Consider the following 288,358-nt stretch of genomic DNA (forward strand, 5'->3'; position numbering starts at 1 on the left):
AGCAATCAGAATACTCAGCCTTTTTTGTAAATTGTTTAAAATGAGATTCTTGGCAGAATGTCCTACAAAAGTCCTTACAGCAAGGATCAGTGTCAGTTAATCTTTCTTCTTCATTTCTCCAAAGGCTGGAAATTCGGGGAGGATAGGTCAAGACCTCCAAAGCTCCAAATGCGGACTCATTTTTTTGTAAAATGCCTGCGTTTAATTATCTATATCTGTATTGGTGAGTTTGCAAATAAAATTCCTTAGCCTCTCAAGAAAGACATCCAGATTCAAGTCAGCAATTGTCATTAATTACTTCCTTGGGGAAAAGTTCTAGCATATGGAGAGAACCCTCTCAGGCCTCCTCTCCCCCATCTCACCACAAGAATTAATTGCTATCATTCCTCAGCACCTGTAGAAGAGTTACAGAAGCAAAACCATACACAATACCACAAGTCTGCTCAGACGTGTTGGAGGCAAGCCTACACTACTAAATGGAGAGTAGCAAGAATCCTCTTCCCCAGATGCGTTTTTTTATCCCTTGGCCAGACATCTTACACAGAGAAAAAAGGAGCAGGACATCTAATCTCACAAGAAAGGCCTGTATAATACAGGAGAAAAATCAAGGGGTATCACCACCTTAAGAAAGGAGAAATTCTGAACTTGTTTCAGCGCCATGCTTGCTATCTGCTTTCTTCTTCCTCTTCTGTGTAAACTAGCACTGTGGGAGACCACACAACTCAAAAGCAGCCTGTGGAGTAATGAGGACAAGAACATGACCATCTATCACTCGCAACTGTGCTCAAGACTACAGGGTAAATATTCATCATCCAAAATCTTTGGGAACGGAAGAGATTTAAGAGTTCAGTCCTTCCTCTCCCACCATTTTAGAATATTTACATATACACAGTGAAATACCTTGGAAACAGGGCCCAATTTCATGTGCACCTTATGCATATAGGCTGGAAGTAATTTTATCCAGTATTTATAGTGCACCTGTGTTTGGATTTGACTCATTGCATGAGGTGAGGTGTGGAATTTTTCATGTGTGGTGTCACATGGGTGCCCAGTAAGTTTGGAACTTTGGGATCTTTCATATTTTGAATTTTTGGATTAGTGATACTCATGCTTCAAGTTCTAGGCCCTCTGCTAATTACACATTCATGCAAGCTAGGGTTAAAGTCTTCCCTTCAAATTAAATCTAAGTCAAATCTAAATCTAGGTCAAATTATTAGTCATATGTGCTTTATGCATCTTTGGATTATAGTCAGATTGTTTTCTTCCTAATAGTTACCCCAAAGTATGAGTAGGGAGAAGAGAAAAGGTTATTCTTAACCAGGAAATTTTTGCTAAGGACAAATGTAGTGCTTCTTTAAAGTTTTGAACCTTGTAATTTAGAGGAGAAAAGCAGAAGGTTGGGTTTTGGACTTTGCAGTGCTGTGAAGTGAAGTGTTTCCCTTTCTGCTAACCATGGCTGAAGATTTCTGATCATCCCTAATTTATACCTAAGTGTTTATGTTATAAGAAAATACGTTATGAGAAATAATACGTGAACAAAAAATCAGTTAATTAAATGAAATAGTTCTTTTTTGCTTAGAGCAGAGTTTAAAAAAAATCCACAGCTCTTGTAAGCCAGAGCTGTTGCTTAAATAGTAGAGCACTACCTTGGGCACAAAAGCTCAGTGACAGTGTTTGGGCCTGAATTCAAATCCCAGGACTGGCACAAAGAAAAAAATAGTAACAGCTCTGTGGATTTTTCTATGCCTGTTTTGAAATTTGTAAGCTTCCTAAATTAATAGTTATCTTAAACTCAACTCTTCTCTCTTCCCTTCCCTTCCCTCCGCTTCTCTTCCTTCCCTTCCTATTCTCTTCTCTTCCTTTCCCTTCCAGTTCCCTTCCTTTCCTCTCCTGTTCCTTTCCATTCTCATCTCTTCTTTTTTCCCCTTTTTTCCCTCCTCCTTTCTTCTTCTCTCCTCTTCTTTCTCTTCTTTTCTTTTCTCTTCTTCCTCTCTCTTCTCTCAGCTGGTTAATAAGGGTAAGGGAAGGAGATTATTGTGAATTGAATACACACATGTGTGTACATATATATATATATATATATATATATATATATATATTCTGGAAGGCAAATTGTCTATGGGGTAAAAAGAAAATATCTGGACTCTGGGTACAAGATTGTTTCACTTCTTATATATTCTGCCTCAATTCTTTATTGTTAGTTGTTAAGTAATGTAAAATACCATTTTTTTTATAGTAAAATACATGAATTTTGTGTGTATGTGTGTGTGTGTGTGTGTGTGTGTGTGTGTGTGTGTGTGTGTGTGTGTGTGTGTGTGTGTGTGTGTGTGTGTGTGTGTGTATGCCAGTAGTGGTATTTGAACTGAGGCTTTTCCTCTCAAAGCTGGCATACTAGGTCCAAAGAAACATAAGTCCCATGGTTTCTCTTATTTGCAATAATTAGAATATGTCTGAGACAAGCAGAAATGGTCAGATAAGTTGATGTTAGGCTACATGAACCCCAAGATTAGGACTCAAATGTTTTTTCTTTCTTGCTATTGTTTCTAACATATTTATAAGATGATTTCTTTGTTGCTTTGTATGTCCCTCCCCCATGGTATAACCCCTGTTTTCACTGTATTTGATGTTGGTATAATTTGTGGAGGGGAAGGGAAAAAACAAATTGTTTGAATAGGGATACAGGTGGACCCATTGCAACAATGAGATGTACAAGACGTTATGTCAAAAAACGAACTTTACAATGTTGGTGCGCTGGGGGCCGAGGGGGGGGGCGGCGAGAGAGGGGATGGGAAGGGATGGGAAGGGGAAACAAAGGAGTAGGCAACAATGCTTGATAATAAATGTACTCATTACCTTGCCCATGTAATTGTAACCCCTATGTACAGTATTTTCACAATTATAAAAAAAAAGCTGGCATACTACCACGTAAGCCACCCTTTCATTTCTAGCCTTTTGCTGGGTAATTGGACATAAGAGTTTCATAGACATTTCTGCTCAGGCTGGCTTCATAATGAGATTCTTGTATCTCAGCCTTTTGAGTAGCTAGGAATATAGAAGTGAGCCATCAGAGCCTGGCCATATATTTTTGATATATTGCAAAACTCACAGAATTTTATATGCTTCCCCCAATTTTTACTTCTGTGAATCACTTCCATTCCATCTACTAGACTTCTGAGTATAAACTTATGTGTTTTAAAATGTGTATCTGTAGGAAAGTGGCTAAAGGTTTTTGATTGGTATTCCTTTGGAGCTAGTTCTGAAACTAATGATACAATCATAACCTGTCACTTCTCTAAATACATTTCTTCATCTAGCAATGAACGCAGTTAAACCGTGTGGACACAATGGTAATTTTATATGACTACTTTTACATCATCAGTTTTGACTAGAAGTGTTGGAGGTCTTAGAGCCACATTTTATGGCTCTTGTTTGGCAGGAATTTTAACAGATGTAGGGAGGGACAGCTTGTGGAATTCCTTGAGGTAATGTTATGTTATACCAAAAATATCTAGTAGGGTTTTATAGAAATGCCAGACATTTTAGTAGAGCTTTTGTAATGCTCGTAGAAATGTTTTACATAGAATCTGTCATTTTTAAAGTACAAATTTTGTTGTGATTTTATCATGGAACGTTTTTTCTTCTTGGAATTTTTTAAAAAATATTCTTGAGAGGTAAATTCTTGAACCCTCATTATCAAATGCTTAAATTTCCCTAATTTCAACCGGTTAATAATATTTCAAAGTTCAATTGTATATTTATACATGTGTATATATGTATATGTGAGATTAATAGTATGTATAAAACATATATCATACACGAGAGTAATAAAAAAACTTCCATCTTGTGAAAACTGACAACTAGTTTATAGAGGAAATTTCTTCCATTATTTGCAATGCTTTATTTCTAACTAAAAAAGGAAGACAGTTTTGGCAGTACACTAACTACTATCATCATATTGCTTCATTTGCTTATTTATTTTTGGTAAAATAAATCAGCAATCAATCTTCTCACCACTGATTGATGAGAACTTAGAAATAGATTTTAAAGATTTATTTTGCAAAGAAACACAAGTGTCATTTCCCTGAAACAGTAGCAATCAATATAGTATAATACATCATCTAGATCATCTATGACTCTAAAACTCATAAGCCAGAGTTACAGATGTGCTGACCACAAACTCTCATCTCCTGCCAATGGCCCAGTTCTCATCTATATCCAGACATGATCTCTGTGGCAGCAGAACTGACACCTTCTTGTTCCCTCAGGGACAAGCTTATTCTAGTCAGGAAAAACTAAACAAACTACTTTTTGCCTTGAGATCAAAGCAAGCCCAAGATAAACCAAACATGTGAATGGCAAACAATTGCTTTTCCCAATTCTATTTTCTCTCGAAGAGCTGAAAGCCTGGTGGGCTTATTAACTTTAGACATCAATCAGACTGTTTGATTTCTCATTAGTATCTTCCCTGATATTTTTAAGTCACTAAAGTGAAGAAAGAAGATGGTGCTCAACAATTAGAGACATCTTCAACCAATCAATTTATGGTCTAGATTGAATAAGAGGTCACAAAAGAAATAATCCACTTTCTTTGCTGGGCTTTGAGCTGACATTAGTCTTCTGCTCTGGAGTTCAACTTGGATGTGAACTTGGACTGTAGCCCCTAGCACCATCTATTTTGTTCTTTGATACCTCAGTTATACTAGAACGATAAACTGACTCTTTTGGGTTGCTAGTTTGCCTGTTAAAGCTCTTTGCCTCTATAATCATGTAAAACAGTTCCTTCTAGTAAAATTTTAATGGATCTATAATACCTATCTAGTATGTATGTATGTATGTATGTGTGTGTGTGTATGTATGTATGTGTGTATGTATGTATGTATGTATGTATCTATATATCTATCACCTATCTATTCCATTTGTTCTGTTTCTCTGGAGAATGTTAATACACTTAAAATTCCCTTGTCTGTTGCTACCTAACAGAAAACAACAACTTTATTTCTTCCTTCTGCAGGGGTGATGTGCATATTGTAATCCAATCATGTGAAAATGTTATTTTTTTAACTAGGAGATTAATTTCAAAATTAGTGACTTTGCTGATGTTCTGTTTCAGTTCTCTTACACTTAGTCTCATTAAAATAATTTTATTGTTATTATTAATGTATTGTACTGGGGGGCTACCATTGCATAAGTCTGGTGGGACAATGTCACTCTTTCTTTTGCTCTCCTCCAGTTCTCCTTCCAGTCCCTGCCCACAAGTTATATAGGCTATAGTTATTTTAAATGTCTAAAAATGATTTTTAAATAATGTACAAATTCGTTTCAAGTCAATATTAAATCCCTTCTGTAATTTTTTGTTGTTGAATAGTGGACCCCTCTTTCTGAAGTTTAAATTCTCTTGCAAGCTTCTTTTACAACTGTGTGTCTTACCTATCTCATCTCCTTTCTCGTGTATAAGTGAATGAAGGAATTAGACAATGAAAGGAGACCATGTGACATCAGCTATAGAAATGACCAGACATAGAACTTATCACTGATATATTAAAAACAAAACAAAGGAGCAATACAGTAGAGGCTCAAACTTGTAACACTCGCTTTTTAGGATCCTGAGATCTGAAGAATCTCAGTTCTAAGCCAGTCTAGACAGAAAGTCCCTGAGACTTCATCTTCAAAACAACCAAAAGACCACAAATCCCTTGAGTTCCAACTCGGGTGTTGGCAAAAAAAAAAAAAAAGAAGAAAGAAAAAAGAAATAGTGGAAGATTCACCACCAGGAGATGAGTCTACTATTTTTTTAAGTGGCAAGTGAAATTTCTTCAACTGCAAAATGATTAATGCTAAGAAAAGAAGGTAAAAATAGTTTGAAAACAAAAAGCTAACATATTTAATTGAAGGCGTCACCAGAGAAAGGAATGAGAACAGAGCCATATTCATGCCATAACAAATACTCACATAGAACTCTTTAAATATGATAGTAGACTTTGAGGTATAGGCCACATCACTTTTGTTGTTGTTGTTGTTGTTGTCTGGTGGTTTATTGGAAATAAGAGTCTCACAGACATTCCTGCCCAGGTTGGCTTTGAACCGTGTTCCTCCCATTTCAGCCTCCTGAGTAGCTAGGATTACAGGTGTGAGCCACTGTTGCACTGAGGGACCCATAACATTTACAAATGCCAAACCAATTAAATAATTTCCTCTCCTTGTTCACCTAGTATTAAAATTACTGGGTACTAAGATAAAGAGTAAGGATTGGGAAAGTGACTCAGTGGTAGAGTGCTTGCCTTGCATGCATGAGGTGCTGGGTTCGATTCCTCAGCATCACATAAGCAGAAAAATTCAGAAGTGGCACTATGGCTCAAGTGGTAGAGTGCTAGCCTTGACCTGAAGAGCTGAGGGACAGTGCCCAGGCCCAGAGTTCAGGCCCACCACCACCACCAAAAAAAAAAAAAAGATAAAGAGTAAATCTTCAAAGCAGCCAAAGGGGAAAGAATAAATTACTTCCAAAGGACAAACTTTAAATTTACACCCAATTTTTAAACAATAGAATAAGTCCTTTTATTCAGAAAATCATGATATAAAAATTATTGAAAAACAAATAAATGAATGCCCTTCCATCTTCATAAGACTCATTGTAAACATGGCCTCTAAATCCTCAATAAATGTCAAACAAACGTCCTCAAATAAATGTCAATAGGGAGGCCAGAGTAAAGCTTCAGTAAGTTATACTTCAGTAAAATTCACTGCAAAATATAAAGACCTAAAATTAATTGTAATTGCTTACCAAAAAAAAAGAGAAGGAAAGAAAATTCTTGGTGATTGCAGCATATTCTCATTTCTGCACGTTTTTGATGAGGATGTATGACTATCAAGCTCGAGTGCTAAGACATTCCATTGCCTGTGTCAGATTTCTCACCTTCTCAAATTGCATGAGCACAGACATTTTGGACCTGTATACCTATGACATTCTGGAAAATAGTCTTACCATTCTTCAGTAAGATTTTACAAGTGAACTTAGTGTAGAAAGGATGACTGGCCTGAAGTGTATTTGTTTGGCAGCAGAGCTGTTAGCTGTCTTCTCTACAATGATGGATCATAATGATTTGCATTTATTACAGATGTTCTAACATCCACCACAATGCATTTCAATATGTGAGACAGCATAAAAGAAAGGTAGGATAAAAAATAGCTATTCTACTGCTTCATTCATAATAAAAACCTGTGATACAACACTTCTAGGTATAACAGGTCTGTAGATAAAGAATTTATAAATTCAACAGTCACTTAAAGAAAACAAAAGATGTCCCGCTTATATAAGAATACAATTTTTTTATTCTGTACAATATTTTAAATATGCTTGTGAGTCTTTAGAGTTAAGGAAATCCAGCTTGTACTTCACTTAGAATTCCCCTGATGTGTAGTTTCTTAAATACTGTTCATACATCTCTAGAGATAAGAAGCCTAATATTTTAGGAGACAGTTAATTAAATTTTAGAGATCTTATTAAATTATTAGAAGATTCTTACCTTAGTCTAAAACCTGCTTTAAATTTTACCTACTTTCCTATAGCTTATAGTTATTTTTAATGCTTCCTCTTGTAGCCACATAGAATAAAAGTTTAATTTCAGGCAAAATTATATATGTGTTTTCATTGTTTCCAACACATTTGGTCCTTTAATGAAAAACAGACTGAAAATCACGTAATAGATACTGAGCTAGGCGGCATAAATAAACGGCTAAACGGATTTTCTTCTAGACTTTCCATCCAGTTCTTCCCTTCATCCCAAGGTATTATAATACCATCAACTAAGAGAAGGCAGAATTTCTGAAATCCTCTCTTCCTTTTTCTATATTGTATTGCTACTTCTAACTTCCATTTTGAATCCATGCACTCCAATTTTCACAAAAAAACTACTAATTTGGGGCTGGGAAGGTGGCTCGGTGGTAGAGTGCTTGCCTTGCATGCATGAGGCCCTGGGTTCAATTCCTCAGCACCACATATGCAGAAAAAGCCGCAAGTGGTGCTGTGGCTCAAGTGGTAGAGCGCTAGCCTTGAGCTGAAGAGCTGAGGGACAGCGCCCTGGCCCAGAGTTCAGGCCCCACAACTGGAAAAAAAAAAAAAGAAAAAAAAACTACTAATTTATATAAACCTTACAACAATAATATATTGTAATAGGCCATCTTGGAGGAGATCAGGGGTCATCTCCATCTGTTGATATCCAAGCCAGTATTTAGTGCCCTTCCCTTAGGAGCTGCCTAGACAGTGGCCACTGATGAACACAACAGAACAAAAGTAATGTTACACTCTGACCTGTGCTGCACAAGATTGTGACTGTAGTCTTTCTGCTTCTAATTGTCTTTCTCTCACACTGGCTGGGAAACCTCCATGTATGGTTGCTGATGAAGTAAGCTGTGAATTGCCTTATGGAGAGTCCACACAGGAAGGAGCTAAAGATGGCCTTCAGCCAATAGTCAGTGAGGAACCAAGGGTCTCAGTTCATCAGTCCAGGAGGAACAGAGCCCTGCCAACAATCACACAAGTGAGCTTGGAAATGCATCCCAAGGCAAGCGGCAAGATGTGTATATCCTTAGCGTGTGCTTTGATTACAGCCTCATGAGACACCCCAAGCCAGAGGTCCCCAGCAAGCTGTAGCAGGATCCACTCATCTAAGGAAATTAGGTGATGATAAATTCTGTGTTAAGCCTCTACGTTTAGGATCATTTTTCACAAAGAAGTTGAAAATGAATACCCTTAAAACCCTTCAATCACTTTCAAGACAAAACTCCCTCTGGCTACAGGTACAGTCCATAGCTAACAGCCCCTAATCCACGTTCCTTCAGGCTTTCCTGTGCATAGTACTCTGCTAGACTTGGTTTCTTGTTTACCTTTTGTAGCATATGAAGTTCTTGTCCAGGTAAGACTTTTGCTCATGCCAATGTGTATCCTTTTTAAAAAACATCTATTTTATTATTAATAAGTTTTTTATTGTGAAAAAGCCGTACAGAGGGGTTAAAATTACATGAGCAAGGTAATGAGTACATTTCTTATCAAGCATTGTTGCCTCCTCCTTTGTTTCCCCTTACCATCCCTTCCAATCCCCCTGCCCAACACCCTGCCAAAGTTGTAAAGTTCGTTTTCGACATAACGTCTTGTACATCTCATTGTTGCAATGGGTCCACCTGTATCCTTGTTTAAACAATTTGTTTTTTCCCTTCCCCTCCACAAATTATACCAACATCAAATACAGTGAAAACAGCGGTTATACTGTGGAGGACATACAAAGCAACAAAAAAGCATCTTATAAATATGTTAGAAAACAATAGCAAGAAAGAAAAACCATTTGAGTCCTTATCTTGGGGTTCATTTCGAGTAACATCAACTTATCTGACCACTTCTGCTTGTCTCAGACATATAGTAGTTATTGCAAATAAGGGAAACCATGGGACCTATGTTTCTTTGGGCCTGGTTTACTTGACTTAATATAATTTTTTCCAAGCCGTTCCATTTTCTAGCAAATGGGGCAGTCATTCTTTCTGATGGAGGCATAGAATTCCATTGTGTATCTATACCACATTTTCTTGATCCATTCATCTACTGAGGGGCATCTGGGTTGGTTCCAGATCTTAGCTATGGTAAATAATGCTGTAATAAACATAGTTGTGCTGGTAGCTTTAGTATGGTCTTGTTTGTGATCATTTGGGTAAATGCCCAAAAGTGGGATTGCTCGGTCATAGGGGAGCTCTATGTGAAGTCTTTTGAGGAACCTCCATACTAATTTTGCTTGCATGCTTGAATACCTTTTTTAAAAAAAATCCATTTTTGGCCTTGATAGTGTTTGATCTTCCTGAATTCCCCATATGAGAAAATTCTCTTGGGGGAGGATGCAGCAAGAATTCATTGTGTTTACAACAGAATTAAGAAATACACGGCAAAGGTGGGCCAGAGTAAAGATGTCAAAGTGATGACATAGATCAAGATGCATTGTACACACACTGTTCTGTTAAATGACAAAATATATTCAATACATAACCTAAAATTAAGATAAATGAAGAAAGGGGTGGGTTGGGACAGGCGGGTGAGAACGTTGAAATGGGAGACAGTGATCAAGATGCACTGTGTTCATAGACTGTTTCGGTGAATGGCAACTTCTTCCTACAATTACTTAGAGATAATAAAATATTCAAAGAAAAAAGTTTTCTCTCTCTTTCTGTCTCTCTCCCTCTCTCTCCATGTCTCTCTTTCTCTGTCCCAATAATTCATAGCCTTTTGTTAACTTTTTCATAGTTGATGTAAATTCCATTATTCAACAGCTTCATTCTTTTGCTTCTTTTTAATTTGTCTCTCTTACTGAGGCTTGTATAAACCAGAATTCACCCAAAATCTTGAGCACTAGGACCCAGGCCTTACCACTATGCCAGATTGCCAATCAATATCAGACTGTGCTAGTTTCAAGAGTCTATATTTATATATATTGTTTCCTAAACAATTTTTCTCCAGCAATGCCAAGTGCTGGTGCCGTACTCTTACAATCCTAGCTAATCCGGAGGCTGAGACCCAGAGAATCAAACTCAAAGCCAGAAAAGGCAGAAAACTACATGAGACATGTGCATCTTCAAAAATAGCTAGTAAAAAGTAGGGTTGGAGGCATGGCTCAAGTGGTAGACAGCTTAAGATACATTGTATTCACAATTCATACTTCCTTGTTGAATGACAACACCTTTGTACAACTACTTGAAAATAATATACAATATATGTGTAATAGATAGTGGAAGAAAGTTAAGGAAGTGAGCGAGGTAAGCAATCAGCTCTGAGTTCAAAACCCCAAGAGTTGCATTATCAATTAAAATTGTAGAAAATTTAATTTTTTTGTAATGTGAACTGTACAATACAATTAAAATTTTAAAAATCACTCCAAAGATGACATTGGATTCTCAGGAATACAGGTATACAATGCATGTTTCTTCCACATTAGCCACTATGGATAGCTCAAAGGACAGCATATTGATATGAACTTAAAAATATTTGTAGTTATATATTGAGAGGGTCCTCTGAGATAAGTAAGTATTGACAGAACATACCAGAGAGTGGTCTTATTTGTGATTTCATTGCTACTCTTCTTTTAAAAGTTAAGCATTCTTCCGACTAAGTAAGTGATACACCAAAAGATCAAATCCCAGGGTCATTCTGGGAGGTTTTAGTATAAACATTAGCAGAAATTCCTAAAAGTAGGATTATCACTTTGGTCATCATCTCAATAATAATGAGCAACATCAATGACATTACTTTGGTCTTCATCTCAATAATAATGAATGATGTCAATGACAAAAATTGTGTTTATCTATGTACCTATGTAGCTGTCTGTCTGTCTCTATCTGTCTGTCTATCTATCTATCTATCTATCTATCTATCTATCTATCTATCTATCTATCTATCCATCTATCTATCTATCTATCTATCTATTCATTTATTACTGTATTGGATATCCAACTATATCAATGTGACTTACTACCCTGATTCAAAATATAAAATCAGTTCATTCTTAGTCAATTTTATTTGGTCGATTTATTGAACAACTCCTGAAATCATACAAAAAGACAATCAGCCTTTTCTTTCCTTTGAAATCATCCCAGCTCTCCTTTCTTTCCCTTCTGTTGCTTGCCTGGGGCCATTTCATGTTTAAAAAGGTCTGGGTTGATTTCTGTGCCCAATGGTGCTTCCATTTACCATCTGTTGGTTAAAGTTGGTTATGTATTTAGAAACACAGGAAAGATAGCATGAGAAATTTGGGATGTTTGAATAGATGGGACATAGCAGCTATCAACTCTCTGTGTGAACAATTATGGATTCATGTTATGTGAAACGTTCTGAGGAGATGTGCAGTTTCCAGGCCGCTGAATAGCTGAAACAGCACTAAAGAAAGAAAACAAATAGGGTTTTGAGGACATTAGCTGTAGGGATGTGTTAAGAATGCGAGCATATGCAGTGAGTTTTCAAAGGAGAGAATTAGAAAAAAAACTTGTAATCTTCAACAACTGTTAACTTGTCAAATAAGTTATTGGCAGAGCGAAATATATGTCTTAAATGTGGGTGAAAACTTTTGTAACCTTTGTTAGCCTCTTGATCAGTATATTGCTGTCTTGAGACAAAGGAAACTTTTTAGTAGGATATAAATATTTCACATACTTTTAAGGGAACAAAGGTGAACATGGTGAAAATACTATGATTCAATTGTGTAAGTGCCTTGTGATTAGTGAACTGTGTAAATTAATCCTGTGTAATGTAAATTGAAAATAAACATTTCAAAATAATATGAGAATACATTTCTAGGATCTTAAAAACACTAAAAGCGTAACGTGCAGAGTTTTTAATTCCATAAATTACTTATTGAACTTTCAACATACCACACACACACACACACACACACACACACACACACACACACACACACACACACACACACACACACTCAGGAACAGCCAATGAAAAGCAATTACTCATTTGTTTATGGGCTTGGATTTCTTGGCAGCCTCTCTTCTCCTCCCATCACAGCCTTGTATGTTTTGCCTGATTTTTCTGCACTTCCCTTTGGGTTGTCCTGAGACTCCATGCACCTCCTTATGATGGAGCTTGGCCAATGTCAACTATTGTTCCCATGTTTACTACTTCAGTGAAATCAGGCTGCAACTGAACTGCAAGATTTCACTTCCCACAGCATTAACTACTCCCTCAAAGAATACATTTGCCTAATATGTCAACATCTGGAAAAGCTGGAGAAGTTGTAGCTTGTGATCCCACAGTTCGAACCCTGACATCAGCAAGCACAGGAGAATGCAGCGGAAAGAACACAGGACATCAAAAACAGTTCCCAGGAAGAAGGTTTAATTCCACCCACCCCTGGGTCCTCTAAAGGAATTCAGAAAGTGAATTTTACTTTCTTAGTGGTTGATCTTCAGTTGAAGTGGACTAGACATTAATCATGAGAATTTAGTCAAGGGAGATCTCACAGATAGTATACTTCATGTGTTCATTACCTTGGTTTTGAATGAAGAACTGGGATAATGAAGAAAAACGTATCTGGAAATTTTAGGCTGATAGTGTAAAATTTGATTTGGGTTAGAATTTTACAACAATTACAAACTGAAAAACCATATATGTGTATATGTACACATACATATACACAAATATTTGAGAATATTTTACTAGCATTGATTTAGAATTTTTTGTCTATTGTTATAGCAGCATTATGATTATTGTTATCTTTTTGTATGTTGTTGGTATTGGAGCTTGGAATCAGGGCTTAGGCACTGTCCCTGAGCTTTTGTGCTCAAGGTGAGTACTCTCCCACTTAAGTCACAGCTCTGCTTTTCAGCATTTTGCAGGATAAATGAAGATAAGAATTGTATAGACTTTCTTGAACGGCTGGCTTCAAACTGTGATCTTCAGATCTCAGTCTCCTGAATAGCTAGGATTACAGGTGTAAGTAACTGGCACCTGCCTTGAATATAAGAATTTTATATCTTCAACAGTCCTTACTCTATGTGAATGTATATAAATACACATACATATGTACATATATATGGGTATAAATATAATTCTATGTGTTTATGTATGTGTTTATTTCTGCTATCTACATATGAGAGACATCATGCAACCTGATGTTTTTCAGCTCCATCCATTTCTCTGAAAATGACATTATTTCATTTTTATGGATGAATAATACTCCATTGTGAATACATATTATGTTTTCTTTATCTATTCATAAGTTGTATGACATCTGGCATATTTGAAGAGTGTTGCAGTGAACATGCAAGCGCTTCTATTGCATCTCACATTCCTATGGATATATGTGTGTGTGTGTGTGTGTGTGTGTGTGTGTGTGTGTGTGTGTGTGTGTATGTATATATTCAACAGTAGTACCTCTAGATTATAGGCTAGCCTACTCTTTATTGTTTTTTGAAGAATCTCCATACTGATTTCCATAGTAGTTGTAGTTGTTTACATTCTCAGCTATAGAGCATAAAAGTTCCTTTTCTCCACAGCCTTGCAGGATTTGTTTATGTGTGTGTTCTTGATGATAGTCATTCTCACTAAAGTGAGATTAAATTACAATGTCATTTTGATTTGCATTTCCTTTATGGCCAGGGAGCATTTCTTCATGCATTTATTAGCATTTTTACTTCTTTCAAGAACTATGTGTTTGGTTCATTTGCCAACTTATTAATTGGGTGGTTCATTCTATGAAAGTTTCATTTTTTTGAGCTTCCTCTATATTGTGGTTATTAAGCCCTTGTTAGGTGTATGTCTGGCAAATTTCCCTTCTATAGGCTGTCTCAATCCAGCCTAGTGGCTATTTCCTTTGCAGTAAACAAACATTTTAGTTTAATGCAATATCATTTGTCAATCCTTTCTCTTAGTGCTGAGCTATTGGTATTTTATTTAGGAAGTTATTGTTTATGCCATATCTTCTAGTGTTTTCTATATTCTTTCTTATTGTGGCTTCAAAATATCAGGTCTTGCATTAAGATACCTTTTTTTGTATCTCAGTATATACCTTTGAATGATATTTTTACAGGGTGAGGGATAGGTCTAGAGTTTGAATTTTTGCATGAGGTTATTCAATTTTCCCAGTAGCATTTGGTCAAAGGGAGATAATTGTTTCAACTTATATTTTGGGATACCTTGTCAAAAATTAGATGGCTGGGGCTACATGGATTTGTTTCTGAGTTTTCTATTCTGTTCTATTGTTCACATTTCTTGATGAACTTGCTGCTTTTCTTTTCTTTTCTTTTTCTAGAAATTTTGTTTGTGTCCCAAGTAGTTCTGTATTCACTATTGGGTTTCCCTAGAGGATGGTTTGTATTGGCTGCAGGCACCTCTTGGGCTAGAGGTAACGTTTCCCATCCCTTCTCTACAACTATAAGCCTCTGTGAAACTTTGAGATATGCAGCAAGGGCTGTAATCAATCCTTGTCTATTGATGTGCAAATTTTCACATTACTTAATCATTTTCAGGATGCTCCCTTTGTCTTACCTGTGACTGATGGCCATGAATCTAACATTTCTCCTATTCTCTATCCTGTAAAATTTCTGTCAGAGTTAGGGTAAGACAGTCTGCCAAAGGATTAATTTTAGTGAAAGAATTTGGAATCTGATCTCCATCTCATTGAGTCTTTTAACCAACTTGAATGTGCTTAGGAAACAATTACTTCTAGTTAAATGGTGTCAGTTACTGATATGTTCCATCGTAATGGTATACAACTAACTGATTCATCCTAACTTCAATGGGAAACTCACTGTCCCAAAATTTTGATAATTTCTTGGGGTTTTCTGCACAAATGGCCACATTTGTCCCAGCCTGATAGTTTTTAATTGTCTACCATCTCCTGTTGGTTTTGTGCAGTACCACTTATCTCTCAGCTTTTCAGCTTTCAAAATAGGGCTATTTACTCTGTGTCTTTTTTGCTGTCTTTATAAATTTGTCACTCAGGGATTTTTGCTTTCATTTAGAGTCCTTGAAAGAAACAAAAATGAATAAACATTCATCCCATTCCCACTGCTACTCTTCACTGTTTAGTGTGAAGTTTCTTTATTGTGACTTAAAAATACTACTATAAAATTACTACAAATAGACTTAGATTACATTATAAAATTTAACAACCATCTAGGATAGGTACCTCAAATATATGCTAACAAGAGAAGATACAGGCAGTTGCTTGAATCTTAAAGTGAAAAAAAATTCTACATTCCTCACTACTGTGCAAAAGGTCATTCAGATCTATACAATTGCTAGAATCTAAGTAAAGAACAATACTATAAAAGCATGCAAACGTGGTTTCTAACTAAACATGAATTGTTATCATTCATGAAACAAGCATTCGTTGGTATAGTCCAGCTGATGAAATAAATATGGTCCTTAACCTCAAGAAATGCTTTATGTTTGATAAAAAACAGTATGATTGATTAACTTTGTTAACTTTCTTTGGATAACAGAAAACCATTCATTTAACTGACATTGTTATGAATTTGGCCTCAATGTTTAAATAACAAAAATGACTATTACAGTAATTACAACTTCTGCCAAATTCTTGAATAGCTGGAGATAAAGTAGTACTCAGGTTAATATTGAAAATATATGTATCTTACTCATTAACAAGTATTTTCCCCTACATTATTTGAACAGTTTAGTAATCACTTGAGGTAAGTAGAATTATTTCTGTCCTGGAGATAAGGTAATAGAATTCTTTGTAGCTAATAAGACTAGTTACATGGTTTTGTAGTAATCAACAGTAAAGGACAAACAAATGCACAATGTTTTAGTGGTTTAAAACGAAAGCAATTATTATTCACACATAGATTTCAGTTCTCACACAAAGTTCCTGATTTGTCATATTTATTTTAGAAGAAAGGCATAAGGAAGATAAAAGGCAGTACAAATTAGGAAAGATCCTAGTCCCAGACAGGATGTTATAGTGTTAAAGTTAAAAAATGAAAAAAGAAAGAAAGAGCAAGGTTTGTAGGCCTTTGATTTCTCCTGAATTAATCATACTTATAAATCATTATATGGAACTAGTTATATGAGTCACCCTAACTTCAATGAAGAAATTAGATGATTCCCTTCCTTCTGTCTAGAAGTAGATACAAACCTGCACTTAGTGGTCCTAGTGAGTGTCTACTAGCTAATCCATGTTGCATACGGTACATGCTCTCTGTGTATCCTGATCTTATAATACAACCCAGTCTTTCCTAACCTCCATCATCACACACTGGAACTTGAGCACCTGCCATTAGCAAGTAGACATCAGGAACCACAGTGAGTAGGGCATCTCCTTTAACATCATTCTAGGCCTCAGCTCAGGAATACAAAAGAAATGCAAAGCAGGTGGGAATAATGGGAACCTGCCTGTAGAACTGTAGCCTACTCAGAAAGCATAGATAATGACGCTCAGCTTCAAACAACAAATAGATGACCAAACATATTTTTTTAAATTTTTTTATTGTAAAGATACTATACAGAGGGTTACAGTTACATGAGCAAGGTAATGAGTACACTTCCTATTGAGCATTGTTACCCCCTCCATCCCTACCTTCACCGAGGTTCCTTTTTTTAAAAATTGTGATTAAGTGATTACATAATTTCCCAAATTTCACAGTATTGTGGAATAATGATGCTCATTTAAAGTCACAAGTTCATGCTAACTTTCCTGGAGCAAATTGTCTATCACAGTCTATAACATATAACGGTGTTCACATGTATACCATACATGTGATCAGCAGCATGGGGATATTTAGTAGTAGTTCAACCAGATGAGTGGGAGTTCTTTGTTTCTTAAATCCTGTTAGTTTTGTCGTATCACCTAACATTTTGGATTTAGCATACACTTATCAGGGAGACCATGTACCGTTTGTCTCTTTGCTTTGGCTTACCTCACTCAACATGATTCCTTCTAGCTCCATCCATTTCCGTGCAAATGCCAAACATCTTTTTAAGACTGGGCCTATGACTCTGAGTTTGGTATTATTTTTATCATGCCAGTGTGACTCAGACATTATGTGATTATGGCTTGTGCTTCACTGGTCATTTATCTGAATCTTTCTTTATATGACAGTTTTTTTTTTTTTACCTTGCATGCATTTATTTTAAAAGAAAAATTTTAAATGTATTTTAACAGAAAAATGGAGGAGGGACATACAAAGCAACAAAGAAATAATCTTATAAATGCGTTGTAAACAAATGCATGAAAGAAAAAAACATTAAAATACATATCTAAGGGTTCATTTTCCTAACATCACATTATCTGACCTTTTCCGCTTGACTCATACATATACTAGATATTGCAAATAAGGGAAACCATGGGACCTATGTTTCTTTGGGCCTGGCTTACTTCACTTAATATAATTTTTTCCAAGTCTTTCCATTTCCTAACAAATGGGGCAATGTCATTCTTTCTGATGGAGGCATAGAATTCCATTGTGTATATATACCACACTTTCTTGATCCATTCATCTACTGAGGGGCATCTGGGTTGGTTCCAGATCTTAGCTATGGTAAATAATGCTGCAATAAACATAGTTGTGCTGCTAGCTTTAGTGTGGTCTTGTTTGTAAACATTTGGGTAAATGCCCAAAAGTGGGATTGCTGGGTCATAGGGGAGCTCTATGTGAAGTCTTTTGAGGAACCTCTATACTGCTTTCCGAAGTATGTCCCTCCCCCACAGTATAACCCCTGCTTTCACTATATTTGATGTCAGTATAATTTGTGGAGGAGATGGGGAAAAACAAGTCGTTTAAGGATACAAGTGGACCTGTTGCAACAATGAGAAGTACAAGTTGTCATGTCGAAAACGAGCTTTACAATGTTGGTGCGGGGGGGGGGGGAGGATTGGGTGGGGGGGTGAGGGGGGAGGCTGGGAAGGGATGTGAAGGGTAAACAAAGGAGGAGGCTGCAATGCTTGATAAGAAATGTACGCATTATCCTGCATGTAATTGTAACACCTCTGTACAGTATGTTCACAAAAAAAATAAATAAAATAAAAAGAAAAAAAATGGAAGGCAGTACAAGTTCAGGAAGTACCATAATCCTAGACAAGAAACAAGCTATCCCCAGGATTAGTGGCAGAACATAGTTATATCAGAGTGGGGCTGAGAGACAGGTCACTGTTGCCAAGGAAATAACAAAGAAAAAAATTAAGGTAGTAGAACTGTACAATAAAGAGAAGACACAAATGGGTTAGCACAATTCTGACAGAAATGAAAGAGAATGGGTGAATTAGAGAAGATTCTGCTGGAGATCAGACTGGGAAGAGATTATAGTTTGGAACTGAACATGTGAAGTGGTTATGGGTTTGTGAAACACAGGGTAAATCTGAAGAACATTCATGGTGTTAGAAGGATCCTAAGGAGAAAGAACTGAGTCAGTGAAGTCAAAATGATGCCATTTAAATAGAGGTTAATAATAACAGAACAATAAAGGTCTAGTGAAAATTTAAATTGCATGATATCTGACATGCATCAGCGTGAGAAATAATTAACCCTGGAGTCACAAGATATGGTCTCCTAAAAAAATGTTTGGCCTTTTATAATCTTCCACAATACTAGGGGTTAAGGAAGCCTTTCCACTTGATTTATGCTTCCGCCCTTTGTTCTTCTGATGGCATTATGTTTTTGAAAGAAGATCTTTTCTTGGGCCGACATTGTGTTCTCAACCTTTTGCTTTTTCTCCAGAATAGCTGAGACTACAGACACACACAACGTTAACCTGCCATATTGAAACTTTAACACTGTTTACATCACTTTCTTATATGTGCCACATTGTACGTAGACAAAAAAAGACTTCATCATCTGCATCTATTTCTTCTCTGTATCCCATAAAAGAGGCGGGGGCCTATATTTCCCAGAACCCTTTCCTCAGTGGTCTCCTGGTTTCTGTCTAGAAGTGGTGAGCCCCCTTCTTTTGCAATTGTTTGTAAGGGAGGGAGGTACACAGTGGATCATGAGGTGATGAATGAGGAATGAATATGTGTCTGGGTGGGGACAGCTAAAGCAGTGGGAACCAAGGGCACAGATATGGGCTGGAAAGCAAAGCTCGTGAGTCCTAGCAGAGTAGTCACAGACTGTGATACCTCATGCAGCAGATATTTCTGTTCCTCTGAGACAGGGTCATGTATGAGCAGACTTTTAGGATTGAGTGAATGGAATTAGCATGAATGGCTTGTTTCTTCTTCTTTTTAATTAGTACTCCATAATTCTTCTTTAAATAAACAATATAGAGGGAATATCTTTTGAGTTGCATTTATTTAACAATATGTGTTCCTTGTTGCTAAGGGAAAATTTCTATAACATTTTTAGGGTTGCAGTAAATGAGCAGAAAAAAATGAATTGAAGAAGTTCTAGGTATTTCAGACTTGTCTTCTTAATACAAACTGATGAGAATGATCAGAAATTTTAATAGTGAATTTCAAGATTATTATTTCATTCACATTAGAACTATGCTGAGCTAGTTTTATTTCTTGTGTATTAATAAGGGCAGGGAGCTCTTGTGACTCCTAAACTAGGAATGTTGTTGGGAAGGAAGAAAGAGGTTTTTGCCCTCCCTCCATTCTCTGTTTTCATTTTATAAATAAGAAAAAACTGAGGGCTGGAGATAGATGTTTGCTTAGTATGTGAATGATCCTGAGTTTGAGCCCCAGGACTGAAAAAGAAATAGAAATTATTTGTAAAAATCTAGAGCAATCACGTCATTTTGTTTTATAGACAGAAAATATCGAGCCCTTGTAGCTGAGTGTTTTCATGCATCTTGTTTAGCCTCTAAAGCACCTCCTTTGTTAGAAAGCTTGTCCTTTCAACAAAGGAAAAAGTCACTGGCTGGTAATCTAATCTTTGAAAACGAGCCTGGATGTTTCTGGCAGCAAAAAAGAGAAAAAGTAGTCTTGGAAAAAAATAATAATAACATTTGAAACTCAAAGCTGGAGAGGGAAAGGAAAAGAACTCCTTGAAAATAATTACTACACAGGCAAATCCAGCTGTTAAAATGCTTGGTACTGGGTGTAAGAACACCAGCATTATGGCATTCTGTCACTACCTCCAAGTAGATATTAGCCCAAAGTTCACCATTGTGTGGAAGCAAGTCACAAAACATTTTTTTTCAAAGATATTTTTGGGTTTTATTTAGGAAAGAATTAGTTACTTATTTTCTTCTTGGACAGATATATTTTTAGAAACAAAAACACAGCACCACATTTTTTAATTGCCCTGCAATAAGGCATGTCACATTTCTTTTGTTGGAAATAATCATGACGTTAAGCATCTGATGGGATTGTTGTTGTTTTTGCTATTGTCACTGAGTGTTGTTGGCAACCTTTGAGCGCAGATGTGTCAGAGAGCAATGTGGAAAGCAGCTACTCCAACAAAACAAAACAAAACAGAAAACATGCACAGCTGACTGAAAATATCGCCTGATTTTTATCAGTGTAAAGTTCAGTCTTTTCCATGTTTTACATTACAGCCTTTTCTAGTTTACTTGTAAAAAGTACATTGGTTTGTCAGGGCTGTTGTCATAAAACATTACAGACTGGGAGGCATAAACAGTAGATATGTATTCTTTCACAGTTTGGGAAGCAACTCAGATTTCTGGTGAGGGTTCTCTTGACAGCTTGTGGGTGCCTACATTTTGCCATAGGCTCCTAGAATCTCGTTTGATGCTGTGGAGAGAGGACTCTCTCTTTTCCTCTTTTGTTTTCACACTTTTTTTTTTTTTTTTGGTCGGTGTGGGGCTTGAACTCTGGGCCTGGCGCTGTCCCTGAGCTTTTCAGCTCAAGGCAAGTACTCTACCGCTTGAGGCACAGCACCACTTCTGGTTTTCTAGTGTTTTATTGGCAATAAGAGTCTCAGAGACTTTCCTGCTCCGGCTGGCTTTGAACCGTGATCCTCAGATCTCAGCCTCCTGAGTAGCTAGGATCACAGACATGAGCCATTGGCGCCCAGCCACACTAATTTTTACTTGTTATTTTTACTATCATTTAATAGTTGTACAAAGGGGCTTTTTGTTCTTATAAGAAGAAATAATCATATTGGATATCATTCTTAGAAGGTTATTTAACCTTGATTAGTTTCATCCTAAAGATACTACGTCCAAATATGATCATATAAAAGATTAGGGCTTCAAGACAGGATCTGTAGGAGTACAAAACTCAGTCACTAGAGTATAGTGAACATGCTAGAAAGAGACAAAATGAAGCCAGGAGACATGATTGAAGAGAAAGAGAGCAGGAGTGAAGGAGAGGTAGAGAGGGGAGAGATTTTTCCCAAGAAATGATATAAACTGTAATTTCTTCCTTAATGCAATATTAGTAAACTTTGAAAGTGACTGCAAAGTGAGCACTTAAATTTTCATTTGACAGCCATTATTAAACTTAAGATATGCACCATGGCTTGTATTGAGGTTACATTCACTATATTTTCAGTATATTTGTGTGATTCTTGCAAGGCACTTGTGCTAGGAAACCAATGATGAGATGTTGGTTGTGGAAAGTGGGTCATGGAGTAGTGGGGGTGTAGTAAGAACACTGTGAAATCAGAAGTTCAGAAGGAAGTTGCAGTTCTTTTCCTGAGGGACATCAAATACTGGTTTGAGATTTGGAATCCTGCCTCTAAGATGAGAATGTCATATTGGATGAGACCCAGAGATGTTTCCTGGCTTTAAAAGTTTGTGTTTCCATGAAGTACAGAGAAAATACAGAGAGATGTATCTACACTGAATTCAAAAAATTTCAGGAGGCCACTTTGTCCTCTGAGTCTGAAAATTTCCAGAACTTGAAAGCTGTAATGTCAAAGTCCTTTTAATGCTTAATCCCCTTGGCAACACTGAAATCTTATTATTGAATCACTGCAGTAGTTAAAAATACAGAAAATAAGATGTCTATTTAATGCTGAAACATTTAATGCTGACACAGGTTGGCCCATTGTAACAATGAGATGTACAAGACACTATTTAGAAAACGAACTTTACAACTTGGGTGGGGGAGGAGGAAGGTGTTGGGGAGGTGGAGAGGGAAGAGATGGTAGGGGGGAAAAAAGGAGGGGTAACAATGCTCCATAAGAAATGGACTCATTACCTTACTCATGTAACTGTAAACCCTGTGAACAGAATCTTTACAATAAAAATATATTTTAAAAAATATCTCAATTTAAGGTTGAAAAGGATAAAATACCTGTTTTATGTCCTATAGAGAAAGCCATACTTTTCTTTAGAAATAGAGAGGGGAAAAAAAGCTTTAGATATTGAAGAGAGCTGCTATAAATCTGCTGAGTTATAAACACAAATTTGATGAGAATAAAAGCCAATGCCCTTATAGGGAAACCCAGACATACCAAGATGTATATGTGTGCCTTGCATTAGAGTTTGGGTTTTTTAAAGAAGCTTGTAGCAGTGCAAAGGGTTTGCCTGTAAAATGAGACGTGAATGATGTCTGGCAGATCTGAAGCCCAAAGAATGATCTGAGAGCTCTTATGTTTACGTTTGCACAATGATGGGTGTAAGGAGATCTTTCTAAACAAGACAGGGCAATTTACAAGGATTAAGAGGTCTGAACTTTGTGGAGTATGTGCCACAGTTTTCTTTCTTCCCAAAGCTTCATAAAATTAAACTCCTCACTCTGATAAACCTAGAACAAAGGGGTTTAAAAAGTTCTTTTTAAGGAATTTGCTCCCTATAGGATCTGGTTGCTTGCCTGTTGAGTTTATAATGTCATTTCTTTGGTTTCATGGGGTTAATCCAGTTTGGTTATTTTCCAGGCAGTAGCAAAGAGTTCAAATGAGTTAGCTCCCATATAGATTTTCAATTGTATTTTTTTATATAAGTTTGGAATATAATGAAAAAGTTCATCAGTTGTAATTCATCTCTCTTTGGTTGCCATTCCAAGATAAACTCAGTTTGGGGGAAAAAAATCACAATACAATAACTAGTCACTTTTGATTTATGTTAGAATAAATGTTAGCCTTCCTGTAAGGCTGGCCTGGCAGTTCATATCTTAAGGCTACCTTTCAGGTAAAACCATATCATGATTAACTTTGGGTACTGTTCAAAGTTGCTCAAAGTGCTGTGTTAGGAAGAACAGTACAAAACCAATAGCTCTATGGGAAGAACATGATGTGTTTTGTTCCAAGATAACTATGTCTTAGAATCCCCACCCCTTTAATCCACAGTGGAAGTTCTTTGTTTTAGGCTTTAGAATTTTCTTCTATTGTTGGAGTTGTATTCAATATGTTTTTTTTCCTTTGGAGGAGTTTTTCCTATATATTTCCCAATCTTACTTCACTACCTTATTTGTTGAAATGCATTCTTGAGTCGTTTCTAAGGAAAACATAAATAGAATAAACATGATGACATACATATCAGGAAATGTCTTAAGCTACCTTTCTGTGGTCATTTGCAGAAATTACTTATGGATGGTTATTTAGGTAATTTTTTTAACAAAAAGAACACAAATCTCTTACTATGAAAGATTTATAAGCTCTGTGTCTACTATGGATTAGAAATGGTCTGCTTATTATAGTCCAATCCACTTCAGTCTCTATCTCAAATACTTCTGCAATTACCAAAGCATCATAAAGGAAGCATCATGTACTGGTTCTAGAAAAAGCCCATTCGGAAGTGACACAAAGTCACACTGTCATTTATCAAGGCAAGTAAAATGAAGCATGATGCTTAATGCACTTTCCAACTGGAGGTGATAGAACTATCGGTCATATGTTAAAAAGTGCCAATATCATACATAAAGTTAAGGTGGTTATGAGGTGATGCACATAAATAGAAGTGGAGGAGAAGATCAATTGTGAATATTCATTGGAAGATACTTGGTTAGAAATAGGTTTCTTTAGAACTTTCAAGCCTTTCATTTCCATTATTCAGCACTCAATAATCTTCTGAGGCTATTCTTTGTGACGCCTGTGTGTGGTAATAGGGTAAGATTTTAAAATATTTCTTTCGGTCTCAGATGTTATGAAATTTATGATGATGGGATTCAATATGAATCAATTTAAAAGCAGTTTACTAGATAATAAATGAAATATTTAAGATAGAATTTTCATAATTGATTCTAAATAAATACTTGAATGATTTCTTTGATAATTATTTCCCCCATTTTTGTTATAACACATTTTTGTTGTTGTTGTGGTTGGTCATGGGGCTTGAACTCTGGGCTTGGGTGCTGTCCCTGCACTTTTCAGCTCAAGGCAAGTGTTCTACCACTTGAACCACAGCACCATATCCAGTTTTCTGGTGGTTTATTAGAGATAACAGTCTCACAGACTTTCCTGCCTGGGCTGGCTTTGAACCGTGATCCTCAGATCCTCCTAAGTAGCTAGGATTACAGGCATGAACCACCAGCACCTGGCTGTTATAACACTTTTTAAATTTTAAATTTTAAAAATATTTATTATTATTTCTTGTCAATCAGGGGACTTGAACTCAGGGCCCAGCCCAATGCTGTCCTTGAGCTGTTGCACTCAAGGATACCATTCTACCACTTTGAGCCACAGTTTTCTTTACTTCCAGTTTCCTAGTGGTTAATTGGAGATAAGCATCTCATGGACTGTCCTGTTCAGGCTGTTATTGGACCATAATCCTCAGATCTCAGCTTCCTGAATAGCTAGGTTTACAAGAGTGAACCACCAGTGCTTGGCAAATTTTTAAGCATTTTAAGTAGTTGTACAAAGGAGTTTCAATTAGGCATGTCAAGTTTATGAGTATAATGTATTTTCATCAATTTCACCCCTTCACTAATCCCACATCTATCTCTATCCACTCTCCTCTCCTGTTACTTGGCTCCATTCTTACCCATGTCCATTGAATATTATGACTATATTCCCACACCATTCCTGTCTCTGCTGCTGCTTCCCTTCGGCCTCAGATATCTCTGAGATGACATGCTTCAGCTTCCTGATTCATTTTGTTGAACAGTAAATCAGTTTTTCAAAGGAGTACACCAAACTTTAGTCAATTTATTGTCACATGTTAGAAATGACATGAGATATTGTATGAAAGGAGAAAGAGAGCCCTGAGAACATGAACATATATGTGAGATTAGAAAAATACCATGATTTAGAAATTCCTTTTTCTCAGACAGAGAAAAGCAATCAACTTCACAGGATGAAAAGTGACAGAGAGAAGAAAAAATAAGGTAGCAGATACTGGACAGCCTTCATCAGAAGATTCTGTGACACCTAACATCTTCTTTACGCCTTTTTAACTAAAACATCTTAATTGTAATTTTTATATCACGAGTATAAAGGCAGGCAAACTATAATGACAGAAAAGAGACTTTTTTGATGTACAGAAACTGCCATCAAACAAATAACACACGTCAAATTTTGCATAGAAGACAATGACTAGTATAAAGTCTGAGAATTATATTACATTTTCTTATTACCTATAACCTGGATCAAACAAGACTATTTCAACTGCAAGCACAACCAAGTAATAATGCAATAACGTTATTTTAAAGAAGAAATCTGTATGTGAAGGGGATTAGACCCCTTAGTTTAGACCAAGGACACTATCAGGGCCAGGGTTCCTCGCAGCATTCCATTTTAGAGCCTTTTTGAGACTTATTTTTCTGCTGAATGTGGACTACTTTTCAGAATTTTACTACTATAATACTGGTACTTCAGTGGATGTGACTTAGAATAAATGAACTGGTCAGTTTATTCTGGTATGCATAAAAAAATAGGTTCAATTTACTAGACATTGATTATTCCAGACCAACCTGAAACTCAACTAATACAATGTTTTCAGGATGCTTGAGTCTGAGATATATGTGATAAAGAGGAAAGTCTTCCTTCTCTATTCTCCTTTACCAGTTGTAGGTCTTCTTCAGCACCAGTCAGGAGGCATTCTTTACTCCCTTGGGATCCAACAGTTTGGATAAATGCTAACCAAAAGGTGTCAAATGCTACTCTCCACATCAGATGCCTTGAAAAGGGCCCAATTTCACCCTCTGCCAAGAACCTATGCCAGGAACAGGAGCCAAGTACGGTTGGATTGAAATGAAGGAATTCTATTCTTAGGGCAACTTAGTAACCATCAAGGTTCACTGAGCCCGGAATAGAACAAAGTGACAGAGATGGGCTGGCAAAAGTTACATAATGTGTTTTCCAAGAAGAAAAAGGATTATCTTTTTCTTTGTGTGTCTCCTTCTTTAAGACTAAATGAAAGCAATGACTCCTTTGCCTTTCAGTTAAAAATAAAGACACATTAGCCCCCAAGATAAAACCAGACCAATAACCATCAGAATGAGCAATGCTAATTACCAGATTGAGCTTTCTACATTTAAGGACAAGGTGAATTTATAATTCATGCTAACCTAAGGTTAGCATGACCATTACCTTTTGGATCTCTTGACTTGTTACTAGACACTAGTTAAGGAAAAGGATAAGATATTGGCATTTTTCTACATATTTGAAGTCTATTACAGGATAGGAAATAATCACAGGAGCACTAAGTAAGCTTCAGACGATGAAGTCTTTTGTCTGTCTTTTTTTATTAACCAGCTATGTAAATGTTGTAAAAAACATAAATATTTTATACCTATCTGGTGGTAAGACTGGTAGTAAGTGGTATGGCTTCGGACCAGAAGACTCTAAAGTATTTCCAGTTCTGTAGCATATGATGTAAAGAGGATGCATGCAGTTGCACTTCTGTTTGGTTCACATCCCCAAACATAACAGAAGCACCACACACTGAACTCTCATCTTCAATCCGACATAAACTGTAACATTGGAGAGTTGAGAAGGTAGCAACTTTTTACCTGTGCTTGCCTTCTTTCACATCTCATCTTTTCTCGACAAGTGTTTTTAATCTTTGATCAAAAGTTGTGTGAAGTTCCTAGCACTCTTCTGTCTTATTTCTGCAGTTTGTGATACCCAGTTTCTTTAGCTTCTGAATAGAGTGAACTAGATGCTGCTTGCTATCACATACAGTTGATTATCTTTCTTCTCTTTTGTGTCAAAAGCCTGTTACACACACACACATACACACACACACACACACACAATGTACAAAAGATATGTAAATATAAATTTCTCAAGTGCACACTCAATTATGTCCCAAATGAATCATTCCTAACATATTAACAAAATAGAATTTAGCCAAGTATTATCAAACCAGATTGTTCTTGGCTATCCAAGTTCACCACCCTCTGCCTAAGGACTAAGAAGGACTTAGGTCTATCCAAAGCATTGGGAGAAATGCAGGACGTAAATAACTATAATTTCCCAAACTAAGGATTGGAAAGAGCCATGAAGTGGGGGGGGGTGTCCCATAGAATCTGCTGCTAAATCTCCTTGTCACCTGCAGCTTGGAATCCCTTTATTGGACTTACTTCTCCACTTGTTTTTGGTGTAAACACTTCATCAGTATCCCAAGTCATTCAATATATTACATTTTATATCATTTATAATTGCTCTTCATAATTCAAAATGAAAACTGTACATCTTCTCTGGAATTCTCAGTGCATTTCCTTGGAGGTTCTTACTGTGGTAACAATTCTGTGATAGATGAACTACAGTCTAGAAGTATGAATCTCACTTTACTGATTGCTATTTGGTACATGGTATTATGACCAAAACAGAGACAAATGTACCTACAAAGAGCTCATAATCTGGTGGGTAATTGCCAAGGTTATACAAAGGTTACAAATTTCCTATCATGGGCAGAATAATGCTCCCACAAAGAAGCCTATGTCATAATCCATGGGATCTGTGAATGTTATATTACCTTATATTATGATACATGATAGAAATGAAGGTTGCTGATTAATGTCTCCTGAAATAGGGAAATTTATTAGTTTTTCCTAGTTTGTCCTATGGGTCCAATATAATCACAAGAATCCTTGCAATTGCTAGAACAGAGTAGAAGTTGGCTCAAAGTAAAGATGTAAAGTAAAAACTACCTCCCATGTCTGGCTTTAAATTTGAAAGAAAGTGCCATGCCATGAGTATCCATCCTGAGAAACATGGAACAGGCCCAGGAAGAATGAACTTCCATTTTAATTACTCCAGATTCTGACCTGCTGAACTAGAAGGTTATAGAGGTATGTTGTTTCAAGTCACTAAATGTGTGACGATTTGCTGTGGCGACAGTAGAAACCTAATATACCACACTGTTAAAGTTCAGTGAGAAATGATTTAATGTCAGTCAAAAGTGGGAGAGACCCTGTGAGTGAGAGGCTTGTTTGAACTTGAAAACACTATTGAAATTTGGCCCTCATTCTTCACTATAAGAAAAGCGAAGGGCTGGGAAGTTGGCTCAGTGGTAGAGCACTTGCCTTGCACGCCTGAGGCCCTGGGTTTTATTCCTCAGCACCACATAAGCAAAAAAAAAAAAAAGCTGCAAGTGGCACTGTGGCTCAAGTGGTAGAGCGTTAACCTTGGGCTGAAGAGCTGAGGAATAGCGCCCAGGCCCAGAGTTCAGGCCCCACGACCTGACCCCCCCCCAAAAAAAAAAGAAAAGAAAAGAGCCAAAGTTCATAAAAAGGGTCTAATAATAGTATTCATCTTGTAAAGTTGTCATGAGGATTATGTTAGTTTATATGATTGGAGCACTCAAACTAATATTTGCTGCATAGGAAATCACCACAAACATTACATGGGATTATCACTTTGTAGATCAATGTAGTACAGTTATTCTAGCATATTATATAAAGTTTGTTTTATGTATTTTAATATATCTCAGTTCAGTGTTCTATTAAGACTGTGGAATCCTAAGCTTATTTACATAAGATCGGATGCTGGTTTCAACTACCTTCGAGTCATGAGGGAATATCAGCTTCAAGCTTTCAAATAATCTCAGCCCCATTTGCCTTTCTTGTAAATATAGAAACAATATTTAACCATATAAATACAACAAATATGACATATTCACAGCAGACAAGTTTACCCATAAAGAACTCATATCGTGTATATTTACACATACCAGCATGTATTTCTATTAGACATGTGGAACATTCTTCGTAACATAATTTCAAACTTTAATAAAACTTGTAATACAACAGCAGAGAAAACAAACAACATGTGTTGAAAACACTTAGAGATCTGTAAGCACAAGACACTACCAGTGCCCCGAGGGCTATAAGGACAATTGGAGGGGCCACAGTTCCAAATGGTCAGATACTAGGCTGTCACCATGATCCATGAAAAATGCTACATAGCATACATAGTATGTCCAGGGAGAAGTAGAATTTGAAAGGCTATTTGATGATGGTCAGATACTAGGCTGTCACCATGATCCATGAAAAATGCTACATAGCATACATAGTATGTCCAGGGAGAAGTAGAATTTGAAAGGCTATTTGATTAGCCTGAGACTATGAGACACAGAGAAAATTATTTTGGCTTCAGCTTCCTTCTAGCTACTCTCATACTAGTGCCTCTTCTTGGTTTAACCTATGGAAAAACCACTGGGATATTACTTGAAAATTTGATCCTCCTGTCGAGTCAAGGAGGGTGGACATAAAGATTACAGCTAAGGACATAAATAGATCTGAGATCAAACAATGAGATAACTATGCATATCTATGAAAACAGTTCGTACACCACTGCCTTGTTGTCAAGATTAAACAACTTAAATAATAATGAATCATAGCGCTTATATGTATGTGTCTAGCACACCATCATATTAAGCTATTTGCTACTATTAATGTAACTTGCATAACTAAAGTAGGGCAAGTGATGCCTTAAATAGTCTCCCATAATCTGGGAATTGCAAATCATTCTAAACATTTCCAATTCTAAATGCTTCCTCTGGAGGCAGATTATCAGTCTACTAAATTTTGAAAGGTTACAAAATGTCATTGAAGTATGCAGTGGAGAGAGCCAAATGATTGGACCACAGAACTAGCACCATGTAACACAAGCAAACAATGCTTTCCCTGGCTTAGCTCTATGAGCTTGCTTTGAACACAAAATTGGCAAAACTGCCCAAATAACTTTTCAATTACCTTTGATAAAAGTTTAATAATAGTTCTTTGGCTGTCTTCACCATTTATTTGAGGAACTTATCTACTATAGTGTCAGCATGGAAAATGTAATGACTTGCCAAATAAAATATTCATGGAAGCCATTGGTAAAGTGTTGTATGTCTACCTGCATGCATATATATGTTTAGCATTTGCAGGAGGAAAAGACTTAGTGTCATTTACTTTCATTCTACTTTTCATAATGTTTTTATAAAACATTTACCCATGTTTCACCCATCCTTTGTGTTTTAGTTAACAGAAAGTTCTTTTATGTAGTCCCTAGCCCTCTCATGACCTTCTTTGTGTGTCTCCATGGGTTCAAATGCACATGTAGTCATTGAATGGTAATTTCTGGTTTCTTTTCCAAAAGAAATCATAGTTAATGGAGCACTTTATTGCTAATCACAAGTCTTTTGCTTTTGCCCTTAGTGAATGAAACCAGCTTCCCTTCTTCAAATCTGAAATAGTGTCATCTTATGTCTTCTACGTTTCTCTACCTGACTCCATGCATAACTAGAATCCCTGAATGATAAGTCTACTCTGTCCATATTTCACCACCTCCTCATTTCCACACTTGTTACTTTAGTTATCTCAGTTTTAACTCTTGGGTAGTTAACTGCCCAAGATTGCTAGATGATTCTCTTATTTGTGACTGGATCCTTGTCCCTTCTATTATCCACTGTGGAATGATACAAAGTTTCCACATTTAAAGGTATTTGTGACCCATGGTTTCAATTTAAGTTTCAAATTATTAGGCAAGCATGCAGTGCTGATGAAATCTGCCATTGGTTGGTATTCTTGAGGAACAGGTTCTAAACTGAGGTACTAAAGTACTAGAAGTGATTTCATGCAGAGCCTGTATTTTGCAGTGGCACACTTTGTAGATTTCTTTTTTATTCTTTGACAACTCTTTACCACCGAAATGATCTTAAATGATATCCATGATTTTTGCTGGCATATCATAGAAGTTATTGGAACTGTCACTGTGATTAAAGTTCTTATTGCATGAACCTTAAACTGTGGTAACTCTTAGTGCCATGTCTGTAATGTAGTTATTCCACATTAGAAAGTGCTGTAAGTGTTAGATACATATCAGATAAGATTGTAACAAATCTCCTTAATCGGTCCTATATTGATTACATGCTGGAACAAGAGTTGACGTATCATGTAACAAATTCACTCTATTGTTCAGTTTCACTTGGACGTTATAAATCATACTTTAATATGACATTTAAAACAGTTAAATTACATTTGTAGCTCAAATTTTTGAGCTACATGTATATGTTAAAATTCTATTTGGAAGCACTGGCATAGAACTTAGGTATTCAAGAAGCTTGTCTAAGTAAAAATATTTTATACATTATTATATATAATATTATAGATATTATAATGTAGTATATACTACAATATTATAGAAAAATTTGAGATATTTGAATAAGACCAGGCATATTTGAAAGAGAAACAATCAAGAAAAATGGATCATGCACTTCACAGGACAGTACTCATTGAATTGCCCAAGAAGTAACCAAATAAATTACATTAAGCTTACTTATACTAGAAATAAAACTAAAATTGAGTTCTTCTTAGGCAAATGTACACGAAGGTTAAACATAAAGAAACACATATATAAATTGGCCTGCTGTCCCTTAAAAAGCCTTATAAAGTCATAGCCAAAGAAAAGTTTTGGAAAATAATAATTCTACATAAAAATAGAAAAGGATAGCAATTAATCAGTTTATAGGAATATAAATTTGGGGAAAGAATATCAGAATAACAAGTGGCAAGTTAGCAATTAAAATAGATTAGGAAGATTTTAAGCAACATACATGGAAAAAAACTTGAAAAACAAGATTACTATTCAAACCAGGATTACCCATCTTGAGCCTAGATATATACATTATGAAGCATTTCAGAACATTCAAACAAAGCTACCAGGGAACATTAAAATGCACTGGTAGAGATAGAAAACTAAGGAGAATTGGAAGATAACTTGGGAAAAAATCAGAGTAAAATGTTATAAAATAGATTGAGAAAATATAATATAATTATATTATAAGCTTAGGATAGCTAGCATTCTAAGAGTAAGAGCTGGAAAAATGACAAAAAGAAACATTGACAAAACTAGAAGAGATAATAAAGAAATAATAATTTTGACATTGAAGTATGTAAGTTTGCTTATTAAAATCTCCTCTTGTCCATCTTTTACACAATTAGTGAAAATAGATCAAGAAATGAATTGTTAAGGTTAGAGCACATGGGACAAAGAAAAGACATAGGCTTAAACCAAACATCTACTGTGAGTTGTAAAATAATTTAGGATTAGAAGTACTGAAAATAAATATCTTCATGCCTTTGTACCTTTTCTGGGAGTGATATTCAGTTATGTTTATCAGAAAACCCAGGAAACAAGATGTCGTGGATTCTGGTATAAGAGGGAGACAAAAGAAATTTTTAGGAAAAAACAAAGTAATCCCAAGATTGTAGCTTTGCAGAATGCTTAGACCAACAAGTTTCTATTTGGAGCACATCTGATAGATCTGAGAAAGATTATTTTTAATGATTAAATTTTTCAAATATCTGACTGGTTTACATGTACTTAGAGTAGATTTATGTGTTTGGGATAGCATCTGGAAATAAATTAATGATAACAGTACCACAGACTAAATGAAAGAAAAGATAAATATCTTCAGGGAAAGAAAAAAAATGTTTGGCAGGAAAGAAAAAGTAATCATGTTGACATCGCTCAAGTTACTACATACAATGCTGAATACCAACCTAGACAAAATCAGAAAATAGTTTCCAGAGAGTGGTTTGAATGTGGTAATCTTAAAGACTAAATGAAGGTAAATGAATGGAATATTCATTTTTCACAAAAAAGTCATTTGTAAAATGCGTGAAGATGGGATTTAGTAAATAGCAAATACTTTGTCATTGATGTTAATTAGTTAGGGCTCTCTGAATAAACAGAACCAAGAGAACAAAAAAAGTATACATACACATGAGCTGGGGGGAGAGAGAGAGAGAGAGAGAGAGAGAGAGAGAGAGAGAGAGAGAGAGAGAGAGAGAGAGAGAGAGAGAGAGAGAGAGAGAGAGAGAGAGAGGTTGTTCATAGTATTGAGTCTGAGAAGTTTTATAATCAGCTATTACCGGAACTAAAGACCTATGAAATACAGTGGTCTAATTACAAACTGACTAAATTCAAAGGCCTGATGAGAACTAAGAATGCCAGTGGTAGAATTCTTTTTTTTGGGGGGGGGGTCCGGTCGGGGCCTGAAATCTGGGCCTGGGCGCTGTCCCTCAGCTCTTCAGCTCTAGGCCAGCGCTCTACCACCCTCCCCACCCGAGCCACATCGCCATTTCCGGCTTTTTTCTATTTTGCTTATGTGGTGCTGAGGAATCGAACCCAGGGCCTCATGCATGCAAGGCAAGCGCTCTACCACTGAGCCACCTTCCCAGCCCCCAGTGGTAGAAATTCTAACCCATTGTAAATAGAGTGAATTCTTTCTTCTTTCCTCGTTGTGCATATTTTACCCTCAATGAATTGGGTAAGTGTAATATACCCTGTGGGAGTGGGCTGTTTTGTTATTCTACCCATTTAAAATGCTAAATCTCACATGGAAAAAAATGCTTACATACACCTAGAAATAATATACAACCAAATATACCTCATGATCACAACTGCGTCAAGTTGATACATATTATTAAGTATCACAGGTGTAAATATGGTCCATTATAAGGCTTAAAATGCATGCTTCTGGAATGGATAGACATGGAAAATATATTATCTCTATAGTGTAAGCATCCCTACATCATAACCAACCTTGTAGAAATTTCGGAGTTTTAGAACATGGCCCAATGTGTGTAAGTAAATGTATTGATTTTTTAAAACATTCATAGAAACACTGTTTAAGCAGGACAAAATGTGTAAGCACAGTTCAGTTCACAGAATGTGCAAGTGCATGCCTATTAAACAGTACAATGTTGGGACAGAAAACTTTGTCCTCAGATTTTAGAGAGAGCCTCTATTCTAGATCTAAAATTTGACTGGTTGAGTCCAAATATTTAAAATGTTCAGCAGAACACCCAGGAAACAAGATGTTGTGGATTCTGGTATAAGAGGGAGACAAAGGAAATTTTTAGGAAAATAGCAAAGTGGTCCCAAGATTGTAGCTTTGCAGAATGTTTAGACCAACAAGTTGCTATTTGGAGCACCTCTGCTTGTACATCAGTAACTCAGAGTGGCTTGAATAAACTATTGGTTTTGTTATTCCAAAAGGTGAAAAAATGTCTATGTGAATGGAATTAAACCCAAGATAGACTTATAAGGAAACTTGCTGCAAGATATGATTGAGAAAGAAAAATGAGTGTTTCATAGTTATGAGACATTGTCATACCCACTAATACATATATTTGCTCATCCCATGAACTGGAATGTGTGTGTGTGTGTGTGTGTGTGTGTGTGTGTGTGTGTGTGTGTGTGTGTGTGTGTGTGTGTAACTTAAAAAATAAAATAGTTCCTTTAGGTTGTACATGGGAATTTAATCCTCATACTATAACAATTTTTTTAAATGATGATTGCTTGCCAAAGTAAAATTTAGAGGTATAATAATTATTTCATGATACCTGTGTTAAGCGCCAGTCAAATCTTAGATGAACTCCTATTGCAGATCTGTCTTTCATATCTATCTTGAATATTTTGTTGGTTAAGAATGAATCAGGTTTTCTTTTAATACTGGAAATATTCATTGAAATCAAACCTTATAAATTAAATAGATAATGACTTAAGAAGGTTCTATAGATTTTGTTAATAAAAATTATGTTTAGTGATTAATTTACTTGGAAGAAAATTCTCAAAAGTGTGATAACTTAGAGATGAGTTATCCTATGTAAAATATAAAAATATAAATTAATCTGGGCACTGGTGGATGAAGCCTGTAATCTTAGCTCTTCACAAAATTGAGATCTGAGGACTGTAGGTTAAAGCAAACCAAGGCAGGAAAATTACTGAGACACTTTTTTTTATTGTGAAAATACCGTACAGAGAGGTTACAATTACATGAGCAAGGTAATGAGTACATTTCTTATCACGCATTGTTGCCTCCTCCTTTGTTTCCCCTTACCATCTCCCCCCCAAAGTTGTAAAGTTCATTTTTCTTTTCTTTTTTTTTTTTTTATTGTGAAAACACCATACAGAAGGGTTACAATTACATGGGCAAGGTAATGAGTACATTTCTTATCAAGCATTGTTGCCTCCTCCTTTTTTTCCCCTTCCTATACTCCCCTCTTCAGCCTCCCCCCGCCCCGCCCCGCCAGTCACCTGCAAAGTTGTAAAGTTCGTTTTTTGACATAACGACTTGTACATCTCATTGTTGCAATGGGTCCACCTGTATCCTTATTTAAACAATTTGTTTTTTCCCTTCCCCTCCACAAAATATACAGACATCAAATACAGTGAAAACAGGGGTTATCCCGTGGGGGAGGGACATACAAATCAACAAAGAAATCATCTTATAAATATGTTAGAAACAATAGCAAGAAAGAAAAACCATTTGAGTCCTTATCTTGGGGTTCATTTCACCTAACATCAACTAATCTCACCATTTATGCTTGTCTCAGACATATACTAGTTATTGCAAGTAAGGGAAACCATGGAACCTATGTTTCTTTGGGCCTGGCTTACTTCACTTAATATAATTTTTTCCAAGTCTTTCCATTTCCCAACAAATGGGGCAATGTCATTCTTTCTGATGGAGGTATAGAATTCCATTGTGTATATATACCACAATTTCTTGATCCATTCGTCTACTGAGGGGCATCTGGGTTGGTTCCATATCTTAGCTATGGTAAATAATGTTGCAATAAACATAGTTGTGCTGGTAGCTTTAGTATGGTCTTGTTTATGATCATTTGGGTAAATGCCCAAAAGTGGGATTGCTGGCTTATAGGGGAGCTCTACGTGGAGTCTTTTGAGGAACCTCCATACTACTTTCCAAAGTGGTTGAACAAGTTTACACTCCCACCAACAATGCAGTAGGGTTGTCTCCTGGCCTCCAGAATCTGTTCTTATTAGAGTTCTTGATTATAGCCATTCTAACTGGGGTGAGTTCATATGGAACAATAAAAGACCCTGAATAGTAAAAATGATCCTTAACAGAAAGAACAGTGCTGGAGGAATATCAATACCAAATTTCAAGCTCTACTACAAAGCTATAGTAATCAAAACAGCTTGGTACTGGCACAAAAACAGACCTCAGGACCAATGGAATAGCTTTGAAACCCAGAAATGAACCCACAGAGTTATACCCACCTAATCTTCAATAAGGGAGCTAAAAAACAGGATGGAAGAAAGACAGCCTCTTCAGTAAATGGTGCTGGCAAAATTGGTTAATCACTTGTAGAAAATGAAAGCTAGATCCTTATATATTACCCTGCAACAGAATCAACTCCAAATGGATCAAAGACTTCAGAGTCAAAACAGACACCCTGAAAACATTACAGGATAGAATAGGAGAAACCCTAGGTCTACTTGGCACAGGCCAAAATTTTCTTATTAGAGACCCAGAAACACAACAAATCAAAGAAAGGTTGGACAAATGGGATTGCATGAAATTGCAGTTCTGCATGGCAAAGGACATAGATAGTAAGATCAATAGAAAGCCTACGGATTGGGAGATGTTCACTAGCCATACAACAGACAAGGGTCTCATATCTAAAATATACCTGGAACTCAAAAAATTAAATCCCTCAACAACAAATCCTCAAAGAAACAACTGTCCAATAAATAAGTGGGCTATAAAGACTTACAGAGAAACTTCTCTGAAGAGGAAAGAAGGATTGCCAATAGACAAATGAAGAAATGCTCACCCTCCCTAGCCATAAAAGAAATGCAAGTCCTGAGACTCTTATCTCCAATTTATCACCAAAAAAGCTGGAAGTAGAGCTGTAGCACAGGTGGTAAGTGTGTTTGCTTTGACCACAGAAGCTCAGAGTTCAGGGATAGAGTCCAGCCCTGAGTTTAAGACCCAGCACTGGTGGGGAGGGAGGTGAGGAAACAGAAAATTGGAGAAAAATGAAGTAGGGGGTAATTCAAAAGAAATGTACTCATTACCTGATGCATTTGTAGTCTGAAATAAAGAGACACGTTGGAGATATGATTAACCTTTTTTTTCCTTTAAGTGGCTTAAAGCATAGCTAAAAGTACATTAAAGTAAACCTTGTAATTTGAGAAAGTTTGAAAAATTATAAAAATTTCTGACACTGGGTAAAATCTTCAAGCAGAAAATTGGTTGCTCATATACTTCTCCTTAATCACTTCCATTAATATTGTTGTGTCATTCATTTCTGTTGTCACTAAGGGAACCATAATCCACAGCTGATGTGCTGAGTCCCCAAATCAGGGCATTTTCTTTTTCTTGGATATTATTTTGGAGATCAAGACTGAAATCCTGCAAGATGTTATGCTGAAAAAATAAATCAGAGTACATATTGGCAAGGCTGAGGATACTCAGGGATATCTTAAAAATTATTTTACATCTTTGTATGCCAAGATTAAAAAGGTATTCAGTACATCTCTTTTGTTCAATTTCATGGACAAGAAAATAACCTTTTTTTGTCTTCTGCAGTATAACCAATGAACTACCATAGTGGAAGCTGCTTGCATTTCATAGCTTTTCCTTTAGAGAAATAAATTAAAAGAAAACACAACAGACATCAAGCATACTGTCTGTTTGCACTTACAAAGTTTTACAAGTTGAATGAAACTTACTTATATTTTTCTTTCCCAGAAATCTCTAGGAAATTGTAGTGTGGTCTACTGCAAAGCAATGGGTATGATAATCAAGGTGATACGGTCTGAGTGCCAGCTTATCTGCTCACTGGATTCATGGTGGCTCTCCATGTGAACACTGTTAGTTATCTACCACACAGATGACAGATGACAAAGAACCTCCCTAATAAAGTCCTTCTGAGCCTGTGCTGACAGCCTAGGTCTGATGTCTGTAAGCCTCTCACGTAGATGTTAGACTTGCTGTTCTCATGACACATGAACCATTCATTTATTTCTCTTGAAAAGCTTAACTTGTACAGATTTGGAGTAAGAACTCAGACAGATGAAGGGGTCTAAATTAAGTCTCATTTTGTCCTGTGTGAGGAAGGATTGTAGATTTTTCTCCATTGTTCATTTTATGTTCTCCAGTTTATATCAGAGAGGCATAAGTCTTGGGTAACCATAGAACTCGTGAGACTTAAGAGTCAACAATGAAGCATCTAAATACTTTACTAGACACCCATCAAATATATTTCAAATCTTATATGGTGACCCCCCCAACTTCTGTTCAGTCACATACTAGTTCATTTATCCATTCATTCTCTTGACTATGTAGAAAACATGAAGAAAGTCAGTTAAGTACCAAATACTGTGCTACATGCAGACACTGTATAAATAATTCCCTAGTGGAAAGATGCATGCAGAAACCATCGTGATAATCATGGCAAATAGCATGTGATGAGTTCTTACGATGTGCTATGTACCCTGCTAATCCTTTTACATGAATTAGGTTATTTACACCCTAGAAAAACTTTATGAGAAAGATTTTGTTATTCTATCAATTTTACAAATGAGCAAATAAGACACAGAGGGATTAAGTCACTATTTAAGGTCAAATAGCTGGTTAGTGTTACAGCCAAGACTTTAAGACACTTCCATGTCAGCTGCAGAGATGGGGCATCTGAGTAGTTCTAAGGCTATGAAGATGAATCAAGGCACAGATGAGATAATCTTTGAGCTGAGAAATTGAAAGAAAATAAGGGAGGACAGATTAATAGAGCTGAGGCCCCAAATGGCTTTATCTTGTAGGGCAAGAAGACATTTAAGCCTATTTGAAAGGCCAATCATATAATCTAATTTGAGTTCTAGAAGTCATTCTGGCAACTACAGGAAAAGATGAATTGGAGTAGAATTAAAGTCAAGACAGGGAAATAGGGTGGTGACTTACAATTCCTTGGCATAGCTGATAAGAAACTATACTAATGAAGCTGAGCTGAGAAGAGGGATGCTGTATGTCAAAATCCCATTATCCATGGTGGCTTGCATAAGCTATTGGTATGGAGCTGTGCATGAGAGACGGGAATCTAGGATGACTTATGTAGCCAGAGTGCTAGGTTAGAGGCCAGACTCCGTGGGCTTTAATATAGCAGGTCCAGCAACTACCACAAAAGCGGCAGACAGAAGTAACATTGAAAAGGCAGGAAATATGTTTAACCAAAATGGCCATTTGGGGAAGGCAAAAAGTAAGTCCATCTTTGGGGTATTGATTTTTTACAGGTAAAATGTGAGGGCAGTGAGGGCAGGCATTATTATTCAAGTATAGACTGATTGATCGTTGGCTTAATTCTGTTTTTTGCAAAATGGCCCAAAGAATTCCTATTTTAGGGAACCACCTGGTTCCTATGAGAGCATTGTTTCTGTGGAGGGGTGAGCCATTGTAGGCTGATCTGTCTGTGAAGCTTGCCCGTGCCTGTAATCCAGGGTGACTGCAGGTTTTGGAAAATGATAGGAGACTCTTAGATGATAGGAAGATTTCTCCATGTTTCTTAACTTGGTGCTGTCAGCCTGGATGAGACAGGAGATAGGCTGAGTATTGCCAGGTTTTAGACATCACTAGCACGCCTGCTACCTGCAGAATTAAGCAAATATGGTCCAAAGTTTTAAGACAAAGGAGACAGCTACAAAATACAGGTTGTGATGTCAGGCCTTGTTGGTTACATTGCTGGCCCAAGTGCGGAGTCATTGCTTTGTAACAAAGGTCACTTATGAAGTACCTAGTACAATTGTACCTCATTGCTAACTACTTACGATTTCACCCCTCCTCCACGGGGTGACCGGAGACACGGTGAGACCAGTCTCTGTAACAGTGGCTTGAGATCTAGCATGTTCTGCTGTTGAGCAGAGCACAGTAATCTGCCTTGTCTTCTCAGGGTTTTGCTTGAGGAGTGTATGGATACCGAGGTGGAGAACCCAGCAACTTTGTTGAATATATACACCCCAACCTCAGAAGAAGGCTGGGAATAGGACATCAGTGGAAGAGTTGAATCACTGTTCCTTAAGAGGAGGTTGAGGCATTTTAAAGAATAAGAGAGAATGGAAAGAAGATGCTCAGGGTTGGAGCCACGTTGAACCAGTAATTACAACTAGTGAAGAAAGAAGAGCTAATCAGAGAGAGAGACAGAGAGACAGAGAGACAGAGACAGAGACAGAGAAAGACAGAGAGACAGACAGACAGAGAGAGAGACAAAGACAGAGAGACAGAGACAGAGAGACAGAGACAGAGAGAGACAGAGAGACAGAGAGAGACAGAGACAGACCAAGACAGAGACAGAGAGAAGGAGAGACAGAGACAGAGACAGAAAGACAGAGACAGATAGTGGGGGAAAGGAGAGAAAGAGTGAGATTTATGGCAGAACTATACAAGTAAAATGCAATTGGTAGGTTAACAAAACATGGAGCTGGTTAAGTGGAGAGTGGTAAAAGTTTCTAGAAAATAGAAGTTGATAGAATTCAGAGGAAAAGTTAATAGCTCAACATGCCTGCCATGACAGTAATGCTAATTGCTTTCTTCCGTATTTGAAGTCTATTTAAATATTTAAAAATAAAATTGGAGCTTTGGCACTTCTGTTTTGTTTGTTTGCTTGCTTGCTTTCTCATGAATCTTAACCATGTGAATGATAAAACATGAGATTTCATTTTCTTTATTGATCATGCTTTATCCATAAACCTCCTGTCCTACCAGCTCATGTGTCTCCCAAGTTTAACTCCTGTGAATAACATCATGCATTTGTGTTATAATAGAGAACCTCTTGAGCTGACATCTTCACTCAAAGACATATTGACTCTTTTTACATTTAGTGATTTCAATTGACAAAAGAATTTCTTTTTCTCTCAGCCCTTTGCCAACTGCTCAGAACTTCGGAATGGCTACATGCATGAACTAAGTGACTTCACTGACACGGACTCTAAATGGCTTTACTTTCTCACACATTCTTGAACTGTGTAGAGCTTTTTCTCCTGCAGGACCTGTGACCTACTGATGGCTGGGGCATATTCAAAAAGAAACACAAAGATGTTTATTATTTCATATGCAGCATTTTCCCTTCTCATAGGGGTACTTGACAATAACTAAATTTAATGGTTAGAGTCTACCACAAATGCTTGGTGCTAGCGGAGTTTGGTATAGAGAACTTCATGTCAGCATAACTGGCTTAAAAAAACTACACATTTATAAAAAAAAAAAAAAAAAGGAATCAGAATGTTCAATGTGTCATTGTTACAAAGGAAAAAGTATCCTTCACAAAAAATAAACTTTTGAGGTAAAAACTGTTTATAAAAGCCCTAGATTTGAGACAGAAGGTGCAGAACAAAATAAAGTTTTAATAAAATAAACAGAAAATGATATCATCGAAAGTGGGATTGATAGCTTTAGTACTCAAATACCTTTCACTTTAACATACCCATTTATGAACATGAGGCTCAGGGATCAGAATCTATTTCCTCTGTCTTTATCTCTTCTCATCTCTCCCCACCCCTTCCAAAGAAGTCTCAGCAAATCTTTTCTATTTTCATGCCTGTCCATAGAGTATTTGGGTGAAATCTTTATACTGATGATGTGTGGTAGAATTGAAACAAATCATTTTTGTGCTAAACAAACTTCAAAACAACCAACTTTCAATTTCTTTAGGTATTTTTGTCTTCAATCTTTAGAAGTAATATAACATCAGACTTACTTGACATAATATTTTGTCTTTGTGTTAAATAATCATTCGCTCCTATCACACCAAGAGTTTGCTAGTGATGTCCCTTAGGTTTTGAGATGCATCTTCACCGAAAATGAAAGAATCACAACAAAACTCAGAAATGTGAAAGGAATGTCAGATGATGGTTAAAGTCAAAGCCTTTTGAATGAAAGAAATACTCCAGATTTATATTTTATGTGTCACTGGTGATTTTAGCCAGACCTTAGTTTTTCTTTTCGGGCTTTTCAAAAGCTTGATTTCTTCATCTGCAAAATGCTGATGTGGTATATCTCTACTACCACATCAGAAAGCACTCAGGAAGTGGCAACTCTAGGTCAATACAAACACATGAAAGTGAACTTTGGATTGGGATGCTTTCCTAGGACTGGGATGTGGTTAGGAGGGAGGGACACTCATGTTTTACTGGAGAAGATGCTAGACAAGGGAGCCCAGTGTGGGGATAAGAATTTTCTCAAGAATGTCCAAGGTTGTTGGATAACAGAGTTGTAGTGTTGGTTGAACTAGCTACTGAGTAATTAGCTCTTGTCCTGCTTCAATGACCACAAGGTGCAGGAATGAAATACTGAGTGAAGATGCTAATACTTGGGAGGATGGTGGCTAGGAAATAGAACACGGGTAAATGGTTTAGTACTGAAATGCTAGTGAAAGCAACTACTTAATACATTACAGAAGTTCATCCCATGGGGGGTAAATAGTTTACAGCCTGGCTACTGGAAGTTTTAAGCAATACAAAAGCCAGTTAGTAGCATGGTCATATTCAGGGATGAGATGGAATAATACAACACCAAGGCCAATTTGGTGTAGCAGCACACACAGGCCTTGTTAGTTAGAAGGACCCAGTTACAGGATTTAATGCTTTGCGTGGAATTATTGATGTTTCTTGATAATTGCATTGTGACCCAGATGTTTTGCAGGCAGTTCTATGTGATACCTGACAATTCTGGATGTATAGTTTTCAATCAGAATGATCATTATCCACCAAAACTTCTCTCCCACCCAGGATACTTGGCAAGGTCTAATCTTCCTTTCTTATTGTCATAACTGGGGCATCAATTCAACAGAGCCCAAGGATCCCATATTCTATGATATGCAGATGAGCCCCTAACGGTGAGCCCCTCCAAAATGTCCATGATATGGAGGCTGAAAAACTGGTTTAGTGTGATGGCAAGTTAACTTAAAAAATAGATTTATGTGTGGGTGGTTGGACAATATTATGGCTAGCCAGTTGGGGATATGCAAAGCCTCAAAAAAAAATTTCAGCTCCAAAGATCATTTTGTTGTATCATGTGTGCGTATCATCTGCTAATGGAAGAAATTATTTTTGTAACCGAGTCTAAGGATCATAAAGTTGAAGTAGCTTGTTGCCAGTGGAGACTCATTTGACTTGGCAGCTATAATTAGCTTGCCAGCAGCACCTGTGTAACTCTCCAGCTCCTTATTTTTAAAATCTGGCAGTGAAAAGATGAACTCTGGCTAAGTGGTCAGCAAAGCTTCTTCTCTAAGTGCCAAATCATGCTTTTTGCTGCAGTTCACTTCTGGGTCAGTTTCCTACTAGCTCGGAGCAAACAACTTCTTCTCTCCATCTTTCACTGGTTCCGACAATGCTGTGTTTGACGTTGAGTTTTCTTAAAGAATTTTTTTGAATAATTGCTGTACCATGCAAATAGGACCTTTTCAACTCTTTGCTGTGTTGTTTTATTTGTTTGTTCTTGTGGATTATAGAGACTGAGCCAAATAGCCTTGCACAATGGAGATTATTTTACATGGACCAAAATTGCAGGTTTCTTCCCAGTGTAGGCAGGATTGCTTCAGCCATTGGGAAATTATTTTATGGCCACAGATCTATCACCTATGTCTGAGAGGCTTGTCAGAAATGTCAAGTATGAGCAGGGATGTAAAAGTACAAGAGATGATGGGAAATTGAGAGGTTTGTTTAATAGGACTTGGAAAATAATTTAAGATATGTGTCCTAATTTCTGTGGGACAATCCCATGCATTTATACGAGAGACAGCAGGGTTGTTTTGTTTTCATTTTAATTGTATACCATGAAAGGTTCCTCCACTTTAGTCCCACCCTTCAAGTATTTATCATTTTAAAAAGATCTATAGAATAACTGGAACTAAGATGATTGTATTTTTAAGGGAATTAAAAAAATTTTAATTGTGAGAATACCGTACAGAGGAGTTACAATTACATGGGCAAGATAACAAGTACATTATCTCTTTGTTTTCAAGTTAGTTACAAAAATTCAGAGTATAGACTCAGAATTTTTTTTCTTTTTTTCTTTTTATTTTTGTCGGTCATGGGGTTTGAACTCTGGGCCTGGGCACTGTCCCTGCGCTCTTCAGCTCAAGATGAGCGCTCTACCTCTTGGGCCACAGCGCCACTTCCAGTTTTCTAGTGTTTCACTGGAGATCAGAGTCTTGTGGACTTTTCTGTCCGGGCTGGTTTTGAACTGTGATCTTCAGATCTCAGCCTCCTGAGTAGCTAGGATTACAGGCATGAGCCACCAGTGCCTGGCTCAGAATTTTTTTAAAGTGACTTCATAACAAAAATGTTTATGATTATCTATATGCAGCTTGTAACTCAATATTTCAAGGTTACAAAATCTGGAGTCTCTCACAAACCTCTTAGTATCTCAAAAATTTAGCATGAGAGATTCTACACATCAGAAACTCTTATAATCCCTGATTTAAAAATGCTAGCTAGGAAATGTACTCATTACCTTACTCATGTAACTATAATCCCTCTGTACAGTATTTTTACAATGAAAATATATTTAAAAACTTTTAGAAGCTATATTCTTTGCATATAGTCCAAACTAAGAGAATTTTATCAATCCCATTAAACAGAGATTTTTTTTCCTCCCTTTTATTTTACTGGCAGTGCTTGGATTTGAACTCAGAGCCTTTTACCTAAACAATACCCCCAACATTTGTTTGTGATACTTGTGTTATAGATAGTGTCTTACATGGTTGGTAGCTTAGGTATCTGATAACATACCCAGTTTGTTTACTGAGGCACAATCTCACAAAGTTGTTTTGCCCTGAAGAATCTCATGATCTCTTCTTCTCTATTAGCTAGGATTGCAGGCAAAAGCACCCGTCTCGGCCCTTGAGCAGAGTTCACGTAATTTAGTTGCACATAATTATGTTTTTGCCATGTGGAAAAGTTGAGGATGTTTATCATCATACCCATGTACTGTCACTAATCTGTTTTAATGGGTTATGATTGCTCTGTTTCAGGATGCTTGTTTCTTCTCTCCGTCAGAAATTGTTTTTTCCTCAATGAATTAAAAATAATTTTAGATGTCAAACTGGAAGATAACTCATCTAAATTAGTCTATTGAGGAAATGGAACAAGAAAAGAAGATTATTTTCTATGATTTGTGTCATTGACTAAATTCATCCCCGATGAAAGTCCTGTGTTGGAGTTCTTGCGTCTGCAGATAAAACTTATCCAGCTGTAACCAAGGGAAGATGGTGTTTCAGCATAGAATAATCCAGCACATCAGATGTATTCACAAGAAGAGGGATTTAAGACGTAGACACATACAAAGAGGAGACAGAGACACAGGGACAAGATGGCCCCCTGCAAGAGAAGAAACAGGCTGGCAGTTTATCCTTGCCTCCTTCTTGTTCTCAGGAGAAGCCAAGCCCGCTGATGCCATGTTTGGACATCTAGCCTGCAAAATGATGAAGAAATCAATTTCTCTTGCTCAAATCACTCAGTCTGTGCTGCTTTTTATTTAAAAAAAAATAGTGGTAACCCAGGGAACTTAATACAACACATAGCTATTATTTCAGATGGGCCATGGCTTTGTAATCTTTGATACATTTTAGTATCCCTTGCAATACCCTGCATATGTTACATATCACTAAATATTTCTATTTCTGCATATGCCTATTTGGGGTGAGAGAGGAACATGGTTTTGTTTCCCCTTTGTGATTTAGATTACTAGCTGCCCATCGAAAGTTCACACATCTCTTTCCCTAGCTGATAAAGCAGGACTTACCAACTGCATATAGGTGAGCCATTTGATGATTTCTCCTCTGTCTTCTTTTGCTAGAAAAAAATATCGCCCCATTTGTAAGGAAATGGAAAGACTTGGAAAAAAAATCTTATTAAGTGAAGCAAGTGAGACTCAAAGAAAGATAGGTCCCATGGTTTCCCTTATTTGTAATAATTAGTATACATCTAGGATAATCTTAGCAGATGAGCAAAATAGGTCATAGCTATGTACATATGACCATACAAGATGATACTAAGCGAAATGAATTCCAAGACACAAGAGGCTTTTCTTTGTTGTTGCTGTTCTCAATGTATTATGTGATTTCTTTTTTCTTTTGTGCTTTTTCTCCCTGTGGTTTATCTCGTTGCCTCTGTACTCAATGCAGCTTTCTTGTTAAAGAATCTTCGTGGGGCTGTTACTTAGGAAATAACCTTTGTGGTATTAAATCATGACAACTGGGAAGTTCATTTGTTGGGTAGAAATAGTTATGTGCAGTGAGTGCTACTAAAACGACAGCCTAAAAATCCATGGTACTGGCCTCGTGCCGGAGGACACTTCGGTCTCAGAAAGCACTCTGTGGCAAGCTTCTTGGTAAAATCTGCATGTAATATGTTGGAGTACTTGTTTACTATGCCTGCTGTAGGAAAAAGAGGTTGGAAAAAGTGAGATACCAATAGCTAACGTTGGTTGCCCTTTGCTGAGTTTAGCAAGTGATTTACAAGGAAAGAGATGAGCTCAGGCAATAATTGCTGTGATGACGAGTACACACAGATGAGAAGAAAACTGCAGAAATTTGGGGCCTTTTGGGGTTAGAAAATCATCAGTGCCAATGGGAAGAGATGTGAGCTCCAATGTGTTTAGTCTCCCAGGCTCCGTAGTGCATCAGAGGTTATACTATGTATGGATCTACTCATGTATCTGATTGTTATGTAGCAGAGTAGTTATTTAAACTCGAGAGAGCAGATTGGGTCGGGGGGGCTTTTACAGTAAGATATCAAAGAATAAATTGTTTGAGACTAATATCTAGAAAGAACTTAGGGTTTAATGATTGAAACATGAATGAAAATAATTCAAGGTAGTACTGCTAGATTTAGCAAATTAAAACAAGACTTTTTATATGAAATTTAATTTTAATGGCCTCAGTTTTATCAAGTATTTCTAGTTCGGTCAAATCTTTAGTCTTGAGTGTTGAAGATTTTTTTTTCCCACACTGGGATTTTATCTCAGGGCTTTAGGCTTACTAGGCAGGTATCCTACTACTAAAGCCATCCCCCTAGTCAATTTGTGCTTTTGTTATTTTGGGGTAGCCTGGAATAGTTATCCTCCTCCCTATAATTATCATATGGCTAGGATTGATGATTTACCCAATAAACCTAGTTTATTTGTTGAGATGAAGACTGGTTAATTGTTTGTCTAGGCCTGCCATGATTGTGAGCCTCCAGATCTCTGCTTTCTGAATAGTTGGATTACAAGAGTGCTCCACCATGCCCAGTATAGTTTGAAAATCACAATTGAGCCCTTAAAATGCACAGAAGGCGGTGGATTTGGAAATGTGAGAAGGCCACAGGACAGAAGAGTATTACTTCTTAATGCCTGCTACCATGTAACCATGGAGAATAATACTAAAGAAAGAATTTTCCAGAGGGCAGAACTACCAGATCCTAAGAAAATGGAAGCGGGGTAATTCTAGAAATAGAACCAGAGCCCACTCAAACACTTGTAGTTTTAGGGCCTTTGTAACTACTAGCAGCCTCTGGTGACTATAGTTCTGTGCATGTTGCTGTTAAAACCTGAGATTTTCTACACTCGAAATCATATATTTTCCATCTGTTCCTGAGCTATCATTTAGTACTGACTGTAGAGGAATAAGTGAAAGTAGGCTGATAACCTGCATTTTGTTATTTTTTAGATTATGAGAAACCCTATGTGGATTGAATGGATGAGATCTTGACTCTGAGCTTGACTAAATAACTAGATAGCTTGTATGGTATATGTATGCATATATATGACATGCACACATACATGTATATGCTTTATAAGTGTAAAAGGACTGTTAGAGATATTTGGAGGCTGGAGGGATGAATATTCCAATAATCTGACTCTCCAGGATTTTTTCCCCATAGTGAAAGCAGCAATCGGCAAATTTTTCTTAAGTTCCAAAGAGTAAATAGTTGATGCTTTGCAAATCAAGAAGCAAACTAGAGAATATTTTGTAAAGACTTTATTAACAACCACTTAAAATTTAAAACATATTTAAAATGCAAGGCAAAAGTCAGCTCGCTCCTTGATAAGAAGGATAGAGTAACAGCCCACAGCTTCAGGAACATATGCATCGGCTTATTCTGATGAAAGAAATATGTGTTTACGATAGTAAGTTCGTGAAATCTTGTTTTTATTCAACACTGCAGTTTGGCTATTTTAAATTAATACTACCTATTTCATAGATACATTTAAAGTGTAAATATACACAGATCGGCAGGAACTTGCCTGCTATTTCAGGAAGCCTTTACCTATGAACTTTCTAGCTTCTCAAATTTTTAATATATCCTTCTCCCATTTTATTTCTTTGGGTATATATGACAGTTTTTCCCCCCAGAGTATGGATTGCTGACATATATATCAGATAATTGGATAAGATGAAACTTGACACTTGTCAAATCTATCATGCTGATTTGTAAGTTCCGTTGTAGGATAAACACAGTTTAATGATGTTGGAAAGTGGGTTTTGAGTATGGAGTATAATTTCCTTAGAGAAAAACCTGCTTTTCATCAAAACAATAACATTTCTCTTAAGAACAAAACAGGCTCTGATCACCAAGGTTCTGTGCCTAAATTACTCATGTCATAAAAATACCATAGAGAATGGTCAATTGAATCCACCCAGGTTTGTTATAAATAGCTAGGATCTTACACTGGGAATTGAATCTCATGCTCCTGGAATCCAAACCGTGTAGCAATTTACTCTAGGCAGAGAATGTACTTTTGTTTCTTTCTCCTAAGGGAAAAAAATAAGAAAATTTAACTAGACAATTTGTTCTTTGGGTATGTTAGTTTTGGTGGGATCAGAAAACTTTTCTCTAAAAGTCTAAATAAATAAATTTGGCTTTTCTGGGCCATATGGTCTTTGTTACCATGAGTCCATTGTGTCTTCCTCACTCAAAAGCAGCCATAGATCACAGGAAAACAAATAGGCACTGCTATTGCTCAATGAAAAGGTAGAGCTCCAAGATCAGAGATGTACTTTAAAGGAGATATCTGTGTACTTCATAGAACCATGAAAGCCAGGTTGTTATTAACTTGGTTATTGCTGCAGTATACCAAGCAAACATTGGTTTCTAAAATATGTATAGAGATTTTATACCCCACATACTCCTCAGAGATGCTAAGACACAGTTATTTTCCCCATCTAACAGAAGTTTATAGGATATTTCATCCAATACTAATAGAATATACAATCCCTATATTTTCATATCATATAAACCTATAAACACAATTCAATTTCACACTCCATACATACATATGTTTCAGCCCCAAAGGAGGAAATATGTCCTTTGTATGTAAATAAATGGAACTAGAGATTGTTATGTTACGCAAAATAAAACAGATTCAGAATCTAAATTTAAATGAAAAACACATGAAAACAATAGAGGAAGGATGGCTGAGAAAAGTACTGGGAGGACAATGAGGACAAAAGCTGGAACATGCATGGTGGGGCAAATGTGCTCCAAGTATATAAAAGAATAACAAGAACCAATTATAATGGAAAAAACCCTACATTAAACATAAATATAGTTGAGCTTAATACCACTTTCTCATAAAACTGGTCAGTGGACTTAGGCATATAATATAAATGTCTGAGCCACGCACTGGTGGCTCATACCTGTAATCCTAGCTACTCAAGAGTCTGAGATCTGAGGATCATAGTTCAAAGCCATCCCTGGCAGGAAAGTCCTTGAGACCCTTACCTCCAATAAACCACTCAGAAAACTAGAACTGGCACTGTGGCTCAAGTGGTAGAGCTCTAGCTTTGAGCTGAAGAGCTGAGGGACAGTGCCCAGGCCCAGAGTTCAAACTCCACAACTGACAAAAACAAAACAAAAAGAAAGACAGAGAAATGTCTGATCAGCAAGGGAAAGTGAGATACTGCACAGATTTTTTTTTTTTTGGCAAAGAACATTTGTAAGTGTGGTGATATTTAACAAATAAAGCAACTTCAGAAGAAAAGGGTCTGGAAGTGTCTGTTAGGATTTCACAAAGGTCCATATGCTATAGCACCTAAGCATCCATATCGTGCTGCCAGCCTAGCTTTGTGCGAGTTATAAGATTCAATAGTAAAAAACACAGCATGGGCTATAAGGTACTTATTATCCTTTGAGCTATGAAGTCTAGCAAATGGCGTTGACAGAAAAACAGAATCTCTGATATATAAACCAATCATTAGACAGCAAGGAAAACTCCTAAGAATAAGGTAGTTATTAGAATTTTATCAGACAAAGAAGCTGCATGCATGCTAGAATGGCAGTACAACAGAAAACATTTTTGGAATAAAAGGTACAGTAGCTTGCTACTTCTAGAACATGTTAATCAGGAAGAATGGGATACATACAGTTGATGACAAAAACGCAATACAAGGCTGAGGCCTGCAATATGTTTTAATATAACTAGGGAGAGGACTGATCACACCCTAAAAGCCCTGGGGGCTATCAAGTAGTTCTCAGCTGTGGCACTTTATGGACATGAAGCTCAGAAAAGAGATCTGATACAAGAATCATAAACAAAAGATTTGTCACGTGTGTTATTTTTCAAAACAGCAATAACAAAGTAGCATGAAGTAAAAGGTTTGAACAGTGGAAAGACAGCTAACAATGTCTACGCTAAAAGTCTGAAATCAAATGATCATCATGACAGCCCTTCTGAAGCCGGCCATCCATGCTTGCTTTGTGGAAGTGGAACTTCTCTGTCTTCATATTTTTCTATCCTGGGACTTATCTGTGTTCACATTTCTTTTTTTTTTTACAAGAATTTTAGTTACCTTGGGCTTATTTTGAATTTGCTTACTTTGGTAATGATCCTATCTATACTCAACTGGAGTCATATTCTAAGGTATAATGCCTCTGATATATTATGAATGTGGGTGGACAAAGTTCAACCCAAAGCTTTATGCGTGTAAGAATTGGGAAGAGAGAATGATTAACTTGTACACAAGTACACACTGGCTGAAAATGAGCCACTTGTCATGAAGATTCATCAGCTCTGAAGAGACATAAAACAGATGAAAATGACAAGAGGGCATGGCTAACTGTAAATTTAGCATAATTAATAATATGGATTAACATTGGTCAAATACAAAGCAAAAATATTTTGTATTGAGTAAAGTCTCCTCCTATTGTGCTACAAAACTATAATCTTTAAAAAGAATTCGTCACCCAGTTTGATTTATAAATTCTCTAATGGAAAATGAGTTAGCGCCTAAACCTTCCAGAATTTAGTGAAGAGGCTATAGAATTTCCTATAATTTCATTGTCTTAGTACCAAGTGAGGATAATAATCACTTTAATCTATTTCTTCCAGCCATTAAGTCAGAGTATGATTAAACAACATTCCATGAATAAGTTGATCACTATGAAATGAAATCTCCCTTGCTATGTTTGGCATTCCATTGGTTACATCAGATGTTGTTTCCAAAGTCTTTTTTTGACAACAAAGTCCATGGCCTTGATATCCCCAGGGAGAGCAATCCTGATTCTTTTGACTTAAAACTAATAGTAATGGGAAAGTTGTATCAGTGTCACACCCATGTTAAAATAGAGGCATTACTCTTGTTAGTTCTAAAGGAGTAAATACTGTATTATTTTTTAATTTTTTTATTGTGAGAATACCGTACAGAGGAGCTACAATTACATGGGCAAGATAACAGTACACTTTTTATCAAGCATTGTTGCCTCCTCTTTGTTTCCCCTTCCCACCCCTTCCCATACTTCAACTGCGAGTATTATAGAAAATAAAAATAATGGCTTAATGTTTTGTAGTTTAGGAATTCAATGCTAATTTATTTATCTCTGAAATTTGCTGGGAACTATATTTTTGCTTGAGGTCCTTCTTAGTTAAGTGGGATTCTTGGTTTTCCCAGATGAAATGACACCATTTTGTATATTTTCTAAGACTTTGACTACATAGTGTTTTCTCACCGGTGACAAGCACTCTGCAGAAAATGAGGTTGTCAAACACACCCGGAGCTTTTAATAAACTTTCACCACAGAAGGGGAGACTGACTCCCACCAGTTGGTACAGCTTCCAAGTACGCTAGGGTAGCCTGGCATCCACCCTTGACCAATCAAAATCGTCCAGGTGTAGGATCCTGGAGAAGAAGACTGCTCATCTTGGGTCAAACAATGTCATTAGACAAATCCATCATGGTCACATGGTAGGGGATAATCTAGCACGTGGGAGCTCATGTGAATCATGCATGGGTACAAAGGGCAGAGTAGAGCATAAAGGTTAGAAATCATGTCCAGAGAAAGATAATACTGAGTAGATATTTCCCAGATAGATGTCCTTTGATTTTGTTTCTTTGACTCTTGCTTTACGTATGTATTATTTAAAAAATATCTTCAGTTGTACAAAGAAACTGCCGCTCAATAAGGCAGTTATGAAGACAATGCATTTTGACTAATGTCAAGACCCCTTTCATCATTTTCCTCCATCCCTGCCAACCCTACTCCTAATTCATGTACTCAAACTGTATTGATGATCTCCATTCATCTTGTTACCCTTATTTTTTACTAAGACAATGAATAAAGACTATTGTAAATTTGTGGTGCTTGTTTTCTGGTGTGGTTTTGAAAATGAGAAGTAAATAAAGAAAGGAAGCAAGAGTTGAAGACAATGTGAAACCTGGAAACTCAGAGAGGAGGGATGAATGAAGGTGGAGGCATCTTGAGTAAGTAAGCGGTCTGCAAGCCCTCCATCTTACTTACATAAGGTGCCCTTTGAATGAAGACTGGGAGGATCAGTGTGGAGTGTCCTTTGAGGATCTCTGAAGCATGACCATCCAAGAAGAGGAAATGCTTTATAAAATAAGGTACAATGTATAAAAGCCTCTGTTGCTCTAATCATGTTAGGTATGTAGACTAGCATGCTTCAAAAAATTTTTACTCTCCTTTAAGACATAGGATTATGAAACTATGTCATGATTTTTACCAACTTTAAATTGAGTTTATCAGATGCATCATAATCCATCAACTAGATCACATGAGTTATTATCCTTGTATAAGCACGGGATTTAGAAGAAAACAAATGGGTCAATACACATCAGCATTTGAAGTAAAGGCCTATGAAATAATGACAGATGACAGTGTACTATTCATGGAAGAGGAAATATGTATCAAATTTTTGATAGAAGTGCCAAAAGAAACAAAATTAAATAAAGGCATGAATCCATTCTATAAACTTCCCTTGATTTGTGTCCCAGATCTCTAGATCATGTGTAGATGAAGGGCCAGATTGCACTGAAACACATTTGATAATGCTGTCATTCTATAGTTATGTCAAAGCAATTAAAATGAACATAGTTAAGTGAATGCTAACAGTATCTTTACAATTATTCTAGCTGTCCACCTTGACACTGATGGGCATATCACCACAATCTTAGGTTTTATAAATGGAAAGTGAAAAGATTATTTACTGAAGACAGCAGGGGCTGCAGAGACAGGAAGCTGTAGTCATGACGTTTGGTTTGTAATGGGTGGATGAATAGTTTACCAGGAAATGTAGAAACACTTTGCCTTCCCCCTCTAGTTTTACTGAAGGCTGCCATGGATATGGACCCTTGGAATCCTGGTAAACAAATAATGTTTAAAGAAGTCTGACAATAAAGTACACCAATCCTTAAAGAAAGTTTGATTAAGATATCTTGGGAAATAAAAACTTTGGCAGCTGTTGGCAGTAATGTCTTTGTTCTAGTTCCTAATTTCTTGCAAAGAAAGACATGTCATGGTTTCTAACAGATTCTTCTTGATACTGCTAAGGTAACTATTTAGACTGGAGGAGACCATCTCTCCTTTCATGCTAGCTTGTTCTTCTCACCCTAATCTCCTTTATTGGAATTCTTCCAAAACACTATTTTCACATTTTTAGGTTGAAATAACTTGTCATCCACTTGTGTTCTACAGAACTTTGACTTCAAGCTCAAACCACAATGACACATTAAAATATTTACTGAGGTTAAATACAAGCTTAGGTATTAGAAGATCTCTATTTTTTTGTTCTTTAAGAATGCATAAATATGTTTACCATGTAATACTATCATACAGATTGGTGTTTTTCAGCAAAGAAGAGTTGGAAAAGACATTTAAGCAACTTTTAATATAGTTTTATACCAAAAATTGCAATTTAGGCAGTTAGCATTGTTTTTAAAATTCATTTAGGGATTTATGCTTAGAATTTGTAATATATATATACATATATATAAATAACTTGGAGATTCGACTAATTTCTAGTAAGTAATAAATTTGTAGAATTTGTTTTCATATAGATATATAATCTTATATGATGTCATACAAGAATTGCAAATCAACTGTCATACCACTATGAATCTATTGAACTTTACTAAAGGATATAGAGTACATCCTGACTTTAACAAATAACCCTTGAAAAATAATGAACTTGGAGAGTAACTGGATCTGACTCTCACTAATCAAAACTGAAAGAGAATCATGTCATTTGACAAGAAAATTACCACCATCACAAATGCAGCAATCCTTGCCCCCCAATGCATTTCTCTGTCAATAAATTGAGTTAGGCCTGAGAGATATGACAGGCATCACTCTGTACCTAAACTACATCCCTAGATCCAATAGTAATTATAGGATTTGTGTGTGTGTGTGTGTGTGTGTGTGAGAGAGAGAGAGAGAGAGAGAGAGAGAGAGAGAGAGAGAGAGAGAGAGAGAGAGAGAGAGAGAGAGAGAGAACGGGAGGGAGGGAGATGCTAGACATCCAAGCCAAGGCCTTATGCATGCTAGGCAAACACCCTATACCTGAACTACATCCCTAGATCTCATATTTAATTATCTTTAAGTCCTTGTAAAACGCTATTACCATTCAACATGTCTGTGTATGAGTTCAATGTTATCTTGACCAATATTATCCTCTTCATCATTTTCCCATCCCTCCTATCTGAGACAGGCTCTTGATAAACAGCTCAGAATATACCCACATTTATTTCTATTACCTCTCTCTCGCAAGTGCTAGAATTATAGCCAGGAAGACTAGCTAGAAGGTATTTTTACTAGAGTATATCTAAAAAGGAAATCTAGATCTAGATCTAGATTTTTGTAATCAAGACCAAATTATCTTTGTGATTGTGTTAAATATCCTAATTAGTACTTTCTATTACATCTCTTGCTAATGATTTACTCTCATTTGTGAGTTATTCTTCTACAGAATGCTGAAACTTATATTTAGTACTTTCATCATTTTTCAGAAACTCATAAAAATTTTTTGTTATTCTAATTTTCAGAAGAAAGAGTGGAGAATTCTAGAGTAATCTACCTAAATTTAACTAGCAAATAAGAAGTCATAATTGAAATTTCATCCCTCTTCTATTTAGTTTGAATTCTTAGTCACTTGACTATGAGCTTAGAGATTTTTACGAGTAAGTCTACAATCAACCAAGAAGGAAATGTTTTGTTATATTGATTCCAACATATTTCAACAAATCACAGCACCATATTTGACCTAGGCACTGAGGAAGAAATGCTAATGATAGTGAAATATAAATCTCACTCCTTTACCCCTTCATTTAACCTTCAGATAACCCTTCATCTTTTACTTTACAAACCAATATTGAAAATAAGGAACAAGTTTTGATATTGTGACAATAACATGTAAGATATTTTGAGTAGGTTTTCCAAGTGTTGATTCATGTAGGGTCAACCGAAGGATTTTGATAGTAGAAAATAGTCTTTAGGATCAAAATCAGAATCATTTTGATTGACTTAATAGAGCTAATTACATATATGTAACTTTAGATTATCTTTTTTGTGGCAAGACCATTTCAAATTTCTTAGCCATTTTCAAGAATACAGTATGTCTTCATTAAATATAATCACTGGGGCTGTGAAGGTGGCTCAGTGGTAGAGCGCTTGCCTTGCATGCATGAGGCCTTGGGTTCAATTCCTCAGCACCACATAAGCAAAAAGAAAAAAGCCGGAAGTGGTGCTGTGGCTCAAGTGGTAGAGTGCTAGCCTTGAGCTGAAGAGCTGAGGGACAGCATCCAGGCCCTGAGTTCAGGCCCCACGACCGGACCGCCCCCCCAAAAAAATATAATCACTTACTGCTTCTGGGAATAGATGTGAAGAAGCTAAAGGCCATTGCTTACATGTGCTGTCTTCTGGTATCCTCTCCCTCTCTTTCCAGTGTCCCGATATGCATAATTAGTTACTACTGGTTTAACCTAAGCCTTCCACCTGCAGTGTTATTCACCAAACCATTATAAATAGAGATAACACCTTTTTGTAGAAGAAAGAAATTGTGTTACCTTTCATGTTAAGACATGCTAGCTAAGTCTGGGTAATTTTGGAAATGTGAGAGAGCTTCTGTTTTGTTTTGTTTTTGTTTTTTAATTTGGTAAGATTTGGCTTTGGTCGCCTTTTCCCTTTGTCATACTCACTTTGCCAAGTTTTGAAGTTTGCATGCTCAGGCTATTGGGAGATTTGTTTTTGTGAGTGCAAATAGAGTTCAAGTTTCTTAAAATAGGGAAAATTATTGCTCCCTCCCCCACATTTCAAAAATGCGTATGGTTCAACACTATTTGATTTAGGTTAAAGCTAAAAATAAATTCTTACAACTTGTGACTAAACAAGGAAAAGTTCTCCAAAGCTCCTCTTTAAAAAAAGTCATACATAATTGTGTGTAAAGGAGGGAGATGAATGTGGCCTTTGCTTCTGAGATTCAATCCTGATCAAATAGCTTCCCCTGGAAAACAGCTAGGAGTCCAGTGTAACCATGCCCGCAAGAGCTGTGAGCTTCCACTTCAACCTGATTTTGTTGTCATTTCACTGGCCATAGCTAAAAATTATCCAGTCTTCAAATTAAAGCACTGTTTTCTGAAATTGTTTAAGAGATGCAGAATTCCATTTTTATAGAAGGAATGAGGTGAAGATATCTATTATATAACATGATGTGTTATAATGAACATGGATTATAGCTCTGAACATGGTCAAGAAAGCCAATTCTGAGTATTCTTATCATAAATACAAATACATATCTTAGATAATATATAAGTAAAGTTGAAACATTAAGCCATTTCAGAATTCATACATTCTAAAAAATACTCCTATTTATACTCATCTATCTCTGTATCTCTATTTATCTATATCTATGTGCATAACTTGTTAGTACTTATAACTTTAAAACAAAGTTTTAAAAAGTGTACCATGTCAATAATGGAAATGTTATTCATTTGGTGCATGTAGTCTGGATGGAAGCAGGTGATGGAAGCTGTGGAGGAGGTCGAAAGTTCGAGGATGTCTTAGATATTCTAAGTGGGCCTCATAAATACTTATTTCCACAGGCTTGTAGGTCCAACACAAACTGTTTAGATGAGCAATCAGGAGGAAAAAAGGCTCAACTTCTTTCAGGAATTACATTCAATGATAGGCCCACAAGCCCTAAAATGGTGAGAAGTCAGGGAACAACCCACTTTAAGCTCATGTTACTACTGGATTTTGTTAACAAATAATGAGATGCTATTGTGGGATCAATAATGTGTACAGTTTTGAAATAAGATTCTGCAGTGACAAGTGATTCAAATGATAGCCTACAAATGTTTTCTTCTCTTGTAAATTGTGATAACTCTTTCATAAGGGTTTAACTCCATTGCAATATTGCTGCTAAACACTTGTGCCTGAGACCTAGAGTTGCAAACTAAGAATCAGGAGGTCAAATTCTTCTTCACAACTGATTTGTGTGTCAAAACATGAATTGCAAACCCTTTTCGTTGAAAACTGAAATTTCAAAGAACTGCTGACCAAACCATACAATCGTCTTTTCCAAAGGATTTGTTTATTATTTTTGGTGTTTGAAAGAGTATTTGAATATGCAGTTCTGAGAGCTCAGGTCTAATGTTCAAAAAAGTGGTGCTAAATTATAGTGGGTGTTTCAGTCATCTTGAGAGCTTAATAAAGCCTGGTCCTATTTCTGTCATCTGATTTTCTAATATAGAAGCCTAATGTCAAACCCAGCAAAGTCCACCAAGTGCCCTGATGCGTTGATGTCACGAGTTCCAAGGCTAGACTTTGAAAATCACTGATCTAAAATAGTCTCATCATCATTTCTATTTGCTATTGACTGAAACAAGCTTTCTCTTCTCAGCTATGTACATGATTATGTAAATAAAATGTACAAGTTTTCACATGCCTATCTAACTGAAAGGTGTTAGTGTTTTGGTGTTGGTTTCTTTTTGCCGTGTTTGTTCATTTATTTGTCATTGAGAGGGCATGGGAGGGCACAGAAATGGGTGAGAAAGAGGGTGAACAAATGCAGCAGTGGTACTCACTAGATCCTATGTTGAAAATGAAATATACAACTTGTAGGTATAAGTTGGAGATAAAAACTGGGAGAGCAAAGGAAGGGGTGACATTGTCCAAAAAGAAATGTAAGTCCTCTTTACCTGAAGTATATAATCCCTCTGTACATCACCTTTTAATAACAATACAAAAATAAATAAGTAAAAACAAAAGAAAAGAAAGTTCAGCTATAGTAGCACACACACACACACACACACACACACACACACAAAACTTAAGCAATGAGTTTGCCAAGATTTTCTCTCTAAAAGGGAAAACTCCCCTGATATTTACTTGTTTTAGACCTATCTAATTAACATGCTTTGCTTTTCCCAAAAATAGAAAAGAAATTACTTGAAAATAACCTATTAACATGTTCTTGCTTTTCCTCCAAATAGTATAACAACTTTAAATAATCCAATTTAAGATGTTGTAAAGTTGTCTTGCTCTCCGTAAATATCAAAAGCAATGAGGTAATGGAACAACATGGTCAAGGCTGTTGATGGATTTCTGTTGGAAGGTCTCTTATCCACTGTCAAAAGACTATTATTGCCTGGAGCCCACGATGCCAAGATTTTCCTAGATATTTTAGAATCCAGTATTATCTTTGAGATACATGCAGCATGAAGCTGAAGGCTGTGTAGATTTAGAGTTTCCAATGTAATGGAGAATTCAACTTGGAGTCATTTCCCAACTCAGTCTCCTTGATGAGACTCATGGTAAGCCAACAAATAGGATTGTTTAGCAAAAGTAATTAGCTATCAGATCTCAAACCCATACCTTTTAGAGGCTATATGATACAGCTCCTGGAGACCAACCCAGTTTGTCTGAGCCTCACATGTCCTAAAATCACTCCTTATGTCTCTTTTCCATTTCTTTAACAACTTTCTTGGGAAATGGAAAGGGAGATGACTTTAAAAGAAAAATGTATGTTTTAATTCTACCCTTTTCCATTCATTCATTTATTTATTTTTTTATTTTGTTTGGGGGAGTCAAAGGGAATTATTACCATGCTTTTATGGCAACAGCAATGGAATTTTCTCTAGAGTTTGTCTTTAATGGCTTCATTAATTTTACTGATTCCTTTAACCATCATCAGGCTTACCCAGAGTTCATTTCATTTTTATAGTCAAGACATCCATTTTCCATAATAAAGGGAGATTGGGAGAATGGGAATAAATTAAGTTCACAATCTTGTAATTATATGCATAGGGCTCTAGACAGAAAGTCATGTGATCTGGGATCTGGCGAATTTGTCTTTGTCTCACACAGCAGTACACATCATGCTACTAGTTGTGATAGCAGATATTTAATAAGTGCAGAGTAAATCAGAATGATCTGTTCTCACCGATGCACTCCATTTTTATTTGGCTTCTCCATTATTAAAGAAGGATTGTAGTCCAGAACCCAACATTTTCTTAAAGGGATTAAGGGGGTAAAATAATGTGCATAAAGCAATGAGTTAATTCCATTTAATAACTATGCATTCTATCTATGTTGGCCTTTAATTATGAGTAGCTATTTTTAACTTTTGTTTGGCTGTTTTTATTGCTTTTGTTACGGTTATTTGTGTTAATGTTTTCAAAATTTCCTATGATACAGACTCTATGAAACATTCATTTACTGACTGAAGAGAATTCCATATATTTTCTATTGCTTTCCTTTACCAAAGAAATGAATATGTTAATTGAAACTGTCAATCCATTCATAGGCCTGTTGTTCGGATCACAGTTGAATCCAATAACGAGAAATCACTCTAGCTTGTGGCACGTCTCTTGGTTGAAGGATATAAAATTACAGAAACTGAAATGTAAGTACCAGATGCTGTTTTTTATTAGTATCTTTAGTTGTACAAACCGGTTGTCATTCAACAAAGCAGCTTATGAATAAATTGCACCTTATCAATATCACCCCTTTTATCATTTTCCCAATCCTGCCCAAACCCACCCATCCCTTCAATTTTCTTAAATTTTGTAGGGTATGCATTGAATTTATGACTGTATTCTTTTTTTAAAATAATTTCTATCTGAAGTGAAGAGCCTTGCTGGGAGCTGAACTATTACAGTCTGAAAGTGTATTTTAAGTACAAAGTCATGTTTTAGTTTAGCTTTGTTTTTGTCTTGCATGGTCTTCAACTCAGATCCTCACACACAGTAGGCAAGGGGTCTGCCACAGAGCAACGCTCTGGCCTCACAAAGCCCCATTTTAGTACTTTTATTGAAGAACAAAAACTGTTAAAGAATGTAACGCCATGGGTCAGTGATTTACGCTAATCTCTATAACACGTTCTATTTATACATGATGCTTCATCATGTTTCCTTGTTCTCTAGAGGGCTAGCCAATAAATAAAGAACACGAGAACAAGAGTCAGAAGGCCTTGTTAGTTCTCAACTCTGTCTTTGACTTGAACAAGTTACTCAGGTTTTCTGAAGATCGATTGGCTGGTGAGGGATTTAGTAATTCTGTTTGAGAATTGATGCTGTTGACCCTGAGCAATCGCATCTTTTTTCTCCCAAGGTTATCCTGGACAGCCCAGGCTGTCCACTGTGCAACTCAGGGATATTATTCACAAGATGAATGACAAAGCTGACTGTTTCTTCCTCCTCTTTTCATCCCTGCTTATAAAGGCTAATCAAGATCATGTTGAGTTTATTGGATGCCATGCTGCTTATACTGTGACACAGGTCAATCCCAGTAATGATTTGTGCATGTTACCAAATGTGACTGAGAGAACAGGTGGGCAATAATAACCCTATTTAACAGGTTTATTTTATTTTTTCCTCCCACCTGATCCTTAAATGGGAGCTTCCCTAGAAATTGAGGTAGCTATAGAGTCTCTTTAAGGGAGGATTATAAAACTGAAACTTTAAGCCACAAGCTTCTGGCTCATACCTGTAATCCTATCAGGAGGCTGAGGTTTGAGGATCACAGTTCGAAACCAACCTGGGTAGGAAAGTCTTTGAGATTCTTATCGCCAATTAATCACAGAAAAAGCCAGAAGTAGTGCTTTCGCTCAAGTGATAGAGAGCTAGCCTTGAGTAAAAGCAGCTTAGGGACAGTGCCCAGGCCCAGAGTTCAAGGCCTAGGACTAGCAAGGAAAAAAAATAAATCAATAAATCAACAAATAAGATGAAAACATTACCAAAAATCTCATTAAGAGCTCTGTTTTTCTTTGAGGATGAAAGTGCAATCACTCACCTTTCCATACAAATGTATCTCATAGTTATCAGAAAGTCCCAGCTGAGTACCAGCAGCTGGTGGTAGTTCTCGTAGGAGAGAAAAATGTGTGGCTGCAATGTAGATCCAAACCTGCACAGCTGTTAGCGATAATGGGCTGTCTATGGAATTTGAGGAGAAGACCAGGTTTTCCTGTACCCACATCTTTTCTTTTCTTTTTTTTTTGCACATGATTCTACATTTCACTTTTCCACCTGATTCCATGAATCTCAAAAATTGCTATAGGGGAAAAACTCAATAAACTACAATCGACTTCCACTCACTGGAGTGGTACCAGTGGAAAATTAACAGGCTTTTCTAGAATTATTGAACAGTCTCAGTTGTTGACATATTGCACACTCTGGGGTTTTATTTGAAGAGACCCGTGACAGAATCTTGACATTCATAGAGGCCTGGGGACACCATCTCTTCTGCATCCGACCCAATTCAAAGCTGCTTGTTGTAGGCCCTCTGTGATGTGTACACTGTGCATGCTTGAGGTTGGGGAAGCATTGTCTTGGGTCCTCCAGATGCATATGCACTCACATCTCCTCTCAACTTTTTGGGTGATTCCTATAACTCGGCTATTGTGAACAGTGCTGCAATGAGTATAGGAGTGCAAATACCATTGTTATACCCTGCTTTGCAATCTTTTGCATAAGTGCTAGGAGTGGTATCACTGAACTGAGAGGCAAAAATTTGGAGAAAACAAGGGAAGGGATGACAGGGTTCAAAAGAAATATACTCATTACCTGACTCATGTAACTGTATTTCCTCTGTACATCACCTTTACAATAAAAATAAATTAAAAAATTAAATAGTATATCCATGCATTTACAAATGTTGTTCTTACATCTGATTACTGAATGTGTCATCAGTTCTTACATGTGGCTGGCAATAGCAAAGAGATAGAGTATTTTCTTCAAAATGTATGTCAGGTTTCTGTGAAAATAATTGTATTTTAAAGTTAAATAGTTTGACTTCCTAAGAATGAGGTGAATGTAGAATGTCATGGAGGTATGTAGGGGAAAGATAAACAACAAAAAAAATTCTAACCCATTATTTTGAGGCAAACTATCACCTCAAGCTATTTTGTTTACTCATTTTTTCTCATCAATCACTCATCAGCATATTGTGACGGATAGTACTTACCATGGTATGAGGAAAGCTTATTATAGCCGCCATTTGTCAATAAAATATGATAAGATGTGATCGTTAAGCCAAACTAGCACACAGCCAAAAAAGTACTTCCTATGTAGGTTAAATTGCATGAATGAAATTTCTGAAAAATGAATGCAAAAATTTATTATCTTCCTGTCATCTTTAGCTTTTGAAAGCATGGTATTTGTGCACAGCAAGGGATATTGTATAACCAAGCTGACAAGAGCAATTTATAAAATGTGAAATGAGATTTAGAAATCCAGAGTTAGCCTAGTTAGAGAACAGGGCCATTTTGATTCATTCTGTTAACCAATTTACCCAATGAATTGAATCAAATAAAGACCTTAGATTCTTATTTTTAGCTTCTAGTTCTAGGACAGTTTCCTACTAATGACTTGCTTCATATAAAATAGGTTTTAAATATAACCAAAAAAAATGTGTAACTAACGGAGTTGCCAATGCCTTGATATCATTTATCTTTCAATCAGTGCGAATTTATTCTAATTTCCCTCAATTTTATTTCCTCCTTTTGCCAGTGGCTTGTTTGCTTAAACAAGCATTCTAAAAAGAGCATTCTACAGTTTGCATCTAGGTCAGTCTTTCTGATCTCATCTGTCATCTTTCCATTTTTTTTCATGCTTATATTATTTGTAGAAACATATGGTGGCCTGCTACAGAGTGTGCTTATGTTTTATAATTGATTGCATCTTGTGAAGTCAATAACCCTGGGTGGATGTAGATTCTTGCTCACTTTTAGCTTGCAATTTTGTGAGCAGCAACCACAAAGGGGATTGTGGGTGTCCTCTTTCAGGCCATGCATACTTTGAGTTATTACAATGTGCCACTGACAATTATGGTTTAGTTACTTTATTTTATTAGAATTGAACAAAACAATGGTATTATAATTCAGAAATCTTATTGGCTTTGAATAGGTGGAATGATTTTATAAAACAGTTTACCCAAACTACTAATTTCTTTTAGCTATAACTCACAAAAAAAGTAGGCAAAATATTTTTTTTTGTTTTTTAATCAATCCATCCACAAAAGCAAGAATTAGTTCCTGAACCTACTGTGAATGTGAACCAGTACTGTTTTCTCTGCAGCTACCAAAAAGAACTCATGGCATGCTTTCTGTATTCAGGTCCATTGTAGTTTATGTGATGGTGACTCTTACTTTGACAGTAGAAATAGCAATAATTTCTTGTGATCTAATACTAGTAGTCTCTGATAAGTTCTTTTGTTTCTGATAAGGGAAGACATTTCTGGACTCCCTATGTGAGTTCAGCTAGGCTCCCTTGTCTGAAACCCCAAAATACTGTTTCTCCAAGAAACCCAAATATCTTAATAATAGAAGAGGGTTAAAGATCCACAATCTGGTGTGTCCTATACCCGAAAATATGAAATAAGTTACCTACAAACTCTAACATATAAAAAGACAAAGGAGCATAATCTAAATGTAGTTTGTGTACAATTGTCACAGTAAGTGTATTTCCTGTAAATATCCCTAGTGAAAACAAATATCTTGTTCTACTTTCCAGTTTCTAGCATATGTTCTTCTGTGCATTGTACTACTTGCCTTTGGGACACTGGAGACATGAAGGGAAGAAAGAGATGCTATTGAAAGTAACTGTTGTTATTTTTCAGGACAATGTGAGATTTTTCTTGGGGCTTTCCCATACAGGAAATAAACACTTTGAATTTGTCCCAAATCATGACTGGACGATGAGTTCTTTATTAATTTGGGTGACCACCGATTGCAACCATGACAGTTAAAAACTTTCTAGTTTAAGCCACTAAGAGTTTTAAGTAATATATTACCATAGTATAATCCTGACTGATTTAATTTTACCTTTCATACAAAACTGAATGCTACATTGCATTTGCCTTATTTGAAATCCATAGTTTAACATTAGCTAATACAGTGAAATTTCTAATGTTCACAAAAGGCAATCCTTTTTCTATTACAACTTCTAAAATATTTATATTTCTTCTGACATATGGGTTTTCAAATTATAGTATTATATCCCTAGAACTGACTGCCTTGTGAACCTACCACTTGATGCTTTTCAGCAAGTCTTTTTTTTTGGATATTTTATTCTGATGCAAGTCGGTGAAACTTAGAAGGTTCACTGATTTTGTTTGAGCATGAATATATGCTGTCATGTATATATTCTACTAAGTAGATTATATGGATGATTTGATAATGTTTCTCTTCTTTTTGATTTTAGAGATAAGAAAATATTGTCTCACACATTATTTTAGTGTAGTTCACTATAGCTACAATCTTATTTTGGTAACTTACCACAATTCCATGCCCAAAGATAGCTCCTCTTTCTGCTATGTACATGTAGCAAAGCCCTCTGTTACGCAAGACAACAGTGGTATGAGACAGGTACGTAATAAATATTTAGAAATTGAAGGATGAAATTACTTACATGGCGACCTCTTCTGTCAGCTAACAGATGAACAATATTAAAACATTTTAAACACACTTACTTGTGTCAGGAATCGGAATTATTGCCAACGAGGGTATTTTGTCTATACTTACATTTTTGTTCTTGTTAAAAGGAGCTGTTACTGATGGTTTCTAACAGGAATCCCTTTAAAAGGCTAAGCTAGTGTGTCATTACCCCAGCTACTAGAAATGCAGAATGAACATACACAATACTCAGCTCCCTCTTTCTATCTATTCTGTCATGGGAAGAAAGTGAAGTTCCTGCTCCACCACCAGGGACAGCAGACGATGCTACTGGCTCACCAAAATGAGAATGCAAAGGCTGTTCTTCTTGCTTATAGATGAGTCAACTCTGATGTGACTGGGACTCCAAAGTATCTGATGAATCAAGTTGAGATTAGACCACAGCTTTCCTCCTCTCCTCCCATATCACTTCTCTTACCCCCTTACTCTATTGTTTTCCTGAGGTATAATCCTTCAGTGTTTGCTGTGAATCTCCATGTATGTTTAGGCTCTGCTTCCAGATATAAAACAGCTGGCTGAAATGACCCTAAGAAGCTGTCTTTTAAAAATAAAGATTCTGGAGTTGGATTTCTCACTGGCTACGTGTCAATAAAGACCATAGCAGTGAAGGTATATGGAGAATCTGAGAATCTTATTTCTTTAGAATATGGTGGTAATAAAACTGTCAAGGATTTCATTCAGGGTGACTGGAGAAAGGAAGCAGATATGAGCAGCACACTGCTCGTGCGATAGATCTGATGTTTGAGAGGTATAGGACAAGGCAAGGTGAAGATTGATGTTGATGACTGTGCCTCTTGATTGAAAAGTTTAAAAAAACAGACTCAGTGTGATGAGTCACATGCAGAGCAGACACCTGAGTGTCAGAGGATCTCACTGGCAGTGTTGCCAGAGCCTTCAACTCCTATCCCCTACTTAAACACCAGGCTCACAGCCCTGATAATCAGTAACAGAACAGCCCAGATGACTGGGTAACCTGTTCAACCAATTGAAGCCCCACGAAAGGTTCTCATGAAATAAGTGAAGCCCTGAAGTTTTGTGATAAAATAGTCTTTAGAACCCTGCATGTCCCATGCCCTTAAACCAGTGGAATAAGCAATTGGCCCAATTTCTTATTGCAAGAAATAACCAACCCTACTCAGCTTGCTTTAGGATGACTCCAAAGCTATCAGAATAATGATGACACCCTAGTCCATTCAGTCTGATGCAACAAGCACAGCACCACACAGAGTGGTGGCTGGTCCATGACATGTTTACTTCTTATAGCTGGAAAAAGGTTGAGAGTTCCCAGTCAACAGTGTTAGGTGATGACACACTCCATCTCTAATATAGTCCTCTTCTCCTGCTATCCGTCTCATGGTAGAAAGTAGTAGTCTTGGGTCTCTCTGTAGATACTTAAATCCTATTGGTATGGGCAAGGCCATTGTGAAGTAATCACTTCCCAGAGCCCTTACCTTCTACTACCATCATCTGTAAGATAAGATTTGAATATGTCAATTCTAGGGTATATAAACATTCAAGACCTCTTTCCCTCTTCAGTGGATGCATAGAACTAGGCAAATGGGTGGTTAATATGAAACGATATATAATATATATCCCCCAATGAAGGATGCACCTTAGAAAATTAGTTTCAGACATGCTGCTACAAGACAGATATGCAACCATGGTACATGGTACATGGTGAGCTGGATAGGCTCAGAATCATCACATGTTGAGTTTCAGTGACATTGGAAGCTGGTGATTACCAGGTACCAATTTTTATAGAAAAAGTAACATGAGTTGGGAATTGATCAATCTAAAATTTTCCAAATTTGGAGACCAAGTAAAACTCCTATCTGAATGGTATTTGGAGTTCTGCTGAGAGGTACTAGAAGACTAGATGTTCGGGGAAATGGTATATAGAAGTAAAGAGGCATGACAGCTCTGAATCCAATACCTCTGATGCCACAGGACATGCTACTGCCTTCAAAAGTAGAAAAAAGGTAATTTTACAGTGGTCAACTCATCTTTAGTTCTTTTCATTCAAAGGATGTATCTCTCAACCCAAGAAGGATGACAAAGGCTAAGAACTCTCAGATGTGCTTGGGACCAAAAAGGATCCTCAAGAGGGACTCACTTTTTCTATCTACTACAAAGAGGCCACTAAGACTAGAAATACCTGTCAAAGAAAGTGATTCTTTGCTATAGATTGCCCAAGCTAAAACATGGAAATACCCTTTGTGGCAGAAGAATTTGAGTGCAATAGGAGGTCCCCCAGACTTAACAACAAGTGATATCTATATTATCATCGTCATATCTATATTATGCAAAATGTCTGATTCATGAACAATATGCCAAGTATTCCAATATGCCAGAATAGTCACTAACAGCTACTTTCATGTCATCTTTTGATATATATATATAATATATGACATGTCATCTTTTGATATACACATATATGATATAGATGATTTTGTTATGTATATTATATATGTATTATATATTATTTTGTATTGAGTAGCTTGACATCTCAGTGCTCTTAATGAATGAGTCCACCATCAAGTCTCTTGAAGCACGAATATGAGACTGCAAGCTGTACTGGCCATTCACTTGCACTGCATGATATTTACAGATGCGTTTTTTGTTCAGATTCAGTCCATTGAGATGTTTAATTAATCTGTTCTATTTTAAAAAGGAGAAAGGAAATTGGAAGTCGTAAATAGACCATTGAAACAAAAAATGGAAAAATGTGTTTGTTATCTTTAATTTGCTAATTAGAGCACATCATTAATTTAAATGTATATAAGGAATTGAAAGTGTTCAGATCCTTGATTCTTTTGGGTTTTATTCTAAAAGAAATGACTTTGAGTTTAATTTACTCTGTGACTAAGGTAGGAAATGGAAACTTGGAAGAGTAAACAGCCTGATGACTAGCAATAATTCTAGAGTGTGTCATTCTCATACATTTATAGCTAACCATACATTATTTAGTCTACCTACTTTAAATTACTATACTCTCCAATATGTGTGTGTGTGTGTGTGTGCGCGCGCGCGCGTGTAGTAGGCCTTACATGAAATCACACATTTCCTAACAAAATATAATGCTTTATAGTCTCCACAAGAAGTCAGTAAACTATGCTTCTAGATCAGGCCATAACTTTTTTTTGTCATGAAATTATTTTTGAAATATTGTACCAGTTGCTTACTGAATCAGTCACCTTTGATTTACTCTAACATGATTCCTGAGATAAACAACTTGTGAAGATACAAGGGTTTCTTCTGGCTCACGGTTTTGAAGTAGTAAGCAGATGGACCCATTGCTTTAAGCCCATGGCCAAGCAGCACAGGGAACATGTCATGGTCACAGTCATTTACCCATGACATCCAGAAAACAGAGCAAAACAATGAGACTATCATCTCTTTGTCTTCTTTGAAACTATGCGGCAGTGATCTAAAACTTCCCAGCAGACCACTTCTTTTTTTTTCTTTTTCAGACTTATTAAGAGATTATTAATGTTAAGAAGAAGGAGGGCAGGGTATTGGTGGCTCACGCCTGTAATCCTAGCTACTCAGGAGGCTGAGATCTGAGGATGGTGGTTCAAAGCCAGCTGGACAGGAAAGTCTATGAGACTCTTATCTCCAATAAACCACCAGAAAACTGGAAGTGGCGCTGTGGCTCAAGTGGTAGAGCACTCACCTTGAGCTAAAGAGCTGAGGGACAGTGCCCAGGTCCAGAGTTTAAGCTCCTGACCAACAACAACAACAAAAAAAAAAAAAGAAAGAAAGAAAGAGGAGGAGGAGGAGGTAATAACATGTTTAGTGGCTGGCAAACATGAAACAATACTGGTTATATGACCCTGGGAGTAGCCTCTCACTGCCTCTGCTTCTTCATTTATAAAATGGGAGTAATGAAAACTACCTTACATAATCAGCAGACCACTTCTTAAAGGCTTCTACCACCTTTCAAAAGCACAAAGCTAAAAAGACAAAGCAAAACCCTAAGTTGTTGGGTGGGGGTGGGGGTGAGAGTGAACACTAGAGAGACACATAACACTCCACTCTAACAGAAAAGCTGGTTAGGTGAAACAGACTTTATGGCTCAAAAAGACTAAAATAGTTACCAACTTTCCCCTTACTCAAAATGTTTGACAACATCTATCTAGCACATAAAAGTAATAGCCAATGTATCTTCTTTCTTATATTCTGTGTCTTATTGTGCTGCATTTTAAGATACCTAAGCTGCTTGAGTAGACAATAAATATAGAAGCATGCACTTAACGCCTTAGTAGAAGGCAAGGAGAAGCCAGTTCCTGGGAGATGTCCTGAAGGGTTCAGAGGAAGCTCTGTGTACGAATGCAGAGTCCGTGAGCTGCACTTCAGTATGGATGTGAGTGTTAAAGTATATGGACCTTCCAATTTGAGAAATTTGGAATCATATTTACTGACTATATAATTAAGATACATCACATAAATGATATAAAAGAGTTATTCTGGAAGTGGCGCTGTAGCTCAAGGGGAAGAGCACTAGCCTTGAGCTGAAGAGCTTAAGGACAGCGTTCAGGCCCAGAGTTCAAGCCCCATGACCAACAAAAACAAACACACAAAAAATAAACAAATAAAAGAGTTATTCTTCACTATCCATGGGGGATTGGTTCCTGAATATCCCTTCCCAAAAAATAATAAAAATCCATGGATGGTCAAATTCCTTACTTATATTGGCCTAGGATTTTCATATAGCCTACTCATGTTAAGTTGTACTTTACATCATTTCTAAGATTTTATAATCCTTTATAAAATGTAAATCCTATGCTGTTACTCTGTTTTGCTTGGAGAATGGCAAAAGTAAGAATGTCAATCAAAATGCTATTATTTATTCAAATATGTTTACCCAAGTATTTTTAATCTGCATGAAAAACCTATGGATAGAAATGATTGGCTATAATTAAATATCTATTATGCAATTATGAGTATTATATAAGTATAAATGATATAACTGTTATAAAATGGGTTATTAAAAATATTAACCCTACACCATTTTCCAGGCAATCTGTTTATATGAACATGGGTGTGTGTGTACATGCACACCTGAAACAATCAGAAACTAAATCCTTTACACAGGATAAAATAAAGGAATTTTCAGTTGGGTGGTGTTTGGCTTAGGAGTAGGAAACCTAGTCTGGCCTGAGAAGATGGTTTAGGATTGGAGAGTCTCATGGTGTGGGGTCATTTTAAGATGGTTAAAATGTTTTAGATTTAATTCCAAGAAAAGTCACAACAGGGAAGGTCACCCTGTTCTGTGGGTGGATCATTATGTCCAGGAATTGAGTCAGTATGTGTGAGGTCGGGATTCTGGGAGGTCTGTCTGTCCTTGGAGGAGAGCTTGCCAACAAGGAGGTTTGAAGAGGCAGGATCTTGGCCCTGGGTGGCACATACAAAGGAAGAAGCAAATTATATAGCCAAGGATTGGTTTCCTATCACATTTATGGAGCCTCAGGAAAGAATCCAGGCTATAGATGGAACAGGGTCTATTCCAAACAGTGTATAAAGACATTTGACCTGGGCCTTGAGGAAGTTAAAGCAATGATCAACCAAGGACTTCTCCCCAGCAAATATACCTGCAGCCTCCAGTGCAGAGGTATTTAAGGGAAATGGTGCCTGTTTCTGTCTCCAAAGTAGAATCACATGAAGTCCCTTACTCTTGTAGAACATGGCAGGATGTTTAACTTCAGCCTAAGTCATTGAATTGTAGCTTGTCTGAATTTTGATGCTGATTGGAAGACTCAGAACCTTGCAGAGGCTGATCTAGTGGGGACTCCTTGGAAGCTACCCAGTTCCTATGGTGTATGGAGCCCAGCTGGTTCAATTGGAAAAGGCATATGATAATGGAGACATTTCTTGGATACATTACCTACATACAAATTAAACTAAGAAGTGGTAGCTCTAAAAGTTCCTACCATGGGATTCTTTTGTCATCCTCAGGTCAGACTCAGAAATCAAGAAACACTCATAATCAATCAGAATTGTCGGTCTGATACTTATCTTCTGTATTCTAGCATTTAATTCCTTCTTACTGCATCTGTTTCTTGCCAGATTCTTAGTTCAGCTTGTACAATGACATGCTAAAACCTCCATTTCTGCAGTAGTTTGTGTTTTTGATATGCTTGCACCCTGACTCCAATTAACCTATTTTAATGACTCAGAAGGAAAAGGCCATATCCCCTCCACATGAAAAATGATGACACACAAAAGATATTCATTACATTATAATCACAAACAAAGACTGTTGGTTAAATATTAGACTAATTGTACTGTGATAGGGAAATCTTAAAAGGAAAGCATTTTGAATGCTAGCTTTCAATTCTGAAATCTAGATAAATATATGTCAGCTATCAGTCCATCTATCTGCCCACCTATCTACCTGTTCTTCATCTTTATTTGTGATTCAGAGAACTTAAATGATATTACCAGTCATTCTTTAACTGCTAAAAATATAACTATTATCTACAGGATGGAAACCAATTACAAATGCTTTAAATAAAGAAATTAATGCAGAAAATATATGTTAGCTTTGAGTTTAAACTCATGCTTCCAAAAAGGATTAAATGTAATTGCTAAATATAATTTCTCATAGTCTTAATGTAGGCAGCTATTTTTAAGTAATGGAAAACAAAAGCTTTCTATTTTCTTACTTTTAGGTTTTAAGTGTCAAAATATAATTCTGTGTAACTCAATTCTGTGTTAAATCACATACTATATTTGAAAATATTTACTTATGTGAAGAGTTGCAGAAAAAATGAGAAGCAACGTAAAAGTAATTAAAGAGAACATTAACAGTCCATTACAAAAAATTACAAAAGATATAATTTTGGGAGAGAGATAAAAGAAATGAAACCAAAATGATGGCTCTTTTCCTTCATCAGAGTCACTGAAAGATACTGAAAAACATGTTTTATCGTTAAAGTAAGAAAGTAAGGATAAGAAACTAAGAGAGACAAAAGTATAATAGAGAGGCAAATTTCAGCTGTCAGATTAAAACAATAAAAATCCACAGCTAAACTTTCAGAAGTGTCAATTACATCTAGCCAGGAAATTCAGGTTCTGTACCGTTTTTGGTAACTATGTGATACTAGGTGACATTTGAGGCATAATGACTAATTTCTAGGCCCTGTTATATTTCGCAATATGAACTTTACAGCAAACTGGTGTTTCCTGGTATGATTTCAAATTGTATATTAATAAAATAATTGTTTAGTTGTAAACTTGAATACATATTTTAGATAATTTCCCAAAGATATTCTCTTCTTTTTCATTTTTCTACAGTGTATATAAATTCATTTAAAATGAAGAGTTAAATATTCAATGAAGCATGAGGTACACAGACTTAGACAACGTAAAGATGATGTAAAATGAACCAAAGCTTTGGGAAGCCTAGAAAAAAAGATCAGTGAAAACAGAGCTTTTCAATGCTCCCATTTACCAGTGAGATGCTTCCCTGTGATTCAGTTGTTTGTGGAGTTAGAATGGAAATCTGAAGATTGATTGGTCAACCTAGACTCAAGCTTGGGCATTTGACTAGGATTGCTAACTATCCTGGCAAGGTCATGTGGACATCTGCAATCACCTTGGAAATCTCATTGAATGAGGTTGGAGGTATTGTAGATACATTTAGTTCCCAATTACCCACAAATGGTCTTGATAGGCTTATTTTTTTTTCTTCAGGAAAACCCAAGGTGGCTCCTAAACGGTGAGAAAATTAGTCCTGCATAAGTAAAGAAAACAATGTTTATGTGAGCTTCTGAAAGAGACAAGAGCCCTGGAGGCACTCTATCTAAGGAAGGCAGCCACTAAAACTATGTCTTCCCACCAAGAAAGACCTAACTTCAGTCAATGAAGAGGTACTTCTCATTGAGTGTGAAGTAAGTTCATATTCTATTCCATCAGTCTTCTAGTTTCTTAATCCTCTGGCTCCTACACTATAAAATAATGTATAAGGTGTTTGAGATTAATCCAAATTCTACCACCTGGCAATTACTCAATAAAAATATTATGAATTTTTGCCCTGAAAAGCTGCCTATATTTTTTTCTTTCCTTCCTTCTTTCTTTTTAATGAAAAGTTGTGGGGACTGTGAAATTGAAGAAGCCATATTACTTGGAGGGACGTGGGAAATGTGGGCAACCTTAAGTATAGACCTGAAATCACCCAGAGGGAAAACATTCTTTCCACTTTGGAGCTTGGTAATGACAGCTGCCCTGGTGGCAGCCATACTGTGGACCTAACATACGTTCTGGAAGCAACAAGACTTTCCTGGCAGTGGACAGCTGACAACTCTGTGAGTGAGCTCAGTTGTGGGTTTCCATGGAGTATCTGGGCAGGGAATAAAGGATGGTTTTAAGGCCCAACAGAAGTTCTTGAGACCAATATATACCACCCTATTGCTTAGAGATATTAAAGTATATCGCTAAATGTTGAACACTCAAGACAATACATGACAAATTTTCAAACAGAAAGTACTTCTACAGGACATCTAGTCAACCCTAGATGAATACAAGTTATTATTTATTATGGAAAAGTATGCATTCAAGATAGGCATTGGGACTTGTCTTTTGTTCATGTGTTCCCCTGTATACTTGCTTTGTAAGACTGCAGTATTTCCTAGGGCTTCCATTCCATCTTGTATACATTTGTGAAGATGCATATTAGTCTTGGCTGCCAGCCACAGCATCTGATTCTAATGCTTCTGGAAATAGAGATATAATGTAACATTGAGCAGAGGTTTTTTTTTAAGTATTTAAGTATTAGATGTGACTTCTGAATCAAATTATGGAAGTTATATATTTGGGATAAAAATAGCTAAATGTTTAACTATGGACATTTCTGAGGTAATCCTTTTAAATATGTGTTTCACCTAAAGTAACAGTATGGAATACTGAGACTAATTCAATTGTGATAGCCCCATTTTCTCTGCTGCTTTAAATATAGTTGAATCATAGCTTGTTAAGGGCATTTGTGGTGTAATGGAAAGTTGATTGGATTTGGAATTGGAATAATGCTTTCCAAACTCGTCTGTAGGAAAGTAGGCCTATCAGGTTTGCACATACTCTGTAAAACCATATGTCTTCAACAAAATAAGTAAAAAATATGTAGAATTAGTAGATGTGAGATCACAGGTTTGCTTTCCATTTCAGGGGATATTCAAGTAGAAGAAGTTATAGATTTATGGATTGCATGTGTAAGAAGGCCAAAGTTTGGATGGAGGTTGATGGAATAAATAGCAAGTAGGAAAGATCTGGGAAATGTATCCTTGATCAAGTGGATGGACAAAACTTTCAAATTTATAGTGAAACAAGCTTAAAATTCAGCTTTCTTTTCATGTGGTTGATACTCAAGTGCAGAGGTAAAACATTTTATATAGGAATGTTTCTACCAATTAGAAGAATTCTATCTGCTACTTCAATTTTACGGCTGAATGAAAATTACTATTCCCAAGAAAGGTTTTCAATATGACATTTGTCATGAGAGCATAGTTTATCTTTGTTTTATTTTAATACAAGACTTTTACATATGTGTTTTAACACCAATTACAGCTTCATCTATTTGAGTCATCAAATAGTTCCTTATTGCATCAAACTTGTGTATAGTTTTAAAATATGCTTTTATCTTTACGTAGTTGTACAAAGGAGTTGCCATTTAGCAAAGCACTTTATGAATATAACACGTCTCGATCAATGTTTTCCCCTTCAGCATTTTCACTCCTTCCTCCCCTACTGGCTCTTTCTCTCACTCTTCTTGATTTTGTAGGACATACATTGGATTCTTGACTGCAATCTCTCCCTTCATTTTTCTACATCTCTGCCCTTGCCTTCATCCAGAGAGACAAAAAAATGTGTGTTTTCCCTTCTATAATTTATACGCTACATTTTTATAAACTTTGTTTGATTTCTTTGTTGCTTTGTATGTCCCTCCCCCACGGTATAACCCCTGCCTTCACTGTATTTGATGTTGGTATAATTTGTGGAGGGGAAGGGAAAAAAAAACCAAATCGTTTAAATAGGGATACAGGTGGACCCATTGCAACAATGAGATATACAAGTCATTATGTCGAAAAATGAACTTTACAACTTTGGTGGAGGGGGGAAGATCAGGTGGGGCAGGGGGGGTATGGGAAGGGATAGGAAGGGGAAACAAAGGAGGAGGCAACAATGCTTGATAAGAAATGTACTCATTATCTTGCCCATGTAATTGTAACCCCTCTGTACAGTATTTTCACAATAAAAAAAAAAAGAAATGCTATGATCAAACAAAAAGTGAAGAAGGAAAATGCAACAGAATGGGATATCTGACACTTAGTTCACATTAAGATCAATTATAAGCCATTAGTTAAAACTAAATTCAAATAAGTTAAAAAGTCTTCACCATGAAGATATGATAGGTGTTGGAAGAGATGTAGATATGTAACTTGACTTAATGTATGACAAAATGCATACATGTATTGAAATTTTGCATGGTACTCTGTTAATACATATGATTTCTGTTTTAAGTAATAGTTAAAATAAAGCTACGAGAAACTTTAGGACACATAGGCTGAAAATTGAATTCTTCATAAAGAATGACCCAGAAATAACACATTCAGGACGACAATGTGTGACAGGCTGAAATCTCACATAGTGGTATCAGGAACAGAAAATGATAAATTCACTTTGGAAAATGATGTGAGTATGCACCAAAGCTGTACATACATAAGCACTTCATAATTCATAGCTCATAGTTCATTTATTGTTTGCCTCTCTAAGTAATATATATGCTTCCCCAAGAAAAGATTTTTTTTTGTTCTGTTCACTGGCATATCTTAGCAGCGACTGGTCCATAACATCAAGCCAGGGGTGGCCATCAGAAAGAGAATGAGAGCAAAAGGGAGGGAGGGAGGGAGAGAGAGAGAGAGAGAGAGAGAGAGAGAGAGAGAGAGAGAGAGAGAGAGAGAGAGAGAGAGAGAGAGAGAGAGAGAGAGAGAGATACTTACTGTAGAGGAAAATAAGTGATCTCTGGTGAGACTACAAATACTTTGCTGTGGAAAATTAATTCTAACAATATTTGACATTTCAATGTTTAGACAATTCTTACAGTTCCTACTTAACACTACTACCAGGGTAGCAATCTTCTAGCTGTTTCTACATAGAATGGAAGCTACTCCAGCTGCTGCTGAGATCCATTTGCAACCTGGCAAAGAAACTGAATTCCTACTTCTTTCATTCCCATTCTTCTGTTTAGTGTTGACTTTGGAGCTATCATCTACATTCATTAATAAGAGGTAACAAGGCCTTTTGAAAGGTACAAGAAATAATAAGAACTGCAAGACAATGATGGGGAAAGTCATACTAATAAAAGGAATACCAAAAAATAAGTAAACTAGGTAATAGTAATTTCAAAGGTCTTAATGTTTCTATATTTGGGTATAAATGCTTTACAAAACACCTTCCAAAACTATCGTTTTCTTTAAGCCAAATTGTCTCAATGTGCAGGCTAGTGAAAGTGAAGTTAAGTCATAATAAATAACATAGATTCAATTGCATAACCAGATTCAATTGCAGAATAGTAGATGAGCAACTTCCTCATCAATTTAACTTTCTTAAAAAAAAATAGTCTTTGAAGCACTTGATGTCAGAGACCATAAAAAAAAAGTAGCCACAGTTGGTCTGTTTAATGTTGATATTATTTGAATAAACAGTTACTATAAACCATATGTACATTTTTAGTTTTTGGAATACTACTTAATACCATGAATAATTATTTGTTAAGTGATGCTTAAGTGACCTGAAAGAGGTTAAACAATTATATAGAAGTTAAATTAATTCCAATGTACAATTTGTACTCTATTCAACAGCTATTAGTATAGGCTGAAAATTTACTCAAAGTCATTGCATTCTAACTTACTAATTAATTAACTAAAATAATGCTTACTTAGTGAATGCCATCTAAATTTCAAACACAACTCCAGGGATTTAGAATATACATCAGCTCACATTCTACTTACAGTGGCAGTCTTATGTAATAAATAATCTCAAAATCCATGTAGATTACAATAACATTTGTGTCTTGCTTACTGATTCATGGAATCTTTGTATTTTTCTGGGCTTTGGTAAGCTAGGCTGTGTTAGCATTTAAGCACATGCACAATTCAAGTTATCTACATCTGTCTAACATCGTAGAAACATGAATAGATCAACATCAGCCATCTTAGATATGTTTTACAACTAGGAGATTCTTTTCAAATGTGGCATGCTGTTTATTTCCACTCACAACCCATAGATCAGAGCAATGACAGAACCATATATGATGTAACACAAACACTAAAATGTGCTTTTCCTATGAGGAAGATACATTTCATATTTGCTGAACAATAACAACAACAAAAAATCAATCAAACACATTGAGCAATGAGAAAAAATCAACCTGCACTTCTGTACTTAATATTTTTTGGATAACTAATAATAGATCAATAGAAATGACAATAAATTAATAGAAGGTAGATGATAAAATTTTAAATGAAGTGGTGAGCAAAATATTCATTGAACAGCTAAGTTTTGAGCAAAGACTTAAAACATAAATGGATAAATGTAGCTATTAAAGAAAGCCACCTGAGCTGGGGGCTGGTGGCTCACGCCTTTCATCCTAGCTACTTAAGAGGCTGAGATCTGAGGATCACGGTTCAAAGCCAGCCCGGGCAGGGAAGTCCGTGAGACTCTTATTTCCAATACACCACTCAGAAAACCGGAAGTGGCGCTGTGGCAAACATGAGTGCCTAGGTTGTCTGAGAAAGAACAAAGAACCAACATGGCTGAAATGAAGTGTATAAAGGTTCTGAGAGACTTACTGTATAGGTCTATAGCTTAATGATAAGAATTTAGACTTTTATTCGGAAGCGATTACAGAGCCATGGAATTGGGGAGCTAATGTTCTGAGATATACAATTCAAAGTTTAAAGTCACAGACAAGAAGAAATTGGCAGACATTTACTGTGTACCATTGAAAGTGAAGAAGATTAAAGCCAGATCCAAGAGCAATACCGAACCTCACAAAATGTTATTCTACTACATAATATTCCTTTTGCATTTGCCAGTTCAACCAAAATGGCTGTTACCTATACAATCTAAGTGGATTCCTGTCAATTCACTTTTGTAACTCAGGAAATGCCTGCCTAGCTTAAATCATCTGTCTATCTAATGTCACAGCCCCTTCTGATGAAGAGAGTCATGACGATTGGCTGCTAAAGATCTTGAACCTCATTCTGAGTCAGGGAATTTCTACAGATGTTTATCTTGTCTATTTTGTTATGTTTCCAAAGATAGTGAGTTGACTTCTTTATTAGACAGCTATGACTTCATTGTTCACTTCTAGAAAAATTTGGTCTTCATTTACCTTTCAGCCTTTTGTTCCAGTTGTGGCCTTAGGAAATTCACAAGATGTACTAGTGGAGATTCTTTTCTCCAGAGAAATAGAAAAAAAAGTATGCATAGGCACACATGTATATGTATGTGCATGTGTATCTCTCATTCTGTATATAATATTATAGATAATATAACACATAGATAATATAACATATATTTGATATGTATGAGATCTATTGCTGAAATTGCTTCACACAATTAGGAAGAGTAGAAAGTATCCCAATATGGAAGCTGGAGAATCAGGAAATCCAGTAATGGAAACCCAGTAATGGTTTAAGTTTGAATTCAAATTTTGGGAAGATGTAAGGTTGAGAACCAGGATTTCTGGTATTCATGGACAAGAAATGGTAGATTACTTTACTCAAAGAGAAGGAGTTAGAAAAGAAGGGTGGAGCAGCAAATAGGGAGCAACTTTGCAGAAACATGCACCTAAATAGCTCCCAGTCCAAACTCTTTGGCCCTACAATAACCCTGTCAAATTCTCAATGACTTGATTTTTTTAAAGCTTAATTAAATTCCATCTTTGTGCCAGAAAAATATTTCTCCAATGAAAAATTCTTAACCTTAAGTTAAAACAAAACAAAATAAAATAAAAAAAGATCACGTCTTTGTTTTGAGGCTGTTAATAAAACCACTATTCATGTTTCTCTCTTGCTGGCTATTTCTTACTTTCAAGAGGCAAATTTGCAAATAGCTGGGAAACCCTACAGCATTAGCTCATGTTTTTCTTGGCTTTCTTGGAATCTGCTCTACAGATACTCACACTAAATGCTTAAGTCCTGTGCTGGCAGAAGATGGTAAAAGTTTGGATTCAAGTGGAAGGACATAAGAAAAAAAAGATGCTGAGAAATTATTTGCTGTCTTCAGTTTTCCTTGACATGACCTTCCTTCCCATGTTCATTTGTTGGGACAACTAGTCCTTAATGTTATAACAACCACCACAGATTTCTGACCTTTACATAGCAGAAAGGATTTATTTAAATATAGACCTTTGGGCAAAGACAGAGTACTCTAGAGAGAAGCTAGTCACTTTTTTTTTTGGCATAATCTGCCAAGAACTTTTAGAGCTTTTCCAGGTGAGGAAGTGCATAGCAGTATTCCTTGATCTGTAGAAACTGTGCCAAGAAAGCTATTTAGGAATGTTTGCTAAGTTTCCTGTGTAGGTACTTAGCTTGATTTCATTTCCAATATTTTTAAAAGCAAAAGGATATACATTGAATTATTGACTTCATCCTCCCCCTCCTGTTCATTCATTCATCTATCTACCTTTTCCCTTTGCCTCCACCCCACACCTTTCAATACCTGCTCTGTGGTGTTTATTGTGTTACACTTTGATTTTGCCTTTCTAAGGTATGACAGTGATTGAGTTCTCCCTCAAATTGACCATATTCCACTTAATACCACCCAGTGCACTTACATATTTATAAGCTAAATCTGAGAAGGGGTGGGTAGGGAGGGATGGGTGAGAATGTTGGAAGAGTAACATTGATCAAGATGCATTGTGTTCATAAGCTGCTTTGTTAAATGGCACCAATTTTATATAATTATTGAAAGATAATAAAATAGCATTTTAAAAAGCAAAAGGAATGAACTTTAAGTATCTTCCCTTACATCTGAGAATTCATTGTTTTCCTCATCAAATCAATATGATAGTCTGTTATGTGTAGAGTAACTAGATATATTCTCATATTACTTCCTTTGACTCATTGCTTCTACATGGAATCTGAACTTGAAATCTGCATATGTGTTAGGAGTATGTATCAATTTTTGATGCTAGTGATTGTACATTCTCTATACAACTATAGTTATCTCATTTTACAACCATTTCCATTTCAATATTTATCCTTTTCTCCCTTCAAAACACATTGTGGATTTGATTCTTCCAGGAGTTTGTGTTATTTCTCATTTACTGCTGTGCAAAATAACTACCAACATCTATTTCAAATCAGATTGTCTCCAAGGGGTATGCTCCTGCTTCTAGAAAGAATTCTGTTTCCTCCTCCATCTTCTGGAGCCTGTCAGGTTGTTGTGGCTTCTTCTGTTTTCAAGGTCAAAAATATGGTGTCTTCAGATTTTCTCTTTATGTCTAGGATCGCTGCTTCCTTCCTTATAGCTACCACTCTGATCTTCTTTCTTTCTCTCTTCCTTGTAATGATCCTATTGTGTTTTTTAAAGTTTTATTAGTTGTATTTTATAGTACATGATAATATCTCCTATCTGAACAATATATAAATTCATGTGCTTTGGCATATGTAGTAATAGATTTGTAGGTTCTGTAAATCTCAAAGGAAGGACATTGTTTTACCTATTACAGGAGGCATAATTCCCAGTTTTTATCTTTATATGATTATTATTATAATGTGTGTGTGTGTGTGTGTGTGTGTGTGTGTGTGTGTGTGTGTGTGTGTGTGTGTGTGTTGGCCATGCTATCCCTGAACATTTTTGCTCAAGGGTAGTACACTACCACTTTAGCCAGAGCTCCAAATCTGACTTTTTTGGGGGGGAGGGGTAATTAGAGATAGGAGTCTCATATATTTTCCTGCTCAAGCTGGCTTCAAACCTTGATCCTCAGATCTCAGCCTCTTTAGTACTGAGGATTAGAGGTCTGAGGCCCTAGCACCTTTATGGTTTTTCTACACATGGATATATGGAAAATAAATATAACCTGCTACATGAGGAATGGTTCCATCAGTTCCACAAAACTGCTTTGATTCCACTGGTACATTGTGAATGCATCACCTAGGAATTACCAAGATGGGAAATTACCAAGTTAGAGAATTAGGGATTGTACTAAACTTCACATTTTTACCCACTGGCTATAATGTCAAGGTATGTATCTTTAAGTTCCTATTCTGATCTGAGTGCCTGCTTTTCCTCTCAAGCTTATATATTGACCCCCAATCTCCAGTGTGTTCCTTGGGTCTTTTCCCTTGTGTGGAGACAGAGTGAGGCAGAGAATTAGCCCATATCACATATCAATCATGCTCATGTGTGGACCATGGACTTTTCAGCCTGCAGAATTTTGGGTAACATATTTCTGTTAGTTATCAATTGATCATTCTAGGTTATTTTGTTATAGCAGCTATAATAAACTAATACAACTAGAAATTTCTTCACTTAGTATAATTTTTTCCAAGTATTTACATTTCCTAACAAACAGGGTGGTGTCATTCTTCTGATGGAAGCATAAAATTCCATGTATACCACATTTTCTTGATCCATTCCTCTCCTGAGGGGCATCTGGGTTGGTTCCATCTCTTAACTATGGAGAATAATGCTGTGATAAACACAGTTGTGCTTCTAGCTTTAGTACGGTCTTGTTTGTGATCATTTGGGTAAATGCCCAAAAGTGGGTTTGCTGGGTCATAGGCCTTCCACTTTGTTCTTTCACTTTCCTGATTCCAGTGTCTTTATTGTACCTTGAACTGCTACAGTACTCTGAAATCTCTTGTAGCGCTACTTCTGAAACTCACCATTTCAAATGCACTTCCACAACTCTATCTGAAATGCTACCTTTGATGTTATAGTTCCTATTTTAATGTCTCCCCACTGCCTGTTAACAAACATATTCCTTCACACTGCACAAGAGACCGTCCCTGATTTTTTTTATATATTTCTTCAAGCATATATTTAACAACTCCCTAGTATACTTGGCAAAATTCTTTTTCCTACTGGTGGTTCATTTTGTGCTTACTGTGTTACTTGAGGTATGCTGTTCTACGATTGTAAGTCTGGTAATATCTCAGTAATAATAACATCTGTGGTTCTGCAATATCTGTGTGCATCATTTTCTAAACTCGTTAGCCTGTGTAAGATATTTCTAATTTGTTTTTATATTTCACTTATTATCTAAGTCTTTTGCATAATCTGTAAGTTCATGAGCAAGACATTCGCATTATCTAAAAGAAAAGCAAACATTGTGAGATTTAATAATTTATGAGAAAATTGGCCTAATGTATTCTGTTTTCAGGTTGTGGAAAAGTAAGAGAGAAGTATTAAGTCTTCTACTACAGCAGAAACTCATGCTGACTACTTACAAAGTGTGAGATTTTGGCATATATAACCCATACTTCCAATGTATGAATAGATACGGAAACATATTTTAAATGAACTTACCTAGAATTTCCATGCACTATGTAGGTGGTGTTAGTCTTTCTTTTCCTTTTCTTTTGCTATTGAGCAATGGGCTTTGCAAGCACCAGAAGTGACTGTTCTCACATTTTCAGGGGTAAGAATCTGTTTTCAAAGGAACCTCCTCTTTCTATCCCACCTTATGGCCTAAATCTAGTGTAACCGTGACCCAGACAGTTTCCAACTGTCTTCTATTGTCACCACCCACATGTGCATCCTTTTAGTTTCTTTTAATTATTAGCTGGGAATCCATACATGAATCATTCATTTGTGGGGGAGGAGTTACAAAAACTTAGAAAACTCAATTCTTTAGGCCTTTGTACCTAATACTGAGTTTGCTTGAAGACTACTTAAACAGAGATCCAAGGAGATTACCTAGTAGTTGAAGTCTTATAAAATAATTTTACCTCAAGAACTCCCTTCTGTTTATATGCCCAATGTGTGTGTGTGTGTGTGTGTGTATTTGCACATGTATTTTTTCATTATTTGCCCATGTGTGTGTTTTTCCTCAGACCTTATAAAAGAAGATATTGAAGCCAATCAAAGAAGCTGGGTATAAGTTGAAATTCCTTTCCTAAGAATCTACTACCTAAAGTAATTGCAATACATGCCTTAAGATAAGACCATGCTGATGCCAAATTCCCTACGTCAAAAGGCTACTCTGATTGTAGACAACATTTGTCTTTAAACATTTTATCTGGAACAGTATAGTATGTGTGGGATCGAGAGATGCCAAAACATGGCCATATGATTTCTTTAAACAAAACCAAGAAATCTTACACTAGGAAAACACAATCAGTTTGTATTCCCAGCTACTAGCAGTTGATCTCAATGACCTAATCTATCTCTTACTATTTGGGTACACTATTTGCAAAAAAGAAGGTGCAGGAAATTCAGCCAAGATTTGTAGATTCAGAAGACACAACTCCCAGGCTACCACCTTGTGGGCACTGACTTCCCGGTCTTTGCGCACTGTTTTACTTTATATTTTAGGATTTATAGGGACATATTGGGGGTGGGGTAACAGATGACCAAGTGGGGCTATTTTTAATAAGTAAGAGTAAAGGAAAGATGTGCATTTTTTCATTGATCGGCCAAAACTCAGTTTGTTGGTGAAGGACAAAAACTAAGAGTAGGTTCACTATTAGGAGCTAAATTTTTTAATTTAATTTTATTGTCAAGGTGATGTACAAAGGAGTTACAATTACATACGTGACGTAGTGAGTACATGTCTTGTCCACCTTATTTTTAAGTCGGAAAGAGAACCTTCCCCCAAACCTCAACCTGCTCATTCCATGACCTTGGACTTCTTGATCTTTAGATGATGAAAATATCTGTTTTATAAAGCCATCCAATCTATAATATTTTGTGGCAGTAGTGTGAGCTATTTTAACATTTTATCCACCTTCAAGAGAAGGACTTTAAAGGCAATGATGTGAAGAAATCCTTCCATGAGTAGAGTTTCTTCCTGGAATGAACAATTTGAGTTTACTAGAATAACTTTTTAGAGGAAGAAATTCCTGTTTCCTGTTTTCTTCTGAAGCTGTGATTACTATTTTTTCCATTTGTGGCTATTAATGAATTTTAAAGTACTTAAAGCTGCCCCAGTGAATTCCCTTAGATAAGAATCCCACTATGTTATAGAAATTTATTTGTTTGTGCATTTATTTATTTTGTGGTGAGGGGGATCAAACCCACAGCTCTTCCATGAAAATCAGGTGATCTATACCTGATTATTATATTTCCATCCCACTTCATTTTTTTTTATTTGTAAGTCTCCCTTCTCATTGCAAATTCTTTGAGGCTCAAGATATAGTTGTCTCTCAACATTCTCCATTCTTTTGACAATTTAGGTATAAATTAAGTCCATGATTCTGAAATGATACACAAGGAAACAATAAGTTTTTATGATGGACATGTCATTGATTGTGATTTTTACTGGAGATGCCTAGGAGTAGATGTTTTGCATTATCAGCTAACTATAAGAGGGTGGCACTAATGTGATTCCTACAGGGATGATTGTACTTCATTTGATTTACAAAACTAAGGATAATGATTTTTTCATTAAGGGTCAACTCTCACGTTAGAAATAGTGAAAACTGGTGCTGGGAAGGTGGCTCAGTGGTAGAGTCCTGGCCTTGCATGCATGAGGCCCTGAGTTCGATTCCTCAGCACCACATAAGCAAAAAGAAAAAAGCCGGAATTGGCGCTGTGGCTCAAGTGGTAAAGTGCTAGCCTTAAGCTGAAGAGCTGAGGGACAGCGCCCAAGCCCCATAGTTCAGGCCCCATGACCGGACCCCCCCCAAAAAAAAAAGAAATAGTGAATACTAACTGAATAATATCAAGCACAGTGTCAGTGTTCATAAAATTTAGAGATAATTGGAAAAATCTACCTGCTCAGTTAGCATTGCCACACTTTGCAAATACTGAAACACAGCTTTTATTTTCTTTGTACACATATAGCTAAATGGTCAAATTAAACTCTGAAATGCCTTCGATCCCTTGTATGGTCAGGGACTGTTAGGGTTGGCGGGGTTTCAGGTTTGAGTGTTTATGTGGATAGAGCCATGCCACAAAGTGTTAGAACAGACCCCATCTCCCAAGACACCTGGTGGGGACAGGCAGGGGGACTGAAATGAAGACTCCAAGTTTCTTCACCTGTTTTCACTGTTCATTATACTTCCTTCGGAAGTCATTTACTAGCCGTTGGAGATCTCTCATTTATAAGATGGGAATAGCTGCTCCACAACACTCTTGGAGAAAATTCAATAGACTTTACAATGCAAGGAATAAAGCACATTTAGTGGTGATTGGAAACAGCTCTCTTTTCCTGGTGAAAGAAAAACAACTTGAGACTGGGAAGGTGGCTCAGTGGTAAAGCGCTTGCCTTGCATGCATGAGGCCCTGGGTTCAATTCCTCAGCATCATATAAGCAGAAAAAGGTGGAAGTGGCACCTGGCTCAAGTAGTAGAATGCTAGCCTTGAGCTGAAGAGCTCAGGGAGAGCATCCAGTCCCAGCACTCAGGCCCCACAACAGAAGAAGGAGGAGGAGGAGGAGGAGGAGAAGGAGGAGGAGGAGGAGGAGGAGGAGGAGGAGGAGGAGGAGGAGGAGGTGGAGGAGGAGGAAGAGGAAGAGGAAGAAGAGGAAGAGGAAGAGGAGGAAGAGGAAGAGGAAGAAGAAGAAGAAGAGGAAGAGGAAGGAGGAGGAGGAGGAGGAGGAGGAGGAGGAGGAGGAGGAGGAAGAATAGGAAGTTTAACTGTTTTCTTTCTCATCCTACTAATAGACTTCACAGAAACTTTGTCAATTCTGTAGCTAGTACTCTGTATATACAAACACCTGTATGTAACCAGTTATCTATAGGTTTACATATGCAAATGTGTATATATATGAACAATTGTCTGTATATTATATAAATACACATATACATATATATGTGTGTGCATATCCTCATATATAAGTCTATGTACACATACATAAATGTGTATATATAATATATATGAATTTATGAATACTTTCCCTATGAAGCCATCTCCTAATATCCTATGAATAAAAACTAGCAAGGAGAAGAAAGCAAAAAAACAAAATGCTGTTCTCCTGGCTTTCCTTATTGTTTTGTGTATTTATATACCTGATTCAACTGAACAGTATGCTACTAGCTGGGAAATAAACAGAACCATCCTTTAGCTAGTGACAGAGAAATAGGAAAACATACTTCATTGTGCAAGGTTCCATTTGTTTCTTCAGCCTGCACAGAGGCTGAAGTGTAAACATAACATGGACTGTTATTTTTAATTTTTATTTTAAAACATATGAAAGGATTCATGTGGTTAGGATTCTTTCTCGGTCACTTCCCTTTTGGACACTACTCATTCTATTCACTACTGTCTCACCCCTACTTCTAGCATTTCAAGCAGGTTCTTAAGGTAAAAAGCATTTTTGAAATGGGTTCAGGTTGAAGCATTAATTAAAACAATTTCCCAATTGTTGTCTTGTACTTCTTTTTCTTAAAAAACTCTTCTAACCAGTTAATCTTATTTACCAAGGCTTTTCACCTTATCCTATATAAATATAAATAAAAGTCACACTATCAAATTGACAGCACTGAATTCTGTTGCAAAGCTTATGAAGTCTTGAAACTCTTGCACTGCATGACCCTAGATGTTAGTTTCCATACATTTCTTTTCTTTCTCTTTTTTGTCAGAGTCTGTTTATACCTGACTCTACGATTTCATTCTTCAGGAGATATAGTGTCATTTTCTATACTACTAAAATAAACATGTCTCCAGTTTCATGCAAGAATTTGTTCAAATACAAAGCCCTTATCTAAGGATTCTTTCTTTTGGGTAACTCAATAAATGTTTGAAACCTTTGGCTGACTTTTCTATCATTCCAATATGGAAACACTCACATAAAACCTTACTGCTATTTTCCCTTATCTATATTTTTCCTTTCTAAGGTTTCAATTACTTGCTATCAGCTGTTTAGATGCTGTGTGCACCTACAACATTTAGCTTGTACTCCAGGGCAGAAGTGTTGGGAGCTTTAATGAGAAGTAGGGTCTAATAATAGGCCTTTAGATCAGCTGAAGACATGACTTTGAAAGCGATTGTGGGGCCCCATTCCCTAGTTTCTGGTCTCAAGATAGGATCACTTCCTCTTTTGCTTTCTTCGGTCATACTGCCCACCTTTTGGCTCTTGCTAGACATCTCTGTTCTTGAGAGTCAGTCTTGTATACTCTTTCATTTTTCCTGCTATATAATGATGCAGCATTCATGGCATTTCCCCCTTGTTCTTCCATGTGAAGTCCACCAGGCATCATCCTGGAAAGGAAGACGGAGTCTTCGCCATACATTCAGCCTCCTTATAGCTCTTCCTTCAGCCTCCAGAACTGAGAGAAACAAATTCCCATTCTTAAAACCAGATTAAGGCATTTTGCCATTGATGCAGGAACAGATAATGATAATTGTAATAGGAAATAATAAATGGTCATTAAAATAGGAAATCCTGTATCCTTATCTTTAAATGACCTAAATAATGGAAGGTAATAAGTAATTTTATGTAGAATGATAAATTGTTGTTGTTTTTTATTAATAGAACTTTCTTGAAAATAATGCTTCTCATTCAGGTCTGACCCGAGTAATATGACCTATTTTGTAAAGCTTTTTACACTGTCTTCAGGGCAAGCAGGAAAGCTTCTTTACTCCAATATGAGAAAAGGCAAAAGGAGGAGTTTGCCCTGTGAGGTTTTCTAATTGGAGAAAAATTCTAGACTGTGTTTGTATTGTGTAAAGTTATATGTGGAGAACTTACATTCAATCGTCTTGTCTAATGATTACAAAAATAGTATGAGACCCTACAAAGTAAAAAATAATGAAACTAGTGGAGGAGTAGATGGTTTTCCTTCATGAACAACCCTGTCAGAAGCCAAGAAAACAGGCTAAACGTCTCATTGGAAGGGCTTGACATTTAAATAACCTGCACAGCCAGTCACATTTCCTATTGGCTCACATACATTAGAATTAAGTCATTAGGAGACTAGTGTCTAATGGTTGATGACATAAGCTTATAAAATTGATGACAATATCAATCTGATAGGTTAATGTTACAAAAACAAATTCCATTTTTAACATAATGTTTTTAAAGCTATTTTTACCATTTATGGGGAATCGAGTTAATGCTAAATAGCTAATTGAGAGGAGATTTTAGGAAACAGCTTTACTCTTTGCCAAAATGAAAAGCTCTGGAAGCCACAGACAGGTTTGATTTCATGTGATATATCAACTTACTGAAATGTAAGTCAAGTGAATCACTTCTACAACTTGCATTCAAAGTGTCTCCCTCCCTTTAGTCTAGTTGCACTGAAGACTATCATTTTATTTTTAAATTATTTAAAGAAAAATGTTGATGTCCAAGATTATTAAAGAGGAGATAAAGGCTGGGGCCTTTCCTATGTCCATATAGGTATCATGAGGAGATGAAGAAAAGCTTTGCTATTGTTGACTATCAAAGACCACAAACTGTCCAAAGCTTAGACTCCAGGATAGAGGAGAAGAACCAAAGGCTTATAGCTGTAATCTGTAGCCAAGGAGCACATTACTTCAGGCCTGAGGTTTAGGAATTTAACCACTAGCCACACAGATACCTAATAGCTCCAGTAATCCTTGACTTCCATCTGTAGTTAGAACTGCAGAGGCAGTGATGGCTAGTGCCTCAGCTCCTGTTGGGACCCAGATACTGAGATCTTTAGCTCTTCTAGCAGCTGGTGTTAGAGCCATTAGGCTTAGGAGCACCCTGGAACTCTACGAGTGACCAGGGTTCATCCTTCCTTGTTTTTGCTCAGCTATTTCTGCTTCTCAAATTTCTTCCCTTGGAAGCTGGAGCTCTTCAAGTCCCTTCTCATTGCTATCACATCTCTGCTATCACTACCACCATTGTCTTGCTCATCTGCTGCTGCCTCTTTGCTACCAGCTCAGCCTGATCTACTGATAATGACCAACAGTAAGGATAAGAAAAGCCTACTCACAAAGATGCCTTTCAATGGGCCAATGATACAACAACATGGGTTGTGGGAAGGGGGACGATGTTTCTTGACTGACTCCTAAAGTGAGCCAAAAAGTTTGCTTATATAAGCGGAAGGAGTGTGGACACATTAGTGTTCATACCAATTAAAGTACAGTGTGAATGAAAGATTGTGCCTGCACCAGTCACAGGCTTTCTGCTGGACAACCAAGGCAAGTTCTCCCCTTCTGTCCTGGGCATAAACGGTGCATGAAGCCACTGGAATGTTCTCAGAGTGACTCTAAAGTGCCCAAAACAGTCAAGTCCAAAAAGCATTCTAGGGGCTGGGAAGATGGCTCAGTGGTAGAGCGCTTGCCTTGCATGCTTGAGGCCCTCGGTTCGATTCCTCAGCACCGCATAAGCAAAATGAAAAAAAATGGAAGTGGTGCTGTGGCTCAAGTGGTAGAGCTCTAGCCTTGAGCTGAAGAGCTGAGGGACAGCGCCCAGGCCCAGAGTTCAGGCCCCACAACCGGACCCCTCCCAAAAAAGAAACAAAAACAAAAAGCATTCTAGTCAACAGCTAATAAAGGAGCAGCTTAACTGAAAATTTCCTTCAGGACATGATGCATAAGGGAAGGGTTTGCTAAATGTTCCATTCTTAGCAATTGTAATTTTTCACACAAAAGTATTACAAGGGTATTTACAATAAAACCTTAAAAACAATTAGTTATTCAAATATCACAGCTAGTTGTACTTATTATTCAACAATGCATAACTGTACTTATTTCTTGCCCCAATGCCCCAGGCAGAAGCAAATTCCCTTATTTTCAAAAGGATTCTTCAACAACTACAAAGTTCTCTGGCTCTACATTGTTTGTTCAGAAGACCATTGTTTCACTTTCCAATATCTACAATGGATTTTTTCTCTATGAAAAGCTGCTCGTGTTTCATAGATGCAATCATAGTCTTTACTTACTTACATTTGTTTATTAGTCTTCTGATTGCTTTGGTATTGCTAGCTTCTATTTGCTGGTTGATCTTGTGTTCCTGTGCTTTTCAAATAATCAAGAATCATTTTGAGCATATCCTTGCATTCAGTTTCATAACAACTGCTGCTACTGGCCTTGTGGTTAAAAAATACCTTTAGAATTCATGTTTCAGAGGTGAGAAATTAATGGAAGGGTACCTTTGCCTTTGGTCTTTATTTTTCTTTTTTATCTCTTCTCAGCTGTGATCAGTTTGTAATTTACATTAAATAGTCCTAATCAATTTCTCAACTTTACCCATACCTCCCATCATCTCTATATATGGAGATAAATTTTTATTGATTCTACTTTAAATTCTTTTCCAAAGCTTACACATGTGCCCTAAGAGACCGTATTTCACCTTAGTTAGAATTGCATCTCATTATTATATCTTAAATATAGTGTTAAAAACCCATGCAATATGAATAATCCATGTTTATTTAAGGGTAGATAAAAACATATCAAAGGATTTAAAGTTTCAACAGACCTATATAGATGTCTAAGTCGAAAATGTCAACGTAAAAGGGATGGGAATGGGAAACAAAGGAGGAGGCAACAATTCTTGGTAAGAAATGTACTCATTATCTTGTCCATGTAATTGTAACCCCTCTGTATGGTATTTTCACAATAAAAAAAATAATAATCATAAAAATTTCAGCTTAGTTATTTCTTCAATATGAGAAAATAGCTGGTCTTGTCTAAGAGACATGGGTGCAAGTTGGACTAATTTTCTTCCTCCTTAATTGCACACATTACAGTGCTTTGTATAAACTGGTCAATGCTCACTGGATGTCAGTTCAGATGAAAATATCATTGAATTTTGAAACCACTAATAAGTGACTATGAAACTATGTGCATAGTGTTTGCAAATGAATGGTATGTAAGTTTTAACCAATTCTTATCCTGTTAATTTAAGTGGAATTCACATAAAATATAACAGCCTTTTCTGTTGCATTTTAAAACATTTTTTCTTCACGCTGTCATACCAAGAAAATAAAATTCTTATCAGAAATCATTCCCAAGGTCTAAGAGCTTTGGATATTTAAATAATTGGTTTAAGAATATTCTTTATAACAAATTAAATGATATTAGTGCCTTTTAATCTACAAATGTAAAATGTTATCTCATTTTTGGATGAATAGGAGAATTAGATATGATATGATTTTTTAAAAATGCTTATTAACAGTAAGGCTGATGGAAAGGATTTTAGTAAACAGGAAGCTACTTTAATGTTAACATGATCGCACTTTCAGTATCTCTTACTTTAGACATCACTAAGTAATTAAATATACCCCTGTCCTTTATGCATAGTGCCTCTTTTTGAGGAAATAGAAAACTCACCTTAATCCTTAAATTTCCAAAGCTTTCACAAAGTTAACAAAATAATGAATGTCCCCACCCTTAATTTTGTGCCTAAAAGCCTAACTGGTGTAGCAGTTTCCATTAAAATTGCTTCATGTTCTTTCATTTTGGGTTCATTAGACATGATTTTGGCCTAGTTTTGAAGTTAGTCATTTGTTTTTGGAGCAACTTTGACCATGTGGTGGAGATTTTTTGTGCTGTTGTAATAAGTTGCGCCATTAGTTCTAGTAAAAACTGAATGGAAACTGAATGGAACTGAATGGAAATTAAGCTTGAAAAATGCCATTTTTGAGCAATGTTAGACATCTGACTTGATCTCCTGGACAAGGCAGAGCAGGGCATGTCTTATGTTCTAAATGCTAAGTTGAGACATATTGGATTTCCCCTTCTAAGTGTTGTAGACCATAATAAACAACGTAATATAAATCTGTAAGTTGATTTGGTTTTTACTTAAATACAAGCTATAAAATTAAATCTTATTATATAAATGCAATTAACTCTATTTTAACTTATAAGTAGATGTAAAAATAATTAAACTGTAACTAAATGAGATTTTTAACATTTTACAGGATATAATCCAATTCTTCAAGATGCTGAATTTTCCTGTTGAAGTACTCCATTCTTACCCATAGAGAAATGTTATGTTACCATTTTCTTGCAAAATACTTAACTCTATAAGACGCTCTTACTGAAAGACCAAATGAATTACTGACAATTTCTTCATAAGACCTTAACTTAACTTTTAATTTGCTTTTCTATGGTGAGTTTGACTGAAAATTTGAGTTGCCAAAAAATCTATTAATGTAACCAAATGGGGTTTTTCAGAAAATAACCTGAGAACTTCTTCCCTCTCGTCACATCCCAAGTGTGGGACACTGTTCAATTTAACTAACACTATCTAAATTTTAGCCACTAATTTATGCAGAATTCACATCAGAACTAACAGGAATTTAAATACAAACACTTTTACTTCATGTTAAAACAGTAAGATAATATCCAAGTTAAATGTAGATGGAAAAAGTTATGTTACTTATCTATAGCAAGAGCTATGTTTTATTTGGATACTTTTATTGAATATCCATTAGGCAAGCTACAATGCTGAACCAATAAAGAGAAATAGAATAATAATTACTTCTAGAGGACCTAGAAAACAAAGTAAATTTTAAGTTAACAATAGTGATAACTTTTCCATAAACATACCAATAGTCTCAGAGCTTTATATGTGATTGATTGCCTATGAGGACAGATTATTCCACTGAAATTTGAAGCTAATATAAAAAAGTGACCTCTGAAACTGACCAAGCCAAGAAAAGTTGATGTTGAAGTACTTTTCTCATGGTTCCCACCCACAAAATAGCTTTGTCATGATTTTATATTGGCAAGCATTGCATCAAGATCATAATGAGGTAAGGAGATAGACATTGTGAACTAAACCAACCTCGTTAACCACTTTTGTTTTCTTTTATTTTCTTTAAAACAGTTTATTTTAGGGAAGTAATATGTGAAAAATGAAAAATTCCCAGTTTCATACTCTACTAGACATTTGGTAATTATAGAATTTTAGTTACGGTAATGACTTAAAAAAGTATATGTCCAATGTACAAGTTATTATTTTTTCAGGGACAGATTGGAATCATGAGCAATGCCTTACTTATATTATGTTTTTTTAGTCTCCTTGACAACTGTATAAGATACTGAGGTGAATTTATCATCTGTATTTGAGTTGTTAAAACTAAGGCTTAGAGAAGTTGAGTGAAATGCCTGGGATTAAACAATTTGTGTGAAGTCAGGCATGGGCAGTACTTGTTCTAATGAAACTTTATCTACCCTACCCTCGGGTTCTAGGTTCAGAGAGGGCGAAGAAGGGCCAACTCTGTGTGGTTGTGTTTGTGTGTACAGGTTGATGTTTAACCTAGGAAGAAACAAACAGATTGGGATGAGATCATGGAGGCAGTAAAATACCCATGGCAAAGGTTTAAAATGATTATATAGGAAAGGAAACTACAAACTTGGACTGACTCTAAAGAGACTGAAATTCCTTATGCTTGGTTTGAGTCTAGGTTACTCGTAGTTGAGAACACACTGATGCTGGCAAAAAGCTACATTATTCATACATAAGCAATCATTTGTATTCAGTATAGTACTTTACTCCATAAAGTAAGATATCCTTGAATCCAAGATGTACATACTGATTTTCATTTAAATTTGTTAGAGAGGTGATAGATTCATTTATTCATACCTGCATATGTAGTTTACATCGTTACTATTCACTTTTCACAATGGTGCTGGGGTTTGAACCCAAGGCCTTATGCTTTCTGGGAAGGTGTTCTACTACTTGAGACATAGTTGTAGCCCTCAGTTTAACTTGTTACCTGCTCTGTTACTTAATCATATCATAAATGTCAAGAAAAAGTCCATAAAAATTCATGCTTTCACAATAGTAATAATCTCAATAATCTCATGTTGGTATTCATTGACTTTCCACTATTTTGGTAAAAGAACAACATTGAAAGAATATATTTAACCTCTTTTTTATTCCAAATCAGTTTTTTCAAGAAACATACCAAATATTAAATTACTCTGCCAAATCCCTACACACATTTAAATTTGACTGATAACATGTATAATATTTATAAATATATGAACACCTCAAATTCAATGACACAGTTTTTTAAATCTATAGTTTTGTAATCTCAAACCAATTAAGATATTCTAATTAACACTTAGCAACAAGGCCTGTAAAAGTCATGAATATGCTTTATTTTGTTTCCAGAAATTCTTTATCCAACTCCCATGTGTTCTTTTTACTAGTTTTTCCTGATATTTATGTCTTCATTACAGTTCCAATAATAAAAGAGCTATATTATTTTATCTTGTACATGTATAAGAATATGAAAAATAGAATATGAAAAAATGCAATTACTTAGAGGATTCTGATCAGGTGCATTGTAGACATGTCAAAATAAAACTCTTACAAAACTAATTAATACTAAAAAGAAATGGAAAAAATTACTTCCTTCCCCCTCAAAAAAAATTTGCAGATTCTTTAAGTCAAAGAGCCACAGTTGCAGGCAGCTTTAACTATAAGAAATTTGTTTTAAAAATTGAAAGAATTTTAAATATTCTTTTGCTTGATTTTGCCACAGCTGTATTTCACAACCCTGTACTAAGTTCAAATTCTATTTGTTAGGTTTCAGAGCTTAATAGTCCCAGTTAACAGCTGCAAATGACAAGCTCTGAGCTGCTCTGATGAATTCCTGGGAGTTGTGCATGAAATGTCTGCCAAGATGCCTGATAATTCACTGCTTAGTCCAGATAAAAGCCAGGGCTCAAACACTCATTTGTACGACTTTGAAAAAGAAAACACCATGAAGTAGACTTGATTTTTCAACCATTACAACATCTCAGTTGACCATTCTGTCTTTTGAATTTTCCCTCCCAACTCAAACCTGCATTCCCAATTGCACTTCGGTGACAGAAAAACACGTTAGCTTCAGTTTCAGACATTCAACATTAACCCAGAGGCACCACGCCTGAGCTGTGAGTCTTGAAACTACTGTACCTTACCTTAGTTTCCTCATAAGTGCAAATCTAACCTACTTCATAAGAATGGTTAGAATTGTTTCACCAATAATCGTTTGGATTTGAAGCTAAGCATTTCACTGTATTTAGTTTTTTTGTCACATTGCAAATATCTAAGAACCGCATAGTAATTTTTGTTCACAAGGACAGTATCTATCAATATTGAAACTCTTTGATACAACTGACACACTCTGAAAGAATGAATGAGCCAGTGCTAGTGGCTCACGCTTGTTATCCTAGCTACTCAAGAGGCTGAGATCTGAGGATCACAGTTCGAAGTCAGCCTGGACAGGAAAATCTGTAAGATTCTTATCTCTACTTAACCACTGGAAAAGTGGAAATGGAGCTGTGGCTTGAAGTGGTAGCGTGCTAGCCTTGAGCAAAAAAGTTTAGGGACAGCACCCAAGCCCTTATTCAAGCCCCATGATCGACTATAGCAACAATAAAAATGAATGGAGAAAAGTGATACAGGCACTATTGGATGAGAGGACAAATATGAACAGGAAAGAGAAGCACTGACAGAGAGGGTGAATGAGGATGAGTATGATCTAAGTCGTTTAGTAGCAAATATGAGACCAGAACAATGAAATATATTGGATTTGTCATAGAGGGAGAGAGAGAATTAAGGGAGAAAAACCGAGAGTGAGTTTGACAAGGAATTTGTGTGCATTTATGTAAATGAATCCCCCCTAGACAACTAATAAAAATCCTACCCAAATCCACAATCCTTGGAAATTAAAACCAGGAAGTTAAAAAGTACATGAATTAAGTTAGGTTAAAAATAGCCACAATAAATCTACTATATTAATTAAAGTTTCATGAAAAAAACTATTCTTCAAAAATTGGAGAGTTGTATTGTATTCTAAGTTTGCAAATATCTAATGAGTTTAACAGAAGCAAACTGGAATCTTTGAGTACTTCTGCATTCAGTTTGTTTATTTTGGGGTTTTCTTGAAACAAGCAGAAAAGGTCAGGTAAGTTGATGTTAGGGAAATGAACCCTAAGATATATATTCAAATGTTTTTTCTTTCATGTAATTGTTTCTAACACATTTATAAGATGATTTCTTTGTTGCTTTGTATGTCTCTCCCCCACGGTATAACCCCTGCTTTCACTGTATTTGTTGTCGGTATAATTCGTGGAGGGGAAGGGAAAAAACAAATCATTTAAATAAGGATACAGGTGGACCCATTGCAACAATGAGATGTACAAGTCGTTATGTCAAAAATGAACTGGACAACTTTGGTGGGGGGGAGCAGGATGGGGTAGGGGGAGGGAGGAGGAAGGGAAGGAATGGAAAGGGGAAACAAAGGAGGAGGCTACAATGCTTGATAAGAAATGTACTCATTATCTTTCCCATGTAATTGTAACCCCTCTGTACAGTATTTTCACAATTAAAGAAAGCATACTATGAAAACTCAGTGTCACAAGACACATGGTTGGAAAGGGAAACTATTTCTCTTACACTTTCTAATAGTTCTGATATTTTTTCATTAATATTGTAAAGCTAGATAAGTCAGAGACTTATAAAAGCCAGGTCCATCTACTGAGGAGCATCTGGGTTGGTTCCAGATCTTAGCTATGGTAAATAATGCTGCAATAAACATAGTCATGCTGGTAGCTTTAGTACAATCTTGTTTGTGATCATTTGGGTAAATGCCCAAAAGTGGGATTGCTGGGCCATAGGGGATCTCTATGTGGAGTCTTTTGAGGAACCTCCATACTATTTTCCAAAGTGGTTGAACAAGTTTACATTCCCACCAACAATGCAGTAAAGTTCCCTCCTGCCCACATCCTCTCCAGCACCTGTTATTATTAGAGTTCTTGATTATAGTTATTTTAAGAGGGGTGAGGTGGTATCTCAATGTTATTTTGATTTGCATTTCTTTTATGGCTAGGGAGGTTGAGCATTTCTTCATGTGTCTATTGGCCATCTTTCTTTCCTCTTCAGAGAAGTTTCTCTTTAAGTCTTTGGCCCACTTATTTATTGGGCAGTTGTTTCTTTGAGGATTTGTTGTTGGGGGATTTAATTTTTTGAGTTCCAGGTATATTTTAGATATAAGACCCTTGTCCATAGTATGGCTAGTGAAGATCTCCCAATCCGTGGGCTTTCTATTGATCTTACTAGCTATGTCCTTTGCCATGCAGAAGCACTGTAATTTCATGCAATGCCATTTGTCCAACCTTTCTTTGATTTGTTGTGTTTCTGGGTCTCTATTAAGAAAATAGTATGGAGGTTCCTCAAAAGACTCCACATAGAGCTCCCCTATGACCCAGCAATCCTACTTTTGGGCATTTACCCAAATGATCACAAACAAGACCACACTAAAGCTACCAACACGACTATTTTTATTGCAGCATTATTTACCATAGCTAAGATATGGAACCAACCCAGATGCCCCTCAGTACATGCATGAATGGATCAAGAAAATGTGGCATATATACACAATGGAATTCTATGCCTCCATCAGAAAGAATGACATTGCCCCATTTGTTAGGAAATGGAAAGACTTGGAAAAAATTATAATAAGCGAAGTAAGCCAGGCCCAAAGAAACTTAGGTCCCATGGCTTCCCTTACTTGCAATAACTAGTATATGTCTGAGACAAACAGAAACGGTCAGATATGTTGATTTTAGGCCAAATGAACCTGAAGATAAGGACTCAAATGGTTTTTATTTCTTGCTATTGTTTCTAACATATCTATAAGATGATGTTCTTTGTTGCTTTGTATGTCCCTCCCCAATGGTGTAACCCTTGTTTTCACTGTATTTGATGTTGGTATACTTTGTGGAGCAGAAGGGCAAAACCAAATTGTTTAAATAGGGATACAGGTGGATCCATTGAAACAATGAGATGTGCACGATGTTTCTTCGAAAAACAAACTTTACAACTTTAGTGGGGGGGGGAGAGTTTGGTGGGGGGTAAGGGGGAAACAAAGGAGTAGGCAACAATGCTTGATAAGAAATGCACTTATTATCTTGCCCATGTAATTGTAACCCCTCTGAAAGGTATTTTCACAATAAAAAAAAATTGAACAGAGGGCTTGGGTTGAAAGGATTGAGGAGAATGATGAAAGGGTTGTCATGGATCAAGATGCATTGTACTTATAAACTCGTTTGTAGAATTAGGAACTCCTTTGTAAACTCCTTAAAGATCATAAAAATAGAATTTAAGAAAAAAAGCCAGGCCCATGTGGTATGTTAAAATGCATCAATCAATAATTTTATCCTGGGAAGGGCTAAAAAAGAAAAAATAATAATTTTATCCTTAGGCACCCTATCATCCACTGACTTTTATAGTCCTTATGACGATTCATGTGACCATGTACCACTTTGTAACATCATCCATTTATAAGTCTATTAGTTCACTAAGACAGATTTTCCAAATATTGACATATTTTCTTATGTGCTCTCAAAAACACAACTTGAACATAATATCACTAGTAACTAGGCCACTTGAAAAGAATTTAGGTATTGTATGTTAAGCTCATAATAACTAATTTCATTTGAAAACTTGAATTTTGATATCTGTTGACAATTATTTAGCCAGTGTTTTTATTTAAGTGGACAGTTCATTTTATTACTGATAAAGCATCTTTAGTTATTCCAGTTTTTATGGCCATAGTTTATTCATCAGTCATTTTTTTCAGGTAAAAGTAGTGTTCAAGATGTAGGAGGCATGACAGTTCATTCTTGTAATCTCTGATGCTCAGGAAGGAAAGGAATAATCCCCAGCTTGAGGGCAGGCAAAGCAAATTTAATGATGATACAATTCTAAATAAATGAATAGATAAATCAATATGGAATGTATAGACATGTCTATCAAATGACATATATTGTAAAACTATCGTCTATCAATAGATATACACACATATACATATATAGTAATATATTTACGTGTATGTGTATATATATATACATGTGTATTTGTGTATGCCTGAGATGGCACAATTTCTCTATATATACATATACATATACGCACATACACAAATATATATGCATATATATGTGTGTTAGATGTTGTATATTTGTCATCAATTCATTACAATTAAATACCATATTAATCTTGTCGTTGTATAGTTCTAACAAGTAATCATGTAAAATTCTAAGCACAGAAACTACTGACTATATGGTATTCAAGTATTATGAGTTGGAATTAATTTCTTTGTCCAGAGACCAAATTCATCTTCATCTTCCAGTTCTGCGCTCAAAGATTTCCCCAGTACACCAGGCCATCTCCTAATTTATATAGTAACAAAAAACCTGGAGATGAAACATTTAGGGCTGGTCAATGGTTTTCTTTTAACCAGTTTGAATTACTAACTTGAGTTTCATTTTGAGTCTAAGATTAGATCTTCAGTTATCATTTTGATCGTACTACTTTTTGGAAAGGAGAGAAATGCACTTTCAAGGGCTGTTTTAGACATAATTGAACCTTATTTTGAGTCTATTATGTATGATGCCTGTCTGCTGAGGTTTTAGCAAATTGCTCACTCCAGTTATTTGCAAAAGAATCTGTCTTTGTTTTCCCTTTTTCTCTATCACATGATCCTTGAGTTACTTTCTTGTCTCGTGGTAAAATGCCAATTATCCTTTTACACAAAGTTGCTTCCAAATGAACATAATTAGGAACATATAGACCTTTTAGGTTGATCTTTTCCATTACTCCTGAGGATAACAAGTGCATTATCTTTCATCCTATAAAGAAGAAATGCATCCTAAGGATTTGGTGTTTAGCATAAAAATTATTACAGCAATGACAATAATAACCTTCGTAGCAACAATAGTAAAAATCTGTCCCCAACATTTACCTCTGAGAACATTAACTTGGAAGTACAGAAAAGAAGCCCTGATGAACACATTTGCATTGCCAAATTATGCTCATGATAGATAGAGTTGTATTTTCAGGATAGATTCTTGTAAGTACTATGTGTTTACAAGTTGTTTACAAGTTGTTCACAAAAAGTTCTAAAATGATCAAGATTTTGTTATTCTCTGCACAGCTAGGAGCTAGTTAGATGGGAGACTGAAGCTCACTGCAATGTCATTTTTTTTAAATCAACTGTGTTTCTGAGAGTTCTCTATAATTTATTTTTGAGAAAGAAAAATTTAGTTCTTTTTGTTTTTCTTCACTTGTGTGACTACTGAGAAAGAGAAATGTTTATCACCACCTTTCTGTTCCCTTGTCCCAATTCTACACACACACACACACACACACACACACACACACACACACACACACACACACACACACACACACACACACACACACACACACACATTGTTATTGTAATGGTGAGGTACATGGGATTACAGTCACATAAGTCAGGTAATGAGTATGTTTCTTTTTTAACCTCGTCGTCCTTTCCCTTGCTTTCTCCAAGTTCTTCTCTCCAGTCCCTCACAAGTTATATAGTTCACTTTCAACATAGTGTCTAGTAAGTATCACTGCTGCATTTGTTCACCCTTTGTTCCACCATTTCTGTGGCCTTCATTTATCTACCTCCAAAACTGATAAACTTATGAACAAGACAAAAAGAAACAGAAAACAACAACAAAACCCCAGCAACACTGAAAGAAAACAGAAAACCTCTTAGCAGCAAAATAAATTGTGAATCTATTTAATGAGTTCAATTTTGTGTATTAAAGATGAACTAGGGAAAAATCTAGCAAATGTAAATTAGTCAGCCAGGTTGTGTGCATTTGAAATGGGATAGATTCACAGCAGATAACAGTTGACAGAGACTTTCAAACATTCCACACTGACAGTTTTGTCACAGCTTTTATTTTCCATAAAGATTCTTTGTTAGTGTCTGGTCTTTTGTCTGTGCACACATTTACTCTGCCTGTTTTAATATGATCACTGTCACAAAGAAATTTTAAAAAAATAGCTTGAATGATATAACGAAACAGTTGAATTTGTTTTCAAAAGGCTTTTATAAAAAGCCTTTTGATTTTCTTCCCTGTTAACCACTTCTTCACCAAGGACGATATTTCCTTCATTTTTAGAATAGCAGGTAAAAGATAACAAAAGAATGATAGAAGCATTTTTTGTTATTCTCTGTTGGGTTGTCTTAAATATAAAATTGATCCATGAATGTAAATACTGAATTTTATTAAACTATAAATATATAGTAAGAAAAATTTTATTAATATTAACTGGTATGATGACAGGACATTAAATCTTAGCCAAAATACCTAAAAGCATACATTGATAATGCTCTGTATTACAAATTGTAAAGAGAATGAGCTGGGGTAATAGAAGTCATTATAGGGAGTTGGGCCATATGTTCTCAGGTCAGAGATGCCTGTCTTCATTTACCTGCTCTCCTTTACTGAATAATCATTTCTAGCAAATTGCCAGGATTTTTGTTGTCATGTTTTCTTGAATGTTCCAGGCACATACTCATGGTCAAATATCTAAATGGTACAAAAGATTGTCTGCCAAGTACAATTAAGGAACCCCACCCCAGACTCAGGATGGGTGCCCTGCAGCATTTCCTAGCTGATCCCTCTCTTAGAATTACATTACTCAAGACTTGGAACTCTGCCTTCTTTTCTTTCTAAAACATAAAATACATATGCTATCTCACATCTGATAATCAAGCTCTCATTTTAATAATTATGTTTTGTCTTTGTCCACTAGCAGCTGCTGTAAGAGAGTGCAATGGGGAAGGTAAGACTCCATACCAAATTGTGGGTTTGCCTATTGTCCTAGCTACAGGAGAAACACAATAGCTGGATGCAATGGTCTGGGTGCAAGGAAGCACAGGAGGACCATGGAAGCCCAGTCAGGACATAAAGCCAGACCCTACCAGAACCCAAACCACAAGGTACTGAAGGTATGGGTCCTAGTGGTGGAATACTTGCCTAGAAAGTGTGAGGCCCTGACTTCCAGTACTACATGGATAAATAAATGCATGTAATGTATATAAAAGACTGAAAACATGGCTAAACGTGAGTATAGAGAACATTTGAAAGCACTACAGCAGTTGTGGTGAAAATGAAGGCTGATGTTACTGTATTTAGGGCGGAATTATTTCTTAAAAATAATTTGCATATTAGGATTTTCTAATCTATGTATTAATTGATGTTTTGGAAAATTTGAATATTGAAAAGACAAAAAAATGAGAAAATGACTTGATCATAATTTCAGCTCGCAATGAGTCCTTTTAAAGTAGAAGACAGTAGTTAAGGGTTTCTGATGCTTTGCCTTCCCAACTAAATACAAAATGCCATGATAGTACATGTGTTTTCCATAGGAAAAAACCAAGGCTGAGCAAACTTACATAATTTATAACAGGCAAGGAAGCTAACATTTCCAAGAATCAATGCACTTCACCCTATACTCTGTATAGGCCTATTCAGCACATTCAGCGTACATGCAACGTATATATGCCCACTTTGAGCTTTCCCAAAGTGTCCTCGCACATCAAACCTGATGTGACTCGATGCCATTTCTTTCTTGGTATGTGGATATGTAGATTTGGAAGATCATATCTGAGAATTTTAAGTAAGTCATGTTATACTACTAGATTAACGATCTCTGAGACATAACAGAAATCTGGAACTGATTACAGACCAAATACTCACCAAATACCTGTCAGAGGTAGTTCTTCCAAGAACTACCCACAAATGTACTTAGACTCAGTTTTCACAAATTTCAATCCTTCTATTACACATAAGAGAAAAGTTAAGATAGCAATAGCAGAAAAATACATTATAAACATTAAAAATGATCCTGGCAAGAATTTCAGCTCTGTGATACTGATGTATTATGGGTATAGGTTTTTATGTCAATCAATCATTTATATTATGATTTTTTTGTTTTTTAATATTCTGGGGATCAATAAATGTAAGTTTAAATTAATTTTCTATATGTCCTGCAGCTAAGTAGCAAAGCTGGCCTTTATGTACTTTGTGTGTTTGTGTGTGTGCGTGCGTGTGTGTTTGTGTGTGTGAGAGAGAGAGAGAAAGAGAGAGAGAGAAAAAAGGAGGGAGAGGGAGAGAGAGAGGGAGAGAGAAAGAATTAGGGGGACTCAACTCAAATCTTGGGCACAGTCCGAGTTTCTTTTGCTCAAGTTTAGTGCTCTACCACTTGATCCAAGCCCCACTTTTGGTTTTCTGGAGGTAGTTTATTGGGGACAAGAGTCTCATAGACTTTCCTACCCAGGCTGGATTCAAACCACAATCTTTAGTTCTTAACCTCCTCAGTAGTTAGGGTTATAGGCAAAAGCCACCAGAGCACAGACCTATGTGCTTTTGAGTGGGTTATGGGAGTTGTGAAACTGATCACAGCAAGGCCAATGATAACAAGAAATAATAAAATTTCCAATATAGGAAATGCAAAAAAAAAACAAACAAACAAAGCCAAAACCTCAAAACCCTATAGATATTTATAAAGCAAATGTTATACCAATAGATTTGATGATATATAAAACAAGAAATCTTTGAAAAACTTATCATGAAAACAAAAGATGAAATAAATTATCCTCTTTATAAGAAATTGATTCTCTCATTAAAATTCTTCCTGCAAAGGTTCAGTGACCAGTAGTAATGAATTATTTCCAACACTCAGATGAGAAAAATCATGCTGTCACTACAGAAAATTCCTTAGAATAAACAACAACAACAAATACTTCCTAGCTCTTTATAAAGACAGCATAATCTAGATATCAATGTGAAATAAACACACTATGATGTAGAGAAATTACAGACTAATCTTTCATGATCAGTCATGTGTCAGAGACAATATATATATATAGAGAGAGAAAGGTTTCTATAACCTTTGAAAATCAGTTAAAGTAATTCACACTTTTAACATGATACCACAATACAAAAGCAAATTCAATGCAGACTTAAAGCTTTAATTTTTTTTGCAAATTAGAAAACAAGGGAACTAAGGGACAATATCTTCAGAAACCTTTCTAGCAAACATTACATTTTTTCTTTCTAAATTATTCTTCTGGGGTTGAGGGAGAAAGAAGGATAACCTCTATTAGCATTTCTTTTCAAGTTCTGGAAACCATAGTGCCAAAAGATAGCAACAGCAACAGCAACGTTAACAGCCAAAGAGGAAAACAGACATAAAGCATAAGTATTAGACCTGGTATAACATGTTAATTACAGACAAGGCTATTGAATAACTGGGAAATTCAATATAATTTTAGACTATATACTAGAATGATAAGTGAATTTAACCAATGTTAGAATACAATATCAATATATAAGAATCATCATTGTATAAAACAAGAATGAACTCATAAAATATGAAATAAAAAGAGGCCATTAAATACTTAACCATATATGAGATTAATGATTCACAACATTTCTATACGGGAAGCTGTAAAGTCATATTGATTTTAACTAGAGAAGTTATATCAGAAAATTAGCATATTCCTAAGCATTATTACAATCTGATCCATAACATTAATTCCATACTTATAGAGACCAAGATAGTTGAAAATCAAAATGTATATTAATAAGCAAAAATCAAGCAATTTCTAAGAACATGGTGGAGAATATAATACTATTAGTTGTCAAAATTTATAATGTATCTAAACTGACTAAGATCTGTAGTATTAAGCCATTGTGCAAATGGATCAATTATGCAGATTAGAAAGTTCAAGACCAAGACATGTGTATTCACTCATCTGAGCTCTGACAAAATTGATACCATCATACAGTGAGAAAAAAAGACTTATTTTCCATAAAGTGAATCTGGTTCCAGTTACAGAAAAGATTTGGCCTCTGTTTCATATAAAATACAAACATTAATCATTTAAATGTACAACATAAAGCACAAAGATTTTAGAAGAATAAGATGATGCTATTTAAGAAGATAAAGACAGAATGAAATGAAAAAGCCAACCTTGTCCAGAAATGATTTTTTAAATATACATTGTAATAAACTACAATTAAGAATTTCTATTTCTCTAAAGGACAGTGAAAGACAGAAAATAATAAACCAGAAAATAAGATATTTGCCAAATATATTTCATATGGGCTGGTATCCAGAATATATTCATGTTAGATTTAAAACATGTTTCTATCAATAAATAAGAAAATCTGGACACTTAAATTAAAAATACACAACAGAATAAAGTATATGCATCAAAAATGGTGTCTATCTCTTGCCTTATGGTTTCCCTCATTTGTGGTAGCTAGAAAGCATACACAGTGGATGGTAAGACAGGGGTTACGAATTAACTGACATGCAAAAGATTCTTTGGAGGGCTGGAAAGGTGGCTCAGTGGTAGAGTGCTTGCCTTGCATGCACAAGGCCCTGGGTTCGATTCCTCAGCACCACATAAGCAAAAAGAAAAAAGAAAAAAGAAAAAGAAAAAAGAAAAAAGAAAAAGCAAAAAGAAAAAAGCCGGAAGTTTCACTGTGGCTCAAGTGATAGAGTGCTAGCCTTTAGCTGAAGAGCCGAGGGGCAGTGCCCAGGCCCAGAGTTCAGGCCCCACAACCAGACCCGCCCCCCTCCCAAAAAAAGATTCTATGGAGAGTGAAATAATTCTCGAAAAAGACTAAGTCAAAGCCCAACAAAATAAGTACCAGGAAATACTTCCAATAGGGGAGGGATCGTAGAATGAATGGGGGGGGGGTGGGATTGGGGGAATACAAGCAAGATTTCATTATGTATATCACAGAATTGAGAAATATAAGGAAAGGTATAGCTTGAAGGAGGTGAAGATGTTGAAGAGATGATACAAATCAAGATGTATTATACACATAGATTTTCATTAAATGACAAAACAATTCATAACCTAAAATTAAGATGAGTATGAGAAGGGATGAGTTGAGAAGGGTGGTTTGAGAATGTTGAAAGGGATAACTTTGATCAAGATGCACTATATTCATAAACTGCTCTGGTGAATGACAACTCCTTTGTACAATTACTTAAAGATAAAAATATTTTTAAAAATGGTGTCAAGGGCTGGGAAGGTGGCTCAGTGGCAAAGCGCTTGCCTTGCATGCATGAGGCCCTGGGTTTGATTCCTCAGCACCACATAAGCAGAAAAAAAAAAAGCTGGAAGTGGCGCTGTGGCTCAAGTGGTAGAGCGCTAGCCTTGAGCTGAAGAGCTGAGGGACAGAGCCCAGGCCCAGAGTTCAGGCCCCACGACCGGACCCCCCCCCCCAAAAAAAAACAATAAAAATGGTGTCAAGGAGCTAATTAACAATAAATGCTGTTATACTTCAGTATTGTTATAATAATGAAAACTAAATCTATATATTATCCCAGAAGAAAAAGATTTTGTAAAGATAGAAATGAGTAATTGTTAAAAAGGAAATCTAATATACTGTTGTTTGAAGTGGTTAAGTACAGCAGTGAATATTAACTGTGTTAAATATAGCATTGTAACTCAATGACTCTGGAATTATATATCAAGAAGATTTACTTAGTTTCAAGAAAATATCTGTAAAATATTATTTATGTGAGAGTGCTTAATAAAGAGGTCCTAAATGGAAAAAAGGTTTAAGAACATCTAAATACAGTCTTTAATAAATTCTGTTACTGTTCATCAAATGGAATTAATAAAATATAGAAAGATATAAGGATATAAGCTAAATTGACAAAAAAAGCAAGATATAAAATAGTACACACTATAGATCCAGTTATATAGAGTTCAATCTTAGATATATATAAATAAGGGTAACTTTATTATAGAGTACTAAAATAAAGATGATCTTCCTTAAGAAAACCAGAGAAAAACCCCAGAGTAAATAGAGTTGTATTTTCATAATGAAATTTGAGAATAGTTTAATCAATAAAGTTAAGAAAGATTCTTTTTCTTTTTTCCCTTTTTTAAGGCAGGGTCTTAGCATGTATCCCAGGCTATGATAGAACTAGTGATCTTTCTGCCTCAGTTTCCTAAGTGCTGGAATTCCACATATGCACTCATTTACATGATCCCAATATCATATGGGGCAAACGGAACTTCTGTTCCAGCAATACCAAGGAGTTCTATATATTCATTTATGGGTTATAAGGGAGAAATTAGGAATGTGAGAAATAGTGTTCAATGGTGAAAGAGAGTCTCTATTATGTGTTTAAGAAATGCAACATTTACTGAAGTGCTCATTGAACACAGGAAATTCGCAAGAGATATTCTCAAGCAAGGAGCACAAATATGTGTTCCAAAGGCAAAATATCCTATCTCCCAGGCTGCAAACCTCATTGCATTGTCTGTGATAGAAGGGTGACTTCTACATCTTAAAGACTGAAAGAAATGTGTAATATGTAGCAACATTTACGTGGTACTCAAAGCCTAATTACCTTCTTGGCCTTTATCTTAACCTTTGTTATTTGGGGTTAAGATCATTACTGTTAAACTCAGAATCTACTGGGTTGATAATCTAGTCTTGTCACTGATTAGCCTAAAAATGACTTGACCTTATATGGCAAAGTCTGGGATGCACCTGAGTACATCACTAAACAAACCGATCCAGACTCCTCTCAGCTTGCTCATCAAATATCACATATTCCTGCAGACATGTTGACAACATTCCATACAAGGTGAAATGTGGTGAAGATAAAGTAGGAGTGGACAGACATCGCCCTCTTACATTCACAGTAAAAAATTTACTTGCTTTTGCAAAATTCCACAAAACCTATAGTTCTGTGACTGGATTGTGTATTCATATACACCTACTATTGTCTATCCCAGAGCCATGAAAGGGATTGCTGAAATGATTACCTCTGAGGCTTAAATATTATTTTCTTTGCTCTTTCTTGGCCTACCTCTGCTTTAGTTCAATCCCTCTGTCTCTCTCTCTCTGTCTCTCTTCCTTTCTCTTTCACACACACACACGCCTCAAGCTCAGTTACAGACAGTAGCTTTCGTGTTTAAGCGACTTATTTTTGCTTTAATAAAACCCAGACTGGTAAATTATTGTCTGTAAAAGGCTAGCCCTGAAATCAATTCTCTAATTAATGATTCTTTACAATCTATAAATTCAAGTGTTCTTTGAGGTTGGAGAAACGGAATAAACATGGGAAAAGAGGCAAATTTCCTACAGCATTGACTGGCTCCTAGGTTTTATACTATATTAGCATTAGAAATACCTGGCAGTGTGCCCAGTAAAACAGAAGAAGTGAGTTTTAATGGTCCGAAACTCTCTTGGAAGTGGCCATTAAGAGCAGCCGGTTTTGCAAGTCCCATTAGCCTATATGTGTAATACACTGGAAGCTAGTCCCCGAGAACTCTGTAAAGTATGAACATGGGGTCGATCTAAAGAAGGGTAGCCAAATGGATCACATCAGCTTAACAAAGAGATTATTCTAAAAGAGAAGGAATGAACTCTTTTGTCTCCTAGTGAATAACTTAGAGGAGTGGTACATGTAAAGAGTACAGAACAGGTGACTCAGGAGGTACGTGTTTCAATGTCATTTCTACCCCCTAGCTTGTAGAATGACATTAAACATTTTTAAGGTTCAGTGTCTTCCTTCGTTAGGAGGAGATATTTATATTTGATATCACTAAGGACTTTCAGGCTATAAAATTTTGCTTTTCATCTACAGAAATGTCAAGTGGATATATTTGTTAACTATCTGTACTTATGGGGGGGAATAAAAGTTATGTTATTTTTAATTTTACACAGGAGGCATTTCTGCTTTGGGGGAAGCCAATGGCTGGGACAATAAATGAGACTATGAATTATGGTCTTAGCAATTCAACTATGGTCATACATTTTTTATTGTGAAAAATACTGTACAGAGGGGTTACAATTACATGGGCAAAATAATGAATACATTTCTTTTTTTTTTTTTTTTTTTTTTGCCAGTCATGGTATCTGAACTCTGGGCCTGGGCACTGTCCCTCAGCTCTTCAGCTCAAGGCTAGTGCTCTACCACTTGAGCCACAGCACCACTTCCAGCTTTTTCTGCTTATGTGGTGCTGAGGAATCGAACCCAGGGCCTCATGCATGCAAGGGCAAGCACTCTACCACTGAGCTACCTTCCCAGCCCCTGAATACATTTCTTTATGATCATACATTTAAGTCACTTCCTCTGATATGACTCTTAATACTATTGATCCTCATACATTCCTACGTACCTCCTGGTTTTTATTGCCTTTAGAGTTTCTACCTTTGAGATGAAAAATAAAAAGATGATTATCAGCCATTTATCTTGAGATACTCAATTATGATTTCTCTTTCTGTTCTAGTCAAGACGTCAGAAATCACTAATAAACACCCATACTCACTACAGTTTGCAGAAATCCATAAAAACCTTCTCTAAGGGAACAACCTGTTACCTTCACATGTGACCATTGTCTCAATAGCGTAGACTCTCCTTGGCTTCCATCAGTTCTATTTCTATTGATTTTTGTGAGGATGAACTGAATAAATATGAAAACAATTTCTTTGTCAGAGTTTTATAAGTTATTTATCATAACAAGATGAAGAAGGACTAGTCAATGACCTTCTTTCAAAGGAAGCCAAGAAATTAGGAAAGGTCAGCGCAGTATTGTGTAGTTAGTATTCATTTTTCTTTACGTGTGCAAGAGAATGACCATTCTATGTATGTATAAAGAAATGGCTTGACAAGACTTAAGATATGACTTCTTACAAATCTTAAAATGAGTTTGAGTTAGTATTATTAGAGGATACTCTAGTTTCTGGACTGATAAATTTATTGCTGCTATTTTCTAAGAAATTCCAAATGTAAACAAATATGTCCAAAAAGCAGAGAACAACAAAATACACTTTCAATATGTCCAATATTTTTTGCATCTAAGCAAAAAGACAAATTTCTATGAGTATAAGATGCAGAGATGGGTTATTTGTAGTATGTCCAGTTTTGCGAATAGATTCAGGTTACTGCCAAGACCACATTGGTGGGCTTATGAAGAATGATAGTCCACATTCCACACCCATTGTGAGTCACCCATGGTGAAGCTCATGGAGGTTGGGGAGTGTCCCAGGGTCCTGGGGCCTGTTGAAGGAAAACAGATTTGCAAGTTGTCCTACAGACAATTCTGAATGCGAAAGGATCTTCTAATGTATGGTTAAGGCATCTTGAACTCATTATTAGGAAACATGAACAAAAAACACCAAAACTACGCCTGGATATATGATTGTCTGTGTACATCCTTTCAGTTTTGGTCATCTTTTAAGCTGACAGAAAGAGAAGACACAGCTTCTACTTTTTAGCAAGAATGTGAGATGCTGAAAAGCTTTTGGGATCTGAAATCCCATCCAGAGAAATGGATTGAGGAGAAACTGGCAAGTAGACAAATCCTCCTCCATTATTTTATTTTGTATTTTGTTATCATGTTCCCTCTCGCTCTCCCTTCCTCCTTCTCTATTACAAGTTGCAAACTTGTAGTGTGGTAGTGTGTATTGTTTCACATGAATGTTAGTAAATACCAGGAGAGAGATGAGTTCATTTTAACTTTTGAGACATAATGAAGTTTACTCCTCTGTAACATGAAGAACAGAAGTATTAATTATGTTTGGAGATCAAGCTACTTAATAAAATAGAGATTCATCTTTATTAAATTAATACAGGGCAAGGTTATATTAACTGTCGGTTGTAAATGTACACAGAATTTTACCAAGATAATCCATATTAAGTACCGTAAACACAACCATTTCAAACAGTAAAAATACAACACTTTTATATGAATAACATGTGACTATGTGATTAGTGTTTTCTGGACACAGAATCACGAAAAGAGAGACACTGGGAAAACACTCAGATATTTGGGAACTAAATTACCCATCAAATAATCTATGATATACATGATTGATCTGAGGAGAAACTTAAACAAGTTAGCAGTGAATGAAAATAGCTTCACTTGCTTTTTAAAAGAAGAACACAGAATGGATAATTTATCATACATACACATTCATTTACTCATGGTATTGCAGACTGAGAAATCTATTACAATGGTGCCCGCATCTGATGGCCCATGCTGAGAGTCTCCTTGAGACCTGTATCACCTCTTGATGCTTCATTCCTTCAAGAAAGGTGAGAGGACGAAAGGAAAGTAGACTCACTCTAAAGGGCAGACTTTTGCAATGGTGATGTTAATCCACTATAAGGGTAGAAATCTTCTAGCCCAGTCATTTCTCAAATATTCTGCCTCCTAAAACTTATGACAGCAGCCAAACCCATTAATTAAAAAATAAATGGAACAAGAATGTGAAAGACCTATACACTAAAATGGTAGAAGATGTTATCAGTAGGTGTGGCAATATTCATTAGCAAATAGTGAACTTCAGTTCATACCTCAATAAAGGCTCATATAAAAATGTGTATGCAGATAGTCACTGAAGCACTACATCTAAATATACCTGAATTGGTGGATCAATTTACAACATGTTACATTCATACAATGGAATACTAGTTAGGCAAATAAGGAAATGAACTAGTGATACACATTAGGTTATGGCTAATTTATAGAAGCATCAAGATAGGTGAAAGAAGGTACCATAGTCCAAGTCACTCATGATTCTGTATTAAAATGTCTAGAGAAAGCAGATTAAATAGCAAGAAACTTTATTTGTAGTCGAGTTCTGTGGGCTAGATCAAGGATTAACTGAATGGTATGGAAGTTCTTGTTGAGATGAAGGCATCAAAACATTCTAAAACATTTATGGTAGTAGTTGTATCACTTGTTAACCTGCCTGAAACCCGTTATACTATGCAGCTTAAATGGGTGAAACTTACAATATGTAAGTTAACTCAAAGAGGTTGTTTAAAACATATTATCTTAAAATGGAACTTCAACAAATGGACTTAAGGGAAAAAGCACCTTAATATTATAGAAATTCAAAAAGGATGATTTTTGTGACCTTGTCTTAGATAAATATTTCCTACATATGAAGCCAATAAGATAATAAAAAAACTGAAATCCAAAATCAAAATCAAGAATCATTTATCTCTTGAAAGAAGCTCTTCACAGAATAAAAATCTATGAAGAGAGTAAGTCTTACATGGAAAGACTTAGGAAGAATATGGTTAAACTAAACCCTGAAAATGGAGATACTTTTCCAGACAGATGAGGATGAAGGAATGCAGCCAAGAGGAAAGAGAGGTTCCTCAACCTGTTCATTGACTCAATATGAGCAGAGCCTAGGGTATGGAATGGTAGGTACAGAGATACCTAATGAAGTGCTCAAAACAGGTAGAAAATAGATCTGAATGGCCTGATTTGCCCTACTAAAAGGTTTGTGGCACATATTGTATGCATTAGAGACAGGATGGAGAAGTATTATTGAGGGAAGAAAAGTAAGTTTTAGAATATCATCTCTATGGCATATGAAGCTAAATATAGATCACATGTATAGAGGAAATAAGAAAATGTACTCACTGACTATCAGCCTTAGCCCTGCTAACAAATAATGAGGAGAACCATGGAGATAATGAGGCAGGCTAATATTTACTCACCACATATAGTCAATCAGCTGGATAGCTGCTGGGTTCACCAGTGAAGGTTGAACTGTTCAGGAACTGAAGGCAATCGTGGATAACTCATAGATTCCTAATTCATGGGGAAAAAAAGCATAACTCAAACGTACAAACTTTCATTTGGTGCATTATTTTATTGAAGCACCTATTTTTAGCTCTCTTTATGAAAGATATGCAGTGCATTGCTTAAAAATCAGGAACAGATTGTTTGCCATAAAATTATATGAAAATGTATTACCAAAAGTAACAGTATCTTATGATGTTAATTTTCTTGTCCTAACTTAGCAACATTCTTTATATAAATTCTGAAATGCTAGTGTTTTTCTAACTTTATAAATATGAATACCACGCCTATCCAAAATGTTAGCATAGAGAACACTAGAAAATAAGCATCCTGAGCTTCAGAACTGTTTACCTCCATATTCCCAAAACTCAGTTCTGGGATTTACACACAGTAAATACCCAGTCTAGCTAATGAGTTAAATGTAGAAATGAGTATTGGATTGTTCTTCAAATATCAGTTAATTATTCAATATGCCCAGAATGATTTAAAAACTAAATTTCTTTATAATAATATGATAATGGCAAAAATTTAGGCCCATTTGGTTGGCTGCTATATTTGAATTTTTAGCCACTACTTTCTGAAATGCAATTGAAGTTGTATCTTTAGCCAATATTCTTTATCCAGGAAATATAAATACTGTTTTCCAAATTGTTTGGAGATTATCTGCTATGTAAAACCTTAAAATTACTTTAGATGGGACAGCTTTTCAAAAACAGACATGTTAAGCTTATAGAACTTACAGTGGGCATGTCTTCTCTTATTTTGTCCTGATGCCCCATGGGTTGTTGCCTGGCTGAGAGTCCCAAAGCAATTCCAAATTCCTGCATCTAGAATTTTATGTGAAATTTACCTAGGACAAAAACTGCTTGTGTTTTTCTCAATGATCACTTTCTTTCATGGCCTGGCACATAAAAGATGTAGACTTTTCCCCTACTCCTGAATAATGGATTTTAAAACAATTTTAGACATCTCCAATGTAATATAAACCCAGGGACTATGTCAGAAAATCTTAGGAATGCCCTGCCAATAAACACAAAGAATTAATCAATCCACACTTCAGTTTTATTAGCCTAGCCTCCTCCCTTGAGATATTGCAGGATTAAAATTAATTCATCTAGCATTCTTTAATAATTACCAGATATGAAAGGCTCTTCGCTTCACCCCCACACACACCCCTCAACTCCCACACCCTTCAATGACAGGTTGATAGTTGTATTTGGGAAATGTTTGTCCAAATGAAAGCGCTCAAGTTCAGTGCCATTTATTTATTCGGGAGATTGCTGGCAGGAAGTGCTATGATTACTGGCAGGAAGTGCTATGATTGCTGGCAGGAAGTGCTATATGTTACCTGGTGGAAGTGGAGGTTGTGGGAGGGGAGGAGGGAGTTTCCTTTCAATTTTAGCTGGGCTTAATTCAGTCTGAAGGAAAATAACCACAGAGTACAAATACAGAGCAATGTATACAGAATTTACAAAAAGGAAGATAAGGCTGGAATTAAAATAAGCTTCACTTTGACATCTAAGGTGAAGTCTCGATGTCCTGTGAATTTCAAGGATTTATCCAGCTAGCATTTTGGCTATTTCCTATAGGATCTCTGCCTACACCTGAATTTTCTCATCCCTTATAGTTATAGTTATGGGCTTACACCCCCATCCCAGCTGCTCTTCTAATGCTTGTTTCTGTGCCATTGGGCTCTAGTCATACAAGTCTCTGTATGAGTTTCCCTAAACCACAGGATGAAGTTACACGTGCTATCAGTGTATTTCTCTTCTGAGATGGACCTTAATCTGTCTCCTATTTAGGGCTATTTCTTCAGCTAGTGTGAATTTCTGATAAAAAGCAAGCACAAATGGTTGCCTCTGTTCTCTTGCTTTGTATGACCTAACTCAGCCTGGGTCCACCTGACTGAATTATTCTATTGCCAAAGCTGGATTGGCAGCTAATTGACTAGCAAATACAGATTGTGTTGTTATATAACATGCACTGGTATAAGAGAAAGCCCAATGCAGGCCAGACCAACCTTCTATGAATTATGATACTTGGTAAGCCTGCTTTGGAATGCCAACTCAACTGAAAGTTTGGATGTTTGTGCACTGTCCACATAGTTCTCAAGAACTGATTTTGTTTTTTTATTTAGAACACAGTTTGCTGTTTGGATGGCCTGTCTATGTCAGTCTGCCTGTAAGTAAAGAGAGAAAAATGTGCTTGCTTTTCTGCAACTAGTACTTCAGCCATGAGAAAATGTCAAGATTATAAGCATGAATTAATTAATAGCTATAATTTGTTAATGATATCTAAACCACTTTTTCCTAATTTGACTAAAGAGCTATAATATCTACAACATTGACTTATATGTAGATCACCCAATGAGCTATAGTAGTATAGTTTAATCGCGTCACGAGAATGTGCTTCTTCATACCTCTGTTTTTTATGTCGTTAGGAAATAAATAGAAATGTATTAAAGCAAGAACAGTCATTTCTCACTCGATTGGCTTATTCTAGGACAAGTTTAATGTCTCAAGGTGAGGAACCTCATTTTCTTGCTGTTTAAAAGTGGCAGAGGAAGGGAGAGATGGAAAGAGGCAGGTCACTGATAATTTTTATCCTTATCATTTTAGAATATAAAATAGGGACAGATTCATAAGGCTATTTTCAAAGATACTCTGCATATTAAAATTTGAACTCTTCTTGATATCTGTAGCATGGTTTTAAGCTATTGGCATGAACAATTAAGATATCAGCTTTAAAGGACCTAATTTCTTATAATGATAATATTGAGAAAACATAAATTTCGTCAAAAACACTGGAATCTAGATGGGAAAGGATGTTTTCAGAAAATTTTTACTCTGATAAATCAAGGAAATACAATCTCCAAGTATCACAAACTTCTTTGAGAATGTTATCAAGATGGAACTTGCCATTCATTGCTTTGAAAATAATTTCAGCTCATTTATTTACACAATACGTTGATCTCATTTTTAGTCTTGTATAAAACACACATTATATAATAACTAATATTTATGAATTAGACTTGAGAAGAAGGCATTGTGGAATTAAAAACCAGGGAAAGATGCTAACTTAAATCCAGAAAGTTTTTGTAAATTTAATTCTATCAGATACTTCAAAATAAGCATGATATTAGCCTCTGTGTGTGGGGGCGGGGGGAGGGCAGACCTGGGACTTGAACTCAGCCTGATTATTATCATTGAGCTTTTGTGCTCAAGACTAGCCCTCTACCTCTTGAGCACAGCTCCACTTCCAGCATTTTAGTGGTTAATTGGAGATAAGAGTCTTCACAGACTTTCCTGCCCATGCTCGCTTTGAACTACAATCCTCAGATCTCAGCCTCCTGAGCTAGGATTACAGATTTGAGTCATTGTCACTAGCTAACCCCAAATTTTTATAATGACTCTTATGAAATTACTGCCAGTGTTTCTTTTTAATTGTGCTATCGGATCCCATGATTGATAACGTATGACTTTTACTTTGACATTCTTCAATGAAATTGCTCTTTCCTTCTTATAAATAGCTATTAAATCAATGCAGGTATTGGATTGCGTTTTCCAGATAACAGACATGGATATGTACTCATGTGTATATAATACCAGAAGAATCATTGAGGGTATCAAGGAAAAAGAAAAGGCAGAAGAGGATGAGATTTTCTGTTAAAGGTCCACCTCAGCTCAAGCCTTTCTGCAGTTGTGTCAACCACACAGAAGATTGTGTCAGGACAAATGGGTTGGTTTCCTTTTCAGGGTAATTTAGCTGTTGGCTTTTCAGCTTTCTAGAAGTAGAACAGAGGTAAACATCTGGGCATTTCTGACCCCAAAACCTCTAATCATTGGGAGAAGTCCTCTAGAGAAATTAATGGGAGCCAGAGTCGGGGGCAAAAACATACAGGGGCTGTAATTGTATCCCAGAATGGAATGGAACTCCAAGTTTTCAATGAAGGAATAAATCACCTCGTTCTCCCCACAAAATCCTGAATGTGTTTTCAGTTTGGCCAGTCTAAGATAAATACTCTAAACTTTATATACCCAATTGACTCATAACATGTAAATTAAAACACTAAATAGCTTACTGACATGAATCCCTAGATCCTATGTATTATTTCTGCATTGAGCAAATGATTATTGTTCTCCACCTCCACATTATATGCTAACAGAAAATGTTTCACAAAATTCCAGACATGAAAGGGATAACAAAATACAAGTGTATAAAGCTACGTATTCCCATAGATAGAAAAGGATTTTGGAAAAGTAATTTTGAAATGGTATTTTTTTTATAATTTTATTTTATTTGTGAACATACTGTACAGAGGGGTTACAATTACATGGGCAAGATAATGCATACATTTCTTACCAAGCATTGCAGCCTCCTCCTTTGTTTACCCTTCACATCCCTTCCCAGCCTCTCCCCTCCCCCCCACCCAATCCTTCCCCCTCCCCCCCCACCCCCCCACCCCCCCCCCCCCCCGCTCTCCCCACACCAACATTGTAAAGTTCCTTTTTGACATGACAATTTGTACTTCTCATTGTTGCAACAGGTCCACCTGAATCCTTAAGTGACTTGTTTTTCCCCATCTCCTCCATAAGTTATACTGACATCAAATATATTGAAGGCGGGGGTTATACTGTGGGGGAGGGACATACAAAGCAACAAAGAAATAAACTTATAAATGCGTTAGAAACACATGCATGAAAGAAAAAAACATTAAAATACCTATCTAAGGATTCATTTTCCTAACATCACATTATCTGACTTTTTCTGCTTGACTCATACATATACTAGATATTGAAAATAAGGGAAACCATGGGACCTATGTTTCTTTGTATCTGGCTTACTTCACTTAATATAATTTTTTCCAAGTTTTTCCATTTCCTAACAAATGGGGCAATGTCATTCTTTCTGATGGAGGCATAGAATTCCATTGTGTATATATACCACATTTTCTTGATCCATTCATCTACTGAAGGGCATCTGGGTTGGTTCCATATCTTTGCTATGGTAAATAATGCTGCAATAAACATAGTAGTGCTGGTAGCTTTAGTGTGGTCTTGTTTGTAAACATTTGGGTAAATGCCCAAAAGTGGGATTGCTGGGTCATAGGGGAGCTCTATGTGAAGTCTTTTGAGGAACCTCCATACTTCTTTCCAAAGTGGCTGAACAAGTTTATATTCCCACCAACAATGAAGTAAGGTTCCCTTCTGTCCACATCCCCTCCAGCATCTGTTGATGTTAGAGTTCTTGATTTTTGCCATTCTAACTGGAGTGAGGTGGTATCTCAATGTTGCTTTGATTTGCATTTTTTTTATGGCTAGGGATGTTGAGCATTTCTTCATGTGTCTATTGGCCATCCTTCTTTCTTCTTCAGAGAAGTTTCTCTTTAAGTCTTTAGCCCACTTATTTATTGGGCAGTTGTTTCTTTGAGGATTTGTTGTTGGGGGATTGAAATGGTATTTTTTGTCTTGGATTCTTTGGGATTGTTTGTTCATTATTAGCTCAAATATTTCAGCACAGATGCATCATGGAATTCTATAATGTCTTATAAAAGGAACTCAATCTATTTAGGTACAGACAAGTTATCTAAAAAAAGTAAGAGGAAGAAGTTTTTTTAAATGATATGCAAGTATAATTAATTACATTCCCAAATGTAATAAATAGTTTTATAAACATGGCTCTGTTCAAAGATTGCATCCACCACACGTTATTTAAGATAATGTCAAGCAGCAAGTATTTAAAAACTGTGAATATTAGTGTGTATTTCCTTTTGGATTGGCTTGTTAAATTCAATGATATATGTGAAACAGTGAAATACATATGAGAGTTCATTCTCATTTCATATAACTATTTTCCTATATACTGTTATTTTAATTGTATTTGCAACATTAATAGGAATTTTGCCAAGAGTATGTGTTAGGCAAGAATTAGCTAATTTTAGGCAATTATTAGATTGTTTGGGGCCAGAGAAATGACATTGCTTAAGTGAGTACATTGACTCAAAGATGAGGTCTTTATTTTGTATGGTGGTTCTTTTCATAGAACTTTGAGCAGTTCTCAGCTCCTCCTAGCATTCGCTTGTTACCCAGCCACCTCTCTGCCTTGATACCAGCAGTTTCTGAGTGACTGCTTCTCCAACCTTCTGACTCATTCTTCTTTACACCTTCTCCCTGTGCTGAGCCACATCCTCTCTGTCACCTGGCCTGTGTGGCAGGTAATGATGCAAGAAGATAACTGCAGTCTAGCCCTGTTGATAGTTCAGTGTTGCTCTCTCATTTTTCTGAGCTCACTTTGCATTTTCACATCCCTTTAAGATTATTTTGACTGTTGTCTATCCACAATTCTTGCACCATTAACTCTCTATTGACTAATATCTCTTTGTCAAGACATTAAACTGCTTCATGAGTTAATGATCAGAAAATCGGACACAATATCCTGTGACGAAAGCAACTGTTTAGAAGAAAGGAGATACATGTTACTATAAAGTCCGTGATCAAACCCTGTCTATCTTAGAACTAATCTCAAGTGTTCTTACAAACCCCTTTCATGTGTCTTTATGGGGTCAATAAGCTTCTATCTCACAAACATTTTTGTGAAGATTAAATCATATTTTAGGGCTGGGAAGGTGGCTCAGTGGTAGAGCGCTTGCCTTGCGTGCCTGAGGCCCTGGGTTCGATTCCTCAGCACCACATAAGCAAAAAGAAAAAAGCCGGAAGTGGTGCTATGGCTCAAGTGGTAGAGCGCTAGCCTTGAGCTGAAGAGCTGAGGGACAGCACCCAGGCCCAGAGTGCAAGCCCCATGACCAGACTCAAAAAAAAAAAATCATATTTTAGATTTAGCAAAGCACCTGGACCAAGACAACTACCCAAATAATATTCTTAAAATTTCTTATTTGTGTTAGAATTTAGAAATTTCTTGCAAAACCTTATACTTTGTTTACCATGTTTTACTACCAAAATTACAAAAATATATATTCTCATCTGGAATGAATTTTTTTCTAGCTATTATAAATTCCATTTAGTATTGATTGAAAAAAAATAAGTGGAAGGAAAGGAAGGAAAATACTCAGCAATAACAAAGAAGATAGAAGGAAGAATGAAGCATCCAAAAGGGAAGAATGGAAAGTGTCCATTGTGATATAAATGACATGCGTTATGACTTGATCCTATGTTGGTCTGTCCAACACCTTTATGAGGAAAATATGACTACTATTCCTTTTAAAGTTGAGAAAAATATGATTAAGTCCCCACAATTTACCCGAGGACTACAGCTAATTACTAGTCTTCAACCAAACTCTGCCTGATATAGAAATAAAAGCTCCCGACAGACGTCCTCCTGAAGTCTATACATGCATAATTTTCCATACAGAAATATGCCTTCACCAGAGATGGTTGGTTATTATCATGCCACAGCTTTTGCTATCCTTCTAATGAAGGCAGAACTTGGCTTCACACCTTCCTTTAAACATCTCACTCATTTTACTACAACATATGGTATTGCATAATTGGAGTGATTTTCTCAAATTCTAAAGCATTTTACTAAACCAATCAAACAAATACATAGCTAATAATGTTTCCTCTCAGATTTTCATCAATTCACTACATTATACCCTTGTAGTTTTTTTCTATATCAGACATAGAAAATTTTCCTTTGTTTTAAAACAAATTCAGTGAAAATTTACTCTTAATATTTTAATTCTTTTTTATTTTGGGGGGGGGATGAGGGAAGGAATAGAGATGTTAGAACATATTTTTTAGCTTTGAGTCTGATTTTTAAAGTACATATTTTCAAGACAAAAATCTATGGGACTTTATAATAAAATTCCTGGAAGTTCCCATACTCTATCACTCTGACACAAAGAGTATCAGTAACCCTTTCATTTTCTCTTTAATTCGACACTTCCTAAAAAAAGAGAGAGTGTGTGTCTTTGGATGTCAACGAAGATATTAAAAACTGGGACATCTGTTTAGCACATTAGGAAGACTCTATCAGATTTATAAATAAAGTTTCCACCAGTTCTATTAAATCCCTAAGTATGAATGGGTCTCTTTATGTCCAATATGAATGACAGCGTTTCCATGGGTGTGGTATGCAACACTGATATATTTTAGAATAGACATGGTTAACAGATTTCCTATCTGTACATCTGCTGTGAATTATTTTGTTATTGTTATTGAAAAAACAAACCTTAGAAGGCAAAAGTTAGATCACATTTTCTTTATTTTTAATTTATTTTTATTGTAAAAGTGATGCACACAGTACATTTCTTTCTGAACAGTGTCACCTCTTCCCTCATTTTCTCCCAATTTTTTAAGTTGTATTTCCTACCTAGTAATGTTTGTAATGGGATAAGAGTATGTGGAATATGAATATGATTAAATATGTAAACACATGTCTTATTGTAAAATTGTCTTTTGGCCAAAGTAGTTTTAATGGCCTAATGATAGGTGATTAGGACAAAATTCTGAAGCTTAAAATGTTTAACAGACATTTTATTATTTTAATATTGTAAAATGTTCTTAAGTAAAAATTTAGAAAAAAAATCCCTGAAAACTAATTCTCAAAATAGAATAACAGCAACCAAAAAAAAGCCAGGATAAGTTCAAATAGTTGCTTATACTTTTTCTCATATACAGGTCTACATATTAGAAAATACAATTCTAAACATTTTTATCTTGACTTATGTTTTAATAATTATAGTAGAAATATTTTCATGACATTCCAAGAACAAATAAATAGTATCAAAGTTAAAATATAGACTTGGAGATAATTCCTAGGATTTGGATCACATTTCCTGCGTTGTTAACATAATACGAATATTTGTGTGAGAAAGGTCAGAACTAAGGAGATCCACCAAAGATAAAGTCATATTTCCTTTCTCCTCATGTGTCCACAAAACACAGATAATGCTTTCTAAAGAGACCAAACTATTCAGTGTTTGTTATTGCTAGATTCATGTCATAACAATGGGCACTACTGACTTTATGATTCTAGTTCTCAAAGGAAGCCGTGGAAGTTTTTTTAAAAAATTATCATTATTAATAATTATTTATGTATTGTTACTTCAGGCCACTGAATTGTTCGCCCTCTTGAGTGATCCCTGAACAGTTACATGGAGCCTAATAGTTAACATAGAAGGCATTTAGGTACCATCACCCACATAAAGTCAATTCACATGGATAGACAATTTTTTGCCATAAAGAGGACAAGTTTATTTCACACTGACACTTCACTAGTATTCACTTGATTATCAACATCACACTGTTTCATGCAGAAATGTACTTGGCGTTCTTGGTTGGAAGGATTCACTTATCCTTCATTATTTGTGAATCTTTTTGCACAACAGGATCACAGTGAATCCTGCTTCAACTCATGTCATTTTGAAATGAACATCTTATTTTTCCCTCATCCATGTATCAGCTACCAAGATACAACTCCTCAAATCAATATAGAATAATGACAGGAATTTATTAAGAGTTATAAAATGTCCATATCCTGTATATGTCATTCCCTTGAGCAGATAGATTTTGTAGGTCAGGCAAACAATTCCTCTCACATATGCTGCATTTTTTTCTGTGTTGAATTTTTAGTGCACCAGATACAAATGGAGTTAGCGTGCATTAGCATGGCTCCTTAAGTATTATTACTCAACATTACTGTACGATTATAGCTAATCTCCATTTTTACTGAGCATGTGGGCTTTATTCTATGGAAAGCAGCTGTGGCTAATTCAGTCACATCTGAGAGTAACTTCCACCTGTTAGATATATCTGGACTCTATTATTCATAAGTAGAACATTCTGAAGTATTCTCTCTCTCCTCTCTCTCTTTCTCTCTCTCCCCCTCCTCCCCCCTCTCTTTTTCTCTCTCTCTTTCTATCTCTCTTCTCTTCTCTCTCTCTGCTATTTAAAGCAAGTTATATTCTGGCTTTTATGAACCAAAATTGTTAAAATTGCATGCATATGTTACCCACAACATATAGGCAAGAACTTTCAAAAAGTCCTATTTTGAGGAAAAGTTCTACTTTTTTTTTCTTTTTTTATTGTGAAAATACTGTACAGAGGAGTTACAATTATATGGGCAAGATAATGAGTACTTTCTTATCAAGCATGGTAGCCTCCTCCTTTGTTTCCCCTTCCCATCCCTTCCCATCCTCCCCCCCACAACTCTCCCCGCCCCCCCCACGAAAGTTGTAAAGTTCGTTTTCGACATAACGACTTGTACTTCTCATTGTTGCAATGGGTCCACCTGTATCCCTATTTAAACGATTTGTTTTTCCCCTTCCCCTCCACAAATTATACCGACATCAAATACAGGGAAATCAGGGGTTATACTGTGGGGGAGGGACATACAAAGCAACAAAGAAATAATCTTATAAATGTGTTAGAAACAATCGCATGAAAGAAAATAAACATTTGAATACATATCTTAGGGTTCATTTCCCTAACATCACCTTATCTGACCTTTTCTGCTTGACTCAGACATATACTAGATATTGCAAATAAGGGAAACCATGGGACCTATGTTTCTTTGAGCCTGGATATAATTCTACTTTTTATGCAAACACCCCTATGTAGATGTAGGAAAATGGCATTTATTTCTGTCTCTATAGATTAGAATGCAAATTAGCTATTTAAGTATTATTAATGTTTACCTGTGATCATTACAATAACACAATCAAAAGTAGAAAAAAGAACACATTTAGTAAAATACTCATAATGGATTACTGTTTTTGTCTTGTAACAAATAACACAGGGAACATTAATTGCAGCTGAAGATTATCTATCACAGTATGTCCTTTGAAGCTATATTCATTTAATTTACTTATATTTAATTCATAACACTGGATAAATATTTTAATAATTATTAGTGCAAATTTCATTCAGGTAGCTCTCTTGTCCTACCCAGTGTCTTTTTGTGGGTATTGTATGGTATTTTCCTGCCAGCTGGCAATTCCCTTTTGCTCAGTAAAAGTATCACTTTTATACTACTTTGATGAGATGTAAGGACCTAATTTGTTACCTCATGAATTAACTCATCCTAGAGAAGAAAGGCACACACCTAAGTACTTATATATTTTTTATTTTTATTTGCTCAAGTACCACCACTACTAAAGCATAAAGCAAAATGGATAGATTTAAAAAATTGCACAATTCTCGAGTCAGACAAATGGCTTCTTTCAGATCCTTAAGGGATTTGGGGAGTTCAGACTTCTGATGAACCAATGCCTCTTACATGATTCTATTATTAGAATTTTCTGAAAATTCTCACCTTCTATGGAGGATCCTGGAATCTGCGTCCCCAGAGCACAAGTAGAAATAGCAATATACAGAGGAAAATCTTCTCACTAGCATACTTTGAGGCAGAGATATTATTTTGATGCTACTGTTTGATCACCTCTACCAGCTCCATACTCAATATCTCTACCAGTTCCAGGTATCATAGGTAGAAGTCAAAGAAAGAAAGAGAGTATGGAAAAACTTCCATGTGTGGTGGCCCATGCCTATCATTCTAGCTACTTTGGAGGCTGAGTTGAGTCCAGCCTAGACAAAAAGTTCACAAGACCTTAATTAAACCAACAAAAGCTGATCATGTTAGGCCACATCTAAAATTCCAGCTATGCAGAAGGTATAAAAGTATTGGGTCCAGGCTGACTTAAGTATTAATAAAAATTCTTATTTTCAAAAAATGGTAAAGTTAAAAGAACTGGAGTTGTACTTCATGTGGTAGAACACCTGCCTTTCAAGTGCAAAGTCCTGAGTTCTAAACCAAGTACAATAATAATAATAATGTGATGATGATGATGATGATGATGATGATGGGGAAAATAATATGGGACTCTATCAGTGTGTGCTGGTGATGTTTATGTTGAAATGACCTTGTATACATCAAGAGGTTTTAGACTCTCTTTTCCTAGGTCATTACTTCACCCACCATTGCTACCTTGAGACATATTCTTTTTTTTTAATGTATTAATATGTAATCAAATTCTACGTAACAGATGTGAGGTAACTGTGATGATGCAACCAAAGTAGAGGAACTCTGCTTTTGGTCCTAGTTTCGTTGTATCTTCAACAACAACAACAACAAAAAAAAAATGTAAGGAATTCTTCTGTGACCAGCACAGATAATTAACAAATCTATATCAAATGGATATTGCATTTAGTTGTTAATGTTTAGTATTCTGTACAAACCAAAGCCTGTTGATACATGAATAATCTAACAATAAGATAGAGTGGGATTTTCTGTTCCCTGGATGGGCTTTTTAATTCCACTACTACTATATACTAAAAACCTTTATAAAGTTTCAGCCTAACAGTTTATGGTTCCTTGGGTGTGTCTTGTATGTTGGTCTATGTCAGTCAAGATTTTTCTTTTGATAAAAGAACCAGAGCAGTAGCTATAAAAATTTCTAAAATAAATTTGGAAAAACATACTGAGTTGAAAGAAATTATTAAGATGGTATTTTCATGGTTGTTGCTGTGGAAAAGGAAAACCATCTCTATTTCATGATGAGCAATCAAAACATGGCATGTTACTTATAGTCATCTCAGAAATATGATTGGTAAACACTAAAAAATTGAGAAAAAGAAAGAAAGGAAAGGACATTCAGAAATTCTTACACTGGACATTTATAGTGAAAGCCAAAGATGGAAGACTCCCTGGGCGGAGACATAACCAGGGTCAATTAGTAGTTTCCTATTAGATATGCCAACCTCCAGAAGAGTACCAAGCCAGGCCCTACCATTTTTAGTAAAGCAAGGAGACAAAGGTTCTTAGGATAAGAAACAAAGACCAAAGGCCTCAAGTTCACAGAACATTTTTAGAGTTTTCTAAGGAAAATTAAGCAAGCTCTGAATCAAATGGTTCATTTATTTCCGTCTCTTATCTTTGTGTTTGTCAGACTTTCATGTGTTTAAACATCATTTAATCCAGCTGATTAAAATGCAGATGTTCATATTTCAGTAGAGGAAGCAATTGTTCCTGAGCCAATCCTGTTATGAGAATTCATGAGCCACAAATTTTTTTATCTTTTATTTAAAAAATATATTTTTATTGTAAAGATAGTGTACAGAGGGGTTTCCATTACATGAGCGAGGTAATGAGTTCATTTCCTATGGAGGATTGTTATCCCCTCCTTTGTTTCTCCCCTACCATCCCTTTCCTGCCTACCTCCCCAACTCCTCCCTCCGCCCCCCCCCTGCAAAGTTGTAAAGTTCATTTTCAACATAGTGTCTTCTACATCTTGTTGTTACAATGGGTCATCCTGTATCCTTATTTCAGCATTTGTTATTTCTCTTCCCCTCCCCATATTAGAAAAATGTATATACAAGATGGAGGATGCCCGAATCAAATATAGTGACAACAGGGGTTATACCATGGGGAAAGAACATTTTGAGTAAACATTACTCTTTAAGCTTCTTAACTCTTGTAGGGTGCTCTCCCCAGTTCTTCCCACAAGAAACTAAAGCGCTCAGAGAAACAGCCTGAGATTCTAACTCTAAACACTTTTGCATTTACTGCTTCCCTTGGTTTACTTGGCATTTTAAGCAAAATTAGATTTTGCTGGTATCTTATTCAAGATAAGCAGAGTCTAATTTCTGGATCTTTCAGTCTTATTTGTCTTCCCATTACACATATTATGCAATGTTGGGTATCTTCTTCAAATTTTCTCATTCCTTCTTCAAATCCCCACTGTTATATATTCTCATTCTTTTGCATAAATGTGACCACAATGTGTTTGTCAGTAAGTCCTCTTAGGAATATTTGGCTTTAAAGTGGGCATAAGATACTTTAAACTACTATGAGATTGTGAAGATTAGAAGTCACATATGTAAAACCAATATTACTATGAACCTTAGAGTAGTGTGTATGACACTTTATGAACAATGACATTGAACTTGAACCTAGAAAGTGTTCAAGGTCATATACTTCATAAACATTCATGTTTCTCCACCACTGAAGCCATATACCCAGTCCTTTTTCTATTTATCCTCTTTTTTTTTTTTTAGATAGGATAGCCAGGATTTCCCAAGTGTCATTTTTGGTCCAAGATCCTTTCTCTTCTGTCTCCCGAGTAGCTGTCTCCTGATACAAGGCTGTATCACCATTTCCAGCTTGATTTTGAAGTAGGATCTCATTAATTTTTGCTCAGGCTGACCTGAAAACTTTATCTTCTTATCGCTGCTTCTTGACACTAAGACATTATAAAATAGTCTGTGATCATTTAACTTATTTGAATGGTAAACAGTAATTGTTTTTCAAAATTGAAAAAGATAAAATGTTTGAATATTCATCTCTATATTGTTTCCTTTTCTGTTATTGTGGTGGTGGTAGATGTGAATTTGTGTGTGTGTGTGTGTGTGTGTGTGTGTGTGTGTGTGTGTGTGTGTGTGTGATTCTTGTCAAAGTTTGGTGGAAATTCTAATTCGGGGTGAAGATGATTTATTTGTAGCATTGATTTTACAGTAGAATCAATGGAAACCCAAGGTCCCCTCTGCCTTTGTCACAATAGGAAGTGTTCTGAGGGGTCACTGACTGCCATTATTTACATTAGAACATAGCTATAAAGCTAAAGTGACTAGCCTGAATTTATGGAGTGGCTGAGTGACAGAAAGAGAAGGAAGGGAAGGACTTTTTTGGAGTGCCCTGGTTGTGTTAAAATCCATCTTAGTGCTTTAAAAATATGATCTCTTTCAATCCCCTAGAATTTCACTAAGATCAATAGATATTTTACAATTGAAGAGACTGTATCTTGCCTGAAAAACTAACTATAACACATATAGATACTGTTTTACTGATGTGAAATATATAACATGTTAATTTTCTTGTAATTCTTACACTTCACATGTAAAGAAGGTTAGGAAGACAGGCATGAGAGATTAAACAATTCCCTGCACTAGCTCTGATCAGTGTGATGTTAGTGTAAGTATTGATGACCAACACCATCACTATGCTATACCAGCAACAGAAAACTTCCAAGAGACTTTGCATCCATTCGTAAGATTCTATTTTCATTTAACCCTCAAAGACCCATAATTCAAAATCATTTTCTGTTTTGCTCTGAGTTGCCCATATGTTCCCTAGGTCCTCCATCCAAAGACAGCTGTGGAAATCTCCATGTTGGATATCTCTGTCCTTTTTGCATACTGTTTAGCTCCAAAAGACTCTTCCTTACTTTACTAGCTTGTTGTTACTGTGGGTCTAGAGACCAGCATTCCTGTCTTCTTCTTTCAACATATTATTTTATCTAAGGTATAGATACATAACTTTCAAATTCTCAAACTTAAAGGGAAAACAGCTCCTCAAATCACAGCAGTGAGAATCTGAAATCTGTTGCTAAGATTGCTGCTGAAATCTGTTGCTAAGATTGCTGCTAAGCGAGTAATCCTGAATAGGATACTTATAGCCAGAACTACCTTGCCCTTTCAAGGAAGGGCTGTCCTGTAAATTATAGATTCCAGTTGCATAAGAGACAGTGAATCTCATTTTCTTTTGTTTTTTCTTTCACTATTAAAATGATTCCTTTTTCTTTCTTTTCTCATTCTTGAGCTCATAAGACTTGAACTCATAGCCTTGGCTTTGCCCCTGAACTTTTGTGATCCACGTAGTGCTCTACCACTTTGAGCCAAAGTGTCACTTCAGTTTTCTGGTGGCTAATTAGAGATAAGAGGCTCACAGACTTTCCTACTGGGGTTGACTATAAACACTAATTCTCAAATCTCAGCCTCCTGAGTAGACAGGATTGAAGGCAAGAGCCAACAGCACCTGGCAAGATGACACATTTATATTTAAGTGTCTATATTAAAATTATACTTTCCATGTAGCAAAATGCATGTGCATACTTGCACTGGAAACAAATGCTATTTTTTTTAATTTTCAGTTCACACTGGGTCTTCCATGCTTTTATCTGCTAAGCCTCACGACTCTAGTTTCTCTTAGTTTTTCACTGCAGGAATGATCTGCCTTCCTGAGGAAAATATACCATCCATGCTCCCCTTCTAAGAGTCCACGCCTCTAACTGGTCCAGCCCTTGCTTTTATCCATAGGCCTGTCACTTCAGGTGTGTAGTATTTTGTGGTTTGTTTCCTCTGTTTTGAAAGTATGCTTAAAATATGCAACTTGTATATTTCTTGAATAACCCCATTAATACACCCGAATTCTGTTTTCACTCCACTTTCAGGCTTACAAGTTATAGTTTGGGTTATATTTTCCATTTTTTGGTTTCGTGGGGATATAAAAGAATCTATAAAATTTAACTAGAGGGTAGAAAAGAATCCACTAGGGCAGACAAAGAACTTATTATTTTTTATGTCACTCCTGGAGCTTGAACTCAGAGCTTTATACTGTTCTTAATTTCCTTACTCACTGTTGGTGCTCTACCACTTGAACCTAACTTTAAATGGCTTGGCAGACTTTTTTGTTTTTACCAGGTCTGGCTTCAAACTGTGGTATGCCATCCATGTCTCAGCTTCTTGAGCTAGGATTACAAGTTTAAGAGACCAAAACTCAGCTTTGAACACTTTATTCTTTGGCCTCAATTCTTTGTGGGTCAAGCTGCCTAGCAAATCCCTGAGTTCTGCTAAAATAAAGAGAAAAAAAAAAAGACTTTTCACATCACATAGAATTCAATGTGTAGCCGGGCACCGGTGGCTCACGCCTGTAATCCTAGCTACTCAGGAGGCTGAGATCTGAGAATCGCGGTTCAAAACCAGCCTGGGCAGGAAAGACCGTGAGACTCTTATCTCCAATAAACCACCAGAAAAACGGAAGTGGCGCTGTAGCTCAAGTGGTAGAGCGCTCGCCTTGAGCTGAAGAGCTGAGGGACAGCGCCCAGGCCCAGAGTTCAAGCCCCACGACCGACAAAAAAAAAAAAAAAAAAAAAGAATTCAATGTGTACATTCGTAAGGGTTTTGTCTTTCTGTCTGATAGAAGACCTTGTTTCTTCAAATTTTACTTTCTTCTGTATGTTTTCTGTATTATTCACAAGCTTCTGGTCTATTTCTGGAGCTAGCTGATATCAAACGATATGTAAAACTCATGAAGATTATTCACATGAAATAGGATTTATAAACTCTCTGCATAACAGCCTAAACTTACACAGTAATGCTTCTACTGTGTTCTGTCTGTTTCCATGGCTCCCTTTTGATAAGCTATTGGAATCCAAGAGAGTTTCCAAATCTCCTCACTCAAGTACTTGGGCCTAGAAAGGTGTTTTCCTATAGTATGAATGTTGCCAAAATAACTTTAGGAAATTAGTTGGTTCAGCTGACAGGAGAACACACCCAAGAAATAGAGCATTTATGTGATTTCATCCTTGTCTTAGGGGGCACCAAGATTTTCCAATTTCCACCTCTCCCTTCCAAGGTACTTCGGTGGAGGATAAATGAATTTTCTGTTACTAACATGAAATGCTAACACAGTTCTATCAATCCTATTAGCTGTGGGAGTTAAGATTCTTTCTGTGTGTTGTGGCTGAAGACGCATAACATTTCACAATACAGTTCTTTTGTGGAAAAATAGCTTGAATTCTGAAGGACTGTGAGAAAATTTGCTGTTTTGGCAAGGGTCTCCCTACTGTTGAGTGTTTGGCGTGCTACTTCTGCTATCAGATCCCATCATTCTCCTATGCTAAGAAAGCTAAGCCAGATGTCAAATAAAATGATTCATGTATTTTGTGAAAATAAGATCAGTTTCCACCATCAATTATTTCAAATATCACTTTACCAACCTATTCTGTTTTGGTGAACATTTTGATGAAATTCGAGCTATTTCCTCTCTGTTCATTTATCTAGAGGGAGAAAGGAGGTGTGTTATACTTCATAGACTTTGGTAAACAAATAACTTCAATGTTACTATTTAGCTTTCCCACTGCAAATTTTGACTTTATAGTAATAGAAATTTGTGCATACATATTTTCAACTACACTTAAAAAAAGGTACCAAATATACAAATAAATTCTTCTTTAGCATTACTAGAGATAAGGACAGGAAGAGGTTTCTTATTACACTGTTTTCAGTTCTTTTTCTTTTCTTCTTTTCTTTGGTTGATTTTTTTCCTGTCATTGTTTTTGATTCCTGTACCTTTTGTCTTGTATGTAAGTTTTTCTGATTTGGGAAGTGGAAGCACAGAAACTGTAGGACAAAAGGTAAACCAATTCAGCAGTGCAACGCACTAGACACTATGTTGAAAATGAACTATAGGACATTGTGGGGAGGGAAGTTGGAAAAGGAAAATCTGGGACAGAATGAGGGAGGGGGTGACACTGTTCAAAAGGAAATGTACACATTACCTGACTCATGTAACTTTAACCCCTCTGTACATAACCTTTCTAATATTTTTTTAAAAGAGAGAGAGAAATAAGAAGAGGAAATTTGCAAAATACATTACAGGATGACCATTTAAATTTTGAATTTCAAATAAGACAACATTTATGTAAATAACTATGTTCCTACATAGCATTTGGGATATATTCATATTAACAATAATTCTCAATTTGAATTTTGAATTTCACATTAAAATATAAACTATTGGCTAAATCTGGTAACATTAGAAAGGAGATAAAAACAGATGGAGAGAAAAATAAATCAAGGTATTTTCAATAAAGTTTTGAGAAGCATGGTTGTTGCTTATAATTCTAATTGCTACAACTACAGACTCTAGAGAGACAGACAGCACTGTATCTTCAAAGGACCATCTCCAAACATGGCCAAGAATATAGACGAGAGACAGAGAGCGAGAGGGAGAGAGAGAGACAGAGACAGAGACAGACAGAGGGATATTAAGAATCTCATTTAAATTAGCAAGTGGTCCAATTCAGTCAATAGAGGTAGCAAGAGTCAGGTTAGGTCTCAAAAGCCTTCTCTAAACCATATTAGACTATTTATCTGTTAGGTTTTTAAAAAGAGGTAGCCAAGTAAGAACACCACCACACACGTGGTATTCAGGTAAGGGGTAGGTTTATTCATCGTTCTGGCTGGCTCCAGGCCATCTTGGTCTTCCACGTGGTGGGGAAAGGCCTGGGAAAGAGAGCTGGGGGAGCTGGGAAAGAGAGAGAGAGCTGGGAAAGAGAGAGAAAAGAGCTAGAAAAGAGCTAGAAAAGAGAGAAAAAATCTAGAAAAGAGAGCATCTGGGAAAGAAGTGGAAAAGAGCAAGCTAGGAAAGAGAAGAGAGCTGGGAAAGAGAAGAGAAGGAAAGAGCTGAGAAAGAGCTAGAAAAGAGCAGAGAGAGCATCTGGGCCTGGGCTAGGCCTTATCTAGGGTATGGGCAGAGAAAGGTGTGGCCACATCAAATTCAGATGTGACCTCAGCGGATGCAGATGTGACCTCTTCCAAGTGTGCCAGTTGCCTAGGTAACGCAGGTACTGGGTGGAGACTTTGCTGCGAGGAGGGTGGAGTCTGCTTGCCATCCAGGAGTGGACCTTACATTATCTAAATCTTTTTTTTTTTTTTTTTTGTCAGTTGTGGAGCTTGAATTGCACTATTAATCTAAATCTTTTTTTCCTTTTTTTTCTTTTATTTTTTAATTATTTTTTCTTTTATTATTGGTTGTAGGACATGAACTCAGGACCTTGGCGCTGTCCCTGAGCCTCTCTGCACTCAAGGCTAGCACTCTACCTCTTGAACCACAGTATCACTTCCTGTTTTCTGGTGATTTATTGGAGATAAGAGTTTCAAGGACTTTCCTGCCTGGGTTGGCTTTGAACTGTGATCGTCAGATCTCAGCCTCCTGGGTAGCTAGGATTACAGGCATGAGATACCAGATCCCAGCTAGAAATAACATTTATTTATTTTATTTCTCTGAGGCTCCATCAGTAAGACTACATGAATTGTATCTTCATAATTATTTTAATGGGCTTTATGACTCCAATTGTACTTTAAGCTATGATAATGTTATTTTAATGCCTGAGGGAACACTATTTCTGACTGGACGTTTTCTGTAGGTTCTAATATAGTTTTGATTTATGTTATTTTTGCAGGCAAATATTAACATACTAAAAAGTTAAGTGGAAAGGCCACTGCTTTTGAGGGACATCATAAAAATACAAATTAGCAGAAGGTTTTGAAACTACACAGGAGCAGGTCAGGTCCTGGCCATGAGACATTGTAGCATTTGCTCTGATGTTTACCTTGGCCTTAGTACAGTTATTACATAAAACCAGCCTTTAAAGATTGTTAGAAAGGTTTGCTAAAAATATATTTACAATACTCTCTAAACAGTAGATGTTTAAATCAATTTTCTTGAAACCAGGTCCACTGAATTCATTTTTAAATTTTCTACAGATAGTGAAATAAGCTTTTTTTTTTTTTTTAAGTTTTTTTCCTTCAGTGCTTTCTCTGCTTTTGGTCAGATTGCCAAGGTGGTGTCATTATAATAGCTTAGCAATGGTGGTACATAGTCCAGGAGTTTTGTATGCTATAGATTTTACTTGTACCAAATACCATAATTGTGGTTTTTGCTTTACAATCCTACACAATGTAGAGCCATGATTTAAATCTGTAGCTACTAATCTGGCTATTGAAATGCAAATAAGTGGCAATTTTAAGATTTAATTTCCAATTAAGCTTCAATATTTATCAAAGCTGCTACTTCCTAATTCACATTACTCCTGAGATATATTGGGTCCGAATTTATGAAAAAGGTTGTTTTCATTGAAGACACTAAGTATATTTTATTTTTAGTGGATCACTGTGAACAGGAAGGGAATCATTTGAGATTATTCACCCATAAGTGCTAAGTGAACAAATATTCCAGAAAAATTTATTTCAGTATTAAATCCATTGATTGATGGATGCAGACCTAAAATACAGAGCAAGGAACTCTATCCTACGTATAAACTGAGGTTTGTCATAGAACAAACTAGGAGATTAAGCAAGTCTAAAAAAACTATTGCTGGATCTTGTCCTAATTTTTATGAGAGTCTTTGAAGAAGATAGACTAAAAGCAAGCATAGAACAAGGTCATTTTACCTTCTGTCTTTACATGACTTTGTGTATGCCCTAAACTGATACCATGTTCGGCTCTAGCTTAAAATGTCACACTTATTCATATAGGAAAATATTAGGTCAGATTGCTACTACAGTGAAACGTGGTTTTATATGCTTTCCTACACACATTTGTAGCTTTCCAAATGCTATTAGACACTAAAACCTTTTAGCACATGGGCTTTTGTTTTGTACTTGGCTTTTCTGACAAGACAGTTGATACTTGCTGTTTTCTATCTTAGTGTAGTTGCTCTGATGGAGTGTACTTTTTCCTGAGTGAAATGATCATTTTGATTGGTTTTGATTGTGATCCTTTGGATTCAGTACACAAAAACATTTGGTATTATCAGTATGGTTTTCAGGACCAAATTTCTAGGACCAAAACATGTGTGGGATTCATTTCTTGTGCAAGGATGTAGTCATCTCTCATCATCTCTCAGGCTAAGCAGCCCCAGAGTTATTGTTTACTGGTTGTCAGTAACTCCTAATATTTGCATAACAATTGTTCCTTTAAGCTCTCTGGTAAATTGTCTAGTCTTCATAGTATTAGAAATATCTGAAATATCAGTTAAGCCTTATATGATAAACATACTTAACAGAAATACAGTGAAACTCTCATACTAACATCCACTTTTAAAGTTCATTTTTTTTCCCATTCGGTAGGAATCTGCAATTGTTATTTTTTTGTAGCTCTTATTAGGGCTGAAGACTATCATCCAATTCACAATTCACTTCCAAAATATACTTTAACTGTGTAGCTGTTACATTGTATTTCTAACAGGTATTTATTTTTAGGTGTTGAAAAAAGTCTGTATTTTTCTAGATACCCATAGACCCAAATATGGCATGAACCAGGGTTCTTAGTTTTAAATGATCAATTGTCACTATTATGGAATGTTAAATAAATACACTGAACATGTTGTTTAGTAATACAAAGCTATTTCGTTGTTACATGAGGAAAGGTCTATTGAAGTCTCTTAGTTATTGACAGGGTTGGATCTTTCAGACTTTCCCGTGATTTGTGTCTAGTGCCCTGTTACTTGTGTCTGTTTAAAACTCAGGATGATCACTTTTTTTTAAACCACTGCTTAAATAATTCATACAAGCTGCTTTTTGTACTCATCTTTTTGTATTTGATTTACAAAGTAAAAGTAGACAAGATTTATACAAGTCATATACTTAGACAAGTTATATACTTAGAAAATGAGATATTACTCATTAATATTTATTATGCCTGTGTGAACTACTATAATCCGGTTTGTATTTTGCACTGTAAAATCTCAAAATGTGTTATATTATTTCTGTCAACTCAGGTTGCCAACAATAAAGCCAATACAAGCTGGTTTTACAGGAGTTTACATATAATCTTTAACAGCTGGGTTTGAAAATAATTCAGGTTTTAATGTTGGAAACATCGTCTGTTTTAGTAGGTAAGAAAATAAAAATCTGAGAGGAAGCATTAGGTGATGTAATTTCTTCTGTTTGATACTAAAATTCCTTCAGACTCTATAGTTAAGAATTTTTTTTAATACATTGCTGAGTTGCACTTTTAGGGCCTTTAAGAAGTGTGAGTGAAAGAATGCATTTTTATGAACATTTTTTATGTCTTGTAAAAATTGCACTACATATATATGGCTAACTCTACATAACAATGAACTTACTTTCTCTCTGCTTTTTATGTTCCTTTATGGCTTACTACTTTAGGCACTAAATCAAGAATCTAATATATGCAGAGAAAAGGGCTGAATATCAAACACTTCTTTCTTCATGAAAATGTTTTGTGGATTCCCACATGTCTATTGAAATAAAACTAGCAAATAATCTGTGTATGCATCACAATATTCTTTTCAAGACTTTGGCAGGAGAATATTTAAGTATGTCATGCTATCTTAAAAGCCAAACTATAGATTTTAAGGGGGAAAGAAACTATATATATACATATATATAAGTGTATGTATTTATTATATTACCTCTTGGAAGGTTAGACATATTTTTGGTTTAATCTTAGTAGCTTTAATTAAAATAGTATGGTTTTAAACAAAAATATTGTTCTCATTTGATTTTGTGTGATGAATTCTGTCAAGCCTAAGCATTGTAGTATAGACCTATTTTTTAAGGATATTTGTACATAGTTAAGTAATTGCAACTGACAAATAGTAACCAACAACTATATCATGCTATATGTCTGTCAGCATCAGAAAAGGGCCAGCAAAATATGTGGAAATGGTCATCTTAGTATTCTGAACTCAGAAGACTATCTGGGTTAACAACTATATCATGGTATATGTCTGTCAGCATCAGAAAAGGGCCAGCAAAGTATGTGGAAATGGTCATCTTAGTATTCTGAACTCAGAAGACTATCTGGGTTAACAACTATATCATGCTATATGTCTGTCAGCATCAGAAAAGGGCCAGCAAAGTATGTGGAAATGGTCATCTTAGTATTCTGAACTCAGAAGACTATCTGGGTTTTTCTCATGGGCAACATATGCTAACGTTAAGAGTTTGGAAAATAATGCAAATCAAGACAATATTTAGATTCCACCTCATCCCAGTTAGAATGGTCATTATCAAGAACACATACTGGTGGGGATGTGGTCAAAAGGGAACACTACTACACTGTTGATGGGAGTGTAAACTTATTCAGCCACTCTGGAAAGCAGTATGTTCCTCAAAAGATTAAACATAGAGTTTCCTCATGACCCAGCACTGGCACTCCTGGGCATTTACCGAAATGACCACAAGCCAGTCCACACTAAAGCCACCAGCACAACCACGCTCATTGCAGCATTATTTAACCATAGCCAAGACATGGAATCAACCCAGATGTCCCTTAGTGGATGAATGTATCAAGAAAATGTAGTATAATTCCAAATGCACAGTGGAATTCTATGCTTCCATCCAAAAAATGACATTGCCCCATTCATATGGAAATGGAAAGACTTGGAAAAAAATATACTAAGAGAAGTAAGCCACACCCAAAGAAACATAAGTTGCATGGTTTCCCTCAATTATAATAATTAGAATGTGCCTATAAATCTACAAGCAAACAAAATATATACTCTTTATCTTGTATGTAAGTTTATCTGACTTGGAGAGGGGAAGGAGAAGCACAGAGATGGTTAGACAAAAGGTGGACTAATTCAGCAATGATGCTTGCAAGACACTGTTGAAAAATGAATTATACAACATGGATAAGAGGCAGGTCAGAAGCGAAAACACTGGGGAAAAAATGGGAGGGTGTGATACTGTTCAAAAAGAAATATACTCGCCGGGCGCTGGTGGCTCACGCCTGTAATCCTAGCTACTCAGGAGGCTGAGATCTGAGGATCACGGTTCAAAGCCAGCCCGGGCAAGAGAGACCGTGAGACTCCTATCTCCAATAAACCACCAGAAAAAACCAGAAGTGGTGCTGTAGCTCAAGTGGTAGAGCGCTTGCCTTGAGCTGAAGAGCTGAGGGACAGCGCCCAAGCCCAGAGTTCAAGCCCCACGACCGACCAAAAAAAAAAAAAAAAAAAGAAATATACTCATTACCTGACTCATGTTACTAACCCCTCTGTACATTATCTTTACATTTTTTTTAAATAAAGAATTTGGGCATGTCATTGAATTTCAAATTGAATACTTTTTGTTTAAAAAAGGGAGATTATAATTATATTTTTCCATTCAATTGCTATAAGGATAAAATAAAACTACCCAACACAGTGAAGGAAATTCTATACAATAATAGACTCCTCTGTTTTTAATTGATCTCACAATCAAGAAAACAATGAATATTTTTGTTCCATATTATTTTGGGTGAGAACTAAATTGACAACTCACTGATCTATAATACTAAAATAGACATTTAGTTCTAAATATGTATTTTTAAAGCCTTTTATAAAAATCTTCAAGGTAGCTTCCCAGTTGTAACTTTTGGCAGTGGATGTGGCTCCTAGACAGTTCTCTCATACAATATAGCCTCATCCACATCTAGTGTATAATGGAGTACACACAAAACCAGAAGTATGATGCAACTTGTAATCTTTATAGCCTTGCCTTTAATATGTAATGTCTTAGTCCATTCAGGTTGCTTTATGCAAAGACAATAAACAAAGACAATAAATGACAGATAAGTAAAATAACCTCTTACCATATGAAGGGAGAAAAATTTGAAGTTCAGGTTACTTATGTGTTTTGTATATGGCTATGGTGGCTTCAGATTCATAAATTCTTCCTTTTGCTAAGTGGTTACCTGATAAGAGAGACACGTGAACTCCCTGGGGCCTCTTTAATAAGGGTACTAATCTACTGGGAGGGATCTGTGTTCCAGACATAATAACCCTCCCTGGCCTCACATCTCAGTATTACCATGTTGTTGATTAGGTTGCCAAATGGCAGTTTTCAAGGGAACAGAGATAATAAGAAAATCGCTTGTAGTGCTGTTATAAGGTCAGGCTTAGGTAGCTGGGATGTTAGATCAGTTTCAGTGAAATGGATACTAGGGATCCATTTCAGTAAATTTTGAGAGCAAGGTCATATATTTGTGGCTACATCGATTATATTTACGACTCCGGATTTGCCAGTGGGGATTTATGAGGGAGTTCTTATTTGTTAGCCCACAGTTAGAGGGTAGGTGTGAAATCTTTCCCTTTGACCTCACATTTTGAAGTAGACCATGTCAAACTCCTGCTCACAAAATAACATAAGCTCTTCAGTATAATATTGCTCAAAAAAGTATCACTGTTTACTCAGAAAACTAGCTGTGCTTCTTGTTATATCAGTAAAAGTAGATTTGATAAATGTAAATTTCCATACTTAAGGTTAACAATTACACAATGAAAAATTTAATGATAGCAAAGTGAGTAAAATTTTAAGTAGTGAAGGAAAAAAAAGGGAGGGAGAGAAAGAACAATGATAAGAATAATGAAATAAGTTAAAGAGAATGTATACCTGCACAGAATGAATTCCAAATAAGCAAAAAAGCTAATAAAGTCAAATGCTAGTGGCATACATCTGTAACCGTAGCTATTCAGAAGGCTGAAATTTGAGGATTGAAATTCAAAGTCAGCCCACGAAGGAAAGTCTACAAAGGAAGGTCTCCAATTAACTACTGAGAAGCTGGAAATGGAGCTGTGACTTAAGTAGTAGAGTGCTAGTCTTGATAAAAAAAAAACTGAGGGACAGTGCTCAGGCTCTGAGTTCAAGCCAGAGGACCATCACACACACACACACACACACACACACACACACACACACACACACACACACACACACACACACACACACACACACACACACACACACACACACACACACACACAGAGTTAATGAGCTCAAAAAGAATTTTTTAAAAGATGAATAAAATAAAGAAAACTCAGGATATGAAAAAGGAATTCAATAAAAATATTGAAAATGTGAAATAAATATAAAATTAAGATCCTAAAAATACAAAGCTCTTAACCCAAATAAAACCTCAACCTAAAGCCTTGCTAATAGAATGGAACAAGGTAAAAATAGTGTCTGGGACTGAGCTAATATAGAGGACTTACATTCATCAGATAATTATTTTTAAAAATTCTAAGAAAATACAAATAGAACATGAAAGACTGGTGGGAAAGCATCAAAAGACCAGACATATGAATGATAGTACACAGGAAAGAGAAGAGATAAAACCAAAGGCCTAGATCTCATTCAATAAAACCTCCACAGTTTTGAAAAAGAGGGTCAACCAAAATACAGGAAGTTTTCAGAAAATCAAATAGGGAAGATCCCAAAAGAAATGCCCTATGTATATTATAATTAAAGCACTAAACATACGTAATAAAATATATTAAGATATGTAAAAGAGAAGATACAAGCCATGCCATATATAAAAACAAATTCATCAGAAAAGCAAATTGTTCAACAGAAACTCTAAAAGTAAGAAGGTTAGAGAATGGTATTTTCCAAGTACTGAAAGAGAATAACCATCAACCAACGTTACTGTATGCAGCAAACATATTCATAATTGAAGAAAAGATAAAAGCCTTCCACAATAGAGAAAAATTAAAAGAATTCATGGCCAATATACCAACACTGTAGAAAATACTTAAAGGAATTCCATACACAAGAAAGGAAGCTAAATATAATCAGGAAAGTTCAAGCATAAATACCACTCAATGAGTAGGTTAACAAGTGAAGAATAGAAAAGAAGATATACTAGTAAAACAATAAAATAACTGGAAATATATATGTATTTCCATATTACATACTGAGTGTTTGTGATCTAAACTCTCCAATTCAAAGACTTGACTATATATGCCTTCAAAAAATTCTTGACTGTTTATGCCTACAAAAAATACATCCTATTGTCAAATACAAAGATTGGCTTAGGGTGAAAGGAATGAAAGGATTTTCCAAGCAATTGAACAATGAAAGTGGTAGGAATGGCTATATTCTTCACTTTCCAAACACTAAGGATCTTTCAGATTTTTACCTATTTGACTTGTATATATTGTTAGCTTTCTAGAATCCATCAAAAAAAAATCTATTCTCTGATATAGTAAGATTTTGTCCACTCTTCAATATTAGAGGCTTCAGACTATAAGTGAGCCTAGCAAATAGTTGATGCTCAAAATATGTAGACAGATGAATTTGTTTTTTTCCACTGGATCCACAGCTATTTGGGAATTTATATTATTTTTGTTGTATTCCAACAATAGGATAAGTAACTACATTTTTTAGAATCTAAAACTTTCCTAAATAATATATGTAACTAGGTGTTTAATAAACTCTTGTTGAATACATGAGATGAATTTGCTATAAAATATTATTTTTACTAAATTCAAAACAGAAATAAGATTTTGTGACTGTTAGTATGTTACATATGTTTGATATAATTTGATGTAAAGTAAAAGTTTGGCAAGCACAAATTAATTTAAAAAGAACACAATATTAAATTTTATCTTTCTGTGGTTATACACTTGAGCAGACCACTTTTGAAATAGTACTGTAAAATAATACTTAAAAAGAAGGGCCAGATATATTCAAATATAATAAGCTTTTTAAAAAGTTTAAATTAAAATGTACAAAATATAATTTGAAGAATGATACAAATATAATTTAATAGTACACATAGTAAAAATGGAAAACATTTATTTTTTATTTCTGTTGACAAAGTATATACTTGTGTGCATTCATAATATTTACACAGTATTAGACTTGAGTTACATATTTATTTCTCTTTATATTCATAATATAACCAAAGAAGATAAACACCTTTTCTAAAATAGTTGATATCATGCCTTGGTACTTTGAGCATGATCGTTATGTGACTGATTTTTGTTCAATTCTTAAAGCTAAATGCTTAGTTGAATTTAAATCTTATAAATAAGAATTAAAAAATAAATGATAACCCTGACAATCAATGGTTTAACAAGATTGACTTTAGTTTGGGAAAACTTACTAGATAACACTTTCTCCTTTAGCAGCAGTAAGTTTTTTCAACACTTCTACTTGAAACTCAACTTACACATGCTTGTTTTTGTTAATGGGACATGTTTCATTTCAAGGGAAGTAGTGGATTTATTTTATATGTTTGACTAAATACTCCCCACCCATCTACCTGTAATGTGACACAGTAGGAGTTATGGACTTACACTTTTACTCACAGCTGAGTGAGATCTTTTTAACATTTAATAGAAGAGGCACTTTTACTCACAGTTGAGTGAGATCTTTTTAACATTTAATAGAAGTGGCAAGTTCAAACCACAACATATTATCCTTATGTAAAAGATCAGACTCTAACCATGGGGTTTTCTAATGATCTAATTTCCACTGTATCTAACATGTTGACATTAAACAGGACTTTGCTGAAAAATGTTAGAAAAGAAATGTAAATTTGCCTCAAATTCTTTCCAAAGTTTCTGAAAGACTTAATAAGTTTGGGTGGCCAGCATTTCATAGCACATCCAAGCACTAACATATGAACCATGTAGACACAGATTTGTTAATCTAGAAAGTTATTAAAATGTCAAGTGTTCGCTTGACATCTAAGTCTATCTCTTTGTAAAATTCCATATTTTCAAATTTATGATCAATTTTTACTCTAGCACAATGACTCCATGGCTATTGTGCCTCTCTGTGCAGATGCTAATACTCTTTTAATATTTAACTCTGTTAATATTTCCTCCTGCATGAAACTGAGTTACAAGGAGGTAGCCATAATGCAGTGGTTAAAACACAGCATTTGTGAATCATAAGCACCTCTGGCATTTGTGATGCCAGGGTTTAGAATGGAAAAGGTATGGCAAGTCATGCTAAGCATTTAGAGGAGAATGTCAAGCTCACTATATAGGATCTTAGAAGTTGTACATTGTTCACCAGTGAGAAGATATGGTTAAGAAATATCTATGTGAATGGTAACTGTGAGTTGAACACACAAAAGCTGAGCTGCAAAGCATGTTTGGGTAATTCTGGTGTATATTCATGTGAACAAAAAGAAAAAGAATGTAAAGTAAATGACTCTTATCCCTGGCTTGTGGAAAACCAGGAGAGACCTTACATAAATGTAACCCACATTGTGCATTGTTAAAATCAACTTGTCTTTTAAAAAAAATTAGAGAAACATTTTAGAGGGCATCTATGATGCTAGAACATCCATGATGCTAGGTATCAATAGCTCATGCCTTCCTGAAACTCTATATGATTTATATCAAAGATAAAGCATAAACTGGAGGTAGATGGACTCAAGTTGCATTTAAGAATTGCTGCCAAGCAAAGCAGTAAGGAAATTCAATAACTACTGAATATTCTGGAGTCATTCCATTTGAATATACTGAAAAATAGCAGATAGCCTTTACTCCTAGGGAATGGTTGTTTGGACTGCCTGGTAATAGTCTGCATTAACTGTCTGAAATAGTAATACTTTTAATGAGCTTAGCTGTTTCTTTTATATTTCCACTTAAATTACATAATTTGCAAACATAGAAGCACTTCATGGAGGGTTTTTTTTAACTTCTCTAATTATGTTGGCAAAACAATGATCTCTCTCCTTCCTGTGGATACAGGTCACCATTCTCTAACTTTGTTAATTCAGCTCTTGCTGATTACTCTTACTTGTAGAGCTTTTTCAACCTGTGGTGTAAAAGGCCGAATCTGAAACAGGTAGTGCACTTTGGTCTGTGATGGAAAGAAAAGGAAGAAGCCAAGCCAGGAGACATTTATGATTGAATTTATTCTTCTGTGAGCCATTGGACTTAGACCCTGCTAGGAACTTTGAGATGCTATCCAGGAAGTGCCTTAAAATTGTGCACTCCAATAATTGCCTCCCACCTGTCCACTGAGAGAAGGGAACATTAGAACATGGATTCCTGTTGTCAACATTCAAAGGTTGTTAGAGGGTATTAGTTCTGCCATAAGATCAACTTACACGGGGTAGAAGATGATAGGCATGCATGCAAGGCACTGAAGTGAATTGTCTCCACATTACACCAGTGCGAACAGGGGGTATCTGATAAAGCATGAAATGGGGACAGGAAGCAAAGTAAGTATCATCATACTCAAGCATATTACTTCCATCCCATGCTTAAAACCTGCTATATTCTGGGTGCTAGTGGCTCATGCCTGTAATCCTAGACCTATAGGTTGAGATCTATAGATCAGAGTTGAAAGCCAGCCAGAGCAGGAAAATCTGTGAAACTTTTATCCCCAATTAACCAGCAAAAAGACTGAAGTTGAACTATGATGCAAATGGTAGAGCACTAGCTTTGAGCAAAAAAGCTCAGGGACAAGGCCCAAGTTCAAGTCCCAGGCCTGGCACCAGAAAGTAAAAACAAATCCAGTTCTCTGAATCTACTGCATGCAAAGTCACCTCTGTGGCTCTTGTGATATTAGCCTTTTGGCATTTTAAGAGTTATGAAGCTCTCAATTAACATGGGAGAAGATTCAACTTTATCTCCTCTCATATTTCTCCACAACTTAGAAAATCCATTGTAGGAACTCTTCTTTAAACATAAGAAACTGAGAATAAATGAATGTAAATCATTTGATGCGTTATAATATTGTCCTCAAATGGCAATGTACAATGTCCTTCATTTCTGCAGGTGCTTTCGCACTGGTTTAGATAAAGAAGATTATTGCATCACTAAAAACAATCCATGCACTGAACTTTTATTTCTTTTGTGGTAGATTTTGTCTCTGCTGATCTGCAGGTGTAGAGGCTTGAAATCAGGGCCTCAAGCTCTTACTTTGTTTTGTTCAAGTCTGGCTGTCTACCACTTGAAATACACTTAAACTTTGTGTTGGTTAACTGGCCGCCGTAAGAGTTCCTTGGATTTGTCTGCTCAGGCTGACTTCTAACTCAGATCTTCAAAAATAAGCCAAAGAAATAAGGGATGGCCATCAGTTCCCCTTGCTTTCCCTTCCTATTAAGTTCATGTCCTCAGAAAAATAGCTTTATTGACATATAATTAAACACTAAAGGGATAAAGAAATACATCAAAAGATTGTACTAGTACTTCTAATTTCAAGACAGGAAGAGTTTACCACTAAAGAGAGTTGAGAATACATTGTTGTTGGGAGCCAAAAGTGGAATCTCTCAACATAATAGGCTTGACTATCTCACTGAAACATCTTGAGGCTGAGTTTACAGAATCCGACCCTCATCCTGCCCTAAGTAAACATCCTGCAACTGCTAACGACCACCCTTTCCCCCTGCCCTAAGCAAACATCCTGCACTGCTACGGCCAATGAAAAAGCTTCCCTAACGGCCAATGAAAAAGCTTCCTTATTCCAAGCATATAAATACCCCTGTGTGAAAAATAAAAATTTGCAGCTTGATCAGAATCCCTGTCTTGCTGTCATTCTTCGTGTCTCTTGTCCCTTCATTCCTTCTAGCTTAGGTTCACTGCCCTCATTGACGTCCTGCGGGTTGGGACACATTGTCTCCTCTGTCTAATTGGATAGTTATTTCACTCATCAAAGTAAGTGTCCTGATAAATATCTGCCTTCTGTTTCTCTTTTTGCCACAGATCTGTTTTCACTTTTATGGCAGTGAAAACTAGATATTTACATTTGTATGTACATCTAGGAAAAATGACATGTTTTCCCCCCAGGTCTCTTTCAATTATACTGGAAATTGAATGTTACTGAAGAATATTCAAATTGTAAGTTTAAACATTATTTCTTGGAACAGAATGAAGAATTGATATTTCCTATCTTTTTATTAAGAACAACAAAGTACTGGAAAGAACACATTACTGATATTTTAAATCATGTAAACATTACATTTAGTTTTTTTAGCAAGTAAAAGCAAGTAAACAACATCTTTTTAAATAAGTCATTTTAATATGTATTTGGAATTAAATAAGTCATTTTAATATGTATTTGGAATCAACTGAGCTTTTTTTTTCATCTTGGCCTCTATTTCCAAAGTAAAACATCTCATTCTTCCAGATGATTTTAAAACATCTGAGTAAGAGAAGGAGGTGGCTTGTAGAATCCAATGATTTAATTGGTCAGGTTTTCAAGTGATAGCTATTGGATTTTAAGTGTTTTTAATCAGATTGCCCTAAAGCCAGTCTTTTCACTTCATAAAATTTTTCTTCCATATTTATCATATAGAGTTTAAGTCATTCCAGTACCAAGTGACCAGACTCTTATATTGAAGGAAAATATAACCAACACCAGTTGGTTAAAAAAAATAGATATATTTCAATGCTGGAAGCCACTGGTAAAATTTTGCCTATAAAACTTTCATTTTGGGGCTGGGAAGGCGGTTCACTGGGAAAGTGCTTGCCTTGTATGCATAAGGCCCTGGTTAGATTCCTCAGCAACCCTTAAGCAGAAAAAAAGCTGGAAGTGGCACTGTGGCTCAAATGGTAGAGTACTATCCTTGAGCTGAAGAGCTGAGGGACAGTGCCCAGGCCCAGAGTTCAGGCCCCACGGCCGACAAAAAAAAACACACAACACACAAAAAAGAACCTTTAATTTTAATCCATGAATTTCCTAAGGATTTAAAGAAATACCTATTCATTTATTCAAGAAGTCATATCATAAAGATATTTTATGAAACACTTGATGCCTGAGTATTTGGCACAAAGTGAAAAGTTAAACCTTCTTGAAATGACTCTATACTCAAGTAATTTTGTTTTTGAAGGTCACATCTCTTGGGTAATGACTAATTTTCTTCTCATGATTAGCACTCAAAATTTTGAGGAATAGTGGCTCTTGACAACTTTTTCTCCCTGTAATATGCAGTTCTTTTAAATCATATTTTTTCAGTAAAGCTTCTGCATATGATTATGTAAATCATTTTATAAGAAGACATTGATAGAATGTCAAGTCATCGTTTGCTTAATAATATTTTCTTTAAATGTCAAAAGCAATCATCCCTTGAAATATTATTGTTCAATGATTCTGACTACAGAAAAACACATTTTCATGTAATCATTTGGATTTCTGAATCAAACATCTAGAAATGTGAGATAATTATTTTCCTCTGTTGATTCATGTTTTACCAGGTGCACGGTGCAATACAGACATCCTGTATCAAATACTTGAAAATTTCATTCTTATCACTTTCTGCTGAGCTGACTTTCAGCTAGCTTCTATGTAGGCAAAAGTCAGTTTCTGGGTCTATTTTGAAATCTTGAATGTATTTGTGGTTAATTAGGAAATGCAATAAGAAACTTACTGGAGATGGAAATAAAAATAGGCTTAAAATGGGTTGCTTTCCTGTTCTGCTCTTTATGATGTGAAGTTGGTGATATACTGTGTGCTGTTTGTTTGATATCCATTAAATATTTAATACTGGCAAAGTATCTTAGTTTCTTTGAGATCTATCTCTCCAAATCAACAAAACATAAGCGGAAAAGAGGTTCATTTTTGTATTTTTGTAAACAATAACCACATGAGATACATCTTCTTAACAAACATAAATAAGCTGTAGTATTTTTACTATAAGCACAGTATTGTCCAGCTTGATGGCTAGAATGTATTCATATTATGTAGCTGAAACTAACTTTATATACTTCAAGTAGCAATTCTCTATTTCCCACAGTTAATTTTTAAAGCCCCTACCACATCTGAATTTCATTTCTGATCATTTCAAATAAATGTTTAAACCAACCTTATAATCCAATAATATTTACTCTGCATATATCTGTCTATGATACTGTTCAAAACAAATTAAGGGACATAGCCTTTCAGAACTTGTGATTTCTTAAATCTCCAACAGCTGATTCTTGTTTGAGCAATCATGGAAAAATGTAAGAATGCAAGCAAAGTGTCCCACACTAACAAGGAGATGACACATGAGACCAATTTCTCACCCAAAATATGTGTCACTTATAAACCTTGGGTATTTATGTTTCAAGAATCTTTTTCTTTGCATAAAAAGTCAGGTCAGATCTGTTTACTCATGATAAGATTAAAAACAAAACTCTAGAACTTTAAGAAACAAATTACATGGATATTGTATCTATAGAGGTAAGAAATTACACACAAGGACATCTGTAAATAGGTGGTTAAATCAAAATAATGAAGGTATGATGAAACTGACTAGAATACCTTTAGCTGCCTGTCATTTTGTTGTTGATATTTGTATGTAATTTCAGTCTTTCCCTGCAAACCATCTTCCCCAAAACATACATACCTTTGGAACACAGCCAAGTACTCATTTTCTATTTCTAATGAAGTAAGGTCAGGTCTGGCTGGGGCCATATTGGCCACAAGTTTGGATGGTAGGGTCTGGTATCTTGTCTTCATGCTGGGGGAGGGAAAATCCCCTACTCAGGTGATGGGCAGACCAGAAACCCTGGGCGAACACTTAGTTGATAGGTTACTGAATCTGTCAGTCCAGTGCCTGGGACTGGGACTGGGAATTTCCTGTGGCTCCACCCCCTGCTCAGGCCCTATTTAGGCCCAGATCAGCCTAGTTGCCAGAACACAATGCCACATGTCTCCATGATCATGTTCTGTGTCCTGCCTCTCTCTGGCCATCATGGCGTTCCCATTCAGCGCTCCATTGTAGTTGAATTGACTTTGTTGGTATTGTTTTTGTTCGTTCCTTCTCTCTAGTCTGTTTCCTAACCGTGTTGAGTGTATTTGGGGGCTGCAGGCCTTTTTAACAATGGGCAACCTGCAGCCTGCTAACTGTACAATAGACACTCCAATTGTCCACATTCCAGAATATGGTTTCTGAGATGACTCACACTATCCTCTGTCATTTCAGGATTAATTTAGCAAAGCAATAGTTTTTAATTAAGCCTGAGTAGACATAGAGGAAGCACAATAAAAAATGAAACATCATATAACACTTTAAATCCTACCATGTCCAATAATCTAGAGTTAAATTCTAAATTGATATTTCCAATGTAACTCTTCAGAAAGTCTTACAATAATTTTAAACTTCAGGTTTCATACATAAACTGTAAATTGTGATGAGTGAATTATTATAATGATATATAATAAATTTATTTGTTTATTCATTTGTTTTTGTCAGTTGTGAGACTTGAACTCAAGGCCTGGGTGCTGACCCTGAGCTCAAGGGTAGCACTCTACCACTTTGAGCCAGAGTCTCACTTCTAAATTTTTGGTGATTAATTGGAGATAAGAGTCTTCCAGACTTTTCTGCCTGGGCTGGGTTTGAACCATGATCCTGAGATCTCAGCCTCCTGTATAGCTAGGATTACAGGCATGAGTCACTAGTGCATGGCTAAATGTATTGTTTCTTAAGTAATGTATAGAGAAGTTTTTCTCAGTAAGTACTCAATAAGTGTGTAATTTTAATATGACACGACTATATACTATAGGACCAATATTGGGAAAGGAAAGAAAAAGAGGTTTTTAAAGTATAGTGTGTATTGGTCAGGCTAGGTTGATCTATTGCTGTAATAATTTTAGATGAACTCAGTGAAGCACATATTTTATGAAGGAAAATCAGGGTCCCGAAAACTTAAGGAACATTCTAATAAAAGTAACTTGTTGCTCTCTAGTTATTTTAGAAGCTAAGATTTAAAGAAGAGCTTAATACAAAATTAGCACTTAAGTTTTTAGATATCACAAGTACTGAAAATATTTGAAACAAGAGAAATGTGAGTTTGAGAGCTACTTTGGAGTCTGAGGTAATATCTCAATGATTTGGCATGTAAAAATGTACATCTAGACTCCTGTCCAGGTCAAGAAAATGGTACATTAGCATGCTTTCTGTCTCTAAATTGCAAATAGAAGCTAGACAAAGGAGTGGACCAAAGTAAAGAAATCAGAGAAAGTCCTCAGTACTGTTTAGCTATGGTTGGTTTCACAAAGGGAAATCAGTAAAACAAGTTTTCAGAAACAACACCAGTATTGACATCCAGTCTTACATGTTCATTCTGAAGCAAATAATATTATGTTGAAGTCTACCAGCACCAAATGAGGACACAGAGGGAGACTGGGGATTCTTGAGTTTATTTTCTCTGCCCAATACTATATTTTAATATTGGATGTCCTTTCAGTATTTCAAGAGAAATACTTTAAGGGGGGAGGGTGGGGAGGGAAGGACAAAGAAATTTTAGGTTATCATCATTCATGTTCATTAAGTAGCTAACACACTGATGTCATTCTTGTTTCCTTGTAAATGACATATCATTTCTGATATAAGGAAGATATGGTTCTTTCTGAGAACTGCAAAGAATCTAAATGCAGTATGAATAGATATGGTACAGAGAAACGAAAACCTCTACAATCCAAGCCACTCCATCATTTCCAACTCATATATATATGAGATATATCTATATAACTCCAATATATATATCATATATATATATATATATATATTCTTGACAAAACTTCCCACTCAGCCTCAACCTCATTTCACATGTTCTACATGAGCCATGCTTTTTATCCACTTGCAGAACACCTAGAATGGATGAACTGAAAAGATACTATTATCCCGATTATATATGATCTTCCAGATCTACTGTTCCCAGTGAACCATGGCTCATGAATCTCAGGTATCTACTTTAGTTCCACTAAACATCCTATAGCTCATTTCCCTTGTACACATGGCTACAAGATCAAAGCCATTTGAAATGGGGACAGTTTTTTCTAGCTAAATCATAGGCTGAGTAGAACCTGCAAATGAAATCTGCGTATGCCAACTTCCTGCAATGGTGTCTCTCAGAGATACCGAATAGGTCAATTCTTAAATCTTGGGTTCCCAAATTACTGTTTTACATTTCTAGAGTTATGTCACTGATCATATTGTACTACATGTCATACTTTTATCAGACTATCACCCCAAACTATTTGCAAGCTTCAAGACTGAGAATTAAGTCTGATATATTCCTGTCCGGCTGGCACATATTAGTGTTTTTCACACAGTAGATCCTCAAAATATGATGTTGACTTAATTTTCCATAATGAGTCATTGAGTCAATTATTACACTCAGTGAGTTGTTTATATGGAAAAGAACTTCATGTGATTTATGAAGTCCATTATATGTAGGTAGGGAATATGAACATTATTTATATAGTGACATCAAAGTCACCCTCTGGGAAGATACAAAATGTCCTGGATTGGAAGGTTTTTCAAAGGATAATAAGCAAAGATTTAAGGTTTGAAAGACCCTCTATATAATTCTAAAAAGTACTGCCTTTTTTCTTCTTTTCCAAAAGATTTAGAGTATACATTTAAAGATACTTTGTCAGTTTATTGATACCAACAGTTCCCAAATTAATCAGAACACAGACTGTCTTCCCACTCCAAACCATATCTATTGTCCTCATAAAAAGATTAGTGAGGGCATGGATGGAGTTGGGACAGAAGGAGGAGAATGCTGGATGGGGTGACACTAATCAAGATGCATTGTACAATACTCATAAACTCACATACTGCACTGAAAGCCCTTGTACAACTATATTAAGATAATGTAAACATTACAGAAAAAGAAATTAATATTCCACAAAATACATCCTTAGAGATGGTGTTCTAAGCCATTAGTCCAAGCCAAATTGGTTTATGGAAGTGAAAATAGCATAATGCCAAAGAAACAAGAAAGTAACAAATCTGAACACTTGAATAGACAATCAGGAGACTATGAGCATGAGAAATGGATAAGAAAATCATATTAAGGAATATGAAAAGCAGAGTTGGTGGCTCAATCAAGAATGATCTTTTTATTGTAGTATTACAATTCCATAATTGTGGAAACTAATTCCCAATAGAAGGAGGAATTCAGAGGAAATTTAGAAGCAAGAAAACAATTTGCAGTACCCAGGTACTAAATAATGGTAGATTCTCTTCTTTCTAGCTCTATAGAACACCATTTGCTCTGTACCTAAGCCCAAATAGACAGTTGGAAATACACAATTTACTGGAAGATCAGTGGTATACATTAGATAAAAGAAAAAAATCCAATAACTCATCATAATGTTTGGAAAGTGATAGACTGGAAATGGAATAAGCTGGGGCATTGAAAGTTCAGAGATAAGTGGGGGGAATTATTTGGGTCAATGACGATCATCCAAAAAGGATGATGATCATCATACAGATTTTGAATCCAAAATCTGTAGAAAATCTCGGTATTTGAAGAGAAAAGAGGACACTACAGGGCTGGTAGTAAATGAGATTGAACATGTAGCTGCTGGACTGTGTAAGGAGTGTTTGTAATCAGTATCAGTGAAAAACAACAGTTTATAGTATAATGGAAGATATGATAAAGATGGAGGTAAAGACCAGGTTATTATGAGAGAAACATTGATTCTATACTGAAGAAGTATAGGATATATTATATATATATATATATATATATATATATATATATATATTTCAAACCACTTATGTGGGGGGGGGGGTGTTGCTGAGGAGTGAACCTAGGGTTACAGACATACTGGGCAAATATGCTATCACTGAGCCACACTCTCAGCCCACAATATGTGTTTTCTTATTACTGGGTAAGCACAGTTTATTTAAATTTTTTTTTTATTGTAAAGATACTGTACAGAGGGGTTACAGTTACATGAGTAAGGTAATGAGTACATTTCCTACCAAGCTTTGTTACCCCCTACTTTGTTTTTCTCCTACTATCCTTACCCTTCCTACCTCCCCAACTCTCCCTAAACCCACAGTCCACCCCCACCCCGAAAGTTGTAAAGTTCGTTTTTAACATAGTGTCTTGTACATTTCATTATTTCAATGGATCAACCTGTATTCTTGTTTCAGCATTTAGTTATTTCCTTTCCCCTCCCCAAATTAGATAAATATATATACAAGATGCAGGGCCCCGGAATCAAATAGAGTGACAACAGGGATTATACACAGTTGCTTTTTGAAGTCAGGAAAATGTAATTGCTGTTCATCCAACGTTACAACTGAGCTGACTCTAGGGTTCATATGATCATCTGCAGTTTGCAAACACATTTACTTTACCCACTTAATCAGCAGCATGATTTAATAAGCATTTCTTTTTCTTCTGGCTTCTACAATGCATTAATAATACCAAAGTAGTTTATTGTATTATATAAGATTGCATTGTCACTTCCAGTTCCCTGCTCCAAATATTGTAGTTTTGTCATGTAACTTGACACTTCTTTTTACCAGTAGTGCAGGATATTTCCAATGCCTATGATAAAATGAGTTTCCCCATATGATTTGTTTTGCCCAGTAGAAAAATGAGTGGAAATAACTGTGAACATTTCCAAAGTTAGATTTTCAGCAGCATGGCTCATTTGTACTTACCCTGCTTGCATATCTGCCATTGTAATCAGAAGAATATGCTGCAGTGAATCCATTGAGCCAAGAAGGATTAGAGATATGTGGAACAAAGTCTCAATTTGCCTCAGGGTTCCAGGCTTGGTCAAGTCTAGCTGCTTAATCAGCTGACTTCCAGATGACCTGAATGTCCATCATTACATATCTGTAAATGAGTTATTGTAAGTCAGTCATTTAAGGAGGACTTATTATTTACATTAATATGGAAATAGATGATTTATCTACACATCTTCAGAAAATGAACTACACGATAATTAAAAACAGTAGACAAATGAATAGCAACATATATTCTTAAACATCGGAGAATAATGCATGAGTTGATGGATACTTAAAATACAGTGGCATTTCATGTTTTGATCAGAGAAGACTACTGTGGAAATACTGGAGACAGTTGTCTCTTTTAACTTGTCTACAGGAAGTAATAACTGAGCACTGAAGGAGTCAAAATATCTCTTGTATAAAGTGTGTAAAAAATAGCATGCACTTCAAGCAGAGTTAACAAGCAGTCACCAGAGGACACTGAATACTCAATGAACTGCATGAAGCTGGAAGTCACTATGGTGGTTATATCAGAAAGACATGGGGTAGGGAGAGTGCTTCCAGTGATTGCAATCTTTATCTAACGTTGCACCTTATTAGTTATGTAAAGTGTTTGGACTTGATTCACAGACTGGTGGTACTGGTGGTGGGTGTGACATTTCTATACTGTAGCTTTTATTAGTCAGTTGTCTACCTCATTACCAAAGTTGAAATAAGAATACTGGGTCTAATCAGTCCAATCTTGGCCATGTAGTGACCAATAGAGTATTGGGTTTAACTGGTTTTATCTTGTTTTCATGGTGGATGCAGAGAAATCCCACCTTCCAGGTGATGGGTGTTCCTGAACTCCTAGAGGTAGGGGTGGGGACTTGGACAATAGGTTACTGGCCCTACCAGTCTAGGGTCATGAACTCTCAAGTTGTCTGTGACCCTGCTCCCTGACTAGAACCAGCTCAAGCACCAATACACAATGTCTTAAGTCTCCTGGCTCTCTTCTGGTCACCATGGCATTCCACTTCAGCTCCGTATTGGAGTTGATCTGGTTTCTTGGTATGGTTTTTCTACTCCGTCTTTCCCCTCTTACTCTCATGGCTCAGTTTGCCAACAGTGTTACGTGTATTAGAGGGGACTGCAGGTCTTCAAGGCATGCAGACACACAGTCACTGACTTTCTAATAAAAACTCCCAATTCAGCCTCTTAAAATGTGGCTTCTCTGTTTCTCACAACTGAATTTCCCCCATACAACAAGATAAGTACCTTAGTTTGTTTCGTATTGCTCTCATGGAACACCAGATGCTATATAATATTAAAAGTATAATGTTAAAAGAAAAGATTGGGAAGTCTAAACAGCATGGCACTCTTAGGAGAGAACTGACCTGTCTTTTGAGAGAGTAACTTGGATTCCTCTTAATGGGGAAAAAGCAGAAAGTGATAGATGCATATATAGGAGCATATATAAAGAAGGTAGCAAGAACTAGAGTGGCATCAGGCTTCCAATTTTGTAACAGCATCTTGTCATGGGATATAAGCCAGTCCTATGAGATCTAAATCACTCTTGTAAGACAGTATTCATCTATTCATGAATGTTAAGCACATATGACCTACCTTCCAGTAGGCTCCAGTTCTTAAGGGATTTTTCCACTTCAGCATCTCACACTAGGACCAACCATGAACCTCTAAAGGAAGATGTCTGGGTTCTTGGTGCCTGACAAAGCTCTTTTCCTTATGTATGAATTTAATGTGTTCAATGTGGATAGCATTTATCACAATGAATGCATTATAGATTTATATGTGCCAGTTTCATTTTCTGGGAGGCAAATGGGGATAGGAACAAAACAAGTGGTTAGTCATGTTTAATACAAGTTTAACAATACATAGTCATTCAGTTTATTAGATCATCTAGCATGAGGTTCCCTGCCAATTCGGTATGGATTAAACTCTGGACTAGCCACTTCCTAGTGGTTTGTCTAGTCTAATTTTAAAATAAGCAAATGAAGTAACTTCAATTCCTAGGGGAAATTATTCTCTGCTTTAATAGATTTTACTCCTAAATTGTTTTTTTTTTTTTCTGATTGTTTGACCAAATCTTCTTTCCACAACTTGATCCCATTACTTTAAATTCTGACTTAAAACCATTGGAACACTCTCTTTTCCTTGTAAATGGTCATACAGTCACTGAATGTGAACATCAGTTAATATTTAGTTTCCAGCCTCTTCTTTTTATTTTCCACACAGACTGAAGTTGAATATTTTCTCTCCAGATTTATTAGCTCACACATTTTAGATCCATTTCAATCCATTTTTCATCTGGGTTTTAAGCGTTTATGGCCTCCTTTTTATTATCATCTTCCCCCAGTGATGTTTACATCAGGTCCCTGATGATGGTAATTAGTGTGCTGTTTGTTCCCTGATCACAGCCATGAATAAAGATGTTCTGTGAAATAAAGCTCTCACGCTGGCTTTCCCTGCTGAACCCTCTGGGAGACTTCCTCAGCGTTCTGAACTGGTCATTTCCAGGAGTTACTTTTTCCCTTTTCTCCTACTTTTCAAAATATGCTAGCAGAAAAACACATAAGTCAACTGGAAGCTTTTAAATGTGTGCTTGAGAAGTACAACATTAAACAAAAGGAATCAGTTCAAATGTGTTTCTCAATTTAGATAATACAGTCTTCACGTTTTATAATCCTGAAAGCTCCTTCCAGCAGTGACAGTAATTCTATCTTCTGTGGTACTGGGGGCCTGAGTTCTGGGAACTTTTGTTATGGAGAAATGTTAGCAGAATGTGCTATGGTATAGTGCTGGGAGCTTTTTAAGAAAGTGTTTTCAATGGAATTCTATGCCTCCATCAGAAAGAATGACATTGCCCCATTTGTTAGGAAATGGAAAGACTTGGAAAAAATTACATTAAGTGAAGTAAGCCAGGCCCAAAGAAACATAGGTCCCATGGTTTCCTTTATTTGCAATAACTAGTATGTGTCTGAGTCAAGCAGAAAAGGTCAGATAAGTTGATGTTAGGGAAATGAACCCTAAGATATGTATTCAAATGTTTTTTTTTTCTTTCATGCAATTGTTTCTAACACATTTATAAGATGATGTCTTTGTTGCTTTGTATGTCCCTCCCCCACGGTATAGCCCCTGCTTTCACAGTATTTAATGTTGGTATAATTTGTGGAGGGGTTTGGAAAAAATCATTTAAATAGGGATACAGGTGGACCCATTGCAACAATGAGATGTACAAGTCGTTATGTCGAAAACGAACTTTACAACTTTGGGGGTGAGGGTAGGGTGGGGGAGGATGGGAAGGGATAGGAAGGGGAACAAAGAAGGAGGCTACAATGCTTGATAAAAAATGTACTCACTATCTTGCCCATGTAATTGTAACTCCTCTGTACAGTATTTTCACAATAAAAAAAAGAAAGTGTTTTTGTACATGTTTGCATGATATGATTTGGGAAAAACACTTATATTCTTTGCTTCTAAATGGTTTTCTATCCATCTATCGGTCTATCTACTTACCTTCTTTTTTTAATTTTTATTTTCTTCTTATAAATACATTAGAAACAATTGCATGAAAGAAAAAACATTTGAATACTTATCTTGGGGTTCATTTCACCTAACATCAACTTATCTGATCTTTTCTGCTTGTCTCAGACATATACTAGTTATCTTGTAAAGATGTTATACACAGAGGTTGCTGTTACATCAGTCAGGTAATGAGTACATTTCTTTCGAAGCACTATTACCCCCTCCTTTGGTTTTCTCCTACTATCCCTTCCCTCTCCCACTTCCCCCACTCTTCCCCCTACAAAGTTGTAAAGTTCATTTCCAACATTGTGTCTGTAGGTATCATTGTTGCAATGGGTCATCCTGTGTCCTTGTTTCAGCATTTTGTTATTCCCCTTTCCTTCCCTAAATTAGATAAATGTATATACAAGATGCAAGGTACCAAAATCAAATACATGACATACAGGGTTATAGCATAGGAGGAAGAACTATGAAAGGAACAAAAGAAAATCACATAGCACATTAAAAACAACAACAGCAACAAAGAAAAACCTCTTGTGTCCATATCTTGGGGTTCAATGTGCTTAGCATCATCTTATATGGTCATATGTACATATGTACATATGTATGAATGTACATATGTACAGATGTATAACATCTTGTAAAGATGTATATATGTGCCAGGTGCCAGTGGCTCACACCTGTAATCCTAGCTACTCAGGAGCCTGAGATCTGAGGATCATGGTTCAAAGCCAGCCTGGGCAGGAAAGACCATGAGACTCCTATCTCCAATAAACCACCAGAAAACCTGAAGTGGCATTGTAGCTCTAGTGGTAAAGTGCTCGCCTTGAGTTGCAGAGCAGAGGGACAGCACCCAGGCCCAGAGTTCAAGCCCCACTACCGACAAAAAAAAAAAAGTATGTATGTAAGATGATACTTAATTATCTTCTATCTACCTACCTACCTACATACATACCTACTTACTTACCTATCATCTATCTAGATTCTATATTAAACACATTTCCTTAAAATGGTAGGAATGGGGGGAAACTCTAGTTTGAATGTATTAGTACATTTATGGCTCATGCTTGTAATCCTAGCTACTCAGGAACAGAGCTCTGAGGATTGCAGTTTGAAGACAGCCTGGGCAGGACATTCTGTGAGACTCTTATCTTAAACTAACCAAAAAAGGTCAGAAATGTGGTCAGAAATGTGGCTGTGGCTTAAGTGGTAGCCTTGAGCACATAAGCTCAGGAACGGTATCCAGGCCCTGGAGACAAACACCAGTACAGAAGAAGAAGAAAGGAAGAAGAAGAAGAAGAAGAAGAAGAAGAAGAAGAAGAAGAAGAAGAAGAAGAAGAAGAAGAAGAAGAAGAAGAAGAAAAGAAGAAGAAGAAGAAGAAGAAGAAGAAGAAGAAGAAGAAGAAGAAGAAGAAGAAGAAGAAGAAGAAGAAGGAAGAAGAAGAAGAAGAAGAAGGAAGAAGAAGAAGAAGAAGAAGAAGAAGAAGAAGAAGAAGAAGAAGAAGAAGAAGAAGAAGAAGGAAGAAGAAGAAGACGACGAAGGAAGAAGAAGAAGAGAGGAAGAGGAGGAGGAGGAGGAGGAGGGAGAGGAAGGAGGAGAAGAGGAAGAGGAGGAGGAGGAGGGAGAGGAAGGAGGAGAAGAGGAAGAAAAGGAAAAGGAAGAATTGTTTCTAGCCAAAAAGATGTATCCAAGTTGTGGAAGACTCACCAAGAAGTCTTGTCCTTTTAAAGGCTGCCTGGACTACTTTTCTTCCAACTTAGGGCAACCTGGAATGGACAGGTTTAGGATTACTTCTAATTTTCAGAGAGAAAAGCAGGAAACACAGATTTTAGCTGACTTGTCAAGGGTGACTTGTGTGTAAAATACTACAGTGTAATTCCAAGAAAAGAATGTCAGATAGCTGAGTCAGTTTTAACCACTATATAGATTGTGTTTAAATGAGCTAATTGTTAGGTTTTTAAAAAGAGGTAGCCAATTAAAATCCGCACCACACATGTGGAATTCAGGTAAGGGGTAGGTTTATTCATCGCTCCAGTTGGCACCAGGCCATGTTGGCACTCCATGTGGCTGGGAAAGACCTGGGCAAGACCTGGGAAAGAGGGCATCTGGGCCTGAGCTAGGTCTTATCTAGGGTATGGGCAGAGAAAGGTGTGGCCACATCAAATTCAGATGTGACCTCAGCAGATGCAGATGTGACCTCTTCCAGGTGTGCCAGTTGCCTAGGTAACACAGTACTGGCTGAGACTTTGCTGCGAGGAGGAGGAGTCTGCTCACCATCCAGGAGCTGACCTTACACTAATCCAGGTAAAAGTACGCACATGTTGATAGTAATCTGGATAAATGGTATGATTTTTTAAAATCAAATATCAAGGTATTTTCAGAGTTCTTGGCCCCAAAATTCTAAAGGAAAAAACTTGTAGAAGATCAGTATACACATAAAGATATGAAAAAGTAATATGTATTTATTGTGTAGACAAGAAATGTTATTTTCATTGGAGAAAAATTTAAAACTTTTAATAATGTTTATATGGATTTTATGATCATTTTTTATTTTGTTATTAGTTTTGTGCTATCTGTGGCAATTCCTCTAGAATTATTTTTCTTATTTCCAAGCGAGTGCATAATAATAGTAAGTTGTTGAATCAGTGACTACAATGAAAGTACCTATGGATATAATTATTACTGCCATTATGCTAAACTTGTCATTTAGGCCATTAGTAGCTAAATAGGAAGTTTACATAGGGTTAAATCCTAGCCTCAGATTAGACAATGTTCTTTAATTTGGGAATTTTTTTAAAGTATTACAGATGTAATTGAGTGAAATATTTTATTATGAGGAAGTTAAGGTCATAGACCTTAAATTCAATGACAAGTGACAAGAGAGGGATAGACAAAATCAATATAAACAGGCAAAGATGATATGGCTTGTGACTGTAAAGAAGAGCGTGGAGATCTCAGCAAGGCCAGGAATCACAAAAGTCCCAGAAACTCAGAGAAGCTTACCCAGAAGGATCAGGTTTTGGCCAATAATTTAGTCTTAGAGTTTTCATCTCAAGAACTGTGAAAGAGTAATTTCTGTTGTATTAAGATACCTACATTGTGGTAATTTGCTATAGAAGCCTGAGCAAACTAACAAAGACCAAGAAATGGTATGATTCAAACTTTATTTCATGCTAATGAAGTACCTCACTCTACTTTTCCAATAGCTATCTTTCAGAGAAAGTGAGTTTTTTTTTTAACTCAAGTGTTTTTGCAATGCATTCATTTAATACAAGGTATTGAAAAAATGAGTCCATTAGAAAGTATTCAAGTATATACAGAGGTATTCACAGAAATATGGTGGATTCAAGGGAGATCTCAACTAGTGTTATTCCTTGAAAAGGGAAATTCTAAGTATAGTAAAATAAAACACCAGGAAGCAAAGTACCTGAAAGGGGGGAGTCAAGAAAAGGGTAGACAAATAAAGAGGAAAAGAAAGGGAGAATGAAGTTTAAAAAAAAGCCAATGTATATTCTACAAAATTAAGAAGATTGAGGGAGAGGGTGGGGAGGGGAGGAAAGGCTGTGAATGTTGAAAGGGGTGACATTAAAGATAGGTTATATTCACAAACTACTTTGTTAAATAGTACCTCCTTTGTTCAACTACTTAAAGAAAATTTAGAAAAGGAGTAGGTAGAAATGGTCAGTACAAAACCCTTCATGTTGTTAATGTAAGCTAATTTACACACAAAAAGAAAAGGAAAAGACAAAAAGGACTCAGCAAGATGACAAAACTGGTGAAGGTTTTTGTGGAAGAAAGTATATGTGTCAGGTAGAGCTGATCTTCACCTCAGCTGTTCTTCAAAGAAGAAAAAGAAAGGCTTCAGAATGGATCAAATAATTGATCCATTTTGTATATATTGTTGTACAGCAAGAAAACAGAGAAGCCACGTTTTGAGAGATAGAATTGGTAGTCTTTATTGAAAAGCTGGTGAATGCAGGCAGACTCCTGTCACATGCAGCTCCATGAATATACTTCACATTGTCAGAAAACTGAGCCATGAGAGCAGGAGAGGTAAGAAAAAGCAGAAAAACAATACAAAAAAAAAAATCAGCTCCAAAGGAGAGCTGATTTGGGATGCTATGGTGATGAGAAAAGAGTCAGGACACAGGACACAGGACACAGGACATGAGGCATAATGTATCCATGCCTGAGCTAGTTCAGGCCTAAATAGTCAGGTCAGGGGGCAGGGTCACAGGGAGCTTGAAAGTTCCTGACCCAAGACTGGCAAGTCGGGTAACCTATTGTCCAAGTCCCAGATGCTGCCTCTTGGAATTCAGCCATACCCATCACCTGAGAGGCGGGACTTCCCTGCCTCAACCATGAAGACAAGATGGCGACAGTTACACCCAATATCTTCTCATCGACTATGAGGTCAAGATGATACAGATTAGATTCAGCATCCCTACTTCAGTCGTAGGCAGGAAAAAATATCTTTACAAAATATATGTTTGAAAGGATTATTTTAAGAGGCAACTATTAAGAATCAAAATGTAATCCTGATACTTTAATATGTATCTTTGAAGTAAAATTATCTATGGAATTATACATATTATATATTACATTATATATAATATATAATTGTTTGTGAATGAGACAATAATATATATATTATATACATATAATATATATTATATATTATAATATTATATTATATATATTATATTATATTATATTATATTATATTATATATATATTATTATATATATATTATATATATATTATATATATATTATATATAATATATATTATATTATAATATTATATTATAATATATATTATATATATATATTATATATATATATTATATATATATATTATATACATATAATATATATATAATATAATATGTTTGTGAATGAGACAATGTTTAAAAATCTATCTAGCAGCCTTTTTTAGTTATTTAACATTTCTCAGTAACTAACAATATGTAGGATTAAATTCATTGGGCAATATTTTGCCTACTTTCTTTATGTCCTCTTCCCTTTGTTCTGTTCTCACTTCCATTCACATACCTAACTCCTCTTTTCTTTCTCCCTTTCCCCTTAACTTTCCTTAACTTCTTCATTCCTTCTTTTTTAAAATTCTTTCCATGACTGTAGTCACACTATGTATTTTTACATGCTTTCACCTTAATGCTTTTTCATCTAAGATACAAAATGCTGTTAAAAGCATTTTAACACACTCAGCAATAATAAAGGATGATGCAATAAGCATTGTTCCAAATGGACAGATGTAGCCTCATTCTTTCATTTATGATCTACCTGGCCAAAACATGAGGATATGTACAATAATAAGTCCTAGAACTGAAAGGCCTTAAACAAGAGTTGGGTGTACAGTACTTACTCAAACTGGTATAATTCCTAGACGTAGGAATTAAGAAACTATTAAAAAAACCTTCATCATGTTTATTATCAAAACCATGAAAACTTAGACTTAAGAGGGAACTAGTTACGAGACATAGAAATTACCTGTGTTTATTGGTAAACAATATAAATCTAATAGAGAGACTGAAATGAAGTCAAAAAGTAAACTTCATAGAACATTATTTGTAGACAAGGAGATGTTTCATAGGCAATAACTTTGGTCAAAGTTAGAGAATACTTTGTATGTATGCATGGCAATGTCACAATGAAATTTCCCCTTGTACAATTGATATATACCAATAAAAATCATGCAATTAAAAAAGAAATATGCCGACACTTGAACTTTTAAAAATATAGTCAAATCTTGGGTGAAGATGGAGATTATGAGATCACATGTTATGTAGTAGTGATGAATTCATTGAATTATAAATGAGGTCAATCTTTCATCATTACAATTAGTACTCTCTGGGAGAGTGGAGACTTCAATCTGTTGAAGAAGGTTTGAATGTATTGGTATAGGAAATAAAATACAGAAACAACAGTGGTGTTTGAAGAATCACTTGCAGTCTAGTGAAATTGTTACTTTGAAGGACATTCTTCCCCTCCTCAGGCATATACTTTTATCCAGAAATGAGCCAAGCAAACAGATAAAGAATATTCCAGGGCTAGAATTTGGATAAAAAAAAAGTTAGGTCCCTACAAAAAGCATTGTGCGTTACAGAAATCTTTTCAGAGAGTTTAAAAATGAAGTTGCAAACTCGGTCAGGAGGAAAGTGGATCAGATAGACATGATGGACACGGAGAGATCAGAAGCAGGAGGAGCATCACCTATAATAGACGTCAGGCTCTGTGTGCAGTGCGAGGACTGCTTCAAGGGATGACAACACGGAATGAACAATGCCAGTCAGTGGTGGAACTTTAGTGGAGATGGGGGTCACTAGAGTTCAGTATACCTTTAAATAGTTTGGGACCCCTGGATAAGAATGACGATAGGAAGAGAAAAGAAATTAAGCTTTGAACAAAGACACAAACCCAGTGAAAAAAATTCTCATAAAAATCTGCCATGCAAAACTTATTTCATTTCCATTGAACACTGAAGTACAGACTTTTCTTTAGGGAGTTACTAATTATGAGACGTGTCAGTTTCAATTATCATGATAGACTATGCTGAGTTTATCAGTTTTACACAAATTTAAATATATCAGTGGGCTTATGGAAACATTGGATGGTAACTTGAGGCATATATAACCAGCAGTGAGTTCAACACTGTAATCTTCTGCCTTACTTTTTTTTTTTGACAGACTGCTTGTTGAACAGGAGTCTAGAAGTCTAGATTTAACAGGTAACACGGAATAAAAAACATACTTTGTATTTGCTGACCCAATGTCTCCTCTCTTTTTCCCCCACCCCCCTCCCTTTTCCTCTCCTTCTTTCTCCTTCCTTTCCTTTTTTCATTTGTTTTCCTCTTTTATTTCCTTCCTTCTTTTCTTTTTCTTTTTCTTTTGACAGAAGATGTTGCTGTGCAGTCTAGGCTTACTTTTAACATACTAGGTAACTTAGGCTAGCCTTGAAATCATGATCTTCCTCTCTCAGCCTTCCTAGTTGCTGAGTTTAAAGAAATGACATGCCGCTCTGGAATTAAAAAAAGAAAATGCTTTTCTTGAGGACATGAATTTCTTGGGAAAGGAAATGTTTAATGGAATATAGTCCTCAAGTTTTATATTTTATATAAAAGAGAAACTTGACTTTGTAATTGTGATTCACTAGTTATAAAACTAGGACCAATGGATAAAAGTTGAGAGGCAATTTTTTTTCTTGAAAATGTGAAGATAAAAACTGAATCATGCCCAAATGGAAATTGCTTCCTTTTTAAGAAGTAGATTTCAAATTGAAGTGGAAAAGAGACTAGGTCTAAGTAGGTCACCTTGTTTTCACATTCATCCTGGTGCCTAACCAGATGATGGGGACTCTCTACCCAGCTTTTCAAACCTGCTACCAGGAAACCCCCACAAGGGAGGTGTCCCCTGAGTTCCAGGGCCCCAAGGACTTCCTGCCATTTCAACAGCCAGCTCATGGACACCGGACATGCCACCCCAAAAATCATTTTGGAGTCATCCAGAAATCTTCCAAAAGCAAGTCTCTTGTTTCTCTGTGCTATTTTCTGTTTGTATGTTTTCTTTATTCTGGGGATCCATTTGTCTGGAACAGTATGAGAACTGGATAGTAGATGCACTTGATAATCCATTCCCACAACCTCTGAGGGTGTGAGGGCACTGAGAGGTTCTGTCTGACAGTGGTGTGGAAGACCACTGGCATCTGGCTGTGGCAGGGTAAGAGATTACCTGGCATCAGGTATTCAGGTAGCGTTCTCATATTGTAGAGTCTTGAATCTCAGGACAGTAGAGAGCTAGAGTTATGGTAGAGGTGAGAGTAGCCCAACCAGCCATCCTTGATTTTTGTGTTTCTGTCTGGTGGATCCTTGTTTTCTGTGTTTTTGTTGTTTATCTAGACATGTCTGGGGGAATAAAAGTTCTAGCCTCTGACTAGCCCCAGTTTCAGGCCTGCATGCTCTGCCTGTAGCAACAACCAGAGGCAGGGCACAGAGAGACATGGAAGGCCTCATTTGGACATCTAACTAAATCCTGGCAGTGTAAAAAATTTTAAAGTGCTCTCATCTAAATTTGGGTAAAAGATGAGTCAACCCACCAGGTGGGCTAAGAAATTAGCTTCAGTTAACTCCCTCCATTCCTTCATCTGGAGGTATTCAATTGTCAATTGGTATGCTACTATGGCTTGCTAACTCCAAGCAAGTCCTGGAAAATGGGGATGAAGGATGCTAAAGGTTGTCTGTGAACTTGTTAGCAAAGTATTGTATTAAATCATGGTCATCTGTAAGAGCAAGATTGGAAAAAGTATCTCTTGCCACTAAAATTTCCAGAAAATGTAGGGCTGACATTCATTTTTGCACAATTTAAGAACTTTGTGTATATGTGTGTGTGTGTGTGTGTGTGTATGTGAGAGTGTGTGTGAACATGTTAAAATCATGCAGCTTTTAGCATTGTAATCAAGTTATCTTGATGAGTTAGCAAAAAATGTAACTTTTTTGAGGACTTAGGGTTTATTTCTCTCCACTGTTATAATTTGCGGCCAAGTGTCAAAAATTTGGGTATAAAGGTTTATCACTGTTAAAGAGACTGCCTGTTCTGCCTGTGTATTTGGAATTGCTTTGGATTTTATCTCAGTCAGAGATCAAGAGGAAAGGACATTGAAAACTTAGGATGGGGCTGGGATGGTGGCTCAGTGGTAGAGTGCTTGCCTTGCATGCATGAGGTCTTGGGTTCAATTATTCAGCACGAATAAGTAGAAAAAGCCGGAAGTGTTACTATGGCTCAAGTGGTAGAGCGCTAGCCTTGAGCTGAAGAGCTGAGGGACAGTGCCCTGGGCCAGAGTTCAGCCCCCATCACAGACAAAAAAAAGAAAAAAGAAAACTTAAGATGGGCTTGTGGACCTATCTTTGGGGTGAGGCAAAGGTGCAGCTCAGCAGCCCTAGTGGAAATCCCATGCATGGTGGAAGAGGAGGTAAGCTGGCTCAAAGGCAGTTCTATAGGATAGGCCACATGGCCTATCTTTGTTTTGTCTTTTTTCCTGGCAGATGGACACTGGAAATCTGATGGTAAAATGGGTGATGTGATCGGTATTTCTAAAACTGCCCCTTGGGATGTCTTAAAAAATTTTTTAAAGCCTTAAAAGAAGAACTAAAAATATGATTAATCTGTGATGGAATTTGGTTTCAATGCTATTTTACAATTAGATACATTCTAAAAAAAGAAAAAAGATGTTCTGAGATTTCTTTTTTGTCAAGTCTATTTTTTTTTTGGCACAGTGGTGGTGCTTGCAATTCTTGCATTAAAAAAAAACAACAAAAAAACCTGTTCTAAGGGTATCTAAGAATATTCAGACTGCAGAAAAGAAAATGGCTGTTTTAAAACAGGCTGCCCCCGGGCAATGGATAGTCCCTAGTGCCTCAAGGCTTCAAAAATGTATTCAAATGCAAATGAAAGCTAAAGTGAAGTGCTAAAGCAGAGATTAGTAAAAGGCTTTGGAAAAAAGGAAAAATTAGGACTACTTAAATGATTGTTTCATTGCTATTCCAGTTTGCCTTAATGGTCCTCTGTGGCAATTTCACATGGGTCCATAGAGACACAGATGATTCTTACAAGTTTGTCAGATGTAACTTTTGCCCTTAATAAATTCCAGTTAAGAATAGGGACTTTTTCTACTGACCTCCTTGTTGCTTAAATTGGAGTATGGGGCTTTTGACAAAAAAAAAAATCATTTGAGGAAAACTGCAATTCAAAGCCAGCTCCAGCAAAAGGATCCTTGTGAGACTCTCATCTCTACTTGGCCATCAGAGTGCTGGAAAAAGCAGGAGGTGGGGAGCTCAAAGTGATAGAGTGCTAGCCTTGAGCTAGAGAGCTCAGGGACAGTGCTCAGGCGCTGAGTTCACATTCAATAACCAACCAAGGGAAATGCCAAAGGAGCATTTATCCTTGAATGGGGAAGACACTTCTGGGACAAAGTGATGGAGCAACTAGAGGCAGTTACAAGGCAGTTACAAGACCCTGCTTGTATGGCAGAGATGCTGTCAGATCCTGGAGTTACTTGTGCTTGGCCCTTGAAAAGTAATCAGAGCTGTAAGGTCATAGGAAAATAGTTTGTAGTCATCCTTTCTAATGCCCATGTCTGTCTATTTTATAACTGGGCAGGAACTTATACCCTTACTAGTCATCTTTGATCATGGGTAAGAAAAAGCTAAGATTGTTAAATGGGGATAGTTTAAAAAATTCAAAAAAGTCTCAACCCCCTGTATCTGCTCAAATCCCTAATTGGAAGTGATTTTGGACTGGCACCAGCCACATAAATTCATCTGTTCAGGAAAGGAAGTTTGTGGACCTGTGATTGCGTCCCTATTAAGATCTGTCTAAAAGCCTTAACAGGTAACTTATGCATTGTAAGGTTCCCCAGGCAGTCAGGAAATTTTTTTGCAAACCAAAATGCTAACATGCTATATTATAGCTCAAAAAAGGTCTGTGAAGTTGTTAAGAGTTAAATTTTGTATGTGCTTTCCAGTTTGGAATAAATATTGCTCCTAATGATGTCTGATCCTGACAACCCGTCGGCAAAATAGGCTACGATTTTAGGTCCCTAGCTAGGCAGGGTCAGTGTCCCCGAGTCAACTTGAAGAAGTTACAGAAGACAGATCTTCACCCATCAACTCCCCTTAAGACCAAGAGTTATTTTTGGAAAAATAAAGCAGATGAATTAAAGAAAGAGGCTTGGAAAACAGTGGTAACAAGGGTTTAAGTGTGGAGACTGCACTTATGAGAGATGGTTACAGGCCCAAGCCTTCTATGTATGCCCAGGAAATCCTAACCTTATTGGAAAAAAAAATTTTGGTTAATAAAATTTTCATCCCATTATATAGCCCTGGGCCACTGCCTAAAACCTTCCTTAAAAACCAGTGGGCTTGCTAGGCACTGATGGCTCATGCCTGTAATCCTAAATGCCAAGGAGGCTGAGATCTGAGGGTCATGATTCAAAGCCAGCTGGGGCAGTAAGGTCCTTGAGACTCTTCTCTCCAATTAACCACCAGAAAACCAGAAGTGGCACTGTGGCTCAAGTGGTAGAGCATTAGCCTTGAGCTGAAGAGCTGAGGGGCGGTGCCCAGCCCAGAGTTCAAGCCCCACAAACAAAACCAAACAACCAAACCAAACAAACTACAACAACAACAACAACAACAAAACTGTGAGGACCCAGCCTGCAAAGCCAGGGTACTCAGAGAAAGCAACTAGGAAAACATTGGGAGATTTCACCAAAGTCAGCCTACTGTCTTAGGTTAAATTTCTTTAACCAATCTGTGAAGAAATTTGTAGGCAACCTAGCAGGAGCTGTGACAATACATCTGAGAGATTCTGGGAGACGTTTCTGCAGCCCAACCCAGATCCAGCCCATCTTCCAACCTAGAGATTACATTTGGAGAAAGTTCAAGGATGGCCAGACAGTCATCTGGAAGGGACTCTAGATTGTCATCCTGACCATCTGTACTGTGGTGAACCTAGACACGACTCCTGCTTGGCTTCGTCACATGTAGCTGATTCCTGATGAAAGGCCGCTTTGGATCTGTTGGACACTTTGTAACTTACCCAGCCTGACCTGGAAAAAGGCTTGCTATGTTGTTTTGGTAATAAAACAGCTATAGGCCAGGAGAGCTTTCCTTGTAAAACTTTGGATAAAGTAACTTAGTTAGGCTCTTGGTTCTTTTAAGGGCCCGATGCAGCTCTCTGAGAAATCAATGGCTTGATTTCATACACATAAAACCAGTGTGGAATGAAGTGGGAGGGGGTAGGTCTAAGTAGGTCAACTTGTTTTCACAAGCATCCTGATTTACAGTACAACCAAATCTAAGAAAGTGTTCAAACTAGAATAGAGAATTCTTAGATAATAATGAGCAGTGGAGAAGAACAGAATTGACATGGCCTGAAAGTTTGTTAGAAATGCTGCCTCACAGGCCTCTCACCAAATTGCATTTTAAAGATCAGTGTGGCAGATTACAGAACAGAGCCATAGGACATTCACTTCATGCTAGGTAGAGCATTGGGTCACAAAGCATACTTTCTTCGTGTTTTCTGACATATGTCATTCACTCTGATTTTAGAAGCAATTCTTCCCTTTCTTGGTTTATCTATCTTTCCAGTTTTCAAACTCTAACAGGAGAATGTCTATTGGAGTTTGAAGTTTCATATTAGGTTTGTTTTTGTAAGATTACTTTTATATGGCTCAGTGTTTCCAAAGTTCATCAACAAAGAACTTCGAAATGCTTTTGAAATAAAAAATTGTATTTGTTTGCTTTAGAAAGATTATTGTTGCCGGGCGCTGGTGGCTCATGCCTGTAATCCTAGCTACTCAGGAGGCTGAGATCTGAGGATCGCGGTTCAAAGCCAGCCCAGGCAGGAGAGACTGTGAGACTCCTATCTCCAATAAACCACCAGAAAACCGGAAGTGGTGCTGTAGCTCAAGTGGTAGAGCGCTCGCCTTGAGCTGAAGAGCTGAGGGACAGCGCCCAGGCCCAGAGTTCAAGCCCCACGACCGACACACACACACACACACACACACACACACACACACACACACACAAAGAATATTGTTTTAGAAACAACAAACTAGTAACTTCTAAAAGGCCTGGTTAGCACTTTTCCTGTGCCACGATTCCTGACCGATTATTCAGTGTTGACTTGTGGATTATTGCTTTTTGCCTTGGTGGAGTTTGATTTATATCTCCACTAACAATTCATGTTATCTGGTTAATAGAATGCATGTGGTAACTCCAGGTAGAAGAGAAATTTTGACTTTCTTGCTTTTGTCTCCCTAAGCCTCTGTTTTCTCCATTTAAATGTAAAATCACATTCTCTTGTTTTTATTCCTTAGTTTTGTCTAAAGGCCTAGAAAGAACTTCCCTTCTGATTCAATTTAAGCCTTGTTTGGCGTTTGCCAGAAGAAACAGTGATTCAGAGAAGATAAATTGATAAACTGTGGTAGGAATTATGTTTTATTTTTCTTTCAGAAAGCACATTCCTTGAGTTCTTCCCTCCAACTGGAAAGAATTTTTAATTAGCATAAGTATGATATAGCTTCTGTATCGCTGTAAGACATCATAAAAATGAATAGGGCTTTGAGCAACAAATCTATCTTGTGACCTGCTATTGTTTTGTATGCATAATAAGGAGGCTTTGTGAAAAAAAAAATCTCTCCTGTCAGCAATGGTACATGGCAATTTACAATCTATCCATTCCAAAGGGAGTATTATCACTACTTAGCTGATTTATAATAAATGGCAACGCATAAGAAATCTTGATTTTTGTAGTGAGAAAAATGGCAGATATTGCAAACTTTTGGTATTTATAATGACTAATGTGTTTGGCAACTCGGTGGAAGGATTGCTAGGTCAAATTGTCTTGTAATGCTAATACTATTGTAAGCAAACACATAAAATGTTTCTCCTTGCTTTGCAAATTCTCTAATACACTTCTGTATGCAAAGTCCTAATAAGAGAATAATGCCCAACGTTTTACCTTTGGTGTGTGCTTAACCTCAAATCCTACTAATCATTTTTTTAAATTTTCTGCTAGCACTGTTGTGGGCCTCTTCCTTCCTATTCTTGAACTTCTGTAAAGATTGAGTTTATTCTGCTAAAAAAAAGATCAGTCATCTTTTCAAAATTAGCAGGAAAATAGCCAATATTGATCTCACAGCTCATTTTGAACAGGACTACAAAAACATACATTCGGGCTGGGAAGGTGGCTCAGTGGTAGAGTGCTTGCTTTGCATGCATGAGGCCCTGGGTTTGATTCCACAGCACTACATAAGCAAAAAAAAAAAGGCCAGAAGTGGTTTAAGGCTCAAGTGGAAAAGCACTAGCCTTGAGCTGAAGAGCTGAGGGACAACGCCCAGGCCCAGAGTTCAGGCCCCATGATGGACCAAAAACACCAAAAAAAACAAACGTTCATATCTTGATACTCAATAATGTCCTGGGGATCTTGGAAATTTAAAAGTTTAAGATACATTCATGTTTGTTTTGTACTTTTTTTCTGTGAGGAGAAAAGTCCTTTTGTGTTTGGCTCCCATGCCCCTTTTCTATGTGGAACATTCCCCTTTTCTAATTGATGTTTCTAAACTTATCTTACTTTCCTTGCTCCTCTTTCAAGCTCCTTGTGTTTCAGTTTTCTTGCTCTGCAATGGTCACTGGGGTGCTACAACTTGCCTTGGTCTGTGCCATCTCTTCCTAGTGGCATCTGGACATCGTTTCCTCTCTCATGAACATCTTTCCCTCTCAGTTTCAGTCCCTCATTTCATAGTCATAGTTCAAGATCTATCTTTCTAGTTTGGTGACATTTCATTCAGACCTTCTCCTGTCCTGTACACAAGATTTGTCATTCATTCTTTCAATGGTATGCCCCTAAAATCCAAAGAGCCTTCTGATTTTCTTTCATACTTCCACTGTTTTCTCCATTTATTTGTTTATCTGATGTATTCACTATTGTATTTACTATTGCACTGTACAAGTGAGGAGAACTTTGGGAGAGTTACTTTCTAAAAGAAAGAAAGATCATTTTACAATCAATCCCTACAAAGAACAATGAGTGTCAGGTTAGAAGAAGAAATATTCAGAGTGCTTCTTGTTGATTCTGCTGGATAAAACAAACGGAACATATTTCATGGATGGACGATATCACATTGTCATCTAAAGGCTAATTAAAGCACAAAAATTAAAATGTGTAAGTATGGCCTATTAGTGAGCTCCATTAATATTTTTTCTTTGACTAGAGAGAAATGGAGGATACACAAAAAAGTGACACATACCAATTAAAGGCTGCTCATTATACATTTTTATTACTATTGTGCTTTACTGGATTTCTTCAGGGCTCTCAAACACTTCACCAAGGTCAAAGTAAAGAAAAGTGATGATTTGGTTTACTGATCAAAGACACAGATACCAGGCTAAACAGCTCACTTACATGGGTGATTATAACAATTATTTTCACTGTAATTATAGGAGCAAATAATCACCCATGTAAGTGAGCTGTGTAACCTTGTACCTAAAAATGAGATTTTTGAACCAAATGAGTTTTAAGGGGCCTCTAGAGCTAACATTTTGGAATCATTTTATGGCTAGAATTAAATAGTGAGGAAGAAAGCAATGGTGCCCAATGCAATAATAAGCCCATGGCCACAATGGTTATGTTTGTGAAAGTTTACATAAACAAAAGAAACACATGTATTACTCTGCAAGTCTAAAGTATTTATTTCAATATCCCTTTTTATTAATTGAAAAATCACATCATGCTGTGAAATAAACTACTCTGGATTGCTTTTATCAAGTGTTTCCAAGACAGTCTGAGAGATATTTCAAGATACTACTGAATGATGTATCAGAAGATGAATACATTGTAGAAAACATATTTATTCAGTGATTCTCGAACTCCTGTCAATATTAAGACATTGGATCAGATGTGCTCTGCTGAAAGTGTTAATAACTAAAAACCTAACTAGATTTTCTACTTTAATCAAACAACAAGAAAGCAGAGCTCTCTCTCTCTCTCTCTCTCTCTCTCTCTCTCTCTCTCTCTCTCTCTCTCTCTCTCTCTCTCTCTCTCTCTCTCTCTCTCTCTCTCTCTCTTTCTCTCTCTCTCTCTCTCTCTCTCTAATCCATTAATTAGTAAAACAAAATAGCTTCCTTAACCCAGATATAAAACCCCATGGAGTTCTCTGAGCAGGCCATTGAAAAGAAATGCTAATAATGCTTGCTTTGTAGAATTTAATCAAAGTTGGGGATCTCTGGTTCTGTTCACTCATATATGATAATCACAAATATAACCCGAAATCTAGACTCATAGAGAAAATGCTAAAAGTGAGGGTTCTCCAATGAGACTACGTGAGTCCAAATCCTCTCTCCCATATCTCCTGTTTAGATGGCAACAATGATAAAATTCTTCTTATAAATGCTGTAGTAAAGCTGTGGGATGTGGGTCCTGGATGGCTGGTGCACTGTATCTTCTCCACCTCTCACTAATGGTTCCTCCTACAGAAAATTGGGTGGTACATTATGAAAGTAATGGGTAGTTTTGTAAATAACAATCCTTCAAGCTACAACTTTCTATCATGTTTAAACCAGTGTTCATAAGCTACTGGGTGGTAAAATTTGGTGGATTTGTAAGATGTCATCTCTGGAGCAGCCTAAAATTTTAATACTTTTGCCTTGGGGTCCTGTTCTTATTTCACTTCTCTGTATATATCCAATAATGTTTTCCAGAATTTTTCTATAACCTGAATTGTGTGTGTGCAGGTGTATATGTACACGTGTGTGCATGTGCATGTGTGCGTGTACATGGGTGCCTGTGTGTGTGTGTGCATGAGTGTGTGTGTGTGTGTGTGTGTGTGTGTGTGTGTGTGTGTGTGTGTGGTTGAACTCAGGGCTTCTGGAATGGGAGGCAAGTATTCTACTAATTAAGATATCTCCCAGACCTTTGAATTTTAGTTTGTTTTTCAGATATGATTTCCAAATTTTACCTAATCTAGCTTTGAACTCAAAATTCTCTTGGCTCTATCTTCCAGATAGGTGGGATTATATGTGCATTCCACTTTGCCCAAGTTTTATTTTTCCTCTTTTAGATGTACCAGGTTTTATTTATCTTCATTGAATGACCCAACTTTTGTTACTTTTCTCCTAAATTCAAAGTCCATTAGCTAATTTTTAGGGAGTATATCACTATTAAAATATATAATTTAATACAAACAATAATAATAATAAACAAATGGTATAAAAATGAAATAGTCTGCTGCCGAGTGGGGTGAGGTCAGATGTAATGTTATCCAACCACACCCACTGAAATTCCAAGAATATTTGTTTATAATCATCAGTTTTAGAATCCCTGACTTTAAAAGTCAAAGGGAAGATAACAACCCTGTAGTCCTTATTTTCACATAAAAACCTCAGGATCTCTATTAGTTAATCATGTTGAGATTATAAGCCAAATCCAGCAACTGAATTCTGTATCCTTTTAAGGAAAACATAAAATAGAGAAAGCAATTTACCATATAGGAAATTTTATTTCATATAGAGCATGCCATCCATTATATACAGAAGATGAAGTTGTGCGCATTTTTCTGGCCTCAAACCTGTCTATGCCTTCTGAGTAAGGGTTATAGATGGATTATAGATGTACCAGCTGGTTTTATTTTCAAAGTGATTCTGAGATATTTCAATATTATAAGAGGCATCAGTAACAAAATTGACTGTCATTGTTTTTAATCAGTTGGAGGAATTTGAATTCTTTGTGGATTTTGTAACAGTATGGCATCGATGTTTAAAATTACATAAGAAGCACAACATAAAAAATAAATGATCTTTCCTCAACCTCTATTATATCTATATCAATCTATATTTATGTAGATAGATAAATACCTAGATAGATCCATATATACTGAATACACCTGTAGCTAGAACTAATGTGAAGAAAAACAATATTGGAGGTATCAAGCTATGTATATCCCACAGGTTTGAAATCTAGACAGCTAGAAATATAAGTCGTCAGAGTTGTTTATCCTAGTGGTGAGCTGTTGTTTCCCACCCTGAAAAATTACCGAAGTTCATTCCTGGTCTTTCTTTTGAGAACTAAGTGTCAGCCATCTGTGTCTAGATATTCTAATTTTAGCAATTCTTCATTCTTCCTTCAAAATTAAAAGTGGCACTTCAAAGTGGAAATCTGTGTATCTATTTTATCAAGTGTAAAGAAATTTCCACAGCAGATGACTTTGTGTCGCAGTGTCATTTCTCAGCACCATTGAGGTCTTGGATGGGCACCTACGGAAGACACTTTGGTGATGGTTAGCTTTTGGCGCTGTTTTGGCAACCGTCAAGCTGAACTTTGGGGATCATAACACAGTTTTACTTTTGTACCATTTCTCATGGCTGTGTTTCCTCCTGCTTCACAAAAGTGATCAGACCACAGTCTTGGATATTGACAAAACCTAGCTTTGGTTTTGGCTCTGGAATAAGAGTGGGAAATTGTGGTCTGTCCTTGGCCTCCATTCCTGAGAACAAATATCCTCCCACTTTTAGGTAGAAAATAAAGATTCTCCTCACATTTTATTTTTTATTTTTTTTAACTTTTCCTCTCATATTTTATTTTGCCTTGTTGTAAATTATGGAAACGCTTCAGGATCATACTTAACACTCAATGGAGGTCATTGCATGAGAACGGCGCAAGACTGTATTACATTAGTGATTAAACATCAATAAATCTATATTTTTATTGCAACCACAAAATGTTCCCACAGACATAGTAAGCTTCCAACATGAAACTGGGTTGCCATGAAGGTTCTATAGTTCAGAGCTGTGGCTAAGCTGGACTGTGCCTTCTACTGAGGTTCCCACGACCACAATCAAGTTGTCAGCAGAATAACTCCCATACTGATGACGCTGGGGAAGGGTCTGCTTCCAACTTCATTCAAGTTGATGGCCAGATCACTTCCTGTGGTTTTAAAGCTGAGGTCTCTCTGCTCCTTGGCTGACTTTAGCTTGGACCCAACTTTTGCTTCTGAAGTCTGCCAATATTTCTTCCCATGCTCTCTATGATACCTTCATATCTCAATTGAATCCATTATCCTCTTTTAATCCCTGTGATGTCCTTTTCCATCTTGGTATTGTCATTAAAATACTTTCCATTTATCTGGTTCCCTCTTTGATACTTTGTGATTTCATTTTGCTTCAATATCATATCTAATAATTCATCCGTATCCATGCATGTTGCTCATCTGCATGTTCCTCTGCTATATAGTTGGCTCATTCATAAACTCAAAATAATTATTCATTGTGTTCATAGAAATTTGGATTTGTTATGGGATTAAGTTCTAAACTTTTGCCTATTTCTCTCCACTACAACACTGATGAGATGGCCACATGTATTTTCATGCTCATATTTAAAATTTTGCAGCGGTAAGGAATTCCTCAATCAAGTGATATGAATACATTCAGTTTTGCCAAGGCAAAACGAAATGATTGCCCCGAAGACTGATGTTTGTTATATTTCATCAATAGTGTATGCTAGTTTTTATCAACCTGCATCCTTGCTAACTTGGGAATTAATCATAACTGAAGCAATTTGTAGAGAGTAATGAAAAAAAAGTAATTGGAATCTGTGACAGGCAGAAGAAAATTTGACCTTATTGTTTATTTTTACAAACATGGCTCTATTCTACAGGACCAGATAGTCCTGTGTTAGATCGTCATTTATTTAAAAGCAATGTACAATATTCAACACACACACATACACACACACACACACACACACACACACACACACACACACACACACAGAGAAATGAAACATGTGCTCTTCTTTAACCCTCGTCCATGAACAAGGCCTAATTCCATTTTCCTATCATTGCCCAATTTGAATCTTCACTTTTCCACACTGAACTAATACTTCATTCCTGGCAAGGTCACATGTTTACAACTTCTGGAGTCTGAGCTTCCCTCTTATTGGCTGCCCATCTTCCTCTAATAAGGTTTATCTTGGCCATGTTGCCTTTAAGAGGGTGGAGTTCACATGGACTTTCTGTTTGCTTTTTGATCTTGTGTTTTCTTTCAAATTTCTGCCTTGTTCTTCGATTGTCCCAGTTGTGAAAAATGTTTTTCTTGCCAGCTTGTAGTGAGTACAGCAGATACATACAAGTAATGGAGCACGCTAGCAAACTGCCAAGTAAGACCATGATGTCTGTACTAGATGCAGTCCCTGCCAAGATGAAACCATAGGCATGTGTTTCACCCAGCCCTCCAGTGGGGAGCCTCCCTCTACCAGGCCAGAAACCGAGCAAGGTTTGTACCAACCAACCACTGCTTTTAGTAACAGAGAACAAAATCTGAACCGAGTTTTGAAGGATGAAGAGTTTCAGGTCCTCTTCATTCCATTGTCCTGACTGCACTCTCTCCCTAGATCCCAGAGTGGTTTCCCTTTTAGTCTCTACTTCTCCATCCCCGTTTCTCAGCATTAGAAGAGAGACTATGTTCACATTGTCTTGGACTTCACAGGGATTCCTGTATGCACTAACCACTTAAAAAAAATTCACATGTAGAGAATATATCTATTTTGGCTTGGAACATAGAGACTAAGTGCTTTTATAAACATCCATTGAAAGGCTGTCAAAGGGATACTCTACTTTAAAACCTTAGACATAAAGGAAAACAAAAACTAAGCAAAAACAAAGTAAAAGGAGGGAAGGAGAAGGAAGGAAGAAATAAACGATAGAGGGTGGAAGGAAAGGTGACCTGAGGTTCTCAGTATTTGTTCTGGTTTCCCATTAAATAATAGTTTAGGCAGATGTCAAAGAACTATGGCCATTTTCCGATAATAAAAAACTTATTCATCTAGGAATCATATTTTCTTTTGTACCAGGTCAATTCAATAAGAAAAAGAAATTCTCTGAAGTTTTAAGAAGAGAATACATCAATCATCAACGTATATGACAGAAACCTCACACTAGCTGGAGTCAGACATACTATTTACCTTACTATTTAACACAATCTCTGAAAAGACTTGCCCTTTGTGATTTTCAATTCTTTATCTATAAACTTGAGATTAAATAGCTCCTTTGTTACAGTGTTTGTGGAAAAATTAGATTAGAAAAAATAAATTAGATATATGTATATAAGAAATAGCTTATTATTTATGCTCAATGACTCTATCTTCTCCTTTATTCTCTTTTCTCTGTAACTGTAGGCACAAGTGAACTCTATTTTGTTCACCTTCTGGCTGACCTGCCATTCCCTCCTTGATTTTTTTTTTCTTTCAGTTAAATGTCGAAGTATGAGTTCCACATGGTTTGTATTTTATACTAGACATTTAAATCTTTCTTGCACGTCTTTACTAACTTGGTTTTATAGATATTCTTTGCTGATTGGTACAATGCTTTCTGGGTCCAGAAAAAATATGTAATGTTGACAGTTCCAACGTGCCTGAAGATTTTCAGGTAGGAGGACTTGTCATTTTATGATGGAAGTTGTGTAATAATTTCTTTTTAATTTATTTAGCTTTCCTGTTGTTAATGATGGAGCTAAGTAATTGAGGAAAGATCAACTTTAACTGCATGACTTAACTCTTCTAAGAGTTTCATAAACACATTTTAACAATTTTGTTAGAATTGCCATCATAATATAAATGTATATATTTCTAAGACATATAAGTATGGAAACCCACCAAAACATATTTTTCCTGTGATGTAGTCCCTTTTACACTCTCATAAAAGTAGAGTGAATGTTTGCTTTATTATATCAGTGAAGGGATATTAACTATAATATCAGATCATCTATAAAAATTAAATGAACCTAAAGTACAGCAATAATTGAATATAGTGGCTCAGTTTTATTTTCAGAATTGTTTTGAGGAATGTAATTCTAAGACAAAAATATGAGAACGTATATACAGATGAATTCAATGGGGGAAGAGGCCATTTTGTATAGCAAATCATAGTCAATGGGCTGAAATTGCTCTAGAGAAATTTTACTATAGTTTCCTATTTCCTGGCAGGCATAAGTAATGAGAATATAGTTTATGAGGCCAGGTCTGGTTAAGATTAGTTTTTCTTTAGGATTAGTTTTATATTGTGTTACCTCTTAAAAGTTCAGGGATTCATTCCTACCAATTTAATAAAATTACTCAATATTATGTATTTTAATTCTTTTGGAAATTTAATTGTATCTTATACCTAAAAAGTAATAGAAACATTTCAAGTTGATTCTTGTTGTATTTCCATTTCAAAGAAATACCACAGATTTAACTATACTTCCCCGGCATCTGGTGATCATGGAGGGAAAGATGATCAGTGGATACCAATGGGTACCAGTGGGTGGGTACATTTAGGAATGAGAAAGGCTGGTCTGATGTTGCTCAATAGAAGGGATAGAAGATGCCAACTACTTTCTGTATATTTCCAAAGGCTGAAGAAGATAGGTTTAGGCCATGATAGATATTGTGAATCTAATTTATTCATGACATAATATATCCTGAAATCAAAACATTCATCAAGTACACAATATGTCGTTCCTTAATTTCATGTCAATTAAACTTTAGTAAAAATAAATTTTTAAGAAATGAAGAAATCAGAAAATATCCTTTAAGCTGTGAGATACTTAGCTGAGAAATATATTTCCTGCCTCATACAGGAAATCTTCCTGCTCCTGTCCATAAATTTTCATTTTTTTAAAGTTTCTCTTCACTTCCTTTTTTTGTGGTGGCACTGGGATTTGAACTCAAGGCCTTGTCCTTGCTAGGCAAGTATTCTCGTACTTGAGCAACACTCCAGCCCTTTTTGCTTTTGTTATTTTTCCTATAGGTTCTTCACTTTCTTTCATTCCTTCTATCATCTTTTCTACCATTTCATCATTCTCTTTTTTCTTTTATCTTCCTCTTCTGACTCCCCATTCCCTTTTCTCCTTTTCTGTTTCATCAAATTGGTGTATATGATGTTAACAATGTTATTTTCCTGTGCAATATATAGTCATTTTTGGTTTTTATTTGAAATGAACAAATATGCAACTCTAGCTAAAAGAACAATCATTTTGGTACGTAAGCCTATCTGAAATACATTTCTGTATAATGGCATTGGGAAATTTAGTCTTTTGAAATGATCTTAAAACAAATGCTGTTCTACATGATTTATAATACCTTGGACATTTGATTCAAAACTACTGAGCAAAGATAATGGGGTTTGATTGTCTCATCTGAGCTCATTGGTTAATCACCTTTCCATGCCAGAAGGAAAATAATTTCCTTATGATCCATTTCAATGAAAATTTTTTACTACATAGAAGACAAAAATTCTTGACAGATTTCTGTATCCAAAGAAAATAACTAACTAAATAAAATGAGGTGTTAACACTTAAGCCTACGGAATTTGTGTATTTGTTCTTTGACATGACTCCCTTAAGAATTCAGTCAATGCGATAAACCACATACCTTTCATTATCTATGGTATGTCCCAGAAAATGTAAGATGTTCCTAAATGCAGTTAACTACTTAATTACCTGGACAACAAAGCACCTTCTTGTAACCAGAAAACATATAAATTTTTATGTGTTTATGTGTTGACAATATGAAGAACTTTTATATGATAATATTTACTAATTTATAGAAATTTCACTGTTAAGCTAACTTTTTTCATTTAGTTGAATCCTTCAAATATTTAGCAAATTTTAAATTCTTTTAATTTTAGTATCTAACTTTAGTTTTAAATAATGTTCATAATACATTTGCATATCCTTAGCTCTTTTTATTGTGCTTATTGTTTAACTTTATATTGCTTGAAATAACTACTAAACATGTCCTTCTGTTTGATTATATTATATATTAGTTTCTATTATTAACTTTATTTCTCACTATACAATAATGAAATTGCTGTGACTTTTACATTTGAAGATCTTAAGTCTTGGATAAGTTAATTCTCCACTACAGGTTAAAATCTTCAGTAGATGAAAAAGCCTGAAACTCACATCTCAAAATTCTTTATTTTAATTTTTTTTTGGGGGTGCGGTCGTGGGGCCTGAACTCTGGGCCTGGGCACTGTCCCTCAGCTCTTCAGCTCAAGGCTAGCGCTCTACCACTTGAGCCACAACATCACTTCCAGCTTTTTTTCTTTTTTGCTTATGTGGTGCTGAGAAATTGAACCCAGGGATTCATGCATGCAAGGCAAGCGCTCTACCACTGAGCCACCTTCCCAGCCCTATTTTAATTTTTTCTATAATTTCCTCATGATGTTTCTTCATACAGATTTCTAATTTAACCTGTCTTAAAAGAATCATCCATTGCATTTGCTATATTGAGCTATGTCACTCTGCTTTTGAAAGACTATCTTTGAGTTTCTGTCATTCAAGGCCAACGTTATTAAGGTGGTCCATATAGTCTTGAACTCTTGTTTTCTCCAATTATTATTTATCTTTTCCTCTTTCATTGGTCCTAATGTCCTCTGCATTCTCTTCATATATGTTTTCTCTCAGTGACTGGACATCTGCTGCAAGTATTTCCAACCTTGTTGCCACAATACCTGGAATACTATTTTTATCCATTTAAAAATTTCCAACACTTTTATTTGTTTTTTTCAGAATTCACAAATGCCCCCTTCTTAAATCTCCAATGTCTTTCTTATACTCCAGAAGTCTTTCTATACAGGGAAGGGACCTATTACATCCATATAAACCATTCCTTAAATCTACAAAGACTTCTTAAATCTACAAAGTGTGTTTTGAAGACATACCATAATCTATTTACACACACATACCTGATTGTATTCAGACCTACCTCTTTGTCTTTCCTGCCTCCTTGTCTCTATTTTGATGAACTGTAACTGAATACAGGTGTCCTTCAGACATGTCTCTTTTTGTGCAATGAATCACTGGTATTTGCACAAGAATAAGCTCCACAATTTCTGTGATTGTTCTTTTCTTTCATTTAGCTAACATATTCCTTCCAGTAATGTGTGCACAATGAATACTTTGTCTTCAATAAATACTATAAAGTTATAATATCTACTGAATGTTTCCTTTTTTCAGTGTCATGGGGATATTTACTTCTTTTTTTATTATTTTTACACAACAGTAAAAAAGCATTTCAATCTGATATGTCAGTTGATGAGTACAATGCATCTCAATCAGTATCCTTTTCACTATTTTTCCTATCTCTTTGGACCCCATCAATCAGCTCACTTTATCTGGTTTTAACTTCACATGTATATATTAAATAGTATGACTATATTCATCCACCTTTCTATTCTGCATTTATCTGATTTCTCCATTTCAATAGTAATTGAGTGCTTATTTCAAATGCCTTCTGATTCATGTCATAAATATATACATCATTATTTGTACTCCATTTTACAATCACACTTTTGTTTTTCACGAACCTCAGCACTGTCTTCTAGACTCTGCACACATTAGAGTACCAGAGTTTCCAAGTAAATTGTCAAGTCTGGTAGATTTAATCAAGAAATCTTGTCAATAACTGCCTGCTGGAAAGAATATTTTTTATAATAAAAATATGTTTCCATTCTTCTCAAGCTTGGCACACTCCACATACATCAATTGTTTTGTGCCCGGACTAGATTGTCAACTATAGCCAAAGGTAAATGAGTACTAGGCAAATTTGTCAGTCAAAATAAAGTTTCAGTTACCAAATGTCATCTTTCAGGAGATTATATCAACTTCTTAAATTGGTTTTCCAATTACTCATTTATGAGGTGTGCAAATGTAGAATACATGTGTGTAATGGAGAGAGAGGTCATCTGGAGCATAGAAAGTAATTTTTAAAGTGGTAAGATACAAAGCATGATATGGAGAAATCTCATGAGCACAATGCTATAATGCTGAGTTAGGAAATGGAAAGGATACAGAAGAGTGACATGATTTACCTAAGGGACAAAAAGGCAACGCAAATCTATACGGTAAGCAGTCAAGATTGCACAAAGTCCCAGTCATCATAAGCTATGTACAAAAACAAAAAAGCAAAAGTTAGTAAGTGGAAGAAATAATCAATAGTATCTTCAGCTATTCTATAAAATTCTGCCACCATAAATCTATTTGGAAAAAATAACTCCTAGATACAATGGGACAAAAGACTTTCTCCAAAATTCTAGATGTTGACATTCTCTTTTCACAATACTCTCACATTTTTTTTGTTTTTCTGACTCATTTTTTATGTCATATCTCCTATCTCTTGATATTCACTCAAAGTTCTTTATGTATGTGCATGTGCAGCATACATGTGTGAGCGGTAGGATATGTATATGCATGTGCGTGCGCATGATTTCATTGACATGGGTTTGATTTTTTTTATTGATTTTCAGAGTATCACAGTATTAAGTCATTCCTTAAAGTACAGCCATTAGATGATAACAGTGCTACAATAATTAAGCAAAAAATATATCATTAAATATTTCTAGGGCCTTATTTTCTTTGTTGTGGACATAGTACTCTTGTAGAATCCTGGCCCTTTGCTAAAGATTACAGGTGACATATAAAAAAGTAAAGTCCTTAGCACTTGTTATAGAAAATACAGGTAGATTCAAAGATCCTTTCTGATTTGGGGAAATGAGAATGCTATTAAGAACCATAACCTCCTTCCCATACTTTTTCTATTAAAAAATGTAACTATCTATTCCAAGAAAAGAAATGTACCCAGAGGGAAGGATATATCAACATCATGCTGGATTTAGGAGTCTATAATAGTGATGTGAGATTCTACCTAACAGTCCATTAACAAAAGGTCAAGTTATGTCTTAGAAACAGCTTGGCTCCAAACACTTGCTTCCATGCAGCAAACCTTGTAGAGAACAAAAGGCTGCCTCCACTTCAGGAGTTCCAGCAGTATAAAATACTCAGACATCTTTCATTCGAGAGTTGTAGGAAGCTATCAATTTTTTTCTCAGTAGATTTTATAATGAGAAATCCAAGATTTTTTCGAATGAGTCATACCTAAGTACTTCCCCAGGCAACTTGTTTAAACTAGAGATTGAAATCCAAGCTCACAAACTGGAATTACTTAAAAACCTGAATCTTGGGGCTGGCATTAGTTAAATAGGGTCAAAGTAAAATAGATAAGGTTTTAAAATAACATACCTTACAAGTTTGCATTTTGAAAATGTTTATTGTTTTGAATAAGATTATTTGTTTCATATTTCCAGGACTAAAAGAAGATGAGATAAGAAATTTAAGCCAGGTAGGGCTTACAGGTATGGCTGTAACTCTAGCTATTTAGGAGACAAATATTGAGAAGATTGTAGTTCAAAGGTAGCCTGAGTGAAATGTTAGGAGACTCCTTCTCAATCAATAATTATGAGCACCATGGCATGTACTTGTCAACAGAGCTACCTACAAACTATAGCAGCATAATTATGGTGCAGGAAAGCCTAGGCAAAATGAGACCTTATTTGAAAAATAATGAAATCAGAAAGTACTGGGGGATATAGCTCCAGTACTTGCCTGGCCAAGTATGAGGTCTTAATTTCAGACCCCATAAAATATTTAAAAATGATTGAAGTTTATATTTCATACAAGTGGACAATTTTCAAATTGGGAAAACTCAAATTTAAAGCTGTAAGTGGAAGTACAAGACCCATGACATGACAGCCAAACTTATAAAGCCGGGACTGAACATTACCATGCTATTTCCACATGAAAAAGGGTTGATGGCAAATGACTGTCTCCACCATTTTTAGGAAACTAGCTTAAATTTCATTTTGACTCATAAGCATTTGTAAGACATCACTGAAATTTTGCTTATGTATTCTAACTGATTTATCTGCTTAAGGATTCGCAAACCAGATCTTCTTTTTACTTGAAGAATTTCCCCCTTTGTGTTTTCTCTAAGGAAGCTAACAACATGACCAGATGGACTAGCTTTACTCTGAATAACACTGTTGACATTGTTGCTAGGAGAGACACGTTATAGCTGTTGTTATTGGCAGGTACATAGTCATTATTGCTATGAGAAGCTCTTCAAGTTGCATAATTCAAATGGATTTCATCCAAGCCAATGCATGTTGCATGGGTAGCTGCAGAGATACTAAAATGCCTGAGATGATCTAACCCATCACAGAGATTAGTTAGCATAATGGTATGAAGAGAATAATGGAGAATTCTCAGGAGCCACGATTAAAACCCTTAAATAAAGCCTTCAGACAAAACCTCACCTGTCAGGTGGAATATTTTATTCTGATATATAAAAAATTTTAAACTTTGGGTAACAATTTCTGAGGTATTGATATATGAAATAGCATGTTTCTACAATAAGGCTGTAGTTTTCTTTCATGTATAATTAGAATATCAAGAATTCTCTTGCTCTGAAGCTCTACATAAGTTGTTTTCACACTTTAGATTGCATTGCTTAGGGTAATTTAAATTACTATTATGGGAAAATAATATGTGAAACTTGAAACAAAGTAGAAATCTAGTTTTAGAGTTTATTGTGATTTTTTCTCCATGAAAGTCCTATCAGCCTTTTGAGAAAAGGGAAGTTTCAGTGTTTAGTGAATCCAGCAGAACTCAAGAGCTAATGTCGCTAATAGATAAAGTAGAAAATCTCAAAGAAGACAAACAAGTTACAGAGCTATGTGAGGTTAGAGAAAGAAGACAACTACCTAGGAGGAGGCAGGCCCTTACCAGTCAACTGTACATTGTTTGGACTTCCAGCCTCCAGTACTGTAGAAAGTTAACCTCTCTTTTTGTTATTTTGTTACCACTGCCAGAATGGAATAACATAAATACTGTATGTGAAGAAATAAAACTTCTATAAAGGTGATGAGCACTTATGACATAGGAAGGAAAGAAGCAGTGTTTGAACTGAATTATAGAAAAGAATCATAATACCTTTTGATTTCCTTTCTTTTCTGATCATATAGGGAACAACAGCTGTTCACAGGTCCTCAGTCATGACGAAGGAAAGACAAGTATGATGTAAATCACTCTTGAGCTTCATCAACAGTAATTAAATATGCAGTTCTCCTGTGTACCACATTGTCCAAGATGTTGTTCAGGAAGCATTTGTCAGGAAGATGAAAGATCCTGGTGTCCTGCTTGGGTGTACTGCCTGGGAGACAGTCAACTAGATCAACTGCCAACTTCACTTCCATCAAAAGTAAATTCCACTGTAGTCAGTCACTGAAATTTTCATAGTATAGTCTGACCTTTTCTAATTAAAATGAGAGGTGATTAAAAAGAAGACACATTATTTACAAACCTAAATGACATTTTGGAAAAGTCAATTTGCCAATAGTATAAAATAAAAAAAAACCTACTTCAAATTCTGAAATACATAAGAGAATTTTACAGGGAATCAAATAAACAATGCATCAACATGCTATTTGTTTACTAAACCATGCTCATAGAATTTTGACTTTCATTTTTTTTTTATTTAAAGAGAGTCTTACCTGGCACCAGACCCTAAACCTTGAACCATGCACCTCTTATTTCCAGTTCTGGAATAAAGAAGCTGCAGGTGTATGCCACCATATGCAGTACCCATAATTGTATTAGTGTAAACACTATTAGTGGTGGTCTGAATTGGGCTACTACCCTTCAATATGACTCAGCTGTAAAATCTGTCAGGGTAAAACTGAATTTCAGATTTGTGGGCTGTTTATTATTATGTCACATTTAGAAGTTCCTTCAAACCAACATAGATTAAGTTTCTAGAAGTGAGAGTTATATTCTCATTACTAGTGACAAAGGAAGAAGACCTTCTTGCTCTAGATCATGCAATTTAGGAAAAAGGTTTTAAAAATTGTGATCATAAGTGAAATTAAGTTAAGAAACAAGGCAGTTATGAACAAGAGGATTTCCTTGCTCAGCAATAGATTGTCTATTGTGATAAGTCCTTTGAATCTTGCTAGAACCCACGTCATCCTGTTTGAAGCATTTAGCTCCAAGTCATCAGTAGACAATGTTATAGGAAAAACCATGGCAAAGTTTGAAAACTGGAGGAGAGAGATATAGAGAATGATCAATAGGTATAAAAATCCAGTTGGATGAGAAGAGTGCCATCTCTTGTTCTCTTACAGAATATGGAAGCTATGTTTGAGATCAACTATGTTTCAAAATGGCTGCTGCAGAAGATCCTAGATATCTCGAACAAAAATAAAAGATGCGTGTTTAAAGTAATGGATACATCAATAGCCCTGATATGATCCTGTACAGTCAATGAGTGTATAAAATTTCACACTCTAGTCCATTAATATGTATGATTATAAAATAATGGGGCAACTTCACTTGTGTCTTTCAAAATATGAACTTTATTTTATTCAGCAGTTGTAAAACATATAATGGTTTTCTTTATTTTTTCCATTCTTATTTGGACACATTTATTTAATTTGTAAAAAATTTTCCCTCACTGCAGGTCTTTTACAGTAATTGCCAAATAATTTTAAACTTCTGGGAAAGAGACTAGTTTGAAAAAAATCCATTGCTTGAGGATGTTTTTCTAATGATTAGACCATGTTTTTCCTCAGACCTAAAAAAGCCTCAATTGAGTGGGTAAAACAATATATGTTGTCTTTATTCCTAATAGAAAGTGTTATAATCTACAAAGAAATAAAAGCCAAGCTGAAGCAATCAAAACAATTTTATAAAGCTCTCAAAATGTATAGAGTTAATATTATTTCAAGTGTTTATATGTTGCCTATGTTGATAAGAAAAATTGTATTCATTATCTTTTTGCTAACAGTAGTTTACCACTAAGGTAAACATTTGAAATGACATAAGTAATAAATTTTTCTTCTTAACTTCCAGAACTGTAAGCTACTTTGATAAGTTTGCTGCTTAAAATTATATGAAATATATGTCTTTTCTTGCAATCATTACATTTATTACTAGGTAAATATAGAGGAAAACAAAAAATATCCTTCATAAAACAAGCACAGAAACAAAGAAAGACAAACTCATAGATATAGGTAAATTGTCTATTCTTAGAACGGCATATATGGCTGGTATTAGCATTGGACAGATGCTGCATGTCACTATGTTTTGCAATAATGTAATAAAAATCCAGCACAGGAGATGTGGTATCAACCCCTGTAGTCTATATAGAATATACCCTACCCACTGGATAATCAGTTGAGTTCTCAGTGATTGATATTCCATGTAGAAACTCTTGCTCGCCATTGACTGAAAAGACATTCACCTCCAAAAGTAGATTGTAATGGTTTAGCACTGAATAACATAGAAAGGAACTAACCCAGGCAACTGGTTACTATTAAGGAGTGTTATGCTGATGAACCAGATATCAGATGAAAAGTATCATGATGTACAGATTGCACAGAAATTTTTCATGTAAATACACCTACAGTGATCAAATTCAGGTTATCAACTTGCTTAAAAACATCCTGATATTTAGGAAGTTGCTGACATTAAGTCCAATGAGACTATTACAGCCTATCATTTCCTTGAATAGAAGTTTAAGGAGAGATCCCAGCTTTCTATTCACAATGCATTTCTTATTTCACATCAGAAGTCTTTAGTTCTTAAGCACTAATAAGATCCATTACCACTGCTTTTTCAGTCTCTATATTTATAATAGTATTTGGGGACAAACAACTACATTAACTTGAGATGCCAATATCCTCATTTTAAATAGTTGAAACATAATATATAACACTGGAATCGTTTGGGACTGCTTGCTTCATTTTTCTATAGGGTTTATTAACAAATTCTGTAACCAAGTTTGGATGACATACAGAATTGGTCTGGGAACTTGATATTTCTCTCTATAGACATTTAACAAATAACCCTATTTAGTATCTGAAGTAGTACATCACATAAATGTTTACTACCATTCCAAATTAAAACTTCCCTTATAAACTATTGAACAAATTCTGAAGTTAAAGATAGTCATTGAATTTTATTTTTTCTTTACTCTTTATTCTCTTTATTCTCCAGTGACAGTCTCAATTCTTGTTTGATTCTCTTCTTTGCTAATCATCACCCACCTATCAAATATTGCTCAAGTTCCAGTGGCTATATTTAAGGATCATTTTGTTTCACAGACCATATATTTAAAGAAAAAACTTGAATTATTCATGTTCTTGAATGTACAGCTTCCCAATGGGAATTCCAATAGCTATTGCTCATATGAGCTGAATATTATAAAGTATGTGGATTTATTCAAGCTACATGTCTAAAATAGCTGGCAATCATTGCTTTTGGGCTTAATTAAATTCAGTTTGTTCCCAACATTTTAGCCAACTGTAAAACTAAAATTGAATTTGATATCTGCTTTGTTCTTTTGATGCCAGGAGGAGAAGATATCAATGTATGTTAAGTTAAAAGAGAAACATATCTATTAATACATACATTTGACTTCACATGATGTCCCAACCTGTATTCCTCAAAGGAGAGGAAAGAGAACCTGCAAAAATAACTTTTGCAGAAAGGAGAATATAAAGAAGTTGAAATCCTTTCATGATTACAACATTCTCACAAAATAAAGGACTGGATTTGGTCCATGTTTTAGGCATTTGCAGATATAATGAGTTGCTTATCTTCTACTCTAACTGTTCAATGTGTAGTTTGAAAATGTTTGCTGTCAGGAAGCAGAAAGAAAAAATGGTTGGAATGCATGGATTTCACTGATTGACACAGAGAACTAAGGAAACTCATCACCAGTTGTTTTTACTCCACTAACTGCTATTCAATGTAATGAGACCAAAAACATTGATTTTTCTGTACAACTCTCACATCCCCCAACTCTGCATCCTGCAAATGTTGGTTCCTTTGCTGTGAATTCACTACTAAGGCATCTTATGAGAAGTCTGCATGCCTGGATTATTAACACTAAGTAGTTTGATAGAGCATACCTGACAAACTCCTTTTTCTTACCCTCCTCCCTGAAATGTCATCAAGTTTAGGCAAAGAAGCAGATGAGGTAATATAACACACATGCCAATCAGATATTAATTTCTAAAGAATGCATCCCAAATAGTTGAGTGTTACAGGAACACTTTCTCAGTTAACTCCCAGAAGGGTGTAACAAAAACTAAGCATGTCTGTAAAAAGTAGTTTATAAAACATGTATTACATTATGCTTTGAACAAATGTGATTTTAGGAACATTTTTGAGTACACTATGCACACCCTGCTCACACAATCTGTATTTGTCATGGATGTCCACTCCTCAAAAGAAAACACTAAAAACACTCAAAATGATGTCACTTAAGTAGTTAGAGAGTGTTGGACTCTTAAAACTTTGTGTCAACAGAGAAACACTTCCGCCCCATTCCTTAGCTTAAATGAACACCAAATTCTCACAGTTTTTTTGTTAACTTGTGCAAAGCTTACGTGCAGACAGGACTGGAAAAATATTGACTTCATTAGACAATGACATTTGATAAGCAGCTATATTGCTCAATTTTAATTCTGAGACTGAATGATTGGGATAAACTTCTGTGTGTTATCCAGTGAGAAAAATGCAGAGAAGCCATGGGGAGAAAAGAAAACAGCATGTCTGCACAGCTAAGTTAGCAAGAGAAATTTGGTGCCAGAGTTGCATTTATACTGATTACTAGGAGAGTTCAAAAGTAAACTACTTGAATAGTTGGTAAAAATTTTGTCCCATTCTGTGGGCTTTTTTAAAGCTTGTTTGCTATCTTCTTTGCTATGCAGAACCTTTTAAGCTTGATGCCCTCCCATTTAGCAAGTCTTTCTTTGATTTGTTGTTTCTGGTTCTTTACCTAGGTAATTTTAACTTGTGCTCAGCAGCCCCGATGTTTCCTCTACCCTTTTCTGTAATACTTTCATGGTTTCCCATCTTACATTGAATTCTTTAATCTATTATGAATTAATTTTTGTGCATGGTGATATATGAGGATCTAGTTGCAGTTTTCTACATGTGGATAGCCAATTTTGCCAGCACCACTTGTTGAAAAGGCTGTCATACTTCCAGCCTAAGTTTTTGGCTCCTGGATTGAATATTAGATGGCTAATTTCTGGGTCTTTTATACTGCTCCATTGGTCTCCAGGTCTATTCTTGTGCCAGTACTAAGCTGTTTCCATTACTATGGCTTTGTAATAGAGTTTGAAGTTTGGTATTATACATCAGACAAGTGGTTAATATTCAAAATATACTTAGAGCTCAAAAATTAAACCCTCAAAAATAAAACTTTAAAGAAATAACAACCTAATTAATAGAGACTTCTCAGCAGAAGTAAAAATGACCAATAGATATGTGAAGAAATGCTCAACAACTCTTAGCCATAAGGAACTACAAATCAAAACAACACTGAGATTCTACCTCACCCCAGTTAGAATGCTCATTATCAAGAAAACAAACATTAGTAATTGATGGCAAGGATACAGCCAAAAGGGAACTCTATTGCACTGATGGTGGGAATGAACATAAACCAGGTTATAGTAAAACTACCACCATGACTATGTTCATTACAACACTATTTACTATAGCCAAGATATAGAATGAGCCCCTCAGTGGATCAGGAAAATGTGCTGTATATACACTATATAATTTTACTCATCCATCAGAAAAAAAATGGTATTGTACCCTTTGTATATAAGAAGGGAGACTTGGGAAAATTTATATGAAGTTACATTAGCCAGACCCAGAGAAATGAAGGTGCCATGGTTTTCTTCATTTGTGGTAGCTTGAATGTGCCCATAAATCTGTAAGTAAATACACTGAGGGGTGTGCAAGAGATTACAAATGCATTAACTGAAGTATAATAGACTCTATGGAGCGCTCAACAGTATCATTCTTCAGAACAAAATTCAACAAAATACCAGAAAATGGGTTCTTGCCAGAGGGGGAGTGGAGCTAAGGGGTAGACAAATCAAGGGAGCATGGGGAATGGGAGATGATGCAGTCAAGAGTTCATTGTATGTACCACAAAGTTAAGAAAAATAAAGGAAAGGGTGAATTGAAGGGGGGTGAGAATTTTTTTTTTTTTTTTACCAGTGTAAAAGCAAAAGTATCTTTTTTGCAAGCTCGAGCTTGGTCCTCCGCGCACCAGGTAATTGGTGATGCTAAGAGGTCCCGAGCCCAGGGTCATAGTACTTTTTATACAATTGTTAGGGAAGGCAGGGACTTTGTATACATCGCAGGAAAATCTGAATACAATTCTATAGTACGATTGGCGCACTCAGAGCAGAAACAGGTTGTTGGTTCCATCAGAGGGCTGACATACTTTTTTTTTTAATATTTTATTTTATTTTATTTGAGAACATACTGTACAGAGGGGTTACAATTACATGGGCAGGATAATGCATACATTTCTTACCAAGCATTGCAGCCTCCTCCTTTGTTTACCCTTCACCTCCCTTCCCAGCCTCCTCCCTCCCCCCCACCCAATCGTACCCCCCTTCCCCCCCCCCCACACCGACATTGTAAAGCTGGTTTTGACATGACATTTTGTACTTCTCATTGTTGCAACAGGTCCACCTGAATCCTTAAACGACTTGTTTGGGGGGTGAGAATTTTGAAGGGGATGATACGGATCAAGATGAACTGAACGCATAAAGTGCTTTGTTAAATAGCAAAAACTATTCAAAATATAACCTACCCTACCAAATTAAGAAAAATGGGGGAAAGGGTTGATTGGGAGAGATAGAAGAGAATATTGAAAGGGATGACATTGATCAAGACCACTGTATTTACGCACCGCTTTGTTGAATGGCACTTCCTTTGTTTTACAATTAAAGATAATGAAAATATTTAATTAAAAAAGGAGTAAACTATTTTTACACTGAGATGTCTCTTTAAAAAAGTCTAATTTAGGGTAGTCATCATTTTACACTCTCCTAAAAATCCTATCATTTCTCTTCCTATCACTGAACTATGTGTCCTAATTACTATAGTCTTATAAACATTTGTTAAATAATTGCATCTCTCACGTAAAAATTGTAAGTTCCCCAAGGCAGAGCTGTTTTATTCTTTATCTCAATTCTACCTCTATTACTTGTTCCTCTTTATTGTTGCTAATGAAATTCACATGAGAAGGGATGGTATTTTTGCTTTCCTTCCACTCACACCCAAGGTTCTTGACTAGCTTATGAATGGACATTTATGAGTTAGATGCTGATCCTGACTCAGGCATTTGCTTTCAGATAAAAGTAGAGTCCAGGGACCCACATCTCTCCTGAGAAAGCCTTTATTCAACACTTTCACCTTGCAAATTCTCTTAGAGAAATTGATATTTCAGTAAGTGTGGACTACTATACCCTGCCTTCTTCTTTGAGGATTAGAGCTTTTATATCTTTTCATGAATTTCTAAAGTATCAGAATGTATCTGGCACCTGAAAAATGCTAACAAATTTAAGCAATGATTTGCCATTTCTGTAAATTTTATAGGCATTTAACTACAACATTCACATATACTTTATTGACAATTCATCTTTAATCAATAATTATTTCTGTAATTCCTTTGAAGAAAATATTTCCCTGTTTGCTGTTAAGTTTCAAAGACAGTTCTCAAGGTAATTTAAATCTCTATGTATGACTTCATAGCAATTTAACTGATTATGACATAGGTTTGTAGATTTTCCTATCTCCTGTAGAATAAAATTGTATCATACTATACATTTGAAATAAGAGTTTTATTTTTCATGTTTAAATTTTAGAAATTAAAACATAAAATCTTCACTTATAATACACTGAAATATAAATCAATTCTAAATTTTGGAATTAAGTGGGACTTGATTATATTTAAAAATAACACATACATTGTCAACTAATGATTAAAAATGAATGTTTTTATTTTTAAAATTTAATACACAAATACATTAAATTTAATACATTAATACATTATTCTTACTGTAAAGGTGATGATGGAGGGGTTACAATTAAATAAGTCAGGTAATGAGACTATCTCTTTAAAACAGTGTCACGCCTTCCCTTCCTCTCTCCCAGTTTTTCCTCCTGTCTCCACACACAAGTTGTATAGTTCATTTTCCACATAGTGTCTAGTGAGTATCACTGTTATGTTTGTTCACCCTTACCCTCCCCAAAACATATGAATTTACATAAAAGGCAAAATGTACAGAAAACAAAAATAGCAAAAAGAAAAAGAAAAAAATGTGTTTCCATTTCTTGGGGTTCATTTTAATAAAAATATTTTATCTGATCATATGTACATAGCTATAAAAGAGGATCACAAAAATGACTGTTTTTCATTAAAAAATGGATTTCTATGCAAGTCAGAAATAAAGCTTGTTTGGGTTTTATCAAATTATGAGGTAAATATAAAACACTTAGATGAAGAAAACAAAGCAGTGGGTTTGGTCAGGAAAATAGTGTATAAACGTGGTGTTTCTAAATTCTTTCGAATTTTTACTGTAGTTAGTTAGGTAGGGCCTGGGAAAGTTTGTATACAAGTGAGTTTTGGAAATGAGCTGGAGCAGGATGAAACACAGTTCCATCAGGCAAAGAGATCTGCTATCATTTGTTCTTCACAATGGTTTTGATCTTTTTATATATTCTTCTCAAAACAAAAATGTACATTAACCAGTTTCTTTGTGAATTTTGTCTCTCCTGTCTTGATTGTTTTGTGACAATTGCAACAAATAAAGAATTTGCTAACAAAAAGTACAAATACATCCTAGACATCTAAAGGTAGCACAAATACATGCATACTAAGCACCCAAAGATGAGGTTAACAAAAGAAACATAAATTACATGGAAGGTATGTAGTTTGGCAGAAGAGATGGTTTGTAAAGAATAAACTTTTTCTTTGGTTGGAGTTCTCTTCTAATATTTTGAAGAGAGAATAGCCATAAACCTTAAAATAATAATAAAGGAAAAATAAGTAAAAGCTGGTCCTACAATATAGGAAAAGATAGATTAAATATTCAATGGATTTTATTGTTATAATAAAACAGGCCCAGGGCTGGGAAGGTGGCTCAGTGGTAGAGTGCTTGCCTTGCATGCCTGAGGCGCTGGGTTCGATTCCTCAGCACCACATAAGCAAAAAAAAAAAAAAAAAAAAGCCGGAAGTGGCACTGTGGCTCAAGTGGTAGAGCGTTAGCCTTGAGCTGAAGAGCTGAGGGACAGCGCCCAGGCCCAGAGTTCAGGCCCCATGACGGGACCCCCCAAAAATTAATAAAATAAAATAAAATAAAACAGGCCCATAATGCCTGAAAAATTATGGTCAACCATGACATTTATTTGTTTCTTTGCTTGTTTTATTGTGAAAATACTATACAGAGGGGTTACAATTACATGGGCAAGATAACGAGTACATTTCTTATCAAGCATTGTAGTTTCCTCCTTTGTTTCCCCTTCCCACCCCTTCCCATCCTTCCTTTACTCCCCACCCATCCCTCCTCCCCACCCCCCCCATCAAAGTTTTAAAGTTCGTTTTCGACATAATGATTTGTAAGTCTCATTGTTGCAATGGGTCCACCTGTATCCCTATTTAAACGATTTGTTTTTTCCCTTCCCCTCCACAAATTATACCAACATCAAATACAGTGAAAGCAGGGGTTATACTGTGGGGGAGGGACATACAAAGCAACAAAGAAATAAACGTATAAATGTGTTAGAAACAATTGCATGAAAAAAACATTTGAATACATATCTTAGGGTTCATTTCCCTAACATCACCTTATCTGACCTTTTCTGCTTGACTCAGACATATACTAAATATTGCAAATAAGGGAAACCATGGGACCTATGTTTCTTTGGGCCTGGCTTACTTCACTTAATATAATTTTTTCCAAGCCTTTCCATTTCCTAACAAATGGGGCAATGTCATTCTTTCTGATGGAGGTATAGAATTCCATTGTGTATATATACCACATTTTCTTGATCCATTCATCTACTGAGAGGCATCTGGGTTGGTTCCAGATCTTAGCTGTGGTAAATAATGCTGCAATAAACATAGTAGTGCTGGTAGCTTTAGTGTGGTCTTGTTTGTGAACATTTGGGTAAATGCCTAAAAGTGGGATTGCTGGGCCATAGGGGAGCTCTATGTGGAGTCTTTTGAGGAACCTCCATACTACTTTCCAAAGTGGTTGAGCAAGTTTACACTCCCACCAACAATGAAGTAGGATTCCCTTCTGTCCACATCCCCTCCAGCATCTGTTGTTATTAGAGTTCTTGATTGTAGCCATTTTAACTGGGGTGAGATGGTATATCAATGTTGTTTTGATTTGCATTTCTTTTATGGCTAGAGAGGTTGAGCATTTCTTCATGTGTTTATTGGCCATCCTTCTTTCCTCTGCAGAGAAGTTTCTCTTTAAGTCTTTAGCCCACTTATTTCTTGGGGAGTTGTTTCTTTGAGGATTTGTTGTTGGGGGATTTAATTTTCTGAGTTCCAGGTATATTTTAGATATGAAACCCTTGTCCGTTGTATGACTAGTGAAGATCTTCTCCCAATCCGTGAATTTTCTATTGATCTTGCTAGCTATGTCCTTTGCCATACAGAAGCTCTGCAATTTCATGCAATCCCATTTGTCCAACCTTTATTTGATTTGCTGTGTTTCTGGGTCTCTATTAAGAAAATTTCGGCCTGTGGCAAGGAAACCTTAGGGTTTCTCCTATTCCATCCTGTAATGTTTTCAGATTGTCTGCTTTGACTTTGAGGTCTTTGATCCATTTGGAGTTGATTCTGGTGCAGGGTGATATATAAGGATATAGCTTTAGTTTTCTACAGGCAGTTATCCAATTTTGCCAGCACCATTTACTGAAGAGGCTGTCTTTCTTCCATTCTATTTTTTTAGCTCCCTTATCGAAGATTAGTTGGCTATAGGTCTGTGGGTTCATTTCTAGGTTTACAATTCTATTCCATTGGTTCTCAAGTGTGTTCTTGTGCCAGTACCAAGCTGTTTTGATTACTATGTCTTTATAGTAGAGTTTGGTATTGGTATTGATATTGATATTCCTCCAGCACTGTTCTTTCTGTTAAGGATCATTTTTGGTATTCAGAGTCTTTTATTGTTCCATATGAATTTTTGGATTGGAATATTGATAGGTATCACATTGAATTTGTAGATAGCCTTGGGAAGTATTGCCATTTTCACGATGTTGATCTTTCCAATCCAGGAGCATGGGAGGTTTTTCCACTTTCTAAGTTTTGTTTTAATTTCCTTTTTCAGGTTTTTAAAGTTTTCATCATAGAGGTCCTTCACTTCTTTGGTTAAGTTAATTCCTAGGTGTTTTATTTTTTGTGGGGCTATTACAAATAGAGTTGCTTTCCTAACTTCAGCCACACTTTTCTCATTGTTGTCATACAGAAAAGCCATTGATTTTTGAGTGTTAATTTTATACCCTGCTACTTTGCGAAAGTTTTGAATCAGCTTGAGTCATTTGGGAGTGGAGTCTGTGGGATTCTTTAAATACAAGATCATGTCATCTAACCATGTCATTTATATAATCTCATGAATGATATGCTCTGATCATATCCAAATCTCACCATTCACAGTTATAGTCACTGTACCATTTTATATTGATTAAAACATGATTATCAGTTTTTGAGGAGGACAAAGGAGACTAAATCTCAAAATAGGTATCTAGATAAAAATGTCTGAATTTCAGTAGCTATAACAGACCTGTGCATTGTAAGGTACACATAAGCATAGAGTATGGGCTTAATGAACACATTGTGTGAACAAGCAAAGAATGAATAAATGGGGAATGATTGAATGATTAATGGATAGATTACTGGTAGTCCAAAGAATTATGCTAGCAATAAAGAAGACATTTGACTAAACGTGTGTAATTTCAATGCCTAGTGCCAAACTTAAGGAAAATAAAATTAGAAAAATGTGGAACAATTTGTATTCGAGCTCAGTAATAGAAAGAATTCAATATAATAGTTTTTAAGTTTAATCATTTCAATATGTTAAATTAATGGAAATACATTTGGAAATTAGTTGCAGATCTAGGATCTAATTTATTTGTCTTCCCTTAATTTTTTATCATAAGACCTGAAAAAATTGTATTTCCATTCCAACTTTACTGCCTGTCTTCAGATTGCTTAATTTTAAATCAACCATTTTACCTAGTTAAAAATAATACAAACAAAAAATGCATGTTCATTGAAGTATATTTAATTTATAAGACCACATTTTTGAGAAAAAGAAAGCTAATCTATCCTACTTAAAGCCACAGTTGAAATATTTGTGTTGCTAAAGTCCTGTCCATTGCTGGGGCGCTGGTGGCTCACACCTGTAATTCTAGATATTCAGGAGGCTAAGATCTGAGGATCACGATTCAAAGCCAGTCTGGGAAGGAAAGCCTGTGAGACTCTTATCTCCAATAAACCACTCAGAAACAGGAAGTGGCGCTATGGCTCAAGTGGTAGAGCACTCGCCTTGAGCTGAAGAGCTGAGGGACAATGCCCAGGCCCAGAGTTCAAGCCCCATGAACAAAAAAACAAAGAACAAAAAAAACACAAAATAACAAAACAAAAAAAAACTGTCCATTATTCCAACTTTAGTGAATAAGGATAACACAATTAATTTTGGAGTTTGTGAATTTGAATTTAATTGGCAATAAGATTCTGGTGTTCATTCTAATATTATTTTAGACAGTGTTGTAAATTGGTAACTTTTAATGTTACTGTTTACATTCTCAATTGAAACAAACAAGATTTACAAAAAGATGTCATTTATAGTTGAAGTAGAATTTTTGACAAAGGCAAAGGATTTCTTTCAAGATTTCAGATAGTTCAGCTTTTACATTCTACTTATGAAATTTAATAAATGTGTATTTGATATTGCTTATGAACAGGATACTCATTGATCTGGCAAGGAAATCCTATTTTCCTCGATCACTCCATGTACACTGCAGTAATTATAAAATATGTTAGAGCTTAATTTGATTTAAATGGTATTTATTTTCAATGTGATTTGTGTTCTGTTATAATTCATTAAAATCTAAAATATCAAATATCATGTACATTGTACATATATTTTATAAATATATGATATATGCATATTTCCATCTATAAATGCATCTGATGATGTATCCCCATTTAAAACACAGTTACATTTTCCTTTTTCCTAAGAGAAGTTATTCTGTTAATAAAAAGAAATCATGCATCTGCTCTTTCTCTTTACTGTTCATTTAAAATAGGCAGAATTTTAGTAACTAGAGCAGCTACTGGAAATTTCATTAATGTAAAAAGCTAGACCAAAAAACCACATCTGTGCACCATGATCTCAATAAGTAATGCATTAGAAAACTAGGAAGAAGCTGCGGTGTAACAAAATAAAGCGTTCTCCTCCTTGCAGAAGTTGAAATTTGGAAACAATATAAGTCAATTTTTTTTCACCAGGGAATCCATCCTTGATTAAATATAAGCGGTGCTTTCATAATGGTTTCTAAATGTGTGTCCAAAGCTTATAGAATAAATGCAGATTTGAAGATACTATCATGCTGCTAACACTTATCTTTACTGAAGAAAGATCAAAAGGTGACATCAAGTTCTCAGGTGCCAACAATATTTTTTCAAGCAATTGACCTAACCTAAGACAAGGCTCTAGTTTTCACAAATGACTGTATTATTTGGATTTTAGGAGCAATATAAAGTTATTTCTGCTTTGTGTTTCTAATTAGAAATGGAGGTTTTAACATATCATAACTTTTTCTTCTTTGTATATCTACATTTAGAAGATAATGGTGTGTGAGAAAGTAAAATATCCAATCAATGGAGAGAAGCTTGGAAATGTTTTATAATTTAAATGCTTAGACACAGAAACAGCAGCATCATAATAATGCAATTTTTGTTCTGAAAGATGAACATGTTCATCTATAGGAAAATAGCTGTGGTTTTAAATTAGAAAACTCATCTATTCATGAAAATTACTCTATTATTCTATGATCCCAGTATTACAGGAGTGAGTTTGTTATATGACAATGGTTTGCTATAGAAAAGGAATGCCTGTGTTTCTTTGGGCTTGGCTTACTTCACTTAATATAATTTTTTCCAAGTCTTTCCATTTCCTAACAAATGGGGCAATGTCATTCTTTGACATTTGATCCATTCATCTACTGAGGGGCATCTGTCATTCTTTGACATTTGATCTATTCATCTACTAAGGGGCATCTGGGTTGGTTCCATATTTTAGCTATGGTAAATAATGCTGCAATAAACATAGCTGTGCTAGTAACTTTAGTATGGTCTTGTTTGTGATCATTCAGGTAAATGGCCAAAAGTAGGATTGCTGGGTCATAGAGGAGCTCTATGTGGAGACTTTTGAGGAACCTCAATACTACTTTCTAAAGTGGTTGAACAACTTTACACTCCCACCAACAATGACGTAGGGTACCCTTCTGTCCACATCCCCTCCAGCATCTGTTGTTATTAGAGTTCTTGATTATAGCCATTCTAACTGGGGTGAGGTGGTATCTCAGTGTTGTTTTGATTTGCATTTATTTTATGGCTAGGGAGGTTGAACATAGGTCCCATGGTTTCCCTTATTTGCAATAACTAGTATATGTCTGAGTGAGATAAGCAGAAACGGTCAGATAAGTTGATGTTAGGTGAAATGAACCCCGAGATAAGGACACAAATATTTTTTCTTTCTTGCTATTGTTTCTAACATATTTATAAGATGATTTCTTTGTTACTTTGTATGTTCCTCCCCCACGGTATAAACCCTTGTTTTCACTGTATTTGATGTTGGTATAATTTGTAGAGGGGAAGGGAAAGAGCAAATTGTTTAAATAGGGATACAGGTGGACCCATTGCAACAATGAGATGTATAAGACTTTATGTCGAAAAATGATCTTTACAACTTTGGGGGGGGAAGGAGAGGGATGGGAGGACAGGGATGGGAAGGGGAAACAAAGAAGGAGGCAACAATGCTTTATAAGAAATGTACTTATTACCTTGCTCATGTAATTGTAACCCCTCTGTACGGTATTTTCACAATTAAAAAAAAACATTAATTAAAAAAGAAAGAAAAGGAAAGCCTGACCTCTGAATCTCCTTTTGTAATTTATCATGGTGGCTCTTCCTTTAGCTCCCACCAGGATATTGCCCAAGGAGTTATACTGTAGTTAGGGATCCTTAGCAGGACCAAGCAGAAAATAGTATGGTGCTCCTAGGTTTCCAGAGTTATAACACATTTAATATTAGCATATGTGAAATTGTACAAAGTAATGTATTTAATTCTAACATTTTTCACGCATGCATATAATGTACTTTGATCATATTTACTCTGCTCTTATTTCTTTTAGCTTCCATTCTCCTTCCCTCTTTCCATTGTTTCCTCTTTCCTCAAAGTTCCCTCATTTTACTCTTCTGACTTTTCTTGGTTGTTTGGCTCAAGTGAGAGAAAACATGAGATACTTGTTTTTGTGGGACTGGCTACATCTAACATGGTGATCTTCAGGTCTATCCACTTTCCTGAAAATGATATAATTTTAGTCTTCTTGTAGTGGCTAAGTAAAACTCCATTGTATATATGCCATAATTTTTTGTACATTTTTTATTGTAAAAATACTGTACAGAGGGGTTACAGTTACATGAGCAAGGTAATGAGTACATTTCTTATCGAGCATTTTTGCCTCCTCCTTTGCTTTTCTCCTACCATCCCTTCCTTCCCACCTCCACAACTCCTCTCATAATTTCTTTATCAAGATAGGATTTTTTTTGCTTTTTTATTTACAGCTTACACAGCCTCAAAACCTTTGTTATAAAAGCACAAAGTAAACAGGTATAATGTGTAGTAGAAAACACTACTTTTTTCTAATGTCATATATTAATAACAATGAAAATTGTGACAATTTGTATTATATAATTGTATAATTAACGCATGCTCAAATTATCCAATGAAATGTATTTATTTCTAAATATTAAATTAAAAAAATGAAAAAACAAGTAAAATTTAATTTCTCTTGCTTCTTTCCTTGCTTGCTTGCTAGCTAACTTGTTAGGAATTAAACGTTGGCTACTTCTCTAACACACAGTACCATAAAGGTAGCATATAACAATGACTTGTTAATAATTTAGTATTTATCATAGATCTTGTTGAATATGTATAGGAATCACAGGCTGATCCTTTTGAAGGCACATTTTACCTCTGATTTATTGAGTGACTAGTCTGAAAATGCATGAATCTTTTAAAATTTTATTCTACAAATTGTCACTTAATTACAAAATTGTTTTAAGAGAAAGATGACTAATTCTAATTATTTTTTACATTACATTTTTTATTATCTTGAAGTAGTGGTACAAAGGAGTTACAATTCAACATGTCAGTTTGTGAATACAATGCATCCTGATCATCCTATGCTCAACACCATCCAGCATCTTCATTTTTCTAGTGTGACAGGATATGACTGTATTTTCCCCATTTCCTCTCTGCTTTTGTCTACCCATCCCCTCACCCCTAAGTCCCAGCTTTCTATTAACCTGTAAGTTATTTGTTCATAGGTTTATTTTGATTGATGAAGAACCTGAAGAGAGCATATCCAAACAACAAAAGTCTCATTAATTTCTTAAGTAATTGATCATGGAAATATTGCTTCCCGTTGATTAATAAATAAAATAATTTCTGACACAGTAGATTAGATTAGCATCCACTGAACATTCCACTCCTGTTTATATTTTTCCACTGTCCTATACCTTAAAGAACTTCTTTAATTTTCTCTTTATCATTCTTTAGTTGAGTCTACATAAATGTGAAACATTGGAGAAAATCTTTGACCAAAGATTTTCAGTACATTCAACATTTGCTTCTGTTTATGATCATTAGTGTATTCAATGTTTGCTTCTGTTTATGATCATTAGTATGTTCAGTTTTTACTTCTGTTTGTTCACTGACGTTAAAGCTCTTGCTGAACCCCTCCACATGGTATTCATTCATTCAATCAAATGCACTTCCTGTCTAAGAAAAAACATTTGCCATCTAATTGTCCTGTTTTCTTTTCCAGCTGTGTGTAAGCTGCTAGCCACATTCTTGGCCTATGCCTTATGAATCCTTATTTTCATGTAAATAGCTTAACTTTTACGTGTTCATTATTTTCTATGAAATCTATAGCTGGACTCATTTTATATCATTTAAGAAACATTCATGTTTAAAAGCAGAAATATTAGATTAGGGAAAATGTCTAGGGCTGGAGAACTGTCTAAGTCCATTTTGTTCAGAACAATAGGCACTATGCAATTTCTAAACAATAGAAGATACTTGGCTCAGGATGCTGGCAAATCCAACCCAGAGGCCATGCATCTAATAAGGACCTTTCTACTTCTTTATTATATGGCAGAAGACATCCTGTGGTGAGAGAGAAAAATAATGAACCCTCAGCCTCTACTTCATCCATGAAGGTGAGACCTTCTGATGACCTAAATACCTTTCCTTAGGCCTCACTTCTCTTATCCACTGTTAATTAAAGGTTAAATTTCCAACATGTGACTTGGTGGGGGAGGATATTTAAAACATAGCATTAATATCCTATGTATCTCATCTTCTACTAAGAAGAGAAAGTATAAATCATTACCTGGTGATGTAAATCTGAGAAAATACAAAGTTTGCCACTTGAGCCACAGCACCAGCTTGAGTTTGTTGGTTAGTTTGGAGTTTGCTGGTTAGTTTGGCTTTGAGCTATGGTTTTCCAAATCTCTGCCTTACAGTTATGAGCTAATGATGAGCAGTGAGACAAAATGATTTTGTCATACATTTTGTGGTACTCTGCTTTGATTCTTCCAGCAAAGTAATACAAGTACAAAGCAGGAGGATGGGAGTTCTCTTGACTTTTTCTGATTGACTCTATGATTCATCTCATCAAGAATACATATGGTCTAAAAGATCCTGTACTGATTTCTGTTAGAGTCTTGTCCATGATAGGTTTATACGATAACATTAAAATGCAAATAAAGGTGAGGACAGTGGTGGAAGGGGCCAGGTAACGGCATAGATTTGTTACAATTTTTACTTGAGTTATTTTCAATCCAAGTACATTTCTTCCTTGAAGAAAAATAATAACATAAGATAAAAATAATTAGAAATGTAAAGAAATAAAATAATAATGAGATAAAATGATAGTTGTGCTATTAAAGTTGAGATTTTATTTAGTTTACTCCCTATGTGTCTTTTCTTCACATAGACACTTTTTTATGCTTTTAGCTTAATATACTATGTATATTTATTACTCTGATATGTAAGATTGAAAGAGAAAATAGGATGGCAAAGACATATAGTTAGTTTGATTTGGAGTAAGGCAAATATGATGTCATTCTAGATGTATCATTTAATCTCTAGACCTTGGTCTTCCAAAATATTCTCAAACTGTATCTCATAAGTTGTCTTTTAAACTCATTTGTTTTTAATATGGTATGATAGTGATAGTCTAGAGATATCTAACAAGTACTATTGATAACAAGTATATTCTTGTCTTTAACACAACAGGGAAATCTAAAATTACAATAATAATTGAATATAAACCTGCACATTTTCATACTTGCTTCATTTCTGTTAGTATTAACATATAATTAACATCATTTCAGAACTGATTTCTTGAGTCTTCATTTTTAGTGATGGATTATTATTGTTTGATGAGAGACAACTATTACCCAAAGTCCACAAATAGGTTTTTATCAAAGAAAATATTCCTTATGATCATTCTAAATCTGATCAGGCAAGGAAGAAATTAACTCAGTGAAACATTAATAACAGTTTTGCCAACCAAATATTTTTAAGCTTTACTTTACTTACAAACTATATTTTCTGCTATTCTCTTACTGAAGAAAAGTATAACCGTGCTCTGGTTTCCTAATTGACAATATAAAAGTGTAGCTGGAAAGCAACTGCCAAACTATATTGTACTCTACCTCTTTTATTTTTAACGATGTGGAGTAGACATTGGGTTAGCTATCAACTATCATATTTTGGATGAAGGCTTTCAAGATTAAGTGTGCTCCTTATGGGACCTGTCCTTTATGTAGCCTGGTTTTTGGTATCTGTGAGTCTCTTTGGTGTAGTGTAACAGTGGAATAAGAGGAGCCCTGCCCATGAATGCAACATGGATATATCAAAACAGATCTCTCAGGTCAGAGAATACCGGGCTCAAGATTGAAACAAAAATGGTACGTAAGTTGAATATCTGTCTCTTCCACTTTGGCCACACTACCCAAGAACAAAGATTTGTCACTATTCCTTAGAAACAAAACAAACCTGCTAAGGACTGTTTTTGCTATTTGAGGTTCCCTACTATTCCATATGAGTTTTGGGGTGACTTCTTCTCTATCATTGAAGAAGGTTGTTGGGATTTTGATGGGAATTGCATTGTATTTGTATATTAAGCAAAGTAAGCCAGACTCATGGGAAACATAGGTTGCATGGTTTCCTTCATTTGTAATAATTAGAATGTGCCTATAAATCTCTAAGTAAACCCAATGGATAGCAAAAGGCAAAAGAATTACACGTAGATAGGAGAAATCAATCAGGACTTTAAACATTCAAACAGTGAGACCAAGGAAGCATATTCTTAGGAGAGGATCACAATGGCTCAATAGCCATATCAATGATGCCTACAGAAATGAACTTCAAGAAATGGAAACAAGGGAGATTTTATTTTACTTTCTGTGCTTTTTTGTTGTTTTCCCCATTTTTTGCTGTTCTTGAGTTCTGTACCTTTTGTATGTAAGTTTATCTGATTTAGGAAGGAAAGGAGAAACAAGAAACAGTGGGATAAAGGGTGAACCAATTCATCAGTGATACTCACTGTTGGAAACTAATATAACTTGGTGGGGTGAAGGGAAGAGAGGGAAAATGGTAGAAAATGATGGAGGAGGTAACACTGTTCAGAAGGAAATATACTCAATACATGACTTACATAACCATAACCCCTCTGTACATCACTTTTACAATAAATTTTTTTAAAATAAAAGAAAAGGCCAAAGGAGGAGGCAACAATACTGATAAGAAATGTACTCATTATCTTGCACATGTAATTGTAACCTCTCTATGCGGTATTTTCACAATAAAAAAAGAAAAGAAAAGAAAAGGTCAAGTGCTGGTAGCTCATGCCTGTAAGCTTAGCTACTCAGGAGGCTGAGATCTGAGGATCACAGTTCAAAGTGAACTCCCAACAGAAATGTCCCTGAGACTCTTATGTCCAATTAACCACTCAGGAAAAGCCGGAGGTGCTGCTGCGGTTCAAGTGGTAGAGCACTAGTCTTGAGCACAAACAGGCTCAGAGACAGCCCAGGCCCAGAGTTTCAGCCCCAGGACTGGCCAAAAAATAAACAAACCCATAAACAACAACAAAAGCAACAACAAAAACTCCACCTGTATATAATCATCATAATGTTTTCTAACTTGTAATTATTTTTTCCACTCAAGGATTATGAATGCTAGACAAATACTCTACCACTTGAGCCATAACACTAGTCTTTTTTTCCATTTTATTTTAATTTTCTGGTAGGGTTTCCTACTTTATTTAGGCTGGCTTCAGACTTTGATCTTCCTACCTCCTAATTACTAGCATGTACTACCATGCCTGCCTTGTTTTTGAGGGTGGTCTTGGAGCCAAATATAATTTCTACCAAAGCCAGGTTATCATAAAACTTGTTCCTCGTGGGACCTACAGTGTCTATTACTTTGAGAATGATCAATAGATGTTTGATAAATGAAAGAAGCAAGCAATTTAGAATATAGTAAATAAGTCATGATTCGTTTTGTCTGACCCAGGAGCAAACATATGCTTCCTCCCATGGGAGACTGATGGAAAGGGCCAACTGTTCCAGGAAAAGCCCTGACAGCTTTTAGAGCAATATAGTCAATATTAGTTGATGATCTCTCTGCAGTTACAACTATTTCATCTCACCATCAGAACAACTCACCCTGTCTGCTACTATTTCCTTTAGAATTTGTGTTGCCTTAACTTTTGCATTCATAGCTCATCTCAGAGCTTTGGCTATAAATCCTTCTAAGTTACTCATTGTCAAATCCTGTCAGGTTATAATCAACTCAGAAGTCCTTTAACATCCTGCATATCTTACATATTTCATTAGGATTGAAATGGAAAGAAGTCTCACCACCTTTTCCGTAAACATGGTGCTGTTTCCATTGCCTTCTGTTTAAGTTAGGCAGGTCTATTATTCAGTTCCATCAAATGATCAAATTACTCCCTCAAAACCCGCTCAAATGATCAAATTATCCTCCATTTTTTCTTTTCTTTTTATTACCAGTAATGGGTTTGAACTCAGCCTTATGCTTGCTAGACAGGTGCTCTAGCAGTGGAGCCATACCTCCAATCTTTGTTCACATTTTGGTTATTTTTTCATATAGAAGTTTTTGTTGTGTTGTTGTTGTTGTGAAGCCAACCTTAAACATCAATCCCTTTACCTATTTTCTCAGTGTAACTGGGCTGTTAGGCAGACACATTATGCCCTGGATCTATTTTGGGAGTAGTCTATTTTTTAAGATAGGGTTTCATGTTTTGGCTAGCAACAGCATTGGATAGCAGTTCTTCCAATTTTACCTCTTATATAGCTATCATAACAATTAGGAACCATTACATTTTGGTCTAGGCTGACCTTGATCTCTGGTCCTTTTACTCTTTCTCTCCAAGTAACTGAGATTACACATCATAACAGCTGTACCTTATTTAATATGATGAAACTGATAATATAAGTCTACTCACATAGACCATGGTGAGGTGCTAGAGGTCTCTGTCATGAGACCATATGTGTATATATACTCAGCAAGAGAGAGAGAGAGATGTGTATATGTGCATATATGTGTGTATGTATATTAATGGTAACTCCATATTTATGCATTATGATTTCAAAGATAACTATCTTGACTTTCAAATGAAACTTCTTGTTTTTCATTATTTTGTTAGCTTCCTAGAATTATCTAAAGGACAAGAAATATACTCACTATCTTACCAATGTAACTGCAATCCCTCTGTACCTCGCCTTGACAATAAAATTAAATTAAAAAAAAAGAAATTTCAGCATTTTTAATTGTTGGTTTATTTTCTGGAAAGAAACTTGCCACCTCAAAAGCTGGGGAAACATATACATGAGGCATATGTGTGTTCTTTTGGGGTGTTTGTTTTACAGACAGAATCTTGAGATGTAACCCATACTGACTTGGAGCTCACCACTTAGCCCAGGCTGGCCTCATACTCTGTATCATCCTCCTTAAGCCTCTAGCATACTGGGATCGCAGGAGTGCACTACTATGCTTGATCCTGGACGCTGATTGATCCCTTACATTGTGCATGTATTTTGTGTGCATTTGTGTGTGACTGATACTTTTGTGTTGCTATTACTTTCTAAAAGAATTTGGCATAATCAGAGAACAATGCAATCTTTAAAATAGAAAGAAACATTACAACCCAAACAAACTTTGTAGTGTATGAGGATCTTGCACAGATGTTATGAAAAACAAAAACAAAAACAAAGTGTATTTGGCAGATGAGGATGGTCATTGCTCATCTTCCCTTGCTGATGCTGTGAGGCAGATGTCATCAGTGCCTCATCCTCTAGGATAATTGCCAGATGGACTGATGTCTCAGCTTAAAAGAAATAACAATAAGAAACCCTGCCAGAATTGTTGGAATGGTGTAGTAGTTTTCTCTATGTTCTTCTTTTTAATTTGGAATGAAGCAAATAAAGTTTGGAGTTATGTTCAGAGTCATTTTGTATTTTTCAGGTTGAAATTAGCGAAAGATAGAGAGAGAACACAGTCTCTTTGCTAGTACATGTACTCTGTCACAAGAGGTCTGGCTCCTAGATTTTCAAAGGAAGGTAGCAAACACATTCATTTGGCTATTAAAGTTTATTAAATAGTTTTCTTTTGGTGACTGTGGATGAACCCAGGACTTTGCACATGCTCCATCACTGAGTTAGATCTCCAAGTTTAAACCATTTTTGAATCATTTAGATTTTCTCATGCATTTAAATATATAATAATTAGACATTTAATCTCTTAGATTCATTCTTTACTATCAGGTATGATAAATCTCCGCTGGTAGGTAGCAAGATATAGCAAAATTATGGTAATGATTGGGGGCTGCACAGTAATCTTGGCCTGATAAAACTTGTGTTCTGTGGTAACAGATGTCCTTGAAGTGTACTTTGCAATCTCTTTAGATAGTCTTCTCCACATACTTCAACTTGCATAATATGATATTCTAATAGGCAATTTCTGTGTTCCACTTTACAGAAGAGGCATTAAAACTATTGAAACACGGCTGGATGTAAAATCATAAATACCTATGTATTATGTTTATGCAGCATGATATTAAAATCAAAATGTTGTAAAGCAATTAAAATCACTTGCTGTCATTCAGATTCCATGAAATGAGAGTATTTTGCTACTTCCCTTATTACTCTGTAAAGATATGATAAGCAATGCATGTTTGTTCTTAAGAGTGGTGTCTGAGATTCCCAGTGATAAAAACCCTCTTGGACAAAGGTTTTGACATTGGGTAAATGATGTTTTTGCTGTCCTGTATGAGAAGGAATTAGTTACAAGGGACTAAGAATTCAGAGTGACAACAGAAGGATTATCAAAGAAATCATCCACTTGTTTCCAGGAAGAAGAGCAATGAATTAAATAGGAGAAAGATTAACTTAGGAACGGAAGAATCAGAGTATCCCAAAGATGATAAGAAATGGTAGAAGATGTTTGTTTAAGCTTTAAGAAAGCAAATCACAGCAAGTGGTTGGATATTCTTTGTGTAGCTAATAATTACCTCTTAGGAAATGTTGTGGAGATAAAGGATATTTGCTCAATTGTCTCTGCTTTGAAGTAAAATAAACACATTTTCCTCAAAAGTATGAAAAATATTATCTCCACTGTGTCCTATACTGAGTCTGAAAATGACTGCAATTTGAGTACATTTTGTGCATTTCATATTTATAGAGAAATTATAGGGTATGTAGGCTGAACCTCAAAATGATTGCTATTGAGAAAAAAATAAAATGAAACACATTTTCAATGTTGTATTTCTCCAAAACATGAAATTTATATTCTACATAATTTGTCTAACTCAAGAAACAAAGATTTAGAGGGGAAAAAAGACTCATAAGTGTTATTTAGTCCACTGTATCCAGCAAAAAAACATTTTAAAAATAACCAAACAAAAACAACCTAATTTGCCATGACTATATGGCTTTGTGTGTTAGCTTCCTCCATTTGTAAATGCCATCTATAATGTTCTTATAAACCCCAATTCACTATCAATTGTGTAAAAGAGAATATGTGTGAAAAAGAAAATCCCGGTGTGTTATTTTGCTTCATAGATGATGTTTAACACATTGGCAATATATATTGTACAGAAATGCTGTGATTTAGGTCAATTACACACTTGGGAGGGGCAAATCCTGCTGATTTGGAGTTTGTTGAACTGCTCGACTCATTTTTCACATGTTTTGGTTTGTTTTTTTCTTGTAAGGTTTTTCCATTATTTGAAAACCCAGTGGGACTGTAATAGAACTGGGAAATGTAATCCATATGCTTCACAGCATTTTACAATTAAATCATCAAATTACTATCCAAAATATTTAGTTCACTTAAAACAAGAGGTCTTTTTTTGCAAAATATATAGTCACATAAGAAAATAATTCAGTGTTCACAGGCTTATTTTTGGCTATTTTCTTCCTAAATAATTTATTTTCTTTTAGTTTTGAAAGGCATATCAATCACATATAGATGCTCTATTATTAGTAATTCATGACTTTAACATTATCCACACAATTTACTCTTTTTTATTTGTAATTTTTTTATTGTCAAGGTGATGTACAGAGGTTACAGTTACATAAGTCAGGTAATATGTGCATGTCTTGTCTAACATGTTACTCTTTTTTAATTTTTATTTTTTATTGTGAAAATACTGTACAGAGGGGTTACAATTACATGGGCAAGGTAATGAGTACATTTCTTATCAAGCATTGTAGCCTCCTCCTTTGTTTCCCCTTCCTATCCATTCCCATCCTCCCTCCCTCACCCCCTCATCCAATCCTCCCCGCCCCCCTCCCCACCAAAGTTGTAAAGTTCGTTTTCGACATAACGACTTGTACTTCTCATTGTTGCAATGGGTCCACCTGTATCCCTATTTAAATGACTTGTTTTTCTCCTTCCTCTCCACAAACTATACCGACATCAAATACAGTGAAAGCAGGGGTTATACTGTGGGAGAGGGACATACAAAGCAACAAAGAAATAAACTTATAAATGTGTTAGAAACAATCACATGAAAGATAAAAAACATTTGAATACATATCTTAGGGTTCATTTCCCTAACATCACCTTATCTGACCTTTTCTGCTTGACTCAGACATATACTAGATATTGCAAATAAGGGAAACCATGGGACCTATGTTTCTTTGGGCCTGGCTTACTTCACTTAATATAATTTTTTCCAAGCCTTTCCATTTCCTAACAAATGGGGCAATGTCATTCTTTTGGGCATTTACCCAAATGTTTACAAACAAGACCACACTAAAGCTACCAGCACGACTATGTTTATTGCAGCATTATTTACTATAGCTAAGATATGGAACCAACCCTGATGCCCCTCAGTAAATGAATGGATCAAGAAAATGTGGTATATATACACAATGGAATTCTATGCCTCCATCAGAAAGAATGACGTGTTACTCATAAGTAGGGAAAAATTTTGTTCTATAGTCACTAACCTATCACCAATGATCACTAATCACCAAACACATAAAAATTGCTATACAGGAACCAAACTGGGACAAAATACACTAGTGTGTTTCATTCTACTGCTATTCACACATATTTGATATTATATATAATACACTGCTATTCATATATCTATCTATCTATATAATTTGGTAAATAATCTGACCATTTGCTGTTTGGTGGTCTTTATTAAAATATCTACTGGATAAATTCTGTGTTCCAAGATGAGTTGGAAATACATTCCATGCTCTTATAATAATGTTTTAAAGAAAAGTTCCTTGTCTTCATGAGTACACTATCTATTCCCTACCCATGACAGGCCTCTGGCTTAGAGCAGGCAGCTTAGGGTAAACAATGTCATGTCATTGGAAGAACTCCCTACTTTGTCTCTTTCCTCTTAGATGGGCTCTGCTCAATCTGCCTTGTCACTTTTCTTCCAGGTGAGGGAGTTAAACTCCACTAATAAGTGAATCACAGCAGAGGTATGGCCTCTCCAGGGCATCTTCTTTCTCTTCCTAATTTCCTCCATTCTTTTTCCTTCCCCTAGCTAAACCTGAGAGCATTTTAATCAGTGTGCCAGACATCAGAGATTATTTATGCATGTCCCTTTAAATGTGAATAATGCAGTAAACTAAATAGTAAAACACAGCAGTATTCTTTATTTATTCCTGATCAAGCATGATTAGCTGTTGTAGCAATAGAGAAACCTAGACTGAATACCTGAAAAGGGGGAATTGATAAGGAAACATTCTTAAGCAGGATGTATCCATTCAATTGTGTGTAAACCTTGGTATAATCTATATTATTCTGAAAATAGTTTGCATTTGAAACAGGTTTCAATTCCTAGGAAACCTACACACATGTATAACTCTACTACCTTTTAAGCAAAGAACATTAAATGACATCACATATTATTTCAGAATAGCTGCACTGTTATCACTGTAAGATTACTATAATTACATATGCACTGCTACTACATTGCATAGATAACACAGTGTACTTGTGCAGAAATGGAATACAACCATGCAGCTTAGGTTCTGGAATTGCATTACAAAAATCATTCAAACCTATACAAAGAACTTCTGCAGAAAGCAAAACAAAGCAAACAAATAAAAATCTTCCAAAACACAGCCATTGCAGTTTAAAAGTCCTTCGTTGGGAAAATAAAAAGAAAAGTGGCTCAAATTAGTTAACAAAACAGAAAATCTTATAAATATGTTGGAAACAATCGCAAGAAAGAAAAAAAAATTGAATCCTAATCTTGGGGTTTATTTCGCCTAACATCAACTTGTCTGACAGTTTCTGTTTGTCTCAGACATATACTAGTTATTGCAAATAAGGGAAACCATGGGACCTATTCTTTCTTGCGATTGTTTCCAACATATTTATAAGATGATTTCTTTGTTGCTTTGAATGTACCTCTCCCAGGGTATAAGCACTGCTTTCACTGTATTTGATGTTGATATAATTTGTGGAGGGGAAGGGCAAAAACAAACTCTTTAAATAGGGTTCCAGGTGGACCCATTACAACGATGAGATGTACAAGACATTATGTCGAAAAACGAACTTTACAACTTTGGCGGGGTGGGGGATAGAGAGGGTGGGAGTAGTACGGAGTGTGGTGGGGGTGGGGTGGAGAGGGGAAGGGATGGGAAGGGGAAACAAAGGAGGAGGCAACAATGCTTGATAAGAAATGTACTCACTATCTTGTCCATGTAATTGTAACTCCTCTGTATGGTATTTTTACAATAAAAATAAATAAATAAATAAATAAAAAGAAAATCTCATTTTCTCAAAATAGACAATATTATGACCTAAAAAGAGATCTAAGATTTGGATTCCACTTTGAATTTCAGTATTGCCTTTTGAGAAATTTATTTGATGTTCCTAACCCTAAGCTTCTCCATTCACAAAAAGAAATTAGACAACTGAACCCTTTCATGCATTTATTTGAATGTGGTTGGAAGTAATAGGCAATGCAAAAATGCCTGTGAATTTTTCTCTTTGTCTGGCATTCATACTGCCACATGTAAAATGGCACTTGAATTTATTATGGTTTTCCTTAACCAAAGGTTAATTACAATCAAAGTTAAAGGTTACATGCAATGTTCTCATTTGACAATTTCCTAAGAAGATCTCACTTATTAGAGTATGCAAGTAATTTCCAAATAAGTATTTTAATTAGGCTGAGATTGTATATAAAAATTCCATATAATTTTTTCCAAGTTTTTCCATTTCCTAACAAATGGGGCAATGTCATTCTTTCTGATGGAAGCATAGAATTCCATTGTGTATATATACCACATTTTCTTGATCCATTCATCTACTGAAGGGCATCTGGGTTGGTTCCATATCTTAGCTATGGTAAATAATGCTGCAATAAACATAGTTGTGCTGGTAGCTTTAGTGTGATCTTGTTTGTAAACATTTGGGTAAATGCCCAAAAGTGGGATTGCTGGGTCATAGGGGAGTTCTATGTGAAGTCTTTTGAGGAACCTCCATACTGCTTTCCAAAGTGGTTGAACAAGTTTACATTCCCACCAACAATGAAGTAAGATTCCTTTCTGTCCACATCCCCTCCAGCATCTGTTGTTGTTAGAGTTCTTGATTTTTGCCGTTCTAACTGGAGTGAGGTGATATCTCAATGTTGTTCTGATTTGCATTTCTTTTATGGCTAGGGATGTTGTATTAAGTGAAGTAAGCCAGGCCCAAAGAAACATAGGTCCTATGGTTTCCCTTATTTGTAATATCTAGTATATGTATGAGTCAAGGGGAAAAGGTCAGATAATGTGATGTCAGGAAAATCAACCCTTAGATGTGTATTTTAATGTTTTTTTTTTCTTTCATGCATGTGTTTCTAATGCATTTATAAGATTATCTCTTTGTTGCTTTGTATGTCCCTCCCCCACAGTATAACCCCTGCTTTCACTATATTTGATGTCAGTATAACTTGTGGAGGAGATGGGGAAAAACCAGTTGTTTAAGGATACAGGTGGACCTGTTGCAACAATGAGAAGTACAAGTTGTTATGTCCAAAACGAGTTTTACAACATCGGTGGGGGGGGGAAGGGGGGGGGGAAGGAGAAGGATTGGGATTGGGGGGGAGGGGGGAGGCTGGGAAGGGATGTGAAGGGTAAACAAAGGAGGAGGCTGCAATGCTTGTTAAGAAATGTATGCATTATCCTGCCCATATAATTGTAACTACTCTGTACAGTGTGTTCACAAATAAAATAAAACAAAAATTAAGAGAAAACTGTCTTCATTGTGTTACTAATAAATTTCAGTGGATGATCTCGCTTTCAAATTCTTTATATTTTACTCACTTAGCCAAAAACATATCCACTCAAAATTCCTGCACATGGATGTTTATAGCAGTTTCAATTATAATTGTCCAAACTTAGAAGGAACTCCTCTCCTTCAAAAGGAAGATGGATAAAATATCTATGGTACATTCAGATAATAGAAGATAACTGGGTGATTTTTTTAAAGATACCATTAACTATAAAAAGAGGTGAAGAAAACTGGATACATATTGCTATAAATTTTTAAACTTGACAAATGCTCAACACTAGATTTAATCCCTAATCCTAGAACAAAAAGGTAGCTAATATAAATAAATTACCTCTCTATTTGATTCCAATTATACAAGCTTCCAAAAAGAAAACATAGATTTAGTAAAAAGAACAGCAATGGCCTGGACTTTAGAAAAGGGAGAAATGGAGACACAAAGCACAGAAGATTTTTAGGCCAATCAAACCACTCCAAATGCTATATGATACTATGAAAGTGACTACATGACAGTGAGCATTTACCAAAACCCATAGGGTGTAAAACCACAAGGGCGAACTCCAATATATGATTTTTGCAAAACAGTGACATGTTGAAATAGGCATAAAAGCTTTAGTAAATATATCCACTTTAGTATGGGATATTGATAATTGTGTGTGTGTGTGTGTGTGTGTGTGTGTTTGTAATGTGGTTATCTGTTTGGCCAGAGGATAGCTTGGAAGTTTCTATCCTTTCTATTCAATTTTGTTGTGGATTTAAAAGAGGAAATAGACATTTATATAATAAATTTTAATTGAAATCTCAATGCTTTTACAAGGAGGACATTTTATTATTGTTTACACACAGTCAGCTTAATTAAAAATTAATTTAAAAATGAAGACCATTATATTAGCAACAATAAATAAGCATTGTGGCAAATAGATGTAATTTCATATTATTCTGTTCAAAGGTGCACAAAAAGTGTCAAATGAATTTAGGCACATACAGATAATGCTATCATTCCATGGTCTGTCTCAATATTAAAAGGACTTATGGAGTAAAAAAATTATATGAGCAGAAATAGGGCAAGGGCCACACTCCTTACTGAAGGATTGCATGTACCTTTATAGAGCATAGCTGGGAATCTGCCCACAGAAGGCAGGGTACAGAAAGCTTTCTTGCATGCTGGAGTACTTGTGCTAAGGTTTGGTTGTGGTATGCCATTTTAAACTCTTTAAATTTACTCTACATTACTAAGTATGAAGAGGTAGGATTAAATGGAATGTTTAAAAGGTAAATTAAGTCTCTGTGCTCACAAGTAGATTATTCCATTGGTGAATTTAGTGGAATGATGTGTTAAATGGTTATCCTGAGATTAGATCTACTATAAAAGTGAGTTTGTCTAGGACTTTACCTTGACCCTCACCACTGGATTTGCAATGTCACTTAGGATTCTGCCAGCAAGGTCACCAGATGTGAGCCCTTGACTTAGACTAGAAATATAAGCCCAAACAAGCCATTTTTATCTCTCTATCTTCACAGACACATTCAGGATGTTAACTAAGTAACAAGGAAAAGTGGCCCAGGCAAGGTGACCTATAGTATTAACCACTGAGTCTCTTCTCTGAAAAAAATCTCCATGTCACAAGATGCTTGTGTTAGTTTTGTGTCCTGTTGTGTATATTTTGTGTCCTGCTGTCCATATAAGCCTAGCAATTAGTATTTATTGACTTAATAATTTTTCATGCAATATTCATTCTCCAATTAATGGATGGTTAGGCTCAGTTACATTGCTCCAAGATGAAGTGACATTTAATTAAAAGCTTCTGTCAGTAGAAAAGTATCCGTCTGTGTTAGGCACATAAGGGATCAGATGTTAGAAGATTCCAGGGGCAGTGTATGCCCAGTAGACATATATAATATGTAGAAAAGTAAATGTGGGTAAGCCTGAAACCTTGTAAGTAATAGGAAGGATAATAGATTGAACAAAGATAACACTGAATTTTTTTAGGCAAAGCCCACTTATATGTGTTGATTATATGCATAAGTTTATCAGATCAATGTTATGCGATCCATATTATTACTGTTACTTAGGTAAGGCAATAAAGGCTAGAGGAAAAATAAATACTATTCATAAGATCACACTACACGCATCTTATCTGTGAGAATGTCTCAGCCATTGAATTATCAAGTTAGAGAAATTCTGTCAATGACAAAATGTGTTCCGTTTCTTGTCACATGTATGTTAACAACCAACCAACCACAAGGAGCAAAGAAAATTATCTCCTGAATAAATTATCTTGTGAAATTTTGCATTATGTTTGTTTTAAGCTTCTCAAATTTTGAAGCAGGGTATTACATAAACTAACTCATTTCCGTTGCCTAACAATAGAAGTTACTTACCTACGTTGTGCATTCTTTATGAAATGTTGATAATAATAATTATTATCTTGTAATGTTATTGTCAGAATTGTCAAATGTGTAGGCTAGTGCCTAGTACAAGCTAAACAACACCATCAAATCTCTATTCTTTCTCTTAGTATACCATAATTAAACTTGAAAAACAAAATTCCCATCATCATTTTCTACCTTAATACTCTTGAAAATTAACCTGATTTAAAAAATTAACAACTTCTTCATTTGAGAAGTATCTGTTTAGGGACTGGGAAGTTGGCTCAGTGGTAGAGTGCTTGCCTTGCATGCATAAGGCCCTGGGTTCGATTCCTCAGCACCACATAAGCAAAAAGAAAAAACCCAGAAGTGGTGCTGTGGCTCAAGTGGTAGAGCGCTAGTCTTGAGCTGAAGAGCTGAGGGACAGTGCCCAGGCCCAGAGTTCAGGCCCCACGACTGGACCCGCCCCAAAAAAAAGAGTTTCACGGAGAAGTATCTGTTTAGTTTATTTGACCATTTATTGACTTGCTTTTTTGGTATATAATTTTTGAGTCATTTGTATATGCTGTATATATAAAAATCTCCTGTTGGACGAATAGCTGTCAAAAATTTTCTCCCATTCTGTAGGCTCTCTTTATTGTGTTACTTCTTTGCTATGTAGATTTTTTAATTTAATAAAATCCTATTTGTCAGTTTTTGCTATTTCTTGGGCTACTGGAGGCCTATTCAGAAAGACATTGCCTATAGCTAGATCTTGAAGTGTTTTCTCTTTGTTCCTCTATTAATTTTCCAGTTTTATATCTTGCATAAGTCTTTGAAACATTTTAAGTTGTTTATTTGGGGGGGTATAGAGTAGGCCAATAAATACATGGGAAAGGTTCAATTTCTTTAATCAGTAATGAAAGTTAAATCAAAACTACATTGAGATTTCACCTCACCTCAATCATAATAAACTAAATGAATTAAGTGAAGTATAGACTCCATGGAGAGCTCAATTAGTATACGTCCTTAGAAATACTAAGTCAAAACCCAACAAAGCAAGTATCAGGAAATGGGTATTTGCAAGTAGGGGGTGGGGGGAAGGGGAGAGGCATAGATTAATGAAGACAGGTGGGTAGATGCAGTCAAGAATTCATTGCATATAACACAAAATTAAGAATTATAAGGCAAGGGCGTGTGTGGAAGGTATGAGAAAACGTTAAAAGGCTGATGCAGATTAAGATGTATTATAGAACCTTCATCATACAGGGGTGTTGGATCTTGTCAAATGCTTTTTCTGCATCTATTGAGATAACCATGTGGTTCTTATCCTTGCTCTTGTTGATGTGATGAATTATATTCATTGATTTGCATATATTGAACCAGCTTTACATCCCTGAAATGAATCCTGTTTGATCGTGGTGTAGGATTTTTTGGAAGACTTACTGAAGTCAATTGGCCAAAATTTTGTTGAGAAGTTTTGCATCAATGTTCATCAAAGAAATGAGTCTATAGTTTTCTTTCTTAGATGAGTCCCTGCCAGGTTTTGGGATGAGGGTTATGATGGCTTCATAGAATGAGTTCGGTAGTGAACTTTCTCTTTCAACTTCATTGAAGAGTTGGAGGAGTCTTGGTGTGAGCTCTGATTTGAAGGCCTTGTAGAATTCCAATGTAAATCCTTCTGGTCCTGAGCTTTTCTTAGATGGGAGGTCTCTTATTTCTGTTTCTATTTCAGTGCTTGATATGGGCTTGTTAAGATGGTTTAACTCATCTTGGTTTAATTTCAGCATGTCAATATTTGCTAGGAAAAGGTCCATTTCTGCCAAGTTCTCAAGCTTATTAGCATAAAGGTTTGAGAAGTATTCCCTTATAATGTTCTGAATCTTGTTTTTTTTTCTGTGGTGACGTTTCCATTCTCATCTCTGAATTTATTTATTTGGGTGTGCTCTATTCTTTTTCTGATAAGATTTGCTAAGGGTCTGTCAATCTTGTTAATTTTTTCCAAGAACCAACTCTTTGTTTGGTTGATTTTTTCTATGGTTTTTTTGGATTCTAATTCGTTTAATTCTGATTTAATTTTAATTATTTCTTTCTGTCTACTGGATTGGGGTTTATCTTGCTGCTCTTTTTCAGAGAGGTTCAGATGTCATGTTAAATTGTTGGTTTCAGATCTCTTCAATGTGTTGTTGTAGAAACTCAGAGCTATAAACTTGCCCCTGAGTACTGCCTTTGCTGTGTCCCAGAGGAGCTGGTTATTTGTGTGTTCATCTTTGTTGAATATCATGAACATTTGAATTTCCTTTCTAATCTCTTCCATGATCCACTGGTGATTCAACAGTGTGTTGTTCAGCCTCCATGTGTTACAGGACTTTCTTTGGTGGCTTTTGATGTTGAGTTCTAATTTTATTCCCTTGTGGTCTGAGAGAATGCAAGGTATAACTTCAATGTTTTTTCTTTCTTGTTATTGTATCTAACATATTTATAGGATATTTCTTTGTTGCTTTGTATGTCCCTCCCCCACAGTATAACCCCTGCTTTCACTGTATTTGATGTTGTTATAATTTGTGGAGGGGAAGGGAAAAAACAAATTGTTTAAATAGGGATACAGGTGGATCCATTGCACTAATGAGATGTAGAAGATGTTATGTCAAAAATGAACTTTACAACTTTGGCGTGGGGGGGGGAATAGGAGGGGTGATGGGAAGGGATGGGGAGGGGGAATAAAGGTGGAGACAGCAATGCTTGATAAGAAATGCACTCACTCAATAGCTTGCCTATGTAATTGTATCACCTCTGTATGGTATTTTCACAATAAAAAATGTATTATATACATAAACTGTTTGGTTACATGGAAGGGATGGTGGGGGAAAACAAAGGAGGAGGCAACAATGCTCAATAGGAAATATACTCATTACCTTGCTCATATAACTGTAACCCCTCTGCACAGCATTTTTTTTTAAGTCTTGTATTTATTTATGAACTGATTGGTTGAATGGTGACCCTATTTTTTTTTACATTTCTTTTTATTTTTATTTTTATTTCATTTTATTTTATTTTAGAACATACTGTACAGAGGGGTTACAATTACATGGGCAGGATAATGCATACATTTCTTACCAAGCATTGCAGCCTCCTCCTTTGTTTACCCTTCACCTCCCTTCCCAGCCTCCCCCCTCCCCCCCACCCAATCATACCCCCCTCCCCCCCCCCACACCGACATTGTAAAGCTGGTTTTGACATGACATTTTGTACTTCTCATTGTTGCAACAGGTCCACCTAAATCCTTAAACGACTTGTTTGTCCCCATCTCCTCCACATGTTATACTGACATCAAATATAGTGAAAGCGGGGGTTACACTGTGGGGGAGGGACATACAAAGTTACAAAGAAATAATCTTATAAATGCGTTAGAAACACATGCATGAAAGAAACGAAAACATTAAAATACATATTTACGGGTTGATTTTCCTAACATCACATTATCTGACCTTTTCCACTTGACTCATACCTATACTAGATATTGCAAATAAGGGAAACCATGGGACCTATGTTTCTTTGGGCCTGGCTTACTTCACTTAATGTCATTTTTTCTGATGGAGGCATAGAATTCCATTGTGTATATATACCACATTTTCTTGATCCATTCATCTACTGAGGGGCATCTGGGTTGGTTCCATATCTTAGCTATGGTAAATAATCTGCACAGCATTTTTACAATTAAAAATTTACAAAAAAAGAAAGAGCAGAGACTATGGCTCAAGAATTAGAGAGCCTTACTAACTAGAGTGAGCCCTCAGTTCAGTCCTCCATACCATCAGAAAATACATAACAAAATGAAGGTATAAATAAATAACAACTAGAGACAAACTAAAATTCAATACTTCAATGTTCATTCATATACAGGGATCAACCTAAATATGTCATAAAATGCAGAAAAAATCTACACAGATTTAACACATGTATGATTTGGTAAATTTAAGAAGAATGAGTGAGGCCATTGGCAAGGCAGATTATGCTGCTGTTATGATGACATTTTGCAAGTTGCTGCTCTTTCCTTGAGTGTATTTTCTATTATTTCTACTTACCAAGTCCAAGTGGAATCCAAAGTAAATACACTTCTACCTTGTCTCCTGCTGTGCCAATTCCAACTTCTGTTGAAAGACTCAAGTGCTATTTTTGTCTGGCATGTTTCGAAGTGCTAACATCTTCATGGTATTTCCTTCCAGAAATAACACTTTAACTTTTGTCCTTCCCTCTTTTTATTTATTTATTTTTAAGTTATGGTTACCTTGTGTGTACTTCTTTTCACATTTAAAAGAAGTTTTCCACGGAAACTTTCCACTGAGAAGTGTGATTACGGCTGCCTTCGATGTGGCAGGTACAGAAATCACTGGGACCCTGAAATGGCTGGTGTGTGTGTGAAGAATTGTTGTACCCATACTGCAGAAAGAGGAACCTCAGGCCAGAGGTTCCAAAGTCATGTGCCAAAGTCGGTGCCAAAGTCATGCCTAGGAAACTCTGTGTATGTCTATGATCTCAATGGATTGCCACAGTATTTTTTAATTAATATCAGTACTGTGGCTTTTTCCCCCCTTTTTTTGGTGTTGGTCCTGGATCTTAAACTCAAGACCTGGACACTGTCTGCAAGCTTCTGAACTCAGTGTTATCACTTCTATGACTTGAGCCACAACTCCACTCTCAGCTTTTTGGTGGTCATTGGAAATAAGAGGGCTGGCTTCTAATCACAATCCTCAAATCTCAGCCTCCTCAACAGGTAGGATTACAGGTGTGAGCCACTAGTGCCAGGTACCAATACTCTCTTATCCACACTATCTTAAGTTTCACAATTCTTAGAGTTGTGATCATTTGTTCTATAAGGATTAAAGTATAATCTGGCTTCTATAAGTTTTAGAAAGGCATTTTATAGTAGTTGTACAAGAAATTAAATATTGGGCATTGAATTCCACTACTTTTACTTTGAAGATAAAAATTTGAAGTGGAATGAAACATTTCATATTTTGTTTGTCTCAAAACATGTTGCCTGTTTTGAAAGGAAGCCATAGACCTGGTTATGTAATTTCAGTTAATCGGAAAACAGTTAAGCATGTCTTTTAATTGAATGTTAAAATGTTACTCCATTTCATCTGGTCCCATTGACTTTGTGTATAGATATCTACACTCTACACTCTATGTTATAGAAAGGAAAAAAGAAAACCAATAAATTCAAAACCTCACCAAAGGACAGGAGGAGTCAATAATAAGTATCTTGTAATTTTTCAGTGAAATACTTACATTATCATTTGTACAAAAGACTCTCTTTCTAAGATCAATGAGAAATGACTAGGAATTAGAAATAGAAAAAAACTCTACCCCACAGAAGGGTTGTGGTTGAATTTTCACTGAAGCAAATGAAAATAATTCCCTCATCCATTTCTTGATGTCTAGCCATTGGCCCAACAGCCGATTCATAAATGAATCTCACAGAAGGCAAACTGAAAATATCCAAAGGAAATCATTTTAATAAATTGAAAACCACATGTGTATTAGACTGTGTAATGTAACAAAGCTCATAACTTTACCACAAAGCCTTAATTCTTCAATTTTTTTGAAGAGAAAGCTACCAAAATTCAGCACTTTCATCTGCTTGCCTAATTTTGAATTGCACTGGAAACAAGGTAATTATTTAACGGACTTAACATTTTCATGAGATATGAAGAGCTTTATTAGTAGAAAATAATCAAGATAGACATGTGTATTTGTTAACAATATTGACTTATTTCAAATTTAATCAGTTGTTGGCATTATTTAAAAAATAGGGTGTTGAAGGTCTGGCTTACTTGGTAGAGTGCTAGTCAATGAGCAAAAGCATCAGGGATTGAGTTTGAGTCTTGGTCTTGGACCAGAAAAAAAAAAGAAATAAAAATGGAAATTGGATGTCCCAAAGTTAATACTGTAACTCAGTCACTGATAGTTAAAAATCAAAGTCTAACACATAAATCACCATATTTTCAGACAAGGAACATATTGTTAAATATCCCTTGGCCAACCACTACAGAAAGCTAACTTACCCTTAAATCAAATTCTTATAGAAGACAAAACAAATTCTCAAATTTTACATTTTTGAGGTGGAGTTTCTATGAGTAGGACTTTTATTAATCCCATCTCTTATTTATTTTGGAAGAATTCAACAAAGAATAAAAATGGGAACTATTCCGCACAGATAACTATTTATTTTCTACTTGTAAAGCAAGAGAATTTTTGCACCAGCCAATGAAACAAAACCAATGAATTCATATGGTAGTCCTGAATATGAAGACCAACTTTCTTCTTCCCCAAGGTAGCAAAGCCTTTTGTCCGGTGAGTTGTTAATGCATGTTCATTGTAAATAGGAGAGACTTCCTTGTGATAGTTCCATAAATTACATATATTTTGATTCTATTGGCACACGAGATTCCTTATTCCCTCCTTCCACCACCTCATTTCAAATGTTCTTCCATAAAAAAATTATTACGTTTCTATACATGCATAAATACACTACAGTCATCTTTTCTCTTTCCCTCTTGTTTGTTCCTCTTACCTACAACTCATGTTCCTTCTAACCAATATTCTTGGCTTATATTCAAAGTTTTCCTTTAGATGTAGATTCTGCATATGAATGAAAGCAAACAGCATTTGTTTTTCTGAGAAATTTTTTAGAAACTTATTACAATATTTAGAAACTTATGTCTGAGCATAAACAGATCTGAAGTCAAGCATAGGCTACTGAATTTAGTACCTGGAAGACACTGGAGTCACTGTCTCCTTTTTCATTTCCCAGCATTTTTCTTTTTTTTTTTTTATTTTATTTGAGAACATACTGTACAGAGGGGCTACAATTACATGGGCAGGATAATGCATACATTTCTTACCAAGCATTGCAGCCTCCTCCTTTGTTTACCCTTCACCTCCCTTCCCAGCCTCCCCCCTCCCCCCACCCAATTATACCCCCCTCCCCCCCCACCGACTTTGTAAAGCTGGTTTTGACATGACATTTTGTACTTCTCATTGTTGCAACAGGTCCACCTGAATTCTTAAACGACTTGTTTGCCCCCATCTCCTCCACATGTTATACTGACATCAAATATAGTGAAAGCGGGGGTTACACTGTGGGGGAGGGACATACAAAGCGGAATGTAAACTTGTTCAACCACTTTGGAAAGCAGTATGGAGGTTCCTCAAAAGACTTCACATAGATCTCCCCTATGATCCAGCAATCCCACTTTTGGGCATTTACCCAAATGTTTACAAACAAGACCACACTAAAGCTACCAGCACAACTATGTTTATTGCAGCATTTTTCTTTAACACACTAATGGTACCTCGAGTTCCTTATGAGTCTGGCAATCGATGTACTTTCACATCTCCTCATCTTCTGCCTCAAGTCCCCCCACCTGCACCCCACTGGTGTTTCCTTAGAAGGAACTTTCCTGACACATAGCTGTAAATATGTATACTGCAGAGTAGTTTATGTCACCATCTGTTCTCTTCATGGTGGTATTAAAATCTATGAGTAGACATATATGGATTTATGGATTTATTTTTCTACCTTTCTCTTCTAGAACTTGTGCAGAATGTGACGGTGTCGTCTGGTCTAAGATAGAATCCTGTGCTACTAATCTGGAGCACAATCAGTGCAGCCATATGTCACTGAACAACAAAAATACGTGAGGAAAGATGCCTCGTTAGGTGGTTCTGTGATTCTGAAACCTCAAACGTGTTTTATACAAACTACGATGGCCACAATGACATGGAAGGACATACCTTTAGTGGATTACTATTCTTTTAAATGTGCTCTGAAGTTGATCATCATATCTGACATATATGTCTCCAGAGATTTGCCCTAGCCAAACAACTCAGGTTGACAGTGCTGACCAGGGAAGAGTGAATTCAGGCACTGTGTTGTCTATATAGCTCTATGTTACTCATCTGGGATGTGATCATATAGTAAAGGCTGCACTCCCAGATTTGTTATAATCCAAGCAGGTGTACAATTTTGAGAAATGGTAAGCTCTTTTGTATATTATATATTTTTTTGGATGTTGGTCCTGAAGCTCAACTTCAGGCCTGTGTGCTGTCTCAGAAGTTAATTGGTCCAGGCTAACATTCTACCACCAAGAGTCACTGCAACTTCACTTCCAGCGTTTGGCTGGTTAATTGAACATAAGAGTCCATAGACTTTCCTGCCTGTGCCTCTCCTGTGTAGCAAGGATTACAGGTATGAGACACGAATGCCTGGCTCTACATTTTTAAAACACTTTAAAGCTTTCAACTCCATGACCCTTATTTTAAAATAAGTTTAGGTACACTACCGTTACTCCAAAATTTTCATTATTTTAAGCTCAATTTACATAAAGAGAAAACAAGTTTCACTGGGCATTTTAAAGAAAATATCTTTCCTCTGAGTGCAACAGGAGTGATAAGCCAAATAATATAAAGTTGTCATTATGAAGAACTGTATACTAGAAGTCCATACTCATTTTTCTCAGAAGCATGGATCCTAGTGTATTGACAATAGTGTTCTAACCATAACTCATGATAATGAGTTAAAAACCACAGTATATTACTTGGGAAGATGTAGTGGATTAGGAGGAGAAAAGCCATCAACATTTACATAGCATTTATATGAAACATAAATAAATATGCTAAAACCAAAAGAATCCCTTATAAAATTATTATTGAATTGAAATTCCCACAGAAACAAACATTTAACGTTGCATACATAAATATTGGTGCTTTGCTGGCTTCTTGCATAATAGCACTTGGGTTTGGTAAGACTGCAAGAAACAGATGTACAGTTACTGAGATGTTAGTGGCATGCAGCAGAAACACTGACTTGGAGATGTGGCATAGATCTGGGGTGACTCTGAAGTGAAAAGGTCAATCACACTCTCCCATGTCAGTAAAGTGCTGATACAGATGACCAAGTTACCACATAGTTAAAACAAGCAAGTTGACTTTCATTGTTTCGACATTATGGCTCAGATATTGTTATTGCTAAATCCTTTACTGAACAGAATTCCAATATGATATTGTTGTGATGCAAATGATTTCCTTCACGTTATGAAACTAGGAGCTTTGAATCAATCTCGTTTGAAGGTTACGTTTCATGTAAGAATGGATTCTCATTTGGGAGTAAGTACTCTGACAAGAGGCTCAAAACACAAGTTCACGTATTGCGTTGCTTCCTCTAGGAAATCTTCCTCTATAAAATGTTAGCTTGTATACACTGGATCCCAGCAAAGTCACATGTGTGAATTGGGAAAGTGCTTACAAATTGAATTTAACATTTTTGTTTTATCAGGTAATACTGTTAAAGCTGATTACAAAGTTATACTATGTCATGGGGTATGATGGTTATTTAGCATTTGACCGATACTGAAAAAATTTGACTTTTTGGATAAAATCAATGTTTCACTACCTAAGAAACTTGCTTGACACACATTTCAAGGATATTCAGCGAATGTGAAGGTTGCCTCGTGCCTGATATTTTGTGTGAATACATTTGTATTCATGCATTAACTTTAATGTCTGATAAGATACAAAAGGCAAAAGGAAACTTTGAGGCTTTATAGTATATGAAGGACATGTGAAGGAGATTTATCAAAGATTTTATACTTTCAAATTAAAATGAGAATCAGAGGTTATTTTATCCCCATAAAAGTTTATCATCAAGCAGTTAAGAGAATGTTTATTAGTTGATTTATTTGACAAAAAACATTCGACTCATAGGCATTAATTTGACAGGCATGCCATTTGAAGGATAAGAGAAATTTAATATCAATAACATATTAATTAAGCTAGTTCCTAGTAAGACACTGAAAATAAATTTTTAAACTTTGTCATCACTTGATTTGTTTTTGAACACAAGATAAAAGCAAAGAAGGTTAAGTATCATAAGTAAATATGTAAACATATTCAGAGTCATAATCAAATGTAAACAGAGTACTAACTGAAGTATGGGATATGCAGGGGAAGATTCCAATGGTGTAACTGATTTGAGCAAACAACTTACACTCTAACAAAATGAATATTATGAAGCTGATCTTCAGGTTTGAGGAGAGGGAAGAAGTCCAGGAGAGAGTGCTAGACAGATGAAGAGAGGACATTTGGGCTAACATAGTCCTAATATTCAGTGTATCACTGTGAAAATGTAACTAGGAAAACTGAGGAGTTGTGTAGGATTGGGAGAGCTATGAGATAGTGATGAAAGGGGTAACATTAATCAAGATGCAGCACTCTCATAAACTGACATGTTGAATCAAAAACCTTCAGACAACGAAAGATAATACAAGCAAAAATATGAAAGTTACAAAGACTATAGTCAGTCCTTATCTCTTGCAGTGTTGTAAAAGAAGCCAAGGTTAGAAAAGGAAACAAATCATGTTTATCTTTATGACATTATTAAAAATATTTATACACAAAATATTAAAAATGTATATGTTGACATGGGAACTGTATTTCACTGTAAATTTTGCTTACTTGTGATGTAAGAAGCAAAAAAGTATATTAACAACTCTCTATATTAAGAAACAATGCACATATTTTTTTAAAAAACATACATATTGTTTAGGAAATAGTATTATTATATTGTTTAAGAAGCAGTGCTATTTAGGAGTAGTATTACTTATTAGTTAAGATGTATTTCAAAGTTAAGGTTCTGGCCTGCTATGCACAAGGCTCTGGACTCTATCTCAGCACTGCAGAAAAAAATTAATAAAAGTAATTAGGTGAATTGATCTTTATTTAATTTCCATTTACTTATAATGTCTCTTTACCTAAGTAGTTGACCATGGTAGATGAAAAAATCTGACTTTAATATCAGTTTTAATTTTACAATTTTCATTCCATGATTGATTTGACAGGAGTTTACAAGCGGTAAGACAAGTCCCAAGTGTGAAAAGACAATAGTACAGACAGAGAGGATCAGACTGCCAGTACTGAGACATTAAGAACTTCCTGACAGGCCTCTGTAGCTGAACTCAAGTGTCATCCTCTACGTGGACATCCCTTTCTTGTCCAGGCTGTAATTTACTCTTTACTTCTCACCCACACACAGTCCCATTCATTACAGACAGCCTTGTATAAAATAATGGCTCTATAACTATAGTATAGCCATTAGTATGTAAAAACACAATGTGAAGATTTGTCAAGTCATATTATCAAATTAGTCAACAACAAGAGAGAGCAAACATTTTTTAATGATACCATGACCACTGTTTACCTTATAGCCAGAAAAATCTCACATCTTCCCCTCCTCTTGCCTCCCTTGCTTATCCACTAAATCCCATCCATGAAAATCCATAGACGATTGCCTCTACAATGTGTGATCACTGGTCACAAAGGTTTGGAGAAAAGAGAATGTTAGCTTTCTATAGAAAAGTAGGCCAGGAAAACTCTAAGAGTGAAATGAATTTTATATTTGTCTTTATATTTCTGTCGTGAATATGGAACAGGCAAATCTTTCTTTACGGGAGATAGCTTCCAAGAGTAAGCAATATTGTTTTTGCTTAGCAAAGACATTTTGGAAAACAACTTTAAAAGTTTCATGCAAACTGACTTGTTAATGATTTGGGGGCAACATATTTACATTTTTAGCTTTTGAGTTTGTTTGTTTTTTTTAAGTGTGGAATCTGTTAACTATTTGGATTTTGTAATTTATGGCTCTGCAGCATCCAAAGCTCTTTATCCTAATGTGGTCTTTTTCCTTTGAAAGCTTATGCTACATAATTTACTTTTAAAAACATTGTTCACTCAGCAGTTATATTTCAGAATCATTATGAGATGTTAATAAGCCTGTGGTTCTTCTTGTGATACCATGTGATTGTTTTTTCTGAAAGACCTTAATAGTGTCAAGTAGGAAAAACTGTTGATGAATTAATGAATGAATGCCAAGAAACCTAGCTATCTTACTCACTAAAAGTGGAATGTATATGCATCCATTTTAAATGTGTTTGTTTCAATAAATTTAAATAAATTAAAATTTTATTTAAATTTTAAAGAGCTAAATTTTAACCCTTGCCACTTTAGAGCATTTAAATAGGTAGTATTATAAAATAGTATATTCAACTGGAATTTCAGTTGTTTTAATCAGTTGTACAAAAATATTTTAAATAAGTCAGATTAGGAATAAAAATAAATCTTGATGGAATTTGAATTTCTTAAACATATACATATATTCACATATACATATGTATAAAATTGTACAGCTATTGTATCTGTCCAAAGAATTCTCTCTGTACAGGATTCTTATTCTGTTTTCACTCCTCTGATAACAGTTATGTTTTTGTGTGTCCTAGTAAATTGATGTGATAATAGACACTTGACTGATAGAAATATGCACTGGTCCTTTTCATACGAGGTATCTCTGTAAGGTAAATTATAAGAAGATAGGCAAGTAATTAAGGTCAATTTGTGAAATGGAAATTGTGATAAAGGAGAGAGAGCACAAGAGAGAAGAAAAGATACCTCATATAATATAAAATTGTTCATTAAAAGACATAAAACCAGAGATAAGGCCTAGCCCAGGCCCAGACGCTCTCTCTCTCTGCTCTTTTCTAGCTATTCTCTGTCTTTTCTAGCTCTTTCTCTGCTCTCTTTTTCCCAGTTCTCTCTCTTTCCCATGCCTTTCCCCACCACATGGAGGAACAAGATGGCCTGGTGCCAGCCTGAATGATGAATAAACCTACCCATTACCTGAAAAAAAAAAAAGACATAAAACCAATCAAAGTCTCTTATTTTATGTTCAGTCTGGTTGGTAAAGATCGAAGCAGACAACTTAATGTGGTTAAAGGCACAGTTTTAGTGAATATAATACAAATGTCTAGTACAGTTGAAGACACTCAGATATACAATTGATAATACTAATCATCATTTAAGTGTGTTTATGTTGAGTAAGCAACAAAACTTTACTTTGTACAATGAAAATTTTTTAGAAGCTATTTTAAAGTTATATTTTAAAAATTATTTGTTTAGCCAGGTGCCGGTGGCTCATGCCTATAATCCAAGCTACTCAGAAGGCTGAGATCTGAGGATCACGGTTCAAAGCCAGCCGGGGCAGGAAAGTCTGTGAGACTCTTATCTCCAATAAACCCCTAGGAAACTGTAGCACAAGCGGTAGCTTGCTTGCCTTGAGCTGAAGAGCTGAGGGACAGCACCCAGGCTCAGAGTTCAAGCCCCACTACTGACAAAAAAAAATTATTTGCTTAACACAATTTTGTAGCTTAAAACTGATTAACTTAAATCAAAATGTGATTTTACAGTTTCAATTGAAAATTGAAAACACGGAAGATGAACTTTTCCCATAATTGTAGAAAATCTCATCTGCTCCATCTGCTCCCTTGAGCTTTAAACTTGCCACATTATTTCCATTTCAAAGTACTTAGTACTTACGGTAAAAATTAACTTCACCTACTGACAAATTGACTTCATATGTTAGTAGCAATTTTTTTCAAACTGAAATCTTTATATGCAAAATAATGTGAAGTGTTTGCTTGATTCTGGTGAACTTTAAATTTTGGTGTTTCTAAGGTGATGTTGAAGAAATTCCAATATTCTGTTTCTCACTGGAGTAAGTATGCCCCCTAGTAAGCATTGTCTTGTCCACATTCTAGCTGGGGTAAATTGTCCTATCTAGAAAGCTAGGTGACCAGCTCTGCCTCCTCTGATGATTCTAGCTACACCATGCAAATTAAGTCACATTTCCTTTCCAGCCTCTGACACAGCAGCACCAGAGTACCTCCTTCTAGCTGGGCAGGATACATGGGAAATATGTGGCTAGGGTCAGACATAAGGATAGGTCATCCACATCCCTGGCTGGCCCCGGGCCAGAATGCTGACAGATCGAGTAAGCAGGATGCTGGGACTAAGAAGAGCTGGTAGAAACAAAGCCTGCACATTTCCCAATTTTTATGTTTTTTTTTTAAAGTCTTGATAACCTCTGTGCCATGTAATTGGTTTTGTTCTTCGGCTACTTAAATTGAGATTATAAACAAAAAATTTTCTACAACTTAATGTCATAAACACTACAGTCAAGAAATCATTACCACTTTCAAGACAAAGAATATCTACCTAGCTTGTAGCAGGCAATCTCCATGTTACTTTGTGGTCTCTCCTATTTTTTCTAATATCCCATTCTTAATAATGCTCTATTTTCTGTCTATATGGTTTTGCTTTTCTAGAATATCATACATATGAACTATTATTGCATCCAGCCATTCTGGTTTAATTTATTTCAATTAGTAACATACATACATACACACACACATACACACACATTATATATATATATATATATATATATATATATATATATATATATATATAACAAATGTTACAACTTCGGTGGAGGTGCAGTTGTGGGGGTGGGAGGGAAGGGATGGTAGGAGAAAACAAAGGAGGAGGCAACAATGCTCAATAGGAAATGTACTCATTACTCATGTAACAGTAACCCCTCTGTACAGCATTTTTACAATAAAGAACATACAAAAAAAGAATAAAAATAATATCTAATCAATATTACATTGATTTGTAAAATTCTACTATGCATATACTGTAGAATAAAAATAATGTGTATATCCATACCAACTTAACAGCATTTGGGTTTCATTAGAGATGATTATGAATAGAACTTACACAATGCTCTGTGTATAGTATAGCTCGTGACACAGCAACATGTTTTTATTTTTCTTTCACACCTACCAAGCATGGGATTGACAGATTTTATGGAAAATAGAGAATTAGCTTTATAAGAAATTCAAAGCATTTCTCAAAGTAGCTGTGTCATTATTCACTATTCTCTGCATTCTGGGAAATTCTAACTTGTCTACAACCTTCCTAACTTTTTAAGCCATTCGAATGGATGTCTTGTGATACATGATTTTGGTTTTAAATTGCATTTTCCCCAATTAATAGTGATGTTTTGAGTCATTTCAATTATTGATTTGTGTAATATTTTATTTAGTTCTAATAGTTTCCCCTAGTGTTAATTAAAGTATCAACCAAAAACTGCTTTGAGTTGTAAAAGTCATTTTTATATATGGTATAATTCCTTTGTTAAATGTATATCTCACAATTTTCTTCAAATCTGGATTTTAAAATATTTCTTAATATTATCTTTCAAAAACTAGAGGTTTTCTAATTTTTTATGTTTTTTATTTTGTCTTTGTGTTTGCTTTTTAGTTCTGCTAGAGGCCACTCTAAGTTTTCTTTCATGAATCTTGTTGAATTCAGGTCAAATCTGAAGTTGCAAAGTACTTTATTCCTAGATTCTTACTTATAATTGTTATAAAGTTGATATTGGACTATAGCACACACTGATTGAAGATTTCGTTTTATATCTGGGTTGCAGGAGTAATCCTAGACACGTAGGAAGCTGAGATCTGGGCATCAAAATTCAAAGCACAGACAGAAAATTCTATCAGATGCTTATCTCCAATTAATTAGCAAAAAGATGAAAATAGAGATATGGCTGAAGTGGTAGAGCTCCAGCCTTGAGAGAAAAAGAAAATCATGTGAGTGAATGAGGCCCTGAGTTCCAGATCTGGTATGAGAACAACCACACGCCAAAATTTAATTATGTTGGCATATAGTATCTACATAGTTCTTGATGAAAAACACTAGTAATACCATGTGGGGAACGCCTTCTCGACCAGCGAGGAAGAACGACCACCACACCAGGAGTCTTCTCAGATCACACTTTATTGGAGAGCCTTCTTACTTGTAGGAGAGCTTGAGCGCGAGAGAGCGTGCACAGAAAACATGGCCGCTTATATAGGGAACAGGAACACGTGTCGTCCTATCATTGGTCGTCTGCCTTTCACCGTCACCAAGTGCCACGGGATTGGCTGGGGACTCTCCATGGCTCGCGCATGCGCAAAGCCCAGGACCCACTGTCCCGCCAAGCACTGCCTAATATGGAGTTGTTTACCTCAACGCTGGAAGGGAGTGGGCGGAGTCTAATTGCGTTCGCCCCGGCTCCCCACAGTTCCCCCTTTTTGTTTTTTGGCGACAGGTAAGAGTAGAGGTTGGGCCTCTGTCTAAAACATTAATGAGAGGACCTTGCACTGGTCTTCGCCTGAGGGGCGCCTTCCCCAGTGATGACCAGGCCCGTCCGATGCCTTTTTTGCAGAGGTGGGATCTTGGGCATCAACCCACTTGCAACCCAGCATGCTCTTCTTGAGGAGATGGTCCTCCTCAAGTGCAGTGCACTTGCCTCGCACCCTGTCCCAAATTGCAAGTTGCATACCTGTCCCGGTGCAATGGGATCCCCTGATCCCTCGGGGTGCTAAGGCTATGCAGAATGGTAAGGCTTAACTGCCTCTCAGGGCCGACAGCCAGATCTGGGGTGAGGATCCACTCTCCAAGGTGGCTAATGCTTGCGAGATAACAACCTTGTCCCTTCTGGTTTGGGCTCGAAGGCGACAGACCAACCATAGGCAGACCACGCATCCTCCCAGGCAGCAGGCTAAAAACATTCCGACTCCCACCCACTCTTTAAACCAGGAGACTGCAGAGGAGATCCAAGACTGGAGTCCCTCCACCAATACAGGGTCCACTCGCGTTGAATTCACGGTCACAATGGCAATCCGCAGCTGATCCAGCATTTCATCAAACTCACCAGTCCAGTTACCTAGAAGATAACTCGACAACTGTTTAGATAAGTTTGCAGCTCGGGTAAGGTTATCATACTGAATGCTTGTCACACATAACCCCTCATACTTCCACTGACAGCCAAGCTGAGCAATTTGCCAAAGGGTGTCCACTTGTTCCTGGACGAGATCAATCCTTTGGTTGACCACCATTAACCCTCCTCGCAACTGAGAATTAATGCCCCTCTGAACTGGACCCATAATTTGCATTTGTCCATTGATTGCACGCAAGTCATGTAGCAATCTCCACTTTCCGGATTTCCTTTTTATTACAAAAATAGGAGTATTCCAAGGAGAAACAGAAGGCTTAAGGTGCCCCAGTTCTACCTGTTCTTTTACTAGATTTTGAGCAGCAGCAAGCTTTTCCGAGGGCAGTGGCCACTGAGGCACCCATACTGGATCCCCCGTCTTCCAAACTATGGGAATGCCCGCCCCAGTGGCCGCTATGAAAAACCCAGTCCCTGTTTGTCTAACTTTTGTTCGTGAGTCTATGAAACTTGAATCTTTCTACTATCTTACTATATCAATCAAGAAATTCAAAACACTTAGGATCCAATTAAACTAATCAAAATTTGTGTTTGAGTTATAGGAAACTTACATTCAAAATCAACCTGAATCCAAGCATTTTTTCCTCAAGTTCCTGAGCAGGAACTTCGAAAATAAAGTCATTAGAAAGCTCACAGCAGAAGAGTCAATTTAAGAAAGGGAATTATAAGCTATTACTGGCCTACTGAATTTAAAGAACTTCTAGCTTTTATTTCTAATTAGGTATGAAAGAAAATAGGCCTACAGTTTGGTTATGTTTTGTCCAAATACAATGCTAATTTAATAGATCCTTTCAATATCTAAATGCTAGTTACAAGGTATGACAATGATGAGCAGTAAAATATAACTCTTTCAAATATGATTCTCAGCGGCCCCTATGAAAAACCCAGCCCATGTCTATCAAGTTTTCGGTGGGCATCAATAGGTTCTTTACAGCCTTGCAAGTTTTTTCCTAGTCCTTGCCCTGGGCAGTAGCCCATTTGTAACATCATTTCCTTTGAGGTAGGGCTCCCGGACACTATGAACCAAGGAGCTACAATGTTGCATTCCTCAAGGAACCTCGGTAAAGTATCCTTTTTTAACTTTAGTCCTTTTGAGCGAAGCAGCTCTTCCAGGGCCAGAAAAATTGGATGTGACGTGGCAGCGCCCATCTTAGTTGTTTTTTGTTGTTGTTGTTACTTTCACTTTAGGCCTGTATTTTATTTCTTCCCGGGTTTCCGTTCTCTTTTATCTACCGAGAGGAGCAAAAAATCCCTCCCGCTTTTATCGCGGATCCCCTCTTACCTGGGAACTTACCCCCCGCTCTTGTCGCGGATTTCCCCTTTTCCTGGGAATTTACCGGTGCACCACACTCTCCGTGTGTTGAGTTCTGGCTCCTGTTCAGCCTCTCGCGCGGGTCCCGGGTTTCGGCACCACTTGTGGGAAACGCCTTCTCGACCAGCGAGGAAGAACGACCACCACACCAGGAGTCTTCTCAGATCACACTTTATTGGAGAGCCTTCTTACTTGTAGGAGAGCTTGAGCGCGAGAGAGCGTGCACAGAAAACATGGCCACTTATATAGGGAACAGGAACACGTGTCGTCCTATCATTGGTCGTCTGCCTTTCACCATCACCAAGTGCCACGGGATTGGCTGGGGACTCTCCATGGCTCGCGCATGCGCAAAGCCCAGGACCCACTGTCCTGCCAAGCACTGCCTAATATGGAGTTGTTTACCTCAACGCTGGAAGGGAGTGGGCGGAGTCTAATTGCGTTCGCCCCGGCTCCCCACAATACCATAATCGGAAAAGTACATATTTCAAAGCTTGAATATGTATATAAGCATACCTATGCATATGGAATACTTATTTGTCAATTTTAATGAAGCTGAGAAATAAAAGGCCGTTTTGCTGATCTACTATCCAAAATGCAGTCGTAGATCACAGTGCCCTATATGCTAACACCCATGGATTCCATTTTTATTTTGCTGCTCTCCATTTATCTCCATTCATGTAAAACATCTCCCCATATCCAGTGCTATTCTAATCAGTACATAATGTGTTGGGTCTTCGTCCGTCCCACAAAAGATGGACGGGGTCCAAGGAAAGGTAAGAGCGGCGCTCGACCGTTCCCTAGCCTCCCTCAGCCCAGGAGACAATCAGACACAGCGGGGAGCCAAATCCAGCAGGTAGAAAAACTCCTTTATTAACAGAGAGCAGCCCCTTTTTTAAAGACAAAGAGGGTGGGTGGTATGGTAAGGGAGGAAGAGGAACCAATCACTGTCAAGGTCACACCCTATCATTCACCTGAGCCTTCACGGGCTGGTTAGGTACTGATCAGAAGATCAATTGGGGTCTGCCCACTCTACTGTCTCCCAGAGCCATCTTGGCTGGCCATGTGCTCTTCAGTAAATTAGGCTCTGCCCACTCAACCCCCTCCCAGCGCCATCTTTGCTGCCCATGTGCTCCACAATAATGCACATATGTTGTAAGCCTTTTGGTAGCAATTGAGGTCTTAAGTCAGGAAAAGACATTCATAAGGCATGTGCCAATGACAGTCCAAATGAGTGAAGAAATCCAAGGGAAACATGGTATCTCATTGCACACTTATTCACCTTGGGCTTCAGTGTTAGAAACTCACACATACTCTTTGTTACTGGAACATTGAGCTTTTACCTTCAGAAATGTTTAGTTGACATTGATTCCATTGTCTTTCTTTCCCATTGTCAAACCTCTGCCTCAGCCAAAGGTGAAACAAAGAGATAACTGTCCCCAGATGCTAAATGATGTCATCATACTGCTAAATTTACATTGCTTGCTTCTTCTCGATACATTTTATATGAATTATTTATCTCTAGACACAAATACTGCTAGTCAATTAAGTAAGACTCCAAAAGCATGAATGATGATTCATGACGCTTGGTCACATGAGAATTCCTAATGTCACCTGGGATCACATTCTGCAATTAGTTGTGAGTTGGCAAGACAACGCTGCTGATCTTGGTTGAAGGTACTACTTGCTTGCAGGTGGAATACTTTTCAATGGTCTCTAACCAATGACATTTCTCAGCTTCATTAAAATTGACAAATAAGTATTGCATATGCATAGGTATGCTTATATACATATTCAAGCTTTGAAATATGTACTTTTCCGATTATGGTATTACTAGTGTTTTTCATCAAGAACTATGTAGATACTATATGCCAACATAATTAAATTTTTGAGTTCTGAGTATATTTTAGATACTTTTTAAATGCAATATTGATAATACTTTAAAAGAATGTAAGGCCTCAGCTTGAAACTGGTATAATACATCTGCTATGGTTTATAGAATAGACTATAAGAGCAACACATCTTCCACGTCTTCCAATGGATTTCACCATTTACTGGGGAGAGTTTTGGAAGTTACACTGAAAGGAAAATGATTTCAGGAACAAAATCACCTAGGGAATGTTATAATCTCTTATAATGTAGAACTAAGATTCCACTGAGTATTTGTTTCTTTGCTTACACATTCAGTAGTCTGTCAAATCTCTATATTTTAGTTCTGATTTATAACTCCTCCTGTTAATAGTTGGTGTTTCCCAACTTTATCTTCTTGTCAAAAATGATATCCAAACAAAATAATTACAAGGGGATACCAATGCAACAGCTATGTACACAAGACAATATGTTGGAAATGAGCTGTACAACTTGGGGATGAGGGAATGGGAGGGAGGGAAAGAAAAATGAGGGAAGGAGTAACAAGTTTGACAAGAAATGTACTTATTACCTTACTTATGAAACTGTAACCCCTCTGTACATCACCTTGACAATAATTTAAAAAAGAAATGCTCAAAGAAAATTACAATAAATCTTCACAAACCTGGACTTTCCAGTTGATAGCATAGGTTCACGTTTTTTTTTTAATTTTTGGCTTATTAACTGTATTCTTTTTAATTGGTGACCACCAAAATAAACACTGGCACAGGTGCAGGATTTAAAACTATTTCAAATAGGCACTTGAAGGAGCAGAAGTAAAACTGAAGGGATGCAAGGAAAGCACACAATGTGCTTCAGCAGCTCAGCCGTAGTATGGCACCCTGATTCTCTCATCATTCTGATTTCAATGTGTCAGATAAGAAGAAATTGCAGGAAGTGTGCTATGCACAGTGACTTTAGTATAATTTTGGAAATGTATGTAAAGAATGCAGCAAGAAATAATTTGGTATTTCATATCTAAGTATGAATATAAATAGAAAGATAACATGCATACAGAACAATATGTGTGCAGAAGGGCTCCAGAAATGAATAGTTTTACTTATATATAGATGTCAGGTAAAATATGCCTGAGATCAGCAGTATCTATGAAGCTGTGTGTGTGCAATCAACATTTATTTTTATTTTCTGTTTGTATCTTGATCTTCAACTTGTTTGAGATAGTTAAGCATTCTCGTTTTTGACAATAGAAGCTTCTTCTTCTTCTTCTTCTTCTTCTTCTTCTTCTTCTTCTTCTTCTTCTTCTTCTTCTTCTTCTTCTTCTTCTTCTTCTTCTTCTTCTTCTTCTTCTGCTTCTTCTTCTGCTTCTTCTTCTGCTTCTGCTTCTTCTTCTGCTTCTTCTTCTGCTTCTTCTTCTTCCTATTATTATTAGTGTTATTATATTTTGAACACAAATTTCTTACATTTTTCTAGCCTCCAGGCTATGTGTATAAATAGCAGCTGCTTAACAACATTCTTGAAATTTCAAGAAGTCATTATTAACCAATTGCAACTGTCCTAAAGCTATCTAATATAGGCTAGAATGAAATAATTTTGGAAAACTTTGATAGGATAGATTTTATTTTAGATATCAGTCCAGTGGAGTCTTTTTACTGATAATAAGATAGTTTCATAATTATTTGTACTTCTGTTTATTAATCTTTTTATACAGATAAAGGTGATTAAGTTGAAGGATAATGGCTGTTTGAGTACTTTCTATTCAGGTTGAATACCTTTAACCAGTGCAAACTTGATAGTGAAGAGATGTTTGAGAAAATAAGGTCACAGGCTCTTGACTCTGTTTTTTCTAGTGTTGTGTTTTATGGAATAATGTGGATCAAGCCAAAATCTGTAATGGTTATCATTTGAGTGTTGATATTAAGTATATGCTTGGGTCAACTGACTGTAAGAATAAAAAATGAATTGAAGAGTAGTATACATAGAGGTTTGATAAATTATAGAGTAGATAATGTGCACATAAAGTTACTACAGTTTGAGATTGTCATAAAATATTCAGCACTAAAAATTTTCCAGTGATCTCTAACAAATGACATGGCTGAATAAAATAATAATAGAATTTGTAGTAAATTAGTTCTTGGCATCAAATTTTCATATTATTCAGATCAGAAATTCCTGAATTTGCACTTCTCCAATAAGGGCAAAAAGAAAACAAATGATTTCAAATGCTGTGTAAATCTTTTTGTATTATGTCCCATAAAGAAATAATAGTTTGATAAAGGGTCATTTAACTTCTGTGTGAAACTCAGAAGGATAAATACTGCTACAAGATGAATGTGTTTGTCAATATGTCTTATATAAAAGCATTCATTTTGGCACAGTAGTTAACATTTTTTTTTTCAGGTTTAGAGGATTCTGCTCGTCAAAGCAACTCCATCTCTCATGAAGGAAAACAAAAACATATGTACACAACAAAACCATTGCATAAACATACAAAAGAGAGATTCAAATAAACTGTTGACCAAAGGAACTTAGCTGGTACCAGGCTGTATGTGCTGGAAATTATTCTTACTAATTAGTTCATGCAAACATTCCACCCATGGACTAGACTAGACTTTGAACATTAAATGAGAATTGTAGCTCTTTTGTGGAAGCAAAACAACTTTATTTGGGACTTGGCTTGTATCCAAAGCAAGAAGTGTTTCCAGGTCCCTCAGGGGCATGTTCCTATGGAGAGGATTCTGTTACAGGTCTCCTTTGAATAACAACGAGAGGGTGGCATTGCAAAGGAATATAGACGTATATCTAAACATTTTCAAAATTAAATGAAGTTTTTTGGGAACCTTAGCAGAAATGGTGAGACACACCCCACACTGATCACAGTAACTTTGGAACTCACATGAAGCTCCCCAGGGGACATCCCCAGATGTCATATTAATAGATCTGTCACACAAAGAAAATCCTTTGCTCTCCCTTCCCTACCCACGGGTCTACTGCTTTCCTTATGCTTTGACAGAGATAGGACCCAATAAACCCAAGAGGATATGAGGTGGTAGGATTTCTGTGGGAGACTACGTTGGCTCAGCATTTAGGACCCTTGGAAAAGCTTCTACTCAATGTTGATGTAACTAATGACTATGGTTCAGGACATAATTTATGGTGCAAAGACCAGGAAGGAACTCAGTGTGGCATCCCTTTTGCCATAATGTGACTCTCTTATAAACTCTATAAAAATCCCAAATTATAAAGGATACCAAAAAAACGCTGTTTACCTGTCACTTAAAATCCTGCCACAAAATCCTGAGGTTGACTTCAAGTCTGAGATGGTTTGTAATTTTCTGACTGTTTATTTATTTAGTTTTCCTGTTTTGTGATGGCACTTGCTATAGAGCAAAATTCCCTCCCAGGGATAGAATGTTCTCCTTGCTAAAGAACCAACCAAACTAAGTAAATACTCCTGTCATCAATGATCATTTTAAGATGTCTCAGAAAACATCCTTTGAAGTATCCCTGCCTCAAATCCTCTTTCAATCTGGATTCACACGAGGCACAAGTGAGTAAATATTTATTAAATGGATAAAAGAGAAAATGAATTTTGTCATGCATAAAGTTGTGATCTTTAAAGGCATGCCAAAGTGCAATTCCTCCTCAGGATTCTGAGACATTCATACGTAGGATTGTTTAAAATGATTTCACTTTCAGCTAAGAAGCTGGGGAGATCTGTGAGCCCTAAGTTAAGAAAGGAGCTGAAATAATCCAGTGATAGAGATATGTTTTTGTCACTCAAAAATCTTTTGATGATCCTTTTTTTCCACTTATGTATTTGTCATTACCAAAACTTGCCCAATTTGTCATGACTGGTATACAATAATGGATTAAGGACTGATTCATTGTAAGGTATTTATAATTTCCTAATTGATAGGAAAGGGGTCTGCTTCAAATAAATACATAACTTCAAATGAAGAAAATGTTAGCATGCCTATCTCAGATATGTACTATGTTAAAGTTTTATTTTGTCCTTATATATTTTATATACTTCTGTTTACTTTTCTGTACTATGCTTAATTCTTCTCTTTCTCTCCATCTTCTTTCTGTCTCTCTGGCTCTCACTCTGTTTCTCTCTGTGTGTGTCTCTCTCTCCCTGGGTCTCTCTGTCCACCTAATACTGGGGCTTGAACTCAGGGCCTGGGCTCTATCTCTTAAATTTGTCTCTCAAGACTGATGCTTCTGACTTCACATCACATCCTCTGATGTCATCCTCCTTAATAGCTAAGAGATGTGTGTTAAATCACTGGAACGAGAAGAATTGTTTTTAATTACAAAATGTTAGGAACAATAAGTAACTCCTGTGATGGTCAACTCTAGGTTAATTTATTTAGAATCTACTGTCCATTTATACAACCAAATACTAGTCTATGGGCTGCTATGAGAATATTTTTTATAAATATGGTCATTAGATAGACATAATACAAAAGAGTATTATACTAGGATATAATGTATAATTATTAGATGAGTCTTATCTAATAACTTGAAAGTTATCCTGAAAAAGACTTTATGAAGAAAGCTTCCTGAAAAAGAAATTCTGCTAGTCTCCCTTGCATGTTGGACAATGTCTGCCCTACGGAGTTTGGACATTGTAGTCAGCCTCCACAATCCAAAAACCATTTTTTTTAATGCCAGACACTTTAAGCTGTAACCTCTGGTTGATTCTCAACCTCTATTTGAAAGTTCACCAATAAGAATCTCTTTTGTAGAGAGCTCTGTGTTGGTCTTGGGGGCATGTAAGTTCATTATACATAGGTAACACAAGGTACAGAGAGATGTGCACTGTGTTAGAGATTGTTAAGAGACATTTTGTGAGGAATGGTAAACCCAAACTGGTGACACTTTCAGAGAAGTTTCTGCAGGTTTTCCAAAAGAAAGAGGCAGACTTCACCAGCTTAAAAACAGGTCATAATGATTAAAACATAAAAACACTCATTTTCCCAAAATACGTAAAGTTAATTAGTTCATTAACATACAAAAATCTGTAGGTATTAGCTAGAGAATGGAAATACCTTGTAAACAGAGTGGCATGCTTTCATTAAATACCATTTTTCAATGGAATTTGTAACAGTCAATTAAAAGGTGTGCATTATGTGTAGGAAATTGCCTTAACAACTCTTTGGGAAAAAAATATAACTTCTGATTAGCATGTTTTGTGAATAGGTTTACTGTTCATTTAAAGGCAAATGCAGAGGAAACTTAAAGTTTGCATTCCCCAGGTAGATAGTAAAGCTATTTACCACATAAGATTATTTTTTACATGCTGCTAGCACAATTTACATTTTCTTAGCATGGTAGAATATCTATAAAATAGAATCTACAAGATTACTTAGAAATAATTTATTGAGATTGAAGGTCAATAAGCACAAAGCTAATTGTTTGGAATCTAAAAGTGCAGTACTGGGCAAAGTAAATTATGTTTCCAAATTTCACTTTTTACTCCAACGTAGCCCAAACTGAAAGACTTCTATGTTAAGATGGACGTATAGATAATGATGATGGATGATGGAATGAAAGAAAAAGAGAAAGCCTTCTTGCTGTGTCCTAGAATGTGTCATCATTAATATCTTTATCAGTTTAAATAAATGATTTAAATTATGACATGATTAACTTTTGTTAACTGGATAATACCTTCTTGTTTTTTTTTGTCAACATTTACGTTCCTATATTTGTCATTCTTCTAACACTTGTAGAAAAATTTGCCACTATGGGTCTAAATTTTGAAGCATAGTATGGTGGGTTTGTTTTAATGATACAGCCAATGAGTTGGGTTTATGAAGGAAGCTAAACATTCAGATGCCTTCTAGACAAGGAGTTAAACAAAGCTGAGAGAACAAATTATTTGTGAAAAGCTTATTTTATCTAACCTGTACTCAAAGGAACCCACAACTTTGTTTTGATTTAGCATAGTCAGATCATAGGAACTCTTCATGAGAACCTAAAACAAGACTTGCTGAGATGTAAATTTGAGGGGAATAAAGAAAAGGAAAAGCAACTATACATGAACATGGAATGCCAAAAATAAATAACGCACAGTGTTTGCATGCTCACCATAAGCAGAACAATTCTGAAGGATAGGCAATGTAGAAAATGATAAGAAGAAAATTATCACTAAAGCAAAAAAATAGATTCACCCATCTTAGCTCAGTATGTACTGTGGAATAGCAATATTAAAAATACATTCAAACCGAGGCCAACCATTCTGCTTTTACAACTTAGGTGCTTAGAAAAAGGCATTTTCAATACAACACTCAGGCTCTGTCAGAGAGAGCATAATAACTCTGCCAAAGTGAGTGGAAAATTGCATTAATAAACTATGTCTATAAATGCACAACTTGAAAGATGTCCACATTTTTCCCATAAAGACTCTGATATGATGCCTTAGCCATTTTTGGAGGATTTTTCTTGAATAGCAACAATAATAAACACTATTTTTGCATCAAAGAGAACCTTTCTCCTTATTTCTAGAATAGTTTTCAAAGGGAAAAGTAAACCGCAATATTCTTTCTCTATTAACAACATATGAAAATTTGATACATATTTCTCATTTAAACATCCTAAAAGACAAGTGATTCCAAGTGTTTTTGTCTTCTGTCATTTTCTTCTCCCAAAGTTGATCAGAGAAGCATATCCAACAGGCTGTAGACCATTAGTTTATCTATAAAGACTTGTCTCATGGGTGTGAGGCCAGAGTAATTGCTGAAGCCGGGAATTGTCTGCGTTCCCACCCTTGTGATTAACTCTAACAAGAAAAGATGTGGTAAGAGCAGATCCTGGAAAAGTCAAACTGAAGATAGAAAACGTGTTCTTGTTTTTCTCAACTGATTATGCTAGACCAGTGCCAAGATTTGATCCTGCAAGTAGAGCAAGGTCACCAGAAAGACATAGTGGGAAATAGCCAAAAGGAGAAAAAAAATCCCCATTTCTCAAGTATTCTTTGTGTAACTTAGAATTTCAATGTGTCACAAAATGAATGTTTTCTTAAGTCTTTTACTTTGAGACTCTGCTTATCTGTTTTTTCAATTATTTAACATATGTAGGCAAATATTAATTAGAAAGTGTTACATATTTCTCCTTCAATAATACCACTTACTGTGCAATTAATGCACATTGAGTGTCAGAAGGAATTGCTTTCTAGAAGGCTCTCCAGCATTAGTAGGTCCTGCCCAGTCGATGTTGGTGGTGCTAACTTTCCAGATGTGATTCTTTCAATGTCCCTACACATTGACTGATATTTTCTAGATGGGCAAAGATCTCTCACTACTGCTTAGCACCTTTGCTTAAGGAAAGAAAACAATGGTAAGAAAATAGGTAGAACCACAACTATAAATGGTATAATTATGAAAAATTAATATGAAGAAAGTCAGTCTGGGAAGGGAAAGCAGATGGAAAGATACATTTGGGGAACCTATATTCATCACCAAATACCTGCAGTACTTTTCTTTCTCCAGAGAAGTAAAAGTTTATTATCTATTAAACATGAGAGAATAGTTTGTTATTAGACTTCAGGGCCTGATAAAGGTTGCCATTAAGGTTGCCAAGAAGTAATAAGGAAACAGCTGAGGTTGAATAAGAACTTGAATTCATGCCAATCAGCAAACACGATGAAATATTCCCCAGCAATATGCATCCTCAGAGGACCTGAGACACAGAAAACAAATGGTGGGTATTCATCAGAGTTTGAGAATTTAACAAGGCAATGTGGAAAGTCAATCTCAGTATAGAGAACAAGTAAATAACTGATGCTTACATCCAGGATTGGACACCCAGAAGTCAATCAAGAGAATGATCAACCAGGAAAACCAAAAAGACAGCAATATATGACAAGATGAGAGGTTTGGATAAATTACCAAACAATGCTTCATATAGCTGATAAAGTAGTATTAATAAAATTATACAGAGAACAATGTGGGTATTCCAACAGTTGTATTTAGGTAAATATCCACATGTGGAAAAAGACAAGCCTTGGGACAAGCTCCGTGCATTAAATACACATCTCGGGCTCACACCTATAATCCTGGCTACTCAGGTTTGAAGCCAGCCTGGGCAGGAAAGTTCTTGAGATTCTTATCTCTAATAAACTACTCAGAAGAGGCTGGAAGTGGCACTATGGCTCCAGTGGTAGAGGACTAGCCTTACACACAAAGAAGTCCAGGGATAGTGTTCAGGCCCTAAGTTCAATCCTCAGGATTGGCAAAAACTGGAGTGTTTAGCTATCTCCCTTGTTAATCATGTGTACTCTCATGTACAGCTGCTACATCTATCAATCTGTCCATCTTTATCAGTTTATATGCAAATGTGTTAGTCATCTTTCCTGTACTGAAACAGATGCCTGAAATAATCAAGTTATATGGAGTAACACTTTATTAACCTCACAGTTTTAGAAGTTGCCATGCATGATGGGTAGGGCCAGTTGTTAGGGATTACTGACATGATTGGGGGAGCATTATTTAGAGCAAACAGAGTCACCTTAAGACTGGTGAGCAAAACTGAAAATGAGGAAGAGGCTGAGATCCAGTCCTTCTCTGGGTACATCCTCATGACTTTGAGTCCCCCCAGGAGTCCTGAATCCTCAAGTTTCACCATCTTTCATTACCACCACATTGAGGACCCAGCTTCTAATCAATAGAACTTTAGGCTTGCATTGCAGGTAGGAGCTACAACCCTCGATAACTGGAAAGTTTTGTAAACTTAAAAAAGTCCTTGAGTTTTTCATTTATAGTGAAGAATAAATACAGATATATTGTCTATACATTTATGAAGTAAAGCTCACAAGGTTTAGTTTAAAAAGACTATTATAAGCTCTAAAATTCTCCCTATCACTGGATGAACATACAGGTGAGTCTGAATTTTGGGTCACTTTTAACTAGTGTAAAAATCTATGGGCACTCTACATCAAACCCACAGTCTCACCAGTTCTGAAAAGCAAAGTCCACTGACCATAACTGGTATTTGCATCCCTGTTCAAGAACAGGAGGCTTCCTACTTCTTTGCCAGCTAGGATCAGTGTGAGGAGAGCTTTCGACTTTCAGAGAAGGAATTAGGGTGGGCTCCACAATCCTTGCCATTCAGTTAGGTCCCCCTGTGATATATAGTCTATTTCTCTTCCCTCCAGTTCGGCCTGACAGGAGAGAAAGCACAAAAGGCAGCTAAGACCTTTCCCCTGACTAGCACCAAGGGCCTTCGTGGGTGCAGTGTCTGCTGTTAAGACTGGGACTTCCCTTGAAGGGCACTGTGGGAGGTGCTTCAGGGCGACTTGTTGATTGTCTTGACAGTAGCTTCCATGCTGTAAGTGATACTGTGGTCTTATCATTAACAATGCACTTCAGAGTTGCCACCAAGAGCCATCTGCTAGTAAACCTTCTAGCTGTAGTAGGCTATGTTCTGAGTAGAGACGATTTGCCCCCCCCCCTCCTCGAGCTGATGAGTTGATGTCCTTTGGCAAGTGCCACACGCTCTCCCTGGGGGATCCATGCTCTTTGACATTCCTGGTGGAGACGTCATGACTTTCCAGCTGCTGTTCCCCGCTTCCCTGCCAAGGCTGCTGTCTGTCTCGGGGCCCGAATGAGCCCCGAGGTTGTCTTTGGGGGCAGCCCAGGGTCAGCCCAGAGCAACCTTTTGCCTGTTGAAAGACTCCTCTCACTTAAGTGGGTATAGGCGTCAATTTTGGTCCCCTCCCCCTCCCCAGACCCTTTATTATTTTTAGGTTGGGTTAAGAAATCTTTAGGAGCCAAAGTATGGTGTAATTAGATCTCAGAAATTACCACTGTGAACCTAATTGCAGCTTAGTAGATCCTCACTGTTTCTCTCAGACATCAACTCATGCTGCAATGGAAGCTTTCCGTTTAACATCTTGCGTGGATATAAAGGTCAAAACACTCAAGAAGTGTCTGTGTGTCAGCCTGGATCTGTCTCCGCATTTAGGGTCACAGATGTCACCAGAAGGTGATGAAATGACAGTGAGAAAGGAAAGAAAGCCAGGAAGAATTAATCACCATGGAAGTGTCCTGAATCTACTCCATGCACTCTTAAAAGGGAAGGTGCTGTCCCCATGTTCAGACGGGCAGAGGCTTTTGAATGAGGCCAGATTCGAATACAGGCTTCACCAGCGTTGAACTTGGACTGATCTTGGATGTTTGGCATCAAGAAATATGGAAAATAAAAGTGTGTTACTTCATTACTACTCTATCTTTAGTAATTTATTTTTTACAACCATTGCTGGGCTTTTAACTGTGTTATGATATTTAATACTCAGTAGTATGTTTCTTGGGAGGAAAGGAACTTGAGACCCAGAGAAATCAAGTGAGTTCCTTATTTCAAATACTGTTCTCATTCCTTTCCTGATAGAGTCCTGGAAAAGTAAATATTGCCTCCTATGTCAAAAACTGGCAATGCTTTTGAACAGATACTTATTTGATAAGAAGAATTAAGATAGAATGGCTTTCTGAGGTTTCAGGGAGTTGTACTTTGGGATCTTTATTAATCCTAATGTCAAACTATTCAAACTATTCTCTCTCTCTCTCTCTCTCTCTCTCTCTCTCTCTCTCTCTCTCTCTCTCTCTCTCTCTCTCTCTCTCTCTCACTCTTGCTCTGTCCTCTATATGTATTCATTTATCATAGAGATGATGGGGAAGAAAGTCATGATAAAGTCATGATAACACACATAATCCACAAGGACTTGAGTATATATAATAGGTTTAAATTGTACTAAGGGGAACTTGACTTTCACCTTTCATGTCAGAAAGTTATTATCAGCATTAAGACTTATTCATCTGTTCAGTGTTTCTTACTGTGGATAAATTTGATGAGAAATATATACTGCTTTCTATAAGTCAAGAAAATTACTAGCAATAGACAGACTAAAGAATCTCATGATATGTGTAAAGAATATCAAATGGGAGAGACCAGTTCTCTTTAACATTGGTGACATTGCAAACTTGAGAAAGAAGGGTGCTGAAATCTTTACATTTAGCAGTTTACAACATCTGATTCTATTGGTAATGTGTAGTCATTCTTAGCCTCGGGGATCATAGATCAAGTGGTAGAGAGCTTGCACAGTGTGAAGTCCCCAGGACAATGTACAAAATAATTTAAAACATAAAAAAACAAAAAACAAAGGAATTCTTGGCCCAAATACCCTGACTCAGTCAAAGCTTTGTGAAGTTAGTTCTAATTCATGTTTCCTTCCCAAACTTCCTTCCTTTTTTTTTTTTCCATACTGGGTTTGAACTCAGGGCCTTGGGCTTGCTAGACTGCCTTGATGTCATTCCTGAGTCACACCTTCAGCATTTTGTTTTCTGGTAGTGTTTTGAGTATTAGGACTTAATCCCATCCAAGCATGTACCTGAGTCATGAGCTACCTTTGAGGATTCTTGTCCTTGCAGATGACCCGCACATACAGCACTGTGTCCATGTAGACATGCACCCTCAGAAACTATTGATGTGATACTACCATTATCCCACTTTTAGCTTTTCATATATATTAGGATGATGGGCACATGTCATTGCTCCCAACTATAGATTGAGAAGGATTTTATTGAATATTTATTTATTTATTTATTACCCAGGCTGGGCTGGAACCACAATCCACAAGATCTCAGTATCCCAAGTAGCTAGTATTACAGGCATAAGCCATGGGCACCTAACTCCCAACCATTTTTAAGTTTTGAATTTTCTACATTAAATGTCTTTTCCTTTTGTCATTGTCTTCTTTTTCCTCCTTTTCATCCTCCTCCTCCTCCTTTTCTTCCTCCTCCTCCTCTTCTTCTTTTTCCTCCTCCTCTTCCTCTTCTTCCTCCTCTTTCCCTCCTTCTCCCCCCTCCTCCTCCTCCTTCTTTCCTCAAAATAGAATAACATTAGAAAAGCAATTGGTTGCAGTCATTGTTTCCACACTGTTGTTCAACTGATGTAGAATGAAACAAGAGGATTTGGCATCTCTACTCTTCTTCAAATGACAGCTAAAATAAAAGAGCAACATTTATTAAAACATTACATGAGATATTGAATTTTTTTCCTGTTGCAAAAGTGTCCTCCTAAGATAATTTGCATCTGAAATTAACATTTTACAAAGCTGCAGTTACCAGTGCTTCATGTTGATTTGAACATTTTTAGCCTTTTAATTGACCAATAGAAATGATAAATATTTATTCTGTACAATCTGTTGTTTCAAAATATTTGTACTATTTGGAATGGCTAAATCAAACCTACGTTTTACTTCCACTACTTAACATTTATTTTGTGGTCAAACTTAAAATCTACTCTCATGAAACTTTTCAAGGTTACATAATGTTGTTACTAAGTGTAGTTACTATGTTGTACAATAGATCTATTACACTGCTTTTTTCTTCTTATTGAATTCACATTTTGTATCTTTTTTTTTTTTTTTTTTTTTTTGGGTCCAGTCATGGGGCCTGAACTCAGGGCCTGGGCACTGTCCCTCAGCTCTTCAGCTCAAGGCTAGTGCTCTACCACTTGAGCCACAGCGCCACTTCTGGCTTTTTTCTTTTTGCTTATGTGATGCCGAGGAATCAAACCCGGGGCCTCAGGCATGCAAGGCAAACGCTCTACCACTGAGCCACCTTCCCAGCCCCACATTTTGTATCTTTTTATCAACACCTAGCCAACTCAACCTAACCTCAGCCTCTAGTAACTAACTTTCTGTTCTGTGTATTTTACTTTAGATTTTAGATTTCATATGTATGTGAGATCATATGGTCTCTGACTATGCTTGGGTGATTCACTTAATATGTTGTTCAGATATATTTATATTGTTGGTCCTATAGATGACTCCCAAATTATGCTGAAACCTAATTTATACTAAATATGACTTTTGTATAACTACTAGGTGTTTTATTAACATCCAAAGTGATTTTTCATTTTAACTTGAAAGGAAATCTTTAAAAATTATAATTAGTCCTTATTGTGATACTACTAGGCCCTGAGGCTTAATGTAAAGACTTTTTTTTTCATAAATCCAACACTTAAGTGTTGGGCAGGTAGTAAGACCCTGTCCTAAATATAACCACTGGAAAATAGGACTGGCTATAGGTGAGATTCAGCAATACCATACCAGCCTAGCAAGCATGAGGCCCTGAATTCAAACTTCAATAGCACCAAAATAAATGAATAAATAAATAAATAAAAGAAGTCACACCATCTAAACAAACCATTTCAGTTATACACATGGTAACGATAAATTATTCAAAATCCTTTCCAGTAAATTCTCAAAATAGACACAAGCTCTCCCTCCTTTCAGTTTCTATTCCTAGTACAGGGTGACTCTAAGCTCGTGACCTTTTATCAAGCCGATCTGTCGCTGGGTTGGACTTACCACTGGCTTTCATCAGGGGAATGTGGTAAGAAGTTATTAATGTGCCCATTTCAAATCCAGCCCCCAAGAGCTCTTGCACAATCCCATCTGTGCTCCTGGGCCTGGGCCTAGACTAGTGAGCTAAAGGGTGAGATGCCACCAGCCCAGTATCAAATGGCTCAGTGCTTATCCACTTCTACTACAGATGAATGGAAGCACAGAGAGTTGCAGAATGCCTTCCTGGGCACAGAGGCTATAGCTTACCATAGATTCATTAACCAAATTGGATGATACTTTAGCACACTGAATATGCTAGCAAGTGTTTGTTGTTTTCAGCATTTTTGGGGGGTGATAGACAGTATAAAGCAACTCACATACTTCTTATAATTTTTAAAAAATCTCCAAATTTCCTAACATTAAAATCAAGGGCTTTTAGAATTTTTTTCCCTCTAGGCTTATGTTTATATTCTCAATCACATTACTACTTTTTTTTTTTTTACAAAATATTCTCAATTCATACATTGCATACATTTGTAGAACAATAAGACATTTAAATTGTGAGGTGAAATTGCACAGCCTTGTTTCTTAGGCCTAATATCATTAATGGATTCATGTACAATCTTTCAGATTTATGTTTTCTGTACATATAAAAAGTTTATCCTTATTTAGTATCTGATTAAGAACTGGTGTATTAGATACCTTTTGTTATATTTGCTAAGAACAGTGAATCTGTAATTATTATGAAGCTAAGGTTCAAATGTGGAATTGAGTTTCTAATCTGAAAAACTACATATTATCCATTTCTTGCAATTTTGAATGAGCTCCCTGAAGGACAATATTTTGCATTTGTCTTCCACTGAAAATTTGTGTGCTGCATAGAATTAGGTGATGTCAGGGCGTGAATTATGAATTTAAAAAATGTAAGCATAAATTGTTGGCTTATTTCAAGAATACAAATGAGATTTTCCATTAGTGCTTTCATTTTATGAGTTGTGGTTAGAGTTCTTAGCATTCTACAAACATCTGAGCTTACAAAACACCAACGGTATTGGCACATTGCATGAAAATGCTGCCATAGTACACCATTTTTGTTCAGCCTTTCATGTTGAAAATATTTTTCTTGGAAAAACAAGATAGTTATGTTTTAGTGAATTGCAGTGACAAAAAGTAACTACTTTAAAATATGCCTTTTATGTGTTCACAATTAGATTGTTCCAAGTTTAAAATAAAATCTTCTTATGCATCTATGATTGCATGACAGTAGAAAGTCAGACATTTGAAATATACATCCTCTGATCTACCCAAGAAAAACAAAAAACTTTACTGTTTTTTCCACTTTGGTAAATTATCTGCTTTGTGCCAAAGCAAGGCGTCTAACCTTCAGAATCATGACTTGTTCTTCGCTGTGCAACACGAAGTGTGACTTCCACTCTGCTTCTAAATTTGTTCAGTTGAAGTTTATTATGAGCTACATGAACCATGTAGAGAAGGTAACCAACAACACCCATTCAGGAAATACATTCAATTCAGCAAAAGGAGAACAGAGGTAAATACAGGTTCTTTATAAATAATAGTGACTACTTATACAAATAAACTAATAAATTTTAAGAAGAATCCAACAATTTATTCATAAAAGGAAATAAAATAGACTGTAGGATAGACTGTGAAAGGTAAGAAAAAAGTGCATTTTACTTTGAGGATGTTGAGATATTTAGTCATTGCTCTAAATGTGTCAGTTCAATTTTTGGGGAGAGAGAACTAAGAAAATACATCTTGAAGCTAAACAAGCCAGCCTCACAAAGATGCATAACACATAGTATCCTTCTAAAAATTCCATTATTATCTTTAAGCAGTGGTACAGGAAGTTGTCATTTGACACAGGAGTTTAGGAATCCAATGCATCTTGAGCAATGTCATCCTTTTCAACATCCACCCATCCTTCCCCTACTCAATCCTTCCTACACATTGACTATACATTAAATCTGTGGTTACAGCCTCCTCCTTTTCTTCTCTTCATTCCTTCATTTCTTCTCTTCATTCTCTTTCTCTTCAGCCCCAACCCATCTTTCAAGTACCCCCTTCTTGTTGTTCATTTTGTTGAACTTCAACTTTGTCTTTCTGAGTTCTTCCCTGACTCTATCCTATTTCATGTAATACGTCTATATATACTATATATCTATATATACTTGCATACTCATATGTAGAATTAGGGGGAAAAAGCAAAGTGCATGGAAAATTCTAAAAATAACAGGGTTCTGAAATGCAAGTGTGGAAGAGGAAAAAAGGGAGAAGGAACAGAAGATGCAAAAACATAATAGGGACCGAAAAATAAGAAGAGGTAATGAAGAAGGTGAATATGACTTAAGTACATACTAGGCATATATGGAAATTTCATCTCGTTGTATAAGAAACATATTCTAATAAAAACTCCTTGGGACTTCAGATATCTATGTCCAGGTGAAGAAAATATAGGTAATATTTCTAATAAGCAAAAATGTAAAATATGAACACAATAAAGATAGCTTAAATGTATTAAACAATTGCAAAACTTCTATCAGATAACCATACTTTATATAATACAGGCTAACTAATTCATACAAAATCACATATTTGGGTTCAAATTCAGGATCCATTCAGGATCGATGGGCTCCATAATCCATTCTCTCCAAATGTTTCATTAGAACCTATTTCCTTATTCTGAGATTCCCTGTCAGTACCTGGAATACATGGGTAGTCTGTAGCTTCAAAACACAAACTTTAGAAACCTAGTTTTCTTTCATGTCTATTCTTTCTACTTAAAGTTCAGAGGGAAGAAAATGCCCTAATGAAAGGTGTTAGTTAGAGAAAGGAAGAAACAAATGTGCAGAGACTTGCAGGCAGCCTGTAATTTAGAGATTAAATTCTAGGTTTGATATTTATCCAGACAGATTTATTTTTTTAATGTCAATGCTTGCTGATGAAGCCACAGAGTAAGCTTGTAATTAGGGATGCTTTAGTTTTCAGAAGCTGTCGAAGGCGCTTACAAGTGGAATATGAGAATGAAAGCTTATTGTATGTTCCAGAAAAACAAATGAAATTGAAATGAAGATCCTTAGAATTAGGTCTCCATAATGAGCAAGAGGATGAAGACAAGTAGAGCATAGAAATCTGTACAAGCAAAAACAAAGCACAACATTGGGTATTTTGTGTTGGAGACTAAATAATTCTTGGATTGCACAGAGCTAATATGTAATAGTTTCAAGCGAGATCTTGTATGTCAAGATTCCACTCACAGATACTGAACACTGTCACTCTCTTCCTCACTTATTTTTCATCTTTTTCTATGACCTTTAACTGAATTTACTTTTTAAATATGTATGTTGGCATCAAATGACCCATTCATAATCTCTTTTCTATCACTCTTCGACAGAAGAAAGCATTTCAGGACTACCATTATTCTCTTAACATTTAGTACAGCACCTTCTCCATAGCCAACATTTTCAGTTTTATTTTACAAAGTGAGAGACTGACGCGTGCCAGTTGCTCATGGCTGTTATCCTAGCTACTCAAGAAACGGAGATCTGAACCAGTCCAGGTAGAAAAGTTCAATTAACAAGAAAAAAAAAGTCAGAATAGAAGTATGGCTCAACTGATAGAGCATAAGCCAGAAAAAGTTCAAGGTCCCAAGTTCAAGTCCTTGTACCAGTACAAAAATAAGTGACTAAACAAATAAATGAAAAGAATATGCAAGCAGGTTGATTCATCATATTTTTTTTCTAGTGACAGAAATTGTAAATAAATGTAAAATTGAGGTTGACTTGAGTATTAAAACTCATGCACCATAAATATGGGTATTGTATACAATTAAACCTCAAAATTAATTTGCATGAAAATATACTTTAGTTCTTACAATTTGGACAAACACTCCCCATCTTTTGTGGGACAGAGGGATAATGAATATATATACTCTTGTTCATGATCCAGTAGCTGGAAAAACCAGATAATTGAACAACTTTGTAGCCAGGAAGAATGAAAAATAACCTCAGAGGCTCACAAAGGTCTGGCATGACCATTATGGTAATAGTATTCAGAAGGAACTGAGGCAGGGTTACAGATAACCAACACAGGTTTAGGAGCAGGTGTTATTGTTCCTGACCAACAAGTTTGATTACCTAGGCAAGGAGTACAACGAACAAGCAAGGGGAGTATTGATGGTACAAGCACATACGAACTTCTTTTAAAACTCTACTTTAAAAAGCCTATAAGCAGACAATGTTGGAGAAGAGAATTCCCATAGTTAGGTATATCTTTGATGTATTTTAGGTATTTTGGAGGGTAATAAAGGAAGATCTGGAGTCATAATCAAATGGAATATTAACCAAACAGGTGAGAAATTACTATGGCTATAGTGAAAATAATGTTAAACTGGAAAGGTTTAATAAGCTATATTCTTTTGAATTTAGAAGGATGAATTTTCAGTCCACCATGTCCTTGAGGGGTACCATGCAAGTGTGATTCCACGGTGACGGCCCAGGGGGAATCCTGCAAATATTCAAGATGCAGAATTCAGTATTGCACTGCAGATGATTGGTTTAATCTGTCCATAATAATGCCACCCAACTTCTGCAAAAGACTTCTGCCTTTCAGGAAATGGAAACTTTTCACTTCAGCTAAATTAAACACCTTATCTGCCCTTTTATGGCATGGGAGGAAACAATGAAGATTTAGCTGAGGGACATCCAAAGAATAGAGAAGTCAAGACAATAAGTGGGAGGATTTCCAAGTAGGAAATCAAAACATGAGCCTGCATTCTCAAATCACTGTTTATTCACCCCGCCTTGGGGATGGTACAGCAATACCCAAGGTGATAGAAACTAAATGTTCATAGAAACTAGCTTCTGAAAGATATTTGAGGCAGATAAATTATTCTAGACATTATTCTAATGAAACTACAAAGACAAATTTAACAAGCGTGGTATGAAGAGGGCTTAATAGTCTCTGAAACAAACAAGACAAAAAGGCATTCAAATCATTCTAACAGCAGTATCTACCGAGACTTTGAGGCTAACAGCAGCTGAAAGTTCTATTTGGTTATAAGCCTAGGAATATCTGGACAAGAAATGTATCCACAAAGAAAATGGAAGGACGAATCCAAGAAACACATAGTCTAGGTATATCTTAGAAGAGAAATGAGAGTAATGAATTAAAGATAGCTGGGTTAGTGATGGATGGTCGAGGAAGAAGAAAAATGGAACAATCTAGAAAGAAAACTAGGTCAGGGTACACATATTCTCTTTTGGGGGGGGCCCAGTTATGGGGCCTGAACTCTGGGCCTGAGCACTGTTCCTCAGTTCTTCAGCTCAAGGTTAGTGCTCTACCACTTGAACCACAGCACCACTTCTGGCTTTATTTTCTTTTTGCTTATGTGGTGCTGAGGAATCCAACCCAGGGCCTCAGGCATGGAAGGCAAGCACTCTACCACTGAGCCACCTTCCCAGCCCCAGGGTACACATATTCTGTGATGACAATAGGCTATTCAATTTGAGTAAAGATCTTGGAAGCAGATGGGAACACAATTAAATCTTCATACATTCTTGGGAGTGGGAAAGATAAGTCAGAATAGCATGGAAACAGGACAGTTATATATATGAGAGGATCTGATTCTCTTAAAAATTAAGTGGCTTTTCTCTCTCTGTTCGTTTCTAGCTCTCTACTCTCTCTCTGTTCTATCTAGCTCTCTCTCTCTGTTCTTACCTCTCTCTTGCTCTTCTTCTCTTGCTCTTGCTGCTCTTTTCTTGCTCTCTCTGTTCTATTCTAGCTCTCTCTCTGTTCTTTTCTTGCTCTCTCTCTTTCCCAGCCACGTGGAGTGCCAACCTTGCCTGGTCCCAGCAGGTCTACCCCTTACCTGAATACCACGTGAGTGCTACTGTTCTTACCCCTCTCTCTGCTCTTTTCTGGCTCTTTTCTCTCTCTCTTTCCTCTCTTCCCAGCTCTCTCTCATTCCCAGGCTTTTCCCAGACCCTAGATAAGGGCTAGCCCAGGCCCAGACTCTCCCCTTTCTCTCTCTGTTCATTTCTAGCTCTCTGCTCTCTCTCTGTTCTTACCTCTCTCTTGCTCTTCTTCTCTTGCTCTTGCTGCTCAATAATTTTTTTAAAAAAAAATTAAAAAAATTAAAAAAAAGAATTAAGTGAACAAAGATTAAAAGATCAAGAGCTAATACTTGAAGCCACTATTTCCATGGGCCAGTAAGGAGAAAAGCCAATAAATTGGTGACAGCGATTGCTATAGGAAGTAGCTTTCCTCTAAGTAATTACGGACAATTACTATGCAGCAGGTTGTGCGCAAAGAAGTTTGTATATAATGCTTTCAACACCATCTTTGGACAAAGAGATAGGTTCTGTTGTTAGTAAACTGACAGTATCTTAGTTCTCAAGACAAGGCTGATTTTCATGAAGGTCATGGTCGTATCTTCCTAAGATGCTGATGAAGAATATTCCTAGGTTCTGACTAAAGCAGAATCAAGAAAGTGGAAAACCTGAGACAGAGAACAGGTAAGAGAGCTTGAATGTGCTGGATATCTGATAAAGGATGAGAAGCAAAAATGGCCCCAGATTTTGTGTGGAAGAAGTCTGATTTTTACCTTAAAACTCACATGTCATTGCTGTGATTGTTTAAGAGCTTAAAGGTGACTTTCCCTTTATAGACTAACCCGTTTACCATGTGATTTTACTCATAGGTTCTATGGTGAATTAAATGTTAATAATGAATTGGCAATATATATTATTCAGAATGTTAATAGTGTGCAGAATAATTATAACTCACTGAATTAGAGGAATCAAAGAATTCTGTTTCCCATCATATCAACGGTCTATGAAATTGATCTGATTACATAGCTCTAGATAAACAATACGGGCATATTGACTGTTAGGTAATTTGCCTGAATTACCTAGCAGCAAGTACCATAAACAGGCTATCAGACAGTTGGCACATTGTCTCCTAGGATCTCTCACGGCCACTGGCCCACACTGCTATTTGTAGGAATGTGTAGCTACTTCTATGTTAAATACAACAGGAGCTTTGAGAATCGCCTTTCAAAGCCAGCCAAGGCAGGAAAGTCTTTGATACTCTTATCTCCAATGCACCATCAAAAAGAAAGTGAAGCTGTGTTTCAAGTGGCAGAGTGCTAGCCTTGAGGAAAGAAGTTTTGGGATACCACCTAGGCCCAGAGTTCAAGCTCCAGACTGGCCCACATGTGCAGAGGCATGCGCGCGCGCACACACACACACACACACACACACACACACACACACACACAACACACACACACACACATAACACAGAGTAAATAAATAACTATAGAAATAAATACAGACATAAAATGTCTGTGACATATATCAATAAAGACATTGCATGTATTCTCTTTTAATAGTTTTAGCATTAACCTGAAATAGCAAGGAACTGGCTGAAAATATTAGGAAGTTTAACAGCTTTAGTCCCTACAAGGCTGTTTATGATACACAATTGGCAAAGATCCTGATAAATATAATTCTCCTAATGAAACCTAGGGTTCCATAAAAAATAAATAAGGAATATCACAAAAGTAAATTTGTTCTAGAGTAACTGGGAGATGTAAGTTTAAGATGTGACAAATGACAAGTCACCATTCACAGCAGACTCTCTGCTGAGAGATGGATTGTTTTCATGTTTTTATAACAGTCACAAAGCTCCCGTCTGAGGTCATTTTTAATTTATACCACACACTATCTCTCCTGTCCCATCTTTTCCTCCAGGTATTCTGTGTGCTAAGGTTTTGTTTTTCTTATCCCACCCACACATGCTTGGCCTACACAAACACGCACACACCCTACCTGGGGTTTTCTCCAACACAAATACCAACCAATGCTATTCACACTATGGGAAGAACACTAGCTTGGGGAAAAGTAGATGTAGAGGTTCACTAGTATCCAAATCCAAGCTTATATCAAAGAGTCCAAGTCTCTAAAATGGCAATACTTCAGAAATAGGGCATTCTGAGGATTAGAGTTAAGTAAATTATTTTTTGTCACCAGAGATGATAGATCTCAGAGAAGACATAACATCGCTGTGCTATGAAGACTCTTTTGTAATGGTATGCTCTTTACCTAAAAAATACCAGTGATCAATGATAGTCATCAATCATCGTTCTGTAGGTAGAGGGGAAGATGGTTGTCACCCTTAAGAAATATTCAAAATCCAGAAGCCTGAAAGAGCCTGTGAAATTAATGTGGAGTACGGAAGTAGGCAAAACATGCAGATTTTGTAGTTTAAGTAAGTTTAAGAAAAGGATTAACGGTTGTTAAAGAGACACTGACACATTAGCCAGCCTGCCTTCCTTCCCTCTTTCCAGCTGAATGTTTTGTAGAGTCAGGTATGTTCTACCTTTCTAATACTTTCCCAATGTGACATTTCCTTTATGCGAGATTGCAGCACATGTCTATTTATTTATGAATTCCTTGTCCCTCAGCCACAAAAATTTTACTTTGAGTCATTCTGGTTGAGGATAATTAGAAAAAGATGGATGTAGGAGATGGGAAGGGCAAGAGAAGCAAAACAACATGAGAGCAGCGAGAAGAAGAAAAGAAGCTCTGTGTTCACAATGGCAGTAGATGGCAACAGGCACTACTCTGGAACCACTCACCTTAGAACAGAGAGTTCAGGCCTGTATCTTGTGAATAGCCAGACAGCTGACAAATACCTACTGGGAAATGGAAAAAAAATAGGTTAAAATTGTTTTGCTCATTCCTTCTCAAAAAAATCCAAAATTGAAGTTGTCCTCAGCAAAGCATTAAATTATTTGGATGAAGGATCCATACGTGCAAACCATCTTCCACGGAGTGCAATTTGTAAACATCTCCTTTCAGCCACAAGGCGTGAAAACAGAATGCTAGTTGAAATTAATTGTAGAATATTTATGATTATTTATGTCAGTCACATTGAATGCTACTTCTCCTCTTTTTATCTCATATGTCATCTACATTCTCTTATATTATGAATTGGAGAAAACTCTTCTTTATAAATATTAACAGGCCATCTTACTACCATATGACAATTGTTCCAAACTTGGGACTCATTCTGCCACAGAAAAGGAGCTTAAATAAGTGATATGATAGTTCCTACTTGTAATGTGACTAGAGGTGATAAGAACTGTAATAAGTTTGAAATTGCACATTTTTAAAAAATTTAATTTTCCTAATACTTTTGGTAGACCAAAGAAATAGATCTGTGGGTCACTGAGCGGTTTACGTCTATAAGTTTTGACTTTGCAATGTCTATGTCACTCAACTGCATAGTATTCTGTCTCAGGCAATTTAGCCTCCTTGTCAGTGAAAAAAATTACTAAAATGAAAGTATGAACACAACAAAGCCATGGACTGAAAGAAATGCTTCCTAAGTTTGTGGCTTTCAAACCTCCATTTCTGGTGTTTATATCTAGTGTGTGGATAACTTATGCTATGCTATATTTGATATGTTTTGATTCTTCAAGAAGATGCCAATAATAATGATAACTAAATGTGAAGGAGTTTTACATGTGGAACTAATGTTTCAAATTGATCTGAGATAATAAAAAAATAAATAATCCTAGTGAGTCTCATAAAGCAGGGCTAGAGGTTACACTTTCCAATGATGGTCCTAAAGACATAAGCCACCAGAAGTTCTGTATCCATCGGCCTAGGTCCAGCTGACACCTTGATTTCAACCTTTAATATTATTTAATATTTTATTTTTAGTGGTGTTGGGAATTGAACTTGGGTAGAATTCAGGGTCTTTCCACTTTTCAGGCAAGTGTTCTGTCACTTAAGTTTTAAATCCCTTGATTTAAAAAATATATGTATTTTTCTTCACTATAAGTGGTCTAAATGTTTCACTTGAAAGGGAAAAATGGAAATGAGAAAAAATATTGACGAGTCAAGATATATTCTTAGTATTTTCATATCAATTTATATCTATCTCAAAATGGCACTGGCCTGACCTTGTAGAAGAAAATTGTGATATAGGTCGATTGCATTCAACCCAGGAGATATTTTAATTTTGATATTTTAATTATCTACTCACTACCATAATTTGCTATTTTTCTTCCAAAGATATAATAACCATGTAGCCCTGTTTTCTGAATTTGAGGATGCATGGCAGGCATTTCTGTGAAGCAGATGTACTCTTGCTTGCATGTAAGATGGGCCTGCTAAAGTTTTATAATTCAACATTTCATGTTTTCCAAATAAACTTGCTCAAGTAATTAGACTAAATGTTGCTCATCTGCCAAGATAAACTTTGTTCTGAGTGCCAAGAGCTTCAGTCTTTCTGTGACTGATTCTTGCTGTCACTCTTTTACTTAGAACATGAAAAGTCAGGGCCTTGAACTGTCTACAATTTTGCTCCCCTTTCTCAGATGGCTCACAATTACAGCTTTACTCTAGGGTACAATGTGATCATTTCAACCATTTTCCGTTCCCCACAGAGACTATTTTTCTTTTATAAAATGCCTATTAGGGAAAGACATTGGGAATTCAGAACACTTTTGTTTTCTGCTTATCTTCCAAGGGCCATGAGATCAGGATCCAGATGTTCTGATTCAGCCCAGGATGGGCTTGCTCCCTGGCAATGGAAACTTAAGATCCTGATGTCAGAGACATAGCAGGAAGGAGATGCATGTGCCCAAAAGATAGATGCACAAGCACAGACATTTCCAAGATTCTCATGGAACCAGAGAAAATGAACCACAAAAGCTAGGAGATTGAAAACCCTCAATGCAGTTGAAAAAGCAAAGGTTAAATCATGAGCTGAAATTCCTATAGCCAGTTCATTGAGACGAGAGGGTGCCTGTTTCATGCATTTGGGAAGGTTCATCAGAGAAATAGAGGATTTTAAAAGTGCTATTCCTCCTTGACTTCCTGATTCCTTACTCAGAGGGAGGTTTCCACTTCCTGTTTCTGACATTCAGTTTTTTATTTAATTTGTTTATTTTTTAATTTTAATTTTTTTATTGTGAAAATACCATACAGAGGGGTTACAATTACATGGGCAAGATAGTGAGTATATTTCTTATCAAGCATTGTAGCCTCCTCCTTTGTTTACCCTTCCCATCCCTTCCCATCCTTCCTCCCACCCTCCACCCAAACCGCCCCCCCCCCCCAAGTTGTAAAGTTCGTTTTGGACATGACAACTTGTACTTCTCATTGTTGCAACAGGCCCACCTGTATCCTTATTTAAATGACTTGTTTTTCCCTTTCCCCTCCACAAATTATACCGACAGCAAATACAGTGAAAGCAGGGGTTATACTGTGGGGGTGGGACATACAAAGCAACAAAGAAATAATCTTATAATTGCATTAGAAACAAATGCATGAAAGAAAAAAAACATTTGAATACATATCTTAGGGTTCATTTCCCTAACATCACCTTATCTGACCTTTTCTGCTTGACTCATACATATACTAGATATTGCAAATAAGGGAAATCATGGGACCTATGTTTCTTTGGGCTTGGCTTACTTCACTTAATATCATTTTTTCCAAGTCTTTCCATTTCCTAACAAATGGGGCAATGTCATTCTTTCTGATGGAGGCATAGAATTCCATTGTGTATATATACCACATTTTCTTGATCCATTCATCTACTGAGGGGCATCTGGGTTGGTTCCAGATCTTAGCTATGGTAAATAATGCTGCAATAAACATAGTTGTGCTGCTAGCTTTAGTGTGGTCTTGTTTGTAAACATTTGGGTAAATGTCCAAAAGTGGGATTGCTGGGTCATAGGGGAGCTCTATGTGGAGTCTTTTGAGAAACCTCCATACCACTTTCGAACAAGTTTACACTCCCACCAACAATGCAGTAAGGTTCCCTTCTGTCCACATCCCCTCCAGCATCTGTTGTTATTAGAGTTCTTGATTTTTGCCATTCTAACTGGGGTGAGGTGGTATCTCAATGTTGTTTTGATTTGCATTTCTTTTATGGCTAGGGAGGTTGAGCATTTCTTCATGTGCCTATAGTGTGCCTTCACAGGACAGAGAGTTAGGCCAGAGAGAGAAAATACAGGCAAGGAGACAGCCCTGAGCACTTGCCAGCAGCCGCGGCGGCGGCGGCAGCAGTAGTGGCGCGGTGACTGCAGCCACCATACCTGAATCACTGTTTTTTATTTTAAACCCCACTGTCTTTTCTGGATTTTATGTAATGTGTGGCATGCCAATGTGAAAGCCCATTTGTTAACTCCTAAGAACAGATTACTAAAGAAGGCCACAAGTGTATGCCCCAAGTGTCTTATGACACCACCCAAAGAACTCTACTCTTGGGAGAAGTTACCAATTTACTTGGGAGCTTCAAGTTTCACAAAAAAATGGATTGTGATATGAAATCTCTCTTTCCTTTGCCTTATTATGTCTATTCTATTAAGTGTAGGAAGTCAGAAAATAAGCACCTTCTGGAATATCAACAGATCTTCTCTCCCAGTAAATGTGAAGAAATTTGTTCTAGAACAACATGAGGAAAGGAATAAACTTGTTTTGCCATCCAATTGGAAAGAATTAACGTACTACACACTTTTTCAAGCTCCATGACCTCTTTCTCAGCAGCAGTAACTTCATTAAAATTGTTGATGTCTACTGAGAGAAACAGCTTTCCACTTGTCTGGAAATAACAAGAGAATGTGCTATGAGTGTCATAGGGGTATAATGAATCATTTTCCCTCAGAATACATTCTGGCTTACCCCAAGATACAATGCTGAGTATACACATATGCATACCTACATTGAGTCTGTGCATTTCAACATTCTTCCAACTAACACAGAGGCACTAAGCTTCCATGAGTTTGATTTTAGATTCTTTCTTCTTTTTTTTTTTTTTTGGTCGGTTTTTGGGCTTGAATGCTGAGCCTGGGCGCTGTCCTTCAGTTCTTCAGCTCAAGGCTAGCTCTCTACCACTTGAGCCACAGCGCCACTTCCGGTTGCCTAGTGGTTTATTGGAGATAGGAGTCTGGTGGACTTTCTTGCCCAGACTGGTTTTGAAGTGGGATCCTCAGATCTCAGTCTCCTGAGTAGATAGGATTACAGATGTGAGCCACCGGTGCCTGGCTGATTTTATATTGTAAGATTTGTCCTTAATATGGGAATAAACTACTCATGCTTTTGCATTTTTTTTATTTGTGGTAGCTCTAACTCTGAAATGGCTTCATGTTTTGTATTTCTTGTAACTCCAATTAGGTCAGTGGGGCCTTATGATTGTGTTTTCCATATGACTTGAAGTATATCCGTCACCTGTCCAATAATTTGGCTATTTCAAACATTTATGGGTAGTTTTCATACTCTCATCTTATGCTCACTTCACCAAGAAACAGAATGTAACAGAATTTTCATTCCTCCTCCTGAACTTAATCCTCCATTACCTTATTTATTGTTAGTAGAACTTCCTGAATTTTTACCAGACTCTGTTGGCAGACTTATGGTTAGAAAGCTGGATTCCAACTGTCAGTAGCAAACTATTTGCCTTGCCATTTCCCTTGGCACTTGCAGGCCTCCTCCAGGTTACAAAATGTGTGCATGTTCTCTGTTCTCTGCTGCTGCCAGCCTACAATTTCCAGATGTGGTCAGCTGCTGAGCTCTGAGCTACGGACAACATGGTGGATGTTTTGGCTCATGTAACGTTGAGACAGTAAACTCTCAGAAAGGGCCCCATCAATACCTCTATTTTTTTTCAGCTGATTGCATTCATACTAAAATAATAAATTTTATTATTTTTAAAGTAGTTATACAAAAGGTTTCAATTCAACATGGCCATTCCTAAGAACAATACAGCTTGATAATTGTCAGCCCATTTATCCTTCTCCCCACATCTTCCAACTCATCCCCTCCAAAATATCTAGCTCTGTTTTCACCAATGTATGCTGAGTAGTAAGACTACATTTTCACCTAACCCTCCCTCTTGACCTCAGCCTCCCCAACACATCAAGGATGTTCCAGCTTCCTGTATTTGTTTTGCTAGATTGTAAGATCGCAGTTCAAAGATGTTACACCATTGGAATTCCCATAGATAGGCCAAACTTTAGTGAATATGTTTGTGTACATATGCATTTGGCTCTGTATATTATTATATAATATTATATATATTTATAAATTAGATGTAACTTCCACATCTAAGAGAAATTTGAGACCTTTGTCTCTTTGGACCTGACTTACTTTTCTTAACATAAATTTTTCATGACCCATCCATTTCTCTGCAATGACATAATATCACTCCTCCTGATGGATGAGTAAAATATCATTGTGTGTATATATATATATATATATATATGTATATATATATATATGCATACTCACACACATATGCCATATTTTCTTGATCCCTCTACACGTTGAGGGGCTATTTCCATAACATGGCTATGATCAATAGTAAATATGGTTGCACAAGTGGCATTACTATATCCTGACTTGTAATGAAATGATCTTCACATCAATGAATGTGAATGGAAATTTTCTCTATAAGATACTCAAAATAAAAGTGTCCCTAAGATATTTTCTTTGCCATTATTCATTTCCAGGATATCTATTTTTCTGACAAAAACAAAAAGGCCTCACTAGGCCGTGTTCCCAGACTCACCTACAATTGAGAAGTAATTGCTCAGGGACATAAATTCTAAAACACACAAGCAATTTCCCACATGACACAGATTAATAATTTCAAAGGAAAATTCTGCAATGCATCATGTGTTTCAAAGTAACTATCAAGTGATTTGTATTTTCTGCTGCTTCTTAAGAATAAAAAATCTGAGGAACTAAGTATCTATATTTTTCTTGTCATTTAGCCAAATGATTATAAGAAAGGAAAAACGGGAGTAAGGGTACAGAATGCTAGGTTTGGATTTCACAAACTATAGGTCTAAGGGCAATGGCTCACCCTTTAGTCCCAGTTATTTAACCTAATTTAGGTCTCTTTCTCTCTGTCTGTGTCTCTGTCTCTCTCACTTTCTCTGTAGGAAGCCAGGACATTGTCCACAAAATTTCAGCATTCCTTCCCTAACCAGCTATTTGCTAATGTGATCCAAACTGGTAATCTGATGATGGAAGTTTTTCTTCATCCTTTCATTTCTTCTCACATTTATCTAATTAACTCATTGTGAGATCAACTCATTGGTGAGATAGTGGCATATCTACATAGAGATCTGGGCCTGCAGTAATAAAATGTATAGTGCATTTTTAATCCAATTTTACTCCAGAAGAACCATTGCACATCCTGTCTCTTATCAAAACCATTCCTAAGGCAGTTCCCCCAGGTCCCTGAGACTCAGCCAGGGCTGTCATAGTGAGGGAGGGTAGGAGGGGGAGAAAGATAAGAACAGTTGGGAGGTACCAGCAGGGGAAGGAAGCTGGAAGCTTTCCTCTGTAGGATCAGTGTGTGGGAAGCAGCTGGGTTCATGGATTTAACCTTTGTCATCCCTGGCACTGACAAAGCACATCTAGTATATACAGAAAGGCTTCCCAAGTGGAGTGTTCACAAAGCTGTTGCGAAAACATTTTTGCTTCTTTCTGAATTGAGGCACAGCATTCTCTATTACCCAGCTCAGTCACTCCACTAAACACCATGTGATACTTAGGAATATCAGATACCCCTTAAGTAAGACAACTGCCATCCTTCAAGAAGAAGAGGGAGAAATTGACTTATAGAAGGAGAAAAATCTGCTTACTTTCTCCCAACATTGCTAATGGGTGAAAGAGAAAATGATGTGAGTAAATCTAGTGAATTCCTAAACACCTCCCCCCCACCACACACTCACACAAAAGAAACATACATGGAGATTCCCTGAAAGGCAGTTGTCTTTGCTTAATAAATTATACTTTTGGAAATCAACCCAAGGGGATATTTTCCATCAACTGGCTGAAATGTAGAGTTTCTATAATTGTAAATGAATTCACAGGTATAGCTCTGGGGAGAAACTCTGAGAACTGCAGAGCAATGATAATTTTTGAATTTATGTCCATGTTTTTCAGTTGTCTTCCGTGATGATTCAGTAGCAGTCAGAGGAAGATATCAATTAGTTGGAAAAATTCATGGCTATCAGATTAAGGAACAATCTAACTTAGTTAGATTTCCACTAATAAATTCACTAGAAATCATATTAGCTGCTTTTTTATTTTTCCACTACATGCATGATAAATGTATGATATGTTTCTGTTATCTATTCATTTTAGTGTACATGTACACTTAATTTTGTGTCAACATCCCTGATTAAGAAACAGTTTTATATAGCTAATAAAACATGACTTTTGAATATATCTAGGAGGCAATTTCCAGAAAAATTGGCCTTTGGATTAGTACAAAGTGACACTGGACTTACAAGGAAGTTCTACCTTCTCTAACATGGATGGAAAAAGCATCTAATCCATTGAGAATCTACCAGAATAGAACAAAAAAGGAAGGAACATTACGTCAACTTCTTTTTTTTTAATTTAAATTTTTTATTGTGAAAATACTGTACAGAGGGGTTACAATTACATGGGCAAGATAATGAGTACATTTCTTATTAAGCATGGTAGCCTCCTCCTTTGTTTCCCCTCCCCATCCCTTCCCATCTTTCCCCCACCTCCCCACCCAATCCTCCCCGCCCCACCCCCCCACCAAAGTTGTAAAGTTCGTTTTCGACATAACAACTTGTACTTGTGTCAACTTCTGCATGAACTGATCTCCTGTTCTTCTACTGCCCATGGTCACTTGAACTTCAGGTGTCTTGCCTTCAGATCACAGTACTTACACTAGCCACCAACCTGGTTCTTGAGACCTCTGGACGGAAGGTTACACGATGGGTTTTCCTGGTTTGCATGTCTTTAAACACTGACTCACTTAAACAACTAGCTATCCTACATGTTAGTTTGCCTGGGCACAGATTATGAGTCGGCTTAGGCTCCAATATTGTCTCAGAGAATGCCAGAATTTCTCTTTCCCTTTCTCATGCATGCAAGGCAAGCACTCTACCACTGAGCCACCTTTCCAGCCCTCTTTCCCTTTCTCTCTCCCTCTCCCCCACCCATATATCCATCATCTAACATCGGTCTATTCTATCAATTCTGTTTTTCTGAGGAACCCTGAATAAGTCAGCATGTTTATCATAGGCTCGTTCAATGTTTATTTATCTTGCATTGTTCATGCTGAAGAGAATTTTTAATCTCATGTGGAAGAATTTAAAGTAACTTAATGATTTTTTAAAAAATGCATTGTATTGACATTGCAAGGGCCAAAATTTTGCCTAGTTCTCATAGATTCAAGTCCAAGAAAATTTTACTAGTGTGATTTGAAATAAAAGAAAAAATAGGCTCTCTGAATAGTTTGAGAACTATTAGAAGACCATTGCCTTGCTAGTCATATTTTTCTAATTAGGTCAGTATGTACTGCTAAAAATGGAAGCTAGTCAAATCAAATAAAGCACAATAAAATAAATGCTGGAAAGGAGGTGACTTGTACAAAAACTGAAAGTCATATGATTTTAATGCTCATTATAAAGTAAGTCAATATTCAGAGAATCTATAGGAAAGACTGTTAAATGATCTCCCCTATGACCCAGCAATCCCACTTTTGGGCATTCACCCAAATGATCACAAACAAGACCATACTAAAGCTACTAGCACAACTATGTTTATTGCAGCATTATTTACCATAGCTAAGATATGGAACCAGCCCAGATGCCCCTCAGTAGCTGAATGGATCAAGAAAATGTTATATATATATATATATATATATATATATATATATGAATTCTATGCCTCCATCAGAAGGAATGGCATTGCCCCATTTGTTAAGAAGTGGAAAGACTTGGAAAAAATATTAAGTGAAGTAAGCCAGGCCCAAAGAAACATAGGTCCCATGGTTTCCTTTATTTGCAATAACTAGCATATGTCTGGGACAAGCAGAAAAGATCAAAAGCTACATACATATGACCAGATAAGATGAAGTTAAAAGAAGTGAACCCCAAGATAGGGACACAAGTTGTTTTTTTTCTTTCTTGCTATTGTTTCTAACGTAATTATAAGATGCCATGTGTTTTCTTTTTGTTGCTTTATATGTCCCTCCCTCATGGTATAACCTCTGTTTTCACTCTATTTGATGTTGGCATTATTTGGGGAAGGGAAAAAATGTTTAAATAGGGGTACAGTTTGACCTATCGCAACAATGAGATGTAGAAGATACTATGTTGAAAAATGAACTTTACAATTTAGGCTGGGGTTGGGGGGGAGTGTAGTTGTGTAGGTGGGAGGGAAGGGATGGTAGGGGAAAATCAAAGAGGGAGGCAACAATGCTTGATAAGAAATGTACTCATTACCTTGCTCATGTAACTGTAACCCCTCTGTACAGTATTTTCACAATAAAAAACTTATTAAAATAAAGAAAAAAGGGAAGACTAGATAAAACATTGCATGAGCTATCTCTGAAAGGATTATTTTTTAATGGTTATTGTCTAAGGTTCTTGTCTGAATGTCTCATAGAAAGGTGATAAATTTAGAATGTCCTAGAAATCAAATGAACAGAATAGAAGGAACAAATAATTTTTCCATTTGTGTTAATTCTTACTAGCAGGATTAACAAAAAAAGAACACGGTGCAACCTAATAAATGCGACACAAGCTAAACCCAAAGCTAACATCATACCAAGTAAGGAATAACAGAAATCAACCCTCTAAAGTCAGGAATGAGAGGGGGTGATTTCCCTGCCCACTCTTATTTGATATATTTTCAGAGAAAAATCAACAAATCAGATACTGCCTGTATTCCCATCTTACCCCAAAATATGTTGAAGTTCTAATTCCAAGTACCTCAGCATGTGAGTCTATTGGAAGTAGGGTTGCTGAATATGACAAGTTCATACCACAATTCAGTGGTCCCATGATTCACTATGATGACTGGTATTATAAGAAACGAAAAGGAACATGTACAGGAACATAGAAAAAATGCCTTGAGAAGATGGAATATTGAGGTAATACATCCACACACTGAGAAATACCAAGACTGGGGGCTAACCAATAGAACTAGAAGAAAGAAGAGAGGATTCCCCTTCAAGTTTCAGAGGAAGAGCTGGCCTTGTTGGTGCTTTAATTTCAGACTTTAGACATCACAGTTGTGAGACAATACGTTCTCTATTGTTTTAAGTTGCACATCACACTGATGTGTATGTATTTTGTTAGGGCCCTGGAAATTTCCTTTATATTCTTTAGTGTCTATAGTCACATCTCATAAGAGCAGTGGAAAGTTCTCTCTTCTGCAGGGAGCCATATTTTTTATGGCATGTTTCCAGATAGATCAAAGGCAAATAATGAAGGATTATTTTGGAAATGATATTACAATAGAATGTGTTCATTACTATGTCGGTTTGAATGATGGACAGGAAGAATCAAGAGTCTGTGGGCTGCTGACCTCTGTCAAGCTGCAGAAAAACAATGTCATAAAAATGATAAACAGCAATGTAGGTTAAAAACACAAGCAAACCTTGATAGTATCTCTGTTAAGTTCGTAGAAACTCCTTCAGACAAGTAGCAGTAAGAGTAATAATAAGTCAATATTAAAATGTCATTGTGTTTTGAATGTTTTGGGTTATTTTGTACTGATTCCTATGGGGACAGTGGATATAAACTCAATTAACCCACAGTGAGAGAAAACTGAAAACATGAAGTTTAAAAGGAGCACGTTTTCCACATGCTACCTACAATAAAAGGTGACTCAGAGACTGGTTATTTGGTGGCTGGAAAGCCAGAAAACGTCATATTTTCTGTACCTTAAGCTAAAGCAGTTATGAGAGTAGCAATAGCTTAAGCAAAACATAACTATGCCCCAAAGCTATCTCAATGAACCTCTGCTTTCGCTCAAGATAATGACTGTTAATTTATGAGACTGATATTGTTACTCCAATTCTCAGAAGAGATGGCATTTTAAATGAGAACAAATGTTGAAGGATAAGCTTCACATTTTTTGCCATTAGGAAAATTGCACAGACAAACACAATAGGTAAAGGCTAGAGTCTCCAAACTGCCTTTTATTGTATTGAACATATCCCTTGCTGTTTATTGCATTGAAAAATTAATAGTATGCACTCATAATTCCTTAATGAAATGATACTATTTGCTAATTTCTCTCTTTGGGGAAATTTCCCATGCCTTGCTGCATCTCCTAAATTTCAGTCACATCAGAGTTTGTATTCCCACCCTTCTTCCCAAGAGTGAAGATCAGAGAAGAGTAAGGAAAGACAGCTAATTTATAGAAAAACTTTCTTCCCTTCCTCTGTAACCATTCATTTAGCAAAGAAGAAAATAGTTACAATGTCATCGTTTGGGCCTTGACCTGGTGACTATCCATTAAACAGAGGAAGGGCAAAGCCTATCAGTAACTTAGCAACCAGCACATTTTTCTTTCCACTTAAGGTGAGCATCTATTCAGCATAATTCCGGCCCCATTGACGTCCATCTGGCTGAGCAGTTTCCTTCCTCTCCTGAAATAGGAAGATCCTACAATTATGTGTTTACCCATGGTCTAGATGTCAGGGATTAAACTCTTAAACGCAGAATAATTTCCAATTGGATGAATTTCAAGAATAGAATACGATTCCTGAATTAGAGAGCCTTTAAATTATACTACTTCCTCCCTCCTTCTCTCTCTCTCTCTCTCTCTCTCTCTCTCTCTCTCTCTCTCTCTCTCTCTCTCTCTCTCTCACACACACACACACACACACACACACACACACACACACACTCTGGCTTATAGTCTGCTTGTTTATCTTCTCAAAAGTTTTCTCCTACCTGTCTCTCTGGATGGAGGGAAACAGAAAAAGAAACAATAAAATTCATAAATTTAAAATCATGAAATTGGATGTTCTATTCTACAAAGTACAAATGAATCCTAAGGTAACATTTATAGGTAAATAATTTCTTCCCAATGGTCTATTCACAACCATTGACATTCTACAAAACTTGTAAAGTATCATAGATTTCATAGATGTGCTAATAGAGTTAAAGCAAAAGTATGATACTAGTTATATACTTTTGAGATACATAATATAATTTGGCTTAGGAAACAAAGAACTATCTTTAAGATTTTGTTATGGGTAATAAAATGTTGCTAACTGAAATATGATGGAAATATACTTTTTGAGATAATACTGGCAAATATTTGTAAAAAATAAGAACTCTTAGAAATAAATTAATTTAAAGGTGTTTTATTGAAAATTTCACCAAAGATAAGTTTCCGTTTTAATGATTTTTAATATTAAGTAGTTAGGCAAAGAGGTTACAATTCTATAAGTGAGGTTGTTCCTCCTCCCATCCTCCCTACCCTGAAATTTGACATAATGTACATTAGATATAGAGTTTTAGCTCTATGAAGTTGTTTGCATGCTGGAAGGAAAAAAGGGGGGGATGCTTATTTCATTTGTTTTCAAGATTAGCTCCAAGGGGCTAGGGTTTGCTTAAGTTCTTGTGTCAGCCTGATTCATCTTACACTCCATCAGAAAAATCAAGGATGGAAGTTAAGAGACCTTTGGTAGAACTGAATCAAGATGAAGTTGGGGACACCTCCATCCAGCTGAAAGTTAGGCCTGGCTTAGATTTTGGCCTAGTACTGGAAGATTTGATACTAGTCACAGAAGATACATTTTAGGGTTTATCCTTTTCCTATTCAAATTTTCCTGATGAGCTTCATTAAGTCAATCCATCACGAAACCCTGCCAAGACAATCTTCCTTTGTTCTCAAGCCTGAAGTACAAAGAGTTAGAGGGATAAGCTCCAGACACACATCAACTGGCACCGAGAGTGATTTCCATCATTTGTTTTGTCCTCTGCTTCTTCAAGCTTCCCTTTACCTTTGGTAGTACTTTGGAGCACATAGATTGTTTTCTTATTTGGAAGCTCAGGTCTTCGTTCTCAAAAAATCTAATGTCTTAGTTGTTTATATTTGCCGAGGTTTGAGGGTTGCAAACACAATTAGCACTAGAAATAGAAGCAGCACAAACTGTCCTAGTGTGTGCCTGAGAGTCAGAAAGGTTTCTTTCCTGGCCTCATTTGCAGCAGTAAATTTAATCCAATCTGGTATATGCTTTGCTTTGTCCCCGTTTGTAGAAGAACACAGGAAGAACAAAAGGGCCACCTTCTCCTTTTTATTTATCAGAACCTCTTCTGTGCAGAACCATGTCTTAGCTAGGATCAAATACTCTTTCTAATATGTCTGTGTGCTTGAGCTGTGAGAGAGCACTCACCTGCGTGATCCAGAGAAGTCATTTCGGATATAAAATGAACGTTCATAATCATTAAGTCAGGATGACTCCAGCTAATCTGGGAGAAGCTGAATCATTTAGCTGAAAGACCTTGAGACCAGAAGTGAAGCATCAGTAAAGATTGAAGAGATTCTGCTCTGGATAGAAACTTGAGGCTGTCACTAAGAGTTTTAGCCTCTATTTCCTGGTTGCTAGCCCTGCAGATTTGGGACTTTTTGGACTTATCTAACCAGCTTACATAATTGCTCAAAACACAAATCAAATTTTTGTAACTCAGTTTTTCCCTGCTCAACTCTGTTTCTGTTTCTGTCCCACCTCTCTCTGTCTCTGTCTCTGTCTCTGTCTCTGTCTCTGTCTCTGTCTGTCTCTGTCTCTGTCTCTGTCTCTGTCTCTGTCTCTCTGTCTCTCTGTCTCTCTGTCTCTCTCTCTGTCTCTCTCTCTGTCTCTCTCTCTCTCTCTCTCTCTCTCTCTCTCTCTCTCTCTCTCTCTCTCTCTCCCTGTCTTGCTCACTCTTTTCCTGTTGTTCCCCCACCCCCACCCCCTCGCCCCTGCTCCCTTCAGTTCTGTTTCTCTGGTTAAATGATCCTTGCTGTATCAGGCTCCAACTCTTCCTATTTCTGAATTGCCTATTGCCTTACTGTATTATGGGTGTCAATGATCATCATATTTGTGATTTGTCACAAGATTTTGTACTGAGCGCTCTTTGATAGACCATACAAATACTGTCAGCCTTTATTCTCTTTTATCAAACAATTATGAGATATTATGTAACACATTTTAAAAACTAATCCTTGCTAATATATTGGCTAAATATGTAATGAACATAATGTTAATAACAGAACTTTAAGTATAAACAAGAAATTTTGAGTGAACAACACCCAGGTTTCTAAAAAATGCAACTCAAATGATAGGATGACAGGTAGAAAGTTTGATATTTTATATTAGCTATGTCATTTCCCTGAATGAAATATGGAATTAATTAAATGCCCCTTTGGAATCAAACCATCTTATTGTGAAATGGAAATTGAAGCTAAATGTGAATATTTTGAAACAAAAATATTCCATGAGGTATAATTACTCTTTACTGAAATATCACTACTATGAAAGCATACTGATTCCTCTCTTAATTAAGCAAAATAGTATTGAAATAAAACCATTAATTTGCAAATTCTAGTAGTATTTACAACAGTGTACAGGAGATATATCATATTAAATTTAGCTATTAATTTAATATGACTACACTAATTCTCAGTGATGCCAATTTTAGTGAACATCTTTTATTAAAGGCTAATACTTCTACATGGCAAAGGACATAGTTAACAAGCTAAAAAAAACCCCACAGAATGGCAGAAGATTTTCTTCTAGCTATACATCAAATAAGAGCCTCATATCCATAATATACTTAGAGTTTAAAAATTAAACATTCAAAAATTAAGTAATCAAAAAACACCACCACAATTAATAAATGAGATAATGACTTAAAAAGAGACTTCTCAGAAGTAAAAACAGACATAGGAAGAAATATTCAATATCTCTGGCCATAAAGGAAATGCAAATCAAAACAACACTGAGATTCTACTTCACCCAGTTGGAATGACCATTATCAAGAAAACTAATAATAACAAAGACTGGTGAGAATTTGGCCAAAAGGAAAGTCTATTGCACGGTTGGTGGGAATGTAAGCTTGTTCAACCATACTAGAAAGCAGTATGACGATTCCGCATAAAACTAAACATAGAACACTATGACACACAGCAATTATATCTCTACTACAATAAAGCCACAACCATTTTCACTGAAGCACTATTTACCACAACCAAGACATGGAATCAACCCAGACGCCCCTCAATGGAGGAAAGAATAAGAAAAATGCTATTTATACACAATGGAATTTTACTCATCCATCAGAGCGAATGATGTCGTACCATTTGTAAGTAAATGGAAAGGTTTGGAAAGAATTATATTAAGTAAGCCAGAGAACCAAAAGTTGCATGGTTTTCCTCATTTGTGATAGCAAGAACCTACCTATAAATCTACAAGTAAACACACTGGGTGGTAAGCAAGGGGTTGCAAATGGATTAACTGAAGTATAATAGATTGAATGGAGAGCTTAGATAGTATAATTCTTTAGAAAGAGGAAGCCCAAGCATCAGAATATGGATCCTTGCAAGAGGAATGTGAGGCCAAGGCGAGAGGAGTAGATGAGTGAAGGAGGAGTGGGGGAAAGATGTAGTCAATTTTGTGTATACTACAAAATTAAGAACAAATAAGGGAAGGAGTAGGTTGAGGGAGAGTGCAGATGTTGAAGGAGTGACACAGATCAAGATGCACTGTATACATAAACTGCTTTGTTGAATGTTGCATGACTACTTAAAGACAATAAGAATATATTTTAAAGGAGCTAATACTACTAGGAATAAACAGAATTCCCTGAAGACTTGCCTAAATGCATCATATCCATTTAAATTACAGTCTCCCTCATTTGTAATAACTAGAATACACCTAGGATAGTTTTAGCAGAAGATTGCAATAGCTCAATAGTTACGTACGTATGACCAGATAAAATGAGGCTAATTGACATGAACTCCAAGATATGGAAATGGAGGTTTATTTTTGTTGGTTTGTTTCTTAGTGTGCTGTTTTCAGTTATTTCTTTTTTCTTCATTGCTCCCACATACTCATTTCCTTACTTATATAACTGTAACCCTTCTGTACATCACCTTTACAATAAAATAAATTATAGTGAAATTCCTCAGTAGCTTCTACTCTGTTAAAATCAAATTTATTTAATATAATTGACATTTTTTCTGAAGATATGAATGACCAGCTAAACCTTTTATGAAGTCTGTAGGTCTAAAGTTTAGAAAAATGTGCTGTGGAACTGAGTTAAGGTTTATCTAATAGTAGCTCATGGGACAAATGCCAGTAGATACAATGAAATATAAATAAAATTGGCACTCCAAAAGAGAATGAAGTCTCAATTTGCAATTCCACAAGAAGTAAACGATTGGAGCTTATTTTTTCCTCCATTGGCACCACAATTTGAGATTTAGTAATATTGTGGGTCATGTTGAGCCTCTGTATGATATCTTACAATCACATAAATCAGGAGGAAATTGTTTAACTTAGAAATTAATCACCATTTTAAGCATATTTGAGAAATATAAATCTCCCATTCTATTATAAACAGACAAGCAAATAAATAAAACTCTGGATGTATAAATGATAGCTAGCTAGGAAATATATATGCATATACATACATATTCAATTATATACATATTCAATTATATATTCAATTATATAAAGATTAAAGAAAAATTCATGTTGGACTGCATTGTCTTTGAGTAATTGAGATATTATCTGGGCTTCATTGCTACTTTAAATGAGAACTAGAAGCAGTGTTTTCTAGTATTGTCACCAATTTTTAACATTATTTCTTAACTTCCCCTTCTCTTCCTCCCTGCCCTCCCACTCTTCCTTTCTTTTTTTCTTCTCTCCTTTCCTCACTTCCTTCCCTTCTTCCTTTCTTATTTTATACTCTCCTTCCTTCTTTCTTTCCTTCCTTTCTTCTTCTTTCCTTCTTCATTCCTTCTTTCCTTCCTTCCTTGATTGTTTCTTTCCCTTTCTTTCTTGTGAGCTTTATCAATAAAGTTTATTTATAACTTGTATTTTTATTTATAGTGTAAAACATAAGTATCCATCCCTCATGAATCTGACCCTATACACCTCCACAAGTATGGCTGAGGCAAAACCACGATTTGCTCCCATAGTGCAGGTATTTTCTCAGGATTCATCCTTCTGCATACAGATTATCTGCTCTCACAACTATTCTGCCTCTCTTTTAAAAACCACTAGATCAGATAAACCACACCCTTGCTTCTCTTTACCACCTAAAACAAATTTATTCCTATTATTTACCTAGGCCTTGTTAGATTTTTTTATTTCACATTACAATTAATATTTTTCCCTATGGATTTTATCCACGATAATGTAAGTTCTATGAGGTTCGACAGTTTTTCTCTTTGTTGTGCCATTGTCCTTACACCCATGCACAATAGAAAACACGAAATAATCCTCATATTCATTTGCATAACTATGGTTGCAATATTATGCTAGGGTCCTCAGTGAGCTGACCATCTTGGTGAGCTTGCCTTGTTTAGAAGCTATGCTTCATCTTCAGTGGGACTATTATAGGATGTTTAAAAGGAGTAGAGATTTTGAGCAATCACATCAGCCAATGGTTCTTCTAGTAAGGGATGACGCAATCTCCCGGCAAACAACCATATCCAAAGAAAATTTTCTGTAGACATCAAGATATACTGCCAAGCATTCTTAGTGCACACTGTGACCGGACTAATGTTATGGTTTGGCACAACTCTGTGCCACCCATTCAGTTGAATCCATTTATACAATGGAAAGCATCAACAACCCTGAACAAGTACTTAGGAACTGTGTAGCTTCAGCATAGCTTTTATTCTCATGAAAGTTTCCATTAAAGCAGACTGTTAGTCATAATTAAAATGAAATACACTTCTGACCTTGAGGAACAGAAATTGAGTTTGGTTTTATTTTCTTTGATAATAATTTCATGAGTCATTTGAAGAAAAAAACAATAAAAGAGTGTGTATTGGTCAATAAATATAACTCTGAAAGCCTAGAAGTATAGCCAAAAAGCGGTCAAATATTCTTATGAAGTGACTTTGCTGTGGAAATTAGGAACATGGTACGTGGTGCATCCCTAGCTCTGCTAATGGCAAGAGACCCATTCCTCTGATAAAGCACTTTAGATCTGGATATTGTCACCATGGAATAAAATGATCCCACCAATCTTGCACTATGAACAAGCCAGTGACGTGGATGTGATGTTCTTTTCTTCTAGAGGACAAATTTTAAAGAGTAGGAAAAAGATGGTTGGTCCAGATGAGTTGAAAGAGTTTTTAATACTTCATTTCTGTATAAAATGTTAATATTTAAAAAGTAAATACTAACGACTTCATTAATTTGTTCACCAGGTGAGAGATTTGCCTTTCTTTTTGGTGGAAGTTAAGATGAATTGCTGATAATTAAGGTTATGATTCAAACAATATGATTCATATCATTACTTAGGAAGAAAATTATTTTCCTTAGCATTTGCAGTTTTCTCTGGATAGACACTTTTTTTTCTGAAAACAAGCGCATTTACAGTTTTGATTAAAATTATCATTCAGTTTTAGGTGGCATAGGGAGACAAAAAGGAAGTTATTCTTGCAAATAGTTTTTGTGATTTTTAGACCAAAACCTTAGAACTTCAGAAATAAAAAGAAATGTCAAATAGCATGGTTATTCTATTTTTGGCAATGAACTTCCTATTGGATTCAACTTTCTGCCAAACTGACAGTTTTACACACACACACACACACACACACACACACACACACACACACACACACACACACACACACACTCACCTTTTGTTCAAAAGTCTGTCACTGTCAGGAAAGATTTTATAATCAAACTGGATGCCAATTACTTGGGAGTATAATCATAGATACTCTGAAGGCTGAGATCCAGAGACCTATCGTTCAACCAGCTTGGGAAGGAAAGTTTGAAAGATTCCACCTCCAAATGAATTAGCAAAACCAGAGCTGGAGGCATGACTCAAATGGAACAGTGCCAGCTGGGGAAGCATGAATCTGTGAGTTCATACTCTGTACTGCAACAAGAAATGAAACGCAAAAATATACAAGTGACATGTGTCATTATCAACCGTAGTGAAGACATCATCACGTCATGGCACCTCCATAATTCTGGGCTACACACTTGTAGCAAAAGCAATTGAGAAAAGACAAAGACAAATAACATTCACTATTATTAATGCAACAGATTTGTCCTAGGAAACTCAGAGATTGATCTGTATTTGGAAGATATAGTAATTTTATTAGGAAAAAATTCTAAGGATTTAACTGGCAGACAGAAATTTAAAGTTGTTCAACACAACAATCTTCACTTCAAACTAGTGTAACAATACCTTCATTGTTGGGGAACAATCTAAGATGTATCATTTGTCAAGTGATTTAATAATAATGTTAATACAGCATCAAAACCAATGTATTATTTAGCTACTTCCAATATTGCATTATTTTCTTAGAAAGTTATTTCTATAGTGATTTGTGCTGGAGTTAACTCTAAATTTAATAAAAATGCCTCTTCCTCTAAGAGGCCTTAAGCTAGTCTGATAGCTACTTCATATTTATCAATACAAAATATAAATTCTAGGTAAGCTATTTAACTATGCAGTTCATGATTAACTAAACTGAGAAACACTGTGTCAGCTAACAAAGGCTGTCTGCCCAGGGTAGGTCTTGAGTAACTGACATGTGAGGTGGTGCTGTGTACATGTCTTCTCGTACTATCAGAGAAATTCTGGGGTGAAGAAAATTTAATTTCAGAGTGAACAATACTAATCACAAAAAATTGTAACTTAGTTTCCTATAAAGAATTTACATCTTAATTCATATCCTAATGACGCAGATTTTTGTTTCTATCCTGAAAGATGTCTTAATACAAAAGTTGTTAGAAACAATGATTTTTCGACTGAAATTTATCTTTGTAACCCTTGAGAGTAAGTATAGGAAAATATGGAGGCTTTTAAAATGCATTTCTCTATGGTATAAAAGATTGATTTAATTTGGGACTGTGACTGAATGTTTGAGTTCGGTACACAACCTTAACCAATACAATACAAAATAAATTTAGATGATAGAAAACTAAAGGAAAGTTCCCTTGGCAGAGAGTTCAAAGGATATTTAAGCCACACCTCCAAAAGAAGCAATACTGTGACTCATTTCTTAAGAAATTTATGAGAAAGAAATACCTGTCATTTCTACCAGTGGATGAAGTATCATAGTACTTTAAGGTCTACACATGAAAGACCTGCTTTCAGTCAAGACTAGGTAAAAAAGATGAGAACTTGAAGTTCTAATAGTTATCTTTAGGGTTTTTTTCATTTTTCTTTTCTTAAGTGCAATTAATAAAATTTAGGACATAATCTAAAGGATTCTCTACACTTGAAAGAACTTACCTGAAAGAAATTTAGTACACACTGTTGCTGTTTTTAATAATTATATCGATCCTCAGTTGCAATCTATATTACACCTGTGTAGAACTTACAAACATCTTTCTTATGTACTGTCAACTGAGTTTCACCCCTCTACTGAAATATTGATATTACTACGAGGTCTGTTGGAATTTTGAAGAGGTGGAGCTCAGGTCGGTAGCGTGACTTGGCACAGGCCATAGAATCTAGGTCTTTTGACTGATCAGTGTAACCAGTCTTATCATATATAGCTTTTTCCATACACAATAGCTTTGGCAAGTCCAGTGGCCACTACCACATCTCTTCTGGTTTTGTTATCACCATAGGAAATTAAAGATTAGATTTTTGCTTAACTTTATCAGTAGCCTCATCAAACTCATAACTGCTGCTTTTGAAGAGAATCTTACCATCTCTTCCCCTGGAAATACCTTGTTTATGTGCTAGGGACTCAAATATGTTTTTATGACAAAGGCTTTTATTCAATACCTAAACAGCCAAAGTTAGACAGACACTTTTACTTAAAATTTTAAGTTTTTAGAGTTAAGAAACAAATTTAACTTTTTACTCTAACAAACAGATTCCCAAATAATAAACCATAGTGAATCCTTACTATTAAGACAATAGGGGAACTCTGCCCAGCAGACCACACCCTTCTGTTATGATAAGGTCCCAGGTAAGAATCTGCCTGAACGAGCTTACGATACTTATCACTCAGAAAAGCAAATTCCACTTGGAAGTAAGACCGATTGCATAAACCCAAATATTAATTATTATTTATCCTCAGGTCAGCATTATTTAGCACTAATAGATCACTTTATTAGTTTAAACCAGAACATGAAATTAACATATATATAATCATAAGTATATATATATATATATTAAGAATCAAAGTGATCTTACTTTTAATTTATACATAGAAAATCTTTTCAGTGTTCTATATTGAACATAGAAGTAAAATACAATGTAGGTGACTTTCACAATCTCGCTACTATTTGCTCTGGGATCTGAGCAATCGACACTGTATGTTTATTCTTCCTCTGGCATCCTAGATATTCACTTGATACTGTTCCCTCATAGTCACAGGCAAAAATGACTTGCCCCAGCCATTAGCTTCTTCACTTCTTTATTCTGACCACTAAAAAGTATGATTTACTTTTGCTTACTGACTGGTACATAATCTTTATATTTCAAGAACCTTACTAAAGGAAATTGATGTCAATAACCAAATAAGAACTAGGGAAATACAAATCTGTGCTTGTGTAATTTTCCTTAGAATATGGAGCATTTGAGAATTTTTTAAATTTTTAAATATAGAACTGTGTATTGACAATGACTTAAGTGTGACTGGCGACTGACTCTCACTGTGCTGAAATAATGCCAGACTCTTGCCTCTAAGCTATCATCCTAGTGATGGGTGGTCATGTACAGTAGATGATTGCTTGGGTTTCAGAGAATAAAATTTGCAATGACCAAGGAGGAACATTGTACAAAGGAAAGACATTTCAGGAGAAGAATTCTTACATTTTGTTATTTCTGTTTACATTTCATAAAGGGCAGCACAATGTGGTAGCCAGTAACCACATATGGTTCTTTACATTAAAAATTCAAAGTTTTTAAACTTAACATTGACTTTCGCAGACATGCTAAACATGTTTCTACTCAGTGCATACATGAAGTTAGCAAGTTGGAGAGCCCTAAGGTAGAACACTTCTTTATTTTTTATTGTTAAGATGATGTACAGAGGGGTTACAGTTACGTGAGTAAGGCAGTGAGTATATTACTTGTCAGTCATTGTTACCCTTTCCCTTCCTTCCTTGTTGTTGTCCCACAATCCCTTCTCTCCCCCACCTCCCACACTCCTCCCCCTGCCAAAGTTGTAAAGTTCATTTCCAGTAAACTGTCCTGGGGGTATCATTGTTGCAACGGGTCATCTTGTGTCATTGTCTCGGCATTTTGTTATTCCCCTTCCCCTCCCCAGATTAGATATATGTATATACAAGATGCAGGGTACCAAAATCAAGTACAGTGATAACAGGGAATATGACATAAGGGAAATAATATATAAAAGAAACAACAACAAAAAAATAAAATCACATGGTACATTTAAAACAATAACAATAAAGATAGACCTCTTTTTTTATTTTTATTTTTTGTGAACACACTGTACAGAGGGGTTATAATTACATGGGCAGGTTAATGCATACATTTCTTAGCAAGCATTGCAGCCTCCTCCTTTGCTTACCCTTCACATCCCTTCCCAACCTCTCCCCTCCCCCGAATCCTCCCCGATTCCCCCCCCCACCAACATTGTAAAGCTCGCTTTCGACATGACAACTTGTACTTCTCATTGTTGCAACAGGTCCACCTGTATCCTTAAATGACCTGTTTTTCCCCATCTCCTCTACAAGTTATACTGACATCAAATATAGTGAAAGCAGGGGTTATACTGTGGGGGAGGGACATACAAAGCTACAAAGAGATAATCTTATAAATGCGTTAGAAACAAATGCATGAAAGGAAAAAAAACATTAAAATACATATCTAAGGATTCATTTTCCTAACATCACATTATCTGACCGTTTCCGATACCACCTCACTCCAGTTAGAATGGCAAAAATCAAGAACTCTAACAACAACAGATGCTGGAGGGGATGTGGACAGAAGGGAACCTTACTTCATTGTTGGTGGGAATGTAAACTTGTTCAACCACTTTGGAAAGCAGTATGGAGGTTCCTCAAAAGACTTCACATAGAGCTCCCCTATGACCCAGCAATTCCACTTTTGGGCATTTACCCAAGTGTTTACAAACAAGACCACACTAAAGCTACCAGCACAACTATGTTTATTGCAGCATTATTTACCATAGCTAAGATATGGAACCAGCCCAGATGCCCCTCAGTAGATGAATGGATCAAGAAAATGTGGTATATATACACAATGGAATTCTATGCCTCCATCAGAAAGAATGACATTGCCCCATTTGTTAGGAAATGGAAAAACTTGGAAAAAATTATGTTAAGTGAAGTAAGCCAGGCCCAAATAAACATAGGTCCCATGGTTTCCCTTATTTGCAATATCTAGTATACGTATGAGTCAAAAGATAGACCTCTTGTGTCCATATTTGGGGTTCATTTCACTTAGCATCATCTTATATGGTCTTTTGTATATCGTTTTTGAGCTTTTCAGCTCATCTGATAAGGTCATCTTATATGTATACTAGTTATTGCAAATAAGGGAAACCATGGGACCTAAATTTCTTTGGGACTATGCAACTTCACTTAAGATTTTTTTCCAAGTCTTTCCAATTCCTAACAAGTGGGGTGGTTTCGTTCTTTCTGATGGAAACATAGAACTCCATTGTATATAATGTGCCACATTTTCTTCATCCATTCATCTACTGGAGTGCATCTGGGTTGGTTCCATGTCTTAGCTATTATTCACCATAGCTAAGAACACTGCTTTAATCTCAGGAACTCCTAGTGGAGATTAATGATTCAAAAAATTGGTGGCACATCATTTGGACAGAGAAAGGTAAAAATAATTATTAATAATTCACATGCTAATAACAGATTGATGCTGGTATGCATTAACATATATTTCATCCTGAAACTGGAAAACTAGAATTCTGAATTTCTCTATTATAAACAATATATATCTATTAAATTAAATGTTCATGTAATGTTAATGCTTGTTAAATTTTAGGGTGTATTAATGTTTATATCCATACATACTTATCATATGTAATATTTGATACATATGTATATGCTATTTTGACTTTTAACACCTTCTTTCTGTTGTTATTTGAAGTAATATTATGGGGAAAATACCTCTAAACTTATATCAAAAATCAGAAAAGTAAATCACTTATTCTCCAAAGGACAATTTAATACTGATTTTTGCATTTCTAGAATATAAGTTCCTGGGGTATAAATCCTTAATACTGATACATATGAGAAGCAAGAAATAGGGAACCCTGCCCCTTCCCACTCTTCGTGGGCTTGCATTTTCATCTGAATATAGACTCTTTCAAGTAAGAGGAAATTGTGTCCTAGGGGTGACCTCAGTGTTTGAGTAAATTACTTTCTTTCTATGTGAACTCTAAAATATTCATATAAATAGGAATGTGCATAAACTTGCTATGCTAGCTGCATTTTTCACATAAAGTTATGCATGCCTGAGGCCATCTAGCTGTATTTTATACTAAGGTTAATAGAATTTCATGAAATATTTAGACTTTCAGATAGGACTTTTAAGTAATTTTTCATGGCAATGGGGGACTTATTGACCATTTAAATTTCTTTACCTAAAACAGTGCAGTCATCTGAGCTTTAGCTTGGAACAGGAGTCCTGTTTTTTCCAGACTTCTCTTCTGAGTACCTGTTATTTCTACAAGATAAGAGCATCCCTTGCTGACTTGACCCAGCATACCATCTGTGCTTAGAGCATCCATCACTCATTCTGTGCCTTAATCAATTTGGATTTTTGTTTGCTTGTTTGTCTTATATTAAGCTAAGCTGGTGGCTCATGCCTCCCATCCTAGATACTTCAGAGGTTAAGATCTGAGGATTACTGTTCAAAGCCAGGCCAGATGAGATAGTCGATAGTCTATGAGACTCTTATCTCCAGTGACCCACCAAAAGGTCTGGAAGTGGAGCTATGACTTAAAGGGTAGAATGCTCTCCCGGAGAACAAAAACTCACGTGCACAGGCCCTGAGTTCCAACGCCAGTTCAGACACAAAATAAAATAACAAAGAAGTGAAATATAATGGCTCACATGTGTGTTACCAGCTGCTTAGAAACTGGAAGCAGAAAGATTTCAGTGAGTGCTAGGCCACACTAGGCAAAGTTAGGGCGACCTTATCTGAAAGACAGACTCTTAACCAGAAGGCTGAGGCTTTGGCTCTATTGGGAGAGCCATTGCAGAGGAAGCTCTTTCCTGGGGTTAAACCTCCATCCCCCACATGCAAAAATGTATAATGAAACTTGTTTAAATTTAAATAACATGGCACTCAACAAGGAATACAGTAAAACCAAACAAACAAATAACTAATCCAGACTAAGTTAAAAAATAAACCCAGTTCCGAGTTTATTTTGGAGGGTTGCAGGGGTGATGGTGTTTTATGTATTGGAGGCAATCCACATGGTCTTGACTGCATATCACATATTTCAAAAATGAACTTAGGCTTCTCATTTCTTCCATTACAGTGAACTACGTTGGATTTGTTGCCCAAATATTAGTATTTGGACAAAATTACCTCTAGTAAACAAAACATTTCCCAGGTTTCTAAAAGGAAGTTAAATACAATACACATATGAAACAAATATATTTTAAAACATTGGATTTCCAGGGGATGCTATGTGTTTTATTTATCTTAATTCAATCAATTGACCATTCTTTCTGTGCATAGAAGAAGTCAAGTAGACATGCTTTCAACATCTGAATGAGCAGCAGAAGCTCAGGAACGTCTAGTGTGTTTTCTTCCATCTTTGTGACTTTGTTTTCTTTTTCTTTCTTCTCTATTTTTCACAGATTAAATGATTCATATGAGAAGTCACAATTATTTCTTCAGCAATAATCAATCTTATGGGCTGGGAATGTGGCTTAATGGTAGCGTGCTTGCCTAGCATGCATGAAGCCCTGAGTTCTATTCCTCAGTACCACAGACACAGAAAAAGCTGGAAGTGGTGGTGTAGCTCAAGTGTTAGAGTGTTAGCCTTCAGCAAAAAGAAGCTCAGGGACAGTGCCCAGGCCCTGACCAGAGTTCAAGTCCCAGGATTAGCAAAAAAAAAAATCAATTTATATCTTTTCTTGGTTTGTCATCTGTAAATTATTCTTCTCATCTAAAAATAAGCCCACACAGTTCCAGATCTCTCAGTCTTGGAAAACATACCAAAAACATCAATAAATGATGCTGGGAAAGAAATGGATGGACCTGGAAATAACTTTAAGGAAAGTAAGTAGGCCCACAGAGGGACAAAGGTCACATGTTTTCTCTCATCTATGGAGATTGTCTAATTCACAAATACAGATGTAAACAGGTAAGAGTCATACATACATGCAAACATTTATTATCTGCTATGGGATATAAGCAGGAGAGAACTTCAATGATGTAACTCCTTTGAACAAATACCTTCGTCTAGCAACATGAATACCAGAATGTTGGTACTTGAGGTGTTAAGGGTGGATGAGGTCAAGTGAAAAGGAGTTGATGAAGGCAAATAGGAAGTATGGGAGAATGCAGTCATAATATGCAATGTATATATAAAAATGGAACTATGACAACTGAGGGCATGGGTGGGGTTTGAAGCAGTGGGGAGAATGATGAAAGAGGTGACATTCATCAAAATGCATTGTACTCATAAATGAACCGAAACATCTTTGTGCAACTACTTAAGGATAGTAATAATAGTAAATTGTCGGTGAAAACTAGATTTCCACATGTGGAAAACTTAAATCAGACCCATATCAATCTTCATGTACTAGTATTCATGTAACTCATATACAGAATCTATATGCATATGCATATAGACCATGAATTATTATTCAGCCACAAAAGAATTCTGTAATTTGCTGGAAAATAGATAAAACCAGAGAGGATTATATTAAGTGACATGTCAGACAGCCTATTCAAAATAACAAGGTTCCTTATATGTATGTGATGGATTAGTTTATACTACAGTAGTGGAGAAGGCATAACCTTCAAATATGGATGATAATCACTGAGACAAGTGAAAATAAACTTTCTCATAAACATTAGAAGGAGCACAAAGGTTGTTGATAAAAAGTAGAAGGACAGCCAGTATTTACTGATCCCTTATTACACATCATGCAATGTGACAAATGTTTTGCATACTTTATTTCTTGTCTGTCTGCAAATATCCTTAAGAAACAAATGCTATTTCCATTGACGCTATCGTGTAATTTTTTTTGCCTAATTATTGGGAGACCTCATTCTCTTGATGATCTTTCAACTATGAAAACTGGAATTGAATTGAAGCAAAAATATCATTTACTGTAAACCCCATTGTGACAATTGAAGTTGACATTGCTTTGCTCATACTAACTGCTGTTCCAGTTTGGTGTTTGGACATGGAGAACTCATGAGCTCCATATGTCCCATTCAATCTCTGAACAGTTTTGGCTGTTAGAAAACTCTATTATACACTGCCAAAATCTGCTTCTCTTTAGTTTACCTCAGTTGTCTGTTTCCTAGATACAGGAGAAAACAACATTTTAAATTTTATTAGGACAAATGCACTATACAACATACCACTGCCCAAGATTTTTCTTTCCCAGACCAAACTCCATAATTTCCTTCAATTGTTCTGCATGTAATCATTGTCAAGTTTCATGGCTCTGTGCACTGGCTCTGGCTTAGCTCTCTGATATCTTAAACAGCGTGGTATGCAGAGGTATGCAGCAGTATGCAGACGTGCAATTACATTGGCTAATGTTTACACTCTCCTAACCCTCTGTGAATTTAGTAGCACTCTTAAACTGTTTCTTAATCTTCCTCATCTACAATGGTAAGGCTGTAAAAATCTGTCCCTTTCTAGGTTTGGCTATAGGGCCTTAATTCTCTAGAATAGTTTGTGGTTTATAGAAAATTTTCAGCAAATGTTTTATATCATCTGTTTTATTAATATCAGGTTGCCATTTTAAGTATTAGTGTAAAGGTTTGATTTTCCCATTAATTAGTGATAATTTATCATAATCCTCTGTTTAACAATACAATAATTGAGATTAATATTAAAGACACATATAAAACTTAACACATGTATGCATGTAGTGGGTTATAAGCATATACATGCATGAATAGGTAAGCCTATATATTCATGCATGTGTATGTACACATACATGCATATACAATTTTTGCTAAACACTTAAAACATTAGTAGCTATAAAATCACTTTCAAATGCAATATGATTTTTTCTACCTCATCTATTTCAATAGAGTTTCACATGAATATACTGGTGATTGATATCTATTGAAAGAATTAAGTGTAAAGTAATGCATCGTTCTAATCAAGAATAATTTTCCATCCTACAAATTCAATCAGATTGACAAGTCTTCTGGATTTCATATCCCAGAGTCTCTTAAATTATTTCCTTTATTTTATTAAGAGTGTTAGGAGCTCAACTTTCATTACAATCTAGAAAACTAACTAAACGATAGATCTTCACTTACTATGAGTAGGTTATTTCCTGCTACCAGGATAATCTTTCTTAAAGACCAGTCAGATCATTGTTACATGTTACACTTGTAAGATCCTAAAATATTTCCTTATTGCAAGCCGGTTACTCTCACTATGGACCTATTAAATTCATATAGCTCTTTCCATGTCTCTGGCTCCATCTCTCTCTCTCTCTCTCTCTCTCTCTCTCTCTCTCTCTCTCTCTCTCTCTCTCTCTTCTTTTCCCCTACCTCCCACCCTCTCTGTCTCTCTTTTTTTCAAATGTTACCTCAATTGCCAGACAACACATCTATTCATTTTTCTTTAAATACAATGCTTGCTTTGTGTTCCCACCATGTTTTTATTTGCTTATATCAGCTAGCATGTTTCTTCCAATTCATTCATTGTCATCCTCCCAAGTCCCATTATGAGACACTACTTCATCAATAAAGTCTGTCTTCCTTCTCATTTGCCACAATCTCACGAGTTACAATACTTTATGCACTGAAATATTCTTAAGCAGCCTATGTACTAATAATTTATGTACCTCTTCCACTCCTGTTTAGAAGGAACACAGAGAATGAGTTAGATTTTTGGTAGTAACCCCCTATAATTATTAGGTGTTAAGAAAATGGAGGACAGACTAGAAATAGGGTAGGTCTGTTTATTGCCAGTGAGAGGCACAGATCTTCCCGTGGGTTTGGAGGTTGGGTGAGGGTCTGAGTTTTGGGGTGTGCTTATGTAGATCTTAACGAGGAAGCAGAAAATTTAAAAATGGGCTATGGTCTCATGGAGGCCAAAGGGCTGTGTTCTTGGCCTGGCCCAGAGTAGAATGCTCAGCCTGGAGTGAGAGGGCCAAAGTCAGAATGACCTTGCGAACAAGCACATGATGTACACACCTGGTGTTTTCCTTGATCAGGCAGGAGTCTTACTCCTTCAGAGTCCATCTTTAGATACATGAAAAGATTAGGTCTACAGGGGGAGGCAAGTGCTTCATTAGGCAACACATTTAAAATCACATGAATATAGTCAATTTTGAGATGGAAATTAATATTGTAACCTCCAAAATAAACAAGATGTATTAAATTTGTTCAATTTGCTTTTGAAAACAAAGCCTATTTTTCAGTGGCCTATTTTAAAAGCATCTGAGATATTCTTAAACATGTTTCAAGAATATCAAAGAATTAACAGAAATAAAACTTAAGTAAATGTGAACCAATTTTGCAATACAAATGTTTCTGGTTTTGACATTTGGTCTTTTAAATTGTTGTTGTAAAGGTGAAATACAGAGGGGTTACAGTGACATAAGACAGATAATAAGAGCATTTCTTTTA

The sequence above is a fragment of the Dipodomys merriami genome, unplaced genomic scaffold, assembly GCF_024711535.1.
Source record: "Dipodomys merriami isolate MVZ:Mamm:240054 unplaced genomic scaffold, mDipMer1.0.p SCAF_2, whole genome shotgun sequence".
NCBI classification, from domain to species: domain Eukaryota; kingdom Metazoa; phylum Chordata; class Mammalia; order Rodentia; family Heteromyidae; genus Dipodomys; species Dipodomys merriami.